At 38.6% G+C, this 209,316-nt stretch overlaps 4 protein-coding genes across 8 annotated transcripts in view; 1 reads left to right on the top strand and 3 right to left on the bottom strand.

Moving 5' to 3' along the window:
* Positions 1 to 52,685: 52,685 nt before the first annotated feature.
* SLC17A8 (solute carrier family 17 member 8) lies at positions 52,686 to 101,342 on the bottom strand. Of its 2 annotated transcripts, XM_029206072.1 has the most exons (12): positions 101,236 to 101,336; positions 84,360 to 84,612; positions 76,603 to 76,721; positions 74,711 to 74,825; positions 73,195 to 73,282; positions 68,200 to 68,286; positions 67,702 to 67,841; positions 67,420 to 67,569; positions 66,308 to 66,440; positions 59,535 to 59,645; positions 54,704 to 54,831; positions 52,753 to 53,097 (listed from the first exon to the last, which is right to left on the bottom strand). In XM_029206072.1, exons 1-12 carry the CDS (start codon positions 101,334 to 101,336, stop codon positions 52,753 to 52,755), a joined length of 1,770 nt encoding a protein of 589 aa, XP_029061905.1. The 2 variants fall into 2 exon arrangements, with proteins under 2 accessions (XP_029061906.1, XP_029061905.1); XM_029206073.1 differs by lacking the exon at positions 67,420 to 67,569 and having other exon boundaries at positions 52,686 to 53,097; positions 101,236 to 101,342.
* A 13,680-nt stretch (positions 101,343 to 115,022) lies between these two features.
* SCYL2 (SCY1 like pseudokinase 2) lies at positions 115,023 to 174,493 on the bottom strand. 3 transcript variants are annotated; one of them, XM_029206042.1, is made up of 19 exons: positions 174,235 to 174,467; positions 158,439 to 158,643; positions 148,601 to 148,758; positions 142,714 to 142,858; positions 139,892 to 140,041; positions 138,527 to 138,748; positions 137,693 to 137,809; positions 136,647 to 136,772; positions 135,548 to 135,724; positions 133,779 to 133,901; positions 130,248 to 130,361; positions 128,854 to 128,986; positions 126,866 to 126,984; positions 122,469 to 122,569; positions 121,056 to 121,122; positions 120,823 to 120,918; positions 119,709 to 119,828; positions 117,973 to 118,284; positions 115,947 to 117,714 (listed from the first exon to the last, which is right to left on the bottom strand). In XM_029206042.1, exons 2-19 carry the CDS (start codon positions 158,613 to 158,615, stop codon positions 117,640 to 117,642), a joined length of 2,532 nt encoding a protein of 843 aa, XP_029061875.1. In that variant the 5' UTR covers positions 158,616 to 158,643; positions 174,235 to 174,467; the 3' UTR covers positions 115,947 to 117,639. The 3 variants fall into 3 exon arrangements, with proteins under 3 accessions (XP_029061873.1, XP_029061874.1, XP_029061875.1); XM_029206040.1 differs by having other exon boundaries at positions 115,023 to 118,284; positions 174,235 to 174,493; XM_029206041.1 differs by lacking the exon at positions 174,235 to 174,467 and adding an exon at positions 174,128 to 174,200 and having other exon boundaries at positions 115,023 to 118,284.
* On the top strand, positions 173,773 to 195,811 carry DEPDC4 (DEP domain containing 4). Its single transcript, XM_029206728.1, is given in 12 exon segments — positions 173,773 to 174,191; positions 174,507 to 174,721; positions 177,328 to 177,538; positions 178,097 to 178,251; positions 178,948 to 178,983; positions 185,148 to 185,183; positions 185,186 to 185,324; positions 187,267 to 187,493; positions 188,104 to 188,246; positions 188,338 to 188,463; positions 195,331 to 195,409; positions 195,756 to 195,811. Coding segments are annotated over 12 exon segments (1,842 nt in total).
* Positions 195,812 to 203,621: 7,810 nt separating this feature from the next.
* Positions 203,622 to 209,316, bottom strand: part of ACTR6 (actin related protein 6) — a 34,310-nt gene continuing 28,615 nt past the window's right edge. The window contains exon 11 of one of the 2 annotated variants that reach the window (XM_029205229.1): positions 203,622 to 204,446. In XM_029205229.1, the coding sequence (XP_029061062.1) occupies positions 204,317 to 204,446 (130 nt within the window). In that variant the 3' untranslated portion in view covers positions 203,622 to 204,316. The remainder of the gene's footprint in view (positions 204,447 to 209,316) is intronic. The other variant, XM_029205228.1, reaches the window with a different exon arrangement.

Below are 209,316 nucleotides of genomic sequence, written 5' to 3'. Positions count from 1 at the left end.
ATGCAGCAAAAGCAGTTCTAAGAGGGAAGTTTATAGCAATACAATCCTACCTCAAGAAACAAGAAACATCTCAAACAACCTAACCTTACACCTAAAGCAATTAGAGAAACAACCAAAAAAACCCAAGTTAGTAGAAGGAAAGAAATCATAAAGATCAGATCAGAAATAAATGAAAAAGAAATGAAGAAAACAATAACAAAGATCAATAAAACTAAAAGCTGGTTCTTTGAGAAGGTAAACAAAGTTGATAAACCACTTTTTTTCTCATCAAAAAAAAAAAGAGGAAGACTCTAATCAACAGAATTAGAAATGAAAAAGGGCAAGTAACAACTGACACTGCAGAAATACAAAGGATCATGAGAGATTACTACAAGCAACTCTATGCCAATAAAATGGACAACCTGGAAGAAATGGACAAATTCTTAGAAATGCACAACTGCCAAGACTGAATCAGGAAGAAATAGAAAATATAAAAAGACCAATCACAAGCACTGAAATTGAAACTGTGATTAAAAATCTTCCAACAAACAAAAGCCCAAGACCAGATGGCTTCACAGGCAAATTCTATCAAACATTTAGAGAAGAGCTAACACCTATCCTTCTCAAACTCTTCCAAAATATAGCAGAGGAAAGAACACTCCCAAACTCATTCTACGAGGCCACCATCATCCTGATACCAAAACCAGACAAAGATGTCACAAAGAAAGAAAACTAGAGGCCAATATCTCTGATGAACATAGATGCAAAAATCCTCAACAAAATACTAGCAAACAGAATCCAACAGCACATTAAAAGGATCATACACCATGATCAAGTGGGGTTTATTCCAGTAATGTGAGGATTCTTCAATATAGACAAATCAATCAATGTAATACACCATATTAACAAATTGAAGGAGAAAAACCATATGATCATCTCAATAGATGCAGAGAAAGCTTTCGACAAAATTCAACACCCATTTATGATAAAAACCCTCCAGAAAGTAGGCATAGAGGGAACTTTTCTCAACATAATAAAGGCCATATATGACAAACCGACAGCCAACATCATCCTCAATGGTGAAAAACTGAAACCATTTCCACTAAGATCAGGAAGAAGACAAGGTTGCCCACTCTCACCACTCTTATTCAACATAGTTTTGGCAGTTTTAGCCACAGCAATCAGAGAAGAAAAGGAAATAAAAGGAATCCAAATCGGAAAAGAAGAAGTAAAGCTGTCACTGTTTGCAGATGACATGATACTATACATAGAGAATCCTAAAGATGCTACCAGAAAACTACTAGAGCTAATCAATGAATTTAGTAAAGTAGCAGGATACAAAATTAATACACAGAAATCTCTGGCATTCCTATACACTAATGATGAAAAATCTGAAAGTGAAATTAAGAAAACAGTCCCATTTACCATTGCAACAAAAAGAGTAAAATATCTAGGAATAAACCTACCTAAGGAGACAAAAGACCTGTATGTAGAAAACTATAAGACAGTGATGAAAGAAATTAAAGGTGATACAAGTAGATGGTGAGATATACCATGTTCTTGGATTGGAAGAATCAACATTGTGAAAATGACTATACTACCCAAAGCAATCTACAGATTGAATGCAATCCCTATCAAAGTACCACTGGCATTTTTCACAGAACTAGAACAAAAAATTTTACAATTTGTATGGAAACGCAGAAGACCCCGAATAGCCAAAGCAATCTTGAGAATGAAAAACGGAGCTGGAGGAATCAGGCTCCCTGACTTCAGACTATACTACAAAGCTACAGTAGTCAAGACAGTATGGTACTGGCACAAAAACAGAAAGATAGATCAATGGAACAGGATAGAAAGCCCAGAGATAAACCCACGCACATATGGTCACCTTATCTTTGATAAAGGAGGCAGGAATGTACAGTGGAGAAAGGACAGCCTCTTTAATAAGTGGTGCTGGGAAAACTGGACAGTTACATTTAAAAGTATGAGATTAGAACACTCCCTAACACCATACACAAAAATAAGCTCAAAATGGATTAAAGACCTAAATGTAAGGCCAGAAACTATAGAACTCTTAGAGGAAAACATAGGCAGAACACTCTATGACATAAATCACAGCAAGATCCTTTTTGACCCACCTCCTAGAGAAATGGAAATAAAAACAAAAATAAACAAATGGGACCTAACGAAACTTAAAACCTTTTGCACAGCAAAGGAAACCATAAACAAGACCAAAAGACAACCCTCAGAATGGGAGAAAATATTTGCAAATGAAGCAACTGACAGAGGATTAATCTCCAAAATTTACAAGCAGCTCATGCAGTTCAATAAGAAAAAAACAAACAACCCAATCCAAAAATGGGAAGAAGACCTAAATAGACATTTCTCCAAAGAAGGTATACAGATTGTCAACAGACACATGAAAGAATGCTCAACATCAATTATCATTAGAGAAATGCAAATCAAAACTACAATGAGATATCATCTCACACCAGTCAGAATGGCCATCATCAAAAAATCTAGAAACAATAAATGCTGGAGAGGGTGTGGAGAAAAGGGAACACTCTTGCACTGCCGGTGGGAATGTGAATTGGTACAGCCACTATGGAGAACAGTATGGAGGTTCCTTAAAAAACTACAAATAGTACTACCATATGACCCAGGAATCCCACTACTGGGCATATACCCTGAGAAAACCATAATTCAAAAAGAGTCATGTACCACAATGTTCATTTAAGCTCTATTTACAATAGCCAGGAGATGGAAGCAACCTAAGTGTCCATCATCGGATGAATGGATAAAGAAGATGTGGCACATATATGCAGTGGAATATTACTCAGCCATAAAAAGAAACGAAAGTGAGTTATTTGTAGTGAGGTGGATGGACCTGGAGTCTGTCATACAGAGTGAATTGGGTCAGAGAGAGAAAGACAAATGCCGTATGCTAATACATATATATGGAATCTAAGAAAAAAAAACGTCATGAAGAACCTAGGGGTTAGAGGGAAATAGAGATACAGACCTACTAGAGAATGGACTTGAGGATATGGAGAGGGGGAAGGGTAAGCTGTGACAAGGTGAGAGAGTGGCATGGATATATATACACTACCAAATGTAAAATAGATAGCTAGTGGGAAGTAGCCGCATAGCACAGGGAGATCAGTTCGGTGCTTTGTTACCACCTAGAGGGGTGGGATATGGAGGGTGGGAGGGAGGGAGATGCAAGAGGGAAGAGATATGGGAACATATGTATATGTATAACTGATTCACTTTGTTATAAAACAGAAACTAACACACCATTGTAAAGCAATTATACTCCAATAAAGATATTTTAAAAAAGAAAGTGAAATTCTTTTCTTTGGCACTGCTGAGAGCTGAAGCAGTGACTCTCCACCTCAGTGGATGAAGGACAAGCTGCCTAGTGGGTTCATGACACACAGCATCTCAAAATTCTGCTCTGCACTAGAACAACTCATAAGAGAAGCTGTTTAGAATTTTTGTTCTGCCCAAGGCTCGTGTTCCATTGTTCCAGCCCCAGCTGGAGTAGATTGCCCTAACTGCATTCAACTCATTAAAAAAAAAAAAATGTCTTAAAATAGGATGACCCATTTAATGCCATGTGCTGCTATGCGGGTTAATTAGATGTGAAATATTCGCAGCAGTTTCACAATAAAGAAAATAAAAGATGTAATAGAAAGATGAAGGTCAGTGCCGGGCCTGAGTGCTATATTATGTCCAACCTGCATTTAAAACCCAATGATTGCTAAAAAGATTATTAATAGATAGAACAAAGAACCACATTTGGGGACATGGCCCATTTTATATTTGGAAATGCCTCTACCTGTTTAGGAAATTTAGATGATAGTTCAATGGTAAGCTATCTGTCTTCAATGGAGACAAAGCTACTTACCATCAGGAAAGTGGGGATGTATCTACACTACTCCTTTTGTGTTTCAGGGTCTGGATGTAGGTCATGACCATGAAGTAGAATCAGATATGATGAAATCATAATGCTAGTTTTCTTAGAAATGAGTCTGAAACAGAGGAGTCAACCAAGTATTTAAAACATTAGTCTTTACACATAGGACAGCATTTAAGCATTTGTTACTCAGAGGCTTTGTACATCCTTTGCAATTCCTAATCAGACATGGTCAACATAAATGTTCTCTCTCCTCTGTGCTCTCAAAGCATCTGAGGCTCACCCCTCTCAAAGCACTTTTTATTCTTTATTGCAATGGTTTATTTCCTTATCTGTTTCCTTCACTAGTCTGTAAGCTCTTTGAAGACAAGTTCTGTGATTGTTTTTAATCTCTGTATCCCTAGTCCTAGCACAGCACCAAGCCTGCTGTAGGTGATCAATGAATCTCTACAGTCAAGTAAAAGAATGAATGTCATATGATATATGAAGAGCTCCTACAAATCAATAAGAAAAGGATCAACAACACAAAAGAAAAATGGGTAAAGCACACAAAATGATGAAACACAAAAAAGAAATACAAATGACCAATAAACATATAAAAAGACATTCAAACTCAATCATAATAAAAGAAATGCAAATTAAAAGCACACTGAAAAGATATGTGCACAGATGTATGAAATGATGTGTGAACACAGCTAAATTCACCTGTATGCTCCAGAACTGCTGTACCAATTGTTAAAATATTGAAATTGTTACCTGCTCATTGGTAAATAGTGCTGACCTGAGTCCACCTGGCATCCTACTGGTGCCCTGTCATCTAGCCCCTACCCCCAAATCCCCAGACCTTGCTGTAACCCGGCAACTCAAGAGGTAATGCTTGATATTGCAGGGGCCCCAGGATCATGCTCAGCACTTATGGCCAGCCTCATTCTGATTGGTGGGTTCCTGTGCTGTTAGTGTTGTTAAATATTTGGATATCACTCCTATGTTCAAGGTTATGCACTGTAGCATAGAATGCAATAGCAAAACTTGGGAAACAACCCGAGCAAAAACTAACATTTATTAAGAGCTTAATATGTGCCATACATTACTCTAAGTACTTTACATTGATTAACATATTTAATCCTCACAACAACCCTAGGAAGGAGGTACTATTGTAATTTCCATTTTACAGATGCAAAAACAGAGGCAAAGAGAAGTTAAGTAATTTGCCCAAGGTCATACAGCTAATAAGTGATGAGAGGAATTCTATCAAGGTAATCTGATTCTAAGGCCCCTCCTCTTAAAACAAAATGTCCTTTAGTAGGGATTGGTGAAATCAGTTAGGGTATAGCCATGAAATGGAATATTATACAGCCATGAAGATGAGGAAGCTCTTTATGAGCTCACAATGGAATAGTATCCAAGCTATATTACTAATTGAAAAGAAAGTACAGAAAAATGTGTGTAGTTGTTAAATATATATATATATATATATATATATATATAAAATCACAAATTGGATACACAGGCTATGTCTGGAATTATACATACGAGACTGATAACATTGGTTGCCAGTCTCTAGGGGGACAAGGTATTAGGAAAAATGTTTGCTGTGTGTGCTTTTTGTACCTTCTGGACTGAATACTATGCGTACATACTGCCTATTTTAAAAATTAAACTGCAAATTAATTTTTTAAATGAATGATATGTACACAAAGGTTCTAAGGCAGAAAGTCAAAAGAGCTTAGAGAGAAATAGAAAAGGTATGCAGCTGGCTGGAGGTGGGAGAGAATCCATCCTCCTGGTCATCAGGGAGTGCTGAGCCTCTGAGCAGAGCCTTTGAAGACGGGGAAGTTGTGAGGATATTTAGAGAGTGGGGGAAGGGCATTCCAAGGGAAGAGGCAGAGATATGGAGACTGTGACTGAGACTTTGACAACACGAAATGAGAGGAAGTTTCACTGGAGGTCTGTGTGCCCTCTGCAGTTGGGAGCAGGCGCACAGGAAGCTAAGATTTGGGTGTGGAGGGACCTGGGAGGGGCTGTAAGGGGCCCCTGAGGCTGACTGCAGATTAGAAGTCAGCCCAGTGGTGCTCATTTTAAGGAAATTCAGAGGAACATAAACTCAAAGTGCCTGAACCTCACCCTGTCACACATCTAGTGCGGGTAAGGAGTTGAGCTGTGGAGCTGTCCGCAAAGGATGGGCAAGAAACAAAGATGTAATTGAAGGGTTGGGGAAAAATAGGGCCAAGGGAAAACAGTTCAAGGAGCTGAGATTGTCAGCTCTGAAGGAGGACAATTACTGTCCCCTCCTTGACGACGCATCGTTGTCAGTGGGATGGTGACCAGCTGCTCTCTGCAGCCACAAAGGAGACAAGAGGAAAAGGGCTTCAACTGCAGCAGGAGCAATTTAAACTAGATTCAGAGAAAAACTTTCCACCAGGAAGAAATTAAGTTGTTAAAAGATTCTGAGGGAAGATAGGGTATTGCTAGCCCTCCCTCTAAGTTAGACTTGATGCTGCAGAAATCAACTTGGGTTCGAATCAGTCATGTTTTCTGCATCCCAGTGTCTTCACCTTAAGCTGTGGGTAATAATGCCAACCTCACAAAGTTGTTATAAAGATTAAAAGAGATGCTGTGTATAAAAAAAGTTAGAACAGGGCCTAACATATAGTAAATTCTGAATAAATTGCAGCTCTTGTCCTTTACGGTAAAATGGTGTTTATTAAACATGAAGGTCTTAAGTGATTTAGATGGTTACTTGGCACGGTCCCTGAAGGTCTCTCTTTGATTCAAGCAAACTTCCCAGGTGCTTCATCAATAGTTTTATGAACACCGTTTTATAATGAAATGCTAACTTTTCTGGAATAAATATTAAGACTATTCTTCCTATCTGCTTTGATTGTAAAGAGTTCTACTGTCAGCCATGTTCCCAAAAATCACATTTCTAACAGCCTCTCCTCTGGAGGGGGGCTGTACAGAACAGAGTTTTTCAGATCTTTTGGACTATGACCCACAGTAGTAAATAAATTTCATATCACAACACAGTACTCTCACACACACACTCATCGATGTGTAACTGAAATGAAGTTTGTGGGAAAATTCTTAGGCTTTCTATGTGTCATCTATTTTGATATCTTCTATCTCATTTTGCTCTAATTTTTAGAAGTACTGCTTTTGATCCACTAGATTGATTTCATGACCCACCAGTGGATTGTGACCCATAGTTTGCAAAGCTTGTGTAAAGTCTTAGATCTGTGACTCCTGACTACATTGGGCACCACTGGGCAACTTTCTTAACTACTCTGGGGTCTGTTTGCTCATTAATAAAAAGGGGATTAGAGTATCTATCTCCTAGTGTCTCAAGAAGTTTTAGTTAGGACACCAGGTACATTGTGCCTAGGATTTATTTAATAGCTCATCCTCAGTAAAAGTTGATTATGTCATTAAAATGGCTGTCACAAAGTCCCTGCACTAAAGCTGGGCACAGGTCCCAGGCCAGAGCTTTATTCACTATTATTAGGTAGGTATCCTCACCAGTTGTGGTCACTTGGTTTTCCCACTAAGAGCATCTGCTCACCAGCAAACCGGAAAAGAACGTAAGTGCAAAGTAAAAGGCAGCAGCAATGCGAGAGACCAAAGCACTCCTTAAAATACGAGAAAAGTGCATTAGTATTACAGCCCAGGTAAGAAATTGTGTTCAAGAGCTGCAAAGAGAGGTAAATTATGTCTTGCATTCTCCATTTAAAAGGCAGGGTAGAACAGAATATATCTATAGGAAAAAAAAAAAAACCTGGTCCAAGTGGCAAAAATACAAAATTAACTAAATATTTTGTTTCTTAAAGGAATACATCTTAGCTGTTGAAAAGTTAAAGTGACAGAGCTCTTTGTATAATTAAGGCAAACAAGAGAAATATCACTGTTGTTTGAAATAAACTGGCAGAAAATATAGTTGGGCATTTCACCCATAAACATGTATCCCACAGGCCCCCTTTAACCTGGCAGTTATAATTCCTTCCCTTGGTCCCAAACGAACTAAATACAAATGGTTTTCAAATTTGACTCTATCATGTTTATCACTTCTAACCATGACCAGGGCAACAGGATATTAATGGAATGATGATTTGCGTGTGTCGTCCCCCTGCTCTCCAGTTTCCCTCCAAAAAGGCCACCACTCTAAGCAGCAGGTAGATGTTGTGTGTTTCCTTTCTTTGCCGCACACACGTCATCCAACTGAGAAGAAAGCAGAAGCTGCTGGAGAATAGCCCTCTTCAAGGGGATTTTAAAGGTAATCTGAGAATGGAGAAAGAAGAGAAGTGCCTTCTAGATAAGATTAAGACTTTTAGAGACCCGCACTGAGAGAAATATGGTGCCAATACCACCATCTTCTGAAAATAATTCAAAATAGAAATAATACTGATCCATGACATCAGAAACAAAGAAATCCAATTAAATTTGGATTTTTCCTTTTGATTAATGATTTTTAATAATATTAATTCTTTTCAAGGTTTCTGTGTGTGTGTGTGTGTGTGTGTGTGTGTGTGTAGGGGTGTACACATGTGCACCCGTGCACTGCTATTTCCCTGATTGGCTGCTATTCCACCTATGGGTTCTTCTAGTGCTTAGTGCTTACGAGGGAAGCTATTCCCAAGACAGGAAAGTGGGAGAAGATTAGTGAGAACTCATGTCCCACTTGGTCTTGGGTAGTGGGGAGGACTTCTGAGGTATAGCTTCAAGGGGTTTCTAGAAAGTTTGGGCTCTGGGCCCAGCAGTGCAAACCTTGCCAAAGATTCAGGTACCCTGAATATGGCACAGAAGCAACTGAGCTGTAGGCTCCCTGCAGGCTGGAACAAAGGGCAGTGCAACGGTGAACACTGCGGGTGATGTTCCACGGTTGGTGAAGCTTTGACTATGTGTGAGATCTTGACACAACACTGGGGTAGAGTCTCAGTAAATGACCAAAATTCAACTTCTTGGCGATTGGGCAGAATGGAAAACAGAACTATTTCATACACTTGAGTTTCTGGCCTGAGATTTAAACCTGCTCATTTCTGGATATGAAACCTCCGTGGTATGTCTACAGCTGTGGCTGAAATCTTCCTTCCTGGACCATGCAGCCTATAGCTTTTGAGAGCGTTGCTTTTAACATGTCTGGCAAATTTCTCCCCGGTCCAGCCCAACTAATCAGACTCTACCCCTTGGATATAAGCCCTCAGGTTGGTGTCTTAAAAGCAGGACTGGGGCAACATGCAAAAGATGAGCAGACTCGCTATACTGATCTCTGGAGCTTACGTTTCACAAATAAACTCCTACTCCTACTACAATGATTCATCATCATCTATTATATTGGGAGGATGTAAGACAAGGTGACACTTTGAGGAGACACATCTCACTGCAGAATGATGAATTACTTTAGACGTAAGATGTTGTCAGCCCAGCCCCCTCTTTCCTGTCTCCAGGCAAAGGCAGTGTGTCTGTATCAGATTTAGGGATCAGGTATCACAGATGAAGCTGAAAATAGTGAATGCTTTGTTATTCAACAAAGCCCATTTTCAAAGCCTTATCCCTTTCTGCTCCTATGCTTATCAAAGAGATCAGATTATCATCAGAACAAGGTCCAATATTATTTTAAAGAGAAAGCTAGATCATTACTCACTAGGTTTTTTTTTTTAAACATCTTTATTGGAGTACAATTGTTTTACAGTGTTGTGTTAGTTTCTGCTGTATAACAAAGTGATCAGCTATATGCATACATATATCCCCATATCTCCTCCTTGTGTCTCCCTCCCACCCTCCTTAACCCACCCTGCTATGTGGTCACAAAGCACTGAGCTGACCTCCCTGTGCCATGCAGCTGCTTCCCACTAGCTATATATTTTACATTTGGTAGTGTATGTATGTCAATGTTACTCTCTCATTTCGTCCCAGTAAGCTTCCCCCTCCCCATGTCCTCAAGTCCATTCTCTACATCTGCGTCTTTATTCAGTCCTACCCCTAGGTTCGTCAGAACCTTTTTTTTTTTTTTAGATTCCATATATATGTATTAGCATACAGTATTTCTTTTTCTCTTTCTAACTAATTTCACTCTGTATGACAGACTCTATATCCATCCACCTCACTACAAATAACTCAATTTTGTTTCTTTTTATGGCTGAGTAATATTCCATTGTATATATGTGCCACATCTTCTTTATCCATTCATCTATCGATGGACACTTAGATTGCTTGTATGTCCTGGCTATTGTAAATAGAGCTGCAACAAACACTGCGGTACATGGCTCTTTTTGAATTATGGTTTTCTCAGGGTATATGCCCAGTAGTGGGATTGCTGGGTCATATGGCACTTCTAGTTTTAGTTTTTTAAGGAACCTCCATATTGTTCTCCATAGTGTCTGTATTAATTTACATTCCCATCAACAGTGCAAGAGGGTTCCCTTTTCTCCACACCCTCTCCAGCATTTATAGTTTGTAGATTTTTTTGATGATGGCCATTCTGACTGGTGTGAGGTGATACCTCATTGTAGTTTTGATTTGCATGTCTCTAATGATTAGTGACATTGAGCATCCTTTCATGTGTTGGTTGGCAATCTGTAGATCTTCTTTGGAGAAAGGTCCATTTAGGTCTTCTGCCCGTTTATGGATTGGGTTGTTTGTTTTTTTGATATTGAGCTGTATGAGCTGCTTGTATGTTTTGGAGATTAATCCTTTGTCAGTTGCCTCATTTGCAAATATTTTCTCCTATTCTGAGGGTTGTCTTTTCATCTTGTTTATGGTTTCCTTTGCTGTGCAAAACCTTTTAAGTTTCATTAGGTCTGATTTTTTGGTTTTCTTTCCATTTCTCTAGGAGGTGGGTCAAAAAGGATCTTGCTGTGATTTATGTCATGGAGTGTTCTGCCTATGTTTTCCTATAAGAGTTTTATACTGTTTGACCTTACATATAGGTCTTTAATCCATTTTGAGTTTATTTTTGTGTATGGTGTTAGGAAGTGTTCTAATTTCATTCTTTTACATGTAGCTGTCCAGTTTTCCCAGCACCACTTATTGAAGAAGCTGTCTTTTCTCCATTGTATATTCTTGCCTTCTTTGTCATAGATTGGTCGAGCATATGTGTGTGGGTTTATCTCTGGGCTTTCTATCCTGTTCCACTGATCTATATTTCTATTTTTGGGCCTGAACCATACTGTTTTGATTACTGTAGCTTTGTAGCAGAGTCTGAAGTCCAGGAGCCTGATTCCTCCAGCTCTGTTTTTCATTCTCAAGATTGCTTTGGCTATTCAGGGTCTTTTGTGTTTCCATACAAATTGTGAAATTTTTTGTTCTCGTGCTGAGAAAAATGCTATTGGTAATTTGATAGGGATTGCATTGGAACTGTAGATTGCTTTGTGTAGTATAGTCATTTTCACAATGTTGATTCTTCCAATCCAAGAACATGGTATAGCTCTCCATCTGTTTGTATAACCTTTAATGTCTTTCATCACTGTCTTATAGTTTTATACATACAGGTCTTTTGTCTCCTTAGGTAGGTTTATTCCTAAGTATTTTATTCTTTTTGTTGCAATGGTAAATGGGAGTGTTTCCTTACTTTTTCTTTCAGATTTTTCAACATTACTATATAGAATGGCAGAGATTTCTGTGCATTAATTTTGTATCCTGTTACTTTACCAAATTAATTGATTATCTCTAGTAGTTTTGTGGTAGCATCTTTAGGATTCTCTATGTAAGGTATCATGTCATCTGCAAACAGTGACTGTTTTACTTCTTCTTTTCTGATTTGGATTCCATTTATTTCTTTTTCATCTCTGATTTCTGTGGCTAAAACTTCCAAAACTATGTTGAATAATAGTGGTGAGAGTCGGCAACCTTGCCTTGTTCCTGACCTTAGTGGAAACAGTGACAGTTTTTCACCATTGAGAATGATGTTGGCTGTGGGTTTGTCATATATGGCCTTTATTATGTTGAGGTAGGTTCCTCTATGCCTAGTTTCTGGAGGGTTTTTATCATAAATGGGTGTTGAATTTTGTCAAAAGCTTTTTCTGCATCTATTGAGATGATCATATGGTTTTTCTCCTTCAATTTGTTAATATGGTGTATCACATTGATTGATTTGCATATATTGAAGAATCTTTGCATTCCTGGGATAAACCCCACTTGGTCATGGTGTATGATCCTTTTAATGTGCCGTTGGATTCTGTTTGCTAGTATTTTGTTGAGGATTTTTGCATCTACGTTCATCAGTGATATTGGCCTGTAGTTTTCCTTTTTTGTGACATCTCTGTCTGGTTTTGGTATCAGGGTGACGGTGGCCTCGTAGAATGAGTTTGGGAGTGTTCTTTCCTCTGCTATATTTTGGAAGAGTTTGAGAAGGATAGGTGTTAGCTCTTCTCTAAATGTTTGATAGAATTTGCCTGTGAAGCCATCTGGTCCTGGGCTTTTGTTTGTTGGAAGATTTTTAATTACAGTTTCAATTTCAGTGATTGTGATTGGACTGTTTATATTTTCTATTTCTTCCTGGTTCAGTCTTGGAAGGTTGTGTTTTTCTAAGAATTTCTCCATTTCTTCCAGGTGGTCCATTTTATTGGCATAGAGTTGCTTGTAGTAATCTCTCATGATCCTTTGTATTTCTGCAATGTCAGTTGTTACTTCTCCTTTTTCATTCTAATTCTGTTGATTTGAATTTTCTCCCTTTTTCCTTGAAGAGTCTGGCTAATGGTTTATCAATTTTGTTTATCTTCTCAAAGAACCAGCTTTGGGTTTATTGATCTTTGCTATTGTTTCCTTCATTTCTTTTTCATTTATTTCTGATCTGAAATTTATGATTTCTTTCCTTCTGCTAACTTTGGTGGGGGGGGTTTGTTCTTTCTCTAATTGTTTTAGGTGTAAGGTTAGGTGGTTTATTTGAGATGTTTCTTGTTTCTTGCGTTTGGATTGTATTGCTATAAACTTCCCTCTTAGAACTGCTTTTGCTGCATCACATAGGTTTTGGGTCATCGTGTTTTCATTGTCATTTGTTTCTAGGTATTTTTTTATTTCCTCTTTGATTTCTTCAGTGCACTTCATTATTTAGTAGTGTATTGTTTAGTCTCCATGTGTTTGTATTTTTTACAGATCTTTTCCTGTAATTGATATCTAGTCTCATAGCGTTGTGGTCGGAAAAGATACTTGATACAATTTCAATTTTCTTAAATTTACCAAGGCTTGATTTGTGACCCAAGACATGATCCAACCTGGAGAATGTTCCATGAGCACTTGAGAAGAAAGTGTATTCTGTTGTTTTCGGATGGAATGTCCTATAAATATCAATTAAGTCCATCTTGTTTAATGTATCATTTAAAGCTTGTGTTTCCTTATTTATTTTCATTTTGGATGATCTGTCCATTGAAGAAAGTGGGGTGTTAAGTCCCCTACTAAGATTGTGTTACTGTTGATTTCCCCTTTTATGGCTGTTAGCATTTGCCTTATGTATTGAGGTGCTCCTATGTTGGGTACATAAATATTTACAATTGTTATATCTTGTTCTTGGATTGATCCCTTGATCATTATGTAGTGTCCTTCTTTGTGTCTTGTAATAGTCTTTATTTTAAAGTCTATTTTGTCTGATATGAGAATTGCTACTCCAGCTTTCTTTTGATTTCCATTTGTACGGAATATCTTTTTCCATCCCCTCACACTCAGTCTGTACGTGTTTATTCTGTTATTGATTCCTTCTAGAGTATTTTTAATTTCAGTTATTGTGTTGTTCATCACTGTTTGTTTGCGCTTTAGTTCTTACTAAATGTTTCTTGTATTTTCTCCATTCTGTTTCCAAGATTTTGGATCATCTTTACTATCATTACTCTGATTTCTTTTTCAGGTAGGTTGCCTATTTCATCTTCATTTATTTCGTCTTGTAGGTTTTTACCTGGTTCCTTCATCTATAACATTTTTTTTGTTGTTTCTTTTTTTTGATGGGTGGTGCTGTATTTCTGTCTTATTGGTTGTTTGGCCTGAGACATCCAGCACTGGAATTTGCAGGCAGTTAGATAGAGCTGGGTCTTGGTGCTGAGATGAGAACCTCTGGGAGGCTTCACTCCAATTTATATTCCCTGGGGTCTGAGGTTCTCTGTTAGTCCAGTGGTTTTGATTCAGAACTCCCACCACAGGAGCTCGGGCCCAACCTCTTGTCTGGGAACCAAGATCCTGCAAGCTTTGCGGCTCAGTAAGAAGAAGAAAAAGGAAGAAAGAAAGAAAAAAAGGAGCAGTACAATATCAAAGAATAAAAACTAAATAAAATTAGAAATATAAAAAGTATGTTAGGAAAAATAAAACTGTAATTGAAACAATTGCAATAAGGTAAAATGAAACAACTGACGAAGGATTAATCTCCCAAATTTACAAGCAGCTCATGCAGCTCAGTATCAAAAAAACAAACAACCCAATCCATAAATGGGCAGAAGACCTAAATAGACATTTCTCCAAAGAAGATATACAGATTGCCAACAAACACATGAAAGAATGCTCAACATTATTAATCATTAGAGAAATGCAAATCAAAACTACAATGAGATATCATCTCACACCAGTCAGAACGGCCATCATCAAAAAATCTAGAAACAATAAATGCTGCAGAGGGTGTGGAGAAAAGGGAACACTCTTGCACTGTTGGTGGGAATGTAAATTGATACAGCCACTATGGAGAACAGTATGGACGTTCCTTAAAAAACTAAAAATAGAACTACCATACAACCCAGCAATCCCACTACTGGGCATATACCCTGAGAAAACGATAATTCAAAAATAATCATGTACCACAATGTTCATTGCAGCTCTATTTACAATAGCCAGGAGATGGAAGCGACCTAAGTGTCCATCAAGAGATGAACGTATAAAGAAGATGTGGCACATATATATAATGGAATATTACTCAGCCATAAAAAGAAATGAAATTGAGTTATTTGTAGTGAGGTGGATGGACCTAGGGTCTGTCATACAGAGTGAAATAAGTCAGAAAGAGAAAAACAAATACCGTATGCTAACCCATATATATCTAGTCTAAAAAATAAACAAAAAAATGGTCATGAAGAACATAGGGGCAAGACGGGAATAAAGACACAGACCTACTAGAGAATGGACTTGAGGATACAAGGAGGGGAAAGAGTAAGCTGGCACAAAGTGAGAGAGTGGCATGGACATATATACACTACCAAATGTAAAATAGATAGCTAGTGGGAAGCAGCCGCATAGCACAGGGAGATCAGCGTGTGATTTGTGACCACCTAGAGGGGTGGGATAGGGAGGGTGGGAGGGAGGGAGATGCAAGAGGGAGGGGTTATGTGGATATACGTATATGTATAACTGATTTACTCTGTTATAATGCAGAAACTAACATTGTAAAGCAATTATACTCCAATAAAGATGTTAAAAAAAAAACAACTTTAGAAAAAAGAAGTACAAGGCGGGGTAGGGGTGGGAGGGCAACAAGCCAAAAGGAAAATCACTTGCAAAGTATAAAGAATAAAATAAAATTAGAAAACTAAAAGAATAGGAAAAATAAAAATATAAAGAATCAACAACAATGAATCAACAAGGTAGAACAGAACCCCAATCTAAAAGAGGAGAAAAGAAAAGAAAAAAAGAAAAGGAAAAAAAGTCTTGGCTATGGGGGCAGAGTTTAGGTGGGGTGGAACTTAGGCAGGGGTGGGGTTTCGGGTGGGGTGGGACCTAGGCGGGTTGGGGGTTGACGTTTGAGTGTGGGGTGGGGCCTAGGCACAGAGATGTTCAAGCATGGGGCAAGGCCTCTGCTTAGGACCTGCACGGTAGGGGAGAGGCAGCACATCGAAAGGAGGGCCTCTGGAATGTGGAGTTCTGGAGTTTAGAGGTAGGGCCCTGGGTGATGGTGTGTGGGTGGGGTTTAGGCCCAGAGCAGTTGGAGTGGGTCTCTGAGTGTCGAGGTGGGGGCCTGGGTGGGGGTGTAGTGATGGGGCTTGGGTTCTGTGCAGCAGGAGGGAGGCTCCAAGGGCAGACGATTAGGCCCGGGCACCCACCAGGCTTCCCGGTGCCTAAGCGTACAGGGAAAGCACTGGCTCCGTTCCCTTCCTTCCTTCGTGCTCCTCCCCGACTGTCTCCCCCATGGTCTCCCCCGATGATTCTGGACCCCTAACCATGGGTGGGTCCCGCTGGGTGTAGGAACTCCTCCCCTCCCCAAGCCACCCCTCAGGGGTGCCAGTCCCATAGGTCAGGCCATTACTTTTGCTCCCCCTTCCCTCCCTCCCCCTCCCTCAGGACCTGCGTGGTTGGAGGGGGCCTAGGTGGGCAGAGGATCAGGCCCAGGGTCTCAACAGGTTCCTGGGGGCTCAAGTGGCCAGGGGAAACCTGGCCATGCTCCCTTTTGATCCTCTGCCCTCCCAATGGTTCCCCAATTTCCCCCTTCATGTATGGGATCCCTTCCCCTCCCCCAGCTGCCCCTCAGGGGCGCCAGTCCCATCCCACCTCCACTTCTCCTCCCCCTTCACTCCCCCCATGTCCCATGTCCTACCCAGTCGCTTGGAGTTCCTCCCGTCCCCTTAGGTGTCTGTGGTCCCTCACCGGTGCCTGGTGGGTGCCCTAGTTGTGAGGAGACATGAATTCTCTGTCCTACTAGTACGCCATCTTGACTCCCTACTCATTAGGTTTTAACTACTGGGTTTAATTTCATCAATGCCACCTCCTTCCATTCTCTTCCTCTGAAAAAAACTTTTAGAAATTTCTCCCATTCTTTGTGATTTTATTATTCCCTGTCTATGAGTACTGAATACCTGTTTTGTTAACATTTTTTCTCAATTGATTAAAAATTGAAGTTCTAAACACCAGTCTCTATGAATCACTTTGGTAGTATTGTCTCTGTGAATCCATCACCAATGATTAAATACAACTAATTGTGAGCTTATCCATTAATGGATAGTTTGTTAAAATATTGCTCTTTAGCATAATATCAAACCATCTATCTGCAAATGTGGGCTTCTCTGGGCTTAACTGCTGAGTGAACTATACTGAAAAAGCAAAGCTACTATCTATGTGATAAAATGAGCGAAATGTGTCTATAGCAACAACATATAAAGTATAAAGTTATAATCATATCTGGAGTTTATCTTCTTCCCCTGAAATATAAAAGAAAGTAAGCTGGAGAAGGAGATTATGAAAATCAAACAGATTTTCAGCAGTTGCAGAAAATAGAGCCTGTGAATATCAATCAGACCAGCGAGGGTGTGGGGAGGGTCCAGACCCTTCGGCCTCTTCAAAAATAGAAGACCTCATACTCAGGTGCAATATAATATTAGAAGAATATATTACAATGTAATATGACATTGTATCCTTGGATACAATGTACTCCTAATATTTTCAAATATTTCTAATATTTGGCACATGGTATGATGAGGAAGAGTGTAGTTTTAAGCAACAACCCTCCCACTTTACCCTAATTCATTCATCCATTCAATCTTTCACTTAATGCATATTTATTGAGCCCCTGCTCTGGACCAGTTACTGGGTGAACAACAGTGCGCAAGATTGATGCATTTTCTACCTTTATGAAGCATATTATGTAGTAAACTCCAAATCTACCTCACATAAATGAAACAAAATGGGGAAAAATGTTCAAAAGTAAAAAGCACCTGAAGAGAATTGAAGTAAATCTTAATTTAGACCTCCATGACTGCAAAGAGAGGAATCAAAGAAAATTAGATAATCATCATCATTCTTGTTATATTGTGACCTGCCATTTTGCATATAATTACTCTAATATGTTTACAAAAACTTTCCAAAGTAGATCCTGTTCTCCTTTTTACAGCTGAGGAAGCTGAAGCTGGTTAAGGGGCTTTCCTAAGGCCAAAGGCTAGAAAGTTCAAGCAGTGGGGTTTGAACCAAGACTAATCAGCCTTCCAGCACCGCACTCTTGCTCTGTACTGCAATATCTCTGGGAAGAGGGCTTTTCCTTCCAACTAAGAATCAGAATCATCACATTAGCTAACAGAAGGAGACCTATGTAGAGTATATTAGCTTAGCTCCTCATAGAAATGCTTCATAAGGATTAATCATCTGTTTTTTTAATGACCATTAGAAAAATAACCTTAATATACAGATCATTTCTGTTTCTTCTGAAATACTGCAGTAAACAATATCATCATTTATGTCACCCTGTTATTAATGTCCACACAATAACTTGTTTCACTAAGGTTATATGCTTTCTTATATTAGACACATAACTCATCATGTTTCTCCTTGTGCTCTAGCTTCTAGGAATTTCTAAGCTTAAAATCTCTGATTTCAGTTTAATTCATTTATTTGCTTATTCAACAAACATTTATGGAAAATGATTACTTTAGTGTGATTATTTTAGTGTGATATTGTCCCTGCCTCAAAGGGCTTTTGATTTCTTTTTTATGTTTATTGTAACTGCTTTTCTATTATATGTTTATTGTTATATTTTTTATTATATGTTTTTCAAAAGTAGGAGAGTATAACACATAAATGGGAGACAACGAAAATGTTTTATTGTAAAAACTGATAGCATCTGGGACAAACTACATCTTAGGGACTAAGAGAACAGGGCTTGGAATCTCACAGATTCTGGGTTTAAATCTCAGCTTTACCCACTCACAGTGTAAATGGAGACAATTTAAACTTTGAGCCTCAGTTTATCCATTTGTAAAATGGGACCTAAGAATTCCCACACAATATGTTCATAAATATTAAATAAGATATACCACATTAACAAAATGAAGAATAAAAATCATATGATCATCTCAATACATGGAGAAAAAGCATTTGACAAAACTCGATATTCATTTATAATCTAAGAAAACTCTCAACAGAGTGAGCATAGAGGGAACATATCCATAGTAAATGCCATATATGACAAACATAAAGCTAACGTAATACTCATCAATGGAAAGCTGAAAGCTTGATCAGAAACAAGACAAGGATGCCCACTCTTGCCACTTTTATTTAACATAGTATTGGAAGTCCTAACCAGAGCAATTAGGCAAGAAAAAAAAATAAATAAAAGACATCAAAATAGGAAAGGAAGAGGTAAAACTGTCATTATTTGAAGATGACATGATATTATATATAGAAAACCCCAAAAATCCATCAGGAAATTGTTAGAACTAATAAACGAATTCAGTAAAGTTGCAGGATACAAAATCAATATACAAAAATCTGTTATGTTTCTATACACTAATAATGAACTATCAGAAAGAGAAGCTAAGAAAACAATCTCATTTATAATTGCATCATAAAGAATAAAATACCTAGGAATAGATTTAACCAAGGAGGTAAAAGACCTATATGTTGAAAACTACAAGATGTTAATGAAAGAAATTGAAGAAGACACAAATAAATGGAAAGATAGTCTATGCTAATGGATTAGAAGATTAATATTGTTAAAATGTACATTTACCCAAAGCAATATACAAATTCAATGAAATCCGTATCAAAATTCCAATGGAATTTTTCACAGAAATAGAACAAACAGTCCTAAAATTTGTATGAAACCATAAAACATCCTGAATAGCCAAAGCAATCTTGAGAAAGAACAACAAAACTGGAGGCATTACACTCCCTGACTTCAAACCATATTACAAAGCTATAATAATTAAAACAGTGTGATGTCAGCATTAAAACAGACACATACATCATGAAACAGAAAAAAGAGCCCAGAAATAAACCCATGCAATATATGGTCAAATAATATATTGACAAAAGAGCCAAGAATACACAATGGGGAAAGGACAGTCTTTTCAATAAATGGTGTTGGGAAAACTGGACAGCCACATGCAAAAGAACAAAACTGGACTACTTTCTTAAAGCACACACAAAAATTAACTCAAAATGGATTAAAGACTTAAGTGTAAAACCTGAAACTATAAAAGTCCTAGAAGAAAACATAGGTGGTAAGCTCCTTGACATAGGTCTTGGCAATGATTATTTTGAATCTGACATGAAATGCAAAAGCAAAAATAAATAAGTGCAACTATATCAACTATAATTTGATTAAAAAATAAATATGAGATCTGAATAGACATTTTTCCAAAGAAGACATACAGATGACCAACAGGTACATAAAAAAGATGCTCTACATCATTAATCATCAGGAAAAGGCAAATGAAAACCACTATGAGATATTACCTTACATGAGTTAGAATAGCTATTATCAAAAAGACTGGAAATAACAAGTGTTGGCAAGGATGTGGAGAAAAGGGAACACTCACACACTGTTGGTGGGAATGTAAATGGGTCCAACCACTGTGGAAAATAGTATGGAGGTTCCTCAAAAAAACTAAAAATAGAACTATTATATGATCCAGCACTTCCACTCATAGGTATATGTCTGAAGAAAATGAAAATACTAATTCAAAAAGATATATGCACCCCAATGTTCATAGCAGCATTTTTTTTACAACAGCCAAAATATGGAGGCAACCTAAGTGTTTATCAATGGATGAATGGATTAAGAATATGTGGCATACATATACAATGGAATATTACTCTGCCATAAAAAAGAATGAAATTTTGCCATTTGTGACAACATGGATGGAGGGTGTTAGGCTAAGGGTAGTAAGTCAGAAAGAGAAAGACAGTATATGTTATCACTTATATGTGGAATCTAAAAATAAAACAAACTAGTGACTGTAACAAAAATGAAACAGAGATAGAGAACATACTAGTGGTTACCAATGGGGAGAGGCAAGTGGGGAGGGACAAGATAGGAGTAGATCATTAGGAGGTACAAACTACTGTCTGTAAAATAAATAAAATACAATGATATATTGTATAGCACAGGGGATATAGCAAATATTTTATAGTAACATTCAGAGGAGTATAATCTATAAAATTTTTGAATCACTATGTTGTGAAACCAATATAATATTGTAAATATTGTAAATCAAACATAACTCAATAAAAAATTTAAAAAAAAATATATATATATATACACACACACACACACATACATACACACACACCTTGCTGGGGGGCACAAGTTCATAGACACATAGAACATATTGGTATTTGCCAGAGGCAGAGGGCGGGGAGTAGGAGAAATGGGTGAATTGTGGTGGTTTTTTTTTTTTTTTGGTTTTAGTTGAAATAAATTGAAATTAAAAATAAATAAAAGAAGGATTTCCTCAAGAAAGGTTGACTCAAGGACAGCAGTATAACTGTGTTTCATGAGCTAAGAGAGCAAGATGAGGGAATTTACAAAAAAATACACAATGTGGCAGAGTAAATAGCTCCAACAGCCTTAATAAAGCTACAAATATTTTTTCTCATCCCCTTCTAAGTCCAGAAGCTACTTTCTATTTCTTCTACCTTTTTTCCCGTTTTTTGATTGACAAGAAAGAACAGCAAGGTAACAGTTTCTTTAATAAATTGTTTGACTACAGTTCACAAAGCCCAGATTAGATTTAAAAACACCTATATAGCCAATTTCTCTCCCACAGTTATCTGTTGTTTCCATTCTGTGTAGATAGATGGTCAGCAAGCAGGTTTGGTTCAAATGCATTCTTAATTACATAACGGAAATGATGCCAGTTAGTGCTGTTTCTCAGTGGGCCTACGAATCAATACATTTAAGTTACCACAAATCCTTCTGATGGGATGGTTACTCAGAGACTGATTCAGGCAAAATCTTGAAACCCGCACTTGCATCCTCTTTCCCTCTATCCTCCTTAGAAAAAAAATAAGATAATGTATATAAAGCATCCAGCACTGCCTGGCACATAGTAAGTGTTTAATAATCACTACTTGTGATTAAAGCAGGTAAATGATACAAGAAATAATTCCATCCTTAATAATTCCACTCTGAGGTGGGATGACCTTGGTTTCCATGGGAAATAAATGGGCATTTTTAAAACCTCAAAATTTAAAATAATTTTAAGCTGTTTCCCTTGGTCCTCTCCAAGATTCTCGGCAATGTTCCATCACCCCTGGTTGTTGAGCCCTCTTGTCTAATTATAAACTAAATTCTGGCTTGTTAGCAGGAAAGATTTTCTCAGGCTCTGTTCTGTAAACAATATCAGAGAAATCACAGATGCTTTGAAAACTGGGAAGGCTCTCCCAATCTGCAGGGTTTTTTCATCTTAAAGATCCCACAAATGACTGGCTTTAAAAGTTGTATATTTGCTATTGACAAACACAGCACCTTAAGCTTTCCTCTTTGATAGCATACATTCCACCATCATGTAATTATTTAGTTCCTTGTCTGCCTCACTCATAGGAAACTCTTTGAGGGCTGGCCGTATAGCTCATTCCCCACTGGACTTTTTACCCAGTGGCAGGCATATAGCAGATGCTCCATAAATATTTGATGAATCAATTCATGAAAGGCTACATGAGGGCAAGGACCATATTTAATACATTGTGTTATCTTCCACAACACCTGTCATGGTGAATGAATGAATGAATATCGTTTAGCTGAGTCTTAGAATACAAATAACTTTTTAAATAATAACAATTTAAATACAAGTTTTAACTTTATACCACAAAATATTGACTTTTTAAAATACCAGAGTCAATTTTTAGAGAACTTTCAAAGTCATGGCCAGCACTTAAGAGTTTGGACTTCTTTGTGACTATGTTCACCAAAATTCACAAACAAATCTTAATGAGTTCAAAATGTAAAATAGATAGCTAGTGGGAAGCAGCCGCATAGCACAGGGAGATCAGCTCGGTGCTTTGTGACCACCTAGAGGGGTGGGATAAGGAGGGTGGGAGGGAGACACAAGAGGGAGGAGATATGGGGATATATGTATATGTATAGCTGATTCACTTTGTTATAAAGCAGAAACTAACACACCATTGTAAAGCAATTATACTCCAATAAAGATGTTAAAAAATAATAATAATGGGGATATGTTGAAAGTAAAAAAAAAAAATCGTAATGAGTTCATACAGAGTTCTGATGTGGAGTCTTGTTGTTGCACGTTGTCTTTCAGTGATAGGAGAAGTTTGGGCAGGGGGTGAATGGACTCCCCCAAGATCAGACTGAGATTAGCAAAGCCTGCAGCTGGAGCCTCTGCTGTGCTCTTCCTAGAACTCGGGCATATCTGGAGACATGAAAGAGAACTGCCAGGGCTTCATTCACTATGAAAACCTAGAAGGCTCTTGGGAAATAACTCTTCCAAAATTGGTTTCAAGGAAAACAAGCCAATGGAAAGCTGAGGGGTGATTCTGAATACTTCTATTCGTGAACTGTTTACTTTCTCAAGTGGTCTCCCTGTCATGCACGATACTTGCTCATACAGAAACTCCGCTCCTTCCTGGATTTCCACACATACCCATATATAAAACCCAACTTCACAGAGCCTTTCTTTAAGTGGCAGACTTGATAAAAGTCTGGGAAGTCCAGACTTCTGTCAAGTAACTTGGTACCCCTCCCTCTCTTCTCTTTGTAGGAAAAAAAATCCAATTTACCTATGCAGAGAAACAGCCAAGCTCCTTTTATTCTATCTTCTCTTTCTAGTCTCTGCCCTGCATATATTTTCACACCCAAACAACTCAAAGATATTTCCTTAAACAAGGCATTTCTCACCCTAAGAAGAATTTTGTACCAGCTGTTAAGGAATGATTTTTGCCACTTGATCTGAGATTCCTAATTATTTCCTACTATCCATTCTCCCTTTATGTGCTACGAATGAGAGCTCCTGACTTTTAGCTGTGTACACGACACCCAGAAAAAGACTGTCTTTCTCAGCCTCCCTTGCTGCCAGGTGTAGCCATGGAATAAGAGCAGAACTGATGGAGTAACTTATTAGTCATGTCCTTACAAGGAAGGAGCATGCCCTCCACTTTCTTTGTACCTTCTTCCTATTGGAGAAATGTGGGCCTGATGGTGAAAGTTGGAGCAGCCATCTTGGACCATAAGAGGAGGCTGTGTGTTGAGAATGACAGAGCAACAAGATAGAAGGGGTATGGTCTTCCCTGGTGGCACAGTGGTTAGAAATCCGCCTGCCAGTACAGGGGACATGGGTTCGAGCCTTGGTCTAGGAAGAGTCCACATGCCGTGGAGCAACTGGGCACGTGCGCCACAACTACTGAGCCTGTGCTCTAGAGCTCGTGAGCCACAACTACTGAAGCCCGCGCGCCTAGAGCCCGTGCTCCAAAACAAGAGAAGCCACTGCAGTGAGAGGCCCGCACACCGCAAAGAGTAGCCTCCGTTCGCCGCAACTAGAGAAAGCCCACACGCAGCAATGAGGACCCAACACAGCCAAAAATAAATAAAGAAAAGAAGTATTGTACTGTGGTATAATGGAATGTCCCTTTGACTCTGTATTTGTGATTTATTAAAAAATAAAATTAAAAAAAAAGAAGGGGTCCAAGTCTCTGACACTGTCATGCTACTGTTTCAGTCCTGAACTACTTACACCCAGACTATTTACGAGAGAGAAACAGACTTTTCTCTTGTTTAAGCTGCTTTTATTTTGGTTCTTTGTGTCAGCCACTAAAACTGTATCCTGCCTAATACTCCTCTTTACACAGATATTGGCAAACAGCATCAGCAGCATCAATAAACACTGTGACAGGCATTCTAATCAGATTATCCATTAGAGTAAGCCCTGCTCATTTCCTTTCTATTGCTTTTTTGTTTTCCTTTTTCATGTAGAATCATTCTTCAGACTCTTATCAAGTTGATGGATCTCTATTCTTTTGGATTATAAATTAAAATTTTAGCATTTTATATGGGGTAAGATTTTTTCCAACCATTTCCAATGAATGCTTCTGAAAATAAATTTAGTTTACAGTTAAATTAAATTTTTCTGTTTAAATTTAATAAGCTTACAATTTTAATTTCTTTTAGACTTTTATCTTTTATAAATGTTTTTAGCATGAAGTCTTCAACCATACAGAAAAACAGAATATCTTTTTTAAAACCCCTAGAAATCACTAATCAATCAAAGTCAAGAGATCTTTAGATTTTGTCACATTTTGTTCATTTTTTTATTTGAAAGAAATAAAACCTTACATGTAGTTGAAGGCCCTGTCAACCCCCAATCCCATTCTCCTTCCTTCTTCTCTGAAGTTTGCCACTATAAATGAGCTTTGTGTGTTCTCATTCCTACGCATATTTTTACATTTTTATAATATATCAAATCACATATGGTACACAGTACTCTTCTGTGTGCTTTCAGACTTGAAATAAATTTTATGCACATCATTCTGCAACTTGCTTTTTTATTCAACACTAGGCTCTAATTCATTTGTTTTAATTCTATCTTATAATTATTCTTCAATGTCTTCATTCTCCCATAGACAGACATGAAGGTTGTTTTAAATTTTTCACTATTTCAATCAGTGCTACAATGAGCATTCTTATATCTAACTCCAGGCACACAGGTTCAAATGTTTTCTAGGATAGGTACCTAGAAATAAAATTGTAGTGTTGCAGTGTTTCAACTTTAATAGACTGCTGAATTCCTCTACAAACTTGCTCTATCAATTTATACTTATTCCCCTGTATCTTCACTAGTATATGATATAGTCAGATTTTTTTACTTTTTGCCAATATTATGAGTGTGCGATGGTAACTCATTTTTTTGCATTTCTCTGATTACTGGTTAGGTTTATTTGCCTTTCAGTTTTGCAGTTCTGTAACTTGTCTCTTTATATTCTTTGCCCATTTCAGCATTGGTTGTCTCGATTTTTTGCTGATGTGTAACTATTCTTTATATATTTGGGATCTTAAACCTTTCTGGTTATATGCATTGGAAATATCTGCTCCCAGTTTATGGGCTACCTTTTAATTTTGATACACAGAATTTAAACATCTTAATGTCAATTCTTTTTCTCTATGAATTGTGCTTTTGTCTTCTGTTTAAGAAATCCTTTCCTGTCTGAAATCATAAAAATATTCTTTAATATCTTATTCCAATAATTTTGAAGTTTTGCTTTTCAAATATGGGTCTTTAATCCATGGAAAAATAAATATAAACTTAAATTTGGTAATCTAAGAATACCAAATTATGGATTTCTGACATTTAAGGGGTAAGTGAAAAAAACATGATCATAGCTTGAAAAGGTGGAAATGACATCCAAAAGCATCCAGAAAAACATCAAGAGTAGCTGAAAGAATTCCGTCATATGTACTTATTTCCCTTTTTGTCACTTTTTAAATAATTTTAGGATCCTTTCATCCATTTCTCATGCAGCATGTGATGTCTAGTTCATGCACCATGCCAGATCTGCTCGTCCTTATGTATTCTTCAGCCCTGGCCACTTGCCCTTCTTCCCAGCCTGTTCTCAGAGATGGCTCACATCCCGGCTGTTGCCACCATCACCTCACATCCTAACATCTCCAATTTTCTCAGCCTCCTCAGGGACGAAGACCGGGCTGAGGCATGGACTCCTCTGAGCCAGCTGCACAGGAGCGGCAGCAAGTCTGGTGAAAGGCCAAACCTGGCTGACCTCCATGGAGACTCTGGTTTTCCCAGGCAGTGGTTGCCTAAAAGGACTGGGTAATAAAGAGGCAAGTGAGGGAGACTCAATGCCTTGTAGGTGGGTTTTCACCAATGAGCCAGAAGATGGAAACAAGACTGCAGATAAATATCATGTCCTTATTCTTCTTCCAGAGTGGACAGTTCTGAAAAGTAGTGAAGCCACGTGACCACTCAGGAGATGTCCCACATTAGCTAGCAGTGTTTTCTTTAGAAGGTGTGCCTAAGCTTGCCAATATACCAACTTATATTGTTTTCCCTCCTTCTCTACCTTATTCCTTATTCCTTCTACCTTATTCCTTCTTTTCCCTCCCTCCTGTGTCCTCAGGATTGCATCCTCTTCTCCAATAAGCATTGGTATGTAAATTTTGCTTCATACTCTCTTTTCTAGGGATCCTACACTAACAGAGTTTACTTAAAAATTAAAAAAAAATAAACCATGTGTTATCCATCAGTAACTAAAACTCAAAATTTTTATTAAAACTGGTAAACAGGTCTATTAAAATGCTAAAAACACAATTTGTAAATTTTGTAACTATTGTATAATGAGTTGGTTTGTTGGCAGATCAATCATTTGGTGATTTTGCTTGCTTCCATGGAAAGGAAGATAAAGAGAAATACAAGATCTGAGCCATATTTAGAAGATACATTGGATAGGAATCTGTGATTGACTAAAATGTGAAGGTTAAGAGATAAGAGATGTTAAGGATTTCACCTAAGTTTCTGTTCTGGACAACTGGATGAACGGCAATGCCATTCATTTCATTAAAGCAGGAGGAGGTCTGTGCACGCAATAGGACAGGATATCAGGGTTTAGGCAGAGGACTGTCAGGGAAAGTGACAAGTTTATGGAATCTGAGAAGTCTGAGATGTTTTGCAGGCATTTGCATAAATGGGGCTAAACTTCATGTAGAAGGTCTGGGTTGAAGACATTGATTTTGGGGTGCTAAGCTTGACATTATTTATTAACCATCCACCAACCATACCCTCCCATCTTCCTTGCTAACAGAACTCCAATTTTATTCAGGCAGTGGTGCACCCAGTTCACAAAAGAATGAGTAAAAATTTAAGTCAACCCTGGTAGCTCCATTTCTCTTTGTCACTGGTATGATATGTGACTCATTTCTAAGGCAAGTGAAATCCACTGAGGAACTTCTAGGAAAAATTTTCCTCCCTGATAAAGCAGAGAGCAGCATGAGAAGAAAGCTCTCTTCTGCCTTCAAAACCCCTTTCCTTCCCACTTTAAATGTGTTATATGAGAACCTGAGGTTTGGAGCTTCAGCTGCCATCTAGAAGCTGGTGACATGGCTCTGTGAATGCCAGAGCTGAAAGGTGTAAAGAACCTTGGTACCTGATGACATCTCTGAACCCCTGAACCAACCGTGGAACACACTATCTCCAGATTTCTCCAGTACTTCTATGAGGTACTTAATATCATCATTAGGTCGTTACTGGGTCCTCTGATACTTGCCACCAAAATCTCCCTAAATAATACAGGTATCACCTGCACATCCTGGTAACTGGAGCTATAGGGTGGATGAGACCAGCAGAAAACGCCTTGGGTAGAGGTCTAAAAAATACCAATGTTAAAAGGACAGACAGAGAAGAAGGGAAGCTGCCAAGGGGTGTGAGAAAGTTTAGCCCAGGAAATGTTAATAGTCCCATATAACAAAGGTAACAACAGTAGTCATAATCTAGCAGCACCACAAGGAAATAGATGAAAAGAAATGTAACTGAAAACTGTCAGTTTAGCTCCTTTATTGCAACTCTGTTCAAATATTTGGCCAAAGAAAAGGTAGAAAATGGGAGCTGTAGGTTTTTATCTAAATAAAGTTTTTTTTCAAATTCTGGGAACTTCATTCTTTTTTTCACCACATTATTCCAATCAAGAATTTGTTTGGAGTCATTCATTGATAGATAAAGTGAGCATCTTTAGATTCCATGCTTAAGAGTTTCCTATGCGTTTGGGTCATGAAATTCACTTGGCCCTGCAGAAATTATTGCTTGTCAGCATGAAGCTAGGCTAATGAATAATTTTGACAACACCACACAACAAATCAGAGAACGGGCCAAATTCAAATTTCCCTATTAGCTTCTGTTTTTGCCAAGTTTTTAATTGTGAATGGAGATGATAAGGTTATCCCTCTCCCTTCTCTTAGAATAAATATTTGTAGACTCTCTGACTTTCCACTATCCATATAATCCATTTATTCTTTCATTGTGCTATGGGTGAGTTAAGGGGCTAATACTCTGCAGGACCATAGCATAAAAGATGAGGTCAGAGAATACTTCATATGAGATAATAGCGCAATTTTAGAAATGTTAAAGGTAAACTAAGTTAGCACTAGGAAAAGAAAAGGTCATGGGAAAGAGCTCTGAAGTCAAACAGAATTGGTAGGAAATTTTGGCTCCACAGTTTAGAAACTGTGAGGAGCAAGTTGCTTATACTTTCCGAATCTCAGTTTTCTCTCTGCCAGATGGGGACAATAATATCAACTCCAATTAGTCCTCTTGTTCTGAGGACTAACTCATGTCTGCAAAGCTAACACAGTGCCTGGCTTATAAGTACGTTTTTGATAAATAATTAAAAGTTCTAAATCAGTACATTAATAGATTGCTTTTAATACTGGAAAAGGTTATTGAGGCTAAATATCTGTTAACTACGTTGCAAAAACATTCTCCTAAGCAGTCATACATTTCTTAACTTCAGTATAGTGTCTTTCTTTGGGTAAAATAATTTCCATTTTTCTGCAGTCAAGTCTACCCATTCTTTCTCCTTATGGCTCCTGTGTTTATGTTTTGCTTAGGAAAGCTGTTCTCATTTTCAAGATTTAAATATGTTGTCATGTATTTTTTCCTAATAATTTCTTAGACATATCCCATTAATCTGAGACTTGGTGTTAAATTATGATCTAAACTTCTTATTTTTTTCCAAATCAATATTCAATAATCTCTCTTTTCCAACACTATTTTTTTTTTTTTTTTTTTGCGGTACGTGGGCCTCTCACTGTTGTGGCCTCTCCCGTTGTGGAGCACAGGCTCCGGACGCGCAGGCTCAGCGGCCATGGCTCACGGGCCCAGCCTCTCTGCAGCATGTGGGATCTTCCCAGACCGGGGCATGAACCCGTGTCCCCGGCATCGGCGGACTCTCAACCACTGCGCCACCAGGGAAGCCCTCCAACACTATTGAAATGATAATTTTACCATAGACTAAATTCCATAAATGTATGCCTCTCTTTCCAAATGTTGTCTTCTGTTTCATTGACCAAATAATCTATTTCCACCTAAGTGTCACATTATTTTAATTAAATTGCTTTATAGTATGTTTAGATATGTAGTGAAGTGAGAACCTCGTTATTCTTCTTTCTTAAAAACTTTTTTATTCTGGCCCAATTTTTTCAATCAGATGAACTTTAAAATCAGTTTATTAGTTTTCCTTTTAAAAACATCCAGCTGTAATTGTTATTGGGATTGAATTAAATTGATATTTTTATGAAATTCAGCCTTCCCATCCAGATCTATTTCTTCAGACCTTCTTTTGTGTCCTTTAATAGAGCTTTCTGTACATTTCTTGTTAAGCTCATTCATATATATTTTATAGTTTTTATTGCTCTGTACAAATCTTGTTAGTTTTTTTGTATACATTTTATAGTTTTATTGTAAGATAAACAGGAGTTTTATATTTTCTAGTTGGTCATCACTGATACACAGGAAAGACATGATTTCTAGCTTTTTGTATGCTCATGTATGTGACCTTCTGAATTTTTATATCAGTCTCACTAGTTTTTCTTGGATTTTAAAAAATAGTACATCAGCTTTTTACTAAAAATGACAATTTCATCTCTTCCACTCAGATAGTTATATCTTCTTCTTTTTCTCATTTAAGTGTATTTTTTAAGCCCTCCAGTTTAATGTTGAAATGAAGCAGTGATAATATGCCTCCTTGTCTTTTTTCTGACTTTGGTAGGAATTCTTCTGATGTATCACCATTACATATAATGATTTTTTTCTAACTCTAGTTTTGCTAAGAGATTTTATCAGGAACAGGCATTGACTTTCATCAAATGCTTTTTCAGGATCTATCGACTTCCATCTGCTAATAAATAGCTTTCTGAATGTCGAAGCATCCTTGTATTCCTGGGATAAACCCTACTTTGTTGTGATATATACTTTTTTCTACATTGCTAGATTTAATATGCTGATGTTTTAGTTAAGATTTTTTTTCATCCATTTATAAATGGGGTGGGTGTAAATTTTCTTTTGTGTGTATGCTCTCTGAGCTCTCTCAGCTCCAAGCCCACTCTTCTATACTTTGATTTGTGACGCTGGGGCTGGAACCCCACAAACCACATTTCTGCTTTGCCAACTGGTTTCTTCTTAGTCTCTGACGAACAAAGGCTAGGAGAGGAAGAAGGGACTTGCTCCTTCCAACAGCTTGCTGTGATCTTCCCGTCTGCTTCCTTTTCCTGTGTGCAGTATCCTGGCAACACTTCTTCACTCAGCCAGGGCAGTGTCTTCCCATACCAACAGCTGAATCCAGTTTGTTGTTTTTCTAACACTTGCAGAACCAGCCTCAGTATCCACCACGCCCCGCCATCCCCACCACTCAGATACACCAGCACAGGTGTGGCAGCAGCCTCTCTTCAGAGGTCCAAGTTTCCGTTCATGGGGACCCTTCTCTATACTTCTATATTTTAATACATTCAACTTCCTTTCTTTATTCCTTCACACCCTAGTGTGTAAACTGCTTTCTGCAGCTGCTACAATTCTGATACCTTAGACTTCTCTTTCTATCCTTTTGGTTACCTGGGTAACAACTGTACATCTACTTATCAATTCCTTCCATCATTTTCAACAATTGGCAAGGTTTCTGTCTCTGGCTGGACCTTCATTGGTCCGCTATGCTTGTCTGGCTTTGGGTTTGGTAGCCTCTTTGAATGAATTAGAAAGCTTTTCATATTTTTTCTATCTGTAGTTTGAAGTTCAATAAAACTTTCCTATATGTACTTCTGGGCCTGGTGCCTTTTAATAGGTATATATTGAAGTTAATTTTCAATTTCTTCTACGAATATCGGTCTATTTGATTTTTCTATATCTTCTTGAATCAATTCTGTTAATCTATATTTTCCAAGAAAATCATCCATTTCAACTTTATTTTAAAATTTGTTCCTATTAAGCTGTTCACAGTATTCTCTTAAAATTTTACTATCACTCATATTCTAATTTGCCTGGTTATAGAATTTTAGCATTCTGCCAATGAGAAGTCTGTTACTACTCAGCTTCTCTTTCTTTTGTAGAGAGAGCTTCCCTTTCTCTTTTCTCCCTTTGTAGAAGTTTTCCATTTTTTCTTTATTCTTTTAGAGTTAAGAATTTTCACAGAGTGGATTTGGTTGCATTCATTCTGCTTGTAATTCTTCGGGCCCTTTCAGTGTAAGACAAAGTGTTTATTCAGTTTTAGAGTTTTTTTCCAATTGCTTTGATAATCTTTGGTAATTTCCCCTCTGTGTCTGGAAATCTTATCATATGAATATTGGATCTACTTCTGCTACCACCACTGATGGAGTAACAGAGACTGAATATATGCTCTTGCCCTAAACAACTAGAAAACTAGACAAAATATATGAAACAAAGGTTTGTGGGTTTTTTTAGACACGGATAATAGAATTCAGGACTATCATTCCTGAGAAAAGTGAAAGAAATGAGGTGAGCCTTATGATTGGCCAAACTTCTTCAGGGAGGCAGTTTCCAGGCCACAGTGCAGGGAGGATATAGCCAAACAGAGCTCACTTGGCAATCTGGCTGAGTTGAGGACACAGAAGTCAGAGTTTCGGGAGGTACTATTCCTCAGCTATCAGACTGATAAAAATTAAAAATTATGACCACATTTTCTGTTAAGAAGACTGTTGAAAAACAGGCACTCTCATACCCGCTGGTGGGGATACAAATGGTAAAATTCTTCACGCAGAAAATTTGGCAACACATTACAATAGCTACATATGTGCTTATCTTTTGAACCAACAATCCCAATTCTAGAAATCTACCTTGAAGATACACCTTCAACAATAAAATATATATATATATACATATACTCATTTGGTTATCCATTGCATCATTGTTTACAACCGCAAAATACTGAACAACCTAAATGCTCAAATGTAGGAGACTAGTTGGATGAACTATGACACATTCACACAACGAAATGTTATGCTGCTATAAAAAAGAAGGGGAAGGTTTCTATGAGCTGATACTACTATGAGTAGTCTCCGGGATATATTGCTAAATGAAAAAGAAGCCAAGTACAAAAGAATGTATATAGTGTGCTACCTTTCCTGTAAGAAGGAAGTGTATGAGAAAACATACATGCCTCTGTGCAAAAGAAATACAGGAAAGATAAACCAGGAACTAATGAGATTGTTACCTGTGAGGAGTGGGTGGGATGAGGTGGAAAGAATGGGGGAAGGGGTTTGGGGTAGTGGGGATGAGGTATGTAGTAATACTTCCTTTGGACAACCTTGAATCTTAGGACATACCTTTTGGACAGCCTTGACTCTTAGAATCATAGTAATGTTTCATATGACCAAAATAATCAATTAACATCAACTCATCATAAGATGAGTGTATGAATGAGAGCAGGGGGGCAGTGGTCGGGGGGGGGGTGACCCAAAATGGAATACAATAGTAACAAGTGAATCTGTATTATAGGTGAATAATATAGCCACACTTGCTGCACCCCTGTGAAGCCAAATCAGAATCCAAACCATACAGCAAGGATTTACTGTTCAAGCCTAAGACTGCCTTTTAGCCAGAGACCTAACTTTGTCCTCTTGCTTTTCTATGCCTGAACGCCTGGAGCCCTCCAATAGTTTTACTGGGCTTCAGTTATTTGTAATCATCCTAAGTGACATTCTTAGTTAGCATCTGGAGAAGCTGTAAGTTTAAGAAAACGTTCATTACTTTTAGATTTGGCTCTCAGTTTTAGAAATATCTACTATTGGGCCCAGGACCATGCCCTGCCAAACTGGGGGCAGAGGAGGAAAGAGATGGACATAGGGTTGGTGGAAAAGGAAATTCTTCTCCTACGAAATAAAGGGCACTGAGGTGGATGAAAAGATTTCATAGTCATCAGTTTCTAGATGACTTTCAAATGCTCTTCAGGCTCATTAACACAGATGAATTATAGTTAGCCCTTTCAGTTTAATCAAAGTTAGAAGAGAAGCAGGCACAGGTTTTAAAAGCCTGGTGAGAAACTGAGTAAGTGAGTGCTTAAGTGACTCACCGTTGGGGACCTTCAACTCTCAGCTTATCATCATAATGTGTTAGGTATAATGCTGAGAAATGATCAATAATCAAGAAGTCATTTCTTTTAACCTTTAAAAATTACCGACCTGCTGATTTCATGTTTAGCGATTTCTCTTGAGGAAATCATCAGTCACACACAAATATTTACGCACAAAGATTGCAGCATTATTTTTCATAGCATGAAAATAGAAATGATATACACAATAGAGCAATAACTAAAGACATTATGCGGCAGCTATACCATGGTACATTATGCATCTATTAAAAATGCCTTCCAAAACCATTTAATGACATGGGGAAATACTCAGAATATTAGAAAAATAATGCTACAAGGAAGTTTGGTGGTATTATGCTGCTTGCTAACAGAGAAATGCTGGGTATCAATAGCTCAGAGGTATTATCATTACGTTAGGCTTTTTTAAAAAGCAGAATATGGGGCTTCCCTGGTGGCGCAGTGGTTGAGAGTCTGCCTGCCGATGCAGGGGACACGGGTTCGTGCCCCGGTCCGGGAAGATCCCACATGCCGTGGAAGGGCTGGGCCCGTGAGCCATGGCAGCTGAGCCTGCGTGTCCGGAGCCTGTTGCTCCGCAATGGGAGAGGCCACAACAGTGAGAGGTCCGTGTACCGAAAAAAAAAAAAAAAAAACAGAATATGTATTCTGTACAGTTAAAGCAGTATATGTGTGTGTGTGTATACATATACATTGCTCTATATGTGTATTTATATTTTTTGTATGTATGTACATATAGACACTCATAGAAAAAAAGCCTAGAACAAGGAAGAAAAAAATGACTAGATGGAAATACAGGGAAATATTAAAGATAAAAATGATTATCTTTAGGTAATAGAAACTGTGGATAATTATTTTCTTATTTATATTTTAGATATTTCCCAGATATCCTGCATTAGACATGAGTTACTTTTACTAATTCCAAGTTTCCTATTGCTCAAGCCAATGATCCTAGAGCCATATGGACCTTTTCCCTCTAAAATCCCATATCCAATCCATCAGCAAACCTGTCAACTCTACCTTCGAAGAAGTTCTGAATCTATTTGCTCACCAACCTCCTCCCCTTATGATGGTCCACATCATCATCAGTGGCCGCCTGGATTTCTACCACAACCTTCTTTCTGGTCTTCCTGTTTCCATACTTCCCCCCTACCCCCACCCCAGTCTCCAGAAGGACCAGAAGGAGGGGTTATAAGAGAAAATTACAGGGAGTAAAACAGAGTCCATTTAGAGCAACAAGCTAAAGTATAAAAGAGGAGCATTTCTAATGGGGGAATTGCAGGAAAGACTGATAATTTGAAGGCACTCTGACATCACATATGAAGTTATAGTCCTACTCTGCTTAAATTACGCACCCCATCTCCCATTATCCACACAAAACACATAGCAAAAATCTCTTATCCACAGTAACCTTGAGTAGTGGTGCTTTGGGTTGCTTGTGGTCAATCCATTCAGATCTAGCAGAGAAAAAGTAGGAGACAAGATGACAAATGAAGAGCAGGGAAGACACTGGAGTAAGAAGTGACCAACAGGAATCCTCAGAAAGCTTGGGTAGGGTGCTGAATTTCCTACACCCCATGCAATGGGGTCTGGAGACATTTTATTCCTAAATGAACAGAAAAGGGGACCTCAAAAGTCTGGGGAACTTAAGGACACCCACTCAGGCATTTATGTTACATTAATATAATGTCAGGAAAAAGATGGGCTGGACAGATGCCATTTCTGCTTTGTTTTCTAATTGGCTTCGTGTGAATATCTCATAAGTAGAGGTAGTATCTCATTCATCTTCATATGCCCTACACCTATCACAGGACCCGCCACAAAACAGGTCTCAGAAAACAGCCATAAGACGAATGGACTAGTGAATTGTGAATGAATGAAGGAAGGAAGGAAGGAAGGAAGAGAGGGAGGGAGGGAGGGAGAGAGGAGGAAAATGAATGAATGAATGAACAAAAAGATAACAATAAGAATAACTAGTACTTCTGGAGCATTTTCTTACCATGTACTATTCTAAGTGCTTTCATGTATTAATTCATTGACTTGAGATTAGAATTCAATTCCCCCGGGCTTTATGTACCTCGTCTATTTTCGTTATCAGCTTCACCAGTGATCAGATTCACGGTGCAAAGAAACTCTCTAATGAGACCAATAAAAAAAAGCAGATGTCCTTAACTAAAAGGAGGATGCTCATCAAAGCTGTTCTTACATAAGTTGTCCAGGTGCTGCTGGCATATGAGCACAAGAGGCTAGAAACTCTGAGGGGATGTCCTCATTATTCCATTATATGAACAACTAGAAGTGACAGGCTAAGTCAAAGCAAAGTAATTACCCTGTTAATTTAGGCCTCCCCCAAAGCTGCTTGTCTTGGCAGTTGTCTTAGTTCACTAATAATAAACCTAACATACTTATATTTTTTCCCCAAAAAGTCTTGAGTACATTCTCTTCCATTTAGTCATTTGAGTTTATTGAGCACCTACTATGTGCCAGGCACCATTCTAAGTGCCTGAGTAGAGCGGTTTTCCAAACAAAGTCACTGCTCCCATGGAGATCACATTGTCTCACAACTGAGACAGCAGAACAGTAATCCCCATCTTACAGAAAAAGAACTTGGGGCTCAGAGAGATTAAATAACTCTGACCATGATCAAACGGAGAGATAGCACTAGATTCTGATTCTTGATACTTAGAATTTTAAATATTGTATCTTGTATAGAGTGATTGTTTTGATGAAATAGTTTAAAGTATTTTGGTTCCTCCTCAGGCTGTAAAATATTTTGCCATGTGTCGCACACACACTGTGAAGGTTCTTGAACCCTGCATTCCCTTGTGGCCGTGTTGCTTAGAAGATTTAATGGGGAGATGCCTACTACAAAGCCACTGGCATCCTTGATTCCTCTCTATCAAATCCCTCAGCAAATCTTATCCAGAACCCAGTCACTTCCCTCTCCCTCCACTGCTACCACTCTGGTCTAAGCCATCATCATCTCTCATCTAGATCATTGAAGGAGGCTCCTATCTGGGGTGGCCATCCTTCTCCCCCTTCACTTTCCTCACCACAACAGCCAGGGGATACTTTTAACGTGTAAATCTGATCCTGTCACTCCTCTACCCCAAATCCTACAAAGACTCCCCCATTTCACTGAGAGTAAAAGCCAACCAAGGTCTTTACAGTAACCTACAAGGCCCTGCACAGTCTGGCCCCTGTTTCACCTGACCTCACCTCCCACCATTCTCTGCTGTCACTCTAGCCATTGTCATCATACTGACCTTCTCACTGTCTCTCAAACCCATAGGGCATGTTTCCACCTCAGAGCCTTTGCACTAGCTCTTCTCTCTACCTCAAACATTTCACCGCAGATGTCTACATCTTCAGCTCCTTCAAGTCTTTGCTCAAGTATTACCTTAATGAAGCTCGCCCTGACCACTCTATTTGATCTTGCCACTTAGCTTGTTCTATTTATTTTCCTCATCACAAATATCACTTTCTTAAAAAACTACTTAAATCGTTTCTATATTATGTTCATTGTCTTTCTTCTCCCACAAAGGCAGGAATTTTTCTTCCTTTTTTTTTTTTAACATATCCCAGAGGTTAGACTAATGTAGGCACCCAGTAAATATGCATTATCCTTATCATTATTATTATCACCATCATTATTATTTGTGAATGTCAAGGGGCAGGAACTAAGAGACTTTTAGAGAAAGAGGTTTTCCTACCTGGAGATACTAGACTTCAGAGAAAGAGAGCAAAGATTTTCATGGTCCAAATAATGAGATTTGAATCCTAGCTCTGCCATTTACTTAAAGTTTGGGGCAAGTTAGCCTCTGTGAGTCTCAGGTCTCTTGAATGTAGAAGGAAAAAATAATATCTACCTCAAAGGTCACACTACTGATGAAGCGATGTAATATATGTGTAGAAAATGTCCAGTGCAATCAGAGTACAATTAATGTGAACTCTCTCAAATTAGTGTTAGTTTTGTTTTACTCTGGCAGATTCTTATTAAACAGCGTGGCTTACTTCCCCTTTTGGAGCCTCATTTCACACAACTATGTAATAAAAAGTTCGTTGAGATATCCTCTTTCACTGGCTTGGAGAGTTCCAAGGGGGCTGGTGGGAACATTGGGCCTCACAAGACATTGCTTCACTCTTCCTGATGGGTTAGCTAATCTGCCGCTGTTCGTTACTGAGCCTTTTAAAAGTCAACAGATAATAACAGGAGATAAATAAAACCTTTGTCACTTACTGCTGCCTCAGTTTTACACAAGTGCTGCCAAAGAGTTGCAACAGGAACCTTTGAACAGTAGTCCAGTCAAATGGTATGTGCTGATAAACATTTGTTTAAAATGAAGCTTTTTTATTGTTTCCTGGAATTTCTCGGTAATTAACCAACTGCATTAACCAAGATCCTTTTAGACAGCTGTTTAGGGTAGTTGTTCCCAAACTTCTTACCATGAGGCACCCCCCTTTCCCCATAACCTCCCTCCACATAAACCAAAGTTTCTGAATGTTTTTTCTACCAAATAAACTGATGCATCTAAGTGATAATGCCTGTATTTTTTTATATTAGTCAAACTAATAAGTATAGTCAAAGACTTATGCTCACTAGAACTTTTGATCAGCATGAGTTAGACATACTTTCATACTGCATGGGTATCTTTCCAGTCAAAAACAAAGAAATTTGATATTTCAGATAGCCTGAGCAGCCTAATTTGAAGTATATTCATTCTGCATATATTTAATGAACATCTATTATGTGGCAGATGCAATTCTAGGTGCTGGAGATATAGCAGTGAACACAACACATCAAAGTTCTTACCCTCTTGGAGTTTGCATTTTAATGAAGATAGACAATAAGCAAGATAAATAAATAAAATATATAGATAGAATAAGTTCTAAGGGAAAGAAAGCAAGGAGGGAGATGGGATGTGAAAAGCACAGTGTAGGTACAGGGGTGTTCTTTTCCCAAGAAGTTGATATTGGAGCAAAGATCTGGAGGAGGGGACAGAGTGATCCATTGAGATCCCTGGGAGAAGAGGGGCAAGCAAGGAGAACAGGCCCTGAGGAGACAGCATGCCCAGCGTGGTTGAATATCAACTGGAAGGCAGGGCAGCTGAGACAAAGGATGGAACCAGGAGACACAGAACAGACTGAAGAAAGTCTCAGAGTTTGTGCTCAGGATTGTCTTTTACTATGAGTGAGAAGGGAGCCACTGGAGCATTTTGAGAAAAGGAATGGCCTGGTCTTCCATTTTAATGGCATCATTCTAACATTTGTGTGGGCCAAAGGGATGTTTCCAGTAGTATCCTTGAAATATTGAAGATGGCTCATGAACGTAGTAAAGGCAATCTCAATACTGCAGGGCTTAGGCACTATTCATAAAAGGCAAAAAGTAGAAATAATCCAAATAACTGATGAACAGATAAACAAAATGTGGTATATCCATATAATATTATTCAGCCATGAAAAGGAATAACGTACTGATATATGCTACAACATGGATAAACCTTGAAAAAATTATGTGAAATGAAAGAGGTCCATCACAGAAAGCCATATATTATATGACTCCATGTATATGAAATGTTCACAATAGGCAAATCCATAGAGACAGAAACTAGATTAGTGGTTGCCAAGAGATGGGGAGGGGGGAATGAGGAGTAACTGAATGGGTACAGGGTTGTTTTGGAGTGATAAAAATGTTCTGGATTAGACAGTGATGTTGGTCCCACAACCTTTTGAATATATGAAAAGCCACTGAATTGTATACATCAAAAGAGTGAATTTTATAGTACATGAATTATATCTCAATTTAAAAAATAAAGGATTTAGGCTTTTGGAAACTGGTACCAGGTAAATGTCTTTTTCTCTCTGCTCTTTTCCCTGTCACTCAGGCAACACACAGCACTATGTGAATTTAATTCTGTGAAATTGGTCAATATAAATGCTCACCGGAATAATTTAACCCAGGAGAGTAAGGCCACCCTTCTCTTCCAGCTGGGACACTATTGACCCATCATCATGAGTTGTGTCTTGCTTCTTTTTTCCAAATGCCTTTCACATATACCTTTGACTTTATGTTCCCATCACCATGACCCTTATCCACTTCACCTGGATAAATGCACCAGCATGGCTACGGTACCCATCTCTTTCCTTTTCCTGCCTCTAATCTCCAATCCTTTCTTACAGAACGATCCTAAGACATCACTTTTTTCACTCCTGTGCCCCACTTAAGAATATAAAGTTGCTTTCTTAAATGATAAGATTTCCCATGTCAGAGTATATATTTGCTGATTAAAAAAACAAAAGATTCATCATTTTACTATGATATTTTGTCGCTTCTGCCTTAGATGTGGACTTTAGATGCTGAAATGTTAGAAGATGTCTTGCTGATTTACATGGAAAATGGAATACAGTATTTCAAGTCAGCTAGTTTGGAAAATTCAGGAAGAATGGTCGATGTACTAACCACTTATCGAATCAAATTTACAAGCCTATTCCTGGCATTACTCATTCGGCAACACCCTTTCCTTTCCCTCTTGCGCCTCCTAGGTCCACTCTGACTGGGAGGCCGTCTTCTTTCCTCCACTTCTCTAAATCTTGCCTTCTCTTTAATACCCAGCCCTGGTTCCTGCTCTTCTCTGAGGTTTTCAGGCTAGGCCAGTGGTCTGTGGGATCCCTTGGCTTTTCCAGTTGTCTGGAGTGCAGCCTGGGCATCACCCCACAACCTCCAGGTGGTTCTAAAGTGTTGCCAAGGTTGAGGACCATTATGGTAGACACATTCTCATCCCCAAACATATAGGAATAAACAAGACGGACAAAGCCTTAGCTCCCGTAGAACTTAATACTCCAGTGGGAAAATAAGCAATAAGCATATTTTCAAAAAATAAGGTAATTTCAGAGAGTGATAAATAAAATAGATAAAAGCATATAAGTAATAAAGAGTTGCTAAGAAAGTAGAGGAGGCAACTTAAGACATTCTGAGGGTTCTCATATGTAGAATATAAAATAGTCAAACTCGTAGAATCAGAGTGGAATGGTGGTTACCAGGGGCTGATTGTGGGGGGTGGAGGGGTTGAGCAGGTGATGGTTAAAGGATACAAAATTTCAGTTATGCAAGATAAATTCTGGAGATATACTATGCAGCATAGTGCCTAGCCAACTATATTGTATTGTATACTCAACATTTACTAAGTATAGATCTTATGTTAGGTGTTCTCACCACACACTAATAATAATAATAGGGATGGGAGAAAACTTTGGGAGGTGATGGATGTGTCTGTGACACTGATGTTGGTGATGGTTTCAAGGGTGTGTACTTCTCCCCAGACTCATAGAGCTGTATACATTAAATATGTATAGCTTTCTAATATGCCAATCATACCTCAATAAAGTATTTTTCTAAAAATATATATTCTTAGTGACATTTAACTAAGACCTGAGTGACAACAAGGAGCCAAGATATGAGGAAGGAGCACTTGAGACAGAGAGAACAAGGTGAGGCTGTTGGAGTGACAGAAAGGAGGGCAAGGAACAAAGGGAAGCGTGGAACAATACAAGATTGAAAAGGAAGTCAGATGACGTAGGGACTTGGGGGCCATAGTGAAAATTTTGTTTTTATTTAATTGTGATAATAAGGTTGCCTGCAAAGATGATCACTATAATCCTTGCAACCCTACATGGATGTCCCTTTGCAAGGTGATTTTTGAGGCTCCTCCCATCAAGACGTGAAGGCTATCTTCCCTCTCCTCGTACTGGGGCTGGCTCTGGAACCAAGAGAACCTGGAGGAAGTGACATTGTGGGGTATCTGAGACTTGGCCTCAAGAGACCCCTACGGCTTCCATTCTCTCCTTTTTACAATGCTGCCCTGCCTCCGCTGTATAAAGAAGCCTGGTCTAGCCAACTGGAGGATGTGAGGCCATGTGGTGGAGAACCTGGGCACCACAGGCAACAGCTAGCACCAACGGCCAGTAAGGCCATGTAGGTCATCCAAACCAAGTCAAGCACAAGATGACTGTAGTCACAAGGGTGACCCCAGGGGAGACCAACAGAACGTCCTGGCTGAGCCCAACCAAAATCACTGACACATAGAGCTGTGAGCCAGTACATAGTTTTGTGTTTCAAAATCATGAAAATTTAGTGGTGGTTTGTTCTGCAGTGATAGACAAGTAATGCAGAAATCTCTGGAGTTTCAAATAAGGAGTGAAATAACATTTGTATGGTTTTTTTTTTTTTGCGGTACGCGGGCATCTCACTGTTGTGGCCTCTCCTGTTGCGGAGCACAGGCTCGAGACGCGCAGGCTCAGCGGTCGTGGCTCACGGGCCCAGCCGCTCCGCGGCATGTGGGATCTTCCTGGACCGGGGTACGAACCCGTGTCCCCTACATCAGCAGACGGACTTTTAACCACTGCGCCACCAGGGAAGCCCAACATTTGTATGTTTTAAAGACCAGTTTCATCCCAAATACATTGATGAATCCATCCACAAAAGCTATGGTCTTCAATCTAAGAGATAAAAATATTATGGCCTTCATTAGAGAGAGAGCGCAGCTCACAGGGCTATGTTGGACCACTGGGGCCTTAAACCCTTCTCTACAAAATGAAATCTTATCCTCAAGCATATTAAAACCGTGTGAAACCACGAACACTGGACCAAAAAGAGCCAAAAGTCATTTGATTCTTTACCCCATTTCAGCCAAAAATAGAATGAGAGAAGTTCTGATGAAAACCAGAATCACATTTTAGACCAGAACTCATTATGAAATGTGTTCCTAAAGAAGATTAAAAAGGAAGAATCTGCACACCCCAAACCATGGAGTTTCAATTCCATGTTATGTTGAAATAATCAAGGAAGCATTACATCATTCTTAAAAATGTGAAAGATTGAAAGATGATTTTTGAACATGCATTCTTGGGAACAACTTTAAAACAACCAGCGCTGTCAAAATACAAAAAGCTTTTTGTGAAAAAAAAAATTCTGTAATTAGTGAAAGCCAAGATGCTTGCTCTTGCTGTGCATAATTATCTGATCTGCAGAGAAATGGGATTCACTTTGGTTATATAAACAGCATTATTTTTAATGGTTCTTTAAGTGATAATATTCAACCAGCCTTTATGGCTATTTATTCACAGTACCTCATAGTATTTTCCATTAATTTCTCAAGGATGTCAACATTATCTTCCTGGGGTGCTCATCATCATGCTTTAGTACATATCATGGTCAAATGTTACATGGCTCGAAAGAACACGAAGCAAGTACTTTCAAAATGAGTTCATCTACTTAATGCCAATATCTTATAATCACTACTGGGAACAGTGGGAAAAGATGGTAGAGAAATAAATTGGAGAAGTTCCTGCCTATATGACTGCCCCAGCACTCCAAGCCAAGCTTCCCCAGTGGGTCTATTACAGTAGAGAAAGAAGAAGAAAGGGGGTATGGAAAAGGACCAGAAAGAAGAGAGAAGAATCCAAAGGAAGGAAGGAGATGGGAGAGATGGGAAATATGATAGAAAATAAACAAAAGAAGTTAGATGAGGGAAAAAAGGGAATATGAGAAGGCCAGGTGCTTGAGCTAGAGAACTAGGCTTCTACAAAGGGCACTTCAGGCAAGGACTACAAATTATGAGGGTTCCTTCAATTTAGCACCGGTAGGTCATTCTGGCAAATCTTCGCCTCCTTTGGATCATGGACATCTTTGAGAATATGACAACAGTTATAGAAGATTATAGATAAGTCTTCTCTCCAGATGAAAGTGAACATATACAACTTACCATTTAGTTCATATTTTCTGGGGGTGTTTGTGAACCCCAAGCTGAGAAGTCTGCAGGTCTCGGGTAGCTACACCACACCAACACAATCCAAAACAGTAATGGCTTTACCGGCTTCAGGATCTGACTTTAGTCACTCCTCCTTTCCTGTAATATTCTCTCCGTATGGCATCTGTGGCAAAGTTAGAGCTTCACCAGCAAAGGCTCGGCCTCCTATCCCAGTTTTGATACGGGAGTTTAGTTCTGCTCAGCCATAAGCCTGACTGAAAGGTGGCTCCATCCACCCCCACCCGAGAAAGTTGAGGAGGAAAGGGAAGTGGATCCACCTGGCAGCAACCCTCCAGCTTGTTTGCCTGGATTCTACAAATGTTACTATACAGATGGCTGAAAGGGTCAAAGGTCTCTCACATCCATGGTATATCTAAGTTATTTGACTTCACTTGAACTTTATTTCAGAATCCAGACATTATGAGTAGATATGTATATGTAGAGTGATAAAGTTAATTCATTTATCAGGACCTCAAAATGGAGGCCACCCCAGGGACCCCACCGATACCACAAACGCAAACCTGTCAGTCTGCACTTAACAGGACACACCTGTCAAAGAAAACTAACCCCAATCAATCCTCCAACTCAGCTTTAGCAAGCTCACCTCACTCTAGAAAATAGGACCTGCAGGCCTTATTAGGAAATCCCCCACCTGCTAGCCAAGCTCACCCTGCTTCCCAGTTGCCTCTTCTAACATTCTGTAAAATTCTCTCGCCCAAAATCCCTTGGAAGCTTGCTTCGCTGCTAGTGAGCATTGAACTCCCCCGCAATCCATGGGTTGTTTTCCCTTGAATAAAGGACACCAAAGTTGTTACTAAATTGTTTGTTTTGTCATTTGATGGGGGGTGGGGAGGGGGAGAAGGGGGAGAGGGGAAGGGACAAAAGGAGAGAGAGAAGAAAGATAATATTACTTTGTGCTAGTTCTGTGTTTGAAGTGCTTTCAAGTTGTGGAATTGTAGTCACCTATCCACTTCAAATGTAACTTTTAAATAAATGCATTTCAAAGCCACCTTGAAATGTGGCCACAGTTTTGCATTATCTGCTCTGTTATTGTTGCTAATGAATTTAACTAACCAGGTACTAACTGAATGATAAATGATATAGAAATGGTAAGTCAGGTGAATTTTCCCTTGAAAATATTTCTTACAGATGAAGTCAAGGATTTATAATCAAGAACTCCTGTTTATAATAGTGAAAAATGAAAAATTGCCTAAAATGTCTAACAACTGGTCTAGGCACATAATATGAAATAATACCATTCAGCCATTTAAAAAAATCATATTCTCATTGGTTTGAATGTGGAGCAATGGGAACTCAAATTCATAGATAGTGGGAAAGTAAAATGGCAGAACCACTATGGAAAAGTGTTTGGTAGCTTCTCACAAAAGTACACGTACACCTTCCCTATGACCCAGCAATTTACTTCTAGAGAAATAAAAACATATGTCCACAAAAAGACAAGAGTGTTTACAGCAGCTTTATTCACAATAGTCCTCTCCCCCCAAAATTGGAAACAATCCAATGGCCATAAATAGGAGAACACATTTTGACACAGCCATACAACGTAATATTACATACCGATAAAAAAAGGAACTAGGGAGCTTCCCTGGTGGCGCAGTGGTTGAGAGTCCACCTGCCGATGCAGGGGACGCGGGTTCGTTGCCCCGGTCTGGGAAGATCCCACATGCCGCAGAGCGGCTAGGCCCATGAGCCATGGCCGCTGGGCTTGCGCGTCCGGAGCCTGTGCTCCGCAACGGGAGAGGCCACAACAGTGAAAGACCCGCATACCGGAAAAAAAAAAAAAAAAAGGAACTAGGGATAAACACAATAGCAAAGACCAATTTTTAAAATATTATACTCAGGGAAAGAAGTAGGATTCAAAAGAGTTTGTTCTGTATGATTCCATTTATATGAAGCTCAAAAATGGGCAAAGTTAATCCACATAATAGAAATCAGAATAGTGGTTACCATTAGGGAGAGGTATGCAACTATATGCACACACAAGTAAAAATCAATTGATGTATAAACCTAAGATTTGTGCTTTTTACTTTTAAATTAAATTACTTTTTAATTTACTTTATGTAAATTATATCTCAGTAATTATTTTAAAATCAAGCTCCCAAAGAATATTTAAAACATGGGAATTTATTATATGAGGTTAACTGCAAAAAGAAGGACATAAAACTATATATTACAGTATGATCCCATGTTGTTCAAAAATATATACGTGAAAAGACTGGAGGCACATGTGCTGAAATGTTGAGTAGTTAAATGTGCTGCAATATTAATTTTTATTCCCTTAAATACATTTTTCTCTATTTTGAAATTTTCTACAAGGGAGCATATACTACATTTTTTAGAAAAAATATTTTTTAAAGTTTTCTCTAATTACACACTCTTCCCCATTTTGAGCTCCAATCCTGTCCTTGGCCCTCATTTCTAACTTATTATAAATGGTCTCCTAACTGACCTCCCAGACTCAAGATTCTCTCTATCTAGCTCAGTCTACATCTCTGGATGTTTCTTCCTTTTTCATTTTTTTTCATTTTTATTTTTTTGGCCGCACTGCATGGCTTGCGGGATCTTAGTTCCCCAACCAGGGGTTGAACCCAGGCAATGACAGTGAAAATGCAGAGTCCTAACCACTGGACCACCAGGGAATGCCCTATTTCTTCCTTTTTTAAAAAATAGCATTCTATTTTTGTGTCATGCATGCAATATCTTTTCTTCTCTTTCAGATTAAGTTTTGTTCACCTCCCTGTGATGTTGGGTTTCTTCCAAATACCTTCCTCCCTGCCTGTGTTGAGCTGCATCTTTGGTGTTGGAAACTTGCCTGAACTCTCAGTGATCTTTGGCTGTCTACTCGTGCTGCCAAATCCAATGGTCCATTCTCAGTCTTCATCTTACTTGATCTAGCTGCCGCTTTGACACAACTGATCATATCTTAACCTTAACCTAATGATCACCCCTCCTCCGAGCCAATCTTTCTTCCCTTGGCCACAGGATGCCATCCTCTATAGGTCCCCTTTCCCTACCCTGCCACCTCACTTTTCCATCTCTTCTGCTGACTCCTTCTCATCTTCCTGATTTCTCTGTGCTGGAGGGCTCCCAGGGCTCAATCATGTTCAAATCTTGATGATCTCATCCAGTCTCGTGGCTTTAACTACCATCTGTGTGATGAGATGATGACTCACAAATGAACAGCTCCAGCTCTGACTTCTGCCCTGAATCCTAGACTGCATTCCAGTGTCCGCCTGATACTGTCACTTAGCTATCAATAGGCAAATAAAATTCCAGAATCAAACATGTCCAAAATTGCTGGTTCTTGATTCCTTCCCCCACCAATCCTGACCCTCCCCAGTCTTCTAACCTCTCAGCAAATGTTCCATCTTTCTTTAAAATATGTCCAGAACCTGACCACTTTTTAAAAACTTGGTGTTCTTTAAATATGCCAAGTGTGTTCCCACTTCAGGGACTTTGTACTTGCTTTTCTTTTAATTCCTGGAACACTTTGCCCAAATAGGCTCCTGACTTGCTCCCTCACTGCCTTTACATCTCTGCTCAAAGTCCACTACATCCCTGAACACTCAATATGACACCTCAAGCCCCACACTTCCTATCCCCTTACCCTGTTCTATGCTTGTCTTTAGCACTTAACACCGTCCGACATACTATCTACTGAACCTACTCATCAACCTGCTTATTTTCTGTGTCTGTCCTCTGGAATGTAAGCTCTATGAGAGCAGAGACTTATTTTGTTCATTTATTTTCTATCCCTAGTGCCTGGACCATTATAGTTGCTCAATAATTGAAGTGCTCACCATAGATGCTAAATAATTGTAGAATGGCTGAATGAATGAATGAATGATGGAATTTTTATTCTCATTGGTAGGGCTTGGTGGGTGGCCTCCACAGGAAGTGATTGGGCAGGGATCTACTTATTTTGATGGGGAAACCCCTAAATGTCAATGGCTGTAAGCCTTTCTCTTAGAAAGTGAGTTCCCATCCCTCACCCTATGAATCCTTCAGTCTCCTGCCTAAACGATAAGAGTTTGACTACTAGCATTTTGGAAGCTCGGCCCACGAAGGTGGCTGAATGTTTTCAGTGTGCAGTATGCAAACTTTTAATTAATTTCCCTTTGTTTAATGAGGTTCATTCATTCATTCACTTGACAAATATTTACCAAGTGACTATTAAATACCAGACACTGTTCTAGATACTTGAGATTCATCAGTGAAAAAAACAGACTAAAATCTCTATTTTTTGGAGCTTATATTCAGCTATGACAGGTGTTCTTGGATCCAGAGATACCCTGTCCAGAAAATAAAGCTCCTGTTTTCCACTAGGTGTGGGGAGGGGCAGTTTCTTGGTTGAGCTCTGGAGTTATAACTACTCCTTCCATGCACTTTCAGTAGGGTTACTAAATCAGGCAATTCTAACTTTCAGCCAGTCCTTGTGTTTTCAGCCCCCCCCCCCCACTCCTCAAATGTCATTCTATCCACTCACTCTGTCCTCCAGAGGTACCTGGCCCTGGTGCCTTCAATTTTGCAGCTTCCCCAGGGGTAGTAACACAAAAACAGCTTCCTTCTTTTTTCACTTGGTTCTGCTGAAGTCAGTTAAGGCTCAGGTATCCTCATTCAGCTTCCTAAATGTGATTTTCTCCTCCTTTCTCTTTGTACTGGAAAGTTTATGTGTCTTTCATTCCTTTATTATAATCTTAGAAAGTAGGTAACTACCTACATTAATTTCAGCCAAACCTGAGCATCACCTCCAGTGTAATCTTCCTTAAACACATCAGATTTTGAAGAATATATCCATTGAGCATCTATTCTGTGCAGGGCATATACTGAGATTCTGGACGGTGTTTGTGTTTCCATTCTTAGGATGCCTCGGAGAGATTCAGTCCTCTGGTAACACCCCTGTAACTCCCCAACACACACACACACAATAAGCATTGGGTTCAGCCTTCCTATCTTACTATCTGGGTAGCCAGGGAAAATATAGAGGCCCCTGGTTCTTACATCTTACTCCAGGCCAGCCGTTGGTGAGAAGGATCTCAGCTGTTCATCTGGTTTTTCATCTGTCCCCATACCGGGGTCTGGACTAAACTGCCGGAGCTCATCCCATCAGTTCCCTCACGCCTTACTGAAATTCCTGGGACATTCTCCTGACTTTGAGAATTACCATTGCCTGGAATTTACTGCAGCCAGGAAAAGAGGTGGAGAACAGATTAAAAATTAAGAATTAAGATTAATATTTAATTGAGTTGATTAATATAATATTGTAAATTAATATACTTCAATTTTTTTAAAAGAATTAAGATTAAAATACAGCCATTAGAGTCTTGAGTTTAACTTCTGCTCTTAAACACCATTTATTTATTAATAAATACTTGGGAATAAATAGTTGAACTTTCCTCATTGAGTTCCCATGAAAATTAAATGAGATATGCATGGAAAGGGCTTAGCATAAGGCCCAGGACCCAGTAATAAATGAAATGCAAAGAAAAGTTCAGCTTCCCTAGCCCTTCAAATTGGTCCATGTGGCTATTAACGCCAAGTTTGAATCAGGCCAGAATCTATTGTATTCTAATGACTATCAATTCTAATAAAGATATAAATCTTCGTGGTTTCTCCTGGAAGGGGCCCACATATCCCTTCCATACATGAGTTGCTCCCTACAACTTAGTTCAGATCTCCCACATCATCTGGGTGGCCCAGAATATCTCAGCCCTTTCAATTGGATTAAAGAGATCCCAGAATGCTAATGCCTTCAGGTTCCTGGAAAAATCAAACAAAAATCATTTCTGGAGAGGAAAAAAAACCACATTTTTTAAGCCTAAAATCATTTCTACAAACAAATGTTCAAATACGATTTTGGATACTATCAAAGAAAGCCAGGCACAGACTGAGATAACGTGAATAAGAATCAGCAAAACCAGTAGGAAATAGATACAGAATTACATGGTCTCCAGATATTGGCACTGATCAGGCTTTAAAATAATTATCTTCTTGTGTTACAGGAAATAAAATACAGGATTGAAAATCTCAGCAGAGAACTGGAAATAATTTTTTAAAGACATAGCAGAATTGAAAAAGAACCACTAAAAGTCCTAGAACTAAAACTACAATAACTGAAATTAAGAACACAATGGATGGATTTTTATCAGACTATACCTTGCTAAAGAGAGAAATATAGAACTTAAAAAATGAGTCAGAAGATCTCCAGAATAACAAAGACAGAGGCAAAAGCCTGGAAAATACAGAGGAGATGGTCAGAGTCCTACCCACAGTCCAGCACCCATTTAACTGGACTCTCAGGAAAAGCATAGAGAGAGAAGGGAGAAAAGCAGTATAACAAGAGAGAATGGCTGAAAATTTTCCAAAATTTATTTTCAGTCTGGGGCTCAAGACATTGAGCCCCAGACTGAAAATAAAATTAAACGAACTTGGCAGGGAAGAGAGAAAGGGCTACTTTTTAAAAAGAGTTTACTCCAAGATTTCTAGCTCCAGCAAAAGGGTGATATGATTAACTGAGATAAGAAACAGGGAAGGAAGGCTAGGTTTGTTGGGCTCAGAAGGAGTCAGTGTGAAATAGAAATAGTAGATAATTTTTACCTGTTAAATTTAACACCCAGGCAGGGATAACAAATGTGTCATTATTTCTTGAATAATTACTATATTTCTTGTTATGCTCATGTTCCAAAACATGTTCCTGTTCCTTTTTTTTATTCTTTAAAAAGGATGAAACTTTCTTGTCTCAAGAATCCAGCATCCTCAGGCTTCCTTCCCTTCTTGCTAGAATCCATGGTTTGCCTCTAAGAGCTGATCTATGAATGGATATTTGCAGCCAAATGTACAATAACTTGCAAAGTACATATGCCTGATGTTCAAATGTAATTATCTGTTCATTGCAACCTTCACGAAACCCATCACAACAAAATAATGTGTTTTCTAGTTTTCAACACTATGGACCCCATTTTTTAAATACTATAAGGGCAAGTGACAGGCACCCTGTCAAAAGTGCTTTGATTTATCGAAATGTGGAATTTCTACATATGACCCTGACGTCAAATATGGAGTAAATGTAACTTTGTGTCACAATCTACAACATTACCTTAAGGATTACCATGAGTTTTTAAAATAGTTATTTGACTTCATTAACAGAAGAAAAAATAAAACACTGACTACCATAAATTTCTCAATTTTTTTTTTTTCTTTTACTTAGAAAACAACACGACCTTCACAATAAATCCTGTGACTAATGGGTGAAAATGACATAGCATGCTTTCTTTTCAACTGCAAGGTTCCCAAAAAGGTTAAAAGATAATAATGATGATGATAACTAATGTTTATTGAGCATTTTCTACATGACAGGAACTGTTCAAAGGAACTTACATGGTTTCACTCATTAAAGAGATTTAAAGATATATAACATAAATGATATACTGATGACATAAATAATACTATTTAATGGAAAATCAGGCTTTTTTTCAAATTAATTCTTTTTACAAAATACACTACAATTCTGCTGATACAGTTAGGGACCAGAAATATATATATATGAGAGAAATTAGGAGAAAAAAAACCACTTTACAATAACAAACTACAAGTAAATCTATAACTTTTCCTGCAATATTATATTTTTCTTCTGAAAGTAGAAATAAAATTTTCAAAAACAATGAACAGGGAAATAATGTGATTTGCAAACAACCTTTTACATGCCAACATTAAGTTTTAAAATATCATTAAATTTTAAAATGTATTTAGAGAGTATTCATGTTATTGCCTTATGCAAAGATTAATTTTTCAACACTATGGGTCTAGTTGTCCCAGATGTTTACATTGTAGTATTTCACTGTTTAACTAATGCTGTATTATTGTGGTTTCATTGAATATCATTCCAAGTAGAGTCATTAGGAATACTTCAATCATAATTTTGTATAATTTGATCAAATTTCCTAATATCACCAGCAGAAATGGCTAAAGACATACATTTTTTAAAACAGAGGACTCTTCTAAGAGAATTTTACCTAATAAAATGCATGAACCAACTTCTTAAATTAGTAAACGTCTTAAAGATTTACAAGTAATATGGGACGTTATTTAACCACATTCTTGATATTATGAAGGGTTGAAATTTAGTTCTTCTCAGCCATTCTGACCATCAGATTCCTGGAAATTTGCTGTGTTGCTTAGCTTTTTATTTTTCTTTGTTTAACCTATTTGAATCTCTCGTATAGTCTGTAACCCTTATTATTTAGAAAAACTATGGATTCATAGAATCATTTGGCTCTTCAGACCACCTAGGACCCCAAACAAAGGTCTTTGAACCCAGTCTCTCACACAATATTTGAATGCTCTCTGCCACATCAACCCAAATGTTTTCCATCCCCCATGCCTGCCAAAATAGAGAATTATCCACATGACAACCCACTCCATTTTCAGTTTTCATTATTAAAAATGTCTTCTCTAATCTGAAGTGAAACGTTCTTCTCCAGAACTGCCACCTACTTTGGATTCCACCAGTCTCAGCACTGTCCGTGGCAGGATGACCTTGGGCAAGTCAATCTCCTGTTGCTTTCATTGCCTTAGTTGTAAAATGGGGATAAAAAATGTATGTCAGGGCTTCCCTGGTGGCGCAGTGGTTGAGAGTCCGCCTGCTGATGCAGGGGACACGGGTTCGTGCCCCGGTCCGGGAAGATCCCACATGCCGTGGAGCGGCTGGGCCCGTGAGCCATGGCCGCTGGGCCTGCGCGTCCAGAGCCTGTGCTCCGCAACGGGAGAGGCCACAACAGTGAGAGGCCCGTGTACCGCAAAAAAAAAAAAAAAATGTATGTCATAGTGGTGTGGAGATTAAATGAGAATGTTATAAAGTACCTGGCACAATACAGGGCCTTTGTAAGCCGTGGCCTTTATTAGGAGTAGGAAACCCTCCTCTGCATGGCTGCTCTCAGAAATGTAGTGGCAACTATTGTTTTCTCTCCTCCAGGCCAAATATTCCCATTTCCTTCCATTTTTCTTTGAAAAACATGGTATTGTCTTTCTTATATTTCTAGTCATTCTTTCCTGAATAAGTTTAGTTCTTAGAGAGAAGAGTCAACTGCCAATCAAAAACATTATAGCCACCCATTTTATCAACTTAGAGCAGGTTGTCATTGCAAGAAAATATCTATCTTTCCCCTATTGCTAGGTAAACCTCCTCTCCCCTCCCCCACATCCAGTGTCCCTAGAGTTGACCCTCTGGCAATAGAAAGCAATAGGTATGGATACTTTCTGGTTCTAAAGTGAGGAGGAGCCAGAAGTGCCCCTCAGACATTAGGATGTATCTGAGAAGTTTCCGTCTTCATTCTGGTAGGATGCCGGCTCTTCCTCATCAAGAGTCACTCCTCTCTGTCCGCTCCATTCCTTCCTCCGGGCTTCACAATTCTGGGTGGTGGCTCCATACGACATCTTCTTTTTGGGACTTGTGAAACTCTCATGGTTGAGTTCTATCTCCTCGGCTAATTCATCGCTGTCAATGATTCCGCACTTCTCCTCAGAAAGGTTCTCAGGGTCAGCCCACTCCTGTTTCTCCCCAGAAGCAAAGACCCCATAGAAGATCACGCCACTGTAGTGCACCAGGGCAGCTATGAGGAACACATTCTGCCATTCCTCACGGGTCTAAACAAGGAAACACGGTACCAATTAATATTTGAACCAAAAACAGAGATTAACAGTATCTTCTGGAGGTCTCCACTGGGACAAAAGCACTTGGTCACCCCAAAGGCAAATGCTGTGCTTCTCCGGAAGACATGTGGCAGAAGCATGCCCAGGACCGAAATGGAATTTGAGTGTTTAAAAATGAAAGTTAAGGGGCTTCCCTGGTGGCGCAGTGGTTGAGAGTCCGCCTGCCGATGCAGCGGATGCGGGTTCGTGCCCCGGTCCGGGAAGATCCCACATGCCGCGGAGCGGCTGGGCCCGTGAGCCATGGCCGCTGAGCCTGCGCGTACGGAGCCTGTGCTCCGCAACGGAAGAGGCCACAGCAGTGAGAGGCCCGCGTACCACAAAATAAATAAATAAATAAAACATGAAAGTTAAGACTACAATGAATATGCATTTTTTTAATTTAGAAAACTATTTACAAAATAAACATCCTGTAAATTCCTTGCTGCACCACTTCACAGCTCTTCTAAATATACAAGTGAGGTTTCCACTCACATAATAAGTTAAATTAAACTTGCTTTAGGAACCCACCGTTGTAAATATCAGAGGTCTCCCTCTTGCTTTGGATACATGACAATTTGAGCCATGAAAATGCTCAGTATTGACTGTCAATAGCTTAATTATAATCATAATTTCTATGAAAATATACTGTATCAAAAATAACGGGAATCTGTGTTTAAAGTTAGGAGCAGACAGTATCTGAGATTTAATGATCACACTACCAATCCTTTCATCTCATGAACAGACAAAGCGCGGATCCTCTGCCTATAAAATCCCCAAAGACCACCTTCCTTTTCTATCAAAAGATAAGAAAAGTTATCCCACACTTTCCTCTCCAAGAAGCTGGGAGAATTTCTGAAGTCATATTTGCAATAGGCAATCCAACAACAAAAAATTGTTGGGTAAAAACTCCATAGTATCAAAAAATGTTTATTTGCAGAAAGCAGCATCTAAAACCCTTTCAAAGACAGGGATTAAGGAACCATGTGGCCTGTGGCTGAACTCTGGATGGATCTGGGATCTTCCTGTGCCACCCACCCTAGTCTAAATACACAAATATTCAGTAACGACTTAGTGCCACACCCGCTTAGGTTCTTAGGAAGGGTCATTAATGTCTTGTTTATTTTCTTCATCATAAGGAAGTATAACTGCACTAATATTTTCATGCTGGAACATGCTAAATGGAAATGAGCTGTAAAGTTTAGTTACTTATGATTATAAAGCAATCAGGTAATTTATTTATCCTGAGTTGATTACCTCAGTTTCTTCTTTGTATCTCTAAACAGTCTATGGTATTAACACCTCCCCTCCACACACACACACAGACCCCTTTTATTTCTCAATTTAAGAAACATAGACCCAAACGTCAGTCAGCCCTGTTGCCATCAATAAACAATAATTTTTTAAAAGAAGAAGAAGAAATTAAAAAAAAAAAAAGAAGTTAAAGTGACTCAGCCAAGTGAAGGACATACACATTTACACAGACTGGGGTAGGGCCTTGAGAGTTTGTGCCGTACTTCAGTCCCCTGATACTGTAACCCACAGCCCCAAAGGAAAACATTACCTTGTGCTTGGTCATCGCGCCCACAATGAGGGGACAGATCATTCCAGAGAGGGTTCCCACTCCGTTTGAGATCCCCATGAGAATGCTGGCATAGCGGGGGGCAATGTCCAAGTGGTTGACATTAAAACCTACAGTGAAGACAAACACCTCAAAATCAGACTCAAGAACAGAATTCCAAATACATTTTGGAAAATACTAGCTTTCCCCAACTCTCATCAATCTATTTCCTCTACATGTAACTAATGGATACCTTTACTGGAAAGGCTGGGTTGAGGATTGTCAGGCTGTCTCTGCACATAGCAGAAAAACATGCTATGATTGACTAGCAATGACTACCATGGGTTCTCCATGAGGAGAATTATGGCACCTGTACCTTCTAGGCTTAGAAGCCCAAAATAATGGTGTTTGGGGCAATACTGAAAAGCCCGAAGCCTGGATCACATTTATTCAGAGTAAACAATCACATGATCACATAGAGTGTGCTTAGAAGCAAACCCTGCCTCATAATATCCTCCCTCTTAGCTCTCAACTCGCTCCCAAAAGGCCACCATATGTAGGTCTGCCTTAGTAGCTACATGGCATAATGGAAAGGGCTCCTTTTTGATAAGAAAGATTTACACAAACATTGGCAGAATCCTCTGCAATTTTCAAAAGACTTTTACATACATACTTGATTTGGAGTCTGTAAACCTGGATTCGAATCTTATTCCTACCTCTTAAGTCATTTTTTAGGACTTTGTTTCCTCATCTCTAATTTGGGAGTAATGTTACTACTTAACTCATAAGGATGCTGTGAGATGAGACTCAGGGGAAATATGTATGCGAGAGCTCTTGGCAGACAGCTAGGCTCTGGTTACTCTCATGATTACCAATACCAGTACTACCTCTGCTGTTGCCGCCACTTCTAAGCACGCCCCTCTCTTTGAGGTCTTCTATCTATAGATAACTCTGCTAGGAGTGGTAAAATAATAAATCACCAACACCTCACTATTAATCTGCTTATCAGGAGACAAGAATGAGTGGGATGAAGGAGGAGTGAAGACAGAGGAGGAATAAGGCTTTGAAAGAGGAGGCATCAGGCACTGGGAACCAGTTCTACCAGTATAGCCCAGAGGTGCATTTTAGAGTCAGACAGAACTCGAACCTGGCAGCTTAACTGAGATGCAAACCTGGACAAAGGATTTAAACGTTCTGAACCTCAGCTTCTTCACCTATAAACTGGGATAATCAGTCTTATAGAATTGTTGTAAGAATTAAGTTAAATCATATATGTTAATTACATAGAGGTGAAAGCCAACATATAGGTTCTTTACGGTTGGTTATCCATCTGCCTTGTTTATCACTATCTTCCCTGAGCTGGCAAAGTGTCTGGCACATAGTAGGCATTCAATAAATAGTTGTTTAATTAATTACCAATTTGAGCTCTGAAATTACAGCAGGGGGCTGTAGGTTTTGTTTATTCATATTTTTATTTTCCTTGGTCTTGCTTTTTAATTCTCTATTTTGTGCAAAGAACTTGAAAACAGAATTTAAAAAAAATATTTTTCCTAATCTGGCACATTGGCTGGTTGTTTTTTTTTTCCTACCTCCATTCAGAGAGAATTTTGAGAAAACCTTTCTGGAATAAACAGACCTTCTCTTTCAGGTCAAAGTGGCAGAAAATCAGAATATAAAACAGCTGCAAGATTAATTAATCTTACTGTTGATTTGAATGCGGTAAACACTTTATTAGAAAAGAACCCAGAGATAAGAAGCAATTAATATGATTGGCGAGTATTATATTCTGATACAAAGCCTAGGCATTTGCGTTCAGCTAAAAACAATGTCAGAAAAGCCGTTTAGGTTTCTAGCTGCACAATACTGATGTTTGGGGGGAAAATTGTTGAGAAACTGAGACATTGATAGATTTTTTTGAAGCAGGCACACAAAGTAAGTTGCACACAAGTTGGGAGAGTCAGTCTTCTCTACATATGACATTTTCTAAAGCAGGCATCACCCATCCTTCGTTTTTGTTTTTGTTTTTCTCTATATTGAAACTTTACTACAAAGTTATAAAGCAGAGCTCTTTAACAAAAGATACACATTTGGGTTTGCTCTTAACACCCACGTACGTCTGAGAAAATATTAATATAAGCCACTTGAAATAACAGATTCACATCCAAAAGATTTCAACAAATTTATACATTTTATATTGAGCACTTTCCATCCCTTGTATATTTCTAATCTCACCTGTCTCAGCTCTCTTGTCCATAATCAGTCCCTAAGCTGAGCAGGTCTTCCCTGGCAACCTTATCAGCTCCTTATAAAGTTGGCAGATAGCAGATCCTAAGGAATCATCATCCCCATGACTATAATCCCTCCCATAGTCTCACTGTTGGATCAGATAAACCTTTATTCCAATCCTAATTACTTAATTTATCTGCGTAAGTTAAGTCACGTTTCCAAGCATCAGTGTTGTCACTGACAAAATGAACATAGCAATACCCTTCTCATCAGGCTGCTACAGAGATTAAATGAGATTATATCTAAAAAGTGGCCAGCATTGAGTAAGTGCTGGAAAAAAAAAAAAAAAAAAAAAGAGGCAGCTGCTGTGATTTGGGCTGTTGGATTTCTCTCCTTCTGATTGTGGCTTAATTGGCAATCTGGGGACAATATGAGCCTGAATATTTCAATATCTCTGGGAACAGGAGGATATGAATTTCTTTTGCATCACAGGGCTATCAAAGAAAGGTGTTCCTTAACATCCTACTAGAAACAAGTCATTACTGCTCTATCCTTGCTACTCAAAGTATGGACTATTGATCAGCGGCAACAACATCACTGGGGAGCTTGTTAGAAATGCAGGATCTCAGGCACCACTCTGGACCTACTAAATCAGAATCTGCATTTTGCAAGATCCTTAGGTGATTTGCATTCACACTAAATTTTGAGAAGCACTGGACTAGATTAAATAATAATTGAACAACAATAGTGAATATTTATTAATTGTCTTATGCATCTGGTACTGGGCTAAGATCTTCTAATGCTTTAACTCTGCTTTTAATGCTTTAATGCTCTGATTAACAGGGGTTAATCCACTAGAATGTAAACTTTATGAGGACAGAATCTTTAATTTTTTTTTTTCCCTGCAATGTCCCCAGTGCCAAGAACAGCGTCTGTCTCTTGGGAAGTGTGAGTGAATAAATGAATGATCTCAGCTCATTGCAATCTCCCACAACCCTAAGAAGTTGCCGTTACATTGCTCCAATCTCTAGATGAGGAAACTGAGGCTTTAGGATGTAAATAACTTAGTATTCTTTTTCTTTTATAAATCGTAAGTAGTGAAGAGGGCCCTTAAACCCAGGTCTTTGCATCCCCAAACCCGTTGTTAGCTGCAAGCTACTTTTAATGCAGACATTTTTTCCTAATTTAACTATTTATCAGCTCTATTTACAGTTGACGCTTGAACAAAGCAGGTTTGAGCTGCATGGGTCCACTTACAGGCGGATTTGTTTTTCAGTAGTATATACTACAGGACTACAGGATCTGTGGTTGATTGAATCCTCAGATGAGAAATTGAGGATACAGCAAAACCCAGGATGCAGAGGAACATCTTATACAGAGGGCCGACTACAGGGTATAGGCGGATTTTCGACTGTGCTGGGGGTCAGCACCCCTAACCCCCACATTGTTCAAGGGTCAACTGTATTTTGATAAGATCAAGCCCCCGTTTTATGTTAGTTTAGACCAGAGGTTCCATGTTTTTCTGTTCTGGGATGTTAGCACCCTGTTTGATCTTTAAGACAGCCCAGAATTGTGGAAAGAGCACAGACACGAAGCCTGGCAGGACTGCACCTTAGTTCTTCCTTTGCTACCAACTGTGTGACAATAGGAAAGTCCCCAGTTTTCCTGAGTTTTAATTTGCTCCTCAGTAAAATAATGGTAATATCATTTGCTTCATAATTTTGTCAGATAGATGCAATATATGTGAAGTGTTCTGTAAATGACACTTTTTAGTCCTACAATATGTTTTTAAAGTTAGAAAAAAAAAACTGAGTTTTACTTTTTCACCCAGTTTTGCATAGGGAGCTACTGAAGTCTGTAAGACATGATATGCTAGCACTGTGACCTCTCACACAGTAGGCTGGTTTCTGCTCTGGTAAAATGGGAGACTGATAGCCCTTAGGGTAGCTGTGAGAATGACAGGGGTTAATACACAGAGTGGGCTTTGAACAGTCCCCGGCACAGAGTTTGTGCCTGATCAATGTTAGCTCTCATCGTCTCCATTATTATTTTTACTTCCTGCTCTCGCCTGTTTAGAAAGTCACATCACCTCCCTGGACCTGAATTTCCTTGTTTGGAAAATGAAAGCCTCGGAGTAGACAAAAATCTAAAGAAGAGTTCCACCCTTAAAAACTTCTGATTCTATGACTATATGTCAAATGACTACATCGTTTGACTTTTGAGTTAATATCAGCAGCTCTCCAATAGGAGGTGAGGATTGAAAAGGTCATGAGAGCCTCCGTTAGTTAGGGTGACCTGGTTCTGAAGTATGAAGGTGTCACTTCGTCCAGCAACACACGCGCTGCCCATGCCCCAGAGGCAGCGCCTGCACGTTGTTTGTTTCCAAGATGGAGAAAGTATCAACAATTCCAGCTTGACTGGCCTCCTAAGCCTGGTTCTCAGTGATCTGACAAAATCATCCCCACTAGGTGAAAGTCTCTAGCCAGTGGCCCTGACCCTTGGGAATGGCTTGGCTACCAAAGGAAGATGCTACAATATCTTTTCCTTCCTTCCTCCCAAGTCTTGCTGGATCTATGGAAAAGATTGGGAAACCCAAAGGACACTTTACCTGAAATAGCAAAACCACTAAATCCTACGGCAAGCACCAGAAAGGAGATAGCCACCCCTTTGGTATGGGAAAAGCCAACCACAAGGAGTAAGGTTGCCTCCATGCCAAAACCTGCAAATGGAAACAGCAGGGGGGAAAAAGTCATTTTCATGTCAATCAGCCCAAGTTCATGAACTTAACAGATAAGAATCTGTTTTTATTTCCATGGACCCAAGTTTTTAGTACATACATTCTGGCACAATATCTACAATCTTATTGGGGTGTTTCTTGACTACTTGACGATGCTAATATTACCCGGGTGTTCTGTGAGCCTTCCAACATTTTCCTGGTGGACTTTGAACACTGAATGGTCCCAGGAGGTACGATGATGCCCGTGGGATGAGGGATGTTTATTATCCGTTGTTCATGGGTAGTTCCCCCTGCCATTTCTAAATACTAAAACCATCAGTGACTCTCCTTTGATTACACAAGTGATGGTCTCTCACAGAAAAATGAAATAAAAATAAAATTAAAAAATAAAATATTATTATTGCCAAAGGTGACTAGAAAGCTGTAGTGAATATCTGAAACAAAAAGCAGAGCCTCACCACTTGTAAAGCGTAAGGCAGAATCTTCCCTTTCAGAAGTTTGCCAAGCTCTCAGGCCTCTGTATAAAGCCACGAGATATTTGCGCAGAAAATACAGCAGGACAAAAGTACTTTCTGTTCCTTTCATTCAGAATAAGTGAATCCAGCACAATAAAAAAGAGTAAGGAAATTATGAAGATGGTCCTTCTCATCAACACACAGACACACACACACACACACACATTCAGCCGATAGCAGACAGGAAGATGATATGAATACCATTTCCGGGGACATGAAGTACCCTGGGAGGTAGAAGACAATGAAATGATGCTTCATACTGGGGACCGTCTGCTGATTCCAGACATCACCACACATTTGTCCTTTGAGTTACCTCAAAGACAACAGGCCCACATCAAGTCTCTGTTCCCCTATTTTCACTCTGAAACAAACAAAGCAAACTACCACCACACTCTTTCTTCTTCTCTAAATTAAACTTCTATTCCCCTGTGTTTAGAATCCAGACTTTGTCAGACGGGCCTGGGTTCAGATTCCATCTCAGAATCACAAATTGTGTGATCTTGGACAAGTCACCTCACCTCTTAGATTCCTCATCTCCCCCGCCAAATGGAGCCCATAATACAACCTTGGAACATTGAAAGGTTAAATGAAATTGGGTATATAAGGTGTTGAGCGTGATCGTCGGCCATGGGCACGGCTCAACAAATGGTAACCAAAAGTCCAATGCAGAAATCTCAGAATCATCTTGGACTTCTTCCTCTTCCTCAGCTTTCACATAAGATAAGAATCCATGGGTTTGGCCTCAGAAATATCTGTCAAATCCGACCTCTGCTTTCCCCTCCTCTGCCGTTGTCTTAGTTCTGGACACCACTACCTCTCACCTGGACAACTTCAATAACCTCTTTACTGTACTGGTCTTCCCATCTCTTCTTCCTCTGATCCATTCTCTAGATTATCTTTCTAAACCACAAATCTGATCAGTCGCCCCTTTGCTTAAAACCCTTGTCAATGGTTACGTATTATGAGTACAATGCTGTATAATAAATCCCTCCTGCGGTTCCAGCTTCATCTTCAGCCATCCTCACCTCCTTGCTCACCACCTGTAGCCCGTAGAAAGCCCCCTGTTGTCACACAGATCTATCTGCTGTTTCCTGATCGTGGCACTGTTTTGTGCCCATAATGTATTTCCACAGACTGTTCCTTCACCTGCAGTACTCTCCTCCCACCACTTCTCTTTTCTGGAGAAATCTTACTATCCTTTAAAGTCCAGCTCAAATATTGCTTGCTTTAGGAAGCTTTCCTGATAACCCTGCCGCTCACCCACCAGTAAAGCTGACATCTCACTCTTACTCATTTTATAGAGCTTTTCAACATTGCCTTGTAGTTTTTCATTTGTATTTCTGCCTCCCTGACAAAACTGTGATATTATCCAGGGAAGGTACCATATATATAGCACAGAGCCTGGTGAGTATGTAGTGGGAGCTCAATAAATAATGCTTGATGAATTAATGTGAAGGAAAGAAAGGAAAACCAAGACAAGTTAAAACACAAGCTAAAGCACTTTTTGTAAACCTTGGTAATTTGCTTACCTGTCTGAGTCCATTTCTTCAAAACTATCATAGAAATAGGGCAAGCCTCAGTAATTGTTTTACTTGGTCATCTAAAAAGGATCAATGCAATTATGGGTGCAGAGGTGCTTTTTAAACTGTGGGCTTTACAGACTCACTCATATAGAGAACAAACTAGTGGTTACCAGTAGGTGGGGAGGGAGGGGCAATGTAGGGATGGGGGAGTAGAAGGTGCAAACTATTGGGTGTAAGATAGGTTCAAGGACGTATTATACAACAAGGGGAAAGTAGTCAATATTTTGTAACAACTATAAACGGAAAGTAACCTTTAAAAATTGTATGAAAACATTTTTTAATTTTTAATAAATAAATAAAAATTTTAAAAAACTGTGGACTTTATACCATTACTACTTGTTATTAATTTTGTTTCAACAGTTTAAATTATACATAAGGAAAAACTGCTAGTTTTGTGTTTTAGAAGTGGCATGTCTTAAGCAACAAGGCACATGGCTGAAACTTCCTTTAACACTTTCAACAAAGTGGTACCAGAAAGTTAATTCCCCCAAAGAATTAGAATAAAGACACGTGAAGAAGAAAACCTACAAATGATACACTGATTCATCTCTAAGGATAAAAAAGACCTTTGCCAAATAGTAGACTTTCAAAGAAAGAAAAACCATTTAAGAGCCTAAATGGTTCCTATCTACAGTGAAAATGCTAAAGATAGAACTGTACGTTTCAGGAGCTGAAGGATAAAATTTGAACTTCATGGGTAATCAAGAGATCCTGGAAAGTGAACCTATTCAGAGCTGACAAGAAAAATGGAGCAAGGATTAAAAGGCCTGAGAAATTTTTTCATCTCACCTGAAGTTCACACAGGCAACTGATTCGGCCAGACTAGAATTTTTGACCTCACTCACATTTTCCATGTAATACAGAGGGAGGTATAAGGATTTGACATCTGTCTTTGAGGATCTTGGAAATGTGCCCTGATTCAGAATGAACTAGAATAGAGCATCATGTCTTAAGGTGATCTGTTTGCTTTAAATGATTCTAGCAGCAAATATCTCTTGTCTATGGAAAGAAAAGAAGGAGGTGGCAGACTCCACACAATGTGTGATCTTTCTCAGATGAGAAACGTCCTCTGTATTTTGGCTTAGAAAATATGAAACCAACTAAAATTCTCTAGAAGATCATGTAAGTGCTTCATTGTATCCAAATCAATCTGGCTTATTCAGTGATGGCACAAAACTCTGTTTATCTCTAATGCAGCATCTCTGTGTTTAAGCAAGGTGGGATAAGCATGGTCTTTTAAAAAATTTTTTCTATGTATATCCCACTGGTTCTGCTATGTCAAAATATAAAATGACATGAATAGACATGTGAAGAGATTTTTTTTCTTTTTAAGATGGGATAGAGGCTGGGGAGATTCTATGAATGCATTCTAGTTTCTGCCAAAAAAAAAAAAAGAAATAAGAAAAAAAAAGGATTTACTCTCAAGGATTTAAAATATTTGAGAGTTGTCACCACCACCTAAACTACTAATTATGAAGAAAAAATGGCAAAGGTGATTGAGGAAAAATTAAATATGAACAAGACATTCCTATGAAAATGTTGTTAGGGTCTTCAAGGCATCTGTCTTTAGAAGAGGTTGTACAGGTAGAGTTTAAACACAGAATTTTCTTTCAAGTTCTAGGTTTAGAAGTTGCATATTTTTGGCCATGGGAAATATGATTGAATAGCATATACTTATTGAATGCTTCCTTTGGAAAATTTCTGTTTTGTCAGTGTCTTGAACACAGGAGAAGAAAAAGGCACTAAAATATGTCAAGGACATTCTGTTTGCTGAACTCATGCTGGGTGCATACATACGTTGTCTCATTTACAATCATAACAATCATCTGAGGTAAATGCTATTATTCAGATATTAAAGAAGAAGAAAGTAAGGCTCATGGAATTTAGAAATCCATCCACTTCAGTGTCCACCTCCACTGACACTACTTTAGATCAAGCCAACATCTTCTTTCCATGGAATGACTGAAATATCCTCTTAGCTAGTTTCCCTTCTTTTACTCTAAGTTCTATTATTTCGATTTGAAAGCGTAAATCAGATCTTGTCCCTTTCCCTCCTTTAAACCCTCCATTTGCTTCCCAATGCACCTCAAGTAAAACCCAAGCTCCATGTATGTCTGTCTACAAGGCCCCCTGTGATCTGGCCCCAGCTGTGCACTCTGATCCCCTCAATGTCACTCTCCACCTCACTCATCAAGCACCGACCATTCTGACTTTCCTTCCTTCTGTTCTCTAACATGTCACAGTCATGTCTGCCTCAGGGCCGTTGCACATGCTATTCCCTCTGCCTAAAATACATTCCTGCAAGAGCTGTAATAAGGAAGTACATGATGAGTTGTAAACCAAGTGTATAGACAGAAGGAGCATTCACTGAAGGCTGACGTAGTCTTAACAAAACACAAGTGAAAAGACTTGAGCTGATGTAGTAGGCTGTGTGGGGAGGACTGGGTTGATTGGTGAAGGTGAGCAGAGCTCACAGTAAAGGGAAAGGGCGTGAGCAAAGTCAGAGACAGCAAGATATATTCAGGGCCTGGTATGGAGGGCTATTCAGCTGGAACAGAATCTGATAATTAGAGGAGTGGTACTTTGACTACTATATAAGTTTCTGATTGCTACTATAACAAATGACCACAACCTTAGTGACTTAAGACAGCACAACTTTTTTATCGTACAGTGCTAGAGGTCAGAAGTCTGAAATGGGTCCTACAGAGCTAAAATGGGGGTGTCAGCGAGTTGCATTCCTTTTGGAGGCTCTGGGGAAACTCTCTTCTTACTTTCTGAGCTTCTAGAGTCTGCTTGCATTCCTTGGCTTGTGGCTGCATCATTCCGACCTTTGCCTCCACTGTCACATCTCCATCTCTGACTCTGACCCTCATGCCTCCTCTTATAAGGACCCTTGCAATTATGTTGAGCACACACAGATAATCCAAAATAACCTCTCCATCTCAAGATCCTTAATTTAATCCATCTGCAAAATTCCTTTTACTGTGTAGGGAAACACATTCACTAGTTCTGGGAATTAGGACATAGACATCTTTGATGAGGAAATTATTCTGCCTACCTCAGCCGCCTTGGGGAGGATCGTGAATGCAGTGCCGCAGAGCTTCCCCTCCTGCCCATCAGAGAGCAAGCCCATACCTGCCAACCTTTAAGTTCAAGTCAAGGGTAGGCCCCCAAATCCCTGCTTGGGGCCAGCAGTCAAACTGCTGGGAGCCCAGATGCTGACAAGTTATTCCCAACCTCCCTGATCAGACTTTATTCCTGAGATGCTGTGCGATGAGATCATGCCTGCTGGCTCTTGCATCCCTCCAAAGGATCTTCACTTCTAAAGGGCCCTGACCCATCTAATCTAGTCACAGTGCCCCCATTCCCTCCTTTTCAACTTAATATCCCAGTTATGAACTTTCGCCCATAGATGGCGCTGTCCTCTACCTCCCACCTGCCCACCCTGACCCCCAGTCCCCGGGAGAGATAGCAGCAGTGACTGTAAGCATTGGCAATGAGCTCAGACAGACCTGAGATCTTGCACAGGATCTGCCACTTGAGCAAGTCACTTTATTATACCCCAGTTTCCTCACTGTAAATTGGGTTTAATACATAACAGCACTTGCTCCACAGGGTGGTTATGAGGATTAAATAAAATAATATGTGTAAAGAATTTAGCTTAGTGGCTGGCACAGAAAGTGTTCATTAAATGCTAATTTTAAAAGGAAAACAAAAAAGATAAGGAGGAAGTGGAGGGTTTTAAAAAGGTGAGCTGTCATAAGCATTGTAAGGGTTCGTGTTACTTTTACCTACCTCTTTTGGAAAATGGCCCAACTTATATTTTATCTTTGCAAAATCAAAACATGAAACAGGAACTAATTAACACAAGGAAGAGGATGGTGTGTGTGTATGTGTGTGTGTGTGTGTGTGTGTGTGTGTGTGTGTACACCCCATGCACAAGCATATGTTGGGAAAAAAGAAAACTATTCAGAGAAAATACTTTTTTTATGTTTCTTACCAAAACATGTATATATGTAGAAAGGGAAGGGGGAGATAAGGGAATAAACTATAAAAGCAAAGGATTATATATGTGGAAGGATATATGGGAAAGATAAAAAATAAAAAGATAGATACCAGGAAATCATGTTGCTTTGGCTTAAGAGTAGATGAAAGAAGCATTTCTGCAGTTGCCAGTGTATATTGATGTATCAAATAAGTTGTCATATCTCTCTCTTTTTTAAAATATTTCTTTTCTTTTTCTTCTTCTTTTTTGGCCACGTGGCTTGTGGGATCTTAGTTCCCCAACCAGGGATTGAACCCGGGCCCTTGGTGGTGAGAGCACAGAGTCCTAACCACCAGGGAATTCCCAAGTTGTCGTATCTCAGGTTGCACAAGTACAGGCTGAATGACCACTAGGCAGGGGTGTGATGGACACTCAACTGGGGGATGGACTTAGGAGCCTTTAAGATCCTGCTCAGTGACATGAACTCCAAAATATGGTCTGCAATTCAGTTTCATCTCGTTCTATAAAAGCTTCTTAAGCCACCTATGAAATCCACAGTACCTCCACAGTTCATGATTTTTCTGACAGCAGTTGTGGTCAAAATTTTTCTGCTTCTTAAATGATCAGCCAATTGTCCTCCAATAGGCACAATGATTGTCATAACCATGTGTGGGAGTGCTGACAAGAGACCCACCTGGAATGAAAAGAAGCAATGAGCTATTTTTAGCTACTTCTGAGAGAGGTACTTCCTTAACTCCCTGCCCCCGCCATCCCCACCGCACCCCTCACCATCAGATTTAATCATCTAATTATATGGGACCAAGGTAGGCCTGACTTCTGTAATAAATAAGCAATGAATGAATGAATGGTTTTAAGGGTAGACCAAATGTCTCCTCCATCAGATCGGAAGCTCCTTGAGGGCAGAGGTGACTTTTATTCATCACAGGCCCCAGCACGCAGCAGAGTGCCCAGCACATGGTAGTTAAACACTTGGCGCAGACTGAGTGTTCTCCAATGGCAGCCACTATGGGCTGTGCTAGCTCTTCCACGGTCACTTCTGACAGTACCTGTAGCCATGCAGACATCTACCTCTACTAGGCTGCTGTTCTTTCCCTTGTGGGAAGGAGGCTTAATTCTTTTATGATGACAGTTTATGTTTTACCATTCACATTCTTCCTCCCTGAAACACAGACAACCTAATGGCAATGGCTGGGGACTTTGAAAAAGTTCTTTCTAAACCATACAAAGCTCTGGCCGTTATCGCTATGACCGTGATCTGCAAAATGAGCTTTAAGGTTCTTACAGCTCCTCACTGAATAATTTACAGGAAAAACAAAAAACAAAACAAAAACCAAAAAAACCTCTCACCCTTAAATCTTTTGATCCTTGCCTAATATGCAGTCCTTGAGTCAGCTTCAAAAACACTTTGAGATCAGGTATAATACAAAGCTTTAAAAGCAGCTTAATACAGCTCTGATCCTTACTAAGAAGAAATTAAATAGCTATGTATACCGTGCATAGAATGTATAACTTGTCTGACCTCCAGGGTATTAGGTGTCACAGAACCGTTATGAATTTTGATCAGCAATTTACTTATTTTATCATGCAAAGATTTTCTCAGTAGAAGCAAGAGATTTAAAGTTCAAGAACATTTGAAGCAACTGTGTGTTTACCTTACTTATTGCAAATCCAAAGACCTCTTCAAAATAAGCAGGCTGACTTATTAACAGCAAGTAAAAGGTCCAGCTTCTGCAAAAATTTGCCACAATGATTGCATAAACCGGCAACGATGTAAAAAATTTTTTCCACGGTGTATTAAATTTCTAGGGAGTAAAAATACAGTGGGATTTTTAGTGAATATACTGACAGATTATTTTTCTTAGGAGGATAACACAATCACTGAGAGAAATACTCATAAAAAAGAGGCAAGTCTTCATCCATCCGGCTCTACTTACACTGAGGCTAACCAAGTTGGCTCCTTCTCCTATACTTGTCTCTATATAGGTCCTTTCCTCATGGGATATTGTTGGGTGAACTGCTGGACACTCATAGGCCTGCAACAGCCAAAACATGTACCAGATAATCCCAAATATACCTGCAGTTGAAAAACAAAAGGCTTGATGATACAGTCTCATTTTCTTCCATCTCTAAATCTGTCAAATTTCAAAGTATTCTCAAACGGCTCTATATTCAGCTAGGAGAAAGTGTTTGGTTTTTTTTTCCGTTGTTGTTATTATTAACTGGTATTTAAAGAAAGATAATGTTCTGCTCATTAAATTCAACTTTCATATAAACATTAAATGAATCATCGCTAGACAAGTATTCCATTTATACGATAAACTTGTCTTAGTAATCTCTATTTTCATACAGAAAACTCTTAGCCAACCCCATTAGACAGTAAAATACCACCTCTATGAGTCACCCAAGGGAACTCGTGAAATCAAATCACTCACCATAAATATAAAAGACAGAGGCCCATCCCATGTACTGTACCAACACGCCGGCCAGCGGCATGGCAATCACTGCCCCCGCGTAGGAACCTAGAACGGGAAAAGGTTGAGGGAAACTTACCAGTCGTCATGCAAGCCCTTTCAAACCATTTAGAGTTCATGTGGTCGAACTGAGGATGAATCAAACTGTGCAGGAGTCACGAGGAGGAGTAGGCAAACTCCCACTGTGCCCAAAACAAGGCTTCCAGGAGAGAAAGTTCACCAGGATGCCCTTTAACTTCCTCCAGACACCATGGAAGGATCAGACAAAGATGGCTCAGGCACCGTGATTTTTGGAATTACAAGAGAATGGAATGAAAAGATGAGAAAAATCTAAGAGGATTCTGAAAAATTCAACCAGGCACAATATTGGGTGCAGAAGACAGAAAGTGAAGGAACGTATGTATCTACCTCTCAGGGCTCACAGAGCAGAAGGATTATCACCATGGTCTTTATTTATTAAAAATTTTTTTTCTTCCAGCTTTATTGAGATATAATTCACCTAGGTCTTTAAAAGAGGGACTTCAAACTATGAAAGGATCATGCTTTTAGAGTCTCGATTTTTTTTTTTTTTAATACCAGGAAACAGTTAAATTTCAGGGTGGCAGGATGACCAGGATGGCTTCTGTCTCCATCCACCTCCTAAATATGTACATTTTTTAGTTTCTTACTTTGTAAATACCTAACCTTGTATTACTTACCTATATGTGGGTGTTTGTCTTGTCTAGACAAGATAGTGAGGGCTAGAGGCAGTGACCTCACCTCCACTACCTCCTGCAGTTCCATGATACCTGCTGGAGAAACGTGAGCCCTGCAAACTCCCAATAAATATTAACTAAATCAAAAAAAATTACTATCTGAAATTCCCTCTGGGTATGAATGAAAAAAAATTCTTGCTTCAGAAAAAGTGAGCCACAAAAGGAAATTCTATATCCCAGAATCCAATGCTAAGAAAAACCTTCAGGAAATGGGAGCTCGGGGATCCTCCAGAGAAAGAGATTAAATCCCATCTTTCCAAGCTGGGCCCGACTGGTTATGAAAGGCCTGACCTGGAATCCCAAATCTGAACATCTTAATACCTGAAGAAGTCTCTCAGTCTCTCCAAATCATTTTCATTAGGTAGAAGATGGAAGTGAAATCTCTATCTCACAGGGTTGTTTTGAGGAGCAAATAAATTATTAGATGAAGATGCTCTAATTAGTGCTGCATAAACACCAACTATTACTGCTACTGTCAGGTACAGAATGACGGAGCACTTTTTTTTTTTTTAACCTCAGACTTCCTCAAACCAATAAGGCAAGCATTCCAGGACGTATCATTAGAAAGAAGAGCTGCAGGCCTAATTCCTCTGTGGGTGTGGAGAAGGTGGTCTTCTTTCCTGGACCAAATACCCTGGGAGTGGGGGTGTGGGGCCTCCAGCTTAGATGATGCAAACAGGGAGGGTCAGGGGATAACAATCTATAAGATCCACTGGGTGCTTTCTGTGTGCTCTCTAGTACTGTGCTGAGTATTCTGGACCCCTGATTTTATTTAACCCTTTTTTCAACCTGGTAACATTGGTACCAGTGTCATCCCAATTTTACAAGAAGGGGAGGGGAGGGGAGGTAGATTTCCTGAGGTCACATAGGTGTGAGTGATAGGACCCCAGGTCTGCAGGAATCCAAAGCCTTTAACCTTAACTACTTAATAATTCAGTCCTGCTTCTTCCGCTCAACCACACCCAATAATTCCTCACAGTAAGAAACATTCATTCACTGAGGAAATTTTACAGCTTGAAATTGTCCTTCCCTGTCTTTATTTATTTATTTTTGCTTACGCGGGCCTCTCACTGCTGTGGCCTCTCCCGTTGCGGAGCACAAGCTCCGGACGCGCAGGCTCAGCGGCCATGGCTCACGGGCCCAGCCGCTCGGCGACACGTGGTATCTTCCCGGACCGGGGCACGAACCCGCGTCCCCTGCATCGGCAGGCGGACTCTCAACCACTCAACCACTGCGCCACCAGGGAAGCCCTTCCCTGTCTTTTAGATGAACTCTTCCTCATCCTTCCAGACATGGCTAAATGTAATCTCCTATCACACCCTGAGCACACCCCAACAGGGCTCTCCACCCATATTGCCCTCACTGCACCTTGATGCCTCTGTGTGGTCACCAGGGAGGACAGAGGAGGCCCTCTGATACTTGTTGCTTGGCGTGGAGAGAGGGGAGTGGCTGAACGGGGGATGGGAGAGTCCCCAGTTCTGTCCTCACTCTCCATGGGAATTTATATCTTTTTTTCCCTCCCTGAGCCTCCACTATAAAATAATGGAGGTAGAAAAAGAAATCAGATTTGTGGCTATCAGAGGCAGGGGTGGGGAGATGGGAAATTAGATGAAGGCAGTCAAAAGGTACAAATTTCCAGGTATAAGATAAATAAGTCCTAGGGATGTAACATACAACATGATAAAGATAATTGACACTGCTGTATGTTGTCAAAGAAGGTTAAGAGAGTAAATCCTGAGTTCTCATCACAAGGAAAAAAAAATGTTTTTCCTATTTCTTTGATGTTGTATCTGTATGAGAGGATGGACATTCACTAAACCTATGGGGGCAAACATTTCATGACGCATGTAAGTCGAATCATTATGATGAACACCTTAAAATTATGTAGTCTGCATGTCTCTTACAACTCACTAAAAGTAGGGGGAAAAAACCAAAAACAAAAATCTATGTCTTTGAATAAAACCAGTTTTACTTCTAAAAAAATTAAAATTAATTAAAAATATAAAACAATGGATGTGACTAGATGTTTTCTAAAGACCCTTCCAACTCCAATATTTTTGAAGTGTAAGAATCAATTATCCCAAAGCCTGGGTTTACTTCTAATGACATTTTCCCTTGGCTGTTCTTTGAAACCAAGGCCACACCTTAGCTGGGAAATGTAATAAAGCCTGTGACCTTGATCAGGTAACTTTCCTTGAGAGTCAAATCAATTCTTTAATTAGCCCTTTTGGGTCTATAAAGACACTAAGAATGAGCAGTAGCTGCCAGTTATTCCTGTTTTGCTGGCAAATCAAAATGAAAAGACTTACAAATAAATCATCCAAAGACAATATCAGGGGACTTCCTTGGTGGCACAGTAGTTAAGAATCCGCCTGCCAATGCAGGGGACACAGGTTCAAGCCCTGGTCCAGGAAGATCCCACATGCCACAGAGCAACGAAGCCCGCGAGCCACAACTACTGAGCCTGCGCTCGAGATCCCACAAGCCACAACCACTGAAGCCTGCATGCCACAACTACTGAAGCCTGTGCACCTAGAGCCTGTGCTCTGCAACAAGAGAAGCCACCACAATGAGAAGCCCGCGCACCACAAAGAAGAGTAGCCCCAGCTCACCGCAACTAGAGAAAGCCTGTGCGCAGCAATGAAGACCCAATGCAGCCAAAAATAAAATAAATAAATAAATTTAAAAAGACAATATCAATAGGTCAAGGTCAGCTGGGGCAGAATCATATTCTTCTAGAGGTGGTATAAGATCAGTAGTGGAGGTAGAGATGATCTTGAACTTCAAACAAGAGGACAGAAATAGTTTCTAAGGACGAGAGAGGCTAAAGAAGTAAAGACATCTCTGCTATGCATGCATTTCCAAACTAGGCACAAAATAGACACTTTGGGTGGATATTTCACACCAGATTCCCTGGGACCCTTTATTACTACTACTACTACTACTTAAGGAGGTAAAGAGAGAGAGACAGAGGGAGAAATAAATAAAGATATTCAGAGAAATAAAGCTCCCTCTTTAGCTAAGAAATACACATTAGCTACGGTTAGGAAAGACACGCTAGCCTGAAAAACTAAGCAGAACTAAATTCTGATCCTAATTCTACGTGGGCCCGTTGTGACTTTCGTGGCCTAAGGCACTTTTGTCTTCCTTGGCCCCTTCTCCCATAAAAAATATTTGAAAATATTGGTGGCAACATGTGCTGTTCTTGTTCAAATGTTAATCAATACCTAGTAGACTCTTCTGAACATTGATTACTCTCAGAGATTCGTAGAGGGGCCAGTCCCAAAGACATGGCTTCAAATGAGGCAACCTTAGCAAGGTGAAGTTTGGAGACCCAGGAATTTAAGTCACATCACTACTTAAGAGCCATTAATTTACTTTCGGGTAAGATGGATGGTGTCCACTTCATTTTTATCTGGAAGATAATGGCGAAAATTGATTAAACAGCTTCTATGACAATGTGTACATAGTAGTGTGTAGTGAGGAAAGTTCTGAATCAAGAACCAGGTGGTCTAGATCCAGCTCCTTAACTTAGTAGCTGTGTGACCTTGGGCAAGTCATTGGACTTTCGTTTCAGTTCAGTGAAACTAAACTTCAAACTTTAGTTTTAATTTCTTCATTTGTGAAAAGGAGTGGGGGCCTTGATGATTCTATTGATATAGCTTCTGTTTTCAACTTTGGAAAATATCATTTGTTGGCTAATCCTACAACCACCTCCAACCCCTTCTTTCTCACCTTTGTCTATTAAAGATGCTAGAAAAACTAGGCACTTGCTTTCCTAGCCTCCTCTGCAGTTAGTAAAGTATATGACACAATTAGAACCAAGGAAATATAAATGGAAGCCTGCTAGGGAGTTTGGGGAAAGCTTTTGCTTTCCTAGTGAAAGGAACAGACATGGTTAGGACACCTATCCCAACTTCTTTCTGCCTTTAATGTGGACTTGATACCTGGAGCTGTGACAGCCATTTTGTGAACATGAGGAGCACGCATGAATGTAAAAAGTTATCATTCTGAGGATAGTGGAGTAAAAAGTCCGAATGTGTGTAGTCCCTGGATAGATCATGAAGCAGCAGGATCAATATTAGCAACGATTTACCTTTGGACTTCTGTTATGTGAAAAAAATAAATTCTATTTAGTAGGGTCTTCACTTGAAGCCAAAGCATTCCTAAATGAAACTTGTTACGGTTCTAATACACTTACCGCAAAAAGAAGTTGTGGCCAGTCGGCTTCTCTCCAAAGGCGGTGCCCACTTACTCCACATCCCATGGCAGGCTGGGTAGGTCACACCCTGGCAAAACAGTTGAAAATAGATTATTTGATTCGATTCCAGTTTCTTTTTGTGTTTAAAACACAGTTTTTGCTTCTTTAACACTACAATTCAAAGCCTAATTTACAGATACTAAATGACATGTGTCAGCTATTTTGGCTCATGGCACAGATGCTGAAATTCAAATACTAGTTCAAACGTAAGCATGGTGGGGAATAGGGAAGGAGTCTTTATATTTCATGTTATTATAGAATATCAGTGTAGAAAGGGATTTCCACAACCAGCCGGTCCATCCTGTCATTTTCAAGATACAGAACCTGAGGCTCAGAGCCATTAAGTGATTAGATTCTAGTCTTCACGGCTGCTAATATCATGTTCCTTCTACCATGTCAGTATTTTCTGAAGTGTGGTATATGCCCCTCTAGTGGGATTAAAGTTGGATTTAAGGTGCTACAACAACCTACATTTTTTATTATAATTGTTACATATATATTATAACATGCTTTAGAAATAAAATATAACTAGTACATCAAGCCCATGATATCAAAGATATTGTTGCTTATGATAGGTTCTTTTATTTTGTTTTGTTTTGTTTTGAAGTGAATTGATCTAGAGAAAAACTATAGGCAAATAATAGTATAAATCGTAGTGTGGATGTGACAAAAGTGACAAAGGTTAGAGGTGAATGACTGAGTTCGGGAAACATTTCTCTACATCAGGTATTGGCAAACTATAGCCTGATATGGCCCCACCATCTATTTTTGTTCAGCCCTCAAGTAAAGATGGCTTTTACATTTTTAATTGGGCAGAAAAAAAAATTGAAAGAAGAAGAATATTTCCTGGCATGTGATAATCATATGAAATGCAAATATCAGTGTCCAAAAAGTTTTACTGGAAAGTAGCCATGCCCACATGTTTACATATTGTCTCTGGCTGCTTTTGCATTACAATGGCAGAGTTGAGTCATTGTAACAGACCATAGTATGGCCAGCACAGTGCAAAATATTTACTTTCTGGCTCTATATTATTCTACCTCCTTCATCAAGTTAAATCTCTGTGTAAGACTACACCCTTGGAAATTTACAGATTTATTAATAAGTCCATTTAAACTGTTTTAGTGGAAAGAGCCCTTGCTATGTGAACTGTAAGTTTGGGTCTTTCAGTTTCAAATTTTATTAAATGAAAGGGCGGTGGATTATCTCTAAGATCACTCCTGGCTCATCTGAAATTCTGCCCTCTATGAAATGGTCCTTTATTGGGTATAAATTTGGAATCGTACAAGGCAGTTTAATTAAAGTATTCATAATTGTAATCACAACCAGAGAGTTCAGATAGCAGGACAAGGTGGAAGATAGGAAAACTGAGTAAAGGAGGTTTTCCTCAAAAGCTGAAATTTCTAAAGGACCATGTTGTCTCCAGCGGTATCAAAATGTGTTAAGAATCTCCTACCTCCACTAGACCTTGCAAAATTCTGACACACATGACACATCCGTAATGTACTCTGGCTGCAGAAGGAATGAACATGTTCAAGGTCGATGTTAAGAAGATGGCAGCTCCAAAGACCCTGAGGGACCAAAACACTGTGTTATTGGGCAGGCCCACTGATGGATGTGGCATGTTAGTTAAACATCAGGAACAAACCTAACAGTTTATGGAAGATCACTATAGAAATTAATGGAAAGAGAAATAGATGTGTTAGGATCTGGTGTGTTCCAAGCTAGACTGTTGGGCCGCTTTGATTCCCAAGCTCCAGTCCCTGGACCAATCATGGGAAGGTTTTGGGCAGTACAGGGATGTCCTGCCTAGATGAGATCCTGAAGCTGGAGATTGACCAGCATGAGGTAAGCTTGCTGGAGACGCACCATTCTTCTTGGTTCTACCCAACTGATCCATTCTGACCATTACCTCACGACTTCTGCACATTTGGGTTGTGTCTCCTGCTTCCCAATTCTGCTCTCACTTTACCAGATGGGGATACTGACTATCTGAGAAGCATGCTGTGTCCTGGGACCAGCCAAGCACAAGACAGGCTGTGTACCTGTCTTAGCCCCCAACTCTCTGCCAAGTGCCGTGTGCCTTCTCCTCCCTGCCTGGACAGGAGTGTCCTGGGAAAAGAGAGCCAGCAGCATTTTCTTCCTTTCTCACACGTGTTAGTGATGCTTCAGCCCTTTTTACATGCTGCGAAATCATTTTATATGCTATTTCTTCTTACGGCAGAAGTGTAAGTAGTAACCCCAGAGACCATAAGAACTAATATTTTATCACTTTTTAAGAAGAATACAACAGGTAAGTGACAATAAAGGACACAAACTACACAAGAACATAAGTAAATATGAGTCATGCTTATACAAGATGACTTTCAAACTTTTCTGTCCTTGACCCATAAAACCCATATTTTATATCGCAACTCAACACACTGATACACACAAATGTAACTGAAACAAGTTTCAAAAACTTAAATGTGCAATGAGCTAAGATATTTTCTATTCTATTTGATTACCTTTTCTTCTATTTCTCCCTCTTTTTTTTAGAAAATGGTCATTGGTAAATCACTATTGATTTTATTACCATCTAATGAGTTCTGTTTTAGAGTTTGAAAAACACTGCTTTATAAAGTATACACTTCACAAAATCCACATATGTAAAGTCAATTACAATTAGAAGAGACTTGGAAATAATTAGTACACTCCTTTTCTGGTACATATACATACTACATCTCCCCCAAGTGGCCATCGTTTCTGCTTGAATACCTTTAGTGACAGAGAACTTACTACTCCTTGAAGCAGCTCATTTTGTCTTGGACCCACTTTTAATTGCTCAAACACCTACCATAGAATCTCAAGGGCATTAAAGACATCTTGCAATCTAGAGACTAGCCCCTCCTACTCACAAGACAAAACCTGTATGGAACAGGACGATATTAACATAGTACAGAGGATCACAGAATGTCATTGGTCAAAGGCAACTCAAACACGATCTAATCCATTTCATTTCACAGATGAAGAAACTGAGGCCCAGAGAAAAAAGGAACCCAGTAGAGGTCACCAAGTGAGTTACTTAGGGTCCAGGAACTGTTTCTCCTGACTTGGTTGCAATTGATCTTTTTATTACATAATCATTTAAAGAATTGCAAGATAGATTAGATTAGACAAAAAAGTAAACAAAAAGAGACTCTTAAGAATAGGATCATATAAGATCAATGTCTGTGAATCACATCTTTAGGAACGGCTTCTAGCTTTCATTCTGTACCCCTAAATTGAGAGCCAATTATGCAGATTTTATAAGAGTACAAAGCCATATTATGGTCTGTGCAGCACTCATGTTATATCAATTTATCTTACCTGTTAGCAGCAAACTTATTTGAAATGAAACCACCTGGAATTTGTGTCACAATATAGCCCCAGAAAAAAGATCCATGGATAAGGCCCACCGTCTCTGGATCCCAGTTAAATTGTGCTGTCTGGAAATGAGAAATCAGACACAGTTGTGTTTGGAAGAAAACACTTGACCATAATTATTCACTGATCATCCTACACAATAACCCCATGAGGTCTTTCCTTCCCTCCTTTATTCAAAGAATATTTTATGGAGGGCCTCTTGTGTGCTTGGGATATAGGACAAAACAAAGTCCTGGCTGTCACTGACCTCAGGTTCTAGTGATAGAAAGGAGAGATTATGTACAAATTAAAAAAAGAAAAAAATAGATATACATGTATATGTTCATATATATATGTATATGTGTGTACATATATACATGTATGTGTATATATTATATATATACATATATGTGTGTGTGTATATATATATATATACACACACAGAATAATGATGAGTGCTCGAAAGAAAATAAAACAACTTGCAAAGAAAACAAAAAATAAGTTCTAGGTTTATTAGGTTATTTACTAGGTTATTCAGATACCAGTCTAGTGACAGCACAAAGGGAATGAGAGCCTTAAGTCTCTCGTTTCATAATGAGGATAATAAAACCTATTCTACCTCCTTATAGTATGTGTGGGGATAAACACCATAAATATTTCTAGTAGGTTATCCCTCTGCTTAGAGATTTTGCATTTAACACATTGTCTCAATAAGTGTTAGCAGCCATTATTGCTGTTATGATGATGACAACAAAACACTCTTCCACAACTCTGGGGTCACTGAAAATGTGATTCTTGAGGGTTAGAGAGCCTTTCCTCACTTTCTTCCCCAGGCATAGTAACTCATCCTTTTCAGACTCCCTACAAATATCCCTCCTCTGAGGAAGCGCCTCAACTGCCCTGAACTGAAGTGGTCATTTTCCTAGGCTTGGTCCACAGACCTCTGTTCTTGCAGCCATGGCACTCACACTGTTCTCAAACTTGCCATTCACGTGTCCACTTCCCACATGGGGTGGCGAGTAACTCTAAGGTGGCAGCCATGTCCTTTTGATTTTATAGCCTTAGTACCTGAAACAAATGCCTGTAATGTAGAAGGGGCAAGTAAAGATTTGCCAAATGAATGAATAAACGAATGGCTTTGTAAAGCATTGATATCAAAATGCAAGATGTTCCTATTATGGAGTAAGGGTTCTTAATTATCAACATACTACATCTCATAAATTTTCTTTTTTAAAAAAATGTTTATTTATTTAGGCTGCACTGGGTCTTCGTTGCAGCATGCAGGATCTTAGTTGCAGCCTGCAGGCCTCTTAGTTGCAGTATGCGGACTTCTTAGTTGCAGCATGCAAACACTTAGTTGCGGCATGCATGCGGGATCTAGTTCCCCGACCGGGGATCGAACCCAGGCCCCCTGCATTGGGAGTGCGGAGTCTTAACCACTGGACCACCAGGGATGTACCCAACATCTCATAAATTTTCATCACAGTTTATTTTCCCACAAATTGTTGTATAATAATTTGCTCATTTATTCAACATGTACCTCATGCCTCCTGTGTGCCAGGTCAGGTGATAGGCAGTATAAATACAAACTCATGCAAGTATTGCCTTTGCCTTGAGGAGATCACAGTCCAGGTAACGTCGGCCTGTGCTCTGTACTGTAGTTCCCACTTTGCAGATTAGGAAGTTGAAGCTCAAGAGTAAAATGGGACTAACAGTCATTCATTCAAACCAGCTAACCAAATTTTTATTTCATGCTACTTCATGCCACACATTGCTCTAGGCACTGGGGATACAGCAGTGAACAATGACAGCAATTGCTACTTTCACAAAGATGCCAGTGGGGATGGCAGAAAGTATACAAGTGCATACTGTGTTAGATGGTTATCAGTGATAAGAAGAAAAAAATAAAGCAGAGAGGGGGACAGAAATGTTGTGTAGGAATGAAGTAGGGTGAAATTTTAGATAGAGTGGCCAGGAAAGGCTTCAGTGAGGAGATGATTGTTGAGTAAAGTCCTAAAGGAAGAAAGGGAGCAAGGCATGCTGTTAATTATCTGAAAAGAAAGCTTTCCAGGCAGAGAAATAGCAAGTGCAAAGGTCCTGAGGTAAGGATGCGTCTTGTGTGTTAGAGGGATGGCAAGATGTCAGTAGAGCTAGAGGGTAAACGTGAGGAAGAGGATAATAGGCATTAAAATAAGAGAGGCTCAAATGTTGAACGGCCCTTTAACTCATCATAAGGACCTTGGCTTTTACTCAAAGACAGAGGGAAGCACTGAGTGAAGAGGGACCTGATTTTAAGTCACTTTCCATGTCTTTCTTCTTCTAATCCTTACAACAGGTAGAGGTAACTATTATTATCTCATTTTTTATAGAAGAGGAAATTGAGGCTTAGAGAGATTAATTTACTTGCCCAAGGTCATACCAGCAGTTATAAAGACAGCCAAGACCAAGCCCTCTTACCTACTTGACCCAAAAAAACTGTATTCTTTCCATTGCTGCGGAGACTTGACTTTCTCACTGAGAAGTAGAGACTGGACTTCTTTGCCTTGAGTCACAGAATGCCCCAAGAATCCAAGGATCCAAGACAGAGGGCTCCACTTCAACCAGCAGCTAATTGTCAATCACCTGGTCCCTTGCTCATGTCTTTCTCTCTGACGAGATGGTGCTTCTGTCCATTTGAGAAATGATACCTGAAGAAGAGCACTTGTGCCTGCTGAGAACTGACTTTCATTATCTCTTGAGCCCATTACAGTCATAATGGCCTCATGTCTGAACTATTATCATAAGCCAAGCACTGTGTCAGGTACTGTGTTAGGCTGAAAAAAAGGGCCCCAAACGATATATGCACAAAATCCCCAGAATCTATGAATGCTGCCTTATTCGAGAAAAGGGTTTTGCTGATGTGATAAAGTCAAGGATCTTGAGATGAGTTTTCCTGGATCATCTAGCTGGGCCCTAAATCCAATGATGTGTCCTTGTAAGAAAAAGGCAGGGGGAGATTTGAGACATAAGAGAAGGTACACAGGAAGAAGGCCATGTGAAGACGGAAGCAGAGATTGGAGTGATGCTGCCACAAGCCAAGGAACGCCTGGAGCCACCAGAAGCTGGAAAAAGCAAAGAAGGATCCTCCCCTAGAGCCTTTGGAGGAAGTGTGGACCTGCTGACACTGATTCGGACTTCTGGTCTCCCCGGATATGAGAGACTAAGTTCCTATTGTTTTAAGCCACCATGTTTGTGGTAATTTGTTACAGCAGCCTTAGGAAAGTAATATAGGTATTTAATATATTGCTGCCAGATTATCTCATTTGATCTGTAAAGCAGGCCTTTTATTCCCATTTCACAATAAGGCAATTAGGATTAGCAAAGAATTGCTAGAAATGCCAGTTCCTGGCTCCCTACACATGTTTCCTTCTAAGAGGATTCTCTTCCTCCCCCAGAGCCATGGGCCTCTCCCCTGTGACTGGACACCTGAGTAGAGGGAGCCAAGGCATGGGATGGACTCAGCCCACCTGTCTCTCTCTCTCTCTCTAATCTGAACCCAGAGATTCTAGTTAGACAATACTGAACACTTGAATTGAAACAAGTCCCACTGGAGTCAGGGCCAAGTAAGTCAGCTCCCCAGCAAGGCAACGGCTCAAAGAACTTCAGCTTTGGAGGGCAGTGAGAAGCCATGGAAAAAGAAAAAAAAAGAACTCCCCTGGTGGTCCAGTGGTTAAGAATCCGCCTTCCAATGCAGGGGGCACGGGTTCGATCCCTGGTCGGGGAACTGAGATCCCACGTGCCATGGGGTAACTAAGTCCATGCAACGCAACTACTGAGCCCACGTGCTCGGTAACCCACGTGGCAACTAGAGAGAAGCCCGTGTGCCGCAACAAAGAGCCTGTGTGCAGCAACTAAGACCCGACACAGCCAAAAATAAATAAATAAATATTTTTTTAAAAAGGAAAAGGAAAAAACAAAAACAACAGTCCATGGAGAGACCTGGGAGAATGGAACAGACTCAGAGAGAAGCAGATGCAAGACACTGCACAGCAAGCAAGTTGGAGACTAAGCTAAGGATTTCCTAGTTCCCATGAGGTCCAGCTCCACTCTGCCCTTCCTGGCTCCTTTTCCTCCCCGCAGTAGGGTACAGCCTGGATTTTAGTCCCACCTCAGGCTGGGCTCCCCTGTCCAGGGTGCAGACTGCACAAACATACACAGCAGATTTGCTTTCTGCCCTTCACTTTCGTGAGATCCCCTATAGCCCCACTGTAATTTCCTTCTTAACTTCAGCTGGTTTCCCTGCGATTCTATTCTTTGCAACCAGCAATCCCTGACCAAGACAGAAGGGCAGCTTGCTCAAGGTCCCAGAGCTAATAAACAACAGAGTCAAGTGTGAAACCACGCCTGGCCAATTCCAAAGCCCAATTCTTCTTAACCCTACAGGGCTCATGATTCATGAGAAGGAGTTTGGGTTTTTCCTGAGGGTAATGGGAACCAATCTCAAAGTCGCTCACACTTTAGTCATTTATTGCTCACCAGATGCCAGACACTGTTCTAAGTGATTCACGTGTTTTAAAACTCATAATTATTAAACTAAAAATGATTACTCACACATCAACTAAAACTACCCTTTATACCACTAATAGAATATATGCCATTTATTTGCAAGACCTACCAATTCACACTGCTTACTTCTCTCCCTCTGCTGAAAACGAAGATTTTAAAATATCTCAGTGCAAAATATCTAGTTTTTCTCCCATGAAACCAACCAAACAAATATACCAGCCATTGAGAGCCTTTTGTCATATACTTAGTGAAATCTTTGTCCTCGGGTTGAACATGCACAGATGATTTCTAAGCTTTGTTCTATTTGGATAAGAGAGAAATGGTCTGCTATAAATTGGAACTTCTGAAATGCTACTAAACTCCTAGTTATAAGGCCAGGGAAAATGATGTAAAGCGTATTTTAGATCTTAATCAGTTTCTCTGAGACTCCAGAGGGCAAAACCATAGAAACTAGAGAGCACGCACAGCATTGTTCCTTAAGTTTATCGAAATGTCTTTTCCATATACCTCCAAGCAAATTCTGTTGACCTAGGCCTATCTTTTCAGGCAACAAACAACTGCAAACCAGCATATCATTTTGATCCGGGCCTCAGCAGACGAGTTTAATTAGCTGCCCTTGCTCACAAAAGCCTGCCAGAATGCATGTGATACACATCTGCAACCTCACTAATATACATCATTCTTTATTTTTAAAATGCATGACATGCCCCCTCACACCTCTACGGCCCTCCCTCCCCGCCTCAAAATAAACAACCAGGATATCCTTTTAAAACAGATTCAGCTGTGGCATCAAAAAGAGAATGGTTAGAAGAATCTCCATGGTACCCTTTTCTTCTGGCAGAATAATCTCTTAGCTAAAAAGAAAAAGGGAAAAAAACAATAAACAAAAAACCTGCCGGCTAACTAAAGACTTCTTTTTAATGAATTGAAATCAAATTTTCCCAAACCAGTGCTTGACAGAAACTGTTCCACGTGATGCTGGAACAGTTTCTGTCAAGAAACAGATGCGGCATGAAAGAAAGCATTCTGCAATCAAGTCCAGGAAACAATGCACACCACAGCTCCCTCTTGGAGATTCTCATAGGACACAACACAGTAAAGGCTCCCAGTTCACAAGACACCTTCTTCACAGCACAGCCTACAGAACAATGATTTCCAGACACCAGTTTGGAAAATTCTGATCTAAATATTTCCCCAGGGCTCCCCTGGTGGGGCAGTGGTTAAGAATCTGCCTACCAATGCAGGGGACACAGGTTCAAGCCCTGGTCCGGGAAGATCCCACATGCTGCAGAGCAGCTAAGCACATGCACTGCAACTACTGAGCGTGCGCTCTAGAGCCCGCGAGCCACAACTACTGAGCCTGTGAGCCACAACTACTGAGCCTGTGAGCCACAACTACTGAAGCCCATGCACCTAGAGACTGTGCTCTGCAACAAGAGAAGCCACCGCAATGAGAAGCCTGCACACCACAACGAAGAGTAGCCCCCGCTCGCCGCAACTAGAGAAAGCCCGCACGCAGCAACGAAGACCCAACACAGCCAAAAATAAATAAAATAAATAAAATTTTAAAATAAATAAACAAATAAATGTTTGCCCAAATATGCGCAGGGACCAGAGAACTATTAGATGTCTCTCTGCAAACAGATGGATTTCCACATGCGTCACTCCTGTGTGTGTGTTCAATACAATGAAACACGTATATGTTGGGTATCCACTGGGCATACATTTTCATTTTATTTTCCCATAATTTCAATCCTTCTCTAGGCCCACCATTTAGAAAACAAACCAGATTTTATCTTCCCAGTGATTCATAAAATCAATACTATTTAAGTGACATCAGAGTGTTTAAAGCATTTAAGTGCTTATGACTACAACAGCCTTTGAACTGGGCCTTCTGCTTCCATTCACTCCAGTCCCAATCCACTGGAGATGACTGGCTGGGCAGTGATCGTTCTGGAGCATGGATTTGGCCATACCACTTCTTTGCTTAAAGCCCACCCCTATCTCCCCTCATGGCTTACCAGGCTCTGCAAGCCCTAACCCCACTTTACTTGCTGCCTCCTTCTCTTGACGCTCGCCCCGTGCTTTACATTTTTACCGGGGTTTCTTAACCTGGAGTCCGTGGATGGAACCATGTGGATCTATGAACTCGAATGGGGAAAAATCAGCATCTTTATTTCCACTAACTAAACTTTAGCATTTCCTGTAATTATGAATGTAGGAAACAAACCCCAGTCATTTATCAGTACCTGTGACTCTGTGACTAGTGGAAATTATAAATATGTTCATATCACACGATGGTTGTTGCCGCTATCTCAAACTATTGCTTCTCCTTCAGACTTCAAAATTACAGTAATTATTAGACCCATTGCTAGAGTTTGTCATCTGACATGTTCATAAAGAAGCCCATATGCTTCTATATCACAAATTCGATTTTTAAATATTTTGGTATCTTTATTTTATTTTATTTTTTTGCTTTATTTTTATTTATTTATTTATTTTATTTTGGGCTGCATTGGTTCTTCGTTGCTGCGTGCAGGCTTTTCTCTAGTTGTGGCGAGCGGGGGCTACTCTTCATTGTGATGTGCGGGCTTCTCATTGCGGTGGCTTCTCTTGTTGCACAGCACGGGCTCTATGTGAACGGGCTTCAGTAGTTGTGGCATGCGGGCTCAGTAGTTGTGGCTTGCAGGCTCTAGAGCGCAGGCTCAGTAGTTTTGGCTCAATGGCTTAGTTGCTCCATGGCATGTGGGCTCTTCCCAGACCGGGGCTCGAACCCATGTCCCCTGCATTAGCAGGCAGATTCTTAACCACTGTGCCACCAGGGAAGACTGATATCTGTATTTTAAAATGATGGGTTTTGGGCTTCTCTGGTGGCGCAGTTGTTGAGAGTCCGCCTGCCGACACAGGGGACACGGGTTCGTGCCCCGGTCCGGGAAGATCCCACGTGCCACGGAGCGGCTGGGCCCGTGAGCCATGGCCGCTGAGCCTGCACGTCCAGAGCCTGTGCTCTGCAATGGGAGAGGCCACAACAGTGAGAGGCCCGCATACCGCAAAAAAAAAAAAAAAAACAAATAAAATGATGGGTTTCCTTTATAATCCTATGTGTTTTATTTTAAGAATTTAAAACATTAATACAGCCATGGCTGAAAGAACTCCCACCATAGACAGACACTGACCTGAATTTCCGGTTTTCCATCAACGTATATAGTGTTGTTGTTGACCATTTCCACAATGGCAACTCCAAGGTTGCACCGAATCCCAAAGGAAATGCAGAATCCCAGCCCGCTCATGATGGCAATGATGTAGCGCTTGGGGAGGCCACAGCAGTGGCAGTCACAGAGTGGGGGGCTCTGCTTGGATGTCTGCACTGGCCTTCCTTCTTCATTCAGCTCAATGTTACCTTCTTCCTCACTGGTCCCATCGATTTTCCTACAGTGGAAAAAGAGAGAAAGACCAGGATTACAGAAAAAAACAAAGTGTACTACAAAAAAAGAAAAAGTGTACCAAGAAAGAAAATAGGAAACCTAGAGTAGGATGCAGCCTGCATTTTTTAACATCATCATCATCATTATTACTAAAATAAATTATAATGGCTAAAATTACTGATATTCTGGATATCATATTCCACCCTTATAGGCATTAAGTTGTTTTAATCTCATAACAACCACATGAGGTAGATCGTGTTATCTTGTCCTTTTCTACATGAGGAAGCTAAGTCATCTATGGTGGGATGCAAGCCCAAGTCCAGAGCTTGTGTCCTCAACAATATGCTTGGGACTTCCCTGGTGATGCGGTGGTTAAGAATCCGCCTGCCAATGCAGGGGACATGGGTTCAAGCCCTGGACCGGGAAGATCCCACATGCCGTGGAGCAACTAAGCCCGTGTGCCACAACTACTGAGCCTGTGCTCTAGAGCCCGTGCACCACAACTACTGAGCCTGAATGCCACAACTACTGAAGCCCACGCACCTACAGCCCGTGCTCAGCAACAAAGAGAAGCCACCACATTGAGAAGCTCGTGCACCACAACGAAGAGTAGCCCTCACTCACCACAACTAGAGAAAGCCCATGCACAGCAACGAAGACCCAACCCAGCCAAAAATAAATAAATAAAATAAATTTATTAAAATATATATATATGCTTTACTGAACTTCCTGCTGAGAGAGTATCCATAGACTTCATCCACATTGCATGACCCAGCTAATTATTATGTTTGACCTTAATTTTAATGTCACTTGAAGCTTTCTTAAAAGATATACAGTAGAAAATTAATGCAGATGTTTTTCTTTCTTCCTCTCTTTCTAAGTCTTAATAAAATACTAGATGGAGGTAGGGAGACACATTTTCTATCACAGCACACAACAAACTGGTTGTGTGTCCTTTCTTCCTTAGGTGGTTCTTCTAAGGAGGTGATTCTCTGACAATTTTTAACCAGATGGTAGGATTTCTCACTGAGTTCTATAAATTCTCACTGAGTTCTATAAATTCAGATTATGGTATATCTATTACAGTAAATTTACTCTCTTCTTTAAAGAAAAGAGTAATTGGGCAAACTGAACACAATCTGTCAATTATAACAGGAGCTGTATGCATCCTCTCACATACTGTAACCCTTCTGAGGACGCCCAATTAAGTTCCAAGTCTTTGTAAAAATAAGCAAAGCTTATACGTTTTCCTGAGTATCATATTCACTAATAGCTAATACAGACCAGACTGAAACACAAATAATTTGCCCACCGATTCACAGAAGAGATAATCTTGGTAGCTTTTTATGACTCAAGCAAATGAGGTTAAAGCACATGTAGAGAGAAGCAAATGTACTGGATTTAATTCAGTTCATCAAATATTTATTGAGTGCCTACTGTGTGTCAGGCACTGTGCTGAACGTTAGGGAACAATAAAGAAGGGGACATGGTCTCTGCCCTTCTTCAGTTCTTAGGCTGTTTGGAAAGAAAGACACATACACAAGCAGCTATAATTGCTGGATGATGTAGGTTTTGTTGAAATCAAGGTGAAGAGCAATAGTAAAACAGGAAAAAGAGCTTTCATTTTCAATGTGTGAGCTCAGAGTGGTAGCTTAATAAATGTGCAAGAATATGGAAGTAATCAGAAGAGAACTTCAGCAACCTCCCTGTGTACCTATCTACCTACCTGTATTTATGCTAATTTGTTCTTCCTTTGTTCTATGGTTGTCCATGCTTCTAGCTAAGGCCAACCTCTCTCCCTGGGCACTAGATCTCATTGCCTCTCATCTACTCAAGGAAATTCCTACCCCATACTTAATCAATTATTTTTCCTCTCTACTAGATCATTATTATTGTCTACAAATATGCTCTTATTTGTCCCACATTAAAATTTGAAGTAAAAACACTTTCTCTTTCCGCTACTCCCCTATTTCTCACCTTCCTTTTATAAAAAAAAAAAAAACTTGGAAGTCACTGTCTTCACTTCCCTTTGTCCCATTCTCTCTTGGACCCACTCCAACCAGGTATCCCCCAACCTGTCCACCAAAACTGTTCTTCTTAAGGTCATCAATGCCCTCTACGTGGCTCAACCCAAAGGCTATTTTCAGTCCTCATCTATTCAACCTATCAGCATCACTTGACACTACTGATTATTCTTTCTTCCTTGACTACTTTGTTTCCTTCACAGAAACCACACTCACTTGGTGCTCCTCCTAATTCCCTGAACACTCCTTCTGTTTTATCCCTTAAGCTGATTCCCTACTTCCTCAACCTGTAAACACTTGGATACCCAGGACTCAGTTCATAGATCTCTTTTGTTTTCTATCTATACTTTCTGCCTCTGGGCTACAGATACCATGCATATGCTGACAGATCCCAATTTTCATATCTAGACTTATTTGATATTTTCTTGGACACACGATCAGCATCTCAAACTTAACATATCCAAACTGAGTTCCCCTAAAAGAAATTAATTCCTGAAGTCTTTCCCATCCCAGGTAATGACAAGTTTGTTCCTTTGGTTGCTCAGGCAAAAAACTTGGTGACATCCTGGATGCATTTCTTCTCCAATCTATGTCCAGTCTAGGAACCAGTGTCCCTTAGTTTTAATTTTTACTCTTCTTTTTACTTAGCTGTGTGACTTTGGTCTAGTTAACCTCTCTGGGCTGCAGTTTTCTCATCTGTAACCTGAGAATTATAATAATAGTTTCTTCTTCATGGGATTGTTCTTAGGATTGCCATAAGTGAATTATTATATTAGATCATTTAGAACAGAACTTGACACATGTGAAAACCCAATATATGCCAGCTATTTTTATTACATTAATCCTCATAACCATTCAATGAGTCCACTCTGCTGGGCTGAGCATTAATGCCATTTATTGCCATTTATATTGATGTCTAAGAGTTATTTGGATCATAAAACTGTTTATAATGTGCAGCCCCAGTGGTCATCACGAATTTCTGGCATCAGAACATATATAATTTGAATAGCATGGAAAACTGATGATCTAATATTGATACGTTATTATAATAATATTAATATTCACTAGAACATGGATAATATATAACAACTACACTAATGTTTGTATGAAGCAAATTCAGTTCTTTCCCTCTGCCCTTTCCTCTCCCTGCACTTTCATATAATGATCTTATTCTATGGTTAGAACAGCTCAGTGAGACAGGAAATCTAATGCTTCCATTTGACACAAATTATAACTGTAGTTCAGAAAGCAAGAGTGGATTGGCCAAGACCACAGAGCCAGTAAAGGGTAGGGGCAAGATGTGAAGCCTTTCTCCTGCCTGTCCAGCCAAGTTCCCTTTCATGTGAGTTTCCCAGCTCACCAGGCTGTGTTCTGTCTCCGTGATCTTCCTGAGTCACCTTGTCATCTCTTACTTTGTAGCCCAGTCACCATGGATGACCCAGTAGAGGAGAATACTTAAGAGAAAGGGCTCTGGAATGAGAGAAGCTGAATGCTGTTTCACCCATGTGCCAGTTTCGTGACTTTGGCTCTAAGTTACTTGACCACTTTAAGCCACAATATTCTGGTATTAGTTTGCCAGAGCTTCCATATCAAAGTACCACAGACTGAGAGATTTAAACAACAAAACTTTATTTTCTCACTGTTCTGGAGGCCAGAAGTCCAAGATTAGGGTATTGCCAAGCTTCCTTCTGAAGCTTCATTCCTTGGCTTGTAGATGTCTGTCTTCTCCTTGTATCTTCACATCATCTTCCCTCTGTGTATATCTGTGTCCCTCTGTGTCCAAATTTCCTCTTCTTATAAGGACACCAGTCACATGGGTTAGGGTCCAAACTAATTATCTCATTTTAATGTAATTGTCTCTTTAAAGACCCTATCTCCAAATACATATTCCTCACCAGGGATTAGATGAAGGCTGGGGGCTGCAATTACTGGGATACTACAAATTTCATCTGCTGATGTTTTTATATATATGGTAAGAACTTATTTACTGTGTAGTGTGTTTAAACATTTAAGTTTTATGAGCTAGTTCCTCCTTTAGAAGCTGACTATTCAACTTGTTCACTTTTTCCTTTTTTATAATAATTATCAGGTTATAAAAATAAGTTTATACTTTTGTGTTTTATCTGAAAGTAAGAAGCAGAAAAACTGCCTATAATTGCATAACATGGAGATAAGTATCAATACTTCAGTGTAATTCCTTCCTATCTTTATTAAAAATAAATAAACTGTTTTCCAACATACACACACAAAAAAAGTACCAGGAATTAGGACTTCAACATACAAATCTGGAGGGGACACAATTCAGTTCATAACAATCACCATCTCTAAAATGGGCTAATGATCATAGCTATGTCGTAAGGTTGTTTTAATGATTAAATGATATGATGCATGTAAATTATTTAGTGCAGTGCCTGGTACATAAAAGAGCTTTCTATTAATACATGGTGAGTAGTAGTATTATTGCTATTAATAAAATTGTTGCCACTCACAAGCTTAGCATCTCTCTATATGCATGCAGATGCTTTGGATGAAAAGTAACACAGACTAACATTCTCAGGCACTGTGGGGTCTTGAGGAGCTTAATTGAAGACAGACCCAGCTGCTGTGCTCTGAGTGCACCAGGGCTTTGGCTCGAGGACCACGCTGTCACAGGCTGCTCTCCAGCAAGCACGGAGCACAGCAGTGATTTAAGGCAGACCCTTTCCTGCAAGAGGCAGGACTCCCCAGTGGCCTTGCCAAAACTTCCTAGTACCGTGGTAGAGTCCGAGACTCTTCCTACCTAAACTTTCTTCTTTCCCTCTCTCTTATGCATAGTGTGGTGGTCTGAATGCTCTCCCAGGCTCCCATAGCTCCTTCCCCTTTTCTCTCAATAAATCTCTTGTGCATCTATTCCAGTTTTAGCATCTGCTTCTTAGAGGACCTGAACCAACACAAGCACCCTCTGAGTGCATGGTGCCACCTGGGATGTCCTAAGAGCTTCCAGAGGGAGGACACAACAGCATCGGAGTAGATTTCCTTCAGTTTCAGTTTCTCTTGCCTGAAGTGGCAGCTGAGTCAGCAGGCTTCACGTGACCATGGGACCAGGAATGAGCATGGGTCAACAACTAGAGGAAGCTCCAGAGTTGTTTGTGACTCCTTTGCACATCCTGGGTGTGGCAGGAGGGGCACCCCTCTATCAACTGAAACTTCACTTCCACCAGAGTTAGATTTGATTTGTTTTAAAAACAGAAAAATGGTGAGACATTACTTGTACAGCCAAGTTGCTCAGAGAGGAAGATTCCGAACTACCTCACCCTGCTTAATAGAACAAACCAGGCTTTGTGGCAGTCAGTTAACCCAGGTTTGATTGCCAGCTCTGCCACATATATACTAGCTGTGTGACTCTGGGCAAGTAGCTTGGCCTTTCTGAATCTCACATTTCCTCATCTGTAAAATGAATATAATATTTATCTCACAGAGCTGTTGTTAAGATTAAATGAGCCTACAATACCAAGAGGAAAATATTACCACCAGTAAACAGGTAGGTATTGCTTCAGTGTTAGGGACTGTACCATCCCTGATCCTGCCTAAGTGTTTTATACTTTCCTCTATTAGTGCACTTATCACATGGAGTTAGTTATTTGTTGTCATCAGCACAGTAGGTGCGGAGTAAGTATGTGTTGATTTGAGAATATGAATGAATGAAGTTCTCTCCGATAGATTGTGAGCATGCTGAGGGCAGGAGCCATTTCTTCCTCATCTTTATTCCTAGGGCTCAGTATGGTGCCTGGACTCATGAATCCCTAGTCAACTGAATGGAACTGAGGGATCAATTTTGGGCATCACTCCTGACTTACAGCTTTTACAGACAGAGGTAAGCATCTATTCATCCCTGCCCAGTGACAAGCTATATTTTTTAAAGGGGTTTGGGGTTAAAAGAATAAGTGAGAAAAAGGAACTCCCTTCTTACGAAGTAGAGGACTTCAATCATGCATAAGTGCTGCTTATCGTATTTGGTTTTCTATTGATGTTTGCCTGCAGCTGGTCTTTTAGATCAGAGAATCTTCATTCTTTCTAGGGTGACATTCATCGTTGCTGTTTCTCCAAATACAGATAGCTGCAGTCTGTGGGCTGGGCTGCTAGCTCTTTACATACTAGACAAGTACAGGCCCACGGTTCACAAAAACAACTGTCCAGTAAACAATCAAGCCCCGGGATTATAATTGCTTAAGATATGCTAACTGGCCTTTAAGTACCTGCAGAACTATACTTCCAATTCAAATGTTCCAGTAATCATGGAGATTTGGTTTTGTTTTGCAGGTAATGCGTTCTATATAAGGAGCACAAATTGAATAGAACTAAAGATCATTTTATGACTTTAAAAAGTTTATTTACTTACTCTTTTTTTTTAAGATTTTTTTGATGTGAACCTTTTTTTTTTTTTTTTTTTTTTGCGGTACGCAAGCATGTGGGATCTTCCTGGACCGGGGCACGAACCCGCGTCCCCTGCCTCAGCAGGCGGACGCTCAATCACTGCGCCACCAGAGAAGCCCTGTGAACCATTTTTAAAGTATTTATTGAATTTGTTACAATATTGTTTCTGTTTTATGTTTTGGTTTTTTGGCCACAAGGCATGTGGGATCTTAGCTCCCTGACAAGGGATCAAACCCGGACCCCTGCCTTGGAAGGTGAAGTCTCAACCACTGGACCACGAGGGAAGTCCCTTTATTTACTTAAATCCTAACCCCCAGCACCTCAGAATGTGACTGTATTTGGAGAAAGGGCCTTTAAAGAGGTAATTAACATTAAATAAGGGTCCATATGGGTGGGCCCTAATCCAATACGACTTGTGTCATTACAAGAGGAGGAAACCTGGACACACAAAGGGACCCCAGGAGAGCACATCACCAGAGTAAAGGTCCTGTGAGGACACAGAAAGAAGGCAGCCATCTACAGGCCAAGAGGAGAGGCCTCAGAGGAAACCAAGCCTGCCAACACCTTGATTTTGGAGCTCCAGCTTCCAAAACTATGAGAAAATAAGTTTCTACCCAGTCTGTGGCACTTTGTTTTGGCAACCAGAGCAGACTAATACAGTATTCTAATTTGCCTTCCAAAGGCTCACATTTACATTAGCTTGTTTTTCACATAATCATCCAGCCGCTACTCTACTGGAAGAAGGAAGGAAGTTGAAGGATATTGACTACCTTCTACACTGCAGGCACCCCATAAGCGAGAGGGAGAGATCTTCAAAACAATCTTGAGAAGTAGGATTTATCCCCATCTTACAGCTCAGAAGACCAAAACTCAAAAAACAAACAAACAAAAAACCTTGCCCAGGAGTCACCCAGTTGCAGTGGGTGAGGTGAAAACATAATCCAGATTTGATATCAAGCCTGATCCTACATAGGAACTAATCAGAAAGCACCTTAAAAATATTAAGTGCGTCACCTAAATAGGTGTTTTTTAAAGGTTCTAGAGAAGCAGTATTGAAGAGGGATTAAGAGAAATACTGTATGATATCACTTACATGTGGAATCTAAAAAATACAACAAACTAGTGAATAAAACAAAGAAGAAGCAGACTCACGGATACAGAGAACAAACTAGTAGTTCCAGCGGGGAGAGGGAAAGGGGGAGGGGAAATATAGGGGTAGAGGGAAAGAAGGGATATTATGGGATTATATGATATCATGTGTGTGAAACTTTTGAAAATTATAAAGCACAGTAGAATTTAAAGAATTTTTCATTTAGTTAAAAAAATCAATTAAAAAAAAGAGACAGGGGCTTCCCTGGTGAAGCAGTGGTTGAGAGTCCGCCTGCCGATGCAGGGGACACGGGTTCGTGCCCTGGTCCGGGAGGATTCCACACGCCGCGGAGCGGCTGGGCCCGTGAGCCATGGCCGCTGAGCCTGCGCGTCCGGAGCCTGTGCTCCGCGACGGGAGAGACCACAGCAGTGAGAGGCCTGCGTACCGCAAAAAAAAAGAGACAGAACATGCTCTGTAGTCAGGCAGTCCTGGTCCAAAGCTGAGTCTGGTATTTATTAGCTGTGTAACCTTGAGCAAGTTACTTAACCTAACTGAGCCTCAGTTCCATGAATGGAGGATAGAACTATTGTGAGCACTAAATAAGATAAAGTTTATCAAGCACTTGATAAATAATCGATAAATGGAAACTTCCAAAGGAAGGAGGAGGGACTTAAAGTCTGACTCCCAGAGCTAGGTTAGGATTTGAAATAGGATCTCATCAGTGTGGCTTTCAGTGCTCCAGATTCCAAAGGATCTCAAGAAAATGCACCTGGTCAACTCCCACCCAGCCAATACTCTCACAGTACCTGTTTTGGTGTATTTTCTAAAGATATTATTTTCCTCTTCCAATAGACTATAAACTCATAAAGTCAGGAACCAAGTATCCCTAGTACCCAGCATAGTTCCATAGATTTGAGGTGTTAACCTCTGCTGTTTTTGTTTTCCTCCTGGAGTTTCACTCTTTCCTGTCCCCTCATAAAAGCAGAGAGTCAGTACGCCTTACCCAATCAGGGAATGATAAGAAGGGGATAAAGATGGTGGGGCAGGAGGATGTGGAACTCGTCCCCTGCCCCCACCTTATCCCATGAACACGTACGTCATAAATACATCTACATGTGGAACAATTCTCACATAGCACTAACCTTGAAGAAGCACTTAGAGGACTTGGTTATTGTAAAGATATTTGTGGGAAATTGGGGAAAGAGAAAATAAGCCCTAGATAAGGAAATCTACTGCCAGACTAGGAGAAGATAAGAGATGCTTAGAAGAGAGAGGCTAAGGGTCTAAAAGAAGAAGGGTCCTGTGCCCTGCTGCTTGGAAAGACCCCTGAGGTGGGGAGTCCTTAAGAGAATGTCGTTCTAGGAAGCAAACCCTAAGAATGAGATCTTAGAGTTTGATAGCTCACTACCTGGCTGGGAGTGAGGACCCCAACACTGGCGGTAGGTGAGTGTTGATAGTTCCCAGTATGTGGTACCAGTGCAAATGCTAAGGCTTTCAGCTGTGGTGAACTGGGCTGGGATACAGGTGGAAGGGGATGCAGTGGTTCACGCAATATCTCTGGTACTTGGGAGGTATAGGAGAAATAGCAATATCTCCACAGAGTTGAGTGGCTATTGTTAAATGCCACTGATGCTCTGAAGAAAGAAAATAACAGGATTGGGGCAATCAATTACCAATTTAAAAGAAAAAGTGAGCATCTGTCACTTCCTTGTCAGCCTTTAAAGAGACCCTCATCTCCTGCAGTTGGGGGGCAGACATAATTGAAGATCAGGCACAAGACTTCATTGTAAAAATGGCAGAATCCCCTCTGGGTGTGGGCTGGACTTAGTGACTTGCTTCCAAAGAATAGAGCATGGAAAGAGAAGATACCTGGCAAACACTTCCTTAACCAAGCAATCAAGGTTAGCATCACTAGTGATAAGTTATGTTGATACAACGTACCCCTCCCCCATATGATGTGATGAGAAAAGCATTTCACCTTTGTAGCGTTCTTCCTAAAAACTCACAATCCTAGTCTAATCATGACAGAAATATCAGACAGCTCAAACTGAGGAACATTCAACAAAATACCCAACCAGTATTCCTCAAAACCGTTCAAGTCACGAAAAACAAGAAAAGGCTGAGAAAGAGTCACAGATCAGAGGAGACATGATGACTAAGAGCAGTGTGGTATCCTGGATTGGATCCTGGAACAGGAAAAAAGACATTAATGGAAAAACTAATGAAATTTTAATGAAGTGTTGGAGTTGAATTAGTAATGCATCAATGTTGGTGTCTTAGTTTTGACAACCGTTCCATAATAATGTAAGATGTTAATATTAGAGGAAAACAAGTAAGGAGTAAATAGAAAAGCTCTGTACTATATTTGCAACTTTCCTGTGAATCTAAAATTATTCCAAAACAAAAGCTTAGTTTTTTAAAAAAATAGCAGAACTCCAGAGAAGGTAGAATTCTGAGGCTGGGGAGGTCTCTTACACCCAAGCTGAGATCCTGATAAGAAATGGCACCCTAAGAACTTGGGATGCTAGGATACCCGAGTACTGGGTTAAAGGGTAGATGCACTTGAACATCTAAAGCCCTAGATTCCTCTGAACCCTCTGGACCTGCAGATGCAGCCATGCTTCTTTTTGGAAGACAGATGTCCCTCCTCCTTTTACTTGAAAACTAGCCTCAAACGGAGCAGGTGATTTATGAGATGACGCTGATGCTCTTCAAGATCTGCTCCCACCTCCCTTTCTGACCACCAGACCGATAATTAGCACCGAGTCCCAGGCTGGAAAAGATTAGGCAAATATTAGGTGTGCCTGCCAATGAAGGGAGGGGTTATACACCAAGAAACAAGCAGGATCTGACTAACATTTACCAGCAGGAAGCAGAAAAGTATGCCTGGGGATGGTTTCTGAACGTGCTGGCTCTGAGGGAGATGTAGGGGTAATAAAATTGGATCAGGAAGAGTTTGTCAATATGAAGGTTAGGTTGAATTATGTTGCCCTCAAAGGATAAGTTCAAGTCCTAACTCCTGATACCTGTGAACCCGACCTTACTTGGAAATGGGTTCTTTGAAGATGTAATCAAGTTAAAACAAGGTCACACTGGATTACTGCAGACCCTAATCCAATGACTGGTGTCCCTATAAAAAGAGGGAGCTTTGAACACGTAGACAGAGAAACCCAGGGGGAGAAGGCCATTTGACCACAGAGGCAGAGACTGGAGTGATGTGTCTACAAGCCGAGGAAGGCCAAGGATTCACCAGCAACCACCAGAAGCGAGGAAGAGGCAAAGATGAATCCTCCTTCAGAGCCTTCAGAGAGAGCATGGCCCTGCTGACAGCTTGAGTCTGGGCTTCCAGAACTGTGAGAGAATAACTTGGAGCCACCAAGTTTGTGGTGTTTTGTTACAGCAGCCCTAGGAAACTAATGCAGGGGGCATTCCCCCATGACACAGGATTTAACATCCTGGCAAAGGCCAAGAAAATGACTCTAATGAGCTCTTAGTGTGGCTCTCGGAAGCTTAGACAAAGTAGAGATGCCAAGAGGAGGCTGATGACTTTAAAAACATAATTGTGCATTAATTTCTAGTAATCAGTGCATTGTGGTCAGAGATTAGGGCCGCTATGATTTTTTAAATAACTTGAGAGCTTCTTGGGGTTCAGTAATTGAGCAGAGCACATCTCTGAAGTAGATTTGACTATCAGTGACTTCCTCCTTTCAGTCTGACCATGAGTGAATTCCCCCTGTGAACAAGAACCCGAGGAAGCCAATTTATGGCAAAGGAGGTATCTCAGAGGTACATGACAATGGGATCCACTGGCTCTACCACATAACCCCCACCTTCCAGGAGCTGGCTACTTGCCAGAGCTGAGGAAGCCTCTTAAAGAAGCAGCTGAGGCATCAGCTTAGAGATAAATTTCTGTGAGGACAGGGTGCTACCCTTCTGGGTGTAGTATATTCCATAAACCAACAATTATTGTATGGTACTCTGCCCCCAATAGGTAGAATACATGGGTCTGAGAAACAAGGGCTTAGAAGCAGGGGTGGCCCCACTAACCATCATTCCCGGTAACCCACTTGAGGGCTACCTCATCTCTTCAACTTTAGGCTCTGTGGATCCAGAAGTCCTAATCCCGAAGAAGAATTCTTCCACTTGGGAATACAATGAAAATCCCATTAAGTATATGGCTATGACTGCTGCCCAGTCATTTGGGGTCCTCACACCAAGAGCAAAAGGGAAGGCCAGGGGTCACCACTGTAGCAAGGGAAATTGGTCCTGATCCGCAGGATGAGTTAGGACCGTTGCTTCATCACAGGAGCAAGAAGACATATGTTTGGCATTCAGGGCATGCACTAAGACATCTCCTGATATTGCCTTGTCCAGTGTAACTCAAATACAGCAACCATAACTGGTAAGGGTATGTTAACCAGGGCATTAGACCCCTCAGGGATTGAGGACTGGATCAACCCACAAGGCAAGTTAACAGAAGTGAGGGGACTCGAGAACGGGTGGGAAGGAGGGACCAGCCAGAGCAAAGAGAGCTAGTGCATCCCACCAACTCTTCTCCTGAAGGTTCCTCAGGAATTATGACCACAGGGTCTTGGAGAAGCTGGACCTGGATGGAGTGAACTGAATGTGAGAAGCAAGTGGATCTGTATGGTGCAATGAGTGCACAGCCCAGGTCCCTTTTCTCAAGCCAGCACACTTCTACAGCTGCTAATCATTTGCAACTGCTCACTTCTTAGGAGAACTGCCCACCACTACATGGCCTCCATTATAAACCTCCATCTCTGCTGGGGTACCCACAGTCAATGACTGACTGATGTAGAGACATAAAAGATTGGTCCCTTTGCTCAAAGGGACAACCCAGTGCCAGTTATGCCCCAGAGCTTTCCGCTGTGACCTGGCCCCTGTGCGTTACCTGAGATCACATCTTTGCTTCGTTTTCTCCTTTCCTATCCTGCTTTACTCCCTCTCTCCCAATTTTTCCAGGAAGAGCTCTCCTCAATAAATCACATCCAGACACACACATCCCAATGTTCACTGAAGCACTATTTACAATAGCCAGGTCATGGAAACAACCTAAATGTCCATCAACAGAGGAATGGATAAAGAAGATGTGATACATATATACAATGGAATATTACTCAGCCATGAAAAGGAACGAAAGTGGGTCATTTGTAGAGACGTGGATGGACCTAGAGACTGTCATACCGAGTGAAGTAAGTCATAAGGAGAAAAACAAATATCGTGTATTAACACACATATGTAGAATCTAGAAAAATGGTATAGATGATCTTATTTGCAAAGCAGAAATAAAGACACAGACGTAGAGAACAAACGTATGGATACCAAGGGGGAAGGGGTGGTGGTGGCACGAATTGGGATTGCCATATACACATTATTGATGCTATGTATAAAATAGATAACTAATGAGAACCTACTGTAAAGCACAGGGAATTCTACTCTATGCTATGTGGTGACCTAAATGGGAAGGAAATCTAAAAAAGAGGGGATATATATATACGTATAGCTGATTCACTTCACTGTATAGTATAAACTAACACAACATTGTAAAGCAACTATACTCCCATAAAAATTAATTCGAAGGAAAAAACAAAAGTTGGCGCAGGAACGGGTCCAGGGAGCTCCAGTAAGAGTGCAGAGTGTGGCTGGAGTGGGGTGAGGCAGGCAGTGAAGGTCAGAGATGAAGTCAGATTTCTCAAAGTCCTACAGATCAGGTAGGACCTTGAAGGCCATTGAAAGGACACTGGCTTTCACTCTGAGTGAGGTGGGAAACTGGGTGAGGGGCAGGCCTTAGTGGTGAGCAGGGGAGAGATGCTATCTGTTTTAATAGAATCACCCTGACCGCAACCATGGGAGCAAGCTGCCTGAGGTTGTGCAGGCAGAAAGTAAATGATGTCACGACAATTGGAATCCAGGATCACCTGATCTCAGAGCCTGGTCTCACAGACCAGCCTTTGTCTATGGAGCAGACAGTGCACGGCTGGTACATACATTCAGTACACAACCGCTGAATGCTGAAGATGTACACAATACAGGGATTGGTACCATCACTTTAAAGGGGAGATATGAACACCTAAAAGGAGACCAGACTCTCGCTCAATCTCCCTTGGGGAAAGCCTTCCATACTATAACTAATTAGGATAAAAGCGCATGCTTGCCTGAAGATCCAGAGGTTGCTGGCTACTTTGCAGCCCAAGTAAGTCCCTAAGCCTAAATGAGTGGTTAAATTTCAAGACAGCAAGTGGGAAGAGCGGACAGTTGATTGGAGTGCAGCATAGGGTAATGATTAAGAATGGCGGGCAGAAATGTTTGGTCTGAAACCCAGCTCTGCCACTTATAAGCTGTGGGCAATTTACTTAACCTCTCTGTGCCTCAGTTTTCTCATCTGTAAAACCGTGACTATAATCGGCCCTACCTCACAGGATTGTTAATAGAATTAAATAATTTTACGGTACCTGGAACATACTAAGTGTTTGTTATTATCATTTATTACACATAAGCAATTAGAGGGTACTCATATTATCATCTAAGTTGAAAAAAATCTGTATATCAGTGTTTGGACATGAATTTCCAAATGTAATGCTGTCTATCTGTTCCAATACTGGACGATAAGTGAATGCATCATCTTTCTTCCTACATTTGAAAACTATTATTGTACCTTTAGCTGATGAATTGTTCAGCTGCTTCTTATCAATGACTGTCTTTAGAAAGATTAATAATGCCTGGCTCTAATCAGCCCCATGTGCAAACTTCAGATGCTTTCCTGTGCATCTGCCACTCCCCTGACCAAGAGGAACACTCCGTGATCAAAAAACATCTAAAAATGCCATCTAGATGATGATCTCAGCCTTAAACATTATTAGACATTTATGATTTATACTGATTGCTAAGTTAGAAAGTCGGGATTTCTAACTTCCCAATATTCCTGCCCCTTACAAAACAGAAAACAGTTCTTTAAGGTCTTTTTTTTTTTTTCCACATTGGATTCCATCAACTGGTTTTATGTAAAAATCAATGAGGGGAGGGAATGTCCATTACATGCCAGGCTCTGGGCAAGGCACTTTATATATAATTATCTTATAGACTTGAGGTTAACACCAAGTGCATGGCAGAGCTGTTTTTGTTGGAGGAGCCCTAATTCTGGAGCATTGCTCAAAGACCACTAGAGCTGAGGATCCATCACCTTAGATCGACGGTCAATTAATGCCTTTTTTTCCCCTTCCTTTGCCAATCGTGTCTCTCTAGGGATCAGTGAAAGAAGAGGTGTGAGTTTGGCTTTATTTATTCTAAAAACATTCATTCTACAATTATGACAACAATGATAGTATCTAGCATTCATTTAGTGTATTCTCTGTCTCCAGAACTGGGCTAGCTGCTTTTTTATTGTTCCATGATGCAGTTCTGAGGAAACTCTTCAGAGTCCTAGACACATAACTTAATTTGGGGTTGAGCTCACACAACTTGGAAATTACTAATTTTGTTATATCCCTAAGTAAACCAATCTGGTAAACAAAAGGATCTTCAAGTTTGGATCATCCAGTCAAACACAGTAAAACCACCATTTAGGTTAAGTCCCTTACTGAAAAAAGTGATTAAATTTTAAAAGACAATGTTGGAAAAGAATACTCCTAAGTACTTTTGGTTGAGTATTTTATAAACTAAGGCACAGAGTTTGGTGATTGTAATGGTGACTAGTCCAAAGTCGTGGTTTTTATTCCTGACTTTGTCAGATTCCTTTGTCATCACTTGAATATGCCAATTAAGCCACTGTGCCTTCCTTTTGCATTTTTAATCAAATGAACACCACCATACGATGTTACCTGGGAGTGTTCAATGGAAGGATAAAACACTCTTAAAAGAATAGGTTATTGTAATCATTTCCTATGTTTGGCTGGTTTATCCTGCTGTCACTGAGGTAGGTTTTCATCTATACATGATAATTCAGTGTAGTTCTGATGGAAAGTTTTTTGTTTTTAATTACCAAAATAATAAGGTGCCCAACCCAGTTCTCCTGCTAAGCTCATCAAGAGTGATACAATGGAAAATTTAACACTGACAGGAGCCCCTGTGTTATAAAATACAAGAAGTGGAATGAATCTCAGTGTGCCTAGAAATAGTCCTTCAAATGCTAGTTTTTAAATTTAAGAGAAAACATAGATAGAAAAGTTAAAAGGAGATGCTAGGTGGCATTTTTCACTCACCAGGGTTAGAAATAATCATAAAAAACTTATCAAGGATATTTTCACATTTATTTATGTCAGAGAGATTAAAGGAGTCATTTTACCTTGCACATAAGGACTGCTTATTAATTCATCTGTAAGACCTAGGAAGGCATTTACTATGTCTACTTTTAAAAATCACAAATTAAAATATCACATCATTTCATTCATTTATGGCAAACTCTCTTCCAATGGTAATATATTTTACTTTTTAAAAAAAGATTTATTTTTTGGTTTGGACAAAAACATTCAATTCAGTGATAGTACTTAACACTTTCCCACTTAATCATGTAAGATTTTCTGCTTTAAATACTAATTTTTTAAGTTACTTTCTTCACACCATTGTGTAATTATCTTTCTCTTTGAAAACTACCCAATCAAGAACCACTTTATATAGTTTATATTACAAGCTACACAATTTGCAAATACCTAATTTTCATTTATAGTGAAAAATGAAGTGAAAACTTCTTAAAAATTATTTCAGCTCAGAGCATAACCATATAAAGTGGTTCCTGATTTTGTTATTAGTATTGAATTAACATGAAACATTATCTCCCTAAATCTTTTCTAATTCAATGCCAAACACACAATAATGCAGTATTACCATCTCCAATAAGTGCTAATCCTACTGTATAAGCAGAATGTTTGTCTTGATGTTTTCCTAATTCAACCTTATCGTTTTGATGCATCTTTTCCTCTAGGCACATAGTCTGTTGGAGCAAGAAGGGGCTCCAGAAGCCCTTTAATCTGACCCACTCACTCCTTTTTTAAATGTGGCTTTAAAAACATGAGGCATACTCTTTCAAACACCAGCAATGTGAAGCTACTCAGAAAGAAACCTAAAGTTTGCATTCAAACTTTACCTTTGTAAAATCCCCAACGAATCCCCCACAGCATTCTTCACTCCTTCCTTTCCAGGTTTCAGAAATTTTTCTTTGAAGGTATCAAATGCTTTAAAAGGCATTTTGAAAAGGGGGTATCTCCAAGCCGTCAACAGTCAGTCTCGGAAATTGTCATCCTTTCTCATTTCCAGCGTGGGGACCACTCTGCTTTCCTCGATGAACACCTGGAAGTCAGTTCTCATACAGGTGACTACTAAAAATCAAAAAGAAGATGAAACCCAGCCCAGATCTTTCAAGATGAGACAACACCCCCTGCCAAAAAAAGGAGAGGCCAAGTGGTGTGTGACTGGGAATTCGGCCCCTCTCAGCTCCCAGCTCAGCAGCAGCCTGTGGTGCTGTCTCAGGCAGCCACTCTCAGGCTGAGCGCAGCCTGGCTCCTACCCTGGGCTGCAGCTGGAGAAGCTAAAGTGGGCTCCAGCCCACGAGGTGTCCCGAGACCAGCGACAGAATCTGCAGCCTATCTCCAGCCCCTCCTGCTGCTTCAGACCACATTCCCCTCCTGGCTCACTCGGCTCAGCTGTGGCTTTCCCTGAGTGATCCTTTCCAAGGTGATGCCATAGTAACCAGGACAATACCTGCCCCTCGGTCGCTGGGGCTTTTAATGCGCTCTCAGCCAGAGCAGGCACCCAGGGCGAAGTGTGTGAAACATTCACAAGTCCTCTGCTTTTCTGAGGTCTGGCCCCTAAGACAGGCTCTCAGCGACCACATTATGGCCTCTTATGCCTCTCGAAGGAGGCGTGAAACACTTTTTCTATGAGACACCAGTATGGATGTGGTCCTTGGAGGAACACTTGCACTTGAGGAGGCTAAATGCAAAACCCAGGCCACAGACCTCTAGGAGGGCATTTATCTGGTCCTGATCAACAGCAGGATCACTCAAGGTGTGGTGTGTAAGTGCTACTGGGACCACTGAACTGAAGATGACTGAGCAGGTCCTAGAACCTGCTTACTGCTCTTCATCCTCAGGATAAGTCTAAATTCTTTATCATGGCACACAAGGCCCTCTGTGGGGCTCCAGCCTTGTTTCTTGTCACTCTGCTCTTTATGTCAGCTTTTCACTGAATTCAGCAAGCTCCCTATCACCTCTGAGGTTTACTCAGGCTGTAGCCTCTGTTTGAATAACTCTCCTCACCCTTCATCTGGGAAATGTCGAGGGATTCTTTTTTTTTTTTTTTTTTCGGTACGCGGGACTCTCACTGCTGTGGCCTCTCCCGTTGCGGAGCACAGGCTCCGGCCGCGCAGGCTCAGCAGCCATGGCTCACGGGCCCAGCCGCTCCGCGGCATGTGGGATCTTCCCAGACCGGGGCACGAACCCGCGTCCCCTGCATCGGCAGGCGGACTCCCAACCACTGCGCCACCAGGGAAGCCCGATGTCAAGGGATTCTTAAGTCTCACAGGGATATCTCTTCCTCTAGAAACCCTCATACACAAGGTTAGGTATCCCTCCTCTGTGCCCCCAAATCACCTGTCCTCCAAGCCAATAGGATCTGGCATGTAGTGGTATAACATAAATCATTGTTGGACTGGAGTAGAAATAGCACATGTTGCTCCCACATTGATGGGCGGCAGGATGACCCCTCCATAAATGATGCTGCCATGAAGAAACAGCCTTCATCTGTGAGGCTCCAGTGCGCCAACCCCCAGCCTGCAGGTGACTGACAAATCCTGTGCTTTAGACTCTCAGATTCCCCTAGAGTCATTTCCACAAGATGAGTCACTGCCCTCTGCAGTCATAGTCCAAATCCTTCTCCAGGATTTGAATTTAGTTGATATAAATCAGAGCTGGATCCTCAGTAGGTTAAATACTACCACCAATAATAATAATTATTATTATTACGGCTAATATTTGTTGAGCTCTCTTTATGGTCCAAACTTTGTGTTAAGCATTGTTTACACATTATCACAATCTTTCCAACACTACTTTGTGGATAGTTAATTGTTATTTTCCCCAACTTCACTGACAGGAAACTGAGGCAAAGAGAGGTTAGGCTTGCTATTTCAGATCCAAATGGCCTGGCTCCATGCAGTCCTATTCTCATTCTCTGTCTCTGTCTTTGTCTCTGTCTCTCTCTGTCTCCTCCTCCTTTCTTCCACCCCCCGCCCCATACTACCTCCTCTGACTTTACTGAGGTATATTTTGCATATCATACAATTCACCCATTTCAAGTGGACAATCAATGATTTTTAGTAAATTTACCATGTTGTGGAAGCATCACCATAAAGCACAAAGCAGGTAGAACATTTCTATCATCCCCAAAATATCCCTCATATTCACTGTTAGTCCCCATCTCCCATACCCCACACTGCCCCAGGCAACCATCAATCTTTCTCTCTCTATAGATTTGCCTTTACTAGACATTTCATATAAATGGCATCAACACACTATATACCATACAATATATTGTCTCTTGTGTCTAGCTTCTTCCATTCAATATGATGATTTTCAGGTTTGTCCATGTCACAACTTGTGTCAGTAGTTTGTGCCTCCTTTTCTGCTTTCTGTGGTATATTTTATTGTATGGACATACCACATTGTGTCTATCCACTGATGGACATTTAGGTTGCTTCCAATCTCTGGCTATTATGAATACAATTGTTAAGAACATTTGTGTGCAAATCTTTCTGTGGAAAAATCTTTTCATTTCTCTTGGGGAAATACCTAGGAGTGGAATTGGTGGATTGTATGGCAAGTATATGTTTAAACTTTTAAGAAACAGCCAAATTATTTTCCAAAGTGGCAGCACTATTTTACATTCCCAGTGGCATATGTGAGGACTCCCATTTCTGACACCTTCACCAATATTTGTTGTCTGTTTCTTTTTTTTTGTATAACCATTCAAGTGGGTATAAAATGGTATCTCATTGTGGTTTTAATTTGCATTTCTCTGATGACTAATGGCATTGGCCATGTTGTCATGTGCTTATTTGTCACTGGTGTATCTTTTTTGGTAAAATTTCTATTCAAATATTTTGCCCATTTTTAAAATGAGTTTTTTGCCTTATTATTGAGGTGTATGAGTGTATATTCTCAATACAAATTCTTTATCAGATAATACGACTTGCAAATATTGTCTCCCAGTCTACTGTTTGTCTTTTCATTTTCTTTATGCTATATTTTTAAGTGCAAACATTTTAAATTTTGATGGGGTGAGGTCCAATGTATCAGTTTTTGTTCTTACATAGGCTGTGTCTTGTAAGAAATCTTTGCCTAACCTGAGGTCTTGAAGATTTTCTCCAATTTTTTTTGTTTTCTAAAAGTTTAATTGTTTTAGCTCTGACATTTAAGTCTATGATCCATTTTGAGTTCATTTTTATGTATGGTATAAGGTAAACGTCTAAGTTCGCCTTTTTTTTTTTTTTTGGCTGCGTTGGGTCTTCGTTGCTGTGCGCAGGCTTTTTCTAGTTGTGGTGACTGGGGGCTACTCTTCATTGCATTGCGTGGGCTTCTCATTGCGGTGGCTTCTCTTGTTGCGGAGCACGGGCGCTAGGCACATGGGCTTCAGTAGCTGCAGCACTCGGGTCCTAGAGCACGCGGGCTTCAGTAGTTGTGGCACACGGGCTTAGCTGCTCTGCAGCATGTAGGATCTTCCTGGACCAGGGATTGAACCTGTGTCCCCTGCATTGGCAGGTGGATTCTTAACCACTGTGCCACTAGGGAAGCCCTAAGTTCATCTTTTTTCCATGTGGATATCCAGTTGTCCCAGCACCATTTGTTAGAAAGGCTATCCTTTCTCCAATGAATTGCCTTAGCACCCTTGTCAAAAATCAATGGAACATAAATATAAAAAATTATTTCTGGACTCTCAGTTCTGTTCCATTGATCTTTATGTCTATCCTTCTACCAATATCACACTCTGTTGACTGTAGCTTTATAGAGTAAGTTTTGAAACTGGGAAATGAAAGTCCTCCAACGTTGTTCTTTTATTAAAATTGTTTTGGCTATTCTAAGTCTTTTGTATTTCCATACAAATTTCAGAGGCAGTTTATCAGTTTCTGCAAAAAAAAAACCTATCCAGCCCTGTGCTCTTAAAAGGATATTTTCAGGCCACCAACCTTGCCACCCACAACTCCTCAAGGCTGAGAATGCTAAGACTCCAGGAAATCACATATCTAATCACTCCACCAAAATGTCTTCACCTGTCTGCAAAAAGCTCACTCATTAATCAAATACAATCAAAATAAAATATGATAAACACACTCTCTTGCTATAGAAAACATCCCCTGGTGAAGCTTCTAACCCATTCCTCAATCCCCAGATAACTTTAGGTTACTAATCTCTTAGAGCACACAATGGAAGCACCACTAGGCAAAGACCATGTGAGTCTCTTTTAAGGGTCAATGACGGCTAAGAGCACAAACCTTTTCTGCAGAATATATTGCTCATGACACACACCTGAATCTGCAAAGGTTTTTTTGGCAGTGATTTAGATGTTTGACGATAATAATAACTAACACTTATGGAACACCCTCTAGGTGCCAAACTTTATGCACTTAACTCATTTAATCCCCACAACGACTCTCTCAGTTAGGTACTGTTTTTATACCATCTACAGATGAGGAAACTGAGGCACAGAGATTTTAAGTCAACTTACTCAAGTTCGCACAACTAGGAAACTAGGCAGAGACGGGATACAGACCCAGGAAGTCTGGTATCAGAGCCTGAACTCCTAACTTCTACACTAGAGCTGTGGATAATAGAGACAAGAAAATATAAAGCCAGACTTTCCAGAACCGAGGCTCGTTTTATTCATTTGTTCCTTCTCATGAGGGCCTACTATGTGGCAGGCCTTTTTGAGACACTGGTGATATAGGCTGAACTGTGATATTTCCCTTAAAGAAACAAACCAGAAAATGAATGAGTCCATATGGTGTGGTGAGTGACACATGTGGTAGTGGGAGCACAGGTAAGGACACCTAAATTAGCTTACTAAGGGAGTGGGAGAAGGTTTCCTAGAAGAGGGGATGATAGTATAAGCTTTCAGGGATGAAAGAGTGAGGCAAACTAAAGAAAAAAACTGTAGGAGCAAAAACTTGCATGAGAGAGCATGGCGCCTGGGGGAAATTTGCATAGTTTCAGAGTTGGGCGAGTTTACCATGTGGTAGAAAACAAGACTGGAACAATGATCATGAGCTTTATATAATTTAGTGGTTACCGAAGAGCATTAACATATGCGCTCCGCATCGCAAAATAACAAATACAGCAAAGATAGATGAAATGATGTGTAGAACAGAAACCCCTGAGGGCCATGAAACTAAAGCTTTGGTCTATGCTTAGAATATGTAGACTGAATATGCATTAGAAAAAAAATCCAGCCATTGCATGTACTCGATGACTTCCCATCATCCTGTACAGAAAGAGCCTCTTCCCTAGAGAAAATAAGATTGACTAGGACATCTTTAGAGGTGATTGCCCAGAACATAGCAATTCCTCATCCTCAGGGAACTTCCCTCTCACTACCACCCTCCCTCCTCTTTTATGGAGACAGGGCCCCCAAAGTCCTGTATATACTATAATGTTTCCCATCTCCTCTGACCACTGTTGGATGGACCAGGGATGGGCACCTGCACTGTGCTGAGCCAGTCAGATGCCAAATTTTCCTGTAGTTTAACTTTAGAATTGAAAGACTGCTAGTTAATCTTGCAGAACCCTGGAACTGTAACTGGTGGTGGGGGGTGTTACATTCACATTATGGACTGGAGATGGAGAGAACACTGGTCTGGCAAAGAGTAAGAGGAACGAAACACAATGAAACTTTAGCAGGCTGAGGGTGTCTGTTTCTAATGGCCTTCCAATTCCTGTTTGTCTCGACCCAGCTGTCCTACCCTTGGGTTTCATGAAATACCCAATCCTTATAACAAATTGCCCTCCTTTTAGTTTACTCTAGCTAAGATAGTTTCTGCTCCTCACTGATAATCTTGACTTTATCAATGATTTAAAACCCAAGAGATAAAAAACCCAAAGGTTTTTACTCTGGATCTATTAGATGAGAAATAAAGATAAGAATGACAGTTTACCTCTTATTAGAAATATTGAAAGTCAGAAGACAATGGAATAATCTCTTTAAAAACTAGGGAAAAAATTGTCAACCTAAAATTATATACCCAGTGAAAATACTAATCAAAATTTAAAGTAAAATAAAAACATTTATTTGATATTTAGTCCTGAAATCCTGAAATGCCAATAGTGCCTGTACCTAACACCATGAGGGCAAGCCTGACCATCCAGTTCAATTTTAGGTAGGACTCCAGTCTCCCAACAGTGAAAAAAGTATATCTCATAAGCTGGTTGTTAGCCAAGTCATTCTAATCTACCTAGACAAAAATATATGTGTGTGTGTGTGTGTGTGTGTGTGTGTATGTATATATATACACACATATATATATAATTTGTTCAAGAAAATAGTTTCATCAAACCCAATCAAAGTGTTAGGTGGAGAATTTTAAACAGGCTCAAAGCTAATGACCTAATTATTCACCTTTTAGGATAAGAAACTTCATAAGGAAACAGAGGTAATGAAGAAAATTAATCTTCCTGAGGCTCCTTCTCTCCTGAATTCTGTGGCAGCTTTTCTAGGCCCCATTCTACACCCCAATTCCATACTCCTCTCCCCCTGTCCCCATAACATACTAATACCAACATAAAACTTTCTATTTTATCCAGTATTTCTCCCAATCCTTTAAAATTTGTATATTGTTGATAACTATCATTATAGTTGTATATAAAACTTGATTTTTTTCACTGCACTTCTATTTTTGATATTCTTTTATTAATAGTCAAATGTGCATACAACACGTTCAAGTATCTCATTTGATTCTCCCAACCACCTGTGTAACAAATAATCAGGTAGAGAAACCAAGACTCAATTTTGCCCAAGGTAACCTGGCCAGTAGAATGTGGAGATTGGGGACTAGGTCCTTAAGCCCATTTCCTGAGCTTGTGTCACCACAATACACAGTACATTGTGATCCTATAAGTCCCACTGTGGGTACTAAAGACTGCCTTTAACATAACAACTCAGGAAAGATGTATTCAGAATCCTTGTGTCTTTAAAAACGTCACTGAGCACCTAATTACTGTCGGCCCTCCATATCTATGGGTTCCTCATCTGTGGACACAGAGGGCCGATAAGGGACTTGAGCGTCCCAGAGTTTGGCATCCTGTGGGGGTTACCGGGGGGGGATGGCTAGAACCCCCCCCCAACAGATACAGAGGTGTGACTGTATAGGTAAGCTTGTGATAGTAAGAGTGAAATTTTTAGAAATAAAACAGGGTGCTGGTTTTTGAGATTACATACTAATCTGTTTGCTTTCACTAAAAAGTTCCACCAAAAAATAGGGCAAACCAATAGCAAAATAAAGAGAATTTCACATATAACACTGACGTACGAGCCCCTGGATTAAAATTGCCACCATCCACCCAAGGCTGATAAGACCGCCCTTCTAAGGGGAGGCTAATGGGTACCTTTATCCCATTCTGCAGTCATTGCTTCCTTATCTGTCTTGCTGACTTGAGTTTCCTGATCTCATTTCATACAAGGGAGAACGAAAAACTAGAAATGACAAAGTAGAATGACCAAACAGATATTATCTCCATTTTACATATTAGGAAACTGAGGCTCAAACTCAATAAGTTACACAGTCACATAGTTTTTGGTTACATAGCTACAAAGTTACATAGTTTTTTGGTGGAGCCAGGATTTAAACCAATTAATTACAAATGCTCACTTCATTATACAGCACTGCTTCCAGCCCACAATAAAGCATAGTTAGCCCCATTACATTTCAGCTCACTGTGAGCTGGGTACTGGAATTCAATTAATTTGGCTCTATGTTCCTAAGTTATAGGAACATAATTTTATACCATTATTAAATAAATGTCTCTATAATTCTTTGCAAACATAAGGCTGCCTACATGGACACCCTAGAAACATATCAAGTTCTATTTTCAGTTCATCAATGTAACTGCTTAAATATTTTTCCCAATTAATGAAAATTAAAAATTTTCCCAATGAAAAACATTTCCCAAATTTTCCCTATTAATGAAAACTTTAAATAAAGTCAAACAATCAAAATATGGAAATATAGGATGTCTTTACACAGCATGGAATAATTTGAGTATTTTGTATTTTTCATAGAAGAATTTACATGAATTCCTTATATTTATGAAACACTTTAACTTCATTCTTCACTGCTCCTTTGAGGTTTTAACTACCTAGAGAACGAGGTTGGGCAGATTATTCCACTTCACTGTTGAAACCAACGGGCATGGAGAAGACAAGTGATGTATTTAGTTTTTTTGAGGTTTGGGGCAGAACTGAAGCAGAAATCATACCCATCTACTCATCTGCTGGCTGTCACTGGCTGCCTTTAACAAATTATTAACCTTTTATCTTGGAGAATCCCACTCCCAGAGCCCCCAGCACAAGACACTTGATGATCAATTTTTGAGCCTGTTTTCTTGCTATAATTTATTTTTCTTTAATGTGTTACTTCCTGTTATATATTGGTATATACTGGCTCAGACAGTCTGAAATCCGTACTTCTGAGTAACTGGGGAACTACTGGTTCATTTCATCCAGTATTATTACAGTGTGGAAATATGTTCCAGTTTTGCTTTACGCACCATGAAAGTTGACTTAAAAATAAAAAGATTCAAGGATATCTTAGATTGTGTCCAAGATAGAACACAGAAAATCTGATAATTTAATAAATGCGGTTGGATAATAATAAAGAAACCTGAAAATGTGAGAGAAAGTCAAGATCAGAGAGTACATTTTGGAGGATTTTTCACCACCTTAATTTTTCTTGAAAGCACACATGAAAACCAGAGTGTCCAGATAATTTCAATACATGAAGTAGAGAACAGGGTTCACATATCTAGGGCATCAAGAATCAAGATGGAACAAACCTACACACCTTTGACAAGTATTTCCTATGAGGTCCTATCCTTCTCATAGACTCAATATTACAAGCCAGACATCAATCTATCACAGTCTGTCCGTGTTCAAAAATGTACATGAAAAGGAGCTAATGTAATGGACTACTACTTGGGAGATAGTGACATCTTCTGGTGGTTTATAGACTAAATTTATTTATGCCAGACATTTTTTCCCCCAGAAGCCAGCCACTGTTTTACGTTTTTATTTTATTTTTCGGGATCTTTGTTCCCTGGCCACGGATTGAACCCAAACCCTGGCAGTGAAAGCGCAGAGTCCTAACCACTGGACTGCCAGGGAATCCACCAGCCACTGTTTTAAAGTAGGTTTATTAAACTCACACGTGTGGATTCTTAAATTTCTGAAATGTTCAACAAAGCATAAATTATTACTTAAAAAATAACAATATTCCTCACTTATTTTATTCCTTGTGTTGGTGTCATCCCTGGCTTACTCAGCCAACATTAATTCCACTTTTCCTGGTCATCAAGTCATTTGACCAGACTTTCCTTAATTCAAGCAATTTTCATGTAATCTCAGAATTCAAAAGGACCTTGGGAGTTACCTACCCTAATCCTCTCCCCAGTGTGTCCAGCTTAATTTGGGAAAATGTAAATCCTAACTAATCATTTGATAGCATCAAAAACAATTTTTAAAAGGCTCCCTGCAAGGTTGAGCTCAGGGCCCATCTCCTCTAAAGAAGTCTTCCCCACTCCCCTAGCCTAGGTTGGCCGTCCCTCCTATGTTAAGATTTATCACAGCATATACCACACTGTCCTGTAATTGTCAGCTTACTCAGCTACCTTTTATAACCACAGTGCAAATTCCTTAATGACATGGCCTACATCTCATTACTATTTGTGTCCCAAGAATCTCATAGCCTATAACCTATTTTTGGCTTATTTTTTGAAGAATAAACATATTCAAATAACACAAGGTGAGGTATCTGCTCTTCATTCAAGTGGATATTATTTTAGAGGCCTATGTCCATCATAAGCAAGATGAAGATATCTATCGAGTACTTACAGTAGGTCAGGAGCCTTGTCAGGTGCTTCACACACGTTTATTTCATTTAATCCTAATGAGTCTGTAAGACGTGATCCTCATTTTATAGCTGATAAAACTTATTCTGGTCAGTTGGTGAAAGAGACAAGATTTAAACTCATTCATTCCATATACTTATTTACACTTTACCTTGTCCCAAAATGAGAATTTCTAAGAACATAATACAAAACTTTTTTTTAAATGGAAATCAGAGCAAAGGAGAAATAAGAATTAAAAAAATCAGATAAAGCCAGAAGTACTGAACAATGCATACTATTAATGTCCTATATATTTGCTACAGGTGGACTGCAAATTTGCCTGAACCTCCAAGCTGTTAATATGTGATTTGCTCCATTATTCAGACTTTAAAAGATAAGGGCAAACTAGTTGCTTAGAAGCACATTTACTCCTGATCTGAAACCTGAAGTTTCTCCTGTGGATCCTCAAAGAAACTATTTTATGTTAGAGTGAACTAGCATCATCCTTGGCATGAATATGTTTCATAATACAGCCCAAAGCCAAGTGCAGTAACAGAAATTGATGTGTGGCCAAAACAATGCAACCCAGGCACAAAGGTCTCCACAGTGGGTTTAATTTCATTCAGAATTTCTAAAGAAATGGATGGATTACTCAATTTTGGGCCTCCTCCATAAAACTTTCTCAAAAATGAGATTTTGAATGTTGGGCAATAGACAGTTAAATGTTGTTCTCTGACAAGTATCTGGGTACAGATATCATTGCTGATTAGGGGCACGTCTGTATGATCACTGGAGCTGGGGATAAAGATGCCATCCCCTTCTGACACTGGAGCAGTCTAAGGAGAATACCACTCAGTGAGAGGCCTTTCCATCTCTCCACAAAAGTGATCCTAAGAGCACCCACTGTTAGAGACAAGATTTTCTTAAAAACTATTTTGGATCTGTTCCAACTGAACAAACGTGTAAAGCAACCCATCCCACCTCCATAGAGCATAAGTGCTATAATTTTAGCTTGAAATTTCCAAAAAAATATGCCCCCCACCAAACCCCAACTTTATCTGGCTCCAAAGTCCATGCACTCTATGCTCCTAATGCGCCCGTGGACAAGCCCCATATTTGACTTTTGTTTGATCATTGCATTTAGTAAAACTGGCAGGGACTCGGAAGGGACCTGCATGAATGCTGATTCCTACATGCAAACTCTGGACATTAGAGTCTCATTCTCATATGAAAGCCAAACACTGGGTTTCCTAGCAACCCAGGCCACCACAGAAAGAACATATATCCAAAATACAGGAAAAAAAAAAGAAAGATGAAAATTGGAACTGCTCAAATAGGTATAGAGTAGCTAAATCATATTTCCACTCAAGGCACATTTCAAAAGAACTTTTAGAAAGGAAAGTTTTAATATAGGCTACATATATACAATTCCCTATAGCTTTTGTTAGCAGCGCATATATCCATCCTATGGCCCCATTTTTTTTTTTTTTGGACAACTTTTTATTTTTTACTGAGGTAAAACTGGTTTATAACATATCAGTTTCAGGTGTAAAACTTAATAATTCAATTATTGTATACACTAAAAAATAATTACAATAATAAGCCTAGTTAATGTGTCACATTACAATTGACCACCTTCACCTATTTTGCCCAACTACCCCAATCCACTTCCCCTCTGATAACCACCAATCTGTTCTCTGTGAGTTTTGTTTTCTTTTTTCCTTTGTCTTTTAGGTTCCACATAAAAGTGAAATCATACTTGTATTTGTCTTTGTCTGACTTATTTCATATTGGCCCCATTTTTAAATGGCTTAATAGACTGAGGAGTCTTATCAGTGAAGGTAAGCTTAGGAAACAAAACCAGACATTTGAACAGGGAAATTTTAATGAATTGTCAACTAGTAGAAGTTACTAGTCCTTTTAAGCCTTTAAAAGGCATAAAAAAGGACTCTAAGGAGTTCAGAAGTAGCAGTTGCAAAAAAAAAGGCAGCTACTACCTCTAGGCTAGGAGAAAGTAAAAAGAAAATTAAGGAACTAAAGACTAGGAGAGGCTCTCTTCCCCACTCCAACCCCTCAAGCTGAGCGCCTTCTTCGGCGAAGGCATGGTTTCCACAGGTACATTCAGCCACCAGTGGTGAAGAGATTTGTCAGAGGGCCAGAGTGGGAGACAGCTGCTTGAGGGAGTGGCCGAAAGCAGCCCACTGGAGCTGCTCCCAAGCGGGAAAGTGTGACTGAGGCACAGCTGGGGTCCTCTGCTGGGGCTGCCGGGCTCCTGCAGTGAATAAAAATGGAGAAGCAGAATCCAGAAGTGACTTCTTACTGCTATTGCTTTGCAGTGCCACTTCAGGACCCTCTACCGACGAAGCCTAACATTCTGCCAAGCTGGCAAGGGAGATGCGTTTACAGGATCCAGCTCGAGTATCACAAAGCAGGGCAGAGAAGGATGGATTTGGAGCTGGGAGACAGTAAACTGATAACTGCCAGAGTTCACTCTTTTGGCGTCTGACCTTCCATATATACCTACATATCTAACACAGGAGCTACTGGTCATACGTGGCTATCAAGTACTCAAAATGTGACTAACCTGAATTGATATGTCCTAAGTGTAAAATATACACTGGATCTCAAGACTAAGTACAAAAAAGAACGTAAAATATATCATTAAATTTTGTATCAATTTTTTTTTTTTTTGCTGTACGCGGGCCTCTCACTGTTGTGGCCTCTCCCGTTGCGGAGCAACAGGCTCCGGACGCGCAGACTCAGCGGCCATGGCTCACGGGCGCAGCTACTCCGCGGCATGGGGGATCTTCCCGGACCGGGGCATGAACCCGTGTCCCCTGCATCGGCAGGCAGACTCTCAACCACTGCGCCACCAGGGAAGCCCCATTTTTACTTTTTAATGTGGTTACTAGGAAATTTAAAATTACGTATGTGTTCTGCACTCCAGGTAGTTAAGTCCTCTCTGAGTGGCTAGAGCAACTTGGCTGCTTTGGATAGAAGTTTCTAGTATCTAACAAGCTCCATTTTGGTGAAATGGCTTTTTCCACTATGCCACCCCCTCCTCAAGGTTATATGCTTTAATTCTACTACATGTCTGGGTACTGCAAACACTGCTAACCTGGCTCCCCAACCATCTCATCCACAATTCAGAGAAGCAGCCCAGAGGCTGATTTTGACCACGAACATTTCCATTCTATCATCTCCCTCTTCCTCTTCAATGACAATTTTTCCAATGTAAATATATTTATGGTACCAAATAAGTACTGAACACATAACACTTACTATATTAAAACATTTTGACAAAACAACTCCAGAATTCATACAATAAAAGATATAATGGTAGAAAGCATGGGATTGCAGATCAGAAAAAAAAAAAAAAATCTAGCTTCTATTCCTGGCTCTAACTTTCTTGGGTTAGGGCATGTAAATCTCTGACCCTCTGTTTCTACATCTGCATGGTGTTGAATTATTTAAGTTTTACTCAAACTATATCATGAAATCTTGTTAGGGATTGTAACCAGTTTTTTTTTTTTTAATTAGTAGGATATAATAAAAAAACAGAGTACACTATATGTATCAAAGATTTTCTGAAACTTTTGTTTCAGGTATAAATTTCATATACTGGGTTTGTAATGTAAGATATATTTCTTACTGTCACAGTTATAGCTTGAAAGCCAGCAACATAAATAATCTCTTAAAATCCTATACAGTTCGAATTCTTACAGATTTGCTTTGTTCTAAAATTATTTCAAGACCAGTAAATAACAAAGCATGAAATCACAACTTAATGTGGAAAGTTTCGTCAAAGCCGAAATTTATTTGGTGCATACTCTGTGCTTGCTATCAGGTACTTTCACATATACCTTTTCCCTTAATATGTAAAAGCAACCATGTGAGGTATTTTACAGGTTAAAAAACAATAACAAAAACCTATTTCCTTAACTTGTTCAGGTGAAAAGAGGGTTATAAGCGTTCCAAAATAAAAACAAAACAAAACAAACAAACCCCAGCCAAGTACATAGTCTATTTCCATTTCTTTTTATGCATCCTCTAAATATATCACACACTTTAGCATTAGGAGAATAAAGAACCAATTCAAATAAAAGGGAATCTTTCTTGTAATTTTTGTCTCCAGGTGCTTTTTAACCTACTAACTTTCTACTCTAAGCACAAAGGACTTAAAATGCCGTCAATATCTACAATAATTTTAAGGTGATCTATCTAGTACTTTGAAAATTTTGTTCACAGAGAAATACAAGCCTAAAAATAGCACTATTTTTTAGAGGCAGTTTCACAACAGAAAAAGGCGAGGGTAACAGTTCGAGTGATAGAAATGATTTAAACAAAATACCTTCAAGAAAGTAAGAAAAAAGTGTAGAAAATCTTCTAAAAATGTAGCATCGTTACCTCAATGAATGAACAAATTTCAAGATGTGAAAATTACCCAAGAATCACATATTTTTTTCAAATAATCTATTTTTATATTTAGAAGTTCAAATTATATAAATTGTTCTATTAAGTTTTCCTTCTAATTAGGAGTTCAACACTGACAAAGTTATTTTACAAAATAAAAAGCAATTTCCTAATGAACTGTGACTACTGAATTGTTACGAAGAAAAATTCTTCAATGTTAAGCAGTTTTATTCCTTATGTAAACTTTTCTCAAGATAGATATTGTGTTACGAACGAGACAAATAATCAGGTGCAGGTATGAATGTATTTGCCAAAAACATCTGCTCTTCCTACTGCTTTTCATTTCTTGGAAAAGTTTCTTTAGCATTCCTATCAGTCCTTCTCCTAAAACCATGTAACAAAATACAGCTCATACAGAAACCAGATGTTAAGCTACTTTTTATTTTTTAACATACCCTCTTATTGAATGCTGCCAGCAATATTATCAACTTAAATTTTATAATCAAGTACTGTATGTTCAGTGTGTGTATACGTAGTTTTTCAATGAATAAATGTAGTGTCAGCACACTAAACTTCATATGACTTATTTTAAATGATTGCTGGTTTCAGATAATTAAAAACCACAAACTCTATGGCTGAGATTATAATACATTTATAGTTCTCTGAAAGATCAGTTTAAAGTTATAACATAATGATGGAATATAACGAAATACAAATGACATCTATAGCATAAGATTCCATGGTTGACTAATCAGCAAATCAAAGAAAAATATCAGAGAAAGGTCTTGAAAAAGAAAGCATGCTTCCTGTTAGAAGAATTTATTCTTTCTTTCCTAAAAATGGCTAATTATGGACATAAAAATGTTCGAACAAAGGGTCCTGAAACTCCTAGAGAAGATTTAAACTTCAGATGCAGTAACTGACGAAGTCAGACGTTATCATAACGTGTCAAGCTGAAAATTAATCTGTTAGTAGCCAGAAGATACAAGTGCTCATTTTTAGAGAAGTAAAGTTTATTACATTTGAAACAATACAGCAGAAATCTCAAAAGTATACTCATTAAATATAGTTTAATTCTTACAAATCTCCTTTTGAAAATGCAATTCATATGTGCTGCAACCTCAGAAGTTTGAATTCAAAATGAAATATGGAGGCAGTAGTCAGGGAAAGCACATCAGAGGGCTTTGTCAAATATCTGTACAAATCAGTACATACCTCTTCTGTCTGTGATACAGTAGGAAAAAAAGTGATTCTAAACATATCCAAGTAAATGCAGAAAAAAACATTACTATCTGAGGCAGACCATGCTAAAATATAATTTACAATGATTAGTTTGCATTTATGATAGTTAATAATGCCTTAGTTTGAACCAATGAAATCAAGGTTAAGTTAAATTCTGCAGTATTTGCTCAGTCTTTTGCACTAAACATTAGTTCATCTGAGAAGTAATAAGATTGGAAAAGCAAATGACCCGATCCTTTTCGTTAGGCTTATCATTTTCTCACTCAGTCACACTAAATGCAAACAAATCAATACAGCATCAAGATTTTTCACATAGTAAAAATGAAGACTAATGACTTGTGAAGGCAGACTGTGTACCATGTAGTATTTAACAGATGAAACTTGCAATTACCATCAACTCAATTTTTTAAATAACACCAAGATTTACAAGCCAAAATAAACATTTGATTTAAAAATTCTGCTATTCAAGATACTCAGGTGTCTTTTTTTCTCATTGAGATTGATATGGGTTGGGTCTTTTAAAAACCTGAAGAGGAGTTGGTAAGAGGAAAAAAATCCTCAAGGCTTTAAAAACCTCAACTGTTAAAGAGTCCATACAACTACTATGCTGGCATGACAACAGGTTTTTTTCTGTCAGACAAGACCATTCACTTTCCCACAGAAGTACTTCCTCCAATCCAATTATATAGATGTAAATCAGCTTACCCATGATTAAAACTGAAGTGATCCTTCAAAAACAGGAGCATGACACCTCACCCAAAAAGATCTTTTAAGTCACTGCTAGCTGAACTGCTACTGGTCATAGTAGGTGGCGGCTGTGCAAAGTTCTGCGGGTTAAAGAAAGGATTAGTCTGCACACCGAAGGCAGACTGTCCTATCATGTGCGTCTGTGCTCCCATTACCGAACTACCCACACCTGGAGACCCTTGAGCAGGCACAAACTGATTAAGCCACTGATTCGGTTTCTGTTGTGATAACTGGTTCATGCTAACTTTGGGTTTCTGAGGGCCAAAGAGATTATTAAGAGCAGACATATCTGTGGGTCTTTGCTGAGTCAGCTTCGTACCAGCAGGAGGAACACTCACAGCACTGAAGTTTGGCAAAGTGGAAGGTGTTCCCAATGTCATCTTGGCCACTCCAGGTGCGCTTGGACTGCTGAAGAAGTTCTGGTTTGTATTAACTGGCACGTTGAATCCTGAAGTCTGAAAGCCCATGTTGGCATTTAGGCCGTTTGTTAAATTTCTCTTTGTATTATCCATTGGTGTAGAAAACATCATACCAAGGCCCGTGGAAGGAACAGAAGTGAAGGTACTTGAAGAAGAAATTTTAGGGGTACTAACAGAAAGACTGGTCAAAGATGACATATTATCCATCAATGTGTCTGTCAGGTCCTTAGTCTGAAAAATATGAGGAAATTACTTTATCTCCAAGAATTCCAAATTACTTAAAAATTAGTAAACATTTGATAAATTTTATTATAAAGGACAGTTAAAATTAAGCTCAATAGTCTACACTAAGACAGCAAACCACAGCTCACAGGCCAAATCCAGCCTGCCACATATTTTTGTAAGGCTTTTTAAGGATGAACATTTGTAATCAATCTGATGATAGGGAACACAACTCTGAACTCCAATTAAATGAAATGTTGTCTCTCTCGCTGCACCTCCACCAAAAAACAGAATTGCATTTTTCTCGTTAGATCTGTATTACAGACAAGGATATTCTGTTATTTTTGTATTTTGAATTTCATGAAAATTTTGTGGAAATTTATTTTCTCTATTCTAAGTACCTACAAAATACTTTATTTTTGCCTCTTGGCTCACAAAGATTTTTCCCAGAGGAAGAAATTTAATGATTAAGAGGCAACAACAACAACAAAAAAATAATTTAAAGAAAGCTTTTAAGATAAAGTAATTTCTGCAATCAGTAATAGTGTAAACTTTCTATCAGCAGAGACCTTAATCACTGCTCTAACACCAGCACCTAGAACACTGCCTGGACCATAGCAGGAAATAAATACTGGTCAGGACATATAGGTAAGTATTCCTAAATCAAGTCACAAACATGACTATAACAAAAAAGCTAAAAATTGAAAATTGCTTTTTGCTCAAAACTACATAAATGCATGAATATATATTCCTGGTCATTTCAAAGTGAGCAGCATTGAATTAGTACCATAGACCTAATATTTTTTAAGAACCCTCCCATTAATCTAGCTTCCTCTTTGTTGGTAACAAGTACTATTACAAAACATTATATATTAGGCAGGCTACTGAGGAGTTGTTGGAAAATTCTTGATGCCCATACTTCTTAGAAATTACACATTAAAGTATTTTCTGAAACACATTTTTATAAAACACTAGTAGGTAGACTAAGTTCTATACTACCTTACTCCTTAAGGGTAGTATGCCTTATATATGGAATTCTAAAAAGTGGTACTGATGAACCTAGTGGCAGGGCAGGAATAAAGATGCAGACGTAGAGAACAGACTTGCGGGGAGTGGGGGAGCTGGGATGAAGTGAGAGAGTAGCACTGATGTATACACACTACCAAATGTAAAATGGATGGCTACTGGGAAGCTGCTGCATAGCACAGGGAGATCAGCTCGGTGCTTTGTGACAACCTAGAGGGATAGGATAGGGAGGGTGGGAGGGAGGCTCAAGAGGGAGGGGATATGGGGATATATGTATACATACAGCTGATTCACTTTGTTGTACAGCAGAAACTAACACAACATTGTAAAGCATTTATACTCCAATAAAGATGTGAAAAAAAAAAAGTGTAGTATGCTTGAATTATGCAAAAGAAATGAACTCTGACCTGCTTGACTGGAGCAACAGGTGTGTGCACCTGGGGTTTAAGAGGTTGCTGGCTTTTCAACTTCTGTGCCTGCTCCTGTTCTTTTGCCAATTTTTGTTTTTCTTCAAGTGTAAGTGATGCCTGAAAACAAAACAAAACCAAAAAAATTAACTGACAACTTTCATAATTCCATTTGTAAAACAGAAGATTTCTTTTTGGTATGTCTGACAATACCAAGTAGTTTACAAACTACTCCTGTATTGGTGATTGCCACAGCATAAGTTATATTTTGAATTACGGTAAAATTTAACTTTAGGTAGAAACTCACAGGATCCCTGCTAAACTATTTCCAGTATGAAAATAATAATAAAATTATTATTTTAAAACCATTCATTAGAATCATCTTTTTCCAGACAATGAGAATATGACTAGGTGATATCATTTTATAAAATTGGGAGATTCTAGCTCACTCTAAAAATATTTTAGAAACTCATCAAAAAGCTAAGTAAAAGGAAACAACTTTTTTTTTTAACGTGAACAATTTCTTTCACTGCTAATGTCTGCATCAAATTCAACATCTGTCTTTTTCTGATATCAACTTTGCCAACCTATAAGCTCGCAGTATGTCCTCTTAACAAATTTTGTAAACCACAATGTCTAGTAGTTCCTTGGCTCTACACATACAGGTACTCATATCTGTTGAATAAACAGAAGAAAACTGCCCTCAGCAGAAATTCAAAACTGACATATTTTTTATATCAGATGCTAACCAACATTTCAATTGGAAAGTATCATTTTAAAGTTTGTTATTCAAAATCAGAATCAGAGAAGAGACACTGTAGAATTTATCAAGGGATGCGACCAGCAAAGTACAGTAGAAAGGACAAAGAAGTCAGGCAACCTAGAAATGTTACCAACATGGGAGACTGAATAATAAAGGAAGTTAAAAATCTTAAGCATGTTTATTCTCAACATGAGTCAGGTCATGCATGACCCACTGATAACTTTTAAATTTCATAAAGATAATTAAAGAATGTTTCTTATTAAGCTAAATAGTATTTCCCAACAAAAATATGTGGTTTTAGAAGTTATATAATATAAATACGAGTACTAAAAGAACAGTAAAGACACTTACTCTTTTATGTTTATTCTGTAACCCATCCTCTTTATTTTCTGATTCACCACCAGTCAGAAGGTCTGCTCCAATGTTGTTAAAGACTTTGTCAATATGCTGAAATACAAAAAGTGAACCAGCTGAATGACGTGCAAGATTGTGATTTTACTGCTTAAAGATCAGAGGCCCCCGAAATGGAGCACACTATCAAGCATTTTTTTTCAAAAATTAGAATAATCTAAATATCTTCTTACCTGAGACCCAACATTTGTAACTTTTGTCTCCTCAGAAGCATTCATTTGATTTCCTATATCCAAAGATCTGTGAGAGAGTTGAGTTATGACATGCAATAAAAAGAAATGTATGTTTTAAAAATGCTTGTACTAAAAATAGTTCATCCACATGGAATTTACTACAATCTAAAAAAACTGCAACTTCATTCTTTAAGGAGAGTCATAATCTTTTTCGTTATTTACTACTATTAATGTCTGCTTGCCCCCAAAAGGTACATTTGTACACATGTCTTTTTTTTAAAGCTCAGCATTTGAGATTTACTGGAGAACTTAGTGTCATAAAACCAGGCAAGCATGGTTCTTACCATAGGAGAGTTTACAGCTCACTGAGAGACAAGATATGATATGGGAACTTAATGTGATTAAGTTCAGAATCTGTGATTCTAACAATAAATGCTATAATCACTGAATAAGTGATGTGGACAAGATCTATGCCTTGAAAAACAAGTAAGGTATAGATAGGAAGGAGAAAAAGAGAATACATAGAAAATTTCTCTCTGTTGTAATTTTTAAAGATTATTTTCCAGGGTTCCTAAGTTAATATAGTCAATCCATTAAACATGATAAATATATACATCACAGAATACTTAGTGCATACAAAGGGCTATTTCACATCATTCTACACCTTGTGTATTTATTTCCATAAAGCTTTCATCTTACACAGGAGCAGAACCTAAAAAGTTTCTTTTGGGGGACTTGGCTCATGATTGATACCAATTTTACTGATTTTCAGATGTCTTTGACTCAGGATTAAACTTTAACAGGAATCCTAAAATCATGTTTTGCCTCTGGAGCAAAGAATACAGTGGAGATGTGATCATAAAAACTGGCATTTTCCACTGAATAATTTTTACCCTTCCCCTCTTCCTCTGAATACTAGTATTTTGCAAATAATTTAGAAAATCCTCCCTAAAAACAAACAAAAAAAGAGGTACACACTGTGGTACTACATATGGAATGAATTCTCTATAACTGTTTCTGGGGTTAGAGAAAAAAGAAGGAGAAATCAAAACACCAGGATTTCACAGATTTGAAAAATATTTTTAAGTGGTGCTCTTGGCAATCAGCACCCTGAGTTTACAATGCCAGTAGCTAATGTGACAAGAGATTTTCTTAGAAACAGAATTTTCTTTATGTAGAGAAAACGCTAGGGTTACATCCTATTATGCTTCTGTATTCAGAAATGACATCAGATTTTCAACAACATTCTATTTAAACTCAGTTCAACTTAATATGTTGGAAAATTTTTATATGCTTTACATATAGTCAAATTGAAATCCTTCAATTTTTCTAGTCCGTATTCTAGAAAATCAACCATGACATAACTTTAATGTCACTCCTGGACCATGTGCAATTCCTATGCAACCTACTTACTTCTGCTGTTCTTGCATTATATGAAGTTGCTCCAGTTTAGTCTTATGTTCAGACTCCAATCTATTAAGCATCTCTTTTATGACAGAAATGAAGGAATTGAACTGGTGTAATAAGAAATTGATATGGTTATAATGTTTCAAGTTAGCCACAAAGGTAATCTAATAAAATAATTCAACAAGTCATTCATAATATTCTCTATTTTTATCAGAATATGACCCACTCATAGCACTGATGACATAAGAATAGTATATTTTAGCTCAATATATCATAGCAAGCTTTTACAGTATCTCTGTATGGTGGTGATATAGTTGATGAGACTTTTAAGTTCCAGAAAACATGTTCTCAATAAGTTTTATATCCTAACAGCTATTATTCAGCAGTCTTATATAAATTCAACTCCAGCAGTTATTACATATTGATTTTTCTAGACTAATCCAAAAATGACCATCTAAATTTGTGCATATCTGAAAACAATCTGCTTAATAATGCATAAAAAATTACTCTTTATTCAAATCATTATAAAAATGACATTTGGCTAAAATAAGCCTGTTTTCTAAAAAGTTAGCAGAAATATTAAATATACATAATCTAACTTCCAAATAATTAAAATTCATAAAGTATATCTAATTTAAACATAGTTTAAGCTTTGGTTAAACTTTAAATAATAATTTTTAAATTTATTTATGTGTTTGTTTGTTTGTTTTTGGCTGCATTGGGTCTTCGTTGCTGCACGTGGGCTTTCTCTAGTTGCGGTGAGCAGGGGCTACTCTTCATTGCGGTGCGCAGTCTTCTCATTGTGGTGGCTTCTCTTGTTGCGGAGCACAGGCTCTAGGTGCGCAGCCTTTGGTAGTTGTGGCTCGTGGGCTCTAGAGTGCAGGCTCAGTAGTTGTGGCTCATGGGCTTAGCTGCTCCCCGGCATGTGGGATCTTCCCGGGCCAGGGCTCAAACTTGTGTCCCCTGCATTGGCAGGTGGATTCTTAACCACTGCACCACCAGGGAAGCCCCTAGTTAAATAATTCTTATGGTACTTTAGGATCATCATAAACAATTTACTTTAATAATACCACATATTACAGGAAGACTCTAGAAACTGCTTTCTTCCCCTCCCCAAATCTTGCAACTACGTCTTTGGGCTGGGTGCTTATAAATACACTATTTTATTAATCCTCACAACTCTTCAAAGTAAATTTATTAATATTTCTATTTTATAAATGAGGGAACTCAGGCTCAGCAAGAGAGAAAGCAACTTACTCAGAAATACTAAATAACTTATATGGCAGAATCAGAATTCATACTAAGTCTGTCTCCAAAGCTTGTACTCTTTTCTACTACGTTATGCTGCCTCTCAACCATGCTCTATCATCCATTTATCCTCTGTCTGACCATAAGAGTAACAAAAGGCATGTTTCCTTAGCTGTTTACCATGACTGACTCTTTGCTGATTAGATTTTTTAACTTTTTAACAAAATATAACATACACAGAAAAGTACACATATAAAGGCACATCTCAAAAAATTCACAAACTGAATTTAACCAGTAGCCAGAAAAAGAACAGAACACTGGCAGCACGCCATAAGCTTCCCCGTGCCCCCTTCTAGTCATTTCCTACCCTCCCTCGCCATATGACAAAACACTATTCTGACTTCTAGCAGTGTAGTTTTAACCGTCTTTGCGTTTCATACAAATGGAATCATTCAGTAGATCCTCTTCTGTGTCTGGCTTCATTTGCTCAACATAATGTTTGTGAGATTCATCTATATTGTTGCAGCATTAACATAGTAGGCCTGCACGGCTATCCTCGGAAAAGCCTGCTTGCAAGGTTGGCCCTTGGCTGGTGTCCAGGAACTCAGATTTTGGGAGATTCCCACCATTAACTGATAATAGTGGCTCACTGTGCCTAACTGGAATTTGAGTAGCAGGCAGGGGGTGCCACTTGATCAGCCCCCAATAAAAATTCCAGGCACCGAGTCTCCAATGAGCTTCTCTGGCTCGCAATATTTCAGACACACTGTCACAAGTCATTACCCAGGAAATTAAGCACATTCTGTGTGACTCCACCAAAAGATGACTCTGGAAGCTTGAGCCTGGTTCCCCCCAGACTTTGCCCCATGAACCTTCTCCCTTCACTGATTTTGCTTTATATTCTTTCACCATAATAAATCATAGCTGTGAGTACAACCATTGGCTGAGGCCTGAGTCCTGCTGGTGAATCACTGAATCTGGGGGTGGTCATAGGAACCGTCCCCCAACACAAGTTGTGATTGTGTTTGGATTGCTGCATGGTATTTTCTCTTTTTTAATCAAATGTTAAAAATGTATTTTCCTAAGTTACTTTATCTTTTTCACATAATGTATAATATACTTAGATTATTTTAAATCAGAACTGACAGAAGAGGGCAGTCTTGAATTAGGAACCCTGTCTATGAAATGAATAGGAAAGCAGACCACATCCATGCTAACTACTGTAAAATACAAGATGATATGAATCTAAATATTTCTGCTGATGAAAATAGGCCCCCCCAAAAAATCAACCATAAAGCTGAAGAAAACTAACACACTTCAAATGTAATCATATATTCTAAAATAAGCATTTGAGAATATTTTAAAACACCCTAAATCATAAATATGAGAACTAAGAACAGAAATGACCAAAAGTTGAAGACTATCTTAGGCATGATAGTCTTCATGCCTTTCATGCCATATTCATCCTCCCTTTTTGCCAATCCTAATTTCAACCCTGCCATCCAAGATATGAAGAAATTATCAAGACAGAAACTGAAATCTAAAGACACAAACCTTCAGGGGCTTACCCTACCACTTCAAATGAAATTTTGGACCTGATTAATTTTACAAATTTCTCTATTTTGAAAACTCCATTCACTCAGCACTCTCCCCTATGCCGAAAGCTCTCTTGCTTAACTCTCAGCTTTCTGCTTCCTTCATTGCTCTAATTCACTTTTAGTCCTTAATTCCAAACCTTGCCAGCCTATCCGTTTCTGACACTCTCAGTTAAACAGTAACCCTTCCCCATCTTTTCCATTATACATCAATAAACATTAGTTTTATGGTGAACAAAATGCCTTGTCATTACTCTATACCTCAAATTTTCTCTCAATTCAATAAAAATTTTTGTTTCTGGCACTGTACTAAGTACTGGGGATGTAATGAAGAATAAGCTATAACAACCAGCCTTCTGGGAAAGTCAGACACACAAGTATATAGCTGTGACAACTACAGTGATAGAAGTATGCAGAGGTAATTCTATAATAACCTTTGAGTACATAGTCCCTTTGCTCAAACATTTACCACATCTTGAAAGTTCAAATACCTAAACGAGATGAGCATTTAAAGTCTGCCTATTCTAGGGCTTTCACTATCGTGCCCCAGGTTCAATCCCTGGTGGGGGAACTGAGATCCTGCAAGCTGCACGGCATGGCCAAAATAAAATAAAATAAAATAAAATAAAATGAAAGTCTACCTATTCTAGTCTCAATTTATCTTAATATCATCACTCCCTGATTATATTATAAGTATCTCTCAAACTGTATTATTCATTCCCTGTGGCAGATAGACTCTAAAATGGTCCCAATTATCTCCTCATTCTGCTACTCTTTCTGTAATCCCTTACCTTCAAACATGGGCAGGACCTGTGACTTGCATGTAACCAACAGAATATGGCAAAGGTAATGGGATGGCATTTCCTTGATTACATTATAAGAGACTATAACTTCCATCTTTCTAGCAGACTCTTTCTGGCTTTGATGAAACCAGATGATGCCGTGTTGGAGGCCCATGAAACAAGGAATTCACAGTGGCAACCAGCCAACAGAAAGCAACAAAGTGAGGCCTTCGGTTCAAGGGTCTGAAAGGAATTTAATCCTGCCAACGACCATTGAGTGAGCTTAGAAACAGATCCTCCCCCAGCTGAGCATTCAGATGAGACCTCAGTCTTTGACTGCAGCATTGTGAGAAACTGAGCAGAGCATACATGCCCTGGCTTGGCTGACCCACAGAAACTGTGAGATAATAAATCTATGTTGTTTTAAACCTGCAAGTTGTGGTGATTTGTGAGGTAGCAATAAATAATGAATACACAGCCCAGACATACTTTTGTTTCCCTTTGTTCATGTCAATTTCACAGTCCCAAATTTGAAGTAGTCCCCAATCCTACACATCTTTCAAAATTCTGCTCATTTACTATCTCCCAATTAGGCCTCCAATCAATAATCCATCCTTCCAACTCACATACTCCTTACTTTGAACCCACAAACTTTCTTCATTCATCTCTTTGGCACATTTTTCCTTGTTTTACCAATTTATATGTAATATATTTATACATTCAATGCCAAGAAAACAGTAAGCTGAATAAATTGAATAAAGCACAAAACTACTCCTACCTGATTGAGATTAAGATTGTTTTCAATACTCAGGGGAATCAGATGAGGTAATACTTTTGCAGCCAACTGCTCTTTGGTGATTCCCAACTTCTTATGAGTAAAAGTACACTTGTAAATACCTGACAGAAAAGAGTAAGACAAATGTTATAATTCAGTACCACAAATCAATAGAAATCAGAAAAACAGTGTATCTATATGAAATCTCTTGATAATCAGTATAGTTACAAATTTTTCCTTATCAATGCTTAGAAGAAGGATGCTCTTATACATGGATCAGGGTGGTTTCAGCTTTACTGTCAGTTTAGATTTAACATACCATGACACATTTATCCTGTATTCTTTTGGTTTTAAGAACACATTTAATGATAGTATAAAATTAAAAGTCTATCAGAACTAGATACAGTTCTTACAGTGCAGCAGTAAGGCTACAGAATGTCTCTCTATTCTGAACAAATCTAAATATATATTTCAGACATCTCATTCAAACTTGAGACATCTATTTAAAGTGTCTAAGTATAGGCCCTATACCTTTATTCACTTCTTTAACCAATCAGACTCAACATCTCTGAACTTTAATAATTTAAGTCAACTCCACACAAGTCCTTCCCTCTTGTCTTACCTATTTACTCAACTTTCAGGACCCTGCTTGATACACCTATTGCACAAAGCCTTCATTTGGTAAACTGAGCACGTTTGCTCCTCATTCTCTGAATGCTTTTGTGTTATAAGTGTTTTGTATAGAATCCAAAGCTTTAGAACACACCATCTCCTGTTATTCTGCTGTTAATGCACACTTTACTTACATACTCAAAGAATAACTTTGAGTGCCCATTAAATGCTTATTTGCAGGGCACTATGCTCATTACTTTCCCTTCAGTTGGTCTCACTGATTCTCACAAAACTCCTATAATGATATTATTTTTATCCTCATTTGATAGATGAAGAAACTTTTCAAAGTCACTCCAGGAAGTGTCATAGCCAGGACTGGGGTTAGGGCTCTTTCCACTCTGTCAAACTTCTTCTCAAGAAGACTAATTTCTTTGAGCTCAGAAGTTTCATACCATATCACAAAAGTTCTATGTCTACAGAGGTCCACAACAGATTACTTACTGACCATTTCTACAAATATTTATTGAGGGCTTTCTATAAATCAGGCACTACAGTAAGTATTAAAGATACATGGCTGAATAACATAGTTTTTCTTCAAAACTAACAAAGAACTTCAAGTTCAGTAACTTGTTAATGTTTCTGTGATTCCACAGCTAGGTCTATCTCTATTAGTACAGCAGACCCTGAACAGTTTCAGATTGGGCTTTAACTATTTATAGGTAATTTCAGAGTTTTTTTTACAGAGTGATTTATAATTATGCTGATAGAATAGAATGTGCTGTAAGGCCAATAATGCTTCATTGGCACATCACTTAGCAGTGAAAAATATTTGTTCAGACTTAAACATATCTAAATTAAAAACCAGCTCTACCAGCTATCAGCTGTATAACCTTGAATAACTTACTTCACCCCTCTGAGCCTCAGTTTCCTTACTGTAAAACAGAAATAACAGTACCTATCTCATTGGATTTTGAAGAGGACAAAATAAGGTAATGCAGGGAAAAGACTCAGCACAGTGCCTCTTACAAATCAGGTACCAAATAAACATCAGGTATTACTATTAAGACTGGTATCAGCATTTCAAGTAGTTTTGTTTGCCTCTCTTATTTAGTACCATTTTATAGAGAAAACTACATGCTATCATGATACCTGTGAAGCCAGGATTCCCAAATATCTTATTCCTTTATAAATGTCAAGTACTACCACTTTTGCTAAAATTAACACAAAGAAAAAGTTATATCATGGCATTTACCCCATCATTCTTCAGTTACTGAATGCTATATACATGAAAAGAGTACAAAATGGTTTTATAGATTGAAAAGTTTACTTGCATAACTGTAAAACAAAGTAGCATCAAATGACATTAAGTTTTCAGCTACCTAAAATTCCCATGAGGACCGCAGGTTCCTTGGATGGAATCTGTTGTAAGAACGGCAGAATATCATCAAGTACAAACCACTTATCCAAGTATTCCAAAATCTTTCCTAAGCACACTAATGAATTTACACGTACCTATTAAAAGAGGTAAACTGAATTAGTCATTTAAAGTCTTTGCAATCTAGATCAAAATATTTTAAGTATGAGTATAATCTTCATATAGGTATATGTTAAAACCTCAAGAATAAAAGTAGGTTTAAAAGCTCTCGTCCTTTATTAATATAGAAAATTCACATATTTATAAATTCCCCTGACTTGTTTCAGAAAGAATCTTTGATTGCTTTGCCAGGATACTAGGTAGTTAAAGGTAAGGAATGATTTTAATTTTATATCTTTTTAAATAATTAGGATTTGAAAAGCTTTATTACACATTTGTTTGCTAAGAATATTTCCTTGGAGTCATTTGAATTATAAAAAAGGACTTGGGCTTCCCTGGGCGCAGTGGCTGAGAGTCCGCCTGCCGATGCAGGGGACACGGGTTTGTGCCCCGGTCCGGGAGGATCCCGCATGCTGCAGAGCGGCTGGGCCCGAGAGCCATGGCCTCTGAGCCTGCGTGTCCGGAGCCTCTACTCCGCAGTGGGAGAGGCCACAACTGTGAGAGGCCCGCGTACCACAAAAAAAAAAAAAAAAAAAAAAGGACTAAATTTTCCCACCAAGTGATTAATTTTACTGGGCTTCCAGTATTTTTCTCTAATTCAGGTTCAAGTCATTCTTAAACTAAATATTTTAACAACATGTGAAAAGTATATTTGTCCTACATAAAGTTTTGTATTTCTAAATACATCTTTAATACAGTTACTAAAACTTGATATTTAGGAGCTCTTTTATCACAATTCTATCAATTGTGATATCTATATTCTCTTGACTATTTTGATAAATATTTCACACCCTACTTTTTTAGCTAGAATTTGTTAAGATAGAATACTTTTAGTCAGGATCATAATATCAATAAAACTATTTTTTTTTAAAGTAAATTAAGAAAAGCAGAAAACAATTAGTTGGTAAAAAAAACAAAAAGCATCACATTTCTGCAAGAACAATGGAAAAAAAATAAACTGGCTTAAAGCAGAAAAGGGTTAAGAAAAAAAATTACTCAAATTTTCTACTGAAGCACTCAAAGTTAGGGGACAGGGAGTAATGTCAGGGATGGAATACTGTAAAATTATATATCAGGGAAAACTACAGCTATTGCTCACTTTCATAGTACTATATATAGTCTACTTATAGCCATGACAAAATATATGAACAAACTATAAAAGGATTATTAAACAATAAGAAAATTATTTAAGCCAATGAGGCGTGAAAGAAAAACAAAAATTAATATGCGATTACTTACAGCAAGGGAAGCCGTTTGTAGACATGCATTTTTAATTCTTGGTATCAAGGCATTTTTCATGGATGGGTAGTCTATAAGATTTGCAAAGGTTGGAATGATGTTTAGACAGAGTTCCTATTAAGAAAATAAATTGGATCAATCTTAGAGACTCTCACATACTAAAAAATATTTTGCATTTGCATGGCTAATTTGTCACATAGCTTGAAATAAACTTTTATGTACGGTATATCATTTGACCTTTTCAACAACTGTTTGAAAGAAAAATATTTATTATCAATTTTGAATCTTACAGATGAGGAAACAGGCTCAGAAGACCTTGCTCAAATTCACGTTAGGTCATACAACTAGCATATATACCCAAATTCCCTGATCGCATTCCTAGTTTCTTTCCCTGATAACACAATTAATTCTTCATTTATTTTTAGAAATAGGAACATCTAAAAAAAAAGTAACATCTAAGTTTTGCTATCTTTCACAACAAGGGAAAATCAAGTATAAAGTCACGTAAAACTATTCCTCTTTAAATAAGGAATTTCTTAGCTGTTACATATATCCATATGATGGATATAAGACAAACATTTTAAAATATATTTTCAAGACTGTTTAACAATATCAAGGATAAAATGCAATAAGATACTATTATATAATCCCATTTTTAAAATCTGTCTACAGGCTTAGGGAAAAAAACTGGAAGGATATATCTGGGAATGTTAACTGTGGGCATCTCTAACAGAGGATTTTAATTTCCTTTATATTTTTAACTATTTCTAAATTCTGAAACTAAAGCCAATATAAATGACAGAAACAGGAAAAGTTATTTAAAACGTTCTTGTTAACTTAATGCCATGCCATAGTGTAAATGACTGGAACTGGGAACTTCAAGGATAACAGAAGAAAGGGGGGATGATGGAGGATTAAATGAGATAAAAAAAGAACAGGAAATGGCTTGAGAACTAACTGGCTGAAGAACCTAATCTCAGATATCTTATAAGGCAGAATGATCCTTGTAGGAAAGCAAAAAAGAGATTACTGAAGAAAATGGGGGTATAAATGTATATCAGGGAAGGAGTTATTGACGATATTTGGTAAACTTAAAGACATTCATTTATGGTTAGCAGATAGAAATGAATCAACCACTAAAAATCCGTTATCAGTATACTGGCAAGTATTTTATTTGCTTTAACTTATCCCCAGACTTCCAAAAGACAGACAGAAAGAAAAGAGTTAATATTAATATCTATTCAGAAGTATAATAATTATGTAGGTGATATAACTTGAGGATAATACAAACTATATTTAAGGGACGATTTTCCACAGATGGTAGAGGATGAGCAAGGATGAGCAGTCAGTGAGATACTGTGTTCCTGTTACCAGAGGGGAACAAGGAAGTTCAGCCCTTAATTGATATCAGAGTGAAAGAGAGACAGAGACTGACTGCACACATGCACTATGCCATATAATCCAGCAGTAGGTTACAAAGAGGGAAATCTTAAATTATGTCTAAATCACTTAGCTAGAGGAGGGGAGAACCATAGGAGGAGACAGAGTAAAGAACCTAAGAACAGGAGACTGAAAAAAACAAAACAAACAAAAGGAAGTCCAATTAGCATATTCTCAGGAACTTCTGCCTATTATTTTCTACTTTCTCTGTAACTGGTGGTGGGGAGGGGAGAATGAAAACATATTCTACGTTTATTTAAAGGTAAATAATTTTACAAACTGGTTCTCATATACATTTCTATTAATGCCTCTAATGAGCCTAACTTTTGTAAACCATCTTTTACTTTTCCAAATGCTTTTCTAAACTCTCTCTAGCCTCTTAAATAGTTCTAATCAAACTTCAAGTTAAAAATACCATTCCAAAAATGAATCTCAGAAGTTACCTCCTAGCCTTCTAACTTGCATGAAGCTTGAGGAAAAGATTTTTGTTTCTTGCTCTTGCTCTCTCTCCCAAAGCTTGGATAGGCTTTAACTTTATCAGACCCGTACCAAGCAATGTTGATACTAGTTAATTGGACTGGTGACTAAACACTTATATTGAATGATATCAGAAAAGCTAGTTTCTAGAACTTGGCAAAGTGCACAACTCAATTTGAATTATGTATTAACTATTTTAATAAAATACTTGCTGGTAACTTATTGGCCAAAATAACCCTCTTAGGAAGAAAAATGACCTTTCACATCACTCGATCCTCCCTCTCCTCCCTAATTTCACTGAATATAAAACCAGGTAGACTACACAGGGCCTGTGGGAACGTTTCAAGAAGCTGTAATTCACAATTCCTTTGGAAAGCACTTAAAAGTAATAGTAAGTACCTTCCCCAATCATTCCACGTCATTTGGACAAAGGCAGCAAGAGATGACGCTATAAGGAAAATTTTTAACATCAACTTCACAACTTGGAATAAAAGAAAACTTAGATAAGGACTGAAATGAGTCAAACAAGTGACCTTATATGTGTGGTATTAGGTTCACATTTAAAAAAAAAAAAGCTTTGGTCAATAACTTATAAAAAGTAAAATTCTGGGCTTCCCTGGTGGCGCAGTGGTTGAGAGTCCGCCTGCCGATGCAGGGGACACGGGTTCGTGCCCCGGTCCGGGAAGATCCCACATGCCGCGGAGTGGCTGGGCCCATGAGCCATGGCCGCTGGGCCTGCACGTCCGGAGCCTGTGCTCCGCAACGGGAGAGGCCACAACAGTGAGGCCCGCGTACCACAAAAAAAAAAAAAAAAAGTAAAATTCTTTGTTTTTCTTTACTAGAATCTTTGCACTGGTGAAGAGACCATAAACTTTTAAATACGACACCTTTTATGCAGTGAGATGTTCTTAACATAAGTATTTATTTTCCAAAGTGAGAAAAAAAAGCGCAAACTAAATTATACTTTTAATAGCAATCCAAAATTTTTTTCCAGATAACCCACAGAACCAAAATTTTAGTAGCAAAATTACAGAACTAAAAGTTTGGCAAAGTGTGCGATGTTTTAACAGCACTTTTGTAACACAAAAGCATGACTATAAATGCATTAGGGATGGTCACACTAAATTACTATCTGCTTTTCTACCTACCTCCTATACAAATTAACTTCAATGCAAAAGGAACATTTCTGAATAGAAGACTGAGTTACCAAACATGAAAGAAAATTATGAGTATGAGAAGTACCTACTTAACGCTTTCATAAGAAAAAGGCACATACATCTTTGTCGTTTTCGTTCATATATTAATTACTCATTTAGGAAGAAGGTATACAGCAATCCAAACTACAACAAATCAAACCTTCTATAATAGTACATTACTGATAAGTAAAAGCAACAAATCATTCTACTTTATTAATACAGGTGTTCATCAATTGATTCTTCAAATTAGTTAGGAGTGAACACACTAGTAGTAGTATACATCATGCAATTCAATGGATTAATATATACTATTGAGCTTTATATTAAAAAAATTATGACAAACTTAAAAGGTACTTTACTTCTTTCTTTGCTTTAAGAATCAAAATCATCATTAAAAGAAAAAAATTGAATATTATACCTGGATCTGAATGGAAGGAGCCTCTAGGGCTCTGTAAACCATTGGCAGGACACTGTTCTTTATCTCATCAGGAGGAGTTTTGGTTAGTAGCAAATCCATTTTTTGGAGGAAAATTAACAAAATCTGTGTAGAAAAGGCAAACAATGTATTAAAGTCTAGAATCTTTATGACACTTTATACATGTCAAAATTTAAAGTAGCTTCAAAAGAATAAGTTATGTATTTTGACACTCACCATGTTGCTAGCCTGAAGGCATGGAAGACAAAAACATATAAATCAAGTCTCCTATGTTTCTAGAAGCACTATATTTAACATCTGCTCTCAGTTTAAACATTTAAATAAAGACTAATTTCCTAACTCTCACATATCTTCAGTAATACATCACTCACCCACAAGTACCAACTACCTGCAAAGCTACCGAGTAAAAAAATAAAAGCCTGAGGGCAGCAAAGTCAGATGTCCCAAAGAAGTAAATTCCATCACTGGGCTTCCATAAAGTTCAAGAGAAGAAAAGGTACAGAAATGAAAAGGACTGTCAGGAAAAATTCTAGAAACATTTTCAATTGTCCCTGATCATTTGTTTGCCACCACATACGTAAGTAATAAGGAAGAAACTATCCCTTCTATCCATGCAGAATACTTAGTTTTGTCAAGGCTCAGTTAAAATTTTTCAGAAGGGATTTTTAGCTAGACTACTACTACTACTACTACTACTAAGGGAAAAAAAATACAAAGAATGAAGACAAATAAGAGCTCAGATGATAGGTTCCTTAGGATCCTATCTGATGCATAGCTTAGTGACCATGGGACTCCGCTCCTTTCCCTCCTGACACCTTGACCATGTTTGGAGAACTCTGCTTCGAAGCCTACAGTTCTCTCACCTGCCCTTTCCTTAAGCAGGGGAACTCCTGTCTTACTACCACAGACTTCCTTCTGTTCCCCTCCTTTCAATGGAAGGACCACAAACAGTCTGTCATAAAACCATTAAATCAGGTAATCAATGGTTTACCAATAAGCTCTTGCCATGTAGTAGCAGAAACTTAATAATATTTACCATGTGCCAGAAAATTTCATTTAATTTCAACAACCCTTTTCACATTTCAGAAATCAGCAAAATAGAAACTTTAAGAGAGTAATGACTTGTCCAAGGAGATGAAGAAGGCGAGATTCTAACCCATGTATGCGACCCTACTGCTCTCTTAAATCTAAGTCTACCTTGAATCTAGCAAATAAATATTTTAATAGCGTCTAAATCAGAGACTAATTAAATTTTCCCTTAACAATACATACACACACATATTACTTCCATGGTACTGGAAGCATTTCTCCTCTTCTGGTGAAACTATTTATTAGCAATAAAATAAAGAGAAACAACTGGCATAAACCATCTACAAATTAAAGACTCTTAATAACAAAACAAAAAAACAGAAATACTTAAAAGTGCAGGAGAAAAATAAATACTTATTTTCCTAAACCTGTAACTTTCAATAAGGCAATGGGAACAATATAACACATGCAAAATCTCATTACAATTTGTTTTCTGAGACAGTAACTTGTGGAGAGCTACAGACATTTACTTGCAAAGTTCAATTATAATTTTAGGAATGGTTCACTTCAAACATATGCAAAATAGCTTCTAACTAATGGAAAAGAAAGTCTCTCATACTTACCTCAATTTTTAAAAAGTCAAATATCCTTTCCTTTTCTTTTCAATGATAGTTATCATTGACTAAGACCATTGAATAAACAGGAAAAAAATATCTACATACCTGGATTGGCTCCTGCTGTTTAAAGACAGGGCCAAGTTCAGGTAGAATTAACTTGACATATTCTTCTTTGGTACATTCTTCAGCAATGAGTAGAACATTGGGCAAAACAAAAGGTACCATGTCAGGGTTTACAAATTCTGAAGTCAAACATGGCAAAATTCTCTGCACAATGACACGCTGAAAGGCAAAAAATGTTTTCATAAAACTCATCTTTATATCAGGTCTTTAGTATTAACATTGAAGTTAAGAGTCTAAAATCTTCAATCCCTTTGGGTAAGGTGACTATATAATTTATAGTTGAAACTGGGACACTTTTGAGAGTAAAATAGGGTGCTATTGCTAATTACGCCAGGACAAAAGACATAACTTGGGAACATCACAGATAAAGGGGGACATACGATTACCCTTCCTTTAGGAAATCTTCCCCAATTAGTCTTCACTAATACAGTTCTCTCTTAATTTCTTCATTACTTATGATTCATACCACACATTGTTGTTTCATGCACGTTAACCCTATCTACACTTACTGTAAAGCCCTTGAAAGCAAGGACAATATTTTGTTTCCCATTTATTCTCCACAGCATCTAAGTAAAGGGCTAGACAAACAGTGCATAACCAATGAATATCTGATAGACTAAACACTGGAGATATTTCTGCAAAGGAATTACTAGTTTTCCAGCCAGTGGCTTCTTTAGCAATCACTAATATTTTTAGACCATATTATCCTCACAATTTAATAAGCGAGAAAGGGAGAGTAAAGGAATTGGAGAGACTAGTATCAATACAGCAGTATAACTGCTAGTGAGGCAGTGATTTCCACAATGACAGTTTACAGACTTCTCTTCTGATGTTTAATGTCCAAGTGCTGCCTTTGCATAGGTGTTATCCTTCCAATTTTTTACCCAATTAATAATTTTTGGACCACACAAAAAAGGTCCACTAAACTTTTGTGACTTCAGTCTGTAGCCTTTTATAGTCATTTATGTACCCCTGGCAAAAGTTACATTTTTTTTTTTTGGAAGGGTTATTATAGTAAGTCAAAGTAAATTTTAAATTCTATACTCCTGACTATATAATAACAAACTGATCAACAACAAACCTTGGGCAGTTTTGGCAGAACCTTTGGCAGTCCTTTGAAAAACTGTGATTTCTGAAGGTTATCTCTTTGGAATAAGGTATCAAAATACTGCAGTGTTACTGCACCAACATCATCAAAGAAGGGAATCTAAAAACAGAGAAACAGAATTATTCTGATAAGTATTAAAGTACTTCTCATATCTGAAACTGACACATTATGGTGAAAAAATATTCAGAAACATTTAGCGAAATGCTAAAGACCACTTAATAAAAATTCTAATTATAAAAATCAGAATAAGAAAGTATAAATTATTTTTCTTTTCAAGGTCAGTTTTTCAGAAACAGTACCTGTGAGTTAGCTGCACAGTAACATTTTCTTTACATAACTAGTAAAATATTAAAAGATTAAGTAAAATATCTTGAGGGCATAAATAGTACCATTCATTAAAATCCATTGGTTAGGGGCTTTCCTGGTGGTGCAGTGGTTGAGAGTCCGCCTGCCAATGCAGGGGACATGGGTTCGAGCCCTGGTCTGGGAAGATCCCACATGCCGCGGAGCGACTGGGCCCGTGAGCCACAATTACTGAGCCTGCGCGCCTGGAGCCTGTGCTCCGCAACAACAGAGGCCGCGATAGTGAGAGGCCTGCGCACTGCGATGAAGAGTGGCCCCCGCCTGCCACAGCTAGAGAAAGCCCACGCACAGAAATGAAGACCCAACACAGCCATAAATAAACAAACAAACAAACAAACAAACATTAAAAAAAAATCCATTGGTTATATGAGTGAATTTGAGGGCTATGAATTCTTAGGGTGTCTAGAACTTCTGCATGCCTAACTATTAGGTCTCTTTATTTGAAATCTTAAACTTTACATCAGAGCACTTACCTGCATAAATTGTTTAACTCTTTAAGATTAAAAGAAGATGAATATTTAATACATTCAAGAATAGACATTCAAGAATACAGATGTTATCTGGGGACTATATCTGATTAAATCTTCAGATGCATTTAATCAACTTTAACTCATTTTTTGTCCCTCCATCTAAGGCAGGAATTCATATGCACTCACCTTTGTCATTTGATCTGCATCTGGTCTTACAGTTGGAGTTACGTTTAACAGTAGTTTTACATGCTCACGGACTTCCTCAGGTATATTTGTAAGTGAACTAGATCCTAAACGACTCAACTTCAAGAGTAATAATGTTAAATATGAATATAAAATATTCAAAAGATACACATTTATACTGTCAATAGTCCATTTAAGAAAACTTTTTAAGGGACTTTTTAATAACCTTCAGAAATCACTAAGCCCATGCACCACAACTACTGAGCCTGCACTCTAGAGCCCACGAGCCATAACTACTGAGCCCGAGTGCCACAACTACTGAAGCCCGTGCGCCTAGAGCCCGGGCTCTGCAACAAGAGAAGCCACCACAAAGAGAAGCCCGCATACCGCAACAAAGAGTAGCCCCCGCTCACCGCAACTAGAGAAAACCCACGCACAGCAACGAAAGACCCAATGCAACCAAAAATAAATAACAAATAAATTAAAAAAAACTTTTTGAAATTTACTAAAAAATATATTTTTAGATTGAACAAATGGCTAATTCTACTGTTGCAAGATAATTAAAACACATCTTTAATACCTGAAATTGTCTCTATTCCTAAAACAAAACACCCAGTATTTTAGACCATATTTCAATTTTCACTCTAGTAAATAAATGCCATGATTAAAGTTGTAGTAACAAATATTAATCCTAAGAATTACTTTTGTTAAGTTGACTTTATGAAAACTTAAAATATGAGACACTCATCTCAGTTTAGAGAATTTTCTGAACATATTTTGGAAAAAAACAAACATTTAATACATTTTTAATGCAAGAAAATGTTTAAAGGCAAATACCTGATCCAACTGTCTACTGAAACTCTTGTAAATATCTTGCTTGTTAACTTCAAATATAGCTTTCCCTTTATTAAATACAGCATACATGACAGTTCCTAAAGAGTACATATCACTGGCTGTTTCACAGCTCACAGAAAGTATGTATTCAGGAGCCAAATATTCAGGATTTGGAAGACACAATGATGGTAAATTTGGGTCCCATTCTTTACATGGAAACTTAGGCTATAAAAAGACAGAAAAGGGATTACATAGATTAAATAGTTAAATTAAAGCAAACCACTGTCAAGTAGTAACAATTTAGTTGTAAATTCATACTCAGTCATGCAAGTAAAAATGTCACCATCACTTTCAATTCTAAATTTCCCCAAATCCCAAAACTAGAAAGTGCATGAAACAAGTTAAGAGATAAGAATAAGACCTCTTATAACTTTGAGATTATTGGCGCTCTCTCCCAGAAGACAAATTATCACTACACTATACAATGCATTATGAATATGGAAAGGTCTGGCTTATGTTTTCTGATACACAGGCTTCAAATGTATGAGTTCAAATAGATTATTGTTTGAAACCTTGTTCTTTCACCAACTAGCTATGTGATTTAGTTAACAGGTTCAAAGGGATGTTGTAAGATAAACAAAAGTATGGAAAACAGAGCCAGCACAGTGCCTGATGCATAGTATGTACTCAACCAATACTAATTCTTTCTGCTTCCCTTAAAAATGTTTACTTAAATTAGAAATGTATTTTAGGTCAAAGCATGGTTGTTAAAGGTAACAACTATATTGTAAAAATTTGAAATATTGCAGTGTTTTCCTAAGTATAAATAGGCAGGTTTCATAATCACTAAGTAACAGGTGCTTTTTAACCAGAAAGACTGGGTTTAAATCCTAGTTCTACCACTTACCACTTGCCTAAACTTAGGCAAATTATTTTATTCTATGAGTCTAACTTACTCATCTGTATTATTCCCATACCTCACTAAGTCGTTGTGAGGATAATAAGTAAATACACAAAAAGTGTTCAGAAAAGCGCTTCAGTAAATGTTACCCATCATTATCACTGCTATTGTTATCATGCTCCTTAAAGAAGATTCTGTGATCCAATAAACTGGGGAAACACTGCTAGAGATTCACAATGTTTGTTTATGTATCTGACACTCTGAGGGAAAAAAATCTACTTAACCCAATAGTGCTCAAATTTGCTTAACTCTAGAAATTTTCTATAAAGCTATACATTTAAACATACCATTGTACCACATAGCCTATTTCTACACATTTATCAGGCTTATAAATTCTCTAATCTATTCCAGATGCAATCACAAATTTCCAGAGCTTTAAAAAATGAGAAGAATAAAACTTTCATTACCTCTTGTTCAGAAGGATTGGTCGATGATATACAAAAATCAAAGCCCATTATTTTCCAGGCTCCACTTTTATTCAAAATTATATTTTCAGGTGTAACATTTCCATGAACCATTTTCACACTGCTATGCAAAAATGACAATCCTTCAGAAACCTGTAAATGGAAATAAAAGACATTTTTAATAAAACTCCTTTCAATTACAATAATAAATCTCATAATAATCAAATTTGCTGCTTCTCCCAATAAAAATTTTTTACACGCCAGGTAACAATTAAATTTCATAGATGCAAAAGTGTAGATATTCTCAGTTGCCAGAGCATTCTAAGCATTAGCAAGAAAAACCCAATTGTAAAAACAGAGGACAACTATTTATTAAGTTCCTTTCTATACGCACAAAAGCAAAAGAAAAGACAGTAATAAAAGCACTTTGCTACCCAAATTTATTCAGTTCCTGAATTTGAAAAGCGAGAGAATCTTTGGTTTCTTACTTAAAGACAGTAAATATCAAGAAATACCTTTGTCAATTTGATTCTAATTCTTAATATTTTTATATACTTATACTTCATATTGAAATTAAGTTTTTCTGAATAGCACTGTGCTCAGTTTTCAAACATTAACTGATGTTCACTCATTGTCACACTGAATTAATATTTGGTAATTTTATATTTGTGCCTGAGATTACCATGGAATTTGTTAACAAAAAGTGAAAACTGGATTTGAAAGGGCCAACCGTACCAAGTATGCCAGTTCCTCAAAAACTTAAAAATAGAATTACCATAGAATCCAGCAATTCCACTTCTGGGTATATCCCAAAAAGAACTGAAAGCAGGGTCCTGAAGAGATATTTGTTCACCCACGTTCATAGCAGTATTATGATAACCAAGAGGTGAAAGCAACCCAAGTGTCCATCAACGAATGAATGAATAAACATAATGTGGTAAATACATACAACAGAATATTATTCAGCCTTCAAATAGGAAAGAAATTCTGACACACGCTACCACATGGATGAACCTAGAGGATATTATGCTAACTGAAATAAACCAGTCACAAAAAGAAAAATACTGCATGATTCCACTTATATGAGTAGTCAAACTAATAGAGACAGAAAGTAGAATGATGGTTGCCAGGGGCTGGGAGGTATGAGAGGTGGGGTGTGGGGAGTTATTGTTTAATGGGTACAGCTTAAATTTTGCAAGGTGAAAAGAGTTCTGGAGATGGATGGAAGTGATGGTTGCACAAGAATGTGAATGTACTTAAACTGTACACTTAAAAATGGCTAAGATGGCAAATTTTATGTTATGCGTATTTTACCACAATTAGAAAATATATACTGTTAAGAGAATAAGATAAGCCACAGACTAAGAGAGAATATTTTTAAGTCATGTATCTGACAAAGAACTTGTGTCCACAATATATAAAGAAATCTCAAAACTCAATAACAGAAAACAAACAACCCATTTAAACAATAAGCAAAAGATCTGAACAGACATGTCACCAAAAAAGACACTCAGATGGCAAGGAAGCATATAAAAAGGTGTTCAACATCATTATTCATTAAGGAAATGCAAATTAAAACTCCAATGAGATACCACTGCACACATATTAGAATGGCTACAATTGAGGGAATTCCCTGGCGGTCCAGTGGTTAGGACTCCATGCTTTCACTGCCGAGGGCCTGGGTTCAATCTCTGGTCAGGGAACTAAGATCCCACGAAAAAAAAGAATGGTTACAATTGAAAGGGCCAACCATACGAAGTTTTGCAAAGATGTGAAAAAAATGTAACTTTTATACACTGCAATGGGAATGTAAAATGGTACTATCATTTGGAAAACAGTTTTTCAGTTTCTTAAAAAAATAAAATATACACATACCATTTGATCCAGCCATTCCACTCCTAGGTAATTAACCAAGAGAAATGAAAGCATACGTCCATACAAAAACTTGCATATGAATGTTCATAGCAGCTTTATTTGCAATAGCCGAAAATTGGAAACAACCCAAATGATCATCAACAGGTGAATGGATGAGCAAACTATGATATACTACTCAGTAATAAAAGAAGTATTGATATGCACAACTATATGAATGAATACCAAAATAATCAGATTGATTGAAAGAAGCCAGGCCAGAAAAAGAGTACATATTGTATGATTTCATTTACAAAACTCTAAAAATACGAACTGATTTAGTGACAGAAAGTAGTCAGTGGCTTCCTGGGGTGAGAGACAGAAGACAGCAAGGAGCAGGAGGGGAGGACCGCAATGGGTATGAGGAAACTTTGGAAGGTCCATATGTAAATTGTTTTGATTGTAGTGACGGTTCCACCTATAAACTTAAAAAACTGTATATTTTAAACATGTGAAGTTTACTGTATGCCAATTAATTATACCTTAACAATACTGTTAAAAATAATGAATAAAATGATCTCTGCCTCCCCAAAACAAAGAATCTACTGTATCAATTCACTCTCTAAAGCCGAAGACATTTTGGTAAGCAGGGGAAGGAAAATCAGAAAATGTGGATGGACTTAACGGATGCATTGTGAAGGCTTACAATTCAAAAACATTAAAAAGGAACCACCACATCCACCAGTCAACAAGTGCTCTTCTCCAAAGGTTACTAATGTTATGTTTCGTACATTAAAAAGATAGTTTAAGCCTAACAATAAACTGTAGAAAAATTCTAGAACACAGAAATAATTTTTAAATTACTGAGAAGATCTAAAGGTTTACATAAAGCAGTTTATACAGCTAAATTTGAAATGGCTAAAAACAATTCTGAAGGAAAATATTCTATCCACATGATGAATAAAAATACATACCTGAAGCAAACCATATTTAGTTTCTACATCATAAAGTTTATAATCCTTAATGTCTGGAGATACAGGGGAAGGCAGATTTTCCCAGTTACCCAGAACATTGGCTAAGCTGGCAAAAACTGGTTCCGTACAAAATGCCAAGCAATCCCTGTTTTAAAAAAGAAAAATATTAGTGGTCCTATTTAACTATCAACAAGAAGGTGGACAATTTTAGATTTATTTTCAGCATTAATATAACACACTTAGGCCAATAAAGCAAAGTCAGGAAGCTTTGTATATGAATTCCACTGGATAAATCATTCAGTCTTTTAAGTGTTATAACAGCTGTGTTACATTTTTTAAATTTAAAAAGTCAGGAAATAAACATTATCAACTGTGCATTTTGAATGATTGATATTCTTTATGGAAAACCAATGAATTAATTTAACACACTGTTACATTATACCTATGATATTACCCTTATTTCTAAGCCTCTAAATCTCAGAATATGCTCAAAGGAACCTGTAGATTTCCCACAGACACCTCTGGAGCAATGAGTCAGGAAGAGGGACAGGGCATAGCTCCAGCTCCCACAGGACAGTCACTTTTTTTTTTTCACTGTTAAGAGCAAACACCTGGGTGAGGGAGGGGTCCTGAATTACGTCTCTTGGGACCTTTGTGAGCTGTTGGAACCCTGGGAGGGCACATCATTTTTGCATCTCTAGGACTGTCTTTTGCTCCTGTAAACAATGTGAAAACCCTTTTGTTCTTGCTTTGGGAAACATGGCATCCTGTGGTGTCTTCTAGGGCCGGGGTCCCCAACCCTCGGGCCGCGGCCTGTTAGGAACCAGGCCGCACAGCATGCGGTGAGCAGCGGGCCAGGGAGCGAAGCTTCATCCGCCGCTCCCCATCGCTCGCATTACCTCCTGAACCACCCCCACCCCCGTCCATGGAAAACCTGTCTTCCACGAAACCAGTCCCTGGTGCCAAAAAGGTTGGGGACCACTGTCCTAGGGTACTTTGCAAGCCCTGATGTCCACTTGTCCTCCACAGCACATTGCCAGGACAGGCATGCGATGTGTGTGCTCGGTGCGGGGGAGGCGGGGGGGGGGGGTTCCTGTTTCTGGGTGGGTGAGTAGGAGTGACCGTGGAGCCCGTGTGTAGAGGATCAGCAGGGCTCCCCCAGGTTGCTGAGGGGCAGGACGTGTCAGGAGATGTGACGTCCTGGTCAGGGCATGGCCACATGGACACACCTGGAGCTCGGGGAGCTCCCTGGCAGGAGGTCCATGTGGAAGATCTCAGGACCGGGCAGCCAGGTCCAGATGCCGGTGGGAGTGACTAGCCTGATGACTACTTCAATCTCAGAGCACCTTTGCTTTTATCTATTTTATGTATCATTTTTAAAGGTGTCACAAGTTTCCAATTTTTAAAATTATTGTTCTTTGATTTTTTGTTTTTTGGCTGTGCCGCACGGCTTGCGGGATCTTAGTTCCCCAAACAGGGATCGAGCCGGGGCCCTCAGCATTAGAAACATTCAATAAGCCTTCAGTAAGTCTTATAGAGTAATGACCAAGAGCTCAAGCTCTGAATACAAATACCCAACTTCAAGTCCCAGCATCTCTATTCCTTGTTGGTGACTTTGGACACTTTGAGCCTCACTTTGCCCATTTGTAAACTGGTGATAAAAGACCACCTTGAAAGGTTACTGTAAAGATCAAATGAGCAAATGCATATAAAATACACAGCATGTTGACTAAAATGTAAGCTCAATAAATGTTTACAATTGCTATTGTAATTACCAACTGTCTGACATTCAAGTCCTAACATTTTGGACTTTGGCTTAGGCTCTGGCAATGAAGAACTACAAGGCAGTGCGGTAACAAAGCTATACCAAGCCTCTGCACCTGGACAGTAACTGTTTAATGGCAAATATGCCTTTTGCTGTTCTGTCAGTAATACTTGAGTTACTTTTTTTTCACTTTGAACCCATTTTTCAAATGAAAGCATATGCAGAAGTTCAATATGTATGAGCGATAAAGACAGAGCTGCTTAGGTTGAAGAAGAAAGTTACACTGTCCTCCCTGCTCAGTTATCAATAAAGATGATGAACTTGATCTTGTTCTTGACTCCCACACTAAGCTCATTAACACAGTGGACACAGGCTTTCGTTTGCTGAACTGCACTGGAGGAAAACTGCTCAAAAACCCCTTAGTCTTCTCTACAGTTTCCAATGATTCCCAGGACTCATTTATTTTAGCAAATCTTATTATTTTCCTTTTCTGTCTTGTCCCCAAAATCATCCTTGGTCATATCAATATTCGTAAGATTATTCTTCAAGCTTGAAGGCCTTATTATCTTTCATGAATATTTATTTCCATCATCATTACAAACAGTTACACACCAGAAGGGCTAAATCCTCTCTCAAGGACCACCTCCCCCAACCGCAGCTGTTTACTAGCCATTCATCTCCTACCGTTTTACTAACACCACCTAACCTAGCTTCCCAGTATCTTTATTCAACAAATTTGAAGTATTCAGTTCTGACTACACTTTATTCCTGTCTTTCTCCCTACTACCTCAACAATAAATTATCGCCCTTACTACCCTTTACTGGGCAAACCCTTATTAACCCTGTAGGCGCCATCACAGGTTTCTTTTACTCTCTTGCTTATGTCGTAAGCTGAAGGAAAAAATAGAAAACCCAAGTCTCTGTAGACTGATAGCCTAAAGATACATAGTATACTTTATTTAACCTCGCTCTTTTTATTTTTCAAGAACATCCCTTCATAGCCCTCTTATATTAACTCCTCATTCCATTAACTCCTTATTCCTTTACCTACTACTCATCTATTATCCACGTTCTATCTTGAAAAAGTAAAGTTCATCGAACATGAATGATCTCATTTCCCTACACTTTACCTCAGTATATTAGTGATTTGCAACTATCCTCCTGAAATTTCCTTTGAGTTCCTCCTATGGGACTTTATTCACATAATGATGTCTTCTCTGCTGGGTTCCTTTCTAGCTTCCAAACTGCCATCCTACTGAAATTACTGAATATCACTAACAACCTCTCACTAGTCAAATGCAATGGATTCTTCTCAGTCCTTATTTCCTTTTTATTTGGTGGTCCCCAGTGTTAGGGAGTCCTTTCTTCCCGCCTTTGGCTTCCATAACATGTTGCCAATTTTTCTCCTGTCATACAACATGATCCTTCCAATTTCTTTTGCTGGCTCTTCTTTCCCCTCTACATTTCAAGTTCTGTCCTCACTACTCTGCTCTTTTGACTCATGCTCTTGAAATTCATTTTTTTTTCATGGTTTTAATTACTACCTATATTTTACTCACCCCCATATACATCACCAACTCTGAACTTTCACCTGGATTACTTTTCTTTTTATTTATTTATTTAAAAAAATTTTTTTGATGTAGACCATTTTTAAAGTCTTTATTGAATTTGCTATAATATTGCTTCTGTTTTATGTTTTGGTTTTTGGCCCTGAGGCATCTTAGCTCAGGGGGATCTTAGCTCCCCAACCAGGGTTTGAACCCGCACCCCCAGCACTGGAAGGCACTGGAAGGCAAAGTCTTAACCACTGGACTGCCAGGGAAGTCCCTGGATTATTTTCTATAGCACATTTCTTCTGGATGATTCCAGTGTCATCTCCACATTATTAAGTCATTAAAAACCAGAAGTTATTTTTTTCCTTCCCTAAAGCGTTCCTATTTCTATCGATGCTACTGCAATTTTTACAACCTATCAATGAAAATGCCTTAAAGTAATCTTTGAATTATCTCTCTTCATGAACGCCAATAAAGCCCTAGTCCTGTAATATTTAAATCACTATAAAAGAAGCTGCAGGGACAGAGAAAGATATAAAACACTGGCCTTTCTCCCTTCAAGAGACTTAAAACGTAATGATGAAATACAAGTTAGGGACTTCCCTGGTGGCGCAGTGGTTAAAAATCCACCTGCCAATGCAGGAGACACAGGCTCGATCCCTGCTCCAGGAAGATCCCACATGCTGTGGAACAACAAAGCCCGTGAGCCACAACTACTGAGCTTGTGCTCTAGAGCCCGCGAGCCACAACTACTGAGCCCGAGTGCCACAACTACTGAAGCCCAAGCGCCTAGAGCCCGTGCTCTGCAACAAGAGAAGCCAACGCAATGAGAAGGCTGCGCACCGCAACAAACAGTAGCCCCCGCTCGCCGCAACTAGAGAAAGCCCACACGCAGCAACGAAGACCCAGTGCAGCCAAAAATAAGTTAATTAATTAATTAAATTAAAAAAAAATCCTACTTTATCCTCAGTTGGCTAAATATTGAGTCACCATATGATCCAGCAAGTTGGCTCCTAGGTTGTACACCCAAGGGAAATGAAAACGTATGTCCACACAAAAACTTGTACACAAATGTTTACAGCAGCAGTATTCATAAAAACCAAAAAGGAGAAACAACTCAAATGCCCATCAACTGATGAACAGGTAAACAAAATGTGCTATATTCATACAATGGAATATTAAAAAAAAAAGAAATACAAGTTAAAATAACAAAGGTGGGTAGGTTCTGATAGGTGACACTATAACTACTGATAGAAAACCCTCTAGAGGAAATAGCACAAACAAGCATGGAGTCAGGAAAGCTCAGGACAAGTGTGACCAAGAAAACTTAGTCCACTTTGAGATAGAGGGTTCATAATAGTGAGTGTTATGTAAGAAGACAACAACTATAGTCTTCTTCTGGGTTTATTTACACAAAGAAGGGCAGTAAAATATTATCATGATAAGAGACATAAAATAAGTATATTTCTGGGTAGGCACAGCATAGGCTCAGGAATCAGGGTGCCATAACTATGTGGCTTATGTAGTAGCAGCTCCAATCCTCAGTTCTTCTATATAGTTGTTGAGAATTAAATAAGTTAAACAAATACAAAAAATTTAGTACAGTTTTTCACATGGTAAACATTAGATTTTTTTCTTTTAGGTTCAAAGAAAAGATCTTGTGTCTTTGGGGGAAGTGAGTAAGTGACAGTGGGTTACCTAAGATTCTAAAGTAAGAACTATGTAGAAATCCAAAATATAAAATAGATAAAAACCAAACTGTCCTGGTTGAAGAGAGATGGGAAGCCTGGGCCCCTGCCAGCTAGGTTCCTCCCCCTGCCTCTTCTTTCCGTATCCTTAAAATCCTAGGGTCCACAGAATGCATTGGGAAACCATTTGGTTAAGATTTGATTTAAGAGAGGGGAATACAGTCTGCTAAGTAGGAAGGAAGGAATAAATTAGGGGTTATGAGTAATGTGGAAAAGATTTATATAGCTGGGTATCTAAAGGAGTTATTAAAAGCACCAAGGCTTGAGGATCCAGTTAAGATTACACAACATAAATTCTGTTTTCTTGTCATTCTCAGCAACAGTTCCCAAGCTCATTTTGAGAAAAAGAGATAGTAGAGTAACTGAGGACTATGGACTGACATACTGGACATAGTAAAAGGTTAAACGTTGAGAACAGTACTACCTGGAATACACATAAAAATAGCCTCTGAATATTGAATCAATGAAAAGGGGGCAATGAATTCTAGCAAATTAACAAGAAAATTACTTTCAGGCAGGGACTATATTCTATACTTCTCTCACATCTTCCATTTGGACTGCTATAGTCTTGAACATAGAGTAAGCAAATACAGACTCATGGCAAATGTGAAGAAAACTTTTATTAATATTTCAAAAAGAGACATATACATAGAATATGCAAATAAATTTCAAAGAAGTAACTAATCCATAAGAACTCAACACTCAGTGGATAAGAACTTTTCACTGACAGTATACTGTATAGATAGATTTCAAACATAAAGTTTTTTTTAAAAATACTATTTGTTTAGGAAGTCTCTTATGTAAGTTTTCATAAAATTTACCTGGATTCTTCTAAAGGATGCTGGACAGTAAGAAGTCGAGGGTGTCGTAGTCGAGTTAACTGTTGGACTCCTCGTTTTAGAGAATCGATGATTTGATCCTTTTCAAATTTTTGATATTTGTCAATCAGCTTTTTATCAAAGACAAAAACAGCTACTTCCTAATGAAAGAAATGTAAAACTAATTAATCAAGAATATATAAAAGCAATAAAATTTTATTTGAGTGTCACAACAGTCTACAAAGAGAAATAACTAAAAACGGTGCATTTTAGCACCATTGTAATACTTTTCTGATATTAAAAAATTGGTTTCTTCATAATTACTAAAGTTAAATATTTTTAGAGTTATAAGACTAAGAACCCTCATCTAAGGAGAACATAGGAAAATCTCCATCTTTCAACTCTGGTATCAGAGATACACACAAACTGTGTGTAATGTGTTGTCTCCTATGTAGTAATCTCTTATTTTACTGGAGTTCAAATAAAAGTTAAAATGTTAAAAAATTCAAAATGCTTTTCATAGTGATAACCCTGGATTATATTACAGAATCTTGAAATGCTTTTTAAAAGAAACGTCTTATATGTCAGGGAGTGCTTATTTATACAAAAACTCAATTTGTAAGCATCTTTTACATATGAATAACCCATACTCTTTCTCTCTCTCCTCTTGTTAAGGGCAGTAACTGGGAATGGTTACCAGCACGGGAAACTGCTCCCCTATCGTCTCTCTGAGATCAGTCACAGCTTATTTTATACTACTAAAAGCACACAACCTCCTTAACCACCTTCTCTCTTTCATTCTCTATCAGTTGCACAAAGAAAACAGTTCCCGTCAAGTTACCTAATCTTAACAAATCAGTCAAAAAATAGCCATATTGATAGATGATATATTACAACTGTGTAATACATCAGTGATGCTGCTAGCTCTCCATCATAAATGCAAAGAAAACTGATAAAGTTGGAAGTAAAATTAGCAAAGAATCAATGCTAGCCCTCCAAAATTCTATGGAAGATTTTGAATGACTCTTTCAGAGCTCTGTGTCTCTTTCAAATGCTTTTAATTAAACCTACTACTACTCAACTATCTTTGAGTTGATACCAAGACAGTATCTTTCCATTTTATTGCTGTTCTCTTCTAATTATTTTTGCTACATTATGATTATTGCCTTCACAAGTTAGCCTGGCAACCTATTTACATAACGGAGATTCACTGCAGAAATCCAAATCAGTAAATTCCTCAAAACACAACTTGTTTTAAGTTGGAGCCTCCTTAGACATATATAGATAAGTTAAGGATTTTAGAGGATTGAGGCTCTGAAAAGTTATAACGTAAAGGGACTATATTAGTAACTCAAATTGAACACCCTATTCCCCAAGCATCTGTGTACTTTTTAGGAATTATTCCACTCTTCACAGCAACCCATGAGACAAGTTATTATCCTCATTTCACAGATGAGGACACTGTGGAAAAGATAAACATATTATCTAAGATCTCACAATTGGTAAGATGAAGAATCAAGATTCAAACCCAGTCAGTCCAGCTCTAGGGGTCACTTTCTTAGCCAATACACCATTCTGTCTCCCCAGAAATAACAGGGCCAATAAATAAGACCCTAGTAAGACATGATATATGCCTTCAGTAAAACTATTTGAGTGAGAGCTTTAAATAGCACTCATATATATACTGCCTTCACAAGTTAACCTAGCATATACATATACACATACACACACACAAACACAAAATATTAGCTCTTTTGATCATTTTGAGACACAGAACAGGAGCTAAGAGCATTATGTAATATTAACTTGAACTAAAAACAAATGACCTACAAGTTCAAGTTCCCATCTCACTATTCATGTGTACAATTTTTAGTAAGTGTTCCAACGTATTTTATAAATGCATCTAATTTAAATATGTTTATTTTTTCAAGATGTTTTAACTCTTTAAAAAAAGATTACATGAAGTAACTTCTGAGCTCCTACAGATTCACCACTCTAAAGGCAGAACACTACAGTTCATAAAGAAAAAGAAAAACACAACTCTCTCTGACATTCATTTATCGTTTTAGGTCAAAAATGAAAGATTCCTACATAGATCAGAACAGGTTATCAACTATCTTAAAAATATTTTCTTTGTTCGGGGCTTCCCTGGTGGCGCAGTGGTTGAGAGTCCGCCTGCCGATGCAGAGGACACGGGTTCGTGCCCCGGTCTGGGAAGATCCCACATGCCGCGAAGCGGCTAGGCCCGTGAGCCATGGCTGCTGAGCCTGCGCGTCCGGAGCCTGTGCTCTGCAACGGGAGAGGCCACAACAGTGAGAGGCCCGCGTATCGCAAAAAAAAAATTTCTTTGTTCGGATCAGTTAATTAAAATTAACCAATGTCAACAAAGTAATGACTAATTAACTAACCTTTAGGCCTCATACTGACTCCTTAAAAGAAAACTCTTAGCCTGCACCTTGAAACCTTTCAACAGAATAGACTATCATCTAATTTCTAAATTTGTCTTTCCTCTACTACTTCAGTATACTACCCCCTCTGCTAACACATATCACTTGTATAAAAATCCTATCTGTCTATACCTATATGTATATTACAAGCTTCTCGAAGAAAGAAACCATGCCATAAGTGTCTCTGTACCCACCACAGGATCTTCACCTAAAAGATACTCAGATGTTCCTTGCCTACTGATGGTCAGTAAAGATAAGCAACTACTCAAAGCATTTCATTATCATGTTGAATTAAAACCGTTTTCAACTTTTCATTATGAAAATTTTCAAATATACCAAAAAAATGAGGTAGTGCAATCAACCAATATATCTTCCACTTAAGATTCAACAACTGTTAACGCTAATTAAAATGTGAGGTTCTTTTTGCAAAATTACAATACCAAATATAAAATAATGTAAGCAACATTTGGCACTCTATTGTTTATTCACTTAATATTTTTAAAAATACATTGGCAAAGAGAGTTACCCATAAATAAAAAGTATTTTTCTCAATAGCCTATCTTTAAACAAAAAAGGACATGAAATAAATTATCTTTTCTAAAAATTAATATTTGTCATAATGGAGGCTGTCTTTTGATATAGACCTAATTTATAATTTTTAAAAGCTACTTTGCTTACTATAACTACAAAGCTGAACTCTCACTGAAAACAAGATAATTTAAGTAATAAAATCTGAGTTAGTATACACCAATGTATCTAGGATTCCCTAATAGCAATCATGAACTCCACTAACCTATTCCTCAGAGCCACCAGAGATGGTTTTTGCAACATAGACATTCCCTGAAATCCTTTATTTTATGGGCCTTTCAGGACTGGCTGGTGGTAACTCCAAGCATCATGTTCTTCTTTTTTTTGTGTGATTTTGGGACAATGTTTCTTTCTCAAAACAATAAAACAAAATATAAGTTTTTATTTAGATTAAGTTAAAAATAAGTTGAGATGACTGAGAGATAACAAGATATACTCCTTAAAATTACTAGAGATAGTCTATGATCATTTTTGATCTAAGCAACTTGACTAGCACATTCACCTTTGCACAATGGTTTCCTTTACATTAAAGCTGTTAATATTTTAGAATTTAACTATTTATAATAATTTAATTATGCCTCTGTCTACACAATATTAGCAAGCTTTACCCCATGGACACTGGCATCTAGAATAACATAATGTAAATTCTGTAATAAGGAATGGACTGTGTCCAAGCCTACATGTAGTAGAGTGGATAAATATGAATAGGTAAATTTTTACTGCATAATTTAAAAAAACTGATCAATCTTTATTATCCTCATATGAATAGCAATTTAACTGGGGGTGTTACGAAGCTTATGAAGCAGGGCAAAAGAAATAGGCCAACAAGTATGACTTTTAAGGCAAAATAAGACTGAAGTTGCCTTATTTTTTTAAAAAAGAACTACTCCAAAGCTGGATAAAAAAGATCGTAATAAATGTGGGACACTAGAAGACTCCTAATAAATGTTAAATCCATTTGAAGAGTAGTCACCTGGCAACACAGAATCTTGTGTCAAGATAAACAGAAATGCTTAATAAATAAATGCATGAATAGCCTGAGAACCAGGCAAAATTTTATATATAAACATACACACACGCACACGTATTTTTTAAAACATTTTCCCCCCAAATAAATCCCTTGTCTTGACATAGGAGAGTTGAAAGAGATTTCAAAATGTTGAGCTATTCTTCTACTTGAAAAGAAGTAAAAGTTATATATACAGGTGGGACAGAAACTATTTATGTAGTGCTTTTATTACAAATTATTTAAATATATAGCAGCCTTTATAGTTATAGTATTCCTATCTAACAGATACGGTGATGGTATTTCAATTTTAAAGGACATATATATGAAGCAAACGTTTCTCACTTATATATACAGTTTGACCCAAAAAAATTCCCTTTAATGACTTGTTTAAATAAAGTCTAATTAAAAATTAGAAAAGCTAATGAAATCCAGTGCAGGGCATTTGTCTCAGAAATCTCTCTTAAATATTCTTTAAAAAGGAAATAAGGATATATCTGAAAAGAGTGTCTATGTTTATAAAACCATTTTAGTCCTAAATATGCTACTCTGTAGAAAGACTAAGTCAGTTTCAAAGCTATAAGAGAAATACAGCAGCATAAACTCTAAGCCTAGCAACTATCTACTAGACATTACAAAAGTTCAAGAGGTAGGGGAGCAGGAAATATTTCACTGAATTTTCAAAAATTAAATAGCCCGCTTTAGTTCAAAAGACTAACTATGGAAAGGTTTGGGCAGAGATGTGGAGATCTGTAACTGCTGGTGGATGTGTACATTGGCACAAACACTCTGGAAAGCTTTTTGGCACTGAACAGATACATACACTATTACCTAGCAATTCCATATCTAGGTAACATGTCATATATGCCAACAGCACACAACAATGTTCACAGCAGTACTCTATATATCAATGAAAAGAAAAATTGCTATGTTCAACTACATAGATGTATTTCATGAAAATAAATTTAAGAAAAGGGAGCCAAACACAAAAGTACATGCTATGGTTCCACCTAAACAAAATTCAAAAACTGGCAAGATTATTCCTAAGTGTCAAAGGACAGGAGAGCAGTTAGCCCTGGAGAGAAGGGGCGGGGTTGGGGCGGGGGGGGGGGGGGGTAATAAATGTGAAGAGACATGAGTATTAGCAATGTTTTCTTGATATGGATGCTGGGTACACAGGTGTGTTCACGGTGAACATTCAAAAAGCTGCTCACTCATGATTTGTGCACTATTCCACATGTGAGTTCTTAAAAATAAGTTTATATTTTAAGAATTAGACAACTTAAATTCCCTAAATGTCACCTTGAAATGTTTTATAGCATCTCTAGAAAGACATTCTAGAAAGAGTAATGGTTAAGAACTAAGAGCTGCTTCTAAATAAACACTCAAAAAGGAAACTAAATAGCACTTGAGCCTAAATAGTAGCTTCCAGTGCTAAGCTGTATTTAAACATCTATCCATTTCAACATGTTTACATGTTGTATTTGGTTAAGTTTATCTAAATAATAACTTTTAAAAGTCTTAACGGCTCATTTTATATACAAAACTGGCCTAAGAAATTTATTTTACTGCAAAAAATCAACTATACACTTGTCTTGAAGATTCTTAGAATTCTTAATTTCACTTTCATAAATTATTCACTATGACGTGTTTCTTCAATGAATGTCTTTCAAAAATAATAAAAAGCAACAGAAACTTATTTTTGGAAGCATAAAGACAGAATAATAATACAGATGTCCAATCAGGTACAATGAAGGCACAAGTAACCAGGCGCAAGTAACTTTTTATTTACCAATTCTTTATCGTGCTGCATTCCAGGTTTCATAAATATGTACTTTTTCTCATCAGTTTCGTACGTGCTATTATTACTACTCTTCTAAGAGGTCTTCAAACATTTAGGTTAAAAAGTTAAAAGTTGGGACTTCCCCGGTGGCGTAGTAGTTAAGAATCCGCCTGCCAATGCAGGGGACACAGGTTCGAGCCCTGGTCCGGGAAGATCCCACATGACGTGGAGCAACTAAGCCCATGTGCCACAACTACTGAGCCTGCGCTCTAGAGCCCGGGAGCCACAACTACTGAGCCCACGTGCCACACTACCAAAGCCCGTGCACCTAGATCCCGTGCTGCACAACAAGAGAAGCCACCGCAGTGAGAAGCCCGCACACCACAAAGAAGAGTAGCCCCAGCTCACCGCAACTAGAGAAAGTCCGTGTGCAGCAACAAAGACCCAATGCAGCCAAAAATAAATAAAAATAAATTTTAAAGTTAAAAGTTCTACATGATCTGAAAATTATAATTAATCATGTACTAATGTGAACTTGAAATAACCCTAGGAAAAAATACACAGATAATCTTTAAAGGGGTATGCAAACCCTAAAAATACTAATATAAGGATTCTTTTAACTTGGAAATACTGCTGTGTTTTTTGTTGTTGTTGTTGTTGGGTTTTTTTTGGACAATGTGAAATTATGATACTTTTTTTGAAGATCATGTAAAAAAAGTGAAATGGGGGAAAAGAACAAGATTTAAACTTTAAATGCAATGGTTTAAATATCATGGTATTTATTTCATATCATGGTATTTATTTCATGCCATGTAACAACAGAAAACACCTTCATATTTTTAACTATTAAAACCAGGTATGAGAGCTTCCCTGGTGGCGCAGCGGTTAAGAATCTGCCTGCCAGTGCAGGGGACACGGGTTCGAGCCCTGGTCGAGGAAGATCCCACATGCCGCAACTAAGCCCGCGCTCCCCAACTACTGAAGCCCGCACGCCACAACTACTGAAGCCCGTGTGACACAACTACTGAAGCCCATGCGCCTAGAGCCCGTGCTCTGCAACAAGAGAAGCCACCACAATGAGAAGCCCACACACCGCAATGAGGAGTAGCCTCACTCGCGGCAACTAGAGAAAGCTGGCGCACAGCAACGAACACCCAACACAGACAAAAACAAATAAATAAATAAATAAATTTATTTTTTAAAAAACAGGTATGAAAATCTCCTAGCCCAAAGCCTCGTACCCGATGTTTACCTCAAAGTCAAATTTAAGATCATATATTCTACTATAAAACACAACTACAATCAAGTACACTGTATGCTAAATCAAATAAAGCTGAGAGGGTAAGAAAGCTGCCTTCGGTCTCAATGTCCCTTTAAGGGGGAAGAAAACGACTAGCAGAGTATCCTTTTCCATTATTTTTCTCCCAGTTTCTCTAAAATCAGCACTGCCCAATAGAACTTTCAGTGATGATAGAAAGTTCTTTACCTGCACTGTCCAATACGGTAATATGAGCCACATGTGGCTATGGAGCATTTGAAATGTGACTAGTCCAATAAAGAAACTGAATTTAATCTTATTAAATTTTAATTAATTGAAAAAACCATATATAGCTTATGGCTACCATATTGTATTAAGTACAGCTCTAGATTATCTATTTTCTCTGATTCCCTTTTAATAAAAATGAGGCCATTGAAAAAAGAACTAAAACTTTTCAATTAAGGGAGAAATTCAAATGAGGCTTCAGTGCCAAGAGACTTAGCTATTCCTTAAGGAATTAGCCAGCAGTCGAGACAGGATACTCACGAGTTCTAACCCTCTGAGGTTTGAAAGAGGCAAAAGAAAATTCAAAATCCACAGAGAGCAATGATATATTCTAAAACTACCTTTTTCCTCAAAGCAATAAATTTGGGGAAAAAAAGGAATACAGTTAAAGTTTCATAAGAGATCTCAGTTCCGGAAGTCAGCAGTTGAGAAATGCTGTATTAATGTGTAATATCTAATTAACTATCTATTATTTGTGCCTGGTTCTCATGTTCTATTAGCACCAACAGAAGCTCCTACATTAGAGGATTTCAGCATATGAACTAATGATATAAACACAAACACCTAGAACTCTTTTGGTTAAGGACAAAGACACTATTATGTTATCACGTCCTTAATAAACAATGCAAAATTTAGTAAATTTGGTGTTATTTCATTTTCCCTTTCTATAATTGATTATAAAAGCAATTTGTGCTGGTTGGAGGTTGGTCATTTATATAACTTCATGACCTCATTCATAACTTTTTAAGTAGTCAATACTCAAGAAACCATTTACTTTTTTGGATGAGCTCTTGGTGAAAGAGAAAACAATGTTCAAAAATGACCAATCGGGCTTCCCTGGTGGCGCAGTGGTTGAGAGTCCGCCTGCCAATGCAGAGGACACGGGTTCATGCCCCGGTCTGGGAAGATCCCACATGCCGCGGAGCGGCTGGGCCCGTGAGCCATGGTTGCTGAGCCTGCACGTCCAGAGCCTGTGCTCCGCAACGGGAGAGGCCACAACAGTGAGAGTCCCGAGTACCACAAAAAAAAAAAAAAAAAAAAAAAAAAGACCAATCAATATTTAAGATAAAGATCAACTTTGGACTTAAAGACTTCTAACCAAATGGCAATAAAAACAAGATTTACACATCGGGTACAAACCACATAACAGCAATCTATCACAGAACCAAGATTCTTCCTTCATAAAAGGATAACCAAAGCCAATTCCGTCTTTAACATACTTGTTTGGGAAATAAGCTGGTTTTGGAAAAGTCACAATGCATACCCACAATTGTACAATTTTGATAGTCATTGGAAAATATGTGTATTAAATCCCATGTCTTAAATTTGATATGTTTCACGTATAGGGAAGTAAAAGTACTTTTGGAAAGTGATTTTTCTTTTTTTCTTTTTTTGCGGTACGCGGGCCTCTCACTGTTGTGGCCTCTTCCGTTGCAGAGCACAGGCTCCGGATGCACAGGCCCAGCGGCCATGGCTCACGGGCCCAGCCACTCCGCGACATACCGGGGCACAAACCCGTGTCCCCTGCATCGGCAGGCGGACTCTCAACCACTGCGCCACCAGAGAAGCCCTCTTTTTTCTTTTTTGATTCTTCTTTTTAAAGAACATATTTCCACAAACATTTTAAACCTGGTGATTTTTCAATTCTTTAACAATTCCAACAGAAGTTGTTAGTAAAATTTAACACTAACAGTCCTCCACATTTCTAAGAACAGTCTGTTGGTCTCTTAAGTCAAATAAAAATAAAAATAAAAATACAACTCATTCAAACTACTCTTTACTAAAAGAACAGTTTTAAAATAATTTTTAAATCAATATACCCCCAAACATACTACTGATTATATGCCACAAATGTATCCCCTGATGGTAAAAACTATAGCGTTAATAAATATGAAAAAATATTATAGAAGCCTATTTTCTATAAGGCTATAGAATAAAAGAGGGAATAAGGATGCTTAAAAAAGAATGTTAGAAAAATTTAACTGAGTATTTTGTCGTAATGTATTGATAAAGATAAAAAGGAACATGGCAATTTTTATTCTAAAACACTTTGCTAAAAGAGGGAGGAGATATGGGGATATATGTATATGTATAGCTGATTCACTTGGTTATAAAGCAGAAACTAACACACAGTTGTAAAGCAATTATACTCCAATAAAGGTGTTAAAAAAATAATAAAAACCACTTTGCTAAATATTAAAATCTAATACACTCATTTGTGCAACTGATATGTTTGTTATTAAGTAAATAAAATTAAAGTACAAGATGAGATGATATATCAAACAATGTATCTGTAACAATGAGATTCAAGGGCATGTTTAAAAGCATTTGTTTTTCTATGACTTCATTAGATGAAATGACAACTAAAGAACCCATTACTTTTAGCATTTCTTAACATAAAAATGCATACATGCACATTATGGTACTTATTAGCTTGTGTGTTCCTTCCAACTGGACTCTAAACTAAAACTTACCTGCTTTGTTGACTTTTTTGTGCCATTAAAAATCTTCCAAGCTAGCCCACTGCCACCACTGGCAATGTGTCGACCAACATCAAATTCTCTAGTGACAGGATTTCCCATCACAGCACTAGTGACATCAGCTGTTACTTTTGTAACAGTACTCTTCAACTTATTAAGCATGGACTCCATGGCTGCAATTCTGGGTAGTTATAGTTACCTAGAAACATAGGGGGATAGGAGAGCACAGATCATTTGTTCTTACTTCTTTAAGTATTTATTCATTATTTAGTCTGAAAGCTTAATATACCCCAAACAATGAGCAAAACAATCCTATATATAGAAACAAAAGCTATATGTTAGTTTTGCCTTCAGAGAACCCAATATACTTGAATGCAAATTTAAGTCTAGGAACCGAACTGTGCTTCAACCTCAATTGTCACAGACCAATAAGAGAAAAGACATATTCACACTGACGCTAACGTGAATGTTGCTCAACTATATAACATGGTCCATATTATAAGACCCTTTAAGACTTAAAGTGGTGTAGAGGGTCTGAATCTTCACAGTAAAAAAAAAAACTATAAAAAACCTGAAAGGCTCTAATGTTATACTAAGCAATAAATTTGTATTTCATAAAAGTTTTGTCCACTGTTGAACTATGAAGTCACTTAAGAATATTTTCTAAACAAAAAGCTAAAGGACAATAACACATGAACAAGCAATAGGTAATAAAATATTTTTCAGATTTTACACATTTCTGGTGATGATGGAGGAACAAACACTATATTTACCCTCCCTCCTCAACAACTGGAAACTGGGCAAAATATATGAAACAAATGTTTTCAGATATTGAACAGGCAGCACAGGCCACGTGATCCCAGTGAGAAAGCAAACAAGGTGAATTCTAGGGTTGCCCCAGCTTTCTGCCTAGAGGCACACTGCAAACCATGGAGTAGACAAAGAATCCCAAGCATAGTCTAACTGAATTAAGGAGTTGAGGAAAGAAATTGGAATTCAGTGATGCTGAGATGGCTGGGACTTCTGAGACAGAATTTCAAAGAGAAGGGGGAAGAAGAGGAAAAAAAATTTTTTAAGGCAAAAAAAGAGAAGGGAACAGTGCTGAAAAAGAGCTCCAGAAATTTGCAGGGGTCCCCCTGATGCTTTGTTGAATACTAAGATGCACATACATAGTGTGCAACTTCACCAGGTTGAAACAGAGCAGGACCCTATGGGGCCCTCTCAGGTACAAATACTTTCTGTGTCCCCCCATTTCTTGTTTGTAGGAAATAGGCTTCATTCAGCCCCCTTGACCTTCCCTGAGTTCCAAAGGGCAAAATCAAACAATTGCTTATCAGGGAATGGACAGAATGCAGAAACAAAAGAGGAGGAGTCAAGAAACAATAATGCAGCCTCAGGGCAGGGTCCTGGTCCTCAAAAAATATACATAACAATACCTTTGAGTTCTTCTACAGGAACTAAGGCCCGCCCCCACCCAGGTAGAGGATTATAACTTCAGGTTGAGCATGAGATTCCTGGAACACCACCCTGTTACCTCACCACCAACCAAGCAGAAGAAAATCTGCACACAGTGGCAGATAAACTGGACTGATCCCCTCCCCAAATGATTCTCCCTTTAAAAACTTTCATGATCAAGCAGAATCTTTGGAGCTGGGTTTTTGGACACCAGTCTGCCATCTCCTCAAGTTGCTGGCCTCCTGAATAAAGCACCTTTCCGTTCTTACCAGCACTTGCCTCTCAAGTATTGGCTTTCAAGCAGCAAGCAGCCGAACCTGAGTTCAGTAAGAAGGTCAGGCAAGGAACAACTAGCGAGCTGTGAGCTGAATAGTTACAGAGTTCATACAGCGCTGCAAATCTTTTAATTTTTCAAGCTAGAGTGGAGAGACCTCATTGATCACTAAAGGCATTCAGTAGAAACCCCAGAAGGACTATGCATTGGTACAGAATAAACCATTCTTAAAGTATCCTAAACCTGCCCTAACAAACTAAAAAGCTAGCCTCAAATGATCAAACTAATCACAGATTACTTAACTGCTTACCAGAATGAAACCCAATACTCATGAAATGGAGACAAAAATAATTTCAGATACTAAGCGATATAACATTCACAATGTTCAGTATGCAATGAATAATTATCAGACGTGCCAAGAAGAAAATGTGATCATAACCAAGACCAAAATCAGTCAATAAAAACAGACTCCAAAATGAGCTTATAGAATTAGCAGCAAAGATATAAAAAACTATCATATGTCCAAGTGAGACAGGAAGGAAGAGGTCAAGGGACAACAGTTAAAAGAATGACACAGCCAGCGCTTCCCTGGTGGCGCAGTGGTTGAGAGTCCGCCTGCCGATGCAGGGGATACGGGTTCGTGCCCCGGTCTGGGAAGGTCCCACATGCCGCGGAGTGGCTAGGCCCGTGAGCCATGGCCGCTGAGCCTGCACTCCACAACGGGAGAGGCCACAACAGTGAGAGGCCCGTGTACCGCAAAAAAAAAAAAAAAAAAAAAAAAGAATGACACAGCCATTGAAGATATGACAAAAACTGGTTAGGCCCAAGATGGCAGAAGATCTGACTTCCCGTAGACCTTGAGCCTCATTATATGCTCACTGTAATACACTAGAATGCTAAATGACACACCACAGGTGCCATGACAGTTCTGAGGCTGACCATAAAAGGCCAAAAAGTGAGTGGTGGCCTAGTTCCTGGAAATCCCTGCCCCTTTCCCCAAATAGTTGAAATAATCCTCCTACTCATTAGCATAAGAAATTACCCAGCGCATAAAAATTAACAACTTCATATCCCAGGGCTGCTCTCACTTTCTGAGACAGTCTGCATTCTGCCAATTTTAATGTTTATCTATCTAAATAAACCTGCTTTCACTTTACTTTGGCTGGCTCTTGAATTCTTTCCATACAGGAAGCCAAGGACCCTCACTTGGCAGTCTGTCCTGGGACTTGCCAGAGACTGAGACATGACTATTCTCTCGCTTCTCTCTTCTCCTGCAAAACAAGTATTTAGGGGAAAGCACGAACATAATAAAAGAAAATGGAATATTAAAAAAAAATCAAATGAACACTCTAGAGACAAAAATATCTCAAATAAAAAACTCAGAAGATATAATTACCAGATTAGACAATGTAGGAAAAAAGATCAGTGAAACCTGAAGATAGAGTAAAAGGCTGGGAAAAAATAAATGAACAAAGTCTCAGTGACCTGTGGGACAATATCACAGTCTAACATATATAACTGAATCTCAAAAATGAGGGGGAAAGGGGAAAAATATTTGAAAAATAGCCAAAAATTTTCCAAATTTGATGAAAACTATATAGCACCAAGAAATTCAATAAACACAAAGCAGGATGAACACAAAGAAAACCATGCCTAAATATGTCATATCAAAGAGCTGAAAATCAGTGATTAAGAGAAAACTCTTAAAAGCAGCCAGAGAAAATAGGCAAATTATATACAGAGGAAAAAAGATAAGAATTTTCCCCAAACTTCTCATCAGAAACTATACTAGGGAACAGGCTGAATAGGGAAAGGCCAGGGAACAACTGAATAAGGTCTCAAAAGAGCTAAAAGAAACTGCTGACATAGAATTCTATAAGCCATGAGGGAAAGAAAAAAAAACTTTCAAAAATAAATGTGAAATAAAGACTTTTTCATGAAAACCTGAGAGAATTTGTTGCCACCATATATTTACCATAAGAAATATTGAAGGAAGCCCTTCAAACAGAAGGCAAATGATACCAGATGGAAATCTGAATCTACAAAAGGAATGGAGGACTCTGAAAATAAAAATTATGCAGGTTTATAAAAAACTCCTCATGTTATGTTTGAAAGACAGCTGATCATTTAAAGCAAAAATAACAAAAATGTATTGTGCTTATAATATATGTAGAAGTAAAAATATGATAAAACAAACCAAGGATAAGAGAGGGGAAATGGAGGGAGCTTCCCTGGTGGCGCAGTGGTTAAGAATCCGCCTGCCAATGCAGGGGACATGGGTTCGAGCCCTGGTCCGGGAAGATCCCACATGCCACAGAGCAACTGGGCCTGTATGCCACAACTACAGAGCCTGCGCTCTGGAGCCTGCAAGCCACAGCTACTGAGCCCATGTGCCACAACTACTGTGCTCCGCAACAAAAGAAGCCAATGCAATGAGAAGCCCGCACACCACAACAAAGAGTAGCCCCTGCTCACCACAACTAGAGAAAGCCCATGCACAGCAACGAAGACCCAATGCAGCCAAAAACAAATAAATAAATTTATAAAAAACAAAAGAGAGAGGGGGAAATGGAAGTATATTTTTGAAATATTCTTATATGTGAGGTAGTATAACATCATTTGAAGGTAGACTGTGGCATATTAAAGACATATTATAAACCCTAGAGTAATAACTAAAATAATAAAGAGACAAAGCTAAAAAGCTAACAATGGAAATAAAATGCAATCCTAAAGTAAACTGAATTAATAAAAAAAAGTAGGAAAAGAAAGGAACAAAGAACAAATGTGAAAAACAGAAAATACATAGCAAATAATAAGTTTGAATCCAACCATATAAATAATTACATTAAATGTAAATGATTTAAAATTCCAGTTAAATGGCTGAGACTATCAAACTAGATTAGAAAAGCAAGACCCAACCGTATGCTGTTTATAAGAAACCCACTTTAAACACACTTTACAAAATGATTTAAAACTAAAAAAATGTGAAAATATACAAGCTAGAGTGGCTATATTAATAACAGGTAGAACAGGCTTCAAGACAAAGAGGGACACTTCATAATGACAGAGTTGTCAACTCTCAAGAAGACATAACAATCCTAAACTCTCAAGAAGACATAACAATCCTATTTAGTGTACACACTAAATAAGAGAGTTTCAAAATAAATGCAGCAAAAACTGACGTAACTGAAAGAAGAAATAGACAAATCCACAAGTGTAGCTGGAGACTTCATGGGTCCTTTCTCAGTAGCAAATGGACAGATAGATCAAGTAGACAGAAAATCAATAAGGACGTAGAAGACTTGAACAACACTAACAAATAACCTGACCTAAAAGACTCCACTCTACAAAAGCAGAATGCGTTTTGTTTTCATATGTACATGGAATATTCACTAAGATAGACTATATGCTGGGCCATAAAACAAGTCTCAAAATACTTAAACCTACTGAAAAAATACAAAATAAGTTCATTGACCACAATGAAATTAAGCTAGAAGTCAGTGATAGATAAATATCTAGAAAAATGCAAATATCTGGAAATTAAACAATACTTCTAAATACCCAAGGGCTAAAAAAGAAATCACAGAGAAAATTTTTAAATATTTTGAAGTGAATGAAAACGAAAAATCTGTGGTATGTAGGCAAAGCAGTGCCCCATAGGAAATTTATACCTTTAAATGTTTATTAAAAAAAAAAAAAACCAAAATCAATGGTATAAGCTTCTATCTTAGGAAGCTAGGAAAAAAAGAGAACATTATACTCAAAATAAGTAGAAAGCAGGAAATAAAGAGTAGAAATCAGGTTTCCCTGGTGGCGCAGTGGTTAAGAATCCACCTGCCAATGCGGGGGACACAGGTTTGAGCCCTGGTCCAGGAGGATCCCACATGCCACTGAGCAACTGAGCCTGTGCGCCACAACTACTGAGCCTGCGCTCTAGAGCCTGCGAGCCACAACTACTGAAGCCCGTGTGCCACAACTACTGAAGCCCGCTCGCCTAGAGCCTGCAACAAAGAGAAGCCACTGCAATGAGAGGCCTGCACACAGCAATGAAGAGTAGCCCTGGCTGCCACAACTAGAGAAAGCCCACGTGCAGCAATGAAGACCAAACGCAGCCAAAAATAAATAAATCTATTAAAAAAAAAAAAAGAGTAGAAATCAATGGAACGACTGAATTTAATGTAATTTAATACTCTATTAAATAGAAAAATGAAAAAGAAAAATCAATGAAGCCACGCTCTTTCTTTTTTTTAAAGATAAACCTCTAGCTACATTAAGAAAACTTTTAAAAACACAAAATGACCAATATCAGAAACAGAAGAAATCCTACGGATGCTAATCCTATATAGAGCCTAAAGATTCTAAACAAATCAGATATCATATTATGGATGATCTTATGCCAGCCAATTAATTCAACAACTTGGATAAAGTGAAAAAATTCCTTGGAAGGTACAACTACCATAACTGAAGAGAAAGTCAGAATAATCCTATTTAAAAGAAATGCAGGGCTTCCCTGGTGGCACAGTGCTTGAGAGTCCGCCTGCCGATGCAGGGGACGCGGGTTCGTGCCCCGGTCCCGGAGGATCCCGCGTGCTGCGGAGCGGCTGGGCCCGTGAGCCGTGGCCGCTAGGTCTGCGCATCTGGAGCCTGTGCTCTGCGGCAGGAGAGGCCGTGGCAGTGAGAGGCCTGTGTACCGCAAAAAAAAAAAGAAAAAAGAAAAAAAGAAATGCAATTCATAACTGCAACTCTCACCACAAGGAAAACTCCAGGCTCGGAGGGGTTCACTGCTGAATATTATCAAACATTTAAGGAAGAAATAATTCCAGATCCATATAAGCTCTTCCAGAAAATAGAAGACAATAGAACACTTTGATGTTCTATAGTCAGTATCACCCTGATACCAACACCAAATAATGACACAAGAAAACTTCATATCAATATACATCATCAACAGGTAAAAATCCTTAACAAAACATTAGAACATCCAACAAATCCAACCCCACAACCAAGTGGAATTTATCTCAGGAATGCATTGATTTAACACTCAAAAACAAATCCACGTCATTCACCATATTAACTGAATAATGGGTAATAGAAAATATATGATCATCTCAGTAAAGGCAGAACAAATTTTTTGATAAAAATTCAATACTCATTCACAATAAAAACTCTCAGCAAACTAAGAACAGAAAGGAACTTCCTCAACCTGATAAATGGCACCTTTGAATACCTATAGCTAATATCACGTTTAAAGATAAGAGATTAATCACTTTCTCCCTAAATTAGGGAACAAAGTAAGGATATCTACTTTTACCACTTCTATTCAGTATTCTAATGGAGGTCCTAGCCAAAGCAAAAAAGAAAACAAAATAAAAGACATTCATACTGGGAGGAAGAAGTAAAATTCTTTATTCTCAACAACATGATCATGTACAGAGAAAGTCATAAGTAATCCACAAGAAAGCTACTGGAATTAATATGTGAGTTTAGCATGATGGCAGAATACAAAAACAATACTTTTTTTTTAAAAGACTATTCTTATGTTCTAGAAACAGACAACTGAATACTGAAATTTCAAAAATACCATTTTGAAGGGAGGAGCAGCCAAGATGGTGGAGTAGAAGGAACCTAAGCTTACCTCCTCTCCTGAGCACACCAAAATCACAACAATCCGCACAACCATTGTTGAAAAAGACTGAAACCTACCCAAAAAGATCCTCTACAACTAAAGACATAAAGACAGAACCATGAGACTGGTAAGAGGAGCAGACTCACGACATAATCAAATCTCATACCACCCTGGGGGAGCGACCCACAACCTGGAGAAAAATTATATTACCAAGGTTCTCCCACAGGAGTGAGAGTTCTGAGTCCCACATCAGCTCCCCAACCCAGGGCTCTGGCACTGGGAAGAGAAGCCCCCAGGGCATCTGGCTTTGAAGGCGAGCAGGGCTCAACTGCAGAAGCTCCACAGGACTGAGGGAAACAGAGACTTCACTCTTAAAGGATGCACACAGGGACTTCCCTGGTGGCACAGTGGTTAGGAATCCGCCTACCAATGCAGGGGACATGGGTTCAATCCCTGGTCCAGGAAGATCCCACATGCCACAGAGCAACTAAGCCTGAGCACCACAACTACTGAGCCTGTGCTCTGGAGTCCGTGCACCGCAACTACTGAGCCCATGCGCTGCAACTACTGAAGCCCGCATGCTCTGGGGCCCACGTGCCACAACTACTGAGCCTGCGTGCTGCTACTACTGAAGCCCACATGCCTAGAGCCCGTGCGCCACAACAAGAGAAGCCACCACAGTGAGAAGCCCACGCACCGCAATAAAGAGTAGCCCCCACTCACTGCAACTAGAGAAGAAAAAAAAAATGCCGCTTAAAAAAAAAAAATTAAGGAACTAGAAAAAATTTGCAAATAAAGTAAAAAATGTAAAGGACAAATATTGATGCAAACAAACACAATAAACACAGCAAATTAAAAAAATACCATTTCAAGGATGTGAAGTATCTATGGATAAAATTGACAAGACACAAAGACTTGTACAATGAAAATAACAAAAATTTCTGCGAAAAATTGAAGATGACTTAAAAACTTGTACAGGAAATGAAAGACTCAATATTGTTAAGGTGTCGATTTTCCGCATCAATCTATAGACTCAATGCAGTCCAATCAGAATCCCAGAGGCTTCTGTAGAAAGAAACTGACAAGCTGTTAAAATGTTATTCTGAGAACAGGTCCACTAGATTGTTTAAGGATCCATGGCCCAGAAAGAGGTTTAAAGTCCTATCACTCTTCAAACCTTCACCTGCCATGTGTATTCTTTCCAAAAATTGATTTACCTAAGAACAAGTCTGTGTCCTGCAAAATTTTCCTTAACCAACTCTTTTTTCACAGTTTTCTCCCACTTGAACAAAGTAAAATATTTTTCTCAGCCATCCCAGTCTTGTTATAGGGTATTTCCCTGGGTATAAAAATCTCAAAAGGGAAAATGCAATCTGAGAATACATTAATCCTGAAAGTCTCTTAAGAGTAAAGCAAAAAGAAGTTTGGTAAGAAATTCTGAAGAGGGTTGTGCTTTATTTCTTAACAGCAAAACCCCATGACTTATCTGTCACAGAATTACAATTAAGAAACAAGATAGTCGTCACAGGGCTGTATAGGAACAAGTTTATTTATTTCAATTAATAAGCAAAAACTCCAAGGTTTTGATAAAAGTAAAACATAATCATAATACACCACAATCTAGAAATCAGATACTTTGTAATTATCTAGCCCTTGACAAAAAAATTCAGATGCCATCAACTTAAAACACAAAAAGAAGTACAACATCTTACAAAATTATTTAGAGAATACACAAGCAAAAATATTTGGAAGGCCACTGGGCTAAGGCAGCACTAGTTTGTGTCCTATTTTCTCAGTTAGTTACATTATATTCATATAATTTACTTTCTATTAAAGATTTGAACTATCTGTAAATAGAAATAAAAATTCACTTTCCTTTTTTAATTTAATGCTGCATTTCTGTAAGCAGTTAGAAAATGTTGCTACTGGCATCATGAAAACATTCATTGCCATGCCAAGTTGTTCTCTATGAACATCTGCTGCTGATTTTGATGGGGAGGTGGAAGAGACGTAAAAACGCTATTTAAAAATCTACATATACTTTCCTCTAACTCTGCCTGAGTAGCTACGTGTTACATGCCATGCACTTGCCATACACTGGAAATATAGATGTAAATGGAAACATATCTGATATTTAGGGATCAGTCCAGTAGCAGACTCAGACCTGCAAAGATTTATAGCAATTAACTAGAGGTATGAATGTACCATGCTTTGGGAACATGAAGATTGGCTCAAAAATGAAGGGTTTTTTGTAAATCAATTATACTCCAATTTAAAAAAAAAGTGTTTTTCAGGTAGGAGAAAAGGGAAGGAGCTTCCAGAAAGAAGGATTACTATGTGCCAAGACATGGAGGGAAGACTATACATGATGTGATTTGAAAACTAGAAATAGTTCAGTATGAAAACAAAGGATATTTTCAGAGTTAATAGTCAAATTTGAGATGCCTATCCATCACCCAGAGTCAACACTGGTGTACACAAGGTAGAAATAGACAGGGAAATTAATCCAGTGAATTATTTAATATTTATTGAGCACCCACTATGTACCTGATACCACATAAGAAACTGGGGAAGAAAGAAGTAAAGGAAAAATAAGCCATAAAGAGCTTACCATCAAAGGTAAGAGACAGAGAAGTAAACCAACCACAGCATTATTATCCTACAGTAATAAAATGCTACAGAATACACATACACAGATGCTACAGGAACAAAAAGAAGAGGAACAGACAGAAGAAAGTTTCCCCCAAACAGCAAAATCATACACGTCTTTAAAGGGGAGGAGGAGTGAACTAAATAGAGAGAGAATGGGACAAGTGTAGGAGTAAAAACTAGCAGTTCAGATAAAAACTGGAGGAAAAGAGAGAAGTATGTGGCAAAGGAGACTTAGAAAAGCCAGGTTACCAAGGGCATTACGTAGTAAGAAACCAAGCTATGATAAGCCACAGACAGGTTTCAGGCCTGAGTAAAATGATTAATCACTCCATCATGCAAAGTGAAAGATATACTAGGGGTGGAAGTAAGGAATATGACAAGACTGAAGACACTGTCAATTTGTACTTCAGGAATTTCATACATACATAATTCAGAACGTATATAGGCCAAAAAACAAAAAAAAACAAAACAAAGGAAAGGACACTTGGAAATAGGGATAGAGAAGATAGGAAAGAGACAATAGGTGGAGAGGGTGTTTTAAAGGTGTTGGTTACATGGATATTTATTTTATAATTACATATTAAACTTCATTATGCATTTAAATGTATCATATATCAAATTTTAAACAAACTTTGAGAGGGAGAGGTTGCTGAATTAAGGAAATAGCAGTAAAGAAGGAGAGGAAAGGAAAAATTAAGAAAAGTTAGAACTAAGAGAACTTGGTGACCCACTAGATAATTAGATAATGGAAAGAGACAAAACTAGGAATCCCAATCAAGTCTCTCATTTCAGAGTCTAGGCGGAGGATGAAGCCATTTACCAAGGCAAGGCTACAGGAGACAATTGCTTGTTTTGTGGGAGGAAAACCTCAATTTTGGACATGTTAAAGTTGAGTTGCCTGAATGACATTAATATGCATATATAGCTAGGAGGCTTTTAGATATGCAGGCCAAAACCTTAGAAAAAAATGTCTCAGCTGAAAATAAAAATGTGGGCACCATGAGCTTAAAGCAGTATAGTAGTTAAGACTACGGGCTTAAAAAAGGTTACCCAAGGAGACCAAAAAAGAATATGTATATCACGAGACTAACAGAAGGCTACTTTGACGAATGAAGGGGAGAAAAAAAAAAGAAAAAGTATATCATGAGAGTAACAGAAGGCTAAGGACAAAATGAAATGAATGAGTTTATGAAATAAGATCTGAGCTTAAATGAGATTTTGAATTATTGGCAATAGCTTTTTTTTTTTTTCCCCCAGTATACGGGCCTCTCACTGTTGTGGCTTCTCCCGTTGTGGAGCACAGGCTCCGGATGCACAGGCTCAGCGGCCATGGCTCACGGGCCCAGCCGCTCCGCAGCATGTGGGATCTTCCCAGACTGGGGCACGAACCCGTGTCCCCTGCATCGGCAGGCGGACTCTCAACCACTGCGCCACCAGGGAAGCCTGGCAATAGCTCTTTGACATGTAAGAAACCTAGAGACCAAATATATTTTCTTAAAATGATAGCTTTTCAAATTTCACTTGATAAATGAATAAAGAAGTCTTATTTCTCTAAGACAAAATTATAAGTGATAGAAATATTTATTCGTATAAGTGATTGACCTTTGTACACCATTTAGTAGAATTCACTTGAAATTCAATATTCCCCTTGTAAATGCCAGCCAAAATAAGACTTGGGGCAGCTTCAGTATGATCCCAAGATTTTATCTCCCTACCATCTGATTCAGCCACCACTTGGCTTTTACTAAAACCAGTAGATGAATCTGTTCATACTAGATTTTACATGCACCTGGCATAAGGTGAGTTGGGTATTCGGCACCTGATGGCAGGTGGCTGAAAGGAACTGGCAATTCTTTCAGTTCTGCCTACTCATAAACTCTAGATATAGCAGGATAAAATAAAACTTTGTGAATTTTCAAGTAGCAAAACTCCCAAAGTCCCTTTTTCTACTTCCCCAAGAATAAAATATTCTTTTTTTAGTAATTTGATTAGTAATTTGAACAATAAGTAGAATTAGCTTGATTTTTTGTTGGAAACACTGTAATGCAAATAAAAAGGTTATTGTAATTACACCTGATAATGAAATTATGTTTAGTAACTGTTAGTTACAGAGACTAGACTTTCAATAAGTACAAAATAATACACACTGACTACAAAAAGCAACACAAAAAAATACAAATGAATTCAAAATAGTTTTAGTCCTTAAGAGGTACAAGGGTCTGAGAATTTTAAAATACCACTTATATAGTCACTTGTACAAATACTCATAAAATTTTATAATTTGAAATAAGAATTACATTAACATGACAAATAATTTTGACAAAATGCTTCGTAAAACTTGGTAAAAATTTTGTACCTATACTCCTATATGCAGCGCCTATCTGTTTATATCTAAGATGATCCTGAGATACACCTTTGAAATACGTGTTTTTTTTCTTGTAGGGGGGCTTACAGATTACTAAAAGTTTTTAAAAGATACAGTTTTTAAAAAATGGTTAAAAACATTCTTTGGCCTATACAGAAACCATGTTCAATTTTACTCAGGAAACAAAGATTGTACCAGCTCAATACAATCATTCTCTTTACAACTACAGAAGGTATCTAATTATTATCAGTTGAGCTAGAACAGATTACTTCAGGGGACACACGTGATTTAAGAAACAAACATAAAAAACTAAGAAGACTTAGTAATGTACAGTGAAGCACACATCCATTCAACAAACTACTGGGTACAGAAGAGGTGGAAAGCACCATGCTAAGGTGCAGTAGGAGAAACAAGAAGTAAAACATTGTTTCTATCATTAAGTTTGTATACAATAAGATTTTAAAAGCAGAATGAGAGGTGATAAGGCAACATATACTTAAACATCAAACTACTAATTTGAACAATAAGTAAAATTTGAGGAGAGATTACATCCAACTCTTTAGAAGGCCCTTCCAGCCCATGAACTTAGTGTAGCTTTTACTACAGGAAGTCAACCAGATACTTGGAAATTATTGAAATTAAAAAAAAAAAAAAAAGTAGCAACAGCACTGGGGTGGCAGTGTCTCACTATTCAGCTCCTCTAGCCAGAGAAAGAGGGAAAAGGAATAACTGGGTAGGAAATTAGACGAAATGGTCATTAAGGGCACTTCCCTAGTGCCCTTGATTTAAGAGCATATAAAATCTGAAACACAGCATAGTACAATGCATGAAAACTTAAACTCATAAAGCACTGAAGTGTTGTCTAAAACAATGGTTTTCAAACTCTGGTGAACATCTAAAAACATCTAATAACATCTAAATGACTGGGTAACTTGTTAAAACATATAGATGTCTATGTACTATCTCAGACCTTTGGAATCAGAATCCATAAATGTGCAGTCAAGGCACTTATATTTTGAGCAGTTCCCCAGGTGATTCTGATGCACAGTGAATTATATAATTAAGCACACAATCTTCAGTGGCAACAAAACCTGGGTTCAAATGCCAGTTCTAATACAAGCACTATGACCACCAACTAGCATCCCTAACACTAATTCCAATCTTTCTAAAGAGGGAATTGCCACCCATTCCTCAAGTGACTGTTGTGAGGATTAAAGATGATACACAGAAAATGCTTAGTACAATTCCTGGCACATTTAGTAAGCAGTCAATGAATTTTCATTTAAAAAACATTTATTAAGCACTTACACAGTATCAGGAGATTAGGGAAATCTCATTAATTTATTAAGTATTAATAAGCATGGCAACTCTGCAATGGTGTCATGAGAACATATAATTAGGGGAATCTATCGTAATCAGGAAAGTCTTCCCTGACGTGACCTGAATGATGAGCAGGCATTAACTGAATGAAAAGGAAAGGAAGAGCATTTCCAGGCAAAGGATGCATCATAATCAAAAGCCATATACCTGAAGCAGAACAGAAAGAACAGAGTGACTAGGAGGAAAGAATGCCAGAAGGTGCTGTGGAGATGAGGTCGCAAAGGTAATTAAGAGGGACCTAAACAGCCTGTTAAAGATTTTAGTTGAGCTTAAAAACAGTGAAGAGTTTCAAATATGGAGATAATGTGATTAGATCTACATTTTGAAAAAATCACTCAGTCTGATGTGGAAAACTACAGAGGGAGCCACAGTAAATGCAGGTAGACCCTAATTAGGAGACCATAAGTACTTCAAACGAGAAACGATGGTGGCTGGAACTAGAGTACTGGTATGAAGACCAGGAGTATACAGACTCAAGAGATATTCAAAGAGGCAAAATCAAGAGACTTCAAGAGAGACTGATATGAGGCCTGAGAGACAGGAAGTTGTCAAATCTCTACTGCTATAGAAAGGGATGGATGATGAAGCTAGTCACTTGAGTCAAACAGTAGGAGGACCTCTTTTTCTTGGGGGATAAGTCATGAATTTCAAACATGTGAGTATGAGTAGTTATTCCCAAGTATGGGGTTGATTTTTACAGAAATATTCCAGTGTATGTAAGTACAATGTGCTTCTATTTATTTTATTGGGTATTTATGGATCTTAGAGACAAAAGGTTTCTGCATGTGTGTTAAGTGGATCTGAACAGAATGAAGGTCCTTCCTTTAGGTTCCGTTCCTTTAGAGTCCCCCAAAAGTGTCTTTTATGACTACAGTTTAATAGTGTCTCAAGAATTCTATTTATACACTCAGCTGATAATTTTAAAACTTTTTAAAACTTAATATTTAAACCAAAAAATAAGAAGCCAAACGAAAAAAGGCCTGCAAAGTCCAAAAGGAAGCTTCAATCACCTGACTTTCAAGCTGTTACCAGAACATGACCGGTTTTAGTGACAGGTTGGTTTGGAGCATTAACCTTAAACTATATTAATTTTCCAGAATGGAGAGGCTTGCGAATGCGACTTAGAAAACTTCTTACTCATAGAATCCAATTTGTAAAAAAAAATGATGATTTTTTTCAGATGATTTTCATTTCATTTCATTTTTCAGATGATTCCTGACTTTGATCTACAAAAATACTAGTTTGCAACTTACAATTGTAAGTCACTACTGACATAGTGCTTTTAACTCGCTTGAGTCTGGAGTCTCAGGAAGACTGTTTTGGGAGTTGACGTGACAATACTGGTCCCCTTCATAACTGATCATAGGTATGTATTCAGTCGGATCCCAAGTTTTTGCAAGCCTCATGGGTCTCAACCTTCTTCCATCCTTTCTCTCCCGCTTAGAAAAACAGGAGTGCAGGAGCCTCGGAGCGGGTATTTAACAAAACACCTGCCCCACCCACCTCACAAACAATAACCTTCCATTCCAGAACTAAAGCTACTGTCAGAAAAGGACGCCGGGCGGTAGGGCCCTAGATGGTAACCCAGGTTATCAGAGGCGGACCTCAGAACCGAGGGGAGCTGTTTGTTCTCACCCAGTCCCAGAGTAGTGTCCAATTTCCCAAAAGGGAACCAAGATCTCCACCACGGAAACCCGAGCTCCCGAGCCGGAGCCGGGGGCTCTCCCTCCAGCAGATGGCTCCAGCCCGGGGTCTCCAGTCGCTTCCAGGCCTCTTCGGGAGACTCGGGCCTCCCAGATCCTCTCCCCGGAGCTCGCCGCTCCCCCAGCCCGGCTTCGCGCGGGCGCCCAGAGCCCCGCCGGCCCCACCTGCACCCGGCAGGCCCGTCACCAGGCAACAGTCGCCAGCCCCGGGGACCTTGGGAGGCCTACCCCGGGCGCGGGTCCTTCCCCATTCCTTTTCGCTGCTTGAGGAGCCCAAGCGAGAGCGCTGCCGGTGAAGGAGGTCGTTCCGTGCCCGTGGGGCGGGGGTAACTCACCTCTTCCCCTTCTCCCCCGGGAGGGGCGGTGCTGGGGCTCTTTTCCCCCGCCCCCCCAAACGCCTCCTGGCTGCTCCTGCTCAGCCCTGGCGCCTGGCCACTGCCGCCGGCTTACTCCATACCCTCTCACACTCGCGCGGCCTCAAAGGCTGGAACCGGAGGAGGGAAGGGGGAGGGGAGGGGAGGGACTGGGGAGGAAGAGTAAGGGAGGGGGAAGAAAACCGAAAGGCCAGCCAGCCCGGTCATGACGTCACTTCCTGCTTGTTCGGAAGGGGCGGGGCCTGGGCGTCTTCGGCCTCCGCCTCCCGAGAACGGGGTGGGGGCGGGGTTACGGGCCGGGGGAGGAGCCCGGCGGACGAGTTTATGGCGGTTCTTTTGACTCCGTGGTTCCGTAGCCTTGGCAGCCAGAGCCAGCCTCCCGGCCCAGGGCGGAGTGTGTCAAGTTTCGTAAGCCCTAGAGATGTTTTCTGCCGGAAAAGGAGGACAGGTACACCTTTGGATCCTAACCAAATGTGCACCGAAGTGGGGGGACGGCTGAGTGGAGCGGGCGCTTTGGACTTGGCGCCTCAGGCCTCTGGGGCCCGCCCCTTTCCTGGACCCGCCCCTTTCCCGGCCCACCTGCTCTCCCAGTCCGGCTGAGGACGGGCACTGGACCTTTTCAGAAGCTACTCTCCTTGGGGCGTCCTGGAAAGCGGTGCTTCTCAAACTTTAATACACACACAGATCATTTGGGAACTTTGTTAAAATGCAGTTTGGATTCAAGAGTAGGGTCTGATATTCTGCGTTTCTAATAAGTTCCCAGATGATGCCACTGCTGCTGGTCAGCGGGCTACACTTAGAACAAGGGGTTAAAAGTACTAGATGGCAAGTCCTTGAGCACGAGGACTATTTCTTTAACCTAGCCTACTTGTTTAATGACGCTTAGAGGGGCAGACGGAAAATACCCCTGTCTCCTCCTCTCATAGACTCCTAGCTTTATCCACCCCACCCTACCCTAACCCAGTCCCTACTCCCTCCTCAACCCCTCCCCGTTTCCACTCCTCGCCCTCCACGCCCTACTCCTGTCTATGCACTGTCCACAGTGTCTCGGGCCAATAGTTCAAGGACAGACAGACAGACAGCTTCTGTTACAGAAGGCATTTGAAGGTGATGGGCTTTTATTTCTGTCCTAAACATCAGACCATTATGTAAAGTTGGACATCCTGTTTCCAGTTATTCATAGTCAGAGGAAGAAAGAGCTTAAAATCTCAGATTCTAACAACAACGAAAATCTAGAAACAACATTCTAGATGTTTCAACGTATTCCCTTATCTTATTAAAAAATTTTTAATAAAAATTTACTGGGGTACAGGGGAATGAGCAGTGATTGCTAACTATGGGTTTCTTTTTTTTTAATTAATGTTTATTGAAGTATAGTTGCTTTCCAATGTTGTGTTAGTTTCTACTGTACAGCAAAATGAATCAGCTATACATATACATATATCCCCTCTTTTTTGGATTTCCTTCCCATTTAGGTCACCACAGTGCACTAAGTAGAGTTCCCTGTGCTATACAGTATACTCTCATTAGTTATCTATTTTATACATAGTATCAAGAGTGTATATGTGTGTATGGGTTTCTTTTTGAAGTGATAAAATGGTCTGGAATTAGATAATAGAGATAGCTGCACAGCTTTGTGAATGTACCTAAAAACCATTAAATTGTATGCTTTAAAAGGGTGAATTTTGTGGAATGTGAATTATATCTCAATTTTAAAATTTTACTGTCTACAATTAATTGAAAAAACTATGTATGTACATTATAAAAACTGGAAATATGTATTCTAAAAAGTGAGTATTCTTTCATTACACCTATTTCCTAAAGGTTACTTTGAGGTTTATCCTTCCAGACTTTTCTATTTACATATATTTGTATGTAGGTTGGGAATTCATTTTTATATAACTAGGATGATAGTATATAAATTGTTCTGCCCAACCTCATTGGTTTTTTGTTTTTACTACTTAATGAAATCCTTCCGTGCTATAAATGTCATTCTTCCTAATGGCTGCTTAATATCCTATCATAAGGCTATTCCATAATTTACTTAACTATTCCCCAGGCACTGGACATTTTCATTGTTTTCAGATTTTCATTATTCCTCACAAACTTTTATTTTTCAAGAAGAACAGCTGGCAGATAAATTGATTAGTTTTTTCAGCTCCTTGCCGTAGATTTCTTTCATGCAATGCTTGTCATTGTTCAAAAGGCAAAAAGAAGAAAGGAGGGCTTCCCTGGTGGCGCAGTGGTTGGGAGTCCGCCTGCCGATGCAGGGGACACGGGTTCGTGCCCCGGTCCGGGAAGATCCCACATGCCGCGGAGCGGCTGGGCCTGTGAGCCATGGCCGCTGAGGCTGCGCGTCCGGAGCCTGTGCTCCGCAGCGGGAGAGGCCACAACAGTGAGAGGCCCGCGTACCGCTAAAAAGGAAAAAGAAAAAAAAATTTTAAAAAAAAGAAGAAAGGAAAAGCAGAGTCTGGTGAAGCCACATCTCTGTAATAATCAAGACTCCAATGAGTGTGTGCATTCCTTTTAAATGTAGCCTGAAATAATATTCTTTAAGACTAAGTCTAGCTAGTTATTAAGCATGTAACATTAGGATGTATAAATTCACATAGTAGTGTATTTCATATCAGTAAAGCAAGTTCCTAGGTTTACTCTGATTTTATTGGCAGACAAACATGTGCAAACTTAGTAAACATATTATAGTTTACACAAGATGGGAAGAGAAGAAACTTAAGAAAGACATTGTTAGCAGATGTGCCATACAAAAGCATAAGTTTGCCAAAACAAAAAAACTTACATATTTTTGTGTAATCTAAATTTGTTAGAAACATATGTTTAATTTTTTTTTTTCAGGATGCTCTGGTCCTTTTCAAGCTACTCAGCTATGGGATGGTATTATTCACTCCCTTCAGACTCAAGTGGAAATAAAAAGAAGGAGGCATCATTTACGAACATACAAAGACTGTTGTGCTGGTTCTGATGCTGTTGATGTAGTACTAAGTCATCTTATGCAAAATATGTGCCTGAGTAGTAATGATATCTCTCGTCTTAAAGGAGTTCGTCTTTGTCAAGTTCTAATGAACCATAAAGTATTTGAACCAGTAGAAATGAAGCTACTCAAAGATGAAAAGGAATTGGAATTTGAGGATTCAAACAATAGTCTCTACAGGTTTCTAGGGAATAAATCATCTTATGTTTTTTGCAAAAGAAAGAAGGATTCTGAGACTGGGTTAAATGATGAAATAAAAGCAAAGGAATCTTTAAGGTTAGTGTTAACCAAGATACTGTAATATATTGTTTTTAGTTGCTGGCAGAACAGTCGTCATTGAACAAACCTTGAATATTATGCTTTCTGTTTTTTTCAGAAGTCAATAAAAGAAATAGCCATGTAAAAATTAATCTTTTCTGCATTTGCTCTAAAACTGTTATGGAGGACATGATCACATAAATATTTCAGAATTTGTACCAGGAAAAACTTTATCTCCTCTGATGAATTATATGCTTCCTAATTTTTGAAACATGACTTAGCCAAAGTAGCTAAAGCCAAAGTTATGGAAACGAAACTAGACCAGAAATTTTCTACTCTAAGCCATGATAACCTTAAAATTAACTTTTTTTTTCTGTTTATTTACAATCCTAACATCCTCTTCTCGTGATATTGTTATTTAATACATTTATTACTTGTATCTTTTATTGTAAGCTGCCTGACATCCTTTTTGGAAATAGGAAATGTATAAATAAGTTTTAATAAGTAAATTAAAATGCATATTTGAAATTTTGGTCCTGTGTGTAATGGAAAAATTTACATATTATTTCTTAACAGACCAGAAGGCAAAGTGATTTCAAATCCTCTAGCACAAGAGATTGGTGAGGAAAGAATTGAGGAACTTATTGATACAATGAGTGGGACTCTGGCTTTACCTCCAAACATCACAGTTGACAAACCTGTTCTTCCACTTTCAAAAGAAGGTAATTTCAGTTTTCATTATTTTTTTCCGAACTTTGTAAGAAGAGCTGACTTTTTTAAATAGAACTTACTTTTTGGAACAGTTTTAGGTTCACAGAAAAATTGAACAGAAAGTACAGAGAGTTCCCGTGTGCCCCCTGCCCCCCACACATACCCAGCCTCCCCCACTGTCAACATCCTGCACTGGAGTGGTTATTTGTTATAATCCATGGACCTACATTGATATATCATTATCACCCAAAGCCCACGATTTACATTAGTGTTCAGTCTTGGTGGTGTATATTATGTGGGTTTTGACAAATGTATGATGACTGTATCCACCATTATAGTATCATACAGAATAGTTTCACTGCCCTGAAAATGCTCTGTACTTCACCTGTTCCTCCTTCCCTCCCTGTTACCCTGCTGGCAACCACTGATCTTTTTTTTTTTTTTTTTTTTTTTTGTGGTACGCAGGCCTCTCACTGTTGTGGCCTCTACCGTTGCGGAGCACTCCAGACACGGGCCCAGCTGCTCCGCAGCATGTGGGATCCTCCTGGACCGGGGCACGAACCCATGTCCCCTGCATCGGCAGGCAGACTCTCAACCACTGTGCCACCAGGGAAGCCCACCACTGATCTTTTTACTGTCTCCAAGAACTGACTTTTCAAATACAATAGAAGTAGTGTGTTTGGCGTACTGACGCACTACTCCTCTCCCTGTAAGAGTTTCCTTCTACATAGTGATTGCATCAGACAAGACAGGTGAGGCAATGTAGATCCAATAACATTTAGTTTATTTTTTTACAATGACCATGATCAGATTAACTGGAGGTACTACAGTCCTTACTACCAGAAAAAAAACTTGCAAACTCATTACCAGTCCTTATTATTTATAATGCAAGACCATCTTCTTATGAGCATATCCTTTGCCCATTGTATAAGCTCCTCCCAAACATCTCCCTACTCTTTGCCTTTCAGAACAAACTAGCTAGGCTACCTATTGCTCTAATTCTCTTTACCATTTACTTCATCTACTTGTGGTTTTGTCCTTATAAGGCAACTTAACAGTTGAAAGAAGAGCCCCATACCCAGGGCAATTAGGAGGGTTGCATACACAATTCATTAACGGTTACATGCTTTACTGTGTGTGGTCAAACCATGATGGAAGTAAGACAAGCATGATTTGCACACTGGAGGAGCAAAGGTTATCAACAATAACTAGGATAAGTGTGATAAGGGAAATGCACGGTGCCGAAAGAAAGGGTGCAGAGTGAGAAAAGAAGAGGGATTAGAAGAAGACTCTGAGAAAGATTAATATTTAGAGGACAGGCTGAAGAAGAGGAGCCAACAAAAGTTCAGTTTTTACCTATTACAAATGAAAAAGAAAAATTTGTCTCATCATTTTCCCATGAGGATATAGGGTACCTCTAGAAATTTCTAACTAAAGATGGATATAATTGATCAGTAAAGATGCTCATAAAAGTAACTTTCATTTATTGGGCCTTTCTCTGGGCCAGGCAATTTCTTATGCATTTTATATTTATTCTCTGTAATTTAACAATAGCCCTGTAAAGTGAGGGGTAAAACTTCCTTTTTATAGTTCGGGAAACTGAGACTCAGAAAGATAAATAAATAAATAAGACATGGTAGGGAAGGAAAGTTGGCACTCTTACGTACTTTTTTAAACATTTTAATTTTTATCTTTGTTATACATGCACATAATGTAAATCATTCAAATAGTCCTACAGGTTTTGTTACCAAAAAATAATAATTCCCTACCCTTCCCCTCTCACCCATTTCCCCCTCTTCAGAGACAACCATTTACAATTTGTATAAATTGTAATTCATGTGTGTTGTAAATGTATCTCACGTCTCTAAATGTCATGCTTATACTGCTACTTCATGCTTTTTCAGTTTTAGGGACATCTAGTAATTTTCTACAAAGGAAAACAGGGTTTTAGGCCTGTTCCCTTTCTTGCATCTATCTCCCCAACTCTTTAAATGATACATATACTTTTATATACTCTTATGAGTAACATATTTAACAAAAAGATGTTAGGTGAGGGCTTCCCTGGTGGTGCAGTAGTTGAGAGTCTGCCTGCCGATGCAGGGGACACGGGTTCGTGCCCCGGTCCGGGAAGATCTCACATGCCGCGGAGCGGCTGGGCCCGTGAGCCCTGGCCACTGAGCCTGCGCGTCTGGAGCCTGTGCTTCGCAACGGGAGAGGCCACAACAGTGAGAGGCCCGTGTACCGCAAAAAAAAAAAGACGTTAGGTGAAAACAGGAATATCTTTAGTTTTAAGACTATTGTGTTTAGCCAGAGATTTTAAACAGTAAGTCACACAACAATAACTATTAGGTTTTGCTTTTTTAAAAAAGGAGTTTTTTGGTTTTTGGTTTTTTTGGCCACACTGTGTGTCTTGCAGGATCTTAGTTCCCCCACCAGGGATTGAACCCAGGCCACAGCAGTGAAAGCACTGAGTCCTAACCACTGGACCGCCAAGGAATTCCCTAAAAAAGGAGATTTTATGTTAAAAATTTTATGTTATTTTATGTTGAAACAAAAATCAGCCAGGTCTTAGAACCACTGCTTTACTTTAGGCTTAATTTAGTTTAGATGGTTTATTTTATAGACAAGGAAACTGAGACTCAGAGAAGTTAGATAATTTGCCAAGTTTCCACAGTTAACTAATGGCATCAAGATTCAGACCTAGATTTCCATACTTTTACCCAGTGTTTTATCATTATCGTTGCAACAAGGTGTTGTAAATTCTAAAATGGGTACAACTGAAGTTATGTTTAGTTGGTATGTTTGCTCTTTGTTGCAACTGAATGTGTCAGCCTTCAGAACAGAGAAACACAAAAAACTATTTTAGTTGTTCTCTCTAATAAAACATAGTTTTGAGAGAAGTAGTCTTTAATAAATTACTAATAGGAAATCTCTTTATGTTCAAAAGTCTTGAATCTGCTAGGGTAGGTTTTTTCTTTGTTTTTTGTTTTGTAAAAAGCCTTGCAAAAGAGAATTAACTTTAAAATTGGCTGGTTGTTCTTGTATTTAATGAGTTAAAAAAAGTTAACTTTTTTGGAATTTACGTTTTCATACCAAAACTTTTTGGAGAAAGTGCATTTGGAAGTGTCTCTAAACTCTAACAAATCAGGCATGAAAGGAGTTTTTGTTGTTGTTATTATCCACTGAAATCTGATTCTTCTGTGATCCTCAAGCACAAAAACAACCCCCTCAGATATAAAACTATCTGGTTTTATAAGATTAAATAATTAGCTGGCCAACAAGAAAATTTAAGCCACTTTCTATTTGGAAAAATATGGCTGGTTAAAGGTATGCAGTTGGCAACACACCTATATACATTTCAGCCAAGAAATAAAAGTATGGAGTTTCTCTTTTTTTTTGAGAAAGGTCATTTCTTAATTCCCAAAGAACTGAGAAACCAACTTCACTTGAATTGGTTGAAAAATCTGCCAGCAGTGGTAAAGCAATGCAGTCCCAGGACTGCAGGCTTTTTGCAAATTTGTATTTGTGAGACTAGTAGAGTTAAGGTGAACCACCTTTGCTGAGATTTATTTTTTACAGGTGTTTCTTACTGATAATATAATGACTAATATTTTTGAAATATATGTGCGTTGTTTTAGAAATGTGAGGGGTTCTAAAGGTGCAGAACCTCTCCCTCACCTCACCTCTGTGGGGTAGGTCTCAGGGGAATGCCAATATCAGCTGGAGCAATTCCACTATTAATCTGTTTTACCTGACTTCCAGAAGAATATGTTTGTTCAAAGGTTTCCTCAGCTGAGACAAAATTTGATTCCTACTGAACACACTGTACTTCTCCCACCAAAACATTTACACACTTAATGAAATTGCCTGTTTACTTGTCATTATTTCCCACTGGAGTGTGAGGTACTTAGACAGGGACAGTCCTTACCTTTTTCACTGTTGTATCCCTGTTGAGTGGCCCAGTGCTTAGCTCTTGGTAGATTACATTTAGTGGATGAATGGCTCACAGACAGCCTCCTCATTTTATAAATATTTCCTTTTTATTTATGCGTCTATACACATACACTCATATGTACATATATGTGCATATGTGCGTGTGCATGCACGTGTGTGTGTGTGTGTGTGTGTGTGTGTGTGTGTGTGTGTAGGCTATGCTAAACGCTGCTTGGATTGTATGCTTTTCAAATGTAGAGTCTATCCCCTTGGATCCCCTTCATTCAGCACAGTGATCATTGAGTATGAAGTGCTCCATTAAGATGACGGTGGTGGCTATATGTGTTGCTACAGTATCCTTCTTGAGTCTAATTTCCTCACACAGAGCTAGCTATTCTATTTATCAGCTCTGCACTTGGCTAGTATGTTCTAGACATGCACATTCCTCTGCTCCCTCACCTTCAGGTCTTTGCTCAAATATCATCTTCCCAATGATAATTCCCACACATCTTATTTAAAATTGCAATACTAACCCCCTAATGTAGTCTAATCTCCTTTTTTGCTTAATTTCTCTCCATAAAACTTACTATTAGCTGACACACCACATATTTCACTTTTTGTTTGTTTGTTTATTTATTGCCTGCCTCCCTCTCCCCACTAGAATATAAGTTCCATTAAGGCCAGGATTTTGCCTGCTTTGGTTACCACTATATCCCTGGAACCTAGAACAGTGCCTAATACAAAACAGGTCTCAATAAATATTTGTTGAGTAAATGAATGTTCTGTCTTGATGCTATTGCTAAGAATAGTCTTTTCTCCACTTTTGGATGTATTCATAATATATCTATTCATACTTCTTGGTGACTTGATAAAATTTGCCTTCATCCATTTCATATGTGGCTATCCTTACCTCCTTACATAGGGTGTGGCTGCTGAAGGGCCACTATTATTATATATGTATCTTTTTCTAGCACGTGGTTCAGTGCTGTGCCCAAAGGTTGGTATCGACAAATGTGGACTGATTGATTAGAGGCTACTTACGATCTCAAGTCTTTACTAAAAGATTGCTAATTTGATTTATTTTGGGCCAATAACTCAGAAGTAGTAAACTCAGATGCCTTTAGGAGCCAGGCAGATTGGAGAGCAGGTGAGTACTTCATTTTCAAACGTGTAGGAAAAATTGTTGTTTTGCTTGAAATGTAGGGCCCTCTTGGCTATTTTTCCTTTTCCCACTTAAAGAAGAGATGTAACTATAGGGAAATTAATTTCTACTGTAACAAAACCAACAGGACAATACCATGAAAATGGTAGCTGACACTCAACTTCACTGTTTGGGATACAGTAGGAAGTGGTGGGGTTTGTGGTGAGCTGGAAATGACATGCCAATGCAAATAAGGTAGCCACTAATTCATATCAGCTAACTTTGGTCAGGCATTAATTGAAGCCCAGTGTCATGAGATTTTAAGATTTTTTTTCTTACTTATTTATTTATTTTTGCTGCGTTGGGTCTTCATTGCTGCGCGTGGGCTTTCTCTAGTTGCGGCGAACGGGGGCCTACTCTTCCTTGTGCAGAGCACAGGCTCTAGGTGCGCAGGCTTCTCATTGTGGTGGCTTCTCTTGTTGCGTAGCACAGGCTCTAGGTGCGCGGGCTTCAGTAATTGTGGCACATGGGCTCAGTAGTTGTGGTTCACAGGCACTAGAGCACAGGCTTCAGTAGTTGCGGCACACGGGCTTAGTTGCTCCGCGGCATGTGGTATCTTCTCGGACCAGGGCGCGAACCCGTGTCTCCTGCACTGGCAGGTGGATTCTTAACCACTGTGCCACCAGGGAAGCCCTCTTAAGATATTTTTAGAGAAGCTTGAAACCCGGAATTTTATCTCCCTTTTTTTTTTTTTTTTACGGTACGCAGGCCACTCACTGTTGTGGCCTATCCCGTTGCAGAGCACAGGCTCCGGACGCGCAGGCTCAGCGGCTATGGCTCACGGGCCTAGCTGCCCCACAGCATGTGGGATCTTCCCGGACCGGGGCACGAACCCATGTCCCCTGCATCGGTAGGCGGACTCTCAACCACTGCGCCACCAGGGAAGCCTGAAATCTCCCAGTTTTATACAAGTTAATTCTATTCAAAATACTTTATAACCAAACAAGTCATGACTATGGTCCAAATTTAATACGTAGGCTACTGGCAGTAAAGCTCCACGAGAGATTTACTGTAGCTGTTGCTTTTTTTTGCGGTACGCGGGCCTCTCACCGCTGCGGCCTCTCCCGCTGCGGAGCACAGGCTCCGGACGCGCAGGCTCAGCAGCCGTGGCCCACGGGCCCAGCCGCTCCGCGGCACGCGGGATCCTCCCGGACCGGGGCACGAACCTGCGTCCCCTGCATCGGCAGGCGGACTCTCAACCACTGCTCCACCAGGGAAGCCCAGCTGTTGCTTTTGTAATTTTGTTTCATTTAAAGGAAAAACAAAATATTAATGATGATCTGATAATTAGGATAATGAAAAACTTTATTAACCCTTAACATAAATGACCAGAAACCCAAGTTAAAATTAACCTAATACTGTATTTTTATTTAAAAGCAATTTAACTACATTTATCTCTGCTTTGAATAAAATTAGAAATAATTAATAATCTCATTCTCTCCAATCATCAAAATAATTTATAAGCAGGACCAGTAGTTTTTTTTTAATATCTGGAATTAACCTATTGATCACCTTAAAAGCTAGATAATATCACTTTATAATTAACATAGCCAGAAAATAAAATCAATATGGCTCATAACCCTGATGTCTATTTAAAGGTCAATCTTGAAAAGAGAAATTGTAATTTAGCAAATTTAAATTATCCTAACAAATTAATCCATTATATTATTAGCTTTTCTGTTGTATTACTAGAAATGGAAGAATTCTATGATACTGGTTGAATATGTATATGTTATTTATTAGTATGATAGTTATATTATTTTTCTTTCTAAGCTGTGGAAGATGTTTGGAAACAACAAACATTGCTACGTATTCTTCAACTATTCACATTCCATTCTTAGAAAATATTTTGGAGCCTCCAGTTAAAACACAAAATCTCCAATTAAGTAAAGAGGAAGATCTTGTTATCTCAAACACTTGCCTCGACAGAGAGGTTATTCCAAGCTTATGTCTACTTGAGTGAGTGACCATTTTTATTGTCAATTTATAACTAAAATGTTCTTTCACATATTTTGCCCTTGGTATTTTAAGGTGTGAGAACATATTCATATGTATGAGCAGACATCATCATTGATTTAAAAATTAATCACTGTGAATTTTCATTTGATCTAAAATAGAAAGACACTGGTTATGACCTGTGAGAAGATTATTGGAAATCTGAGTGGTTTCATTCATATGAGTTGCCATGATTTGTCAATCATTCTTTCCCTGCACCAGCCCTGAGTGTTTTTTCAAAGTTCTATTATTTCCATTTTATAACCATAAAATAAAAACCATCATGGTTTCTACCAGTTTATTTAGTCCTGCTTTAAGAGAATCCTCAGTCTAGTAGGGGAGACATTCATGAAACAAAACATTACAGTCCAATGAAATAAGCCCTATCATAAATCAGTTGCTAGGAACCATAAATATAAGACCGGGTACTGTTGAGATTCCAGCAAAGAGAACTGATATGATGCTTTCTGCCACATGGGCCAAACAAGAAAAGAACATCAGACTCCAAACCTGAGAACCAGAAAGCTTCAGATCCTACAAAGAGCTTGATGATCAGAGACCTGTGAACCCACTTAGATCGTCAACCATTGTCCTGTTTGCACATGACATGTTTGCTCCTAATTCAACAGGCTGAGAAAGACCTAGCAAATGAGTCTTCCCCAGCCCCTGAGTCAGGGAGAATATAGGGACACCAGCAAAGAAACAGGATTTCTTTAGATGCCTCTGCAGGAAACAGACAGCAGCTAGTCAGCCTTTATGAGCTTCCAAGTGGAAAGTGTAGGTTATCTGCAAGAGAAATGCAATCCAACTGTCATTAATTTTTTCATCTGCAACACTAGGAGCTAGAAGATAAGTCACACATGTTAGGCAATATGTTCCATTCAACAGGGGTTGGTGTGGGTGGGGAGAAAAAAGGAAATGGAACGGGAAAGAGAATAGGAGGGAAGAAGGAAAGATATTTGAGGATCACCGAGAATTCATAGAATATATCACTCAGGAACCCCCTCCTAGGAAAATATTTGAGGAAAGATTTTAATCTGACTACAAAGAAATAACCAGAACCCCAAGATGGAGACAGATGAAGAGGAAAGGAAATATTGGTAGGCAATGAACTTTGGTCTGTGCGCTCTCACTATTTTCTCTTCTCCCTAATTTTGTACCCACATATGTGCATGCATACAAACACACATGTACACACAACATATTCGAAGTTGATATGGTAAGGCTGTGTGAGAATGTACAAAATATAAGTGCTAAATAAGATATCAAAAAAAGAAGGACGTAGTATTAAGGGAAATTATAATAAATACTAACCTATCTCAGCAAAACCTGGGGGTGGGGAAGGTGGAGGAGAAGGGGGAATTAAGGCCTTCCAAAATCATCACTGAAGGGAGGGAGGAGTGAAAGGATCCTAAGTTGCTTATCTTATTGAGGTCAGGAGATAAAAAAGGGGAAAACAGTGTGTGGTGGGATAAACGGTGCATCTTAATGGGGGAAATATTTGGTATCTTATTTTCAAATAGTGATAGAACCATATGCACCTAATGATCAGAGTGGGAAAGGGGAGAGGAAACACCAGTGGAATGGAACAGTACAGATGAACTCCTCTGAACAAAATTTAACAAAGTTAGAAACAAATAATGAAAAGGTGGCCCACAAATATTTTAATTCCTTGAAAGTAAAGGTACAGAAAGTTGTGGTGGTATTTGGTGAGGAGAAAAGCTATTCCCTCTCATTTACTCCTTCAGTCATCCAGCAAAAATTATTAAAAAGATTCTCAAAACTAGTTTCTTCTTTAGATTTGGTTAATTATAAACTAGATTTTATTGTTTTATCAAACAATGTTTTAGGCAGTTAAATGGAAACGTTAACCATTAATTTATTTTATTTTGTTTTTTACCTCCAGGATTGATAACTGGCTTAATTCAGCAATTGAATGCTTGGAATATTTCCCTGACCAGTTAATAGTTACTGTCAGCGAGCAGTTAGTTCAAAACAGAAATGAAGAGACAAGATTGAATACACAGAAGAAGTTACTCTTTGATGTCATAGTAAAATATTATAATCAAGAGAGAGATTGCTTATTAACTGATGAGTACTTTGATATTCATTCAGGAATTATTGAACTTTTAGGTAAGAGATGTTTAAACTTCAGTTTTTTTGCATAATCTTTTTTAATAATACAAGTTGCAGAAGATTTTATGTATTATATGAGTATTACATTTTAATATTTTTCTTCTATGATGTCAAAGTACTTCATAGAGTCTTTTTTCAATTCACTTGGCCTGCCATGTAAATTGTACTATCAAATGTAATACTGTAGTATAGCAATTAGATCTAAGGTAATTCTATCACAGGGACATTCTAAGAAAAATTTTGATATAGTACTAGAGGATTAAAGAACTGAGGTATCTGGAAATATTGTATTAATTTGATGACCTTTTAGCAAAATAAAAATTGAGTGACACATCATGTCTCTTTTTTAGCTTTGTAGGTGGCCATATAATTTCATGTTAAAAACAAACTGCTGTTTGACAATGCTGGATATAATTATGCAGGTGTTTGGCATATTATGTAGATAATTTCCTGTGTGTTTGAAATATTTCCTAATAAAAACTTTCAAGTGTAAAAAAGAATCTGCAAACCAAACACAGTATCATAGCATTTTAATTGACTGCTACATACTATAATCTCTGGGGTTTTTTTGTCCCTTGCTTTGTCTTCTTTGTAACCCATGTAACAGAAAATGAGAAAAGATCAGAAGCACTTGAAGCAACACAACTATATCTAAGATTGTTGTTGCCCAACGTTAGAGAAGAATTACGACAGCTACTCACTTTTATGGCAACTGCATCAGAACCCAATGCCTACAAATTACAAAAACAGGTGAAAAAAATTGCAATAACAGTTTTACAATCTTCTGCTATTCTTTTTTAATAAAAATGATTCAAGTTAATGTTACTCTTTCTGTTTACAGTTTGATAACAAAACGGTGGTCCTGAAAACTCTTGCCAAAGCAGTTTTGCAATCCAAATCGTTATTAAGAGTACAGGCAGAAAAACTAGTCTTGTTTCTACTGGAGTTCCACTCTGAGCTCTTCAAGGTATCTGGCATTTTGCCTAGGCACATTTATTACTAAGCTACTTGTGTCAGACAAAAGGCAAATCATTCACTTAATAAATAATTTACTGTAACCTATAATGTGCAAAGTTTGAAGGAATGCTCTTTCCCCACACCCAGTAAAGAGAAGAAAGCAGAATTAAAACAGTGTTGATATTTGCAAGTATATTGATTAATTTCTTCAAGTTATTTCTCTGTGCCAGACACTGTTTTAGGTGCTTGGAATACATTAGCAAACAAAACACAAGAATGCAGGCCCTTGAGAAGCTTATATCCAAGTGAGGGACAGAGACAGTAAGAAGAAATACAATAAATCATCGTCCTATAGTTTGCTAGAAGGCAACAGAAATAAATAAATAAATGCAATAGAAAAAAAAAGAGCAGTTTAAGGGGATTTTGGGGTGCCAGGGTGGGGGTTAATAGGAGCTTACAGTATTAAACAGCATGGCCAAGGTTGGGCTCACTGAGAAAATGAGATTTGAGCAGAGACTGGAAGGGGGAGGAGTGAACCAAATGGCCGTGAGAGTGGAGGTAAGTGGTTTGAGGCAGAGAAAATTGTTCCTAGAGCAGAGGCCTTGAAGGTGATGCATGCCTGGGTGCTGAGGAACAGCAAGGAAATAGTGAGCAGGTGGGACAGTATTGTGAGGTGAGGTGAGAGATATGGGGGCCCATGTTGGCCATTGGAGAGATTTTGCTTCTCCTTGGAATAAAATGGGGAATCATGAAAGGTTTTGATCACAATGGTGGCCTCATTTGACTGATATTTATGAAAATAACTGGATTTTGTGTTGAAAACAGACTATAGAGGGGCAAAGGTAGAAGCAGGAGAACCTTTTAGGAAGCTGTTGTAATAATCTGAGCAAGAGATATGGTGACTTGAAACAGAGGAGTAGCAAATAAGTTAGTAAGACATTGTCAGATTGTTGATATATTTTGAAATGTCTTAGAAAACGATTATTTTTAGCCTCACTAGTATATTTTAATACCAGACAGTGTTACTTTTAGTGGCATTATTTCTCCAAAGCCTGTATAAAGAATTGTTCCCTTCTTAATTTTTTTGTGTAAAAAATTTCTCATGTCATTAGAAACATATTGGTTTGAATTTTGTAACAGTTCTCTCAATATTAACTGAAGTTACTTTTCCATTATTTTAGAGAAAAAGTTGGTACTAAGTGTATACAGTAGAAGCACTCCCCCATTTATGAATTTTGAATGAAATGTATTCTAAAAGCTCATTTAAAAGTCACTTGTTAAGACCCGTATATATGCTGTCTACAAGAGGCCCACTTCAGAACTAGGGACACATACAGACTGAAAGTGAGGGGATGGAAAAAGATACTCCATGCAAATGGAAATCAAAAGAAAGCTGGAGTAGCAATTCTCATATCACACAAAATAGACTTTAAAATAAAGACTATTACAAGAGACAAAGAAGGACACTACATAATGATCAAGGGATCAATCCAAGAAGAAGATATAACAATTGTAAATATTTATGCACCCAATGTAGCAGCACCTCAATACATAAAGCAAATGCTAACAGCCATAAAAGGGGAAACCGACAGTAACACAACCATAGTAGGGGATGTTAACACCCCACTTTCACCAATGGACATATCATCCAAAATGAAAATAAATAAGGAAACACAGCTTTAAATGATACATTAAACAAAATGGACTTAATTGATATTTATAGGACATTCCATCCCAAAACAACAGAATACACTTTCTTCTCAAGCACTCATGGAACATTCTCCAGGATAGATCATATCTTGGGTCACAAATCAAGGCTTGGTAAATTTAAGAAAATTGAAATAGTATCAAGTATCTTTTCCAACCACAACACAATGAGACTATATATCAATTACAGGGAAAAAATCTGTAAAAAATACAAACACACGGAGAATAAACAATACACTACTAAATAACCAATACATCACTGAAGAAATCAAAGAGGAAATCAAAAAATACCTAGAAACAAAGGACAGTGAAAACACAGTGACCCAAAACCTCTGGGATGCAGCAACAGCCGCTCTAAGAGGGAAGTTTATAGCAATACAATCCTACCTCAAGAAACAAGAAAAATCTCAAATAAACAACCTAACCTTACACTGAAAGCAATTAGAGAAAGAAGAACAAAAAAACCCCAAAGTCAGCAGAAAGAAAGAAATCATAAAGATCAGATCAGAAATAAATGAAAAAGAAATGAAAGAAATGATAGCAAAGATCAGTAAACTTAAAGCTAGTTCTTTGAGAAGATAAACAAAATTGATAAAACATTAGCCAGACTCATCAAGAAAAAAAGGGAGAAGACTCAAATCAATAGAATTAGAAATGAAAAAGGAGAAGTAACAACTGACACTGCAGAAATACAAAGGATCATGAGAGATTACGACAAGAAGCTCTATGCCAATAAAATGGACAACCTGGAAGAAATGGACAAATTCTTAGGAAAGCACAACCTTCTGAGAGTGAACCAGGAAGAAGTAGAAAATATAAACAGACCAATCACAGGCACTGAAATTGAGACTGTGATTAAAAATCTTCCAACAAACAGAAGTCCAGGATCAGATGGCTTCACAGGCAAATTCTATCAAACAAACATTTAAAGAAGAGCTAACACCCATCCTTCTCAAACTCTTCCAAAACATTGCAGATGAAGGAACATTCCCAAACTCATTCTATGAGGCCACCATCACCCTGATACCAAAACCAGACAAAGATGTCACAAAAAAAGAAAACTACAGGCCAGTATCACTGATGAACATAGATGCAAAAATCCTCAACAAAATACTAGCAAACAGAAGCCAATGGCACATGAAAAGGGTCATACACCATGGTCAAGTGGGGTTTATCCCAGAAATGCAAGGATACTTCAATATATGCAAATCAATCAATGTGATACACCATATTAACAAATTGAAGAAGAAAAACCATATGATCATCTCAATAGATGCAGAAAAAGCTTTTGACAATATTCAACACCCATTTATGATAAAAACCCTCCAGAAAGGGGGCATAGAGGGAACTTACCTCAACATAATAAAAGCCATATATGACAAACCCACAGCCAACATCGTTCTCAATGGTGAAAAACTGAAACCATTTCCACTAAGATCAGGAACAAGACAAGGTTGCCCACTCTCACCACTATTATTCAACATAGTTTAGGAAGTTTTAGCCACAGCAATCAGAGAAGAAAAAGAAATAAAAGGAATACAAATCAGAAAAGAAGAAGTAAAGCTATCACTGTTTGCAGATGACATGATACTATACATACAGAATCCTAAAGATGCTACCAGAAAACTACTAGAGCTAATGAATGAATTTGGTAAAGTAACCAGATACAAAATTAATGCACAGAAATCTCTTGCATTCGTATACACTAATGATGAAAAATCTGAAAGAGAAATTAAGGAAACACTCCCATTTACCATTGCAACAAAAAGAATAAAATACCTGGGAATAAACCTACCTAAGGAGACAAAAGACCTATATGCAGAAAAGTGTAAGACACTGTTGAAAGAAATTAAGGATGATACAAACAGATGGAGATATATACTATGTTCTTGGATTGGAAAAATCAACATTGTGAAAATGACTCTACTACCCAAAGCAATCTACAGATTCATTGCAATCCCTATCTAACTACCAATGGCATTTTTCACAGAACTAGAATAAAAAATTTCACAATTTGTATGGAAACACAAAAGACCCCAAATAGCCAAAGCAAACTTGAGAAAGAAAAACAGAGCTGGAGGAATCAGGCTCCCAGACTTCAGACTATACTACAAAGCTACAGTAATCAAGACAGTATAGTACTGGCACAAAAACAGAAATATAGATCCATGGAACAGGATAGAAAGCCCAGAGATAAACCCACACACATATGGTCAACTAATCTATGACAAATGTACAGTGGAGAAAGGACAGCCTCTTCAATAAGTGGTGTTGGGAAAACTGGACAGCTACATGTAAAAGAATGAAATTAGAACACTCCCTAACACCATACACAAAAATAAACTCAAAATGGATTAAAGACCTAAGTGTAAGACCGGACACTATAAAACTCTTAGAGGAAAACATAGGCAGAACACCCTATGACATAAGTCACAGCAAGATCCTTTTTGACCCACCTCTTAGAGAAATGGAAATAAAAACAAAAATAAACAAATGGGACCTAATGAAATTTAAAAGCTTTTGCACAGCAAAGGAAACCATAAACAAGACCAAAAGACAGCCCTCAGAATGGGAGAAAATATTTGCCAACGAAGCAACTGACAAAGGAGTAATCTTCAAAATATACAAGCAGCTTATGCAGCTCAATATCAAAAAAACAAGCAACCCAATCCAAAAATGGGTAGAAGACCTAAATAGACATTTCTCCAAAGAAGACATACAGATGGCCAAGAAACACATGAAAGGGTGCTCAACATCACTAATCATTACAGAAATGCAAATCAAAACTACAATGAGGTATCACCTCACACCAGTCAGAATGGCCATCATCAAAAAATCTAGAAACAATAAATGCTGGAGAGGGTGTGGAGAAAAGGGAACCCTCTTGCACTGTTGGTGGGAATGTAAATTGATACAGCCACTCTGGAGAACTGTATGGAGGTTCCTTTAAAAACTAAAAATAGAACTACCACAGGATGCAGCAATCCCACTACTGGGCATATACCCTGAGAAAACCATGATTCAAAAAGAGTCATGTACCACAATATTCATTGCAGCTCTATTTACAATAGCCAGGACATGGAAGCAACCTAAGTGTCCATCAACAGATGAATGGGTAAAGAAGATATGGCACATATATACAATGGAATATTACTCAGCCATAAAAAGAAACGAAATTGAGTTATTTGTAGTGAGGTGGATGGACCTAGAGTCTGTCATACAGAGTGAAGTAAGTCAGAAAGAGAAAAACAAATACCTTATGCTTACACATATACATGGAATCTTAAAAAAAAAAAGGTTCTGAAGAACCTAGGGGCAGGACAGGAATTAATACGCAGACATAGAGAATGGACTTGAGGATATGGGGGGGGAAGGGTAAGCTGGGACGAAGTGAGAGAGTGGCATGGACATATATACACTACCAAATGTAAAACAGAATCTAGTGGGAAGCAGCCGCATAGCACAGGGAGATCAGCTCGGTGCTTTGTGATCACCTAGAGGGGTGGGAGGGAGATGCAAGAGGGAGGAGATATGGTGATATATGTATACGTATAGCTGATTACCTTTGTTATACAGTAGACACTAATACACCATTATAAAGCAGTTATACTCCAATAAAGATGTTAAAAAAAAGTTGTTAGTCTGCACCTAGTTTTTCATCAAAAAATATAATAAATGAGATTAGGGCCCAGGTTACATAAATGTTTAATTCTACAGTCACTAAACCAAAATTCATGTTTATAGCTTATTTGTGAAATGGGTCCCAGATTCCAACCAGGAATTTAGAATGAACGTTTTCTCTACCCTCCTCTTCCTTACCACTTAGCCTCTCCACTTTCTTCTTTCTCACCCTGCTTCCTCCTCTAGGCAAATGAATTCTCCTCTTTCCTACATATGGTTGAGAAGTTAGAAAGGATTTTTTCATTTTTTACTTCCCCTCATGTCAGAACTAGCAGTGCCGTAAAGAAACATACTGGTTCAAATATTGTGGCAGGACACAAAGGGAGAAAAGGAACTTGATGTGGGCTGGAGGAAGTGGGGGTATGGGATTCAGGAAGCAGGGAGAAGTGGCTCCGATGACTGGTTTCTGGAGATTAGGGAATGAAGTATTTCAGGGAGATTGAGATGTGGGTATTTATAATAGGGGATCTTGAGCATGCCTAGCTTTTTCCTGTTACAGGGCTTTACCTGTGTTGTCTACTGTATGTCTGGAACATTTTCTCCCAAGTATTTTTATGGCTCACTCCTTCACATCATTTCAGGCCTCTGCTCAAAATGATACCCTCTCAGTAAGACAAAAGCCTTCTCTTACTGAGATAGCTACCCCTCTTCTTCATTCTAGCTTCTTATCCTGCTTTATGCTCTCTTAATGGCACTTATCATTACCTGAAACTATATTATGTATTTGCTGATTTTTTGAAATTGTCTTTCTCTCATATGAGAATGTAAATTCTGTGAGTTCAGACTAGATCTGCTTGTTCATCTCCTTGAACTGTCCTGGAACGTAGAAATCATTCACTAAATTTTTGTTGAATGACAGAATGAATTAATGGGGATGGCTTCATGTTTGTAAATTTTCAGGACAATAGAAGTTAATGGAAAGTACCCTGGGGCTCAAGATGAAGGAGCTATGTGGATATGAGGTTCAACATTGGTAGGTCTAGGGGGTGCCCTCTGTAACAATATTAGCTGAGGAATTATTTCCCCCAGATACATGTTATAATCTGGGATTTCTTTTGTATAACCAAAACTGGAAGAGGAGTATTTATCCATTTTAAGAGAATGAAATTATTATGTATTTTAGAGCTACTATTTACATATGGATCATGTAAATACAATGTAAGATTATTTAGACCAGTGCTGTTATGGAAGTACAAATAGTTTTTATTATTATAAGAGAACACTGCACTAATGATTGGTTAATCTAGTTTCAGATATACTACATATGTGGGAGTAGAATATAGAATTTTAAGAATTCTAAAAAAGAATTTCAAGTATTTATACCCTTTATAATTCAGAGGCCTTCTGCTGCTACCCGCCCCCTCTCCCCATCTGCAATCCTCTTCCCCTATGCATTGGTCAAAAATATTGAGGGTTTTTTTTTCTATATTGGATTACTGGCTAGAAAAAAATGCATATTAAAAATTTGAAAATATCTGTTTTTATGTAGACACCGGTTACTTTATTGGATCTGGTTAGTAAGAAACTTAAGAAGCTTCTACATGGAGAAGATCCAGATGCTATATCAGGTATTGATTCAGTCTTATTCTTTCTTTATCATTAAGTGACTGTTATAGCCACATAAGTTGGAAAGGAGCCAAGGGTGAGTATGTAATAAATATATAATGCTATAAAAGGTGGTTACATTAAGGTTATTTTTTAATATCTCCAGAGCAAGTTCTTCTCTAGTTGTTTCTGGAAGCTCTTTGTTTGATTACCTTTCTTCTAAAAGGGTAAACACTTACTATATCTCATGCTGCTCCCAGGTCTCACCTTCCCCTCATTTATTACCCACCTGCCTGCTTCCTTGCTCCTGTGCACACTGTTTTTCTTTCTCCTGTTTTTCATTCTCTCTCTTTCCCTCCTCTTTTCTAGGAAATGACAAAGTTTTTATAGAGAAGGAGCTTAGACACTTGCCCCTACCCAGTTGAAAAGGCTTCATGATTCTTTTTTACTCCATGTCTTTTGGCAATTGATCTGATTCCTTACTTTTTAATTTCTTTAAACCATAAAATATCTAAAAGTCACATTTCCTAAGATTGTCATGTGAGAGACAAAATAAAGTAATAGGTATAACTTTGGGTGCTAGGGCCAAATTGCCTGGGCAAATTAACTTCTTTGTGCCTCACCTTCCTCATCTCCAAAATGAGAATAATAGTATCTACCTTGTAGTTGTTAAATATTTAGTATTTATATTAATAATATAACATTGGAGGCTTCCCTGGTGGCACAGTAGTTAAGGATCCACCTGCAAATGCAGGGGACATGGGTTTGAGCCCTGGCCCGGGAAGATCCCATATGCCATGGAGCAACTAAGCCCATGCGCCACAGCTACTGAGCCTGCACTCTAGAGCCCGCGAGCCGCGACTACTGAAGCCATGTACCTAGAGCCCGTGCTCCGCAACAAGAGAAGCCACCGCAATGAGAAGCCCGTGCACCACAACAAAGAGTAGCCCCTGCTCGCCGCAACTAGAGAAAGCCCGTACGCAGCAACAAAGATCCAACTCAGCCAAAAATAAATAAATAAATTTATATATAAAAAATAAACACAAAATGAGAGAATACGGTGAATTTCATAATTTTAAAAATAATATAGTTATAAATCATAGATACTATATTTAAATTGTATTATTTAAATATTAAGTACTAATGATGTTTAATATTAATTGACACTAATATTAAATCCTACTCTGTGTCAGACTGTGCTGAGCACTAACATGCATTTATGAAATTATTCTACACAATAACCTATTATGTAGGCATTATTATTACCCCATTCTATAGGTAAGAACTGAAACTTAGATTAAGTAACTTGACCAACTAGAAATGTAGGTAACATTTCTTCCTTAAAAAGAAAAAGTTTTCGGGCTTCCCTGGTGGCGCAGTGGTTGAGAGTCCGCCTGCCGATGCAGGGCACACGGGTTTGTGCCCCCGTCCGGGAAGATCGCACATGCCTTGGAGCGGCTAGGCCCGTGAGCCATGGACGCTGAGCCTGCGCGTCCGGAGCCTGTGCTGCGCAACGGGAGAGGCCACAACAGTGAGAGGCCCGCGTACCGCAAAAAAAAAAAAAAAAAAAAAGTTTTCTAAGGCATTACTAATTTCTAGAAAAGTATTCATAGAATAGGGCATATGTTTATTTGCCAGGATTATTTGGAATTTCTCAGCTAATAGATGCCATTTCCTCCCATTCCCTTCTTTGAACATAGGACATATGGCCACAGGTCTGTTGCCACATGCAGCCTGTCTGTTTGATGCTGTTAAACAGATACTAACAAAGTATTCAGAACCTAACATCTGGAATCTTTTTAGATTAATTAGATCTCATCTGACTAATTTCAAGATAAACTTCATTTGGCTGCCATACTATATTAGCTTTTCACATTCAATTTTTCATTAGTTTTGGCTTTGAGGAAAATGGAGGAATTGTAGGCATTTTAACATTTATTTCCATCCAACATTTATTCAACAATATGCTTTAAAGGGAGATAATGAATATAAGTGCTTTGCATTGTGCCGTGTGCTATAAGCACTTGGGAAGTGAAGAGTTATCTGATAATATTTTTCCCTAAATAGCTTAACTCTCGTCTCTTCTTGAAGTTTATCCCTTATTCAGTAAAATTGTCAGATGATTATCAGTATACAACTTAATTGAATTTTTTAATTGCCTCTGTGTTTTGTGTTGTATGCTTGAATTGATTATTTGAAATTCATGTCTTGATTTAAAATGTTCCTGATATCAAATATTCATCCATCCATCCATTCAATTATTCACTAAACATTTTGAAGATCTACTCTGTGCCAGACTTTGTATAAGCACCGCAAAATACAAGATGTATAAGATAATGCCCCTGCTTGCAATAAGTTTATGTTCCATGTTAAAAGCACCTGGCACTTAGTAGTTATAGATATCAATAGATAGTTGTTGAATAAATTAATTCAGTGAAATAACTGAAGTATGAGAGAGACAACCATTTATAAATCAATCATAATAAAATATAAGAGGGATATGTTCAAGCCAGAGGAGGTTATAGAAGACTAGAGGAGGAGGATTACCTGACCTAGTTTGAGGGCATCAGGCTAGGCTTGTGGAGGAGATGATACCTAGTGGGAGTCTTAAAGAACTAGATGCAAGCTAAACCAGAGGAGTGGAGAAGGGGAAGATATTCTGGACAGGAGGAACATTGTGAGCAAAAATAGGTACAGGCTAGAAATTACAGCTGAGCGGTGGCAGGAATTGAAACTAGAGAAATAGATGTCAGATCTTGAAGGGCCTCATTTAGCAGCCAAGGAATTCACTAGGCAGCTGGGGAGGCATTTTTTATTTTTTAAAAAGTGATACGGCTAGATTTATATTTTAGATAGTGCTTAGCAGCAGTTTGGAGAATGGGTTGGCCAGGGGGACTGGAAGCAGAGTTCTTAGGAGACTACTACAATGGTGCAAGTGAGAAATCATGCAGGCCTGTACTGTAGCAGAGACAAGAGGGACGGAGGGAGGGGACAGGTTTGAGAAATATTTAGGAGGTAAAATTGGCAACACTTGATTGCATCTGGGGGTCCGAGAGAAAGGGGACTCAAAGATAATTCTCAAGTTTCCAGGTGAGGTGACTGCCACCAATTCAGATAGAAAAACAGAGGAGAGGAACATGTGTAGGGAAATGATTGAATCTGTTTTGACCTTTTGATTTAAGATATGTGTGGGACGTTCTGGTTGATATTTTCAGCAGAGCAGCTGGATGTGCAATTTTGAAGTTCAGGGGAAAGATATGAACTAAAACTAAATATCTGGGAGCATGTGGAAATTGAGGTCATTTAGAGTATGTTGAGCAATATAAGAGGTCCAGGATAAAACATTAAAGAACACTAATCATCAAGGGGTGAGTAAAGAGGAACCTATGACTGAGACAGAGAAGGAATGTTAGAAGGGGAATGAGGTGAAGTTGTCCTCGTAAAGCCAAGGAAATGTAACATTTTAAAGAGGCGGATTGCATGTGGCAGCAGATCAGGACTGCTCTGGACTCTCTGGAGCCAATTAGTGAGAGCTGATTTAGTAGCTTGAGAGGCAAAAGCCAGGTTGCAAGTAGGATGAAAAGGAATGAATGGGTGAGAGATTAAAGAGTGGATCTATGATAAGGGAAGAGAGAAGCTGGGAATAACTGGGGCGATGCTAAATCAAGCCAGAGATTTGAGCATAATGACCCGCTGAGAGGTCAAAAGAGATTACTGATGGAGCCAGGCCCTGGAGGAGGCAGGAGGAAATGCCTTCAAGGGCACAGGACCAAGGGTTTTCCTTGAACAGGGGAGGGGTATGAAGAGTAAAGTTGATAGTGTGTATGGATATAAATAAATATGTAGGTCCAAGGTAGAAAGTTGAAGATCATTAAATGATGAATCCATTTTCCTTGACAAAGTAGGAGGAGGAGACCCTATTGTCTGAGGAGTTGTAGGGGGACCATTGAATGGATGACATGAGAAAAAGGGAACAGTTTGAAATAGACAGGGAATGGGAAAAGCAGTTGAGAAAAGACAAATGAATGGACTGATGAGTAATTCTGAGGATCCTGATGAAGTAGATTATAAATTTTAGTGATGCCAATTTGGACAGTAATTTTCTCAGCAGCACTTATTTACTTGAATGTTCAAGTGTAAAAGGTGGATTCAAGCATTGATTAAGGGCTGAAATTTTGCTTTGTCAGGTGTTGCAGAAAGATTGGAGTGCAAGAAAATTGAGGACACAAATTAGTGAGAAAGTGGTTCAGATGATCAGATATGTGTCTGACTCAGGATGGGAAAAAAGAGATGATGAACAAAGAAAAATGGCACATCACTCTGAGATTGACGAGAGTTGTGACAGAGCTAAAGGCAGTATGGCATAGTATAGGGATCCCAAACCCTGGGAGTGGGACAATCCCAGGTTCAGATCCTAGCTCAGCCATGTGGTCCAAGCTTCTGTTTCTTTATCGATAAGGCAGGGCTGTTAATAATAATACCTGCACACTTACACCTTAGAACATTGAAGATATAATGAGAAAAAGTACAAAAAGCTTGACACATGGTAAGCACTCATTGTAAGCTATTTTTTTAAATATAAATTTATTTATCTTACTTTTGGCTGGGTTGGATCTTTGTTGCTGCGCGCGGTCTTTCTCTAGTTGTGGTGAGCAGGGGCTACTCTTCATTGTGGTGCGAGGGCTTCTCATTGTGGTGGCTCCTCTTGTTGCAGAGCACGGGCTCTAGGCGCCCAGGCTTCAGTAGTTGTGGCTCGCAGGCCCTAGAGCGCAGGCTCAGTAGTTGTGGCACATGGGCTTAGTTGCTCTGCAGCATGTGGGATCTTCCCGGACGAGGGCTCGAACTTGTGTCCCCTGCATTGGCAGGTGGATTCTTAACCACTGCACAACCAGCGAATTCCCGTAAGTTATTACTGTGTTACTATTTGAAGGACAGTAGATTCTGAATAGAGTTAGGTGTAGGATTGTAAGTTTTCAGAGGCAGTGTAATACCAGGTGTCACCATAGGTGTGTTTAAGTGAAGCTGTGTTTATAGTGAAAATAGGCAAACCCCCTAATATTAATGGGCTTTAGGATTTCAAAGGTTACCCTGATTGACAGTTGCTTTCGTGTGTCTGGAGGCTAAGGTGTCCCCATCTGTAGATCAGCCTAGGGAGAGGCTTGGTTGATTGGTTGACTGTACATGCTAAGACAGCTCACAGAGCAGTGAAAAAACACTGCTCATGTTCATGAAATTCTTTGTCCATGTTTTGCACATGCTTCTGATAGGGCTCAGGACACACTACCCCAAAATATGGCACCTGACATATTGAATATTTTAAGCTGAAAGGGCTTGAGAAAATGCAGAAGCAGGAGGATCACTCTGACCTACTTCCCCCTTGTCCTTCCTCCCTGAAACTGGCCATAAAACCCTCATATGAGAGATGCCCTCCTTGTACCCAGAGGAAAGGAGTATCCTTAGCTCCAAAGACAAAGGGAGGCCAAGAAGAATCTAAACAAACAGATCTTGCTAAGTTTTCCCCAGTTTATTACGATTACGTCATTCTCCTTAACCTGTCACGTTCCTCCAGGACTGTGCACTCTTCAGCAAACTGGCATAAAAGTACATAGGTTCGGGGCTTCCCTGGTGGCGCAGTGGTTGAGAGTCCGCCTGCCGATGCAGGGGACACGAGTTTGTGCCCCGGTCCGGGAAGATCCCACATGCTGCGGAGCGGCTAGGCCCGTGAGCCATGGCCGCTGAGCCTGCGCGTCTGGAACCTGTTATAGCAACCTATTTTTGAAGTATAGTTGAATTACAATGTTGTGTTAATTACTGCTCTACAGCAAAGTGACTCAGTTACACATATATATTCTTTTTCATTATGGTTTATCACAGGATATTGAATATAGTTCCCTGTACAGCAACCTATTCTTGTTGCAATGGATGCAACTGCCTCACCAATCTCTTACAGAATGTTACTTATAAAATTTTTAAAATTTTATTCCATAAGGGGACTTTTTTTTTTTTTTGGCCACACCACACAGCTTGCAGGATCTTAATTCCCAGCTTGAACCCAGGCCACTACAGTGAAAGCACCGAGTCCTACCACTGGACTGCCAGGGAAGTCCCCCAAGGGGTCATTCTTTTTTTTTTTTTTTTTCGGTACGTGGGCCTTTCACTGTTGTGGCCTCTCCCGTTGCGGAGCACAGGGTCCCGGGGTTGGATCACTGGTAGGGGAACTAAGATCTTGCAATCCAGGCAGCACAGCGCCCCCCCAACAAAAAAAAAGGGAGTCGGGCTCAGTGTTTCCAATTCATTCTTTTACTGTCTAATCCACGATCTCCTCTATTTGTCCTGAATTAAAACGTCTCTGGAATTGCTCTTACGTCTCTAGTAGTTTCCTCCTGCCCTGATCTGGGACATAGGTTTTCTTGTTTCTCTAACAACCTAATCCCATTTGTTTTCCATCTTTTAGGAATTCTTCCACATTTGTTCATCAGTGCCACCCTTTTTATTTCCTAGAGTCCACTTAAGGATTTACTCTACTATCAAAATATAATATGAACTATTTCATGCACACAATAAAGATTCTAATATAATGAATACCCATGTGCCCACCAACCCAGCTTGAGACATAATATATCACAAAAAGCACTGAAGTAAGTGTTCCCTGTGCATTCCTCCACTAGAAATTGTTTAAAGGGATTTCGGACAGGTAAAGTAGGTGAACATGATCAGTTTGCCACGTCAAGCCAGTCACCACTGAATTAAAAAATTCAAAACCAAGATAGAAAAGTGTTGGAGAGAATTATCCTATCTTGATTAGTCATTGATGTAAACCCTAATCCTCTACTGTCTTAAGGTGTATATTATGCATGGCCAATGCTAGAACACTGTTTCCATGCATGCAATTTGCAGCACAAAGTTATAAACTCTAATGTGGCTAAGTTCTCGCTCAATACTTCTAGTGAATCTCATATCAGGATCTTTAACATCTTTCAAAAATAGATAACCTTGTTATTATTTAGAGATAATGTTAAATGTTCTCTTTGAAGTCAACTTACTGTATAATATTAAAACATTATCTCTAGCAATAAAGTTTCAAAATTAGGCAGATGTTAAAATTGATGGGAGCTTCAAGGCTAGAGATAAACGATTAGCATCTATGTTCATTAATTTCAGAAATGAATTTTTAGTGTCTCAAAAATGAGCACTATGAGACCTACACCGTGAACAGAAATTAGTGTACTGTAGTAAGCATGTGACACACACATTATTCTCAGCAGAACATAATGGGAAACATCAAGCTAGGGCATGTTTTGGAAATGCAGCTTTGAGGAATGCCCTGGTTCCTCATACGAAAAACATCTTGGTTGTTGATGATAGTATTCTGCCTGCAAGATGAGGTCCTGGTAAGTCAAGGAAAGCCCTTTAAATGGTGACTTACCTTTATAACTCTAACTGCATCACCCTGAAATTCTAGCACAGTTACACTGTTACACTGTATGGTTGCAAAAACTTCTTTTATGCCACCAGCATCTTTTTGCTACACTCTCCACAGATTATATGCTAGTACCTGGGTATCACACAAACACAATCAAATTGCAACTCTGCAATGATAACAAGTAATGTAACTAGCCTAGGTCTAGGAAGGACTGACCAGGCCCTAACCTAATACAGATCTTTGATTAAGTCAAAAATGCATTTACTACACCTCACCTACCAAACACCATAGCTTGCTTAGTCTAGCCTACCTTATACGCGCTCAGAATATTTACATTAGCCTAGAGTTGGGCAAAATCATCAAACACAAAGCCTATTTTATAATTAAGTGTGGAATATTTCATAATTGATTGAATATTGTGCTGAAAGTGAAAAACAGAATGGTTGGTGGGTACAGAATGGTTGTAAGCATATTGGTTGTTTACCCTGACTGGGACCTGTGGCTCACTGCCGCTGCCCAGCATCACAAGAGAGAAACATACCAAATATCGCTAGCCCAGGAAAATATTAAAGTGTAAAATTTGAAGAACAGTTTCTAATGAGTGCATATTGCGTTCACACCATTGTAAAGTCAAAAAATCATTAAGTCGCTGTCCATATGATCCAAATATAATTGTAGTGGACAGCTCTTTCACCGTGCCCAGCATCTGTCTCTTCACCTTAATTTTCCTTTGGGAAACTACCTTCTTTCACTCTAGGCTATCTTAGTAGGGCTGTTAAAATCCCTGAAGCCATGGGGTAGGCACATGATCCAAGCTAAGGTAAAGAGATTGGCAGGAATTTGATTCATGAGCCCAATGACACAAGAATTTCATCCTAAAAAATGGTATAGTATTTTTATGAGTGAAATAATACATTTCTACAACACAGTACTGACCAAAAACACTTTAATAAATTGGCTTTGGTCTTCATCCTTTCAAACTTAGGCTAAGTAAAAAATAAACATTACATACACATAGATTAGTTGTTCTAACTTTAGTATATACAAATAAAAATGACAATTAAAAGATAAAATACTTAGCTCTAGAAGAAAGAGAGAAATCTTATCAGCCTGAAAATACTCTGGCCAATTCCTAGTCAGTCACACAAAACTACCTTCTAAGGAAACCTGACCAGTGAGACAGTTAAGTTTGTGCTCTTAGCTATAAAGAATTAAACTTAAAATACACTCACTCTTTCATCTTCTAATGAAAGATAACTTAGTCTCGGAAACAGCATAAGCATTGTTATAGTAAGTCTAGCTCCTAAATGAAAATTTGGGCTGAGTTACAGTTTACTTACTAACCTAGGTAAGAAACCTTTGAAAATCAGCCATGGATCAAAGTATTTACATAAGTTCAAGATGTTATCTTATCTTAGGATGAAAGTTAACACAGGTCCTTAACTTCCTTTAAAAAGAACATTGAAAATTAAACCTTTGTCACAGTCAAAACTTTCAGAAACGTTTCTTAAATATCAAATTTCTCTTCACAGACGCTATGTCCATTTTCTTCATAATCTTCTCTTGTTACCACCATATCTTCAAAATCATCATTCTCCGATATCAATTTTCCACCTTCCCAGGCATAAGTAATAGGGCTAAAAATAAAGGTAAAATAAGTGAACCCAGATGATTTTACAGAACTGAAATGCCAGAAACGTTAATTAGTAACTAAAATGTGGCAATCTCTACCCAACCTGATTTAACAGAAAATCATTTAAAGTGTGAAAATAAGCATAAACTTCATAGGAGTAAAGCAAACTCGGAAAGGAAAGTTGGTCACCACTACAAGTAAGTGTTCTTTTTATTTTCCCGTGCCCTGAATTTATGGACCTTCTACCTCTAATAAAAAGAATACAAGCAAAATATAAAAAATGCATAAAAATAAAAACACTGTAATAATTGAGTCTAACTTTTGTACATGGCAAAGATATGTCATCAAATCAATCCACCCAGCAACCAATGAAATAGATATTATAACTCCCACTTTATAGATTTGGAAAATGAGGTTCAGAGAGGTTAAGACTGAAACTAGGATTCAACTCGGAACTGTTTTCACACAATCTGTGCTTTTGCTCCTATACTTTGTTGCCTCTAATAAATGAGACATTTAAAAGCCACAGTGCATGATAAACTTGCTACATGGTAGGACATGGACAATAAGTAAAATTAGAGCACATCAAACTTTTAGTTTAATTTTATGTACAACCAAGTTAATTGGTTGTAATTCTGTGTAATTGGTTGAATTTGTGTAATTCTACTTCTACTCTTCCTCTCCCCCAATTCAGTTGTAAATATGAAAAATGATAAAGAAAAAAGTGTTTTCCTTACTATATTTATTACATTTCCTAACCTTAAAAAAACCTAAATATATATCTATCTATAAAATCAGATGTGCAATAAAGATTTGATGAATAAAAGAATAAAAATTATTTCTATAGATCCCTTGGCCTGTAATGTATGCATGACTTACACTTAAAATGCAGGATAAAAATCCAATATGCTTCATATTCTAAAGAGTATATGAACATTAATGCTGATAAAAATCATTCCAATATCTAATGATAATTTATTCTTTTATCTGATAGCTATAAAATTAAGTGATCTGATGAGGGTCTTCTATTAACTGCTATTGATTTTGAAAAATTCTTCTTTAGCTTTGAAACAAACCTCTAAAATTAAAAATCAGGTATGTGGGGTCTTGTTTGCAACTCTGCCGCTTAAAACAGTGGAGCAGTGATGGGGGATTATTTAGACATAGATTTGGTGAGAACTTCTGCCTCCAGATAAAGAGAACTGAATTTTAGTCTGGTTACTGCTATTAACTTATCATAAGACCTTTGCTAACTCATGAGCCCTTGTTTATTTACAAATAAGTACACAGAAGAGGATGATCTATAAGACTTTCTTACAGCTCTAAAATTATACCTTAATCATCTGCTTTTTCTCATAAAACAGGATAGGGGGTACATATAAAAGTTTTGAATTATAAAAAAAATGACTACTTAAATGTAAAAGTTTAAGTATTTTAAATTATTTTAAAACATTCCAAAACAACTTACCAATTGACATAATTTATCTTGGTTAAATTCTCAGATTTCTATTCTTCATAGAAACTCTCAAGAAATGGCATATCTCAGATAAATCAAATAGATAAAGTTTTTAAATTTTATTTTATTTTTTATTTCTTTTTGGCTGCGTTGGGTCATCATTGCTGTGTGCGGGCTTTCTCTAGTTGCAGCGAGCAGGGGCTACTCTTCATTGCTGTGCACGGGCTTCTCATTGCGGTGGCTTCTCCTGTTGCAGAGCACAAGCTCCAGACGCACAGGCTTCAGTAGTTGTGGCACTCGGGCTCAGTAGTTGCAGTTCACGGGCTCTAGAGCCCAGGCTCAGTAGTTGTGACGCACAGTCTTAGTTGCTCCGCGGCATGTGGGATCTTCCTGTACCAGGGCTCGAACTCGTGTCCCCTGCATTGGCAGGCGGATTCTTAACCACTGCTCCACGACAGAAGTCCCAAATCGAATAAATAACCTAAGTGATTTGCCTGTAAAAAATCTCCAAGTAATGATGACTGATTCACTATAGGGAAGTGATCTTACATTAACTGAGCACCCATTATGTACCAACAATAATGGATGCTACTTCACATACTTCATCCCCTTTCATCCACTGAAAGTAAAGTTTTCATTTTTTTTTAATTTTATTTTTTATACAGCAGGTTCTTATTAGTCATCAATTTTATACACATCAGTGTATACATGTCAATCCCAATCGCCCAATTCATCACACCACCATCCTCACCCCCGCATGGCTTCCCCCCCTTGGTGTCCATACGTTTCTTCTCTGTGTCTCAACTTCTGCCCTGCAAACCAGTTCATCTGTACCATTTTTCTAGCTTCCACATACATGCGTTAATATACAATATTGTTTTTCGCTTTCTGACTTACTTCACTCTGTATGACAGTCTCTAGATCCATCCACGTCTCAACAAATGATCCAATTTCATTCCTTTTTATGGCTGAGTAATATTCCACTGTATATATGTACCAAATCTTCTTTAGCCATTCGTCTGTCAATGGGCATTTAGGTTGCTTCCATGACCTGGCTATTTTAAATAGTGCTGCAATGAAAACTGGGGTGCATGTGTCCTTTTGAATTATGGTTTTCTCTGGGTATATGGCCAGTAGTGGGATTGCTGGGTGGTATGGTAGTACTATTTTTAGTTTTTTAAAGAACCTCCATACTGTTTTTCATAGTGGCTGTATCAACTGACATTCCCACCAACAGTGCAAGAGGATACCCTTTTCTCCACACCCTCTCCAGCATCTGTTGTTTGTAGATTTTCTGATGATGCCCATTCTAACTGGTGTGAGGTGATACCTCACTGTAGTTTTGATTTGCATTTCTCTAATAATTAGTGATGTTGAGCAGCTTTTCATGTGTTTCTTGGCCATCTGTATGTCTTCTTCGGAGAAATGTCTGCTTAGGTCTTCTGCCCATTTTTGGATTGGGTTGTTTATTTAATATTGAGCTGCATGAGCTGTTTATTATTTTGGATATTAATCCTTTGTCGGTTGCTTCGTTTGCAAATATTTTCTCCCATTCTGAGGGCTGTCTTTTCGTCTTATGGTTTCCTTTGCTGTGCAAAAGCTTTGAAGTTTCATTAGGTCCCATAGTTTATTTTTCCTTTTATTTCCATTACTCTAGGAGGTGGATCAAAAAAGATCTTACTGTGATTTATGTCAAAGAGTGTTCTTCCTATGTTTTCCTCTAAGAGTTTTACAGTGTCCAGTCTTACATTTAGGTATCTAATCCATTTTCAGTTTATATTTGTGTATGGTGTTAGGGAGTGTTCTAATATCATTCTTTTACATGTAGCTGTCCAGTCTTCCCAGCACCAATTATTAAAGAGACTGTCTTTTCTCCATTGTATATCCTTGCCTCCTTTGTCATAGATTAGTTGACCATAGGTGCGTGGGTTTATCTCTGGGCTTTCTATCTTGTTCCATTGATCTATATTTCTGTTTTTGTGCCAATACCATGTTGTCTCGATTACTGTAGCTTTGCAGTACAGTCTGCAGCCACGGAGTCTGATTCCTCCAGCTCCGCTTTGTTCACTCAAGACTGCTTTGGCTATTCGGGGTCTTTTGTGTCTCCATACAAATTTTAAGATTTTTTTGTTCTAGCTCTGTAAAAAATGCCACTGGTAATTTGATAGGGATTGCATTGAACTTGTAGATTGCTGTGGGTAGTACAGTCATTTTCACAATATTGATTCTTCCAATCCAAGAACATGGTATATCTCTCCATTTGTTGGTATCATCTTTAATTTCTTTCATCAGTATCTTATAGTATTCTGCATACAGGTCTTTTGTCTCCATAGGTAGGTTTATTCCTAGGTATTTTATTCTTTTTCTTGCAATGGCAAATCGGAGTGTTTCCTTAATTTCTCTTTCAGATTTTTCATCATTAGTGCATAGGAATGCAAGAGGTTTCTGTGCATTAATTTTGTATCCTGCAACTTCACCAAATTCATTGATTAGCTCTAGTAGTTTCTTGGTGGCATCTTTAGGATTCTCTATGTATGGTATCATGTCATATGCAAACAGTGACAGTTTTACTACTTCTTTTCCAATTTGTATTCCTTTTCTTTTTTTCTTCTTTGATTGCCATGATTAGGACTTCCAAAACTATGTTGAATAACAGTGGTGAGAGTGGACATCCTTGTCTTGTTCCTGATCTTAGAGGAAATGCTTTCAGTTTTTCACCATTGAGAATGATGTTTGCTGTGGGTTTGTTGTATATGGCATTTATTATGTTGAGGTAGGGTCCCTCTATGCCCACTTTCTGGAGAGTTTTTACCATAAATGGGTGTTGAATTTTGTCAAAAGCTTTTTCTGCATCTATTGAGATGATCATATGGTTTTTCTTCTTCAATTTGTTAATATGGTGTATCACATTGATTGATTTGTGTATATTGAAGAATCCTTGCATCCCTGGATAAATCACACTTGATCATGGTGTATTATCCTTTTAATGTGTTGTTGGATTCTGTCTGCTAGTATTTTGTTGAGGATTTTTGCATCTATGTTCATCAGTGATATTGGCCTGTAGTTTTCTTTTTTTGTAGTATCTTTGTTTGGTTTCAGTATCAGGGCGATGGTGGCCTCATAGAATGAGTTTGGGAGTGTTCCTTCCTCTGCAATGTTTTGGAAGAGTTTGAGAAGGATGGGTGTTAGCTCTTCTCTAAATGTTTGATAGAATTTACCTGTGAAGCCATCTGGTCCTGGACTTCTCTTTGTTGGAAGATTTTTAATCACAGTTCCAATTTCATTACTTGTGATTAGTCTGTTTATATTTTCTATTTCTTCCTGGTTCAGTCTTGGAAGGTTATACCTAAGAATTTGTCCATTTCTTCCAGGTTGTCCATTTTATTGGCATAGGGTTGCTTATAGTAGTCTCTTAGGA

The sequence above is a fragment of the Monodon monoceros genome, unplaced genomic scaffold, assembly GCF_005190385.1.
Source record: "Monodon monoceros isolate NGI ecotype Baffin Bay Population unplaced genomic scaffold, NGI_Narwhal_1 Super_Scaffold_6, whole genome shotgun sequence".
Lineage (NCBI taxonomy): Eukaryota > Metazoa > Chordata > Mammalia > Artiodactyla > Monodontidae > Monodon > Monodon monoceros.
The sequence above is the reverse complement of the archived record's forward strand: the minus strand, read 5'-3'. Positions and strand labels throughout refer to the sequence as shown.

Bases quoted from the DNA above. Each gene is read 5' to 3' on its own strand.
- SCYL2 (XM_029206040.1), bottom strand. From the start codon at position 158,615: ATGGAGTCCATGCTTAATAAGTTGAAGAGTACTGTTACAAAAGTAACA. The intron at 138,749-139,891 runs GTAATGAAAGTT...GTCTTTTTATAG, and splicing joins CCAATCCTTCTGAACAAGAG to CCTAAGTTTCCATGTAAAGA. The intron at 130,362-133,778 runs GTATAATATTCA...TTTTCTTAATAG, and splicing joins CTCCTTCCATTCAGATCCAG to GAACTCTGTCTAAACATCAT.
- SLC17A8 (XM_029206072.1), bottom strand. From the start codon at position 101,336: ATGCCTTTTAAAGCATTTGATACCTTCAAAGAAAAATTTCTGAAACCT. The intron at 74,826-76,602 runs GTAAGATAAATT...TTGGTCCCTCAG, and splicing joins AATAAGTTTGCTGCTAACAG to GGTCTTTGGAGCTGCCATCT. The intron at 54,832-59,534 runs GTAAAGTGTCCT...TCTTCACTGTAG, and splicing joins TAGTGGTTTTGCTATTTCAG to GTTTTAATGTCAACCACTTG.